Here is a 288,358-nt window from a genome sequence, read left to right as displayed (position 1 = left end):
AATAGCTGGGACTATTGAGTGAGACTTGAAGTTGTAGAGATGGTTGATTGATGAAAGAGTTGGGAATTTTCTAAGTCTTGATAGCTTATTGGGGTAAGCAATTCTCATGATTGATTTTCACTTTGATTCTTTCATTGTCACCTTACTATTGAATCAGGCTTGTTAGTTTGTTTCAGGATTGGAGTGTGAACTAGTTGGGAAATCATTGATAGTGGTTTTCACATGAACTATGATCCATTTAGGTTGGGAGGCATTCCAATTTTCATTGTCTCTACATTTAGTTAGTTTAGATGCATGTAGAAAAAGACAATGGTTTAGAGATAATCCTAAAATCTACCTAAGTATCATATAGTTATAGGTTACTTGGTCCTTCCTCTATTTCTTTCATCTTAAGAGCATACCTTTGAGTTAGTTTTAGGACCCAATTCCCTACAAATATTTATAAAGGCAGGTTGTACCCTTAAAATTTAGGGGTCTTTGATAGAGCACCTGCCTAGACCTAGTCTGTTGGTATTAGTTTGTTTCTTTAATTTTGGGAAAAGAGTTGAGGATGAGACCATTTTCAAGAAAATAAAAATCTATTATCCAACACATCTTCATTCTCTTATATTGTAGCTTCATGGTATACTAGCTTAGATTTCCTTTATGCTTATAGCTTGGATCACATAGTCTAAATAAGAGGTTTCTAAGTCTTCATATTTGCTAGCTTAAATTGCATCTTGCATTTCATTTTAGTGTTGCTTTCATTTCATTTCATTGTCATTTCAATTATTGAATGCTATTACTCTTTTTATCATCTTTGAATCTCTCCTCTATGGTGTACATTGCAAGGTTTGCATAGCTAGGTTCATTTGAGAGCCATAATACTATTATTTGCACCTTTGCATGTCATAGATAGAGAGCTATAAGCTTCCTCTTGGGATGCTCTCTTTCATGAGTATTTATCTTTCATGAGTATTCCCAAGTATAAGGGTTTATAAAAGTGTGCTTTATTTTTGGTATACATTTTTGATGCCCACTATGGGACTGAATAGCCTTCTCTAGCTCTTGATTTTGCATTTTCCTCATAATTTTTAGCTTGTTATTTTCGGTTTTAATTTTTTATAGACAAAAATATTGTTTGATACTTTCTCTAATAGAAAAACAATGCATTGTCAATTTTTCTATTGTACTTGTTTGTGTACTCTATTGCACTCTTGTTCTAGAAACTATTGCACTATCTAATACAGAGTATCACACTAGGTAGAACTATTGCCTGAGTATACAGGGAAGTATCATATGATACTATTGTAGATAGATGTATCGCATAGTCTATTTCACCTAGCTCATTTGGTTTTTAGTTTCCATTTTCATCTTTAAAGTTTGTATTTCAGATTTCTAGTTTTCTAACAATTTCTAACAAGTGGTTTTGCAAGGTTTTTTTTTTCAAATTTTTACTGATCCTTTTTTTCCCTAACCCTTTTTGTTTGTAGGTTCTCTTGATTTCTCATTTGCTAAATCAAAAAGGCTACTAACATTTGTTGCAGGGATGCCCAAGAAAAAAAATGTTTTGTGTGTCTTTATTCATTTCCAAGTGCAGCATTGAACTAATTGTTTCTTTTTATTAGGCACATAAAACCCATTAGTAATGGTTCATTATTGGTAATAGAGTATGCTCTTCACCTTTTAGGTGAATCAAAAATCTTGACCCTTTATTGAATCAAGAACGTGGGTGGCACACTTCACTCTTTAGTGGTTTTAGTTAACTTGATTGGTGTCATTGGGGGAAACATTAGGGAGTAGGAGAGTATGTCCTTCATCTTGTAGGTAAATTAGAAACCTTGACCTCCTTGGTGTGGATCCATTTTTTTATTCTCTTAGTAATATGCATACCTTTAGAGGGCCTTCTATTGGTGGAAATATACCAATAGAAATGACCCACAGTGGGAACAAGCAAACCAGCTAATATGACCCACTATAATCACCAACCCCTTGACAAATGTCAAAGCCTTGGGGGCCTAACAATGATATCACTTAGTGAGACTATTTGTGGGATTATGACAATGATGAAATCACTAGATGGGTATTCTTAAGGTACTCTTATGGTCACGAGGTCTATTATTATGTCTTGTATCAGGTACAAGTGAGATGTTACAAATGGGACCCTTACTGGACACTTTAGGATTTAGAGGCCACCCTTTTTAGCTGCTCAATATATTGGTTCAAGTATCCATCCTAGTGGTCTACCTAGATCATCCCAAGATTTACACTCACCATATGTTTCCCTTTGAATGTGTTAATAGAACTTCCACGATAAAGCCAATAACTATTATGGGCAACCACTTTGTGTTGGGTGAGAGGGCATCAAGTTATGGGCAAAGGTATTGAGTAACGAACTATTTCCTTTAGGTGGATACTGCTTCATGTGTCTTTAATTTGAGCTAGACCCATGGAAATCTATTGAACATACACATGATGGTATTTTTTATAAGGCTTTTGTTATAAAACCTCCCAAGTGTTTGTATTGGCAAGGTTGCTTTTTTTTGCTTGTCTAATTGCTTGAAAATGTGTGTTTGTGTCACAAATTTCTTTCAAAACATTACATTATTGTTACAAACTAGAAAAACTCTCTACTATAACTATCATGTTGCTCAAACAAGTGAAAATTTAAATTCATACATAAGTTTTGTAGGTACCAAATCACAAAAATGGTCTATGTTGAACTTGTATCACACTGCTTATTTTAGAAGTATTGTATGATACTTTTGGACTGCAAGAAGTATCACACTTTCATACAAAGTCTATCACACCATTACTCTACATTCTTCCACATGGCCTATTGAAAATTGTTGCATCACTAAAAATTGTCACCTTGGTATTCTGACAACTAGTTTATGAAATTATTTGCTCAACTTGTATCACCTTGGCTTTTGAACTCTATCGCCTGAATTAGTTTCTTACAAAACCTAATCTTTGACTATGTTCTAGGAATATATGGGTATTCAAATTGATCCTATCATGTCCCTATTTTGAAACTTAAATTTTTGGCTATATATTATGCTAAAATGATTAGCTTGGCTTCTTAGATGCAAACTTTATTTCATCGATTGTTCACTCGTCAAAATCATGTATTCCATATTTTTAGCTATTTGCTATTGGGCTTCTTGCCTAACTCTCAACTCATGTCACTAGTTTTGTAAGTTTCTTGGAAACTTTTGAAAAGATATCATTATTGCTACATTTCCTGACAAGTGAACATCTTGAGTTTGAAATTTTAATGCAAAATGTTCTATGTCATCTTGTTAAGCTAAAAACTTTCTATTACATGTCACTAACAACTAGGCTACAATTTGGTCAAGAAGGTCATCCTTCATTTTGATTTGAACAATTATCTTCTCCAGCTAGGCATCCATGTAAGAAAAAATTTGAATGTGAACCTATTTTTGACAAGGTTGAGGAAGATAAATCTGCCACCTAGTACAAACCTATTAGTCATTTTGCTAGTTATTTTGATACCCCATTTGATACTCCTATAGCTAAAAATAGTGTCTTTCACCATGAATCAAGAGGAGAGACCATACCTCTTGTACACTCAGAAAGTGTCACGCTCTAAACCCTTCTATTTAAGTGATCCCATGGATTGGAATTCTTGAATGTCAGCTTAGAGCTCACTATCCATGGATTGCGAAGGTGTGTTTTGAGCAATGTGGATAGCTCTTAGCTAATCCTTTGAGACACAACCCTTGATAGTAAACCATGCAATGGGAGGTTCTTAAGACAAGATCAATAATGCAAGTTTCCAAAAGAACTTCTAAAGTCATGCAATGCAAATATGAACTAAGCTACCATGAGATGCATAATGCAACTATATTAAGAAAATGAGAGTGTTACAAATCCATACTAATTAAACTATATGAGCTTAGATTATTGCAAAAGATAATCTATACTATATGATCCTAAACTAATATGCCATGGTATGAGATAATTAGACAAGAAAATAGAAGTTCTCCACAAGCTCTCAAGAAGATCGATCAATAAACCTGCAGCATAGTAATACTCAAGAGTGTGGATCCTTTGAGAAGGGGAGAGCTCTTTCTTTTAAAGGTGTATGGATGGTTGAGATCAAAATCAAGGGATGGATGATCAAGGGTGGGATTTGAGTTTTTGCATGATCCATGTGCAATAGCAAGTCATGTGAGACAAAAATCCATAAGAGCTTTTTCTTTTAATTTATAAATGAGAAAAAGGACTTTATGTGTGCACATTGAGTGGGTTAGAAGAATGGGATCTTATATTTAATTAAAAGGGATGTGTTCTTTTAATCAAATAATGAACTTAGGATAATATAGTCAAACTACAGGTTATAATCAAATTCATTGATTTTTAGCAATTTGTTCTAAATAAATGATTAATCAATTTAGCCAAAAATGTTGAAAAGGGAGCTAATAGTCTATATGACTATTTTTAGGTGATTACATTTTCCCCTATTTGACTATTTTCTGATCGATCTAGGAACACATCACGTTAAATAATATAGAAGCCAAGTAGATAGAAATGGATAGAGAGATCTAATTTTGAAGAGAAATACAAAAAGAGATAGCAAGTACTGAGTATACAACTTGACAATGATAGTACTAAACACTAGGAAAGAGTCAATATCAAAACTCAAGAAGAGTACTAACATCAAGAAAAGTAGATAGATCAAGAGCAAATTAAATAATCAAGCATAGGCTTCTGAGAAATAGATAGCTACAGCAAGCAAGCAATGATAGAGTATTTCTACCCCCTCAGGATCAAAATCAAAATGAGGTAAAGGGAATTTAAAAATGAGTTGAATGTAAGAAAATCAAGATATAATAACATCCATGATGATAGATATGCAATTAGAACCAAAGAGTGACTATAAGAAAATGATAGAATGCCCCAGTTTGACCATAGTTGACCAAGAAGGATTAAAAGGTCAACTAAAGTAGAAAGATGATTTAGGCATGAAAAATGTGAAGTAAAGTATATATGAACTGTAGAAATAGTGAAGACATGGAGAAATGAAGATGCCCTAGCAAAGATTCAAAGATTAGACCTCAAAAGGTCAGCTAACTACATAGAAGAAGGTAGAATTTTGAAATGTGATTTTAAATATCAAGGTGAACTTGGATTTTTATTTTGATCCCAAAAATGGATCTTGGATGTCGAAATTAGCTAGGGGTGCAATTTTTGTGGGATTCTGAGGAGTTTGAAAAATGAGTCAAAATGAGGTTGGAATGTTATATAAGGGGTCCAAGCATCATTTTCAATTCATTTATCTTTTATGGTTTTGAGAGCTTTTGAGTGATTTGGAGAGAGAAAATGGCTTTAGCAAGCATTCTAACCCACTAACATCATTTTGAGCACAACCGGCCACCTAAATATGAGGCCCCAGTAAGTCATCAAAATTTTGTGGCTTTTTTAAGCATTTTTTGCATTTTTTGTCATTTTAAGGGTTTTGGAAATGAATATTGTGTGATAATTTAAAAGCATCGCATAGGTACTTTAAGAAATATAGCACAATATTTTTGTCAAACCAAATGTATCACATGGCTTTACAAATTTTATTGCACCAGATATACCCAAATGTCATCATGTATGGTACAAACTATCGTTTAAGCAAAAAGTATCACCTGGGTATTACAAGAAGTATCGCATGATACTTATTCAACAAAAAGTATCACCTACACATAGTATAAAATGTCGTACAGTCTATTTTAGAGATTTTTCTACATGTATTAGCACTATTTTATGTCGTTTCACTTGGTTGATGATGTTTATAACATATCCTGATCTTTATGATGTTCGTTTGACTCACTTTATAGATTAATTTTTTGATGCTTTATATTAGGGCACCCAAAGTGGTGGGGTTATGCATCCTTCATCATCTAAATGATGATGATAAGTTCATCATATTGAGTATGAGGCTGAAGTGGGTGACACATGTTGGGACTCAAATTTGAAGCCTTGATTTTGAGTACCATTGAAAAAATTAAGCCCTGTAAGCACTTTTTAATGCAAGTGTACCCAGCTGTCCATTTGAGGCCTAAGAGGGGTTTAATGTTTCTAATACCTTTTATTTAGTGTATCCACTCATCCCATGAAGATAAATTTTCATTCTGAGCTATTTTGTGAAGTTCCATATTGAGCAATGACCAAATCTGCAATTTCGCCCAAGTGTCAAACAGTGGCAGGAGGCCTTGTTTGCAATTGAATATCTTGCACCCAGTAATGTTTCAAGACTCACCACTTTGGGAGTGTTTATTTTCCATACTATAGAACATATTTTTTATATTTCAAGTTTTTTTTATATGTTTTGACTAATTTTTGAATCCCTCGAAGTTGGTTGTTTACTACTGTCATGCTGATGCAAATTGTTTTGAATTCTGGGAGGCCCTATTTGACTTGTTATAACTTTGACCAAGTTGACCAAAATGAGAAAATTATTTTTGTATTTCATTATAAAGGTTAGAGACTTACTATGTTTCAATTTTGAGCTTATGACGAATTCGTTTGATCAATTTTCAAATGCAATTCCAAATGTAATTTGTAGAGTTTTACCAATATTAGTAAATGCAAATTGGTTGGTACCCCTGTTCATGATGTCATATCTCTAAATCTATGATAGATAATATCAAATGGATTGTACCATTGTTTTCTACACTAAAACCTCTTTAAGTGAGCTATTTTACTAGCCTTGATGAATCTGTCTACACACTTTCCTAGGTCCATTCTATTTGCAAAAACCACTTTTCTACCAGTGTCTCTAGTCTGCAAATTTTGAGTAGCCCCCTTTGACCACTCACCATTTTTTCCCCGTTATTCTTCATGATCCCTAATGCTAGATTTATTTTTTCCTCATGATAGTGAACAAATTCTCTAGTTTTTGTGCCCTCAAGTGTTAGTTTACCCAGTTTTCAAAGCCAAATCCAAGCATGTTTTATGGTTTTTTAATATGTTTTCTTGTAGGAAGTTCTAAGAGGGAAACTTTGAAAATCAATATCTTTTGATTGGGAATTCATCATGAGATGAGATTTGACAGGGTAAGAGTATGTGGATCATGGAACCAACATTTCAACTTTTAGAGCCCAGTTATCTGTTTTGGTTAGTTTTTAATGCTAGCCTGTAGGCCTTCCTGTTAGCAAATCATAGTTTGTAGATAAGTGATAAAAAGAGTTTTAATGATGTTTCAGTGGTTAAATTTGATTTTAATCATTGTCAGATGCTCATTTGATCATTTTGAGGTATTAGATGTTTCAGTACAAAAAAAAATAGCTAGATCCACTTTGGGATCCAACTGAATTCAATTGCTTGATAAAACACTTTGAGACATAAAAGTTATGGAGGATTAGTCATAGTAATGATCATTAAATATGTTGGTGTGTTGGAGTGATGGTGTTAACTGAATTGGATCCTTAAAATGTGGTGGTAAAAGAATATCATAAGTAATGATATATATGTTTTGAAACATAGTTTTTATTTGATCAAGTGCATGAGGTTTTCCAATAGGCACACACCATCATTAAAGGTTAGATGTGGAATTGAGCATGCTATAAAAAGTAATAAGAGAGGAAGTTGAGCATATGAAAGGGGCATTTTACCTTGTTTTAATGATAGATGGATAATTTTTTCAAGTCGAATCATATGTCCCATGTCATGGAATATTTTAGACTCGTCAGATTGAGGTATGGAAAGTGAATGATTGTCACCATATGCATGTTTATCTCAACATTTTGTTGATTGTGAGTGCTCCTCAATTCACCAATAAAATAGAGGAATGGGGATAGATCCTCTCACTTGTTTGGATTTTCTTTCAAGTGTCATGTGTTTTCAAGATGGGTAAATAAAAATTCACAGTGATTGTGAGGCAAGGATTAGAACACAGCAGTCCACATTGATGTTGCATACCACTGCAGGAAGCAAGCAAAACTATCCAAAGCCTTGGAAAGTGAAAGGAAGAATGAATGTTCACATGAGGAAGCCCATAGCATTAGAGGAGATTGCAATCTGTTGAAGCCGTATGCCCAAGGAAAGGGACAACAATCAACATTTGAAATTGGCATGTGAAATAAATACACTGAAGTAAGAATAGCTTCAAGCCACAGTGTTGGAAAGGGAAATCCATGACAAGAGGTGGATGCCAATAGTCAGTACCTTTCATATTTGATGTTAATGACACCTTTTCTTTGACAAGCAGGGCACTTGTCTAGAAGAGCCAAGGTTGAAAATGTATGCATTGGAACCACAAAATTTGTTTCATTATTTGTTGTTTCTACGAGATCTGTGACCACAATCTTTTTTCATGTGTTGCTAAACACACTTGGATCCAAACATCTTATCTACACTTGTACAACATCTTCTCCTAAGTATTTCATTCTCATAATTTACCCTATATACTACAAAAAATGAGTAATAGATGATGATAAGTAATAAAGAAATAAGAAAAGAATATATACATGATGTCATAGAGGAATTCATACCAAGCAACGACTTCCCACGTCAAGAAAGAGGGAGAATGTTTCCAATGTGGATATTAGAATTAGCATGCAAATGCATACATGATAGACACTACAAAGAGCTTTAGCACAACATCAATTAGAAGAGATGACAAATTTGGCGAGCTTTTAAGGGATATGTCATAAAGGAGGACTTCCATCACTTCAAAATTAGCTTCTACTGAGCTGAGTGGTGCAATCACAAGAGCTATGCTTCACAAAACTCACATTTTATTGTTTGATGAAGTCATTTTTGGTTTGTATTTCAAGGTAGAATGAGTTGTTTAGGGAGCTCTTGATATACTGATGATGGGTGTTTCAACAATCATCATTGTTCGGCACCTTTTTTTGATAAGGAACACTGACCATATTGCCACCATGGAAGAAAGACTGGGAGTAGAGGGAAAATCATCTAAGTCTTTTATCCCACATTCACTGGGAAAGGATATTTTTATCTTTTTAAATACTAAGGTGTGCAATGTGTTAGTTTTCTTCAAGACAGCCACCTTTTAAAGGTAGAGAAGCTTGCAAGGAGGGGCCCGTCGTGGACAGCCAGCTAGTGCGGAGACTAAAGTTTTGACCAAGTGCACTAAAGAAGAGGGGCTCATCAAAAAGTGGCCAAATTTTGGTGGTCACCATGTCACCACTAGAAAATAGAAGGTTTCACCGATAATGACATGGAAACCTCCCAAAAAATCTTAAAATCTGGCAAGAGTTGTGGGGGCCCGTTTGGATGGCATGAACGAATCAAAATCTAACAAGTGGCATCATGTGAATGGTAAAGGGAGATGTAAGGAAATATTTTTAACAATGACTTTTTGTTCCTAGTTTTGAGCATTCAAATCTTCATAGATAAAAATTTGTTTTAAATGGTGATCTTTCTATAGTTCTAACTATAGAAAATGTTCAAATCTTTCTATGGTGATCTTTCTATTGCCATGAAGGGAGTGGGAGCACAAGTTCAAATTTTAAATTTGGAGACAGGCGAGAATTCATAGGGAGGCGAACCTCGATCACCAGGCACACAGGAGGGGATCCAGGTAGGCATCAGGGAGAAGTCAGGCGATGGGGACCCACATGAGGACATTCTAGGAATTCTCCCAAAGCACTGGGCCTAACTCTTTGGAGTCAAGCCATTAGGTAAATCCTCTTTCCCTCCGGTTAAGGTTGTGTCAGGTCTGGAAAAGGGATCTTGCACGATCATTATTCCAGATGAGATTGTTGATCACAGCATTTCCTCTATGGCCTCAACACTCGTCAAAAATTTTATTGGCCCTAGACCAAATATTGATGTGGTCTAGGCCTATACTCTAAAAAAATGGAGCTTGAAAGGTTAGGTCTCTGTCACTGCAATGGCTGAGGGTTTCCTTTCTTTTGAGTTCTCCTGTCATGAGGATATGGCTGAGATTCTGTGTGATAGTCCCTAGAGCTTTGGAAGGGCCACCCTCATGCTTCAGAGATGGTCGTCCCAATTGGACTTAAACAAATATTTCCTCTAGCAAACTCCGGTATGGGTTAGACTCTTGGAGCTACCTTTGGAGTTCTGGAATGAGGATGTCTTCAAGGGAGTGGCCAGCTCTTTCAGAGAGCTTCTCTCCATCCACCCAATCACTGCTTCGAAGAGTAGGCTGACTTATGTGAGGATATACGTTGGAGTAAGGGAAGGGGAGGATATGCCTAAAGTGGTTTGTTTTCAATCCAAACTTGGTACCCACATCCAGCAGCTAGACTTTGAAAGTGTTCCTTTTGGGTGTTTTCATTGTCTAAAAATCGGTCATAAGGCATTTCAGTGCCTGAAAGCTAAAATGACTAGTAAGCAGAATCCCCCTTCTTCTTCTCAACAGAAGCTAAAGAAATTTTGGAAAAAAAAGACCACAGCTCAAGGCCAGAAGGACCTATCTTTGGGGACCCAGGTTGCAGCAGAAGCCCCCAAAGAGGTCAGATCAAGCACCTAAGGGAAAGACTAGTGAGGAAGGAGAGTTTCCCAATTCCTCTCTACCCTTAACAGAACCCTAGCCATTAGCAGATGATCGGGTCAAGGAAAGGACCCTCAAGCTTGGAGAAGAGGAAGTTAAGGGTGTCTCACAGAATGATCTTCAAGAGGATGATTTGGACCTTCCCCCTAGAGAGGAGCAGCCAGTTCTAGGCTCCATGGAGGAGATCAAGGAAAGAGATAATAGGGAAATTATCGTCTTCCAAGATCCAGAGGAAAACTTGGTCTCCACCATTGATGCACCGATCCAAACAGGAAATAAGGAGGATAAAGAGATAGATCAAAACCAAAGGGTTGATCTTTACAGCACCCCAAGGAATGCTAATAAGGGTTCTAGATCCCTGAAGTTCGCAAAAAAGGAAGAGATACTAAGGAAGAATCAAATCAAAGATCTATCCAAGGCTTCTCTGGCAGCGAACAAGAGCAATTACAAACCAGATGTGGGCTCTACAACCAAAGCAGGCAGGAAATTAGAAAGGGAGTCCAGAGAAGAAGAGACTAGAAGATGTTTGGCGAATGGGTGCCAAAGCACCCTAAAGGAATTTTCCAAGAGTAAAAAATGAAGATCATCTCATGGAATATTAGGGGCCTAAATGGTGCCCATAAACAAGAAATCATTAGGAATTTGATCAGAGACCAGAGACCAGATATTTTGATGATCTAAGAAACAAAAATGAAAAAGGATTCTTTGAGAAACATAGAGTTTAGTAACATGATGAGCGGAGAGGCTGCGAACTCAGATGGAGCCTTTGGGGGCCTGCTAACTTTTTACAAGTCAAATCTTTTCAGGGTGGAATCAGTTTCCAATGCTGGTAACATTCTATTTTGTAAAGTGTACAATATTCATTCCAATGAATTTTGGTTCTTGCTCAACATTTATGCCCCCAACAACAAGAGAGAAAGAAATTCCTACTAGTCCAGAGTAGTAGGGATGGTTTAGAATAGCAACTTGAAAAAAGGCATCATTATGGGAGACTTCAATACCCCTCTTCTGGATAAGGAGAAGAAGGGCAATCTGCCTCAGGACTGGGATAGCAAGCATGATCTTTCAAACTTCATCAATGATTTGGCCTTTTTGGATCTAGACCTCATGGGTGGTAACTTCACTTGGTCCAATAAATGCTTAGGTAAGGAGTGTATTCAGGTTAGACTAGATAGAGCCCTCTTTTCTCCTGATTGGATGCAGTCCTCTTCTTGCAAATTAGCTCTTTTGCCTAGAATTGGGTCTGACCACTCCCCCATTTCCCTCTCGATTGTCCCTTTTGACCCCTGCAGACCTCCTCCTTTCCATTTTGAGAAAATGTGGACCTCCCACCCCAACCTTCTAGAGAGATTAAAGGGCTAATGGAGCATAGATGTCGAAGGCACTACTATGTTCAGGGTAGCAAAGAAACTCAGTAATGTTAAAAGTATGTTAAAAGCATGGAATAAGTTAGATTTTGGTCATTTATTCTCTATGAAAGAGGATCTTTCTTCTAATCTCTCCTCCATCCAAGCCTTCATTCAAGAAAATGGGTATGATGCCTCCAGTAGAGATGCAGAGCTATCCATGTTGTCTGATTTACATGACATCATTAGTAAAGAGGAAAAGTTTTGGAGGCAGAGATCTAGAATCAATTGGCTCAAGGAAGGAGACAAGAACACAAAGTTCTTCCATTTATTCACACTTAAACATAGAACTAACAACAGGATTTCTAGCCTGAAAAAAGACCAGGGTGTGTTGACTAAGGAAGATGATATTTCACTTGAAGATGTCTCTTTCTTCTACTCCCTTCTTTCTTGGGATCCTTTTCTCTCTAAGGTGGATCAGGATGATATTGTCTCTTGCATCCCTCAGATCCTCCAACCGCACCATAATAATATGATCTGGGCCATTCCTTCTAATTCTGAAGTGAGAGAAGCTCTGTTTTCTCTTCTGGCGGACAAGTCACCTGGACCTAATGGTTTTCCTACCTTCTTTTTCCAAATGTACTAGCATGTCATTATGAAGGATGTTGTTAAGGCGGTTCAGGAGTTCTTTGGAGCAAGATGCATCCTGAAGGAAATCGACTCCACTTTCTTAGTTCTTATTCCCAAAGTGTCAGGGGTTGACACTCTGGATAAGTTTAGACCCATCAGCTTATGCAACTCATTTTATAAGATCATCTCAAAGGTGCTCGCTTTGAGACCGCTTAAGCTCCTCCCCCTGATCATCTCTTAACAACAATCTGGTTTTGTCCCAGGCAGACAAATTTTAGACTCGATTATCATGGTTCATGAAGTGATTCACTCTATGGAAGCTGGTAAGAGAGAAGGGATGTTACTCAAACTTGACATGTCTAAAGCTTACGACTGGGTGGATTGGTCCTTTATTGAGTTTGTGTTGAAGGCTTTTGGCTTTGATGCCAAATCTTGCAAGCTAATTTCCCAGCTGGTCACCACCCCCTCGCTAGTTGTTTTAGTGAATGGATCCCCCTCTGATTTCTTCAAACCCACTAGAGGCCTTTGTCAGGGAGATCCTCTATCACTAATTCTCTTCATCATCCTAGAGAAATTTATTGGCAGACTTATGGAGAAGAAAAAGAAAGATGGGAGGATCAAAGGCTTAAACCTTCTTCCAAATGCACTCCCTTCATGCATTAGCAATTTGTTGATGACACCATTATGGGAGGAGAGGCTTCGGTCAGGGAAGCCAAGGCTTTGAAAGACACTTTGGACACCTATTCCAGAGGGTCGGGGCAACTTATAAATTGGGACAAAAGCTCTATTTTCTTTATCAACACTCCAGAGGGAAGACAGAAAAGAATCTCTAGAATCTTGGGTTATCAGGTGGGGAAGCTTCTTTCTTCCTACCTTGGTCTCCCCTTGGTACGGCCCCTTCTGATTCCTTCTAGAATGTCATCTTGCATAGGTTCAGTAAGAAGCTGGCTGACTGGAAAGGATCCTCTCTCAGCTAAGCTAGAAAATGTCAACTGGTTAAATCCATCCTTCAAAACTTGCCTATATATGCCCTGAGCCTTTTCACCATACCTAGAAAATACGCTGAGAGAATGGAAAAAATCCAAAGGGATTTTTTATGAACGAGAACTAATAGGAATAAAATGTACCCCCTTGTTGCTTGGGACAAAGTTTGTCTCCCTAAAAAGAATGAGGGTCTGGGGATCAGAAAGATCACTCATATCAACAAGGCCCTCCTGGCAAAGAAAATCTGGCGCATCTTTAGTAGCACGAGGGAATGGAGAGACACTGTGGTGAACAAGTATATAAAAAGGCCCTCTTTTTAGTTCACTCTTTTCAGTGAGGATTTACCCAAAGGCTCAGTTGTTTGGAATGGCTTCTTAAAAGCCAGGGATTTGGCTAACTCTAAGGTCTCTTGGAAGCTAGGAAATGGGGAGAACATTCTTTTCTGGTTGGATAATTGGCTTTCTCAAGGCCCACTCATTAATAACCCCACCTATGGTGTTTGGGCTAATGATTGCATCAGCGTTTTTGGGCACAAAGTTAGTAACTACAAGACTAATCAGGGATGGAAGGACCTTTCTATCATCTTAGAGGAACTCAAACCAATTATGATCATGCTTAACTCCTTATCCCTCAGCACCAACAAGGATGAACTGATTTGGAGGGATAATTCCAATGGCCTCTATTCGGTTGCCTCTAGGTACTCTGCTTTATGGAGTACAAATGCGTCCCCCCCTTGGTCAAGGGCCTGGCTCTCGGACCTAATGCCAAAAGTCAACATTTTTTTTTGATTGGCACTTCAGGACAAAAATCTCACCTGAGAAAATCTCATTAAAAGAGGTCATATCATGCCCAGCAGATGTGTTTTATGCAAAGACGAGTCAGAGACAAGAAATCATTTGTTCGTTCATTACTCTTATTCAAGAATAGTCGAGGACTTCCTCACCCAGGACCTTGACCATAGCTGGTGCATTCCTTCCAACCTCCTAGACTTCTGCCAATGGCAAGGAATGTTCAATGGGACCACCTTGAAGGAAATCAGCTCCTGGCTCCTGCCTCATTTTTGTTGGAGCATATGGAAGAGAGAAATAACTAGATTTTCAAAGACAGGGAGGAGCCAGCTTTGGTTATTGGAAGGAAGATCTTCAATAATAGAAAGGAAAATATTTTCATGAGAAAGGGGGGAGCTTTTGAGACACGAGGTAGGAAGAAGGAGAAGGTAAAAGGAAAAATGAGAAAAAGATAGGAAGCCAAATGGCACCTCCCTCCTGAAGGTTGGCACAATGCCAACTTTGACGAAGCCTCCAAGGGCAACCCTGGATCCTCAGGTAGTGGAGGTGTGGTTAGAAATGAAAATGGTGACAGTATTGTGGCTTTCACTCTTCCATTGGGTTTCCAAAAAAATCATTTTACAGAAGCCAACACCGCATTCAATGCAGTTAAGATGGCTTTTGAAATTGGGGTCACCAATTTATGGTTGGAGGGGGACTTGAGTAACATTATTAAGTGCATTAATGGCAATTCATATCCTTCTTGGACGATTGCAAATCTTATCAATAAGACGAGAGAGACACTTGCCAAATTTAAAAAATTTCATGTCACCCATACTTTCTAAGAAGGAAACCCGGTTGCCGATAGGTTGGCAAATATAGGAGTCGACACAGACCAAAAAATGACATGGCTTCCCGAAACTTCTTTTCCAACAGAAGTCAAGTGTTTGATTGACTCAAAGAAAATCCAAGGAAGTATGGAGGATATCAAGATGTAATTATGAATATGAAAGGGTTAAGATATATGGGTACTTTTCATAATAGAAAAATGGGTATTCGTAAATGCAGATATCCTACTATGATTAATTGCCATGCTTTGTGGGTTCTTCATTGCATTTGTTTCAGGGGCAAAAATAGAGTTATTTTTCTCTACTCCTTGCTTAATCTTGGCGATCCTTTCCAGTCTCACAGTGAAGAGCTTATGAGTAAAATAGGTGTACAGAGTGAGGAGATGGTGGGCGAGAGATGTAGAAAGGAGCTGGCAGGGGACTTTGAGAAATGGAGAAGCAGGTCGAAAGTTTGGGAAAAGCTGGAAGAGGGTGGGGTAACCAAGTATCTCATGAAGCTGCACGGTTTTGATCAGGAGGTGACTAACAGTATGGTGGGGTCATGCAAAGAAGGCAGGGTTAAGGTGAACAGCATCAACTTTTGGATAATGGAGGAGGTTATCACGGTTGTCACAAAGATCCCAATCGAGGGTTTCAAATTATTTAGGGACAAGAAGCTCTCAGCGAATGCGGTAAGGGATTTTGTGGAGAGTGAGAAGGAATTGAAGGTGTTAAAAAAGCTTGACACCTACTATGTCCCCGACTCCATGAAGAAACGGTGGAGGTATGTGCTGAAAGCTGTCATTGAATATATTACTTTGGACCCAAGATTTGATAGAGCCTGCACCCACCACTTTGTTATTTTAAATCATTTTCGAAAGAAGGCCAGAATTTCTTTTCCTTTTTATTTGTTAACCTCTATGAGTAAGGTGATGGATAGCTTCAAAAAGAAGCCCATTGCAAACTCGGCTCTGCATGAAGGGTTGCTGCTTCTTATCCATGAGCACTTCAAAGCCCAGACCATTAGTAGTGCCCCCCCCTCAGACTGAGACTATGGAGTCTGGAAGTTTTAGTTACTCCTCAGACTCAGATGACATTCAGAGCCTCAGTTCTGAGAAAGGCGAAGTCTCCTCCTCAGGGAAAGTTGTGACTATTAAAAAATCCCCCTCCCCCATAACCCCAAGCAGAAAAAGCCCTAGGGATCTCGGGCAGAAGTAGGCTGAGAAGGCTGAGGAGGGTAGTAGTGATGATGAGGAGGATCCAGAGTCTAAGGAGGTGGTGAAGGAGACGCAGGAGGAAATAAAGGTCGATAGTGGAAGGAAGAAGCACAAGAGGGAGAGCCTGGAGGATGTGCACTCTCATTATGAGGAGACGTCTGTGCTTCCCCTTTCTCCTGTCCATCTCCACCCTAAGGATTAGAAAGAGGAGAAAGCTGGGTATGCGGAAGGGGAAGTGCAAACCAATGATAGGAGGAAAGCGTGGATTAATTTCAATGTCAAGACTGCAAAAATGGGAATCTTTAGGGAGGCCATGAATCCCCAAATCCTACTGGATAATCAAGAAGAGCAACAGCTGGAAGAATTAATTGATCTGGCAATTGTGGCTATTTTGGACAGAGCCAGGGAGACAGGGATGAATCTCTTAAGTAATTCTCGCAACAGCATGATTGATAATTTCATATCAATCAAATGGCTCTTCCATGATCTTAAGGAGGTTAAAGACCAGGTGAAACACATTGAGGCAACAAGGGAAGGAAAGGATGCCAATAGGAGGACAGACTCAGTCGATAGGCTCACTCTGGTGGAACAGAGGATACACAATCTGGAAAACTACAATCACAACCTTGCCAACCAGATGTTTTCCTTGTTAAGCTCCATCAACAACAACATCATCTCTCTCATGGGCTGGATCAAAGACAAAGAAACGTACGAGGATGAGGATGGAAATGATAGAGATGAGGCTAGAATGGAGGACGACCCTGCAAAGGACAACTCCACTCCTACACAAGACCAAGGGAATCAAAGAGGGAAATAGATGGAAATAGAGGAGAATCAACAAGCCTTTGAGGCTTCTCAGGTGATGTAGGAACTAGAGCGAAAGAATGAGGAATAACTCTTGTCTGTTCCTTTGTTTTTTGTTGTATTTTGGCTTTTTGTGTTGGCTTTTGGCCGTGGCTTTGTCTGTTTCCTTTTCCTAGTCTTTTCTCAAAACTCTTTCCTTTGGCTGGGCTTAATGCTTATTATCAGCCTTTGAACTTAAACTTTTTTGGCTGGGCTATCACGCTTATTATCAGCCTTCTTATGTACTAACTTTCAGGTTCCCTGTAAAACATGTTTGTCTAATCAAAAACTATAGAAAATGTTTACATTTTTTCAATTCATCCATTTAAACTATTCATTTTTTAGTCCTGGGTCAATTTTTCAAATGGCTGCCAAAGGGGTGATATTGAACCAAAATATGGACACCAATATACTATTGGAATTAAGAGGAGATGTAATTTTTACATATGGGGTCAAAATTTACACAAATGTTTAGCGGTTCAGTCTATAAGCATATTTGTATTTTTTGGGGCATTCTCAACAGAATGGGCAGAATTTGTCATTGAGCATCAAAACTGGTTGGAGGGGAAATATGAAAGTCCGTTGAAGCCTAAATGTGGAGAAAAATGATTCTAAAATGTGTATCTTGTCTCTAGAGGTCATTTGACTAATTTTTTACCTTTGCCTTGATCTCATATTTGGCATCAAAATTAGTTATGTTTTCCATCAAATATCTAAGATATTTAATGGTTTTGGGAGGCAAAATGATTGAGAATTTGATTCACCAGTTGTTGGGAGAGATTAGAGAGATGTTTTTAACGTCTTGAGGAAGTTTTCCAAGTGGACACATGGCAATTATAGAGTAGATCTGGGAATTCATTCCTTCTATATCTTTCTTTCTCTCATTCATTGTTATTTTGGTAGTTTTCTATGTAAAACCAATAGTGTTCTAGTTTTTACTTTGATACCAGATTGTTGTTAGTTTTACTTCCTATCTAATTGAGTAGAGCTCTAGCTGTAAAGACCACACATCCACTCTTGTGCAAGTTTCATTTCATTTCGTATGTTGTTTCTCTAAGATAATGAAAATTGATGATAGATCATGTGATATATTGTGAGTTTCATTCAATGTTACTAGTTGATGTATTTAGTCTTTCCAAGGATGAATAAAAAAGGGAAATTACAATGAATTATATATGTTCTCTTATTTTGTCTCCTAATTCTTCATATGCTATTAACTTTGTAATTGAATGGATAAGGTTCATTTGATTTAAGACAACTTGGATGAGTTTTGTATTATATTTGTTGTCACTTTTAATTTAAGGAGTTAAGTAAATGCTTCAATGATTTGAAAGGGTTTCTAGGTGTATGGAGGGGATGATAGTAAGAATGGAATTTGGGGATTTTAGTTGACAAACTTTATTGTAAGGCAATCAAGTTAGGTCATCCTATTGGTAGTGACTCTATGTTGTAATGGATAAGGCACTAATAACTAAACCAAATGCAAGCTGATACGAAGATCATTTACACAAATCTTTTTAATCAAATCAATTCAGTTCTTCATGTTTTGTAGTGGGTTAAAAGGAATTAACCCTCACTTGGCTTATGGGTTCATAGGTTATGATTTGTAGCTATTTCATTCCTATATTATTGCATAAATATCAAAAGACATAAGGGTTCCATTTACTATTAATAGGTTCATATTTTATGTTTATTTGCATTGGTACCATATATCAGAACCTCAAGGTTAACCCGCCTAGGTTTTGCAAAGCCTAAAGTGAAGGAGTTATGCCTTATAGTTGACCCAAGATTGCAATCAAGTGCATTCATCATAGGAATTAGCTAGCCTTAGATGTATTGGTCTAGTTTCTTGGTTACATTTAAATCTATTAAATCAAGAGCCAACAACACTCATGCCCCATATACGGGAAAATCATGGGCTACTAAGTACTTTAGATGAGTGGTGGCACAAGCACAATACCTTCCATCTATTGACCGATGAGGCTACCATCACATTGGAGGATGTATATTGCATCCTTCATGTTCCCTACTATGGAGATCCTATGAGTTTCTGCATTTGGTTGCTCATTTTGTTGTTAATTTTATATTATCCATTTGGAATGTACAGGCATAAGTTTTGTACGTCACATGTATATTATAATTAGACCTTGGTAGAGGGGAGGTTAGTCATACAATAGATATTCCAAGATGTTACTATCTTGGATCACCAGTTGATCTGGGAGAGAATTATTAATAAGTACAGGGATGAGTATCCACTTTCTTGCCTTCTGTTCTTGTTGATTGCCTAGACTTTGATCACAGATAGGGTTTAGAAGGGCTTTTGACTAGGATGGGGTAGGTTGGTATCAGATTTACTGGAGTAACCCTAGAGGATGGCATGGGGACCTACGATTCTTGCAGATATGTATAGGGAGCTCCATGAGATAGCCTACCAAGAAGGGTGGACATGGGCATGTGGTACAGTGTTGGCCCAAGTATGGGTGTGGTAGCATATCGTAATGATTCAACTGTAGGTGTGGTTGCAAGAGCACAATTAGTACTTCATTTTCAAGTATACAAGGTTCATTTCACAAAGTTATAGTGGAGATGTAACTTACTAATAGCATCTCTTTGATGAGATCACTTCATTTTTTTGGCAACCTTATCATGAGTCTTATAGATGTTCTAATGCATGGGAGCTTGAGTATAGTCGACCACTAGTTAGGAGACATACAGATATAGTGGAGAACTTTATCATCAATTGAGTATGGTGTCAGTTTGGCAAGCGATGGGGGATTTTAGTGGAAACTACCACTTATGCATGGTTCCACAAGCAAGAGGCATAGGGTTGGCTACCCATGCTAGATTATTAGGTCACCCTAAGGGAGATAGTAGCTTTTATGCAAGAGCCTTGGGACTACCATCCAAATGTGGTAGATGTAGGAAAAGACCCAGTATATATGTATGAGATGTAGAGGCATTTGTTACCTAGATTCACATGATCGAATGCCCCACCCATGATAGTAGGATAGTGGGGAGATGGGGGAGACGGTGGCAGAGGTAGAGGTAGGGGTGGTAGGTACATAGAGGTTAGGAGTAGTCTGTGATCTGGTGGGAGGAAGCAGACATAGGCCCATGTCACAAGAGACAAGGAGGAGGATGAAGAGGAGGAGTGTCCATTGAGATGTAGGAGAGAAGAGCAGGTAGAGGCACAACAAGAGTAGCATGTTAGAGAAGATGGAGGGGAGGATGACCATGATGCTAAGATCTAGGCCTTGGAGGCAAAGTTACAGGGGTTGAGGATAACCATAGCCATCAGATACTAGTAGCTAGTGGATGCATGGGAAGAGGCTAACAGGTGAGAGAGATCTCTGAGGGATGATTTAGAAGAGGCTTGATAGGAGGTCTCTACTAAATAACCCCACAGTGGGTGCCAAAAATATACACTCAGGAAGTGTCACACTCTAAACCCTTCTATTCAAGTGATCCCATGGATTGGAATTCTTGAATGTCAGTTTAGAGCTCCCTATGCATGGAGTGAAAAGTGTGCTTTGAGAAATGTGGGTAGTTCCTAGCTGAGCCTTTTAGAAACAACCCTTACTAGTAAACCATGCAATGGAAGGTTCTTAAGATGAGAAAAAGAATGCAAGTATCCAAAAGAACTTCTAAAGTCATGCAATGCAAATATGAACTAAGCTAGCATAGATGCATACTACAACTATATTAAGAAAATGAGTGTTACAAATCCATACTAATTAAACTATATGATCTTAGATTATTGCAAATGAGAAGTTATACTATATTATCCTAAGCTAATATGCCATGGTATGAGAGAATTAGAAAAGAAAATAGAAGTTTTCCACAAGCTCTCAAGAAGATCGATCAATAAACCTGCAGCATAGTAATACTCAAGAGTGTGGATCCTTTGAGAAGGGGAGAGGTCTTTCTTTCAAAGGTGTATGGATCATGAGATCAAAATCAATGGATGGATAATCAAGGGTGGGAGTTGAGTTTTGGCATGATCCATGTGCAAGAGCAAGTCATGTGAGACAAAAATCCAAAAAAGTGTTTTCTTTTAATTTATAAATGAGAAAAAGGACTTTATGTGTGCACATTGAGTGGGTTAGAAGAATTGGGTCTTTTATTTAATTAAAAGTGGACGTGTTATTTTAATCAAATAATGAACTTAGGATAGTATAGTCAAACTATAGGTTATAATCAAATTAATTGATTTTTAGCAATTTGGTCTAAATAAATGATTAATTAATTTAGCCAAAATGTTGAAAAGGGGGCTAATAGTCAAGATGACTATTTTTAGGTTATTACACCTCCTAGATGATTTATTTCATAATAGGAGGGAGGACATTAAAATAGGAAAAAGGGATGCTCAAGATGAACAAACTAGGTTACAACAAGAGAGACTTGAAAAAGCTAGGCATATAGTCTCTAGATTAGCTACACGTGCTCATGAAGAAAATGATTCTCACAGTAACAAAAATCAAGGATTTGAGAACACTTACACATATAAATTTGAGAATCAAAATTCTAACATTACCTTTAGCAACCCCTTTTCAAATCAGTACACTTTGGCAATAATGGTAATAACACCTCTCCAAGAACCCCCAAGATCACATGTTGAGGGATATGCATCACCACCTAGATGCTCACAACCTTATCACCATTAAAGTGAAGTAGAAAATGAAGTTACTAGTGAAGACCTCATTAGGTTCCAACAAGATGAACTTCTTTAAAGCCTCATTCTTAAGGCCTTAGAATAAAATAGAGATTAATAATTTGTGTATATCAAAAATAGAGGTTGGAGTTTACCTCATGACTTCAATGTCCAAAGAATTATTCAAAAGAGAGAGCCAACTAAAAGAGATATCATAAAGAAAGAAGTCAAATAATTATGAAACCAACTTGCATGAATGCAAATGGAAAAGGAAAAACCTAAAACCTAATTTTTTGAGATCGTATGTACTCTTCCTTTTGACAAAAGTCTTTGTATGATTCCATTCTCAAGGGATATAGAGGTTCCCAAATATGATGAATATGATGGAAATGGTTACCCAAATGATCATGTTAGACATTTTTATGCACTTAGCATGGATTTTATGCATGAAGACACATATCTCATTAGGCTTTGTCCTAATAGCTAGAATGGACAAACTATGGAGTGGTTCATTAAAAACTCCCCTCCTCTTAAGACATTTGATGAGCTTGCACAAAGGTTTATTCAAAACTACTCATGAAACATACAACACCCTGTGACCAGGTTATACTTGTACAACATCAAGCAAAAACAAGAGGAACCTTTCATTACATACTTGCAAAGGTAGAGAAGATTACACTCTAGGTATCATTATCAAATCCCTAAAAATTAAAAGATTTATATCTTCATTAGCACTCTTGTACATTAGTTATATTATGATCTTAGGTAATAAGTTTTCACCATATTCAAGGACATGATTGAGATTTCCTATCATATTGAAGATGTTGCTATCAAGAAGGGGGATATAATATTAAACAAGGACAACAATGGAGATGGAAATGGTAAGGACAAAGGAAAACCATGGAGTAAGCTTAAGTATGTTGCTAATGATGGTGTTGTTGGCACACCTAAGACAAAGGAGTCCATTTTCAACCTAACTAATGTCATCCTAGTAACCAAACAACAAGAGGCTACTAGAATTAATGACTCCAAGAAATTCCAAACTCATTACAAGCCTAAGTTCACAAAATCTTCTAATCCTAAACGTAACTTTACTACATATGTTGATTCATAGATGTGATCTTAATGATATTGTTTTCTAACAAGCTCTTTATTCCACCTAATAATTCAAAACCCTATGATCCTTTTGTCAAGCCTTCTTGGTAGAGAGATGGCCACTATTTTAATTTCTATATAAACAAGGATCGTAATAAAAATAATTGTCTTAAGGTCAAAGATGTGATTTAAGATCTCATTGATGGAGGGAAGTTTGTCATCGATGGGTTCATTAAGAAATCTAAACATAAATCTTTCAAGGACCCTATACCAAAATATGAACAAGGAGAAACTTAAAAATAAAATAAAAAGGGTAATAATGCTAAGATCAATTACACATACACCAACACTAACAATGTCATAAACATGCTTGAACCTATTCAGGAGAGTGTTTACATGATGGGGCCCAAATTTGGCAAATAGCCTAATTATAATATTGATGATGAAAGGCCTAAAGTTATCTTAAGAATTTTTTATTCCTACCAACAGTTTGATGAAAATAGTCATATGGTTTCACTTAGGGTCACAAGATCCTCTTCCTCTTGTGGTGAAAGACTAAATGTTGTCACTAGGGGTCAGTCCAAGGTTGTCCTTAAGGTTTTGGATAATCCTAAATAAGCTACCACATCTAAGATAAATGCTATCATTTCTAAGTCTAATTATGATCTTGTTATCCAATTACAATGCACACCTTCTCAAATATCTATCTTTGAGTTACTAGAATTATATCCTTTGCACAAGGAGATCCTAGAAAAGGCTTGCATGCAACTAGTGTCCCTATTGATATCTATGTGGATAAGTTCCAAGAACAAGGAGAAACTTTGAAAGAAAATTAAAAAGGGTAATGATAATAAGATAAATTACACATACATCCACATCGACAATGTCATAAACATGCTTGAACCTATTGAGGAGAGTTTCTACATGATGGGTCCCAATTTGATGAAGATCCTAAGTATGATACCAATAATGAAAGGTGTAAAATAATCTTGAGAACTCTCAATTCCTATCAATAGTTCAATGACAATAGATCTATGGTTTCACTTTGGGTCATGGGCTTCTCTTCTTCTTGTGGTAAAAGACTAAATGTTGGCACTAGGGGTTAGTCCAAAGTTATCCTTAAGGTTTTAGATAATCCTAAATAAGCTACCTCATCTAAGACTAATTCTACCACTGTTGAGTCTAGTTATGATCTTGTTGTTCAATTACAATGCATGCCCACTCAAATATCTATCTTTGAGTTACTAGAGTTATCTCCTTTGCACAAGGAGATCCTAGAAAGGGTTTTAAGTCTAACTAGTGTCCCTACTAATATTGATGTCGATAAGTTATAATCTATGGTGAATCATATATCCTCTCCACATTACCTTACATTTTTAGAAGAAAATGACAATTAACATAGCTTTCCTTACAACCTTGCATTACTCAATGAAGCACAAATCCATCATACCCAAGTCTGATGAGTGTTGATAGACAATGGTGTAAAGTTAAATAGTATCTCTTTAAATGTTGTTAAATAGTTAGGACTATTTTAATTTTCTATTGATATTAGGTGCAAGATCACAATCAAATCCTATAATGAGGTTGAAATTTCTTCCAAAGGTCTTATTGTGCTCCCTATCCAACTTGGTCATGTGGAAAAGGATGTGGTGTTCCAAGTTCTTGACATTCCACTTACATATAACATTTTTCTAAGGAGACCATGGATACATGATATGCAATTAGTACAATCAACCTTTCATCAATGTATAAAATTCCTCTTAAATGGTACCAAATTTGTGATTCTTATGGATAACTCTATGTCAATGAACATGCTCACTACCATTGAATCACTAGTTCCAAACAATAGACCTACTAATGAAGTTAGATCCTTTCTTTTTCACTTGTAAGAAGAAGTTAAAAACGATGAGCATTGGTATGCAAGAATATACTTTAGACTCTATTATTGCATTTCCAATTTCTCCATGACCTTATGGAAAACTATATGATAGCATGAAGCCCTCATCCTTATCTATGACCATCTATGGCACATTTTCTCAATCCTTGATCCTATTAGAAGTTGAAAAGAAGGATCAAACTGTTAGAGATTAGATATATAGGGAGGAAGATCCAATTAATGAAGTAAATCTTACTACACCTATTTCTCCTAAAACATACAGAAGAGGCTATCAGTTTCTTAAGAAGATGGGTTACCCTAGACAAAGACATTTGAGTGATAATAAACATGCCCTTGTTCAATATGCAAGTTGTACTAATGGTCATAGAAGTAAAGATACAAAGGGCTTAAGATATGGTGTGGATGATAGCCTCCCTATTTATGCTGAGGAGCTTCCTATAATTAGTGATTCATGCAATGAGGTTCAAACCATAGCTTGTTGTTATAGATAAAGGATTTTGTACCTTCTACTTCCATCCTTTAGGGTGAAAATATATCACTCAATCACAATAGTGTTGAAGCCTCCACTCCTAGATAGCTTGAATTTGATGAGTCAAACATAGAGGACCCTAATCAAGAAAAAATTTGAAGGAATATTTATCTCCTTGTATCTCATGATCAAAGTATTGATTCTCTTTCTATCCCACCTCATGATGTGGGAGTAGATTTTGTACATTCTTATACTAATCAAACCAATATAGTCGATAAGTATTTCAAATTATTTAGTGTGTTAATTTCTCAACTTTCTTTAATGGACAACACAAATCCTCCTAAGACTTACCCTAATTTAGGTACCTTTGGAGATTTCCTTATAGACTCATATTTCATCACTAGAGACAATTTGTTCCATGTCAATAACCTTGAATATTTCTTGTTTGTATCCCTCATGCATCCTAATCTCATTTATTGGTTCATACAAATCCAAAAACCTAAGCTACCATCATTTCAAAATGATTATGAGATTTCATGCTATCTAAATGCTATTGAACCAGTAGTGTCTTCCACCAGTGAACCAATAGTTAATATGAGTAACTCAGATATCAAGTGCCTTGGTCATAAACTAAAATGAGAAATGAAAAAAGGAGCTTTGATGGGGAAAACTACTTTGTGGTTGTGTCAAAGTTGAAAATTAGTAAAAATAAATATGTATCTAAGGGTAAAAACCTCTTTGAGGCACCCAAAGATGAGGTACTTGGTAGTCTTGCAAGTTATTTCTAAGATAGATCATCAGTTTCAATTAAGCCTAAGCAGCCTATTAACCTTGTACCAAGGAGTCTCCCAAGATCGTACATTTTTCTTATTCATTGTTAGCTAAAGAGAAAGAGAAGTTCATCCAATTCTACCAAGAAAATAAAATCAAATTCACTTAAACATATGCAGACATGCCTAGTCTTAACATTTATTTAATCATGCATCATCTTTTTATAGCTCCTAGTGTCAAATCTATCAAGAAAAAACTAAGGAAGATGCATCTACATGTTGTCATATTAGTGAAGTTGAACTAGAAAAGACCCTTAGTGCAAAATTTATCCAAGATATAGACTATGGAGAATGGATATCCAACATTGTACCTATTTCCAAGCATGAAAACTTCATTCAAGTTTGCAAAGATTCCTAAGATCTAATCAAGGCTTTCCCTAAGGATGATTTTCCACTTCAAAGCATTAACATGATAGTGGATATGATAGTGGGTTATGAAATGTATTCTTGTATGGATGGTTTTTTAGGATATAATTAGATAAAAATATCTCCTACATATTAAGAAAAGACTACATTAACTTATGCTTGTGGTACATTTTGTTGGAATGTTATGTTTTTTGGCCTTAAGAATGTCAGTGCTACCTATCAACAAGATAAGACAAGAAATTTTCATGAGATGATGTAGAAAAACATGGAAGACTATTTTGATGATGTCATATCTAAGTACAAACAAAGAAGTACTTAATTAGATGACTTGAGTTTGATATTGGACCACATGGAAAAATTTCAAATTAGGCTCAATCCTAAGAAGTGTTATTTTGGTGTCACTTCAGTAAAATTACCAGGCTATGTCATATCCTCTAAGGGTATTGAAGTTGATCCTGAGAAACTAGAAGCAATAATGGAAATTCCACCTCCTAGAAACACAAGTCAATTAAGAAGTCTTCAAGGATGTCTATAATCTATAAGGAGGTTTATTTCTCAGTTGGTTGATAGGTCTCATGTTGGTATTATATTATATTTTTCATTAGTGACAACACTTACTCAATTTTGAATGCTTGCCGAGCATCCAATGGTTACCTTGTAAGCTTAGCAATTATATAGTTTACACTGAGCATTCCTAAAGCTACTAAGTAAATACAGACAATGTCTGAGTTTCTCAATATCTACCATGATTTACAGTGTCTATAGAGCAGTAAGTTTGTGTCATGAAAATTCAGAGCAAACTAAGTGTTGAAAGAAGCAGTGTTTACTGAGTGAAACAAGGTAAACTCAGTGTGCAGTATCTACCAAGTGACACTACATCTATCGAGTCACCAATGGTTACTAAGTTCAAAAATGCATTGAGTGATTAGTATGGACTGAGCCTTCACTTCTACCTAGTGCATGATGATGTCGAGTAATGTAGTGGATGTCGTGTATTAGAAGGTCACCGAGTCAGTTCAGTGAACTCGAGTTATTTACTGTTGGGCTGACTTTGTAATGTATCTGTTCACTTGTATTTTGGCTGACCTTGCAATTTTGTAAATTTTAAAGGTATATATGTAAAATGTGTTGTAAGATATCAATCATAAAAAGCAACAGCAAAATAATGTGAAGTAATTTTGAAGAGTATCTGTGAAAGATTTTCAATAGCAGTTCAAGGAATACAACAAGGTATATACAGAGGTAGAAAAGTTATATTCATCACATAAGGTGATCAGTGCATAAATGATCTTATCAACAATTAGTTGTAAGTAGATGCACTACTTCATCTTAATAGGTGAATCATGTTTCTAAATCCTCTAACAAGGTAGACTTAATAGTCTTTGTATAAATCTCCTAATGGAGTGCATACTTCATTGTATGTTTGTAAATCCTCTTACAAGGTGGACCTAGCAGTCCTTTGTGCTCCTAATAGGGTAGATCACCAGAAGTGGTCAATGTAAGCCTTAATAGGCCAACTTTATGCTACAGTATTGAATTTTTTTGGGTATCATCCCCACCCCAGTTTTACTTTCTATTTGGAAGGTTTCTAGGTCACCAAAATATTATGTTCTCTTGTGCAATGAATGTTTTATGTTTCAGAACTAATAGCATAGATGTATGTGTGGTAAATATAAAGGAAATTTTTTAAAGTTACTGATTCACCCCTCCCCTCTCAGTAACTTGTCATATCTTGAATATTTCCAACAATTGGTATCAAAGCTAGTTTCAAACTTTAAAGCTTTGAAGTTAGTGATGCCAGCTCCCTATTCCATCTGTTTCAACCTTTCTTGGAAGGTAAGTTGGGGCTTGTTGAATACTACTTCATCTTTATTTTTCCCTTTGCTTCTCTTGGTGAAAATAGCTATGGAGGCCTTTGGAGGTTTAGTGATGATGACCCAATCCCTGAAAAGAAGGAAGGAACTTGCAAGACAAATAGATGACCATTAGTATGTTGAAGAAAATATTGAAGACCTTTTACCATCAAGCAGCTCAAATGAAGCTAATGAGGCAATCAAGGAACTCCTAGCAAAGAATGGCTCTCTGCAAGAAGAAGTAAGGAAACTTAAAAGAGAACAAGAAATCCAATCTTTGTTAGTACTTCAATTATAAATATTCTAGCCTGTACATTACCCATTGGTACATCATTTTTGAGAAGCACATCAATTTTGGATACAGTTGGTACTTCTCTCAGTTTTCTTCTAGTTGGATCAATTCAAGTTTTCTCTACTAGTCCATCTATATCAACTATTTTTTCTGTTCCTAAATCCAAGGAAGTAAGTATTGAAGTAAAACCAAAGACTCCTAAAACTTCTGCTTACTGGGAAGCAAATTGATGAAGATATAGACTTGGATAAAGAAATTATTATTCCCAAGATAGATTTGGACACTGCCTCAGCCAACAAAATGAGAATGGTCAGTCAGCTTTTAGAGCAAAAGGAAAGGCAGAAGCAGCTAAGAGAAGAAAGGGACAGAGAATACACTATAATCGAGAATGCTAAAAACATAATCACTGAAGCTATTGGTGTTGATGTTGATCCATCTCAACACATTTTGTTACAATTAGAAGAGGTTGTAAATAAGTTCAATGAGGACACCTCTGGGCAAAAGAAGCTCATTGAAAAGGCAGAGAAGAAATTTGACAATAAGGTTCTTGAGCACATTGCAATAGAGCAAGTAGAATTATCCTCAATTTTGAGCAACCTTGAGCAAGCTTTTACAAATGTAACATCACTTTTTGGAAAGCTCTGTGATGTTACCAAGTACACCAAGGAGGTCAAAGAAAAATTAAATAAGATAGATGTGGAAATGAAGGCTAGTGCTCAAAAGTTGCAGCTTGACCATAGTTCAAGCTCATCACATCACATGAAGGTGAAATTTTTGTTAGAAATGCAGGAAGAATTACTTAGAGAAGAAGCTAGGATCAGATCTACACTAATTGACATCTAGAATATGATCCTTCCAGTCATGGACCAAATGTAGAAACATATTGCCTATTCAAAAACATTGACTCAAGACAACAATTTTTCTATAGCAGATCATATGATTGAACTTTCTACAGAAGTTCAAGTGGCTCTCTCCACCTGCAAAATTTTGCAAGATAATTAGTATAAGACATTGTCTCTTATTCTCAAGGTACACTCCAAATTTCTCTCACATTTTGGTGTCTCTATTTTAATTTATTGTATATATTCTTTGGCATTATTGTCAAAAAGGGGGAGTATGAGATGTACAAGAAATGAGAGCAAAAGGAGTAAAAGAGACATTGTGGAGAAATAAAAATAAATTGACATATGTATAGATAAAAGCTATGCATGCCATATGTATGGGGGAGATATGTAAGATATGTATATAGCAAATTTACAAAGATCAATTTTGGTAAATCAAATCAGAATGTCAGTCAACAATTTTGGTTCATAAGTGTTTTTGTCACTAATGCCAAAGGGGGAGATTGTTGGTATTATATTATATTTGTTATTAGTGACAACACTTACTCAATTCTGAATGCTTATCAAGCATCTAGTGGTTACCTTGTAAGCTTAGCAATTACATAGTTTACACTGAGCATTCCTGAAGCTACCGAGTAAATACAGACAATGTGCAGACTAGCAGTGTCTACTGAGTTTCTTAGTATCTACCGTGCTTCACAATGTCTACCGAGCAGTAAGTTTGTTTCATGAAAATTCAAAGCAAACAGAGCATTGAAAGAAGTAGTGTTTACCGAGTGAAGCAAGGTAAACTTAGTGTGCAGTATCTACCGAGTGATAATACATCTACCAAGTCACCAATCATTATCGAGTTTAGAATTCATTGAGTGATTAGTATGGATTGAGCCTTCACTTCTACTGAGTGCATGGAGATGTCGAGTAATGTAGTGGACACCATGTATTAGAAGGTCACCGAGTCAGTTCAGTGAACCTGAGTTATTTACTGTTGGGCTGACTTTGTAATGTATCTATTCACTTGTATTTTGGTCGACCTTGCAATTTTGTAAATTTGAAAGGTATATATGTAAAATGTGTTGTAAGATATCAATCATAAAAAGGAACAACAAAGTAATGTGAAGTAATTTTGAAGAGTATCTGTGAAAGATTTTCAATAGCAGTTCAAGGAATACAGCAAGGTCAATACATAGGCAAAAAAGTTATATTCATCACATAAGGTGATTAGTGCATAAAGGATCTTATCATCAATCAGTTGTAAGTAGATCCACTACTTCATCTTAATAGGTGAATCATTTTTCTAAATCCTCCAGCAAGGTAGACTTAACAGTCTTTGTATAAATCTCCTAACCAAGTGCATACTTCATTGTATGTTTGTAAATCCTCTAACAAGGTGGACCTAGCAGTCCTTTGTGCTAATAATAGGGCAGATCACCAGAAGTGGTCAATGTAAGCCTTAACAGGCCAACTTTATGTTGCAGTATTGAATTTTTTTGGGTATCATCCCCACCCCAATTTTACTTTCTATTTGGAAGGTTTCTAGGTCACCAAAATATTGTGTTCTCTTGTGCAATGAATGTTTTATGTTTCAAAACTAATAGCATAGATGTATGTGTGGTAAATATAAAGGAAAGTTTTTAAAGTTACTGATTTACCCCTCCCCTCTCAATAACTTGTCATATCTTGAATATTTCCAACATCTCAACCATTCAATAAGAATATGCATAACGGATATGCATGTGTAAAGAATGAAGAATGTAAAAAGAGTCTCACTCGAATAAAGGAATGTTTGGCTAAACCACCTATTTGCATGCCTTGTATTCCTAGAAAACCTTTGATCTTATATATTTCAGCTACAAATACTCTCCTAGGGACATTACTAGCACAACATGAAAAAATGGAAAATAACAAGCTATATACTACATCAGTAGAATATTATTTACTTTTGAGATGTACAACAACATCAAGAAGGCTTCTCTTGTTGTGGTATTTGCATCACAAAAGCTTCAGTATTACATGCTTTCCCACACTACACATTTGGTTGCAAAAATTGATCCTCTTAAGTATCTTCTAAGTAAAGTTGCACTTACAAGTAGACTTGCTAAATGGATAATGATTCTATCAAAATTTGATGTTCAGAATGTTGAACACAAAGACATTAAAGGAACAACTATTGTAGACCAGCTCACTAATTTCTTGCTCCAAGATAATGCCCCTATGTAGATAGATTTCTCATATTCATCAATTATGTATGTCACAAAGAGGACCTAGAAAATGTTATTTAATGGATCTCATACTCAAAATGGTGCTAGTGTTGGTGCAAATATTATGTTCATTACACCTTGTGCCTACACAATTCCTAAGTCCCATAAGCTATTGTTTCTATGCACTAATAATATAGTGGAATATGAGGCTCTCACCAATGGTATGAAATTGGCTCTTGAATGGATGATAACTAAGCTACATATTGATAGAGACTCACAACTTGTCATTAATCAAATTAATAATGACTATCAAACCAAGGATGACAAGTTAGTACCATATAAGAAACCGATTGATGCTCTAAGTGTAAGTTTTTGGTGACTAATCTAGGAAGTATTGTACATACTCCAAAATTCCTTGGTAGGGTTCGAGGCTATTTTATTGGTATTTTTTGGTTGACATGTTGTAACTAATTTTAACCCTAATGTGGAAAAAATAGTTGTATAAAATGGCTTAGGGTTAGGGATCTCATAGTGTATGATGCAATAATTGCTTCTTGTGGTGGTATTGAGTTGCAAGGGATTACAGATTGTAATCAAGTTGTGATGAGTAGATAATAATAATATTGGACTTATTGTTTAGTGGACATCTCCCAGGGATTGGATGAACCATGTTAAATCTTGGTGTGTTGTGTTCTCTTTTGTGTCATTTATTATTTTCTGATATTGGTTATATTTGTATGTAATTTTTATTTCATGCATGTGTTTAATCCTAACAAGTGGTATCAGAGCAAGGTTATTTTCTAGTTATCCTCTATAGGAAGGTCTCACAGTTGAGTTGGAGTAATGGTAGATGAGAGTAAGATGAAGGTTGAGAAGTTTAATGGGTAGAACTTTCAGTTATGGAAAATGCAAAAGGAGCACTATATTTATCAGAAGGATTTATGGAGACCATTAGAAGGAAAAGCCAAGAAATAGGTAACTTTGACATTTGAGGAGTGGGAAGTTTTGGATAGAAAGGCACTTGGAAGTATTCAATTTAATATTACAAAAGTGAAGATGCTGGAAGAATTGATGCAAACCCTAGCAAAATTGTATAAAAGGCCCTCTGCTTCAAATAAGGTATTTCTCATGAAGCATTTATTTAATATGAAGATGACAAATAGTGGATCTATTACAGGTCATTTAAATGAGTTTAATATAGTTACTACTCAATTATCTTCTGTAAATATTAATTTTGATGAAGAAATTATGGATCTTTTGATTTTGTGTTCTTTGCTTGAAAGTTATAATGGTTTGGTAATGGTTGTGAGTAATTCTGTTTCTAGATCAAATACCCTAAAATTTCCTAATGTGATTGGTGTTATTCTGAGTGAGGAAACACTTGGAAAAACCTCAAGTGGATCTACATTAGGAAGTGCTTTGAATGTACAAAGCAGAGGCAGAATGACTAAGAGAGGAATTAATTGTGGAAATCATGGGAAATAAAGAGGAAAATCGAAGGGGGAGAGGTCTTAATCCATAGGAATGAGAGATTGTTGGTACTATGAGAAACTAGGGCATAAGAAGAAATATTGCTAAACTTGAAAGAACAATGAAGGAAATAAACTAGAAGGGAACAAGGAGAAAAATATGGTAAGTAACAAATTTGAAGAGGATATGTTTCTTCTTTCTTTAGAAAGTGTTGGTGATTCTTGGGTTTTAGATTTTGGGGCTTCATTTTATGCTACACCCCATAGAGGTTATTTTATTGATTATGTCCAAGGGGATTTTGGACTTGTTTATTTGGGGGATAATGAACCCTGTCAGATTGTTGGAATAGTTAAGATTAAGTTGAAGAATGGGAATCATTGGTCACTACATGAGGTAAGACATGTTCCAAGGTTGAGTAGGAATTTAGTTTCAGTAGGGTAACTTGGTGATGAGGGTTGCATAATTACTTTTAATGATAAAAATTAGAAGGTTTCAAAAGGTTTCCTTGTAGTAGTAAAAGGTGTGAAATTAGGCACCTTATATTTTTGTAAAGGTCATATCATTCCTTCTACTTTAATTATTTCAAAGAAAAATGAATATTTAAGAACAATTTTTGCAGTTAAGTAAGGAGAAAAAACAGTTGTTGTAGATTCTAATACAATTCTATGGTACTACAGACTTGGGCACATGAGTGAGAAAGGTATGAAATTAAGTCATTCAAATAAAATTTTAGAAAATGTGAAATATATGATTATGGATTTCTCTAAAAGTTGTGTTTATGGAAAACAAAAGAGAGTGAGTTTTGTGAAGATTGAGAAGGAAAAGAAAAATGAGAAATTAGAGCTTGTGCATATAGATTTGTGGGGACTAGCACAGGTATCTTCCCTTTGTGTATCTCATTATTATGTTACATTTATTAATGATGTAACTAGAAAAGTATGGGTTTATTTTCTTATGACATATTTCAAACTTTTAATAAATGGAAATGCTTGGTTGAAAATGAGAGTGGTAAAATGCTAAAATGTCTCAGATCTGATAATGGCAATGAGTATTGCAGTTATGAATTTAAAGATTATTTCTCCACTAATGGTGTTTGTAGACATATAACTATTCCAAGGACTCCAAAGGAAAATAGAATGGTTAAACGCATGAATAGGAAAATAATGGAGTGTGCAAGGAACATGAGGTTACATGTTGGGTTGCCTATGTGGGTAGAGGCTATCAATACTATTGCATTTTTAAGTAATAGAGGTTCCTCTACTTCTTTGGGTTGTGGTAAGCATGGATTGGTAAGAAGGTGATTTATTCTTTTTCTCAAAACCTTTAGTTGTGAAGCTTTTGCACGTACAAATAGATTCTAAAAATAGAACCAAGATGGAAGCTAAGTCAAAGAAATGTATTTTTTTGGATATGGCATTGATGAATTTGGTTATAGGCTTTGGGATTTTGAAAATTTTAAAATTGTAAGAAGTAGGGATGTCATATTCAATGACAATGTGTTGTACAAAGATCTATTGCAGCAGCATGATAAGAAAGAAAATGATTATGTAGTACTAGATGATACTCCAAAAGATGGTGTTCCAACAATTTATCATGCTCTACAACAACTCAAACAACAAATACCACACACCCCAATGAATGGTAAATGGTCAACAAGGATAAGTAGGCCTCTAGAAAGATTGTCTCCCTCCTTTTACTCTATTTTACTAATTGATGCTAGTGAACCTTAACGTTGTGATGAAGGTTTGTGGGTGGATATAAAGATTTTGTCAAAGTTTGCAATGATAGAAGAAATAGACTCCTTGCTGAAAAAATAAGACTTGGGATTTATGTAAGTTGCCTATGAGTAAAAGGGCTTTATAGAATAAATGGGTTTATAGGTTTAAAGAAGAGGGTGGAGGTAAGAAAGGATTTAAAGCCAAGTTAGTTGTAAAAGGATTTGCACAAAAAAGGGGCATTGATTTAATGAGATAATCTCTCATGTTGTTAAAATGATTTATGTTTTAAGTATTGTGGCTACTAAACATTTTTATTTCAAGAAGCTTTATGTTAAAAAAACCTTTCTTCATGGCAATTTGGATGAAGAGATATATATGGCACAACCATAAGAATTTTAGGTCAAAGGTAAGGAAAACTTAGTCTACAAATTTAAGAAAAGTTCTTATGGCTTGAAGTAAGCACCTCGGCAATGGTATCTCAAATTTGACTACTTTATGCAATGGTTACACTCGATGTCATTTTGACCATTGTGTTTGTTTTAAGAGGTTAGATGATGACAACTATATTATTTTATGTTTATATATTGATTATATGCTTGTAGCTGGGTCTAACATGGATCATATTAAGGTGTTAAAACAACAATTAGTACATTCATTTTCTATGAAGGATTTGGGGGTAGCAAAACAAATCCCTAGCATGAAAATTTGTGGAGATAGGAAGAATAGAAAATTGACATTATCTTAGGTTGATTATATTGAGAAGGTGTTATAATGTTTCTCTATGGAGAATGCTAAAGCTATTAGTACACCTTTACCTAGTCATTTGAAGTTAACTAAGGAGATGTGTCCCAAGACATAGGAAGAGGAGGACAAAATGTCCAAGGTACCATATACTTCAACTGTAGGAAGTTTGATGTATGCCATAGTATGTACTAGGCCAGATATTGCACATGTAGTGGGAGTCATTAGCAGGTATATGATTCATCCTGGAATTGAGCATTGGAATGTAGTCAAATGGATTCTCAGATGTTTGAGAGGAACATCCAGTAAGTGTTTACATTTTAGGGGCTCTACTACTGACTTATATGGCTTTGTTGACTCAAATTTAGTAGGGTATATTGATACTAGGTGGAGTACTGCAAGTTATGTATTTATTTTTGGTAGGGGCACAGTGAGCTAGGTTTGTTGGTTACAGAAGGTAAATTCATTATCTACTATAGATGCAGAGTATGTTACTGCTATAGAAGTAGCCAAGGAGATGATATTGCTTCAATTATTTTAGAAAGTATTGGGACACTCATAGAGGGATAATTATTTGTTTAGAGATAGCTAGATTGTCATTCATCTTGCAAAGAATTCTTCTTTGCATTCAAAGACAAAGCACAGATAATTGTGGTACGATTTCATTCAATCAATTTTGGATGATGGGAAGTTATAAATGGACAAGATACATACAAATGACAATCTAGCAAATATTTTTACAAAGGTAGTGACAAGGGAGAATTTGAACTCCTCTTTAACTTTAGTTGATCTTCTTGACTGAACACAATAAAGGTACAGCTGAGTCTAGGGTGTTTTGATCCAGTGAGAGCCTCATGGAGTAGCAGCATTGCTACATGATCTATCTCCAACTAGGAGATTTTTGTCTAGTGTGGTAATTAACCCTAAAGTGGAAAAAATAATTGTATAAAATGGCTTTGGGTTAGGGATCTTATAGTGTGTAATGTGATAATTACTTCTTGCAAAGGTATTGAGTTGTAAGGGATTATGAATTGTAATCAAGTTGTAATCACTAGATAATAATAATATTGGACTCATTTCTTGGTTGATGTATCCCAGAGATTGGGTAAACTGTGTAAAATCTTGATGTCTTATGTTCTCTTCTGTGTGACTTGTTATTTTTTGATATTGGTTATATTTGCATATAATTATTATTTCCTATCTATTTTTAAACCTAACATAAAGGAACTACTTCACTTTTGCCACATTTCAACAAATTAATAGGGTTGAAAATAAGGTTGTTGATGCTATGGCTACTTTAGCATCTATCCTACAATTACAAGAACAAGAATCTATGTTTGATTTCTTTGTGGAGGAGCTACGTTACCCTTCCTATGATTTCCCTGACAAGTAGTTTATTTGCACCATCATTGGTCATGACTCTTCCTGATATGCTACCATTTACTCTTACCTCCATGATCAAATTGTACCTGACAACCTCACTCAAAATAAAAAATAACAACTCATTTAATATGCCTCCCATTATACCCTTTTCTTTGGTCACTTGTATAAGAAGGATCTAGATGGAACACTCCTTGGATGCTTAGAAACGGATGAGTTTAAATGGGCATTAGCTAAAGTCCACGACGATATTTTTGGGTCTTGATCTAATGGCCTTATGCTTGCTAGAAAACTACTTAGGGTTGGTTATTATAGGCCTACTATGAAAATAGATGTAGTGTGGTATGCTAAGTCCTACAAATGTATTAGCTACATGGTAACCTGATTCATGCCCCCAAACATGAATTGATCCCATCTATCACATATTGGCCTTTTCAATAGTGGGATTTTGATCTAGGTTGCAAGATAAATCCCATCTCTTTGGGTGGACATAAGTTTATCATCACTACTACAGAACACTTCACTAAGTGGGTTGAGGTTGTTCCACTTTTTACTACTATAGGAAATCATGTTTATTTGTTCATATTGAATCACATCATTCATTGCTATGATGTTCCCTATTCCATAGTTACTTATTTATAATGGAGGATAGTTCAAGAATAAGGACCTTAAAAAACTTTGTAAAAGGTCTAAAATTAAACAACATTGGTCCTTTATATGTTATCCTTAAGGGAATGGTCAAGCTAAGGCTTCAAACAAAACACTTCTAAAAATATTACATATCAATGTACATAAGATTGGGAAAGATTAGCATTTGTAGATTAACCTTGCACTTTGGGCTTATAGAACTAGCATATGCACACCTACTAGGGCAACTTATTTTTCTTTGGTTTATGAGTTTGGGGCTCTTTTATCACTTAAGGTTGAAATTCCTTCTTTGTGAGTCTCCTTCAAAGGGCTAATCATTGGTGAAGATTATAGAGCTATGAGGATAAATAAGATTAAGGTCCTAGATGAATGACATAAAGTTTCTTTTGATCATATGAGTGCTTACCAAAAATGCATATCTACTAGTTACAATAAAAAGGATATCCCAGAGAATTTCAAGCCAATGATCTTATCCTTAGACAAAATCTAAAAAAATAGCAAAATAGAGATAAAAAGGGAAAGTTCAAACTTGATTGGTTGGGTCCTTACATAGTCACTATTGCATTTGGACCAGATGCATATCATCTCTCTACGAATAAGAGAAAATAGCTCTCTAAGAACATCAACATATTGCACCTCAAAAAGATCTATGCTTAAAGTTTATTACTTCACTTTGTACATATCTTATGACATTGAAAAAATCATAAAAATCATAAAATATCCTTAAAAAGTGATCATCTTAGTGAAAACCTAGCAATAGGAAATTTTATGTATTACCAAAAAAATCAAATATCTCAAAAATAAAAATAAAATCATAAAATGTCATGAAAGCAAAACCTTACAAAGTGGTGAAAACATAGAAACAAGTGCTACTTGAGAACCTTGCATCTATGTCTATCAGCATCTCACTTGTGCTCATGAACCATTCATCTCATTTTGTTTTTCCTTGTCTAGCTTGGAACTGACTCCCATCTAGATCTATGCGGCACAAACTTTTTAGCTTATTAGGGTCTCCTTGTAGTGTTGGTATTTCTTTGGCAACTCATTAAATAATTTTTTTCAAAACTTCCCTTGACATTGAGTGTTTCTCAACACTTATCAGATACTTTAGCTAAAGTCCAGGATGTCGCTATACTTCTCATTGGTAGAACTTGAGTCCTAAAGAGATAGTCATGTGACTTTCATACACTCACTTACACACAAAAATTGGTTGAGACATGATGGTTATATTTTTATTTGTGTGTTGTGTATGCTTATTTCTTTTTTGAGTGTTCCCTCCCTAATAGTCTCTTGGGGATGTAATGGACTAGATGGTTGGTGGCATGGGGCATGTTTTCTTTTTCTTTTTGCTTGTGGGTATACCTTGTTAATATTTAGTGTCTTGAGCATCTTGCTTGTCTCTCTTGACACTTATGATCTACAACATATCATCCTTGTCTTTTTTTTTTGGAAATGCATTTTTCTTGCCATCTCAACATTTTTTGTCTCAATGCAAGCATAATCTTGCTACATTAAACTTAGGTAATCTAACTACACTAGTCAACTTGACCTTTATGTCTTTGATGCATAGGTTGGGTTCCCACATACATATCTGATATAGATCATATTCATATCCTCATAGTTAAATGGTGATGATTGTATGATTTTTTGCTGTCCCTAATAAGGCTCAATGATTAAAAAATATGACCTACTTATATGACCCTTGTAATTTCCCTTTGTATACTAGCATGCATTCTGGGCTTCATTTTAGCTTTGCTTTGCTTTGGAATGTTGAGAGAATATTATTTATCTTTCATGGACACATCATCTAATTGTGTTCATCTTGTGCTTCTTCTCACTCCTTTTAGTTTTATCAACTTAATGTTTCCTTAAAATCTTGTCAGCATGAGGGGTTAGCCTCATCATCATATCTAAATCTATCCAAGAGATCATTTTTCAAATCATGATTCCATATCATCGCATAGAGCTAAGCATATGAGAGAGAAATATCCATACATCCATGAGCACATCAACATAAGATGAGCATAAATATCAATGTCACATAAAAACATAAATATAAGTTCTAAAACATAAAGAGATACATCCATCACATGAGCATATAAAGAGACAAGTATACAATGCTAATCATAATCCAGAATCTCATATATATGGTAAATCAAATATACATCCAATGTGAGTAAAAAATCTAGATAAGAGTTTCTCAATGATACATCAAGATTAATACATCAAGACTATTACAAGGACATAGAAGTCTATGCTAAACCTATACCCCAAGACTGAATCCCTCCCTCCTAAGTCAGGGGTGGATGGGGAGGAAGTGCATGTGTCATGTTTGGTGGTTGTATCACCCACTTTGATCTCTTACTCTCTCTGATTAGAGAGGCACTCATTGTTTCCTAGATAGTACTATATACACACCCTATTAATATGTTACCCTAGCCTCTTATCACTTTTCCTCACACCAAGCCTCTTCCAAATCCTCTAGTAAGGGCTAATCTCATCCATGAGCTTCTTCCCTGGCATCTATCAGTTGTTTCTCCCTTGCATCTAACACGATATGTGTTGCTAGAGCTTTGCCTTTTCTTTCCTAATCTACTGATGCTAGGGATCCTCCCTTCATACTACTAAAGGTGGTATCTACTATTGTGTCCTCACCACATGTGGTTATTTGACTAATCTCTCCTCCTCTATAGGCTCATCCTCCTCCATGGCTATCTGTAGCCCTCTAGCTCTTGTCCATGAACTCAAAGGGTTTCTCTAAGGGAACTCATCCCAAACTCCTCTTCCTCCTCTCTAATCATCTCCTCCATCCCTCATATCATCTCCTCCTTGGTTGTCATCTCCCAGAAGTGCATCTAAGAGTATAAATTTTGAGAATGGCGTCATCCTCAACTCTCTTGCATAATCAGGAAAGACTCATGCATCTGTGTACATTGGGAGATAATCCCATGCTAATGTCTATAAACCTTGAGTCTCCTACAAGCATGTTGTATTACTTAGCATTGGTAGCGAACCCATGTCCTCCTCCACCTGCAATCTCGCATAGGTGGAGATATTTTTCAGGACATGTTCCCTCCTACCAAATTGTCTCCACATACGGCTAACAAAAAAATGCACCACTATACATGTATGTCTCCCTAATAGTGTTTAATTGTAAAACATATAACTTAACTCCTCCTATGCCTCCTATTGTCCCTCATATCCTATGTATAATATCCATTTGAAGAAATATATCTCATCAAAAATATTCTTATAGAAGACAACATCCTTACTATGTGGTTGAACTATGGACCCTAACTATGTATAGATATAGGGGTGTTCCCTCTCTCTTTCTTTACGCTTAACCATATCATAGCAATGTGGTCTCATGCCCAAACTTGTGCCAAATTTTCTCTACACCCCTAGCTCTTCCCCTCCTTGTACACAATATCATGGAGCTCTTAGTACATGGCTACTAATATAGTTGGACCCCACACCATACACCTGGGTCTCCCCATTAAGTCTTTTACTAGCCTATCACATCCACACAAGAAGCCCTTCTGGCTTCTATCCATGATCAACGCATGCGCTATGAAGAAGCATACAATACATGCCACTAGATGATAGCCACCATAATTTGCAATCATCTTCTCCCAGCCTATATTTCTATCGAGGATGGTAACATCTATAAATACCTCTCACAATGCTTCTCTATTGTTTGTTGGTGACTAATCAAAGTAAACTTATGACACACAAAATCTCATGTCAGTACTAACATCAAATGATTCTAAGTAAACATGATGACAATTAATGCTAAACACATTCACTAGATCTCTATAGCATGGGACTTGAAGGATGCATTACACATCTTCTAATGTGATGATCACCTTGTGAGTGGGAAGGTGCAGTGTTATGCTCATTGTTCCACCTATCTACTAATGTTTTCAGCAAACCATGTTTTTATAGGATATGAGGCAACCATGAGAGATCTCCAAATCCCACGGTATGTAACATTGCTCTATTAGTATCATCTAGCTAGGGTATGAGTCTCAGCCCTACCACCTTAGGTGTCCTAATGGACAATGAGAGAAATGCCTCTTGCATAACAAAAATGTATAAACATGCCAGTAACTATCAGATAAGAATCAAAATGAAACTAGAAAAATCATAGCTCAACTCATTCAACATGCCTCTCAGTCCTAAACTTGACAAATGACTCAAATTTTTCATAATATTCACTAAGTGGTTGAACAAGTATCATACAATACTTTATCTTATACTCATTTGATACTTTTTACTAGTGCAATACTTGTCCTAATGTTGTATGATAGATGGGTAGGTCTAATACAATTATGCATATAACTCTTAGACGATATAATTTAAATAGCAGATGTATCGTACAATAAAGTTTATAACCATTTTGCAATACGTCCTAAAGTATTGCACAATAGTTTTCTAAAACCTAACAAAAACATTATAAAATGCTCAAAAATCATTTTAAAAAATGCTTGGATAATGGATACTTATCAGTGGGTTGTATTGTGGATTTTGGTTGTACAATTGGCTATGCTCAAATCAGTATGTCTCAGTCGAAAGCTTCCTCTAGGCCATCACTCTCACTCTCTTTGTGCTTTAAGCCCTCAATAATCAAATAAGACAAATGATTTGAAAATGACCCCTTGGGCCCCTTATATACCCTTTTTACCTTTTTATGACCTAATTTTTGAACTCTTTAGATTTGCATAAAAATTGCACCCTTACCTAATTTCGATAACCTAGATCTATTTCCAAGATCAAAAACAAAATCTGGGTTCATCTTTCTGGTCAAAATTGTATTTTGAAGTTGCTTCCTTCTTCTATGCAGTTAGTTGACTTTCTAAGGCTTACTATCTAAATCTTGCTAGTAAAATCATCATTTCTACTCTCTTCCACTCTTCTTATTTGTTTCATTTAATTGGTCAAACTTAGTCAAGATGGGGCATTTCTTTAGTGCTTGGTGGTCACTTTTTGGTCTTAATTACTTCTCTATCATTTTAAACTTTTCTATATCTTGATTTGATCTAATCCAGATCATTTTTGCATCTTCTCTATCTCACTTCAATTTTGATCCTGAGGGGGCAGAAATATTCTATTATTGTTGCAAATTGCTTTTTCTACTATGACTATCCATTTCTCATAAGCATATTCTTGACCTTTCTCTTTGCTCTTGATTCATCTACTTGCTTTGGTTTCTTGGCTTGACATATTAGTGCGCATCTTTGGTATTCATATTTTTTGTCACTCTCTCCTAGTGTTTAGTTTTGTTGATAACTGATTATGCATTCAGGATCTACTATCTTTGTGCTTCATTCTTCAAAGTCATATTTCTCTATCTATTTCTTTCTTTGCTTATTCATTCTTTGATGTTATGTGTTCCTAGATTGATCACACATTAGTTAAAGAGGGGAAAATTAAATCACCCAAAAATGGTCATATAGACTATGAGCCCTCTTTCTAGTATTTTGCATGATTTATCTATTGCTTATCTTTGATCAAATCCTCACTTTTCTATTTATTTGATTATAACCTATGGTTTGATAACTTTATCCTAAGTTTCCAATTGAATTAAAAGTACTTTCTCCCTTTTAATTATATAAATCTTTATCTTCCCACTTATTCTAGAGTTTTCACACATAAAGCATTATTCCTATTTTTAAAATAAGAGGAAAATGCATTTTTTGTCTACACTTGAATGCACAATATTCTATGTGAGGGGAATCTTCTACTTTCAAAATGACTTTAATTATCCTCCACAAATGTTTTTCCTCTTAAAACCCAAAAAATGTCAATCTTCATTAGGTGTGATGCTTGTACACATGGATCACTCAAGATGTATTCTCTACCCTTGATTAGGTCTTTTTTCCTCTTAATTTCAATAGCAACTTTTCTTTAAAAGGAGGGCTCGCTCCTCATTATGCCATCTAGGTCTTTTATGATAACATTATGTTGTAAGTTTTTTGGTGATTTTGGAGCACTTGAAGCACTCATTTGGCATTCACCTTGCAATTTCATTTTCTTACTTACATTGTAGCTTCATGGCATAGTAACTTAGATTTCCTTTATGCTTATTGATTAGGTCACATAGTCTAAATAAGAGGTTTGTAACTCTTCATATTTTTTAGCTTAGATTGCATCTTTCATTTCATTTTAGTGTAGCTTGGATTTCATTTCATTATCTTTGTAATTCTTGGATGCTAGCACTCTTAGGTCATCTTTGAATCTCTCATTCTATGGTGCACCTTGCAAGGTTTGCATAGCTAGGTTCATTTGACAGCCGTAATACTATTATTTGCACATTTGCACATCATAGATAGCGAGCTATAAGCTACCTCTTGAGATGCTCTCTTTCATGGGTGTTCTTCACTATAAGGGTGTATAGAAGTGTGCCTTATTTTTGGTATACATTTTTTACACCCACTATAGGGCTGGATAGTCTTGTCTAGCTCTTTATTTTGCATTTTCCTCACATTTTTAGCTCTCTTTTTTGGGTTTTTATTTTTTACAGAAAAAAAAAAAATATTGTGATACTTTGTCTAATAGCAAAACGATACATTGCTATTTTTTCTATTGTATTGGTTTGTGTACTCTATCACACTTTTGTTCTACAAACTATTGCACTATCTGATACAGAGTATCACACTAGGTAGAACTATCGCCTAGGTATAGGGGGAAGTATCATATGATACTATTTCAAATAGATATATCTCCTAGTCTATTTCACTTAGCTCATTTGGTTTCTAGTGTTTAATTACATCTTTAAAGTTTTCATTTTGGATTTCTAGTCTTTTAAAAGTTCCTAACAAGTGGTTTCGCAAGGTACTTTTTTCAAATTTTTACTTATCCTTTTGTGCCCTAAACCTTGTTGTTTGTAGCTGCTCTTTCTTTCTCATTTTCTAAGGAAACATTCCTAAATGAAAAAGGGCTACTAACATTTGTTGCAGGGATGCCCAAGCAAAAATAAATAAATAAATGTGTGTCTTTATTTCATTTTCATGTGCAACATAAAACTAGTTATTTCTTTATTAGTAACATAAAACCCATTAATAATGGTTCATTATTGGTAAGAGAGTATTCTCTTCACCTTTTATGTGAATCAAAAACCTTGACCCTTCATTGAATCAAGAAAGTGGGTGGCATACTCCACTCTTTAGTGGTTTTAAATAAATTGTTTGGTGTCTTTTGGGGAAACATTAGGGAGTAGGAGAGTATGCCCTTTATCTCTTAGGTGAATTAGAAACCTTGACCTCCTTGGTGTGTATCCATTTTGTTAATATGCTAGCAATATTCATACCTTTAGAGGGCCTTCTATTGGTGGAAATATACTAATAAGAATGACCTGGTGCTTCACCTCTGTGTGCATCACCTAGATCCAATGAGTAAAAAGTGGTCCATTATTCTCATGAGATATGGATTCATGTGTGAGTGACTACTCATGAAATATGGGTCAATGAGTTTGACTCAAAAACTACACAGTTAAATCCTGATAGTAATATCACAATTTGACCTTCTGTAGAAATATCTCCTACTTATCACTTGATGAGTTTAAAGGGATTTATAATGAATGGTTCATAAGGCACAACATTTGGTGAAGGTATTCCAAATGGGGTTACAAACAGAGTGGGTTTAACCATGGAGGAAACTCCATAGTTAAGCACACTCAAGCTGGAGTAGTACTAGGATGAGTGACCTCCTAAGAAGTCTTGATGTTTCACCTCTATAAGAATCACTTAGATCTAATCAGTATTAAATGTTTTATTTATACTCATGAGAGATGGATTCATGTGTGAATCACTACTCATGAAACATGGTTCAATGATTTTGACTCAAAAACTACATAATTAAATCCTGATAGAAATATCACAAATGTTACTCTGGTAGCCATAGGTGTACTGACTAGTCTTTACTCCTCCATTATAAATGTTCTTAACGTTTCCTTTACATATTTAGACTGAGTCACACATATACTATTCTTTTTCTAATGAAATTGTAAGACAATGAAAATTTTGATCTCACCAAACATTGACATCTCAAATTCTTTATTCATTTGATCAAAAAATGACTTACATAGAAAATCATTTCTACCAAACATAATGTCATCCACAAAAAAATCACCAATCAACACCATATTTTCATATTCACTTCTTAAATCTAGATTGTGATAACACAAGTACAGTGATTATGTTTAAGAATCATGTGTTGCATTCTAAGACTAAACACATATCTATTAAGTATCATGTTTTGAGAGAGAAAGTTGCAGAGAAAGAAATTATATTGGAGTATGTAAGAAAAAAAGAACATATTTTAGATATCTTTACGAAGCCTTTGCCTAAAGATACATTTGAGTATTTGTGAGGTATACTTTGGGTTATGCCCCTGCCTACTATTGAGTAGATGATGTAGAGAGTACATCAATCCAGTCGTATAGAGCATTATTATTTATCTAGACTAAATGATGATACTTCCTATATGGGGAAGTATCTATGATGAGTAGAGTCATCAAGGACTCTTGATAGTTGGTCTATAATACTATCTTTGTACACTTGAGCTAATTGAATCCTTTAAGCAGATGATTGACATAATGAATCCTTTGGCATTGATGTCAGTGTGGGAGAAGTATACATGAATAACATCTCATATGAATGGAGGAGAAGTATCTCCTATGTATGTAGGGGAAATGTTATAATTGATGTCAATAGGGAGAAATATTGAATGGGGGAGAAGTTGTGAGAAATTTATTTCCATCCATATAAGAATGAAAAAGCACAGACAAATCAATGTTCTTGTGAGTCTCAGATTTGATCGATGAAGAGGATTTGAAAAGAAGCAAATAGAAGAAGTAGTAGAAGAGTTTGATTTGGTATTACTAGGGAGAATGTTAAAAGAAGAGAACAACAATAGCAGATTTTGATTTGGTATTCTTAGAATTTAGATGTTCTTCATCTATGTTGCCATCAATGCCAAAGGGGGAGATTTTTAGCATTACTGTTGATGATATTCCTTTGGAGGAGTATCCTAAGCATTGCTAAAAAACTTAGGGATGTTGTTAGAATGATTGAAATGTTGTATTCATGATTATGTTTTTCATTCATGTCAACATACCATTGCTTCTGTGAAGACTAAAAAAGTCAAAGATAGAGTACAAGCTTGTATGGATTGAGTATTGATGATCAGGTCAAGTGTAGTTAAGTATGTGTTCTAAATTTTGTCTTGATGAAGTGGTTAAGTGAACATAGAGAGAGTCAAAGATATGTAGAAGATATGTTTGATTTACAGAAGATAGTATATAGACAAAGTACCTACGAAGCAGTGTTTGATGTTTTGATTGTATCTCCTAACAAAGATAGAATCATGATAATGATGTCACCAAGTGTGCAAGGTCACATTTTGCATGTGTGGAAAGTTGTAAAGACTGTGAGCTAATAGTGTTTTGTAATTAAGAAAACATGTAACATTTTGTAATATCTTAAAGAGGTCCTATTATAATTAATTGGGAAAGCGTCAAGACTAAATCAAGGAATTATTTTGAAGATATGGTATAAAGGAAGGTTATTTTCCTTATTATGAAGTATATATTAAAGTGTGATATGTGAAATATTTAGTAAATGCAAATAAGGTATCCAAAGGATTATTGGATGAAAACCTAGTGATCAAGTATCAAGATCAAAAGAGGTTTTGTTTGGTCAGAGGATAGAGAAGGAGCTATACATTTATATTATTCTGCAAGGAATAATACAGAGACCAGTTGAACAATGAATTTGGTGGTCTTTCCCCTAAAGTTGTTTAGAAAGTGGGTACATCTTCCTCCTATAACTCCTAATAGGCTTGGCACAACTCCTAACAAGGTTAGAATCTCCTAACAGGGATTCCAAGTCTCCTAACAAGGACTGATATATATTGAATGTATTTAATTGGCTCCTAAAAGATTTCATCCTCTAACAATGAATATTTATATTAGTACATCATTTTGAGGGTACCATCGCCATCAGGGTTTTTCCTCTAATCAAGGGTTTCCCTAGTTAACATATATGGTGTTATTGTGTATGAGTATCTTGTTATGGTTCTTGATTATATTGTTCACATGTTTAAGGATTAATAAGGTTGATAAAAAAAATTTATAGTTGGATAACTGATTCAACCCTTACCTCACCCTCCACCCCCCTCCTATTAGTTATCTTAGTGGGCTTTATTGTCTAACAATTGGTATCAAAGCATCAGGTCCTTGAAGAAAAAGTTGAACAATTTTAGGAGATCAATGGTGCATCACTTAAAAAAAGAAAGTCCTAAATTTGATGGAGTTAACTATGATAGTTGGAAGGAAAAGATGAAGACTTATTTTCTATGTATGGGGTCAGGATATTGGTTGATGAGAAAGAATGAAAGAGATGTTGTGGAAGAAAGAAAGCTTGAGGAATGCAGTGAAATTGAAAGAGATCTATTTATGTGTAATATGCTTGCTAGAGAAGAATTATTGTGTGCTCTTCCTAAGAATGAATATAGTCAGGTAAAATCCTCAGAGGCATCTCATAAAATTTGGATAGCCTTAGAATCTACCTTTGGAGGTGATAAGCATGCTAAAAGAATTAGACTACATAATTGGATATGTTTGTTTCAAGATACTAAAATGATGGAAGATGAATTTGTGAGAAGCTATATTGGTATAATATCATAGATTGTTGCAAGAATTAAATCTTGACATGGATCTAAAGATGAAGATGAGACTATATGGTAGATCTTCAAGACATTGACACCACCATTTAGATAGACGGCACATATGATTGAGCAAGTGATACCTTGCACAAAGAAGTTTACTAAAGAGACTTTACTTGGAAGATTGGAAGCATCAAAAGTGAGCTTGAAGAATTTGGAGAACTATTTACACTAGAAATAGCCTTTAGTGCAATACAAGTTCATCCTTCTTTATCGAGAAGTGCAAGCACTAGTGGAGAATATGCTAATAGCAAAAGATCTAGATCTAAGGAGGATAGAAGAATTGAAGAAGGAATTTCTCTACTTCTAAGAAGAGAACTAGATGGTAAGATAATTTTTAAATGTTGGACTTGCAATGAATTCGATCATTATTCTTCTAACTGTCCTAAAAGAGAGAAAAAGTATAAGAATAATTTTAACCTAGAATACCTATAGATTATTTGTATGCAAATGAAGATGATGAGTTTGAGGAAAGAGTTTAGAGTGAAAGTGATCATGAATTAGGATTTGTGACTATAAAAGAAGAAAATCCTTAAAAAGAAATTAGAGATTAAAAAGCCCTAGTTTCACAAGTTGAAAAGAAATATAATTGGATTATAGAGAGTGGATGTTCACACCATGGGAATAGGATCTATTACTATTGATGGAAAGACTAAAATTAATGATGATTATTTTATTGATGGATTAAAAGATAAATTGTTGAGTGTTTGATAGCTGATTAATAAAGATTATCGATTTCAATTTACAAAGAAGACTTGCATTACTAGGGATAAAGATGGCAAGTTGATTGGAATAGGCACAAGATCCAAAGGTAACATGTTTCAATTTGATTTTAAAAGTGGATAAAAATTGGTTATGGCATAGAAGGTTTTGTCACATAAACTTTGATAATATTGTAAAGGCTAACAATACATTTGTAGTTAGATATTTACTTAGAATCATGAAGCCTACTAATGTTGTTTGCAAAGAATGTGTTATGGCTGAGCAAAAGAAAGTTTCTTTTCCCAGCAAGAAGTTCACTACCATAGAAAAATTGGAAATTGTTCATACATATTTGAGTGGTCCTACTAGAGCAAGAGGATTCTATGGTGAAAGGTACTTTATGAATTTTTTTTTATTATTTCACCAAAATGATGTGGGTAGCATTTTTCAAAGAAAAGTTTGAGGCATTTGAAAGGTTCAAGTTGTTCAAGAATAGAGTTGAGAATGAATCTGATATAAAGATAAGAAATTTAAGATCAAATAGAGGTGAATAGTTTACTTCTAGAGAGTTTAACATCTTTTGTGAAGAAAATGACATTAAAAGATAACTATCAGCACCCAAGACTTCAGTAAAAAATGAGATTACAAAAATAAAGAAAAGATTTATAACTAAAGCAGCAAGAGAAATTATGTTTGAGAATGATTTATCTAATACATTTTGGAGGGAAGCAATCAACAAATTAGTATATACAATGAACAAAGTACATATCAAAAAAGTTACAAATAATTCTTCTTATGAATTATGGTTTGGACATCCACCATCAGTAAAGTATTTCAGAATCTTTGGAAGTACATGTTAGATAAAGAAAGATGATGATATTGGTAACTTTGATGCAAAAAGTGATGATGATATGTTCCTTGGTTATTTATTGAAAAGAAAACATTATAGATATTTTAATCATAGAACTAAGACAATTGTTGAGTCTGCAAATGTGAAAGTGGATGAAAAGTTTAGAGTTAAAGAGAGAATACTGGATTATATTTCTAATAAAGAAGAAGATAATCCTAAACCTGCTAGAGAAAATATTGAAATTTTCTTTGAGACTAACAATTAATTGCAGAATGATATTCAAATTGTTGAACAAAGAGAACAACAAATATCAGAACCAAGATAAGAAATGAGAGTTGAAATAGAAACTCCCACACCAAAAAGGAATTTGACTAAGAACCACCCTGAGAATCAGATTATTAGAAGTAAAGACAAAGGAGTGATGACAAGAAATAGAATGCATGAGGAATTATGCTTGATTTATGAAGTTGAACCAAAAAGTGTAGATGAGGCATGCAAGGATGGTCATTGGATTCAAGCAATGAATGAAGAATTAGATCAGATTATAAGAATGAAACATAGGAATTAGTTCTTAGAATGTTATAAGAACTAAATGGGTATTTAGAAATCAGATGAATGAACACGGTGAAGTTGTGAGGAATAAAGCAAGATTGGTATGTAAAGGATATATATAGCAAGACGGTATAGATTATGAAGAGGCATCTTCCCCTGTTGCCAGAATGGAAGCAGTAAGAATGTTCTTGGCCTATGCAGCAACTAAGAAGTTTAAAGTGTATCAAATAGATGTAAATTCAACATTTATGAATTGAGAACTTGAAGAAGAAGTCTACATTGAGAATCTAAAGGATTTCCTTTCACAGAAGAAAAGGACATGGTATGAAGATTGAAGAAAGCATTGTATGGTCCAAAGCAAGCACCTAGAATCTAATATATGACATTGGACAAATATTTGAGAAAAATGGGATTTTTTAAAGGTATGACATATAGTTACTTATATTTGAGAGAAATTGAGAATGGATTGTTAATCATTGTAATATTTTTTGATGACATAATCTTTGGAGGTAATGATGAAGCAAGTGATAAGTTTGCTAATGAAATGAAGAATGAGTTTGAGATAAGTATGATTGGTGAGATGAAATTTTTATTGGGTTTACAAATTGTGCAAAATAGTGATGGCATTTTCCTATCACAAGCTAAGTATTTGAAATACTTATTGAAAAGATTTGGCTTAGAAAATTGTAAGCCTATTGGTACACCTACGATAACTGGTCATAAGTTATCTAGAAAAGATGAGACACCTACAATTGAGAAAAAGAAGTATAGACCTATGATTGGAGGTTTGTAATATCTAACTCACACTAGACCAAATATAGAAAATGTAGTTCAGATAGTAGCAAGATTTCAAGTTGATCCTAAGGAATCACATTATGCAATAGTAAAGAGGACATTTAGATCTTAAAGGGTACACTTGATTTTGGACTATGGTATGATAGATCAAATTATTTTACTTTGTGTGCATATACTGATGTGGATTAGGAAGGTAGTATGGATGACAGAAAGAGCACTAGTGGTGGAGCATTTTTTCTTGAAGGGAGATTGGTTTCTTGGCTAAGCAAGAAATAAGATTGTATTTCACAAAGTATAGCTGAAGAAAAGTATGTAGCAGCAACAAATAATTGCAATTAGATCATGTGGATGAAGCAAATGCTAAAGGAAATTGGAATAAAAATTTTAGAACCTATTATCATACATTGTGATAACACAAGTATAGTGAGTGTGTCTAAGAATCCTTTGTTGAATTCTAAGACTAAGAACATATCTATTAAGTATCATGTTTTGAGAGAGACAGTTGCAGAGAAATAAATCAGATTGAAGTATGTAATCACAAAAGATTAGATTGTAGATATCTTTACGAAGCCTTTGCCTAAAGATACATTTGAGTGTTTACAAGGTATTCTTGGGGTTATGCCTTTGCCTACATCTAAGTAGATGATGTAGAGAGTGCATCAATCTAGTGGTACAAAGAACTATTACTTATCTAGATGGAATATTGATGCTTCATGTATGGAGGAGTATCTATGATGAGAAGAGTCATCAAGACTTTTGATAGTTAGTCTAGAATAGTGTCTTTGGACACTTGACTTGATTCAAGACTTTGAGCAGATGATTACCATAATGAAGACTTTGTTATTGATGTTAATGGTGGATTAGTATACATGAAAAATATCTCCTATGAATTGGGGAGAAGTGACTCCTATGTATGGGCAAGAAATTTTATAATTGGTGTCAATAGGGAGAAACATTGAATGGGGAAGAAGTTGAGAACAATTGATTTCCATCCATATAGGAATAAGAATGAACAAAAAGAGTAGTGTTCTTGTGAGTCTCATATTTGATTGATGAAGAGGATTTGAAAAGAAGATAACAACAATGACAACAACAAAGTTTGATTTAGTATTCTTAGAACTTAGATGTTCTTCATCTATGTTACCATCAATGCCAAAGGGGGAGATTGTTAGCATGAATGTTGATAGTGTTCCTTTGGGGATTATCCTAAGAATTTCTAGAACACTTGAGGAGATTTTTAGACCTATTGACATGTTGCATTCATGACTATGTTTTTCATTGATGTCAACATAACATTGTCTATGTGAAGATTGGTAGAGTCATAGATAGAGTAAGAGGTCATACAGACTAAGTATTGATGATCAAGTCAAGTGTAGTTAAGGATGTGTTCTACATTGTGTCTTGATGAAGTAGTTAAGTGTTCACACAAAGAGTCAAAGACATGTAGAAGATATACTTGATTTATAGAAGACAATATATAGATAGAGTACCTAAGAAGTAGTATCTAATGTTTGGATTTTATCTTCTAACAAAGATAGAATCTTGATATGTGAACACAGACAATGATAGTAGACAACCTACTGATGATGTCACCAATTGTGCAAGGTTAGAGGTTGCACGTGTGGAAAGTTATAAAGACTATGAGCCGACAATGATTTGTAATTAAGAAAAGATGTAAAGTTTTGTAATATCTTAAAGAGGTCCTGTTATAATTAATTGGAAAAGCCTCAAGGTTGATTCAAGGAATTATTTTAAGGATATGGTATAAAGGAAGGTTATTTTCCTTATTGTGAAGCATGTATCCAACTGAAATATGTGCAATATTTAGTAAATGCAAGTAAGTGATCCAAGGGATTATTCGATGCAAAGTTGGTGACCTAATATCAAGATCTAAAGAGGTTTGGTCCAGTCAAAGGAAAAAGAAGGAGCTATATATTTATATTATTCTACAAGGAATAATATAGATAGTAGTTGGATAGTGAGTTTGATGGTCTTCACCCTGAATTTGTTTGGACAGTGGGTCCAATTGCCTTCTACAACTCCTAAGAGGGTTGGAATCTCCTAATAGGGATCCAAAGTCTCCTAACAGGGACTAATATGTACTAAATGCATTTTATTGGATTTGAATAGAGTCCATCCTCTAACAAGGAATATTTATATTAGTACATGATTTTTTAGGTTCCATCCCCACTGGGGTTTTCCCTCTGATCAAGGGTTTCCCTAGTTAACATATCTGGTGTTATTGTGTACAAGTATCTTGTTATGGTTGCCAATTATATTGTTCACATGTTTAAGGATTAATAAGGTTGATAAATGTTTTAATAGCTAGATAAGTGATTCACCCCCCACCCCTCTATCAACTATCTTGAAATAACTAACATTGGGTGTATGACCATACCAGAGTTCATAAGGTGTCTTGTTTGTTCCTTTCTTCAATTGAACTCGGTTGAGAGTATAAACTGTAGTGCTTATATATTTTCTCCATAAAATTTGTGAAATATCTTTTTCAATCAGAAATTTTCTTGCACAGTACATAATAGATTTATTTCTTCTCTCAGCAATTCTATTTTGTTGTGGTGTCCTTGGTGTAGATAATTGTGTTTTAATACCATCCTCAACACAAAAGTAGGTGAATTCAATAGATATATATTCACCACCTCTATCAAATCTCAAGTATTTCAATAGTTTACTAGTTTCTTTCTTAGCTCTAGACTTATACCATATGAACATATCAAAAGCATGTCATTTTATTATCATGAACATTAGAGTCATCATCCTAGTGTAATCATCAACAAATAATATAAAGTATCTGTTGAAAGCATGAATGCTAATGATATTCCTATGGGGGAATATTATAGAAACATGATGATATGTTACATTCATGATAATATGACAACATCATCATGATAACGATCTAATTGTGTTTCTACAATATTCCCCCATAGGAATATCATTAGAAATCATATGTTCAACAATCTCCCCCGTTGGCATTGATGGCAACATAGATGAAAACATCTAGTTCCAAGAATACCAACTATAAAAGACCATTATCCTGTCTTTTCAAGTCCTCTTCATCAATCATATTGGCTTATGGGTTTCCTTAACCTTATTACTAAAATCAATTGTTCACACGCTTCTCCCTTGTATCAAAATGTTTTTCATGCTATAATCTGTCCTCTATTAACATCAATGACAAAGGTTTCAAAAACCATCTATCATTGCATCATGTTAATCTTTGGAACATCTCTGACCTACTCAAGTATCCAAAGACATTGTTCAAAACAACATCTATCAAGAGTCCTAGATGACTCTGTCCATCATAGATACTCCCCCATATAGGAAGCATCAGCATTCAGTCCAGACAAAGAATAGTGCTTTGTACTACTAGACTGATGCATTCTTGCATCATCTACTTTGATGCAGGTACAGGCATAACCCCTAGCATACCTCGAAAATACTAAAAAGTCTCTTTGGGAAAAGGCTTAGTGTACCCCTAGCATACCTCAAAAATACTCAAAAGTCTCTTAGTGAAGAGCCTTAGTGAAAATATCTATAATCTTCTCTTTGGTGCTTACATACTCCAATCTGATTTCCTTTTCTACAACATTCTCTCTCAACATGTGATATTTCATAGAAATGTGCTTAGTCTTAGAATGAAACACTAGATTCTTAGACATATTCATTATGCTTGTGTTATCACAATGTATGACAACAGGTTCACTAAATTCTATCCTTATATCCTTTAGCATCTGCTTCATCCAAATAACTTGATTACAATTATTTGTTGTTGCAACATATTCTACCTCTACTATACTTTATAAGGTACAATCTTGTTTCTTTCTTCACCAAAAACCCAATCTTCCTCCAAGAAAGAATGTTGCACCACATGTATTCTTTCTATCATCCATATTGCATGCCTAATCAACATCAGTATAAGCATATAAAGTGAAATCATTAGATTTATCATACCATAATCTAAGCTTTGATGTTCCCTTCAGATATCTAAATATCCTCTTAACTACTACATAATGTGCTTCTCTTCGGTTAGCTTGAAATCTTGCAACAATTCCAACTACATTTTCTATATTTGGCCTTGTGTGAGTCAAATATTGCAATCCTTCAATCATAGATCTACACTTCTTCTGCTCAATAGTAGGTGTCTCATCCTTTGTAGATAACTTATGTCCACTTATCATAGGTGTTCCAACTAGTTTACATGTTTCCAAACCAAACCTTTTCAATAGATCTTTTGAATACGTAGTCTAAGAAATAAAGATTCCTTCTTTATCCAGCACAATCTACAATCCTAGGAAATATTTCATTTCCCCTATCATACTCATTTCAAATTCCTTCTTCATTTCTTCTGCAAACTTTCCACTTTCACTATCATCTCTTCCAAATATGATATCATCAACAAATATTACTAAAATCAACAATCCATTATCTATTTCTTTCAAGTATAGATTATTCTCTACCATAAATTTGTTAAATCCAAGTTTTGTCAAATGCTTGTCCAACCTTTCATACTAGGTTCTAGGTGCTTGTTTTAAGCCATACGATGCTTTCTTCAATTTGCATACCATGTCCTTGTCATTTGTTAAAGGAAAACTTTTAGGTTTTTCTATGTATACCTCTTCTTCAAGTTCTCCATTCAAAAATGTTGACTTGACATCCATCTAATATACTTTAAATTTCTTATGTGTTGCATGGGCTAAGAATAACCTTACTACTTTAATTATTACCATAGGAGCATAAGTTTATTCATATTCTATTCCTTCTTTCTATGAGTAACCCTGACATACCAATCTTGCTTTGTCCCTTACAACTTCACCTTGTTCACTAATCTTGTTCCTAAATACCCATTTTGTTCCTATCACATTCTTGTCTGCTAGTTTGGGGACCAATTCCCATGTCTCATTCTCCACTATCTAATCCAATTCTTCTTTCATAGCTTACTTCCAATTGTAATCTATGCATGCCTCATCTACATTGTTTGGTTCTACTAGAGATATCAAACATAGTTCTTCATTGATTCTACTTCTTGTCATCACACCTTTATCTTTGCTGCCAATGATCTGCTTTGGTGGATGATTCTTTGTCATATTATTATCAGAAGTAGGAGTTTTCATCTCAACTCTCGGCTCTGTTCTAAGTTCCAAACTTTGTTCCTACCTTAGCTCACCTTCATTCTGCAAATCATTGTTAATCTCAAAGAATACTTCATCATTCCTTTAGTAACAACATTCTCATCATCAAAATTGTAGTCAACTATTCTTTCTTGTATCTTGAATTTCTCATCAACTCTTACACTTGCACTTTCAACAATAGTCTTAATTCTCATATTATAACATCTATAAGCTCTACCTTTCAAAGAATAACCAAGAAATGTAGCTTCATTACTTCTAGCATCAAATTTACCAACATCATATTCTCTTTTGATATAACATTTGCTATCAAAAATTTTGAAATACTTAATTGTAGGTGAGTGAGCAAATCATAGTTCATAAGGGGTCTTGTTTGTGTCTTTCCTAATCTACACTTTGTTCAATGTAAATTATTGTATTCACAACTTCTCTCCAAAATATCTTGGATACATCATTCTCGGCTAACATAGCTCTTGTTGCTTCTATTATTGGCCTATTTCTTCTCTCTGCAATGCCATTTTGTTTAGGGGTCTTCAACTCAACTCTTTCTTCTGCTCTAAGATCAGATCTATGCTCTTCAATCTAATTCTCATTTTGCAAATCATTACTAATGATAACTTCCACATTTTCATGGTTAGCCTTTGGATCAACAATAGTTACCAAAGTTATCTCTTCTACTACTTCCTTTTCCTTCACCAATTCAAGCTCATTATCTTTAACACAATCATTTAAGAATCTTTCCATACTTGCTTTAAATTCTTCATCTTCATTAGAAAGTGAACTCTTTCTAGTTTTCCTTACTCTCTTAGGGCATATAGATGAAAAATGACCAAACTCATTACATGTCCAACAAGAAAAATATATCTTTACTCGTGCCTCTATCCAAAGACAATGCACAAATCTATACATAATTCTAATTTCTTACCAAGAAGCTCCATCTTCTAGGTATCAAAATTTCCTCCATCAGACGCAGGACTATCTTTTCTAAAATATCTCACCATTGATCTCCCAAAGTTGTAAAACTTTATCTTCAAGGACCTAATGCTATGATACCAATTTTTAGAACTAGATGTTAGTAATAAGGTTAAGGAACATAGAAGCCAGTATGATTGATGAAGAGGATTTGAAAAGAAAGGATAACAGTCTTTTACAGTTGGTATTCATGGAACTAGATTTTTTCATCTATGTTTCCAACAATGCCAAAGGGGGAGATTTTTGAAAGCATGAATGCTAAGATATTCCTATGCAGGAGTATTATAGAAGCATGATTAGATCATTATCATGATGATATGTTACATTCATGACTGTGTTTTTCATTGATGTCAACATAACAATTTTTTGTGGTATTTGATAGAAGAACAATGGTAAAGATTAAGTTAGTACAGATAGATCATTAAGTATTTTCACTAGCGGGGTTAATGGGAGATACTAATAAGTGTCTAGTATATGTAGCTAACCTTGGGCACAAAAAATATTAAGTCTAGAAGAATTTATGAAAGTTTTGGTGAAGACTATTCAAAGATAGATTTTATTAAAGCATGTTCTGGTAAATTTGCTATATCTCTTAGCAAAGTTATTATTTTGAGAAGCAAGGTTAAAGGCATGTAGAAGATCTGTTGGAGATGACGTGGCTAAACTCTCTCATCATAATATTACATGTATGAAAAGTTATTCAAGTTAAAAGGTGATATATTGTTGTTATCCCTAAGTAAAATGTGTTCTTAATGAGGTCCTATAATAATTAATTGAGAAGGTGTAATAGCCAACTCATGGGAATTGTTTTATGGACTCAGTATAAAGGAAGGACATTTTTCTTTATTATATATGAATGAATGATTGAAGGAAGAAGAGAGAAAAGAGGATAAAAGATATGAACGCTGAGTAATTAGGTTGATATGTGAAGTAGAGCAGAGCGAAGTTGGAAAAAAATTCATTACTAAGCTTTTATTTTGAGTTCCAAGGTTTGATATTTGGATCCAAGATTTGTGACCTGGTCTACAATGTTTGATAGTGATTGGTCTAGTTGACAGGATAGAGGAAAGAGGTTAAAGTACAATACAACTAATTATTGTACAAGGAATAGTTGATAGATCAGTTGGACAGTGAAGTTTAATCGTCTTGCCCTAAAGCTATATAGATATATATCAGTATATCTTTGTGGACATCATTCCCACCAGGGTTTTCCCTTTGATCAAGGGTTTCCCTTGTTAACAAATCTGGCATAATTGTGTATGTGCATCTTGTTATGGTTGTTGTTTACTTTGGTTGTATGGTTAAGATTAATTAAGGTTGATAACTGATTCACCCCCCCCCCCCCCTCATAGTTATCTTGGTGGACTATTATGTCTAACAATATCTATCACAATAATAAATTTGGAGTCTCATTGGTCCACATAAATCAATATGCACTAATTCCAAAATATCATTAGAAATGTATGACTGTCTTGGAAAACATGACTTTTTCATCTTACTAAGCTAACATTCTTTGCACATAATGTTCTCAGGTTTATGCAGATTCGATAAGCCTCTACTCTTTTCTTTCTACTAACCTTCACCATATTCTCAAAATTTACATGACACAACCTCTTATGCCACAACCATACATCTTGAACCTTTGTAAAAATCCATGTATCAATAGTACGATAAAGATAGATTAGATTACCTTTTTTTCACTCTAGCTCCAATTATATTTCCTTCATTATCAAGGATTTTAAATTTTTTATTTTGGAACTCCAACTTGTGACCTATATTGCTCAACTAAGCAACACTCAAAAGATTATATTTTAGTCATTGTACCCAATATGCATCATCAACTCTAATTTTATCATTCAACATTAATGATCCCCTACCTTTCACTGGACATGGAACATCATTACCTAGCTTAATAGTTTCACCATCAATAATTTCTTCAAGTTTATCAAACTTACTTATGTCACTAGTCATGTAATGTGAGCAACCAATATATATAATCCATGTATCATTATTTCTAACATGTGAATAAGGGATTTTTGTTAGGATTAACCACAAACATAAATAACAATTATATGCAAATATAACCAATATCAAAAAATAATAAATCGCATAGAAGTGAAAACAAGATACAAATATTTAACATGATTCACCCAATCCTTGGGCTACATCCACCAAAAACAAGTTTAATATTATTATTACCTAGTGGTTACAATCTGTAATCCCTTACAGCTTAATATCACTACAAGAAGCTACAATATCATCATACATAATGAAATCCCTAACACTAAGCCATTTTATACAAGTTGTTTTCACTTAAAAAATTAGGACTAGAATAAGTTGTCCAATAGAAAAATGGTAGCCAATACCTTTTACAGTAATAACCTCATTTTTGTCTTTGGGGGCGTTGCCCTCAAAAACCCCCACGAGGTCATTTCCCCTTGACCTCACCCTGTACACTGATAGGGAGTGCACCTGGAGCTTTGGCCCAAGACCCTACAAGGGGCACTACCCCCAAACCCTTGTAGTAATAATATGGGGGGGAAACTATGCCAAATAAAGTTAGAGAAGTTAACCTCTGAGTTTGATTAAGATCCACATCACAATAATCTCCCACTTGGAGACTAATCAGAATCCACACCAATAACCTCCCACTTGGAGACTTATCAAAACCACACTAATAACCTCCCACTTGGAGACTAATCATAACATCACTAAATGTGTATCTTTCATCAGAATATCAAACCACCTTGGACTCTATTGTTCTTTTATTCTATTCAGTCTAGAAGACCAACCAAAGTTGAAGAGGAGTTTAGCTTCTCCCATGTTACTGCCTTGGTAAACATATTTTTGGGATTATTATCTATATGTATCTTCTCTAGCTTTAACTTTCCATTGTACAAAAATGAGCAAATGAAATGATACTACAACTGTATGTGCTTTGTCTCTGAATGTAGAGCATAATTCTTTGCAAGATGCATGACACTTTGGTTATCTATAAACAAATAATTATCCCTCTATGGGTGTCCCAATTCTTCCATAAAGAACTAAAGCCACATAATCTCCTTGGTTTCCTCTGTAGCAACAACATACTCTACCTCTATAGTGGATAATGAATTGACCTTCTACAACTAAGAAATCCAACTCCTTATTGTCCCATCAACAATAAATACATAACTTGTAGTACTTGGCCTAGTATCAATATACCCTACCAAATCTGAGTCAACATAGCCCTTTAAATCAGTGGTAGAGCCCTCAAAATGTAAACACTTACTAGATGTTCCTCTTAGATATTTGAAAATCCATTTAACTACATTACAATGCTCAATCCCTAGATGATGCATATGTCTACTAAAAACTCCCACTACATGTGCAATATCTAACCTAGTACATACCGTAACATACATCAAACTTCCTATAGTGGAAGCATAAGGTACCTTGGACATCTTAGCCTCCTCTGTTGGTGTCTTTAGACACATCTCCTTAGTCTATTTTAAATGACCAGGTAAGGATGTGCTGGCAGGTTTAGTGTTCTCCATAGAGAAATGTTACAACACCTTCTTAATATAATTATCTTGAGACATGTCAATTTTATGTGCTTCCTATCTCTAATTATCATACCAAGGATCTAGTTTTCTATCCCCAAATCCTTCATAACAAATGAATGTGCTAACTATTCTTTTAACCCCTTAATGTGATCCATGTTAGACCCAGATCCAAGCATATCTTCAACATATAAACATAAAATAATGTAATTTTCATCATCTAACCTTTTAAAATAAACACAATGGTTAGCATGACACCAAGTATTAACCCTGCTCATTCATAAAACTATCAAATTTAAGATACAATTGCTAAGGTTCTTGCTTCAAGCCATATAAACTTTTCTTCAATCTGCACACTAAGTTCTCCTTACCTTTGACCTCAAATCCTTGTGGTTGTACCATATATATCTCTTCATCCAAATCACCATGAAAAAAGGTTGTTTTAACATCAAGCTACTCCAAATGCAAATCTTTAGTAGCCACATTACTTAAAATAGTGTGAATAGAAGTCATTTTAACAATAGGAGAAAATATCTCATCAAAATCAATGCCCTTTTTCTATGCAAATCATTTTACCACTAACCTAGCTTTAAATCTTTTCTTAACTCCATCCTCTTTTTCGCTACTCCTTGAGCCCATCTTGGGGGCACTGCCCCTGAACCCCATAGTAATAATATGGGGGGAAACCACACCAAATAAAGTGAGGGAAGTTAACATCTGAGTCTGATTAGGCTCTACATCACAATACTTTTTCACTCTCATACCTTTCTTCATTGGTATCTTCCTTGATAGCAACATACACCATCTCAATTGTTTCTTTCTCATCATCAGAATGTAGCTCTTGTATTGTAGATACTCTATTAGCATAGATATGAAGTAATGTTTTTAATACCATGTCGATCATAGTCTCCTCAGTTATGTCTCCTCCAAAACCTCTAATGACATTTACCACTCCTTTGATTCAACCACAATATTGGGCAATAGTTTCTCCTTCTTTTACTCTCATTTCATCAAACTTGCCTCTCAAACTTTCAACTTTAGCCCTTAACACATTTTTATCTCCTCCATGAATTTGTGCCAGCTTATACCGTATTTTATTTGCAATAGTGAAATCCTTCACATCATCAAACTCAACATAACTTAGGGAAGATGCCAGTCCTATCATCATTTGATTGTGCTCCTACTTTTCTTTTCTTTTCTCAATTTTCATGGGTTTGGGTACTTCTATGTATTCATTGTCCAAGTAGTATAGTGTATAATCTCCAACTCTAGATAGATGCAATCTCATCAAATGTTGTCATGTTGGGAAGTTCTTTTTGTTCAGCTTGTGTACCTCTCTCTTGTACATCTTGGTCTTTGGCTTAAGTTCCTTCAAGCTTTACTTGCAAGTACCACAACTATGATACCAATTTTTAGAATGATTAGAATATATAAGAGGAGGGTGAATTAGTTATCCTTAGGTCTAGATATACCAATCCAACTTTGACAACTTCAAACAACTTAATCAAACTCATAAATCCACTCAGTCAATATAGAAAATCATCAATAATCCAACTTATTCATATCAAATTGTAGCTCTTTGTTTTCATGTTATCCAAATTTCAAAAACATATAATAGTAAATAGCATGCACATGAAAACAATATTCACACATTTATGACACTAGGATTTGACATGGAAACCTAAATTGGGAAAAACTACCAAGTAACATGCTACCACATTTTCACTCTTCTGAAATTATCTTAGTTAAGAGCCAACATTGGTAAAGGTTACAAAACACATAGTTAGGTTGTGCCCATGTTAAATGATTTAATCACCTTGTTAGGAGTGGCATTGTTAGATGTCTTCAAAAACATCCCATCAGTATGTCACCTTGATTAAAGGATTTCATAATATGGTTGTTAGGTTAACCTTGATTAAAGGATTTTATTGCCACAAAAGTTTGAAAGTAATAGCTAGGTTGATCTGATGAAATACAACTCACTTTTCATGTTCAAATATCCATTTAGCTCATTCCGTATTCATTGACTAGTCTTCATCACATTCTCCATCTCTGATATGGTTGGAAATACTTCAAGAAATCTCACTTTCTCCAAGTCCTCACTTTTCCTCTACAACTCTTGTTCTTCCACTTATTCTTCACAAATTTTCCAGTCCAACAACCATGTAAACATCTCACATTCCTCCTTGAATAGAAAAGTTTAATCTTTTTTCCACTTAAACATAATTATAGGTCTTAGGGTTTGATCAGATTCATTGAATTTTTCTATTATTTTATCTTTCTACTTCTTTCCTTGAAACTTATTATTGAATCCTCATCTTAGGTCACTTAACAAACTCAATTCATGCATTAAATATGTCAACTCATTAATTCTTATCATTAACATATTTTGACTATTTTGTAAATTCAACTATGCTAGCCTCAAATCTTGATTATTTCTCAAACTATTAATTTGCTGACACTTAGTCATTATTATGTTCTTCAACTTGGTCATCATTGGGTAGCTCAATAACTATTGACTTGTCTCACTCATATTACACTTGCTTGCTTGACCATCAATGTGCTTGGTCACTGCTTCAGTTTACCTTCATCTTGCTTGACCACTAACATCACTCAACTAGTACTATTTTACTTAGTTAATACTTAAGTTCCTTAATCTTTTGCTCAATAATGCTTAACTTCTATCAATCATCTCTTCTACATTCAACTCATATTTTCCCTTTACTTAATACAATGATCAAGAAACATATTATCTTGTCAAAAATTAATTGATCAAGTACCATTTGTAGTTCCATCATACTTACTCCTTTTTACTCAACCACTTTACTAGTTCATCTTGTTATCTCTTTTTTCAAATCCTCTTCATTAATCAAATATTATGGCACTCTACACTGTTAGCAAATGTCTTACCATTAAGGTTTAACATCAATGACAACATACAAATTATTCCAATTATAGTTCCAACAATATGATGTAGTTCATATTGTTGCAAGATTTTGAGAAGATCCCAAAGATTCACTTTTTGTTTATGTTAAAAGGATACTTGGATACTTGAAGGGTACAGTTGATTATGGGTTATGGTATGAAAAAGATGATGATTTTGCATTGAGTTTCTTTACTAATGTACATTGGCTTGGTAATGCAAATGACCTAAAAGTACTAGTGGCAAAATATTCATTTTAGGAAAGAGGTTAGTTGAATGGCCAAGTAAAAAGAAAAATTGTATATCTCAATCTATTGTTGAAGTTGAATATCTTGCTGTTGTTACCAATTATATAGAAGTTATTTGGATGAAAAAAATATTGAATTAAATTGGAGTAAGTATTGACAAACCAATTACTATTCATTGTGATAACTCTAGTGTTATTAACATTTCAAAGAATCCAATGTTCCATTAAAAAATAAAGCATATATCTATCATATATCATTTCTTGAGTGATAAGGTGAATTAGAAAGAAGTAAGATTGGAATATACAGCTACCAAAGAGCATATTGTAGATATTTTCAAAAAACCTTTACCTAAGGATACTTTTGAGTATTTCATAGTTAAGCTTGGAATGATGACCCCCTTGATCAGAGTTAGTTGATGCATGGATTTACATTAGTCAATGATTTTACATAAAAAAAATTAATTCTAGATTGATGCTTTTAGTGGATGCTACTCAAGAGGAGTGGTTAGTCTTGTAAAGTATGATTTTTCAATCGATTTTGGCTTCTTTGACTTAATGCATGCATGTGCCCTTGTCATTGATGTCAAAGGGAAAGAGATAGCTATGTGAAAAATTGTATGAATTTAAGAGAAATAAGTTATTTTTCTGTTAAGGATGATTTGTCAAAGAAACTATGAAATAAGTATTGATATATTATTTCCTTGTGCATTGATTTCATTTTTCACATCATATGTTGTCATCAATGCCAAGGGGGGGGATTGAATTATTGTAAGACATTATTGGTATTGATGCATTATAAATGTTGACACTAATAGTTTGTCATTGATGTCAACATATTTCTTTACTCTTGATAATATTCTTAGTTTATTTATTGGAGAGATTGAATCGATATGTATTATGTACTAAAATCAAATGTTGCACAATTACACATGGTTGAAGATGTTTTTAATTGACCAATATCAATTCAGAGGCTATGATATGATTTGAGAAAGTTAACATTCATTGATAAAAGATTGGTTGTCTAGATTTTTTGGTTATTCTACAAAGAGGTTGTTGCAGTTTTTGGATCGGTGTGGATCAGTTATGCAATATTTTGTTCCTAACTTGCTGGTGAGTTTAGGACATGGATGTGTGCTCTTAGTTGGAACGGTTCACGATTTAGATATTGACAATCTATTTTTCTTTGATGACAATATTTGTGTTTGATGTTCATGATGAATAGTATAAAGTTGCTTGTGGATTTTGAGACAAAATTATTTATGTTACTAACATGGTACTTCATGTTGCTTTTTTATGCTTCTAGATCATATTCTAAACTTGTTGTTTTGTGATGTGGATCCTAATCAGACTCAAAGGTTAATTTTTATCTAGTTTTTTTCTACTGTAGTTTCCTCCCTATATTATCACTATAGGGATGCGCTCCCTATCATAGTATAGGGTGGGGTCGAGGGGCAATGACCCTGCGAGAGTTTTCAGGGGTAGAGCCCCCGAAGCCAAAAATGAATTGACTATTGTAAAGGCGTCGGCTATTATTTTTCTATTGGATGAATTAATCTAGCCTTAATTTTGTAAGCAAAAAAAACTTGTATTAAATGGCTTAGGATTAGGGATTTCAAAATGTATGATGATTAATTTGATCAGTTTGGCCAATCATTTACTAATTTTCTCTATAGGATTAAATAACCCATAATTTAATTTATTATTCTTTCTAATTATTCTTCCTAATTATCATCATCAATTAATTAATTATATTAATTAATTGATTCATTATCCGCAAACCATGGGAATTATTAATTTCCTAAGTTCCATTTTCCATCATTAATTCCATTTTCTACTAATTGTTATTTTGTGGAATAAAAGGATTTTAATTCAAATATTCCATAGAATATTGCATCATAGTGACACTTGGATATGACACCTCGTGGATCCTCCTTTGACACTTGGATAAGATATGTCATAATCAAATATTCTTATTTCCTTACGCATGTCCATATTTGGCTTATTTGTCATAGATTCTTGGCTTTAAGTGGGTTGAGGTGTCTTATGATGCATCATAGATTCTCTTCCACCTTTAGTCAAGTTTGACTTTCATGTGTCATAGAATCTTACAATTGATATATTTTGTCATAGGCGTCATGGATTCTCAAAGGAATCTCTTGCCACATTGCATATCTATGGGTGACAAATCCAAGGCTCTCATCCTCCATGCCAATTATAAAATGAGCACTCTTTCTCTCATTTCCGGTCTTGAAAGTCCTTGGGGTCATAATTCTTGAGTCTTTGAGTCCTTAGCTTCTTTGCATTTTCACACCATTTTCTCTCAAGCTTAAATCACAACTTCAAGTATTCTCATGGCATTATCCCTATCATAGACTTTGCTTCAATATTGTGTGCACTATAGGCAAATTAGAGCAACATCATTTGGAGAAGAAAGAAGGACATGGGAGCTACAAACAAAAGAGGGGGTTTCTATTGCTTTCTTTATTAGTTTGGCTTTCATGGTAGACTAGTGGGTGCTGATGTATGTTGATTGAGTTTTGTGATTTGCTTATAGTATGTTATGCATTTAACCCATTTTCTAGGCTTTAAATTTTGGTGAACCCGATGTGAACATGCATATCTAACTTGGGTTTTCTTGTTTTGTGCTTGTAGGTGCAAGGAAGGAGCTCACTTGGAAGGGTATAACGACTATCTACTATTCCTTTTCACACCTAGATTAATTAGGGGGTCTATTAAAATGCTTATATGCTCTTGTTTCATGCATTCTATTAGCTTGATGTCCTAGGGTGCACTTTGCTCTGTCAGGGTGCACTTGGGACCCCTAGGAGCAGTTTTAGGAGTCCAAAAGCCACCAAAACCTCTTTTTGCTACTTCTAACTTACCAAATATGCCTAAAACTTACCAAATGCATCATTGACACTGTTTGGGTGCACTTGGGAGTCTAGCTTTGAAAATTTTAGTTTATGGGTCTTATCTAGGCACTAATTCCCCACAACTTGCACCTAGGCTCCCAATTGCGCCCAGAAACTACCAACTATGCCCAACTAGGTCCCAACTACATCATTGATGTAGTCTACACTGTCTGGGTGCACTTGGGGATGTTCTGAGCCATTTTGGCCTTCTGGGGTGCCACCTGCTTTGTCAGAGCACACTTGGTTCACAGTAAGCACATACATTAATCAGAATCTTTACATAAGGTTTCTATCACTCTCTAGGACATAGATTAAATGATTTTGTGTTACTAATGATCTATTTTCAGCATGTGGCAATCATGGGATGAAGACATGATCATAACAAACTACTAATGCTTATTTTGCAGGATGTTGTCGAAGACATTGTGTGTTTGCTAAAACTATGTGTGTGGATTTCCTAGATTAGATAACACTTCATTTGGTGCTTAAAATGAAATTTTTCTTTTCTTCCTGGTGTGTCTACAGTGTTAAATCCCTAGAAGTTACATTAGATGTATCCTCTCCCCTTTCCATTCGTGGATCTTGGATGTAAGAGAAATCTGTGTAACTTCTATAAGAGGCCTACCTTGGACCAAGATACTCAATATTAGGTATGTTAGGTGACAACCTCAGAGAGATAATGGGCCAAAAGCCAGGTCAAAATTCTAGTCACTATATAAAATTTGATTATAGTGAAATTCATGTCAGCGGTATTGTTTCATGATTGCTCTCCTCTAGTACCCTTATGGTGCATCAAACCTCGGTTCTCGGGGCTGGGAGACCTTCTGCGAAATTTTATCATTCACTTTCCAAACAGAATGCCCTTACTAAAAACCATGTTTTAGTGGCCAAAATCCTTTCTATCCACTAGTTCAAGGGGTCACCCATGCTCGTAAAGACATCCTACATTCTCGCAATCCTTAGTAGAGGCAATAGTCCCTTAGAAAGTCATGCCCCTTGGGAAGCGGATCTTGGTAGCCCTGAGAAGTGAGTGTGCTATAAGGGGGAGCCTATGGTGCCAAGATCCTAGGTTTTCCACTTTGGATAAGCATGACTAAACTTCGGATCAAGTAGGAATTCAGTGGATACAGTCCTAAAAGCCTAGGTTGTGGTGTGTTCGTTCACTCTTAACAATAGCTATTCTTGTCTTAATGTGTCTTGCATGTGTGTAAAACATAATCAATATAATAGCCAACATTCAAATTTACACCTTGAACCTTCTCCAAACATTACACATTGCCAAAACATTTCAACCTTTATCAAACTTTGCAAACTTTGGTTCAACACACTCAAACCTTGGAAAACATGGCAACTCATGCTCCTAAACGTGCTTGGAAAAACGTAGATCTCACCTTGCATAGATTTCACTTGCATTCACCCTAGTATAAGCTTCATTCTTGCATCATATAGACTTCACATTGCTCCTTTTAGTCCCCATTTAGTATCCATTATCTTTCATATTGCATCCATTTGGGTTTAGTTTACCTCCCTTAGTTTTTTGCATTTCCATCTCAAAATCAGCACTTTCCATTCACCACCTTTCATCTTTGCATACCTATGCATCATCTTGACCTCTTTAACCATCATTCCAAGTGTCCTAACCATCATTTTGAGCATTCATACTGGCCCTAACACTGTAGCCTACTGTTTACCTCTCTATAGCATCAATCTGGAAAACATAGCTCCCAAAATTGCCTTAGTTTCAACCCAGTTTACCACCTGCACCCTGAAACTACCAACTACATCATTGGCATAGTCTACACTATCTAGGCACACTTGGTGGTCCTTAGACCCAGTTTTGGATTCCATATAACATTTAGGGGCTTTAACTGTGTCTTTAGGCACCTGGTTAGCTCCCCTTGAATTAGCTTGCCTAAATATGCATTATGCATCACCTAGTCTTCATTACCTTCACTTAGGACATCATTCCTTAGGTCATAACCTCTATTCTACATCTCACAACCCATCCTAACATCAACCCCAGCACCTTAGCTTCCTGGCATATCAATTTGGCAACCGTACCCTTCAGGATCAGCAAACATTCTTCCTAGCTTACCAACTGCGCCCGAAAACTACCAATTGCACCCAAATTGGACCCAACTATGTCATTGACATAGTTAGTATTGTTAGAGCACACTTAGCACTGTCAAGGTGCATTTGGGCACCTGCAAGACCATTTTGGGCCCCCTAACTGCACTGTCAGACACTAAAACTACATCTAGAGCCTCCATACCTCCCCATTCTGCACTTGACCCAAAACTGCACCTTGCACCCAAATCCCATTTTTCATCATAGGCATTGTCCATATCACATATATGCTCAGCATCAACACCATTTCAAGTCCCTGAAACATCATTTTGAACCCCTGAAACCTTTGAATTTAGTCAAAAATCTAGACAAAGTATGAGTCTTAGAGTATCTCCTAGTGTTGACGGATAATGGATCTTAACTAGTATTTTCATCTTTTCTTATCATTTTATTTGGTCAAAATTTGTCTATGTCTTGATAGATTTAACCTTTTTATCTTTTATCAATTTGATCTTTTCATCTTTTATCGCTTTTTGGTCAAGATCCAAAGTCCTTTATCACAAGGTTAAACTCCTAGACAAAATACTTTCTAAAGGTTTTACCTAAGTTCAAAACTTTCCATATACCCTTGTCATAGAATAATCATATCCCTAGTATCCCTAAATGTCATTTTGACTTACCCTAGTGGTATATCCCCTTCATCTTGCATTGATCAAAATCCTAGCATCATTTTCATTACCAAACCCTATCAAATTGTCCATTAACCAAATTGCCTTCTTGAGCATTTACCCTCATTTTGCATACCCCAAACATCATAAAAAAACCCTATAACACCATCCTTTTCATAATACACTTTTCATACACCTACCTTTAGTGTCATTACCAAGTCCAAAACATAACCCTAATTGTCATTTTGCATACCTTAGAGTCATTTTCATCCCCTCTAGTCAAACTTCAAAACGGCACCTTACATTCACATTTGCATAATATCCCTAGCACATTTTAACTTTGCACATCAAAACCCTAGTTCATTTAGTATCTCCTCACATTTCATAACATCCCTAAACACTTAAAAATCCCAAAAACACTCATATCTTGCATACCCACATCTTAATTATCAAGTTTTGACCTCTTTTACCAACCACAACCCTATTTTACCAATTGTAACCCTATTTTACCAACTACACACTTCAGGTGCACAATTGGTGTTTTTAGGGCATAGTTGGTAGTTTAGGTGTGCACTTGGGAGGTAGAAAGTCCATTTAAGTTTCCCTCCATTGCATCTACATTCTTAGGTATCATGCCAACACTTACTAGGACACAATCAGCTCAGAGACCCGAGGAACTCTATCAACCTTTATTTTCTGAGGCACAAGCACAACCAAAACCTCATCCAAGATAGAGAAAGAGCAAGAAAAACCAACAAACCTTTGACGAAGACCAAATCGAGGCATCACAACCATTACTTGCAGACCCCTTGAACATGTATCCACAAGATCACCATAATCAATCTATGACACAACAAACCTTAAACAATGCACCTACTATGAGGTTTCCTTCAAACACTTCCCCTACACCTGGGATGGTTCAATGGAGTCTAAATTTTGAACCTATATTTGTACCAATACCACTAGGAGGAGGAAGTGTACCAACCACACCCGATGATGAACAATCACATTCCTTCGAATTCACCTAACCTAACATAAGTACCTTCAACCCTAACACATCAAACATACAACAAGGTACTATACACCTTAGTGATGACTCTGACACTGATTATGGCATCATTGATGAAGAAATGGCTAGGGCATGTCAAGACAAAAGTTTTCACAAGAAATTCAAATGTTTGGCAGCCCAAGAAATTATCAAATTTAACCCAAACGTGGAAGGACCTAAGTCCAAACATCAAACCAACACAACCATTGAAAACATACAACCCATGATCAATTTGGACTTAGATAAGGGAAAACAACCTTTGGAGTTTTCAAATACGATAATGGCACCGATAAGGTCCCATCAAGAATCAACTATTGAAATCCTCCAAAGTACATTTGAACACATCAATGTTAACCCCTTGTTCGATGACAAACCACCAATTCCTAAACACCCCAAAAGGACATTAAGACTTGATTTTAGTCACATGATGCAACAACAAGATGCACCTAAAGGGACTTGTGCTCTAGGTATGCCAGATATACCTTCTTTGGAGGCAAATCAACAAAGTGCACCTTTGCTTCTAACCCTACCAAGTGGTCTGACATCAAATGTTATAGAGCCTCCCATGAGTACACTATGTACAACATCAACTACAACAATCCCTATTGATGCACAAAGGAAAAGCCTTATTGACATTACACCCATTCCCAACAGGAACACATCTCATGGTCAAGTCAATATAATGTCACAAGAAGGAACCTCTAACACACAAAGGAGCCAAAGCAACAATACCAACATGACGATCACTTCTCAAGGACATAACCAACCACCCCAACAACATCAACCACAACAGCAACAACCTCAAGTGATGCAAACATCCAACACCCCTAATATGTGGTCCAACATAAACCCACTTGACTCCCATGCAATGTATCAACAACAATTCCAACAACAACAAGCGATGTTTGCTAAACAACAAGAACAACTCATGCAATAGTTGGAATACCAAAGATGCCTTGAATAACAAATTGCATATCAACAACATTTATTGCAACAACATGTGCCACAACAACCTCAACAGATACCTCTACAACAACAAGCAATTACATGGTCTCACATACAACCAACAGAGGTATCCCAACAACAACCACAACACATGGCACAACAACCACACATGGTACAACAATCGCAATCAATCCCACAAGTGCCACATCAAATACCACAATAAATTCCCCAACAATAGGGACCTTTCTATCTTTGAGGTGCTAACATACCTCCACCACCTAGCAACACTTCACTAGAGTCATCAGATACAAAAATGTTAGAACCAAGTAGAGATAGCTCGCGCCACAACAAACAGTCTACTCATAGGCACAAAAGACTTGAAGGAAAGACTATCACACAAAATACCAATGATGAGCTATTACAACAATTCAAACAACTTTCCAAACAATTCGAGGCATTGGGAGTCCAAAAGAAATAGGCTTTATATACAGAAAGGGACCTACGTCCTAATCCATTTGACAAAAGTCTATATATGCCTCCATTCCCAAAATACTTTGAGGCTCCAGGGTTTGAAAAATATCGAGGAAAAGACAACCCTGTTGATCACATCCAAGAATTTTGTGCCTCATGTACCAAACTTAGTGATGAGCCCACTTACCTCATGAGATTGTTCCCTCATTCTCTAGGTGGGCCCGCACTTGAATGGTACTCCAAACTTCCTGGTAATATCAAATCTTGGTCGAAACTCGCAAATAAGTTCATCTCCCACTTCACCTTTAACATTACAAATGAGGTGACTTTCTGATTTGTGCTCAACTAAACAGAAGATAGGAGAACCATTCATCACATTCTTACTACGCTGGAGAAGCTTAGTCAGTCAATGCTCACTAGACATTCCTAAAGAACAACAAGTAAACTTGTGCATTGAAAACCTAGTCCTAGACTTAATGTATGGACTCAAAATCAAGAGTCCAAGCATCATTTCTAAATTGATGAAAAAAGGGGCTAGTATTGAAGATGCTCTTATTTGTAAGGTAATCCTCAAGATAAACAAGGAAAACACAAACACCAGTTCCTCTAATGACAAGCCAAAAAATTTCTCCAAAAACAAGAATGTGACTAATAAAGGCATTGTGGATGCACGAACAATTAGCACAGCACAACCTCAACTAACTTTGAAAGGTGCAAATCCTACAAGTTCACAAACTCCTAATCAAATATCAGCCCCACAATAGAAGACTAAGACTTCCACGCAAGAAAAACCTCAAAGACATCCTAGAACCAAGGACAGAAAATTCACACCATTGGGGATACCTCTTGAGACTGCATTACAAAAATTACTGAGTAATAACTTCCTCCAGCTACCCCCAATCAAAGATGAACCATTAACTAAAGTAGATTGGTGGGATGAGAAGAAGTATTGTGATTACCATCGCACCAAAGGACATATGACTTCATCATGCTTCCAATTGAAACATGCAATACAAGACCTTATTGATGATGGTGTAATCACAGTTGATCCATCACTATTAGCATCCAACTCTGACCACACTATATTCAAAGATCCTTTGGGTAATCATGACAAAGAGAATCCCTCCAATTCAAACTCAAACTCACAAGCTAATGTTAATAACACGTGCATGGGATATGACTACACTATCTACTATTTCAATGAGTCAGATTCCTACATATCCACATTCACTTTAAAGGCTAAAGACCCTCGTTGTGTTGTCACTACATGTCATAGCAAGATCACCCTACTTGGAGCCCCATCTAGACCTACTGCTTCTACTAGACTTGCACCCCCTAGTAGACATGTTGCTCCTGCTTCATCTAATTATAACCTTGTTGAATAGCTCGGCAAGACCCCTGCACAAATATCCATTTTGGACCTACTGCGTGCATCTCTCCAACACCAGAAGATCTTGGAACAAGCCCTTAAAGAGTCAATAGTCCTAGATAACATGGATGTTGCCTAGTTCCAAGCCATGGTTGGGAACCTATCCGCCTCACATCACATCACCTTTTCCCCTCGGGATATTCCCAAGGACAAACATAATCACACTAATCCCCTTCATCTTGAAGTCTTCATCCATAATGCCAAAGTCAGACGTGTCTTAATAGATGGAGGAGCAGGACTAAACACCTATACTCTTAAGGTTGTCAACAGTTTAGGTAATTCTGAAGATGATGTGGATCCCTCTCGAAGGATCACAATCAAAGCCTATGATGATGGTGAATGCTTCTCCAAGGGCATCATCACATTGCCTGTCAGAGTTGGCCAAGCTACTAAAAGACACATAGTTCCATGTCTTAGATATCAAAATGAACTGCAACATGATACTAGGATGCCCTTAGCTTCATGCTATGAAAGCAGTCCCTTCTACATATCATCAATGTCTGAAGTTTTCCTATGACAACATGGAGGTTACCATCCCTAGTGATCCAGATCCTTTCTAGTTTTGTGCTAATCTGAGAGATGCCACTACATACCAAGTCCCAGCAAACAATGAAGCACAACCCACAAATTCCTCTAGGTATGTGGATGATGATATACTCCTCAGTAAGGCCAAGGAAAAGATGAAGATTGAAGACAATGGGTGTGGAGAGTACTTTATGTCTCACATATCCCACATCAAGGAGTCACCAATTTCTCTCATTAGTACACAAGATGCCACTCCTATCAATGAGAATACTTTTGTTTGTATGGAGAAAGCACAAGCAGAACAAAAACCTTCTTTGATATCTCCTAGCAAGTATGGACTTGGGTTTACTATCATGCAAAAACAAGGCTATTATGGCTATAGCGGTCTTGGATCTCAAAAACAAGAAATCATTGAAACTATCACTACAAAAGAACGACCTCCTAGTTTGGGGCTTGGATTTAAACCATTGTGAATAGGTCCTCCTAGTGCTACATTACCTACGTGTAAGACTATGGATGTTTTGAATGATGAAAAGGCATCTGAGGATATCTCACCTGAAACCAACAATCCTCTACCTTTTGAGCATAACCCCAATGACCCAACTAAATCAGATACCCATATATCTACCTTCAACGAAAGTCCATTCAACACTGATGATGACATCCCCTCAAGTCATCCTGAACCTTTGGATTGGCACCAACGTGGACCACCAATTTTTGATCAATTTGACAATGATGACACTCTTACAACAGACTCTAAAATCTGTGAAGGCATTATGCTTGAAAATCATAAAGAAGCAAACTCTCCTAAAGGGAACACATTGGCATATTTTGGGGAGTCAATCCATCTTCCAATTACAAAGCTAAAAGCAAAGAAAAAAATGAAGAAAGCAGGTCTCTTGGTGAAAACCGAAAGGCACCATTAGACCATAAAAAATCAAAAGCTAAGCAGCTCCCAAGGAATCAAGATGAAAAATATGATGCGATGAATATCAGTGTTCCAGTGTTCAACATGCCACAAAGTATTTTGGAGCTCTCTCAATCAGCATTCATATGGAAGGTCATTGGTCTCAACCCTCCCAACCCTCCCTTATATCCAGTTGTTTATCCCCACATCCAGCTACCTAATTTTCTCAACACCCTAGATCAAATCCTTATCCAACAAGCCTTTGTGTATGTCATCATCAGTGGCATCTCGCATGACATATCTGTTGACCCAATTATCCTCAGATGCCTTGATTCACAAGAGGCAAACACTGTTTTACATACGGTACATGATAGTATATCTCGAGGCCTTTCCAATGGTTTGATCTTAGCTATAGACTCGAAACAAATACTGCGTAGTTATGGTCAGTCATGGACTCCGAGATTATCAGCTAGCAGCAACAACACCAGATCTCTTCTCAGCATCCAACAACAACATTCATAATTCCTATCTAAAAGTCCTGAAAAAATATCAAAAAAATTGAAAAAAGTCCTGAGAAAATATCAAAAAAATTGCAAAAGTCCTAGAAAAAAGAAAAGAAAAAAAGTGAAAAAAGTCATGGAAAAATGGATGCCTTGATGAAAACTTGGCAAATAGGTGTCTTGGCACAAAAATTTGAGTCAAGAGAAAATTTTTGTCCAAAAGTGAAAACCTAGCAAACAGGTGCTTTGGGAAAGTACCATGGTGAAAACTTGGCAAACAAGCACCATGTGTAATCAGTTGTTGCTCCTCCATCTATCAAGATTCCATCTGGTTTGTCCTCCTCTATCATTCCTTGATCATATCCTTCATATTACAAGACATCCTTGGTCCCTTATCATGGCTCACAAACTGGTTAATGTCCTTTGTCATCTTACCAAGCATTACCAATCTGTACACACTCTGTCATTGGCCTTTGTACATAGTTTGCGTCTTGTCTGGGGGCATATTACCTACATGGTGCACGAGTTTGAACTTGAACTGGGGGCATATCCCTAAGAACTTTTTATCCATTAGACTTATCATATCACAAATTGGAGCTAACACTTGTACATGCTTTTACGATCCTGAAAAAAGCACTAAAAATTATAAAATGTCCTGAAAAAAGCACTAAAAATCATAAAATGTGCTGAAAAAAGCACTAAAAATCATAAAATGTCCTGAAAAAAGCACTAAAAATCATACAATGTCCTGAAAAAAGCATTAAAAAGTCATATAATGTCCTGAAAAAACCACTAAAAATCATAAAATGTCTTGAAAAAAACTCTAAAAATCATTAAAATGACCTGAAGAAATCAGTCACACAAAAACATTAAATATCCTCAAAAACCCTAAAAATCACAAAACCCATCAAAAATTTGTAATAAACCTTGTACATATTCATTGTGGGTAACCACCCCTTTTGCGTACAAACATGCACTTTGCAGACTAAAACTCAAAGCACTACACTTTCAAGATAATCACACTATCCGGGCAACATGAACCAACAATCAATCCAACATATCAATATGAACCTATCAACTGAATCCACAACCAGAACTATCACATCATCAACATGTCAAACACCATCTGAACACCTAAAACACTAAAAACCAAGTAATAATGGACAAGAATAGCTGTTGGCTCACGCTATTTAGTGAGTGATTTATTTTTGCTTTGTTTTTCTTTGATCATGTTCCTATGCCACTCAATGATATAAATTGATCTATGAGAGGGGCCAGGATGGTTCATGGTCATCTTTTTCTATTTTTCGTTTGTTACAATGTACCTTTGAGATTCTAGGTCATGTACATATTCCTCAGGAAGGACAACGTCATTCTCTGTCTGCATCGTGCTTGTTTATGTAAAAGGCTTGCATTTGCGCTCTGGCCCTTTATGCCATGCTGCGTTGCATTCCATTTGCCATATCAAAATAAAGCTTCATTTGACATATAGTGCACTTTCTAGAAGAAAAAATCTTTCCATCATACTAACATTTCCTCATCTCATCTTTCTTCTTTGTCTCATTCTCTATCACCATGATCATGTCTTCTGATTCACCAAATCATCTCCATCTTGCATTCATGTATTCTTGCATCATCCTACACAGTCAATCCACTTTCAGTGGCTTTCTACCTGGTTCAACCTTATTCTAACATCTGTCTCACCATATTTGACCAAATCTAACCATTTTTGATGATTTCACTCATGCTCTGACATCTTTCAATCATTTTGGGCATGCATGCAAAGTTTCAGAGCATTCCGAGTCCAATCGGGTCATTTTTGGCCCAAAAGCCTTTTAGGGCGCAATCTGCACTTTTAGGGCTCATTGACACACTTGGTCATACCAACTATGTCATTTATGCACTTGGGCATGCCAACTACATTATCGACACACTTGGTGGAGTTTTCGGCGCACTTGGGGACCTAGGGTATCCAGAACTGCTCCCGGAACCCCTATGTTGCACTCCAGAGGCCATAACTTTTGTGTTTCAACTCTGATTTATGAACCATAAATTGTGTTGGACTCATATCTTTCTTGTGAACATAATGAGCTATCATTTCCATTATTTGGTCACCATATTGAGTGATCATCCTTGAAATTACTCTTGGCCTCCTAGTTGTCCCCCGTCATGTTGATTTTGGCCCTTGGAGCCTTCTCGAGCACATTTTGCACTTTCCAAGTCCACTTGGACTTCCCAAGTGCATCATGGACACACCTGGTACTATCATGATGCACTTGGTCTTACCAACTGCATCATTGATGCACTTGGTTGAGTTTTGGGCGCACTTGGGGACCTAGGATCCCCATAACTACTCTCGGAGCCCCTATGTTACAATCCAGAGGCCATAACTTTTGTAGGCGTTGGATTCATATGTTCATTGTGGACAAAATGAACTATCATTTTCATCATTTTGTGTCTTTCTTTAGTGGTAACCCATGCAATTACTCTTGGGCTCCCGATTGACCCTGTTCTGCACTCTAGGCCTCATAACTTTCACATCTTAGCTCTGATTTGCGATCTGTCAATTGCTATGGTTTTGTCTTCTAATTGTCAAAAAATTGAATTATCATATTCTTATCTTAGTCAATTTCCCAAGGGGGAACCCATATAGCTTATCCCTACTGGGGCATGTTGTGGTTTTCTCATCAGTTATTCTTTGACACAATGTTCTAAATCACATTGTATCAAAGAGGGGCAAAATGTAGATGCTCAAAAATGGTTCACATCTACGATTTCATCACTTCTTCATACTAATTTGTTCCATTATTTCATTCTACTAACTTCAATATTTTGGCCAAAATTGATCATACTTTGTCATTTGTATCCTTTTTCACATCAATTTCATATCATTTCAAAACCATTTCATATCACTCAGAATCACCCCAAATCAACTCGAGATCACTCAAAATCAGTCCTAATCAACCCAAAACATATCAAACATCCCAAATCAATCATCATTTATTTGATCCTAGGTATTGTTGTGGCTTTCAGTGCCTTGGAAACCTATCAACCTATCAATCTTATCAATCTGACCTTAGTATTGTCACGGCTCTTAGTGCTAGGTCAAACTATTATTCATGTCATCTGATCTTTCACATTTTTTTGGCTTTCAATGTTAGATCATGGCATCATCAATCATTTTAATAATATTGACAATGTCTATCGATGTTATTATAATCAACCTTATTAATCAACCTCGATCCTGTAGCATTTGCGATCTCAGTTAAATGTTACATATCAATCAATTCATGTCATGTGTCCTTGGCATGTTATCAATTTCAATCAATCAATTTGACCATGGCTTTGGTCTACTTTTCATCATCTTATTCGATATCCATCATCATCACGTTTTCATCAAAGGATACGGTCGCATTCATTTAATCAATTTGGCCAATCGTTTACTAATTTTCTCTATAGGATTAAATAACCCATAATTTAATTCTATTATTATTTCTAATAATTCTTCCTAATTATCATCATCAATTAATTAATTATATTAATTAATTGATTCATTATCCACAAACCATGGGAGTTATTAATTTCCTAAGTTCCATTTTCCATCATTAATTCCATTTTCTACTAATTGTTATTTTGTGGAATAAAAGGATTTTAATTCAAATATTCCATAGAATACTACATCATAGTGACACTTGGATATGACACCTCATGGATCCTCCTTTGACACTTGGATAAGATATGTCATAATCAAATATTCTTATTTCCTTATGCATGTCCAGATTTGGCTTATTTGTCATAGATTCTTGGCTTTAAGTGGGTTGAGGTGTCTTATGACATGTCATAGATTCTCTTCCACCTTTAGTCAAGTTTGACTTTCATGCGTCATAGAATCTTACAATTGGCATATTTTGTCATAGGTGTCATGGATTCTCAAAGGAATCTCTTGCCACATCGCATATCTATAGGTGACAAATCCAAGGCTCTCATCCTCCATGCCAATTATAAAATGAGCACTCTTTCTCTCATTTCTGATCATGAAAGTCTTTGGGGTCATAATTCTTGAGTCTTTGAGTCCTTGGCTTCTTTGCATTTTCACACCATTTTCTCTCAAGCTTAAATTACAACTTCAAGTATTCTCATGGCATTATCTCTATCATAGACTTTGCTACAATATTGTGTGCACTATAGGCAAATTGGAGCTACATCATTTGGAGAAGAAAGAAGGACATGGGAGCTACAAACAAAAGAGGGGGTTTCTATTGCTTTCTTTATTAGTCTGGCTTTCATGGTAGACTAGTGGGTGCTAACGTATGTTGATTGAGTTTTATGATTTGCTCATAGTATGTTATGCACTTAACCCATTTTCTAGTCCTACAGCATGTAACTATTATTTTTGTCCATGGTTAATCCTAACATGTTGTTGCAATGCATTGGTTTATGCAATGAGAATAAGAAAATTTCTTGAAGCATGTTGGTATTGGCTAACTTGGTGAAGATGGCATGTTGTATTGATCATAGTGTGATTAATGGATTGAAACCTATTTGAGGTGAATCATTTAGGTCCTAGTTATGTCTTAGTTGATGTATCTTGGATCACATTGCTAATTATAATATATTTTATGTAATTAAGGTTATGGTTGATGATGACCTTTTTCATGATTAAGGTTGAGAAATTATGTATAAAATAAAATCATTTGTGTAGTGTGAATTGTGAGTATAGATGAAAGAGAAGACATATGATAGTGTGTGAGCATATGTTTAATAGATTAAGTGAAGAAATATAAGTGGAATATATTATTGAGTCAAATAGTCACTACACTTTATTGGAGTTATATTGGCATATCAAAGATTGTATTGGTTAGTTCATAAATCAATGGATTGTTGTCCATAGTAGATTGTAGTCCATCTTAGGATTGTTGTCATTTTTGTAATATCCCTTTTGTACCTTGAGTAGTGAGCTCTAAGAAGTTTTCTTAAATGCATGTACATTTCTTTTATAGCTTTAACAATTTATTTATACATCATATAGAGGGTTTGATCCTCACCATGGCTTTTCCTTTAATTGGGTTTCTACACAACAAATTCAAGTGTTATGCATTGTGGCATTGTTGTCTTTTGTGCTCTATTGTTTATCTTTCAAATCTAAGTTGTAATGGTGATAAATTTGTCAAGGTATTAAGTTTTAGGACATAAATAATTCACCTACCCTCTCAATTGTGTGTACTATTTGGTTTCTAACATTCAAAAGCTAGGAAAGGTATCCCCACCTAGGATGACTTGTTGCTTCTTAGGACCTGCATCATTATCACCAACAACCTTAAAAGGCCTACAAGATCATCTCAAGGAATAAGACTGTGCTATAACAACATACACATCTTAAGTGTGAACCCATCTAGGGTGGGAAGCATTCTCAACCATCAAGTTCCCCTGTTGGCCAAGGTTTAAAATAAGAGGTGTTGATGATTGAGTTTGGGAAAACTTAGGCTAAATGAAATCTACCACTGGTAGTTGAAAAGATGAACTACTAGGTTTCTTTTGAGAAAATGACATATTGTGCTTATGTTCATGCACCACTATGGTCCATCCTTCTTCCATTTTAGCACCCTTAGAAGGTAAAGGAGTTAGGTCATTAGGAGGAGATTTCATTCTTTAAATGACTTGTTACAAGAAATTTTCCCAAGTAACAAAAAATGTAATTTATAAATTCAAAACACATTTTAATGTATTAGTATTATTATGAAAGAGTGTAAGTTTTATAACCACCCTTGGAATATTTATAAATAAATAGTGAAATTTATGTAAAAGATATAGAGGAAATATCGAGAAAGAAATAATAAGGGCATAAAAGAGTGAAGGTTGGAGGATATTGGTTGGCATCGAGACATTTGGAGAAGGCACATACACTATGTGTCCAACTCGAGGTACAATGTACACCAAGGAATGTCCTAGCCAAGGCTATGTTATTTATGCTGTGAAGGCAAGTTGGCTCATTAAGAATTGATGGATTTTCTTATAGAGACCTATTCCTCTAGGAGTGTCTCCTTACCATGAAGAGTTGAATCTCTAAACCTCTTTTTGTGTCAAATAACAGGTGTCTCTCCTTATATACATATGTATTTTTCTCATCAACATATTTATTGTAATGTTATATGTATGTTCTCAATTTATTTGGAAACTTAATGTCTTGGATGTTCTTTATTAAAAATTGTTGCATATTTAATTTTCTTATTAATCCATTCTAGTTGTAAAAATATTATATCTTACACATCATAAATTAGGCCAAATAATTTAAGATAATGTTATCATATTAATAAGAAATTGGGACAAGGAGAGAAAGACATTACATTTGGTATTAGAGCCTAGATTCTACATAAGCATTCTAAAATTTAGGGTTTCATATATTAAAGAAATAAAATTAAAGATGTGTATTTTTTTTTTTAAAGTACATCTTGTTGTCCTGCATTTTGTCACCACAAAATGTTGGTAACAGTATGAAACTTTTTCAAGCTAGTTTTGCATCTCTCTAAGTTGAATTTGATATTCAATTGCTTAATATTGATTGATTAATAAACTCCAATTCGTATATCAAATTGTTTTATGGAAGGCTTTCGCCAAATCCTTTTTTTTTTCTTTTTATTGAGCCTATGCTTGACTTTTGAGGCCTTCATCGTCCTTTTCCTTGATTTTGAGTGTGTGTTTGTTGGTTTTTAGTCCTTTAGTCTTGCTCAATTCATGGCTTTCGGTTTCCCCTTTGATTTGATCTAACCTAGAGTGTAATTAAAGTTGTCAGTCAAGAGATATGGTCGTTTTAGTGCCCAAAAAGTGAACCTTTTTTATGCAATAGCACAAATTAAAAATATCATGTTATATTTTTAATTTGACATTCACTTTTTAAAAAATATAACTTAAATTCACTTTATGTTATGTTTTTAAATTACTTTATCATTTAAATTTTCTCTTAAAGTAACTATAGTGCACTTTATATTATATTTTTAAGTTGCATTTACTTTTTCATTTTTCACTAAAGTGACTATATTAATTATATAGTTCAATTTAATTTTTAGCATTTAAATCAAATGCTCTAGTAAATATTACTTTTTAAATGATATTTACATGTTATATTATTTGTATGATATGTAAATATAATTTATGTCCCACTTAAGTAATATTTTAATGAATTTAAATTGACATGTATTTATTAAATCACTTAAAAATCATGAAAAGTGGACATTTTACATGTCATTACATGTAAAATCCATCAGAAGTGGACCTTTTTCATTTTTCTGCATGTTAAAATCATCAAAAGTGGACCTTTTGGATGTCATTGCATATAACTCACTTGCAATGTGCAATTACATCAAAAAGATGAGTTTTATAACTTAAATATGTTATTGCATCTAACATGTGAGCTTTCACTTAAAATATGCAAGCACCCCAAAAAGGTGAGTTTTTAAGCTAAAAACATATTTTAAAATATGTTTTGCACTATAGAGGGATTTTTAAAACATGCAATGACCATACAAATGTGCAATTTGCATCTTGGCATGTTTTTAATACATGACTTGCACACTAAAAGGTGTGTTTTGAATGAAAGTTCATGTTCTTGCCCTTAAGAAACCTATTTTTGGAAGAATACATGCAAAGAGCCTCCAAGAACCCGTTTTTGAAGATTGTAGGAGATTTACTTCATGGTTTTTCACGAAATATTCTCTACTAGGGTCTTTTTTCTTAGCCATGGGTTTTCAAGCAATGAAAATAAATTTATCATGCTAAAAAATGTTTTTTCAAACTCCTTCCAAAGGCATGTTTTTGGAAAAAGAATCTTCAAAAAATGTCATTTTTTGCTCACGTTTTGACCCAAAGAGGAATCAATTTGGCTTTTTAATTATTTTACATTGCATTGTGACTTATGTTTTGGTGTTTAACAGCCAAAACGTTTTTGTTTCATGCATTTTATGAATCACTTTTTTGCTAAAAATGCCCAAAAAATTGGGGGTTTTATCCACTTTTTTGTGTTTTGAAGTCACTTTTTTACATTTGGATCCATGTATTTGCATTTGGAGAAGTCATTTTTGCATTCACAAGTCAAAGATGACTAAAAAATATTCATTTTTTGGCCATGTTTTCGTAAAAATAACCCAGATTTTTGCATTAAAAAGTCGTGTTTTTGCTCAAAAAACTCAAAAAATGGCATTTCAGCCCATGCATTTGGATCAAGAGGGCTAATTTTTGAGTTTTAATGCATGCTATTGTCTTTGGAGACCATGTATTTGGAATTTTCATGTAAAATTTGACCCTTTATTTCTCATTAATATTTGTTGAATGCAAGTATGGAAAAAGTCAAATTATTGTTTGAGAATTTGGATTTTAAGGAGAATTGGTCTTCAAAGTCTATGATTCTTGCTATTTTAGCTCTTTGATCTCCAAGTAAGTGGACTTTTTCAAACTTGCTCAATAATTCATGCTCATCTTGCTATTTCCATGCATATTATGGCTTGTTATTGCACACTTGTTCATATATATAACATGAAAAGTGCATTTTGCCTTTAAAAATGATGAAAACTCTCATTTTCACACTTTTGGAATTTTTCCAAATTCCAAATTCGGATTTGCACTTGAAAGCAACTTGCTTGTTGACATGTTTGAGTTTAAGACCAAAGGCATGTACTTTTTTGTGCTTGTTTTTTGTTGTTTGCTTGCTTGCTTCTTTTCGTTTTTCTTCTTTTGGAAGAAATTGCAAGTTCTTTCCCAAGAACTTGAGCACGTTTCACTTCACTCCACCTTCCATTTCATGCAAAATCATCATCACATTCCATTTCCATCTTTTCATGTCACAATATTTCACATCTCATTCGTCAAATGTGATTACATATATTTAATCTCATTCTAGTGCAGGAGCACGTCTGCGATAGGAAGTTTGGTGGCGACAGTAATACAACTTGCAATATGACTAAAATGCAGGGTACAAAGCAAATATCAGAAAGTTTTGATTTTAAAATCTAAATTTTGAAATGTTTATGTGTGTGACTTTAGAGTTTTATGTTTTAAAATAATGTCCTATGATGTGGTGGCATAAATGGAGGAGTGAAATGATAAACTCTACAAATATAGCCACTTAGGACCATGTGTATTTGTTTTAGTGGAGTTAGTAGTGTGCAATGATTTAAGAATCTAATCATATCCTAAAAAAGGACAGATAGTTGGCAGCAGGAATATTCATAATTTTTGAACCAGTCTCCTATTCTTGGATAGGGACATTTCATATTCCTTATTTAGGGAGTCAGTTTTTAGAGAGGAAGAGAGAGGAAGAAGACAAGTTTTTATTTTTGGGTTGAATTCGGTATGTTTGCAGAAATCAGTCTCAATGCGTTTGTAATATCTCCCAAATGCACTGTTGGATTTTGATGAGCTTTGGATATGTTGTTATAGGCCTAATTACGCCCATCTTCACTAGAGCGATCAAAGAGTTTTGATCTGGTTCAAAAGTTATTCATGTATGAGTGCAGGTCTATCTAGAGATAGCAAGAAGCAATATTTTGCAGAAAAATGTACTCTGATGTGTGGTCAATATCTCAAGTTTGAACCGTTAGATTTCTCTCCAATTTTTATATGTTGTTTGAAACCTAGTTATGCCAAATCTCAATGGTTGGATTGAGTAAATGTTTTTTTGTTCGAAAGTTATTCATGTCTGAGTGCAGGTCTATCCAAGAGGCAGCAAGAATGTATTTTCTGGGCAATTTGTTTTAAAACTTTTGTTTAATGGATTAAGTGGAAGGAAAAGTATATAGAATGGATTTAGAGAGTATATGCATTTTTAATGTGTATGAAGAAACTCAATTAATACATTGTGATGTTGGATTTTTAGTGTGTGATCCTGAAGGTTGTAGATGCCCCTTGATGCAACTCAGTTGAGTGTCTGATTCCTCCTGAGTTTTCCAAAGTGTGGCTCTACATCATTTTTGGTATCAGAGCTCAGCAAAAGGTTTGGGAAAAAGTAGTTGTGTATATATTTATGTGATTGTGAAAGATTGAGAGAAGTAGTCTGAGAAGAAGTCCAGGAGACTAGATAAGAACCTAGCTGAGGAATAATGGAAGAAGAAGAAGCAAAAAGACAAAGTTCTAGCCAAAGACATTCTATATTCCGAACAAAGTGCAAGTGCAAGAATAAGGTATGCAAAGTTATAGTTGACAGTGGTTCCTTTGAAAATATAATCTCAATAGAAATGGTTGAGAAACTGAATCTTCCAAGAGTACCTCATGATTTACCTTACAGAGCTTATGGGTTAGAAGATGAACAATGGATTGATGTCTTTGAAAAGTCATATGTTTCTTTTAATATTGGACCATATTTTGATACCATTGAATGTGATATTATGCCTTTAAGAGATTGTCACTTGATTTTGGGAAGAGCATGGCAATATGACAGGTCAACCATATATGATTGTAGAGAGAACACATATACCGTCAATAAGGATGGAAAGAAGATGGTGTTGTTTCCATTGAAGGATGATGAAACATGGAAAGAATCAAGAAGTATAGGTCTTATTGATAGGATAGCATTTCCAATGCATGATGAAGTGAAAGAGGAAGTGAAAGAAGTTTTGGTAGAGGCAAATGAAACTACAAAGAAGGCAGCCATAAAGAGTGCAGATGTATGTGAAGTTGGTACAGAAATCTCAACAATGATAGATGTGAGTTGTCCTTTGGAAGGGAAAGAACATGCAGAGCAAAAAGAAGATAAATTGCAGCAAGAAGCAGTGCAGCAAGTAAATGTTGATGAGAAGAATAAAGAGGAAAGTCCTATGGGATTTGAGTGTGATAAAGTTATGGTTGGAACAATAATGTGTCCTTTGAAAATAGAGATGAGTACAATGCTGAAAGGTACTCCTATGAAAGAGAGTTTGGAGGAAAATAATGAAGTCTTCAAAATGCATGGTGTAGTGAAATGTCAAGAGCAATGGCATGAGGATGGAGATAAAGATTGTGTAGCAGCAAGTTTTGAAGAAGAATCTGATTTATGGGAAGAGTTTACAGCCATCATCGGAGAATGGCAAAGCAATGGTGGTAGTATGGAGACTCAGCATGAAGAAGTTTCCAAAGAAGAGGTATCAGATGATGTTATGGACAAAGAAGATGAGGCTAGATATATTTATGATAGGGCAACAAATTATTTTTGGGACATAAATTTCAGAATAAAAATTCAAGTGTATGTAGCAATAATAAAAATTCAGAATGTGATGAAGTTACAAGTGTATGTAGCAGCCATACAAATTCAAAATATGATGAAGTGGATGCATAGTGAGCAGCAAATAATTTTTATCTTACCAATGGAAAACAAACCAAAGGTAAAGATGAAAGAGAAAGAGAAAATTCAAATGATACAAGTTAAAGAAAGGCTAAGTTTTCTAATGGAGGAAAAGTACAAACCAAAAGTCAAGATGAAGGGATACATATGTTTTTCTAATGCTTTGTTTTGTAGGTGTTTCCAAGGGACTTGGAAACTTTTGAAATTTGGGAGTATGGTGTAGGAGCACGTTTGCGATAGGAAGTTTGGTGGCGACAGTAAGACAACTTGCAATATGACTAAAATGCAGGGTACAAAGCAAATATCAGAAAATTTTGATTTTAAAATCTAAATTTTGAAATGTTTGTGTGTGTGAGTTTAGAGTTTTATGTTTTAAAATAATGTCCTATGATGTGGTGGCATAAATGGAGGAGTGAAATGATAAACTCTCCAAATATAGCCACTTAGGACCATGTGTGTTTGTTTTAGTGGAGTTAGTAGTGTGCAATGATTTAAGAATCTAATCATATCCTAAAAAAGGACAGATAGTTGGCAGCAGGAATATTCATAATTTTTGAAACAGTCTCCTATTCTTGGATAGGGACATTTCATATTTCTTATCTAGGGAGTCAGTTTTTAGAGAGGAAGAGAGAGGAAGAAGACAAGTTTTTATTTTTGGGTTGAATTCGGTATGTTTGCAGAAATCAGTCTCAGTGCGTTTGTAATATCTCCCAAATGCACCGTTGGATTTTGATGAGCTTTGGATATGTTGTTATAGGCCTAACTACTCTCATCTTCACTAGAGCGATCGAAGAGTTTTGATCTGGTTTAAAAGTTACTCATGTCTGAGTGCAGGTCTATCTAGAGACAACAAGAAGCAATATTTTGCAGAAAAATGTACTCTGATGCGTGGTCAATATCTCAAGTTTGAACCATTAGATTTATCTCAAATTTTTATATGTTGTTTGAAGCCTAGTTATGCCAAATCTCAACGGTTGGATTGAGTAAATTTTTTTTGTTCGCAAGTTATTCATGTCTGAGTGCAGGTCTATCCAGGAGGCAGCAAGAATGTATTTTCTGGGCAATTTGTTTTAAAACTTTTGTTTAATGGATTAAGTGGATGGAAAAGTATATAGAATGGATTTAGAGAGTATATGCATTTTTAATGAGTATGAAGAAACTCAATTAATACATTGTGATGTTGGATTTTTAGTGTGTGATCCTGAAAGTTGTAGATGCCCCTTGATGCAACTCAGTTGAGTGTCTAATTCCTCCTGAGTTTTCCAAGGTGTGGCTCTGCATCACATTCACCATCCACACATGCATGCAATCTCATTTTCCACTTCCATGTTCACTCATCTCACTTTTTGTATCCACTCACATGACATGATTACATAAAATTTTTTATATGTAATTGCATCTCTAAAAACCATTTTTGACTAAATGTCACTTTTTGAAAGGTCAAAAAATGTCATGTGCATGTATTACCATGTACTTTGACTTTACTTTTCCTCAAAGGTGTTTATAAATTTCACTTTGCCTCAAGGCACATTGCATTCATTTCTTCCATAGGCACTTACACCTCCATGAGAAAATATATGTTATTCCACTTCCTGTGTCATTATGCATTTCATCTAATCTATCATCCACACTTATATACAACTCATTCTCCATTTGCATTTGCATGTCATCTCATTTTCCATTCCTCATTACATGTTACATTTACATGTAATCCATTTTCTGTGCATTGACATATTGAAAGCCCAAGTCACTTTTTAAAACTCAAAAGTTCTCATTTCCACACATTCCCATGTGCCAAGCACTTTACTTCAAAAAAAGAAAAAAAATAGTTAAAGGTGTTGATGGAAATTTATTCTGAGTAAACATCCAGGCATCGTCAAAAAGTTTTTCAAAGTGTCAGATAATCCAAAATGTGCTAATTTATAAAGGAGAATTCACGACAACTTGAACGAGAAAAGCTTGATCACATCAAGATTTTAAATGAAAATGGACAATTCATCAAAGAGGGTCAAAGGTTATCAAAAGACATAAGACCATGGTTATCAAGGTGAATATAGTGACACAATATATAGGAATTCTCGATCCTATGATCATCTGAGATAGCATTGCCAAGTATAAGGCCTTTCAGAACAATCCAATTTTCTTCCATCTTTCTTCTTCTTCTTCTTTCATATTTGTAATTGAAGAGGTGTATTACATTAAAATGTGTAATAACATGTAATGCAAGTTGCACATACAATTGCATATAACCAAATAATTTCTCTCTTAGTTAGATTGGGTCAAAGTTGGTTGAGTTGCTCCCACTTTTTCTTCCATCTTTTTCTCAACTCCCCTACCTATAAAAAGAGTGCCCCCTCATTATAAAAACCATCTTTTGTTATATCCAAGAAAGCTCTACCACATTTGTGCAAGAATAACTTTGAGTGTGTAATAAAAATTTGGGAGAAAAGTGAATAAAAGAAGCAACTAGATTCAAAACTTTGACTGGAAGCAATTGTGATAGAGAAAATTAGAAACTTTGACTATAATTTGTGCCTATTGTCTTTGATTTAGGTTATTATTATGTGTTAAAAAATAGAGCATAGTGATTTAAGAAACAATTGGAGTCGAAACTTTGATTGGGAGCGGTTGTGGCAAAACATACACTAGGAGCTTTGACTGTAGCTTGTATTACCATCTCAAAATCACAAAAAATAGTTAGAATTCTATACTTCTAGAAGTCTTTGTGCCCTAATGGTAGAGGTTATTCTTATAGAATAGGTTAAATAGGACTTAGAGCCAAACTAGTACACTTTCAGCTAGTCTTTGAGTTAGTGTTAGTTTATTAGTATCACAGTTTACAACTTTAGATAGAAGTGTAGTTTGAGGTTTCATCTTGCCCATTACTCACTCTTCGGGTAAGTGGATTCTTTCCTTAAGCTAAGAGTAAAGAATATTGGTAACACCCCTTACAAAATCTCTCAACTTCTTGCTTACCTTGAGTTTTTCCAAAGAACAATGAGAAGGGGAGCCTTCCCTTTAAGGTAGGAGAGACTCTATCTCACACGTTGTGGCTTGTCATCATATTTTGTGACTAATTTTTTACCCAAAATTGTCAGTTACAAAATGTCCACCCAACACATCTCAAAGTCATAAAATCTTGGAGAAGTTTAACTTTAATCTTGCACTATGAGTTTACAAGTTGATCAAAATGCATATAAGGAACTAGAAAGAACCAATAAAGCTTTATTAAATGAAGTTTCAGAATTAGTAGCTCAAGGGAAACAACTTAAACAAGAATCCATTGAAAGAAATAAAGAAAAAAAGAAATAGAGATCTTAGAAAGTAAAGGTAGTTCTCGGTCAAAAGGACAAAATGAAAGGAGAAAAGAGAAACATAGGTCAAAATCTAGGCGACGTCATGAATCATCAGAAGAAAATGAGACCTGTGACTCAAGAAATTCTTCCACTTCTGAATCAGAACCTTTAGAGGGAACAATAAGTAAACTAAATTAAATTAAATTACCTAAATATAATGGTGACACTGGTACATGATAGGAAGCAAAGCAGTGGATCATCAACTGGGAAAGATATTTTGACTTGCAAGATACAAGTAGTTGTGCTAGAACAAGGATTACTACATATCAATTAAAAAATAATGCATTGAATTGGTGGAAAGATTCAATTTGATCCTTAAAAATCCAAACTAATAAGACAAAATGGTCACAATTTAAAAATTATTTTGAGAGAAATACTTATCTAATTATTTTTTGCAAGAAAAAAAAAGAATGAATTCTTTGAATTAAAACAAAGACTTCAAACTGTAAGTGAATACAAATTGAATGTTGACAGACTTAAGAAATTTGTACATTTCATTAAGGGAAATGATCATGTTGTTCAATTCATCAATGGTTTAAGGTATGAATACCAAGCATGTGTATTATGTGGTAAACCTACCTCTATAGATGAAGTTGCACAAATTGCTGAAAAATTCGAAAGTTATCACCAAATTACAAGACAAAAGAAAAAAATTGAAAAAGAATTAGAGAAGGATCATATCAAAGAGAATTTAAACAAAGAAGACATTCGCTTGATCAAAATACCATTCAATGTCAATTGACTAGTACATTCCATTCCAACAAAGATAAGGATAGACCGTCATAAATCTAATGTTCGACCTATGGTGAAAAACATATGCAACAAAACTTTCCCTGAATACATCCATATTATACAAAATGCAAAAAGAACCACTGAAGAAATGATCATACATGCAAATCTCAACATCTAAATGAAGATTAAAAAATATTCTACTCCATCCAACATGAAGATTTATGCAATTGTAGATATTTGTATTGTACATGAGCAACCTTCTCTAATTGAAATTAAAAGGATCTATAAAGGGAAATCCCATTCTATTTCTTATAGATTCAGGAAGTAGCCATAATTTTATTTTTCGTAAGGTGGTATCAAAATTAAATATCATAGCCAAATCCATAGAACCATTAGCTATGGAAATGGCAGAAGGTAGAATAGTTAGACAAACCGGTGCTATCATTGAAGATCTAAATTTTAAATTAGACAACTTTGTAACATAGGGCCACTTTCACATATTGAATCTAGGTACATATGATGCTATTCTAGGTATGAGTTTCCTAGAGAAAAATAATGCTCTCCTAGGATGTGAAAGTAAGCAAGTCATTCTAAATACTGACATAGGAATATGTCACATTTTACAGGGGGAGAAAATACATCTTTACATCAAAACTATTTCAGCTATGCAACTTAAGCGAAGTGCAAGGAAAAATTATAAAATTTGTTGTGCTATTGTTTTTCAATCAGATGATAAACAAAAATAGACATTAATATAAAACCTAAAACACAAGAATTTCAAGGCATATTTCCTAAATAATTAAACAATTTACCTCCTAAATGATTGGTTGAACATGCAGTTCATCTAGTTCCTGGGGTACAAACTGTCTCTAAAGCTCCATACCAATAATTGGTCCCATAATTAACTGAATTATAAATTTGATTGACACAATTACTAAATGAGGAAAAAATAAGGCCAAGTGTATTTTGTTTGAGTGCCCCAGTATTATTTGTCAACATGAAAGATGGAACAATGAGGTTGTGTATAGATTATAGACAACTTAATAAACTAACCATAAAATATAAGTACCCTTTACCTTGAATTGAGGACCTCTTAGACCAATTGCATGGTGCTAAATGTTTCTCTAAAATAGATTTATGGTCAAGATATCATCATATTCATATTAAAGACTCTAATATCCCAAAAACTGCATTCTGGACACGATATGGTCATTATGAATTTATGATAATGCCTTTTGGTTTAACTAATGCACTTGCGACTTTTATGACTTTGATGCAATATGTCTTTTGACCATTTTTAGATGTATTTGTAATCATATTTTTAGATGATATACTAATATCCTTAAAGCATGAAGAAGAACATGCACACCATATTAGGTTAGTACTTCAAACCTTACAAAAGAACCAACTATATGCAAAACTTAGCAAGTGTGAATTCTTTAAATTTGAAGTTCCTATCTAGGTAATGTGGTCTCTAAAAATGGTATTTATCTTGATCTTGCAAAAATTAAAGCAATACAAGAGTGGCCTATTCCTAAAGATGCACATGAAATTAGAAGTTTCCTAGGATTATTTAGGTTCCATTGTAAGTTTGTTAGAAACTATTCCAAAATTGCTACACTCACTAATACATTTGGGGATAATTTTCAACCAAACTTTTTGACGGTAGGCCAATTGGGCTTGTCAACTTCATTTTTAAAAAAAATGATCCTGATAACGTCAAAATTTCAATGAAAGTTAAGTTTAATGTTAATATTTCAATGTTGTCAGGGATATAAAAAAGAGAGTTAAACTTCATTTATTCACGTGGCAAAGTGCAAGCAGGAGGGAGGCTTCACGAAGATTTTTATAGCATCGTTAAAGGTAAGGGTTTTCAGAAAACAATTCACAAGGCTTACCTTGTTTTAAACCAAGTTCAATTTTTTTGTCTAGTAAGAAGGTCGTTGAAGAGAAGCTGTCAGCAAAATCAAGAGTGGAGATGAGCTCTGGATATTATTAGCTTATCCATCCTAATCATTTTCTAGGGTTTGAAGCCAATTTGGTTGGTAGACTATTTCATGATTTATGAACATACCCAAAACATTTAAGCTATTTTATTGCTTATGTTATGAGTTGGGATGATTTTACATTGTTATATGTAAATCTTTGTGTGTGTGGTTAATTTTAGAAAGACTTGTAATCTATCTTGAATTATAAAGAATGCATGTTGGTGTACACAAACAAGGGCTACATTGCAATTTCCTTCAAATGCCGATAGGACAAATTTGACAATCAGGGTATGGATACTTTGATTTTTTTGCTGATATTAGTTGTATATTATTGGCTTTTGGTATTGTATGCATGATAAATGTACTGTTGATTGCTAAAAAGTAAGGAACAATGCTACACCATTTTTCTTCAACATTATGCTTGCATAGGAAATATGTTTAGGTGTTAAAATTTAAATCATTTAGTAGGAGATATTATCGATATCAAGTGAATTTAAATTGTATGACAAACAAAATTATCTTAAAATTGCCGCATATTAGCAATTTGGATGGCTTGCACCCTTACTAACCATGGAAGCAAGCACTTTTACCCCTTCATATTTAACATCCCAAGATAACTCAACTATGATCCATCCCATTCCACCCATAGAATTTGCATTTAACTATCAAGTAACTAGAGTAGTTTTGATCTACATTTTCTCTTTTTAGCCATGCAACTGCTAACAATAATTCATCTTGCAAGAGATATTTAGTGAATTTAAAGAAAGCACTTAGTTTCCTAAACACATGATTCTCACTTATTTTTATTTGTATTAGAAAGAAATTAAATGAGAACAAAGATTAAACATTGTATCCACTAAGTGACCTATAAAACTTAATACAATAGTAAAGCTACTATTATACTCTCCCTTGTATTTTTTTGTTTTGAATTCTACTTTTGATGCAAGTAATGGGTGTAATAACATTGTTTGGGCTTCTAAGCCTTCAAACCTGAGACCCACATAAAAATTGTTTCTTCCATCACCAAGGGCATCCTTCCACATTGCTACTCGCCCAATCTCAAGCACCCATGATCTATTCTCTATCTTCAGCAATGTTATTTCAGATTGTTGGTACGCTAAGCATACCAGTTGCTTAGCCTCAAATGTTGCTAGAATATCTTAAGCAGGTAGGTGGTAGTAAAAAAAGAACCACAATAGACATCTCCATCCTAATACCCTTCTATAGACCAATAATTAGGGTTTTCCACTATGGGAATTAAGAGGGAGGAACCATTTCAATTAAAACCCTAACTTTAGTCTAGGTTAACCAACAGACCCAAATAAATGAAAATCAAACACAAACTAATTCTATTCAACATAAACTAATTAGTACACTAACAAATGATAAAAAACACAACTTTTCATCATAAACATAGGTACATATTGAACACTGCAAGAAGATCTCAAATTTGTACTTATTGTCTACATATCTCTTTCCCACCAAAACACTTGTTTATTTGATTCAAATTTCGTACAACATATTCCAACCCTTTCCTAGGTTGAAGATATTCACTTTATAGGTCAAACCTCTTGACCTTGCAAATTCACGCCTACATGTTCAATCAAAATAATAAATTGATTGTTAATCTTCCACTTTTGCAAGAAAAGTTGCACGACAACTTTTTTTTGCAATTTTTGCAATTTTCCAATATTTCAAAACAAATGACTTTAAATGCCTTCCAATATTTGTTGCATGACAATTTTTTGCCAATTTTTGCAAATTTTCCATATATCTAATCAAATACCTTCCAATGCCTTTCAAGGTGATAAAATTGCATATGCAGATGTATGTATGTATGTATGTTTGTGTGTATATATATAAAGAGATCTTATGGATTATGGAGATCAGTGGAGATCTAGGATTTTTTTGTCATGCCCTTGTGATTGTTGTGTGTGTGTGTGTGTGTGTGTGTGTGTGTGTGTGTGTGTGTGTGTGTGTGTGTGTGTGTAAACAAAGAGATCTTGGCACAACAAAGAGATCAAGTCATGGGAGAGCATTTGAGTTGTGAAAATAGAATTGGGAATGATCTATGTCATTTTTTTTTCCTTAATATCTAAAATCAACTTCACATTGTGTTGTAACTCTGGCATGGTTCCAAATAATTAAACAATGGCATTACCTCTAAACCATGCAAAGGATGTTGAAGTGGTACCAAATAATAAAACAATGACATTACCTCTAACCCAAATAATAATTTTAAAAAAATCACTCAACCCGTGCTATGTGACAAGCCATGATATTTCTCTTTTTCCTGACTCATAATCCATGAATAATTTTTCAAAACACATACTAACTAGTTGGAGATTGAGCCAAAAATTTGTAAGAACGATTGTCCCAAAAAAGCTAAAAAAAATGATTGTGAATGGTAATCATCTTTTTACGTTCTTTTTGGCACAATTGTTCTTACATTTTATGATTTTTGGTGAGAACAAAATTCCAAACTAATGAGTAGGTTATCCAAAATTAAATCATAATTGGTTGAGGCATGTTTAAATACCTTATTTCACAAGTTATTGAATGTTTCTTGAATGTTCAGGGTAGTAACTCCTTACACTCAACTCTTCACTGAAGTTATTCTCACTACCATAATGACATTACCTCTAAACCATGCAAAGGATGTTGAAGTGGTTCCCAACCCTGAAACACTCTTATAACTTAAGAAATGGCAAAGAAAATGCAGATGCAATACATGACAAAATACACAACTTGTAGTCTTTATAGATACAGAGAGATATTTTTTAAGTTACTTATTACATATTAGCACAACATAAAAAGTGTTCCAACTGCATACATATTCCATAATGCAAATAATTAAACAATAAAACTCACTCAACCCATGCTAAGTGACAATCCATAACCTAGTTCAATTGGTGTAATTGTTGATTATCTGGGTTGATTGCAAATTGCTATAGAATTATCATCAAATTAGGTACAATAAAACGAACAATCAGTTGTTCCCAGCTAGCATTAACTTGACTGGTCTATTTAGACCCATTGATTATTGTCATGAGCTTTTACACATAAGTATATAAGGAGTGAGTTAGGACCTATATAGGGTAACCTTACATTAACTGTAAACTACAACACAAAGGTTGCAATAGGGTATTATAGGATTGTAATTATAGAAAACTGCCCAATTCACTCGAGTGGGTGTATGATGGTGAAGAGCTATATTAGGTGAGTAAAGTTCACCAATGGTTATAGGAATACATCTATATCAAAAAAATTAGAAACCAAAACTACATATTTGGTAGAGCGAGTAGTTCAAGGGTCTTGATCTTGTATATATAGGTATGTAGGCAACTTGGTGGGCGAAGTATGCCTCTAGTGTGCAGATGCCTTGGACATAGTTAGGTAGCACTTAACCATGTATGCATCAGGTAGGTGATCCAAACTTAAATCATAATTGGTTGACACATGTTAAATAACTTATTTCACATGTTATTGAATGTTATGTGCTTATGTGCTATTGTTAATGAATGTTAAAGGATGAATGTTCTAGGTTGTTATACCAGTTATTGAGCCCAAAATAGATAAATCATGAATTGAAATGCAAACTTGGGTGCTTAACTTAATGAATTAGCACACCAAGTGAAAGACCTTGTGTGATGAAGGATTATATGATTTTCTACATAATTCACCACATAGTAGATTCCAGTTTCACATACATTCTTAAGTAGACATTTGTGAGCACTAGGTGTGTGAAGGCTCCATGTAAAAACATGTTTTCCAACACCACTACTATTCCTCCATATCATGCACAAATAAAAATTATTGCCTCCAACATTGCAACCATATGATAAATGGGAATAGCACATGCCTGAGTCATAACCTAGTTAAATTGGTCTAGTTGTTAATTAGTTGGGTTGATTACAAATTCATGTAGAACTGTTATTAGATTAGGTACAATAAAATTAACAATTAGATGTTCCCAACTAGCAGGATCAAATATAGTTTTCCAAGTTCATAAAATTGCATATACAGATGCATCACTTGACAAACTAATTATATAAAGGATGCATCATTGGAATATTGGAATCAAACAGAATGCAATCAGAGGAATGAACTTGTAGAGCTAACCCTCATGCAAGAAGAGGTTCAAGATGACAAGAAGATGATGATGGGTCAATGCAAGATCACAAAAAATATAGAATTGGAGTTTCTTAATGCAGAGGCAATGAGTTATCCATGGACAATAAACACAATTGAAGTGCAGAAAAATGAAGTGAAAACAGTATGGTTAAAGTTACTGAGTTGGATGAAGCCATTATTTTTGGCAATTGGTATGTTGAAAAGTCAAAGTATTCTATTTATGTTTTGAGTCATGATAGGTTAGTGAAATAGTTATTTCTATTCATGTAACTAGCGCTTACACCAAGGTAGGGTACAAGAGTATAGTCGATAGATTTGGTCAAGTTTGAACATTTGACTTTGCCATGAAGTCCTATTTGATTGACAACTTGAATCATTAAATGTTCACAAGATGAAATTAAGTTACAAGTAGGTCAATTTGAACATTTTAACCTAGCCACATTTAAAAGATAATACATAATGAATAGTACAGATAATACACATGATAGGAATAAGTTTAGCAAATCAAGACCAATAATGTTGTCAAAACAATAAATTTAAATTATGAAAGACATTCATTTTTAGCCTCATGGCTCAAAATACATTGTCTAAGTAACATGTATGAAATAAGTTTAACAAAACAAACACCAATAGTGTTGTATACATGCCAATCCTAGAAGCATCTCTTGCAATTACAATCGATGTCAAATGTTTTTAGACTTGGTACTAGCTTCTCCAAACCAACGTCTTCTAAAAGAAAGTTTTACATGTACCAATAAAAATAAAATTGGAACCTCAATTAAAGGTCCAATAGTTGTAGCTAGGGCTTCCTTAGAGTCTATACCAAAACTTGCAACAACAACAAATATTGCTAGTTCAAAATTGTTACTTAACATAGCGAAAGATTGTTTGACAGACTAGGGATATGGGATTTTTATAAAAAATGCATATAAGTTTCGGACAACCTAGTGCATGTCAATGTCACTAGTCAAAACCTCTTCAACCAGATCAGCATGCCCCAACTTCTCCTCCCTAAAGTGTTCAATATTAGCAATGGGTAAAAAATTCAATGACTTGGTAATGAACTCAATTTCATCCCTTTCCACATCCTTGACTACCAAAATCTTTGCCTTGGACAAATAATGCAGTGAAAGATCAGTGACAACATCTCATAGAATATTCTTCTGGATCAATAACATTGTAAGGTTCCTCCTTGCATGTACTGATTAAATATGTATCTTTCTGTTAAAACTATTGTAGGAAGTAAGAATGGTTATGAAATTTTGTTTTATGGTTTAGATGTCCTAATAAGAACTGAGATCCTAATGCATTCATGCTTTAAATATTTAGTGATTTGAGAACAAACTGCATTATCTTGACTATTCTAACATTAAAATTTCTCTAACGATGATATGAGACTCTTTTAACTGATGATAAGGGTGTTGACTTTGACACCTCGATGATTAAGTTTTATGTACCAAAGAGTTTAGTATTCCTCAAATGGTGATGTCTATGATGTTAGGTATATGCATGCCTAACAATGATTATTCTTGTATTTAATCTGAATTAATGAATAAGTTAGATGTCATATCGAGTATGTAATGACTAATGATTAAATATGAGTAGAAATGAATTAAATAGTTAAATAATTGAAGCATTATGTTCTGAGTTCACCCCGATCCATCGTAGCATAGTGATACATTACTATTATTTGGATACTCACGACTCGAGATGTCGAGACATTATCTGATGCTTGAACATATTTTATTATTTCATGTTGTGTGATGTCACTTTTAGATATTTGATGTTGTCATTTAATGCTTTATGTATGTTGATAAATTAAGTAAGAGATAGGATTAACAGTTTGGTTTAAGATATTTTAAATGGTTAAAGAATTGAATAGGATGAGAGGAACCCTTATTGATGTATGTTTTAATTTATGATACGTATACATTTATGTACATGTGATTTTACGGGACTACTGATGTGTGCAATGAGTGTGCAGATATTTAGACGAGAGACTCTACGGAGGAAGAGAACTGATCTTTATGTGCTAATTTTGGAAACCTTGTTGTTCGTAATTCACGTATTGTACTGTGAGATGTATGTATGTATCTTTCTGTGTTCAGTAAATGTTAGTGTTCGTAACTATGTTCTTTTAGTGTCGCTTGACACTCGTAAATTGTTTATGTTCTTCAGTGAGATGATTAGGGTTAGTTGTGTAATCTTTGGACCAAGTTGGGTTAAGATAGTGTCAGTTTGCTAAGTGGGTTCTTAATTGGGGTTAGTCATCCCTAATCCGGATTAGTGCTTATTTGCATGTTAAAGTAGTTAGAAGGTGCTATTTTATTCCTAGATTTTTATTTGGCTCTAAACCTCTTTCCTAAGGCTTAAAACATGATATAATTATACCCAACGGGTATGGGTATGGGTTAGGGTTCTTTTCCAAACCTTAAGCCCCTTTTGTTGACTTTTGAGGCCACTCAAAAAGTCTCTTTTTGCCTTTGTGAGAAAATTGCAAGTGGTTGCCATGAGGTGTCTTACCCCACCTCCTTTTTAGTGTCTAACCATAGTGTAGGTTGAGTTAGGAGTTTCTAGAATTGTAAGTGGGTGGGTGTAGTTATTGCTCCTTTTGGGTGGTTGAGTTGGAGGCTTATTTAGAGGCCTTCATTAGACTAGTTGAGGTTGTTACCCAATCTCTACATTTAGAGAGGAATTCTTGAAGGTTGAAGGAAGAAAAGGGATACTCTACTCAAACTTTTTCATTGCCATTACCTCTTTGTGAAGGTAGGAAATTCTCACCTCCCTTATTTAGTTTTTATGTTTTGTTTCATGTTCATGTTACCTTGTTGTTGTTTAACTGTTTGTATGGTTGTGGGTATATTGGAAAGATTTGAAAACTATGTTATTTTGGTTGTTTTCCTTTCATGTTTATGTTTGCAATTTTGAGTTTTCTTGCATGGGTGTTTTGGTATTACTCACCCTTGGAGAGGGCAGAAGTGACCAATTTTGGGAAAGGTCTATTTAGTCAAACTCCAACCAGTGTAGAGTCTCTTCTCAGGATGAGAAGAGGGAGAAAGGGTAGGGTGTTATGGGCCCCTACCTGTTAGCACAAACCTTGTATGATTCTGGTATGTTGAAATGGAAGAACGGAAGTTCTTGGTATATAGCCCCGATTGGGCATCTGTTGGTGTTGTGCTTGACTTCTCCTGGTTGGAAGAATCCACCTTTCCCTAGTGTTGATTCATTGTGAATCATATTGTGAAAACCATGTATGAATATGTATGTTCGATTGTCTCTTGGTTATGTTTTGTTGTCACCTGATCAGAATTTTGTTTCCTCCTTGGTTCTAGAAATGAGTTGCAGAAAAACATTATAAATCCCTTGATGAAGGTCATGAAGAAAATCCAATTTAATTGTTAAAATTTGGGATTGATATCCTATTGTAAATTGTATTTTAAGTTGGTTGTAATGGCAACAAAGCCGGGTTTTCTTCTTGGTTCTTTCCTGGCTGAGCCCTTGAATCAGGTTTGCCAATAAAATTGGTGTTTGAGTAAAATTGTTTATCTTGTGATTTAATTGTAATTTCAAATTAGATGGATGCACATCAGGAATAAGATGTTTTGATGATGGTTTAGTTGAGAAAATTTTCAAGTTCCTTATATGTTCAAATGATAATTATGTTAAAGAAATTTGCTTTTGAGTTGTGTTTAAATTTTATAATTATACATGTGTGTGAGGAAGTTAAGTGAATTTACTTGAATACTTGTTTATCTCATTTAATCCTATTATCACCTCTAAATTTTAAAACAAAACTTGTTGGCATTTTTGGGCATGACATTTTGGTATCAGAGCCCGGTTTCATGACACTTGGGCAACAATGGGTCCATTTAAAGTGTGGACGTATAAAAATACATGACTTAAATCTCCTCTCACACTTTCCTATTTGATTGAACGAGGAATCAAACCTATGTTATAGTACCCACAATACATTTTAAATTCTATGTTTAAATCCAATGAGAAAATATATATATATATATATATATATATATATATATATATATATATATATATATATATATATATATATATATATATATATATATATATATATATATATATATATATATATATATATATATAAAAGACACAAAAAAAAAAAAAAAATTCCCCTTTGGCAAATTTACACAACTCAGAAATATTTTGGAGCTGGAAAAAAAAAATATATTAAAAAAAAAAAAAAAAATCCATCCCTAGAGCAAAAATGCTCTCTGGATTTTGTATGAAAAAGAAGTTAATTTCACTTTTTCAACAGAGCATCTTAAAGATACTTTTAAATATCCTATTTAAACATAATAAATATTCTTTTAAATTTATTGTTAAAAAGAAGAAGAAGAGATATATTAAGTTCTAAAATATCCTAACTCATCTACTATACTTTAATTCGTAACCATTCCTAAGTACTATCCTAGCCTAACCCACTGAACTTTATTGTTACCACCTCCCTGCCATATCAAGTGCAGACATATTGGATCTGGGTTTGCATTAAATTTTTGATATGACAAAGGGGGGGTGTACTAGTTTAAAATTGTTTTGACAAGGGCTTTTAATCCTTTGTTGTTTTTTTTTCCATGCGAATTTTGACAATCTTTTTAGTTTAACTTAGAACCATGTGCAACATCCTTGGGCTAGGAAAAGTGCTCTCACGTACCCCCATGTCTTTCTGTCATTGACCAATGGGATTGGAGGATGACAAAAAGGAGACAGATTTGTTTGAGTTTTAACTGAGCATAACTTCACCTTGGCCTAGGCGTATCCTTTCTTGGTAAGATTTCCTTATTGCATTGCCAGTTCCTTGGGCTGTGAGAAGGAATTGATTTGATTGCAATTTTGTTTTGAAAATATTTAAAGAGGGATAAGAATCGCCATCGAAAGTCAAGAAGTAGGCACAATTATAGTTGAACATTACTTTACTCTCCCTCCAATTTTCTTATGCATGTGTCCTTACCCTGGCTTACTCTGACATGGGACAGACCTTGGACCATGCGAGGGCCTCCTTGAAAATTGCCTTGGCTACTGGGTAAAGGTAGGCGGCTAGGAATGGAGTGGAAATTTTGAAATCACCTCCTTTGTTCCATTCAACTAATGCCTTGTCAGGCATACCGTGTGGGAGAGGACTGCCATAGGACAACGTGCAGCCATATCTGACCAATGGCTAATTAAACGTGTAGACTTTACACCCAATATACCCCATGCGGATTTGGTCTGACGCATAAAATTTTGTTGGAAACTGGCATATTAATTGAGGGGACGACATGTTTTGACTGGTGGAAATTCCAACCCCAACCGCTGGCACGAGCTCTCATCCAACGCCTTGGGTAATGTGGGAGGGAACGACATCCATAATGGGAAGTAAGGATTAAGAAAAAACAAATTTAAATGTACATATATATATATATATATATATATATATTAAAGAAATCAAACTCTTGCATCCTCCTGGGGCCATGTGAGGTGACGTGTCAGTAAAAAGGATTTATGTAAATTATATTCATGGGTGCAAAATATGATGTTTTTTTTTTGAAAAGTCATTATGCATGGATTAATTCAAGAAAGATAATGTAGCGGTTGTGATTTGCTTAGACATACGAGTATATCTGCATTCTTAATTGTTGGGATTTTCTTTGTTCCAAATCGTGAGTGCATTTTATCGATACATGCTTGACAAGATGGCTAGCGAATTAAATGTTGACTGTTTTCTTTTAACGTAACCCCTATGCAAGTTGGGATATGCGCTAGTTTGGAGTAACGTTTTGATTGAAAGGACAAATAATAATGTTGGACAGTAGAGTAGTTAATTTTGAACGGTATGATTAGTGTAAAGTGGGAAAGGATGTGAGGGAATGGAATTGGGAAAGGACGTGAGTGAATGGATAGATAAGTATGGGCACGCCACCCATTTTTAAGTTGTATCTCGGGGCAGGAGAAAAACCAACGCTATACCTAAATTACCTACATCTTGAAGCGTTTAAATTTTGCCAAGGTATTTTGCAAGTGGTGCAGCCACGTGGAAGAAGGGTGTTCAGGGCATAAGAGTTGTGAGGGGACCCTTGGGTAGCGCCTTTTCCTTAGGCCACGTACCATTGTTCTTGGGCAGCCTTTGTTGAAACAGAAAACTCAAGAAAGAAATATTAAAACATATAGTTCCTTTCAAAACCATCAAATCTTCCTCCTTACGTGCACCCATCCCATTAATGGAGATATTCAGCATCAAACTTTATGGGTAGATGATTCATTTAGTTGGGGTTCTGAGTTATTCTTCCCACACCCAGTCGCATCTCACCTGCAAGTTTTGCATTGGGTAGAGAGACCACGTGGGGGTGGAGTGTAAACGGTTGGGAAGCACTAAGGAGAGTGGGTGAGGGCAGGTTTGTTTAAAATTTTATATCATCAACTAAACTTTATGCCATTTCTCGTGCATGGAAACTACTCCTCATCTACTGATAGGCACAGTCCTTTGACCCAAGCAACCAATCAAAAATGCTGAAGATTGTCCTCCTATTTTCTTTTGGCACTCACATAGCCCATGCAAATTTTTCTCAATAATAGATGCGTGGGCCTTGGGATCGTGTGCAGTCCCCACCTGGGAAGCGCATAGGTTTCGAGGAGATTAGGATTCCCACTTGGTAGTTGAATGTGCGTAGGCACTTTTATAGTGCATGGGCATTGGGGTAGGGGTCGTGGACTGCAGGCTGTCAAAGCAGTCACGCCTCCCTAGTTTGACGTGGCCTGTGCAGGATAGTTGCGTCTAGTGTTGGAATTGTCTGAAGGACAAGAAGAGTTGCGGAATCACACTACCTAATTACTAAAGTCCTCGCATCAACTAAATTTTTTTTTTTTCACTGGGTTTTGATTATTTGTGCTTTCTTCTTTTGCGGCAAGGATCCTCAAAAATGGCAACCTGATTGGCATCATTTGCAAACGTTCTAGCAGATTCACATTTTTTTTTATTACAAAATTTGCCATATGGAGTGTCCAAGCCAACTGCTGACCAACATGCAAGACTGAGAGTGGCCATTGGAGAGCATGTGTTGGACCTCAGCGTCCTTGCTAAAGCAAGTCTTTTCAACGGCCCTCTGCTTAAACATTCAGCCTTTTTTTTTTTTTTTTTAGTCATATTTGAATTGTTTCACGGCAATGGGAAGACCAGCATGGAAGGAGGCAAGGGCAACAATTCAAAAACTTTTATCCAGTAAGCAGGAGATTTTTTTTTTTTTGTCGCTTTTTCAAGCGTATTAAGGCATCTACTTACCTAATAAATGATGTTCTTTGTGCTTATTTATGTTTTACAACTGTCATATTTGAAAATTGGCTTTGAAAAAAAAAAAAAAAAAAAAAACCAAATTAATGTCTTGATGTAATGTCCCTTTTTGAGATTTCTCTAAATTTTGATCTAGAATCACAAGTTCAATTAAAACAAGAGGTGTAATATATTCAGAGTTATAACTTCACCAATAAAATATCACGATAAACCCTGAAATAGGTCTGCAAATGAATAAGATTTATGTTGTCTACAAAGACAAAGGCTTTTGTGAAAGCCAAAGCCCCTGCATAGGACATCGTGTAAGCTCTTTGAGAAGAGTGTTAATTGGCTTGCAGAATTATGTTGGAAGGTGGGAAAAAGGTGGAGTTAAAGGGTTAGTTTAGGTTAGTGGTTGTTCAGCTTAGTCTAGGTTATTTTAAAGTAGGATTAGATAGAAGTTAATTCAGTATGAGTAATTTTGTTAGTTAGTTTTGTAAGATAAAATTTAGTATCAATAAAGTTATGTTTAATATTTGTATCTTTAAATATTAGATTTTATTGTATTAGATAGTATTTAAGTTAAAATTTTAGTGTTGAAATATTTTAGTGTTAGACTGATTTAATGTTAGATTCTAATTAGATAAGTAAGGTTTCTTATTGGTTTATTATGTTATTTTCTTTAGAAACTGTTAAAGTTTATTTTATTATTTAATTTTATTTAATTTTAGTTATAATATTCTTATTAGATAAAGCTTATAGTATTTAGTTTTAGGATATTAATTAGTTTTAATTTCAAATGTTTTAATTTAAATTTAGTATAGATTAGATGTTGTTAAAGTAATGGTTAGTTGTATTACTTGAATTTTTATTTAGTCTTAGTTAGAATAAAGACATATTATTATTTTAGTTTAAAATCAAGTTGAGTTATTGGAAGTTAGTGAATTCCCTTTTGTTTAATGTTTTGAATAAATAGATTTATATTATTTAAATGGACTTTCGAATCAATTAATTAGATTGTTAATTAATATTTTCGCTTAATTGATATTTTAATGAATAAATGTTAATAGGTTTTAAAAATTAATTATAAATTATGCTTGCTAGTAGTACCTTGGATTTAGATCAACTCGAACTACTAAGGTTATAGAATCGAAGGGGACTTATATTAATATCCTCACATTTGCACTTTCGAGTGAGTTCTGATCAAGCTAAACCCCTATGTGCAGTAAACCCTAATCGTAGGGCGATGTCGATGGAGATAAGTATGTAGTTAGTTTGTGGGATCAATCAGAGTTTGACTGACATGGTCATTAGACCACCATCTAAAATCAATTGAAGATCCTTGCAATGTATTTGGAAGGCATAAGATCCCTTATTTTCCTCAGTGACCCTGGTATGGCTGCATTATGTCAGTAATGTAAATTTTGTAAGTAATTAGATTTATGTCCTTATTTGTCCGATTTTAGTTTACACTCTTAACATTCTTCCTTTTTGGCAACAGTGTGATGTGGGGCTATTTAGCCAACTGTATTATTGATGATTCTATTTTTGCCCTCTTGGTTATATCTTTATTTCTTGATTAAAATTTTACTATTGTGGCCACTCTTTATTTCTTTGATTTTGGACTTTTGCATTAGATGTTCATCCCTGATGTTGAATTTAAATTTGTGGCATTTCCTTATGACTTTTGTTGGCAAAGTGACATATGATGGGCCTACCAAAAGGGATTCCTGATGATTAAGTGGATGTTTGACATTAGGGTTTGAGGTTACCAGTGAGAGTATTCGTGCCCCACCCTCTCCCAAGACTTCAAGAATATGACTAGTGATAACCGTGGACTTTTATGAGCACTGGAATTGCACCCAAGCATACAATTAGATAAAGGTTACGAGTTAACCTAATGGATTTATTTTTTATTTTTGATGCAAAAGGTGGATGTGTAGTGATGGACTTGTCTTATGGCCTATTGAAGAATCAGTAGTTCATGGAAACTCTAAAGAAAAAGAGATTAACCGTATATAAAGAGCCAAGTTGCATTATAAGGAATCTCATTGGAGAGAGTCTCATATGGCTGTTACCCCTATGAGTGGGTATGTGGAATTTGGAATATATTAGGATATCATTATTATTGAGGTTCTATAAGTATTTTAGTACTAGATTAGAATCTTGTTTGTATGTGACCAATGTGCTTTAAGGAGTAATTAACCCTGGGAAATGTACCCATGTCAGAGTTTTGGATTAAAATTTGATTTTTGTAAGAATAATTAGGTAAGTATGTTATCATTCTAGAGTATGTATATGAATTATTAATCATTAATTTTACAAGAATAAATCTTGAAAATTTTTAGACAAGGTCTAGCATAAGACAAACACGTTAGTTGTGTGACTTCCAGGAGGAAGTCAAAGGCTAGTGGGGGAGGATGTAAGGTTCCTCCTTGCATGTACTGATTAAATATGTATCTTTCTGTTAAAACTATTGTAGGAAGTAAGAATGGTTATGAAATTTTGTTTTATGGTTTAGATGTCCTAATAAGAACTGAGATCCTAATGCATTCATGCTTTAAATATTTAGTGATTTGAGAACAAACTGCATTATCTTGACTATTCTAACATTAAAATTTCTTTAACGATGATATGAGACTCTTTTAACTGATGATAAGGGTGTTGACTTTGACACCTCGATGATTAAGTTTTATGTACGAAAGAGTTTAGTATTCCTCAAATGGTGATGTCTATGATGTTAGGTATATGCATGCCTAACAATGATTATTTTTGTATTTAATTTGAATTAATGAATAAGTTAGATGTCATATCGAGTATGTAATGACTAATGATTAAATATGAGTAGAAATGAATTAAATAGTTAAATAATTGAAGCATTATGTTCTGAGTTCACCCCGATCCATCGTAGCATAGTGATACATTACTATTATTTGGATACTCACGACTCGAGATGTCGAGACATTATCTGATGCTTGAACATATTTTATTATTTCATGTTGTGTGATGTCACTTTTAGATATTTTATGTTGTCATTTAATGCTTTATGTATGTCGATAAATTAAGTAAGAGATAGGATTAACAGTTTGGTTTAAGATATTTTAAATGGTTAAAGAATTGAATAGGATGAGAGGAACCCTTATTGATGTATGTTTTAATTTATGATACGTATACATTTATGTACATGTGATTTTACGGGACTACTGATGTGTACAATGAGTGTGCAGATATTTAGCCGAGAGACTCTACGGAGGAACATAACTGATCTTTATGTGCTAATTTTGGAAACCTTGTTGTTCGTAATTCACGTATTGTACTGTGAGATGTATGTATGTATCTTTCTATGTTCAGTAAATGTTAGTGTTCGTAACTATGTTCTTTTAGTGTCGCTTGACACTCATAAATTGTTTATGTTCTTCAGTGAGATGATTAGGGTTAGTTGTGTAATCTTTGGACCAAGTTGGGTTAAGATAGTGTCAGTTTGCTAAGTGGGTTCTTAATTGGGGTTAGTCATCCCTAATTCGGATTAGTGCTTATTTGCATGTTAAAGTAGTTAGAAGGTGCTATTTTATTCCTAGATTTTTATTTGGCTCTAAACCTCTTTCCTAAGGCTTAAAACATGATATAATTATACCCAAAGGGTATGGGTATGGGTTAGGGGTCTTTTCCAACCCTTAAGCCCCTTTTGTTAACTTTTGAGGCCACTCAAAAAGTCTCTTTTTGCCTTTGTGCGAAAATTGCAAGTGGTTGCCATGAGTTGTCTTACCCCACCTCCTTTTTAGTGTCTAACCATAGTGTAGGTTGAGTTAGGAGTTTCTAGAATTGTAAGTGGGTGGGTGTAGTTATTGCTCCTTTTGGGTGGTTGAGTTGGAGGCTTATTTAGAGGCCTTCATTAGACTAGTTGAGGTTGTTACCCAATCTCTACATTTAGAGAGGAATTCTTGAAGGTTGAAGGAAGAAAAGGGATACTCTACTCAAACTTGTTCATTGCCATTACCTCTTTGTGAAGGTAGGAAATTCTCACCTCCCTTATTTAGTTTTTATGTTTTGTTTCATGTTCATGTTACCTTGTTGTTGTTTAACTGTTTGTATGGTTGTGGGTATATTGGGAAGATTTGAAAACTATGTTATTTTGGTTGTTTTCCTTTCATGTTTACGTTTGCAATTTTGAGTTTTCTTGCATGGGTGTTTTGGTATTACTCACCCTTGGAGAGGGCAGAAGTGACCAATTTTGGGAAAGGTCTGTTTAGTCGGACTCCAACCAGTGTAGAGTCTCTTCTTAGGATGAGAAGAGGGAGAAAGGGTAGGGTGTTATGGGCCCCTACCTGTCAGCACAAACCTTGTATGATTCTGGTATGTTGAAATGGAAGAACGAAAGTTCTTGGTATATAGCCCCGATTGGACATCTGTTGGTGTTGTGCTTGACTTCTCCTGGTTGGAAGAATCCACCTTTCCCTAGTGTTGATTCATTGTGAATCATATTGTGAAAACCATGTATGAATATGTATGTTCGATTGTCTCTTGGTTATGTTTTGTTGTCACCTGATCAGAATTCTGTTTCCTCCTTGGTTCTAGAAATGAGTTGCAGAAAAACATTATAAATCCCTTGATGAAGGTCATGAAGAAAATCCAATTTAATTGTTAAAATTTGGGATTGATATCCTATTGTAAATTGTATTTTAAGCTGGTTGTAATGGCAACGAAGCCGGGTTTTCTTCCTGGTTCTTTCCCGGCTGAGCCCTTGAATCAAGTTTGCCAATAAAATTGGTGTTTGAGTAAAATTGTTTATCTTATGATTTAATTGTAATTTCAAATTAGATGGATGCACATCAGGAATAAGATGTTTTGATGATGGTTTAGTTGAGAAAATTTTCAAGTTCCTTATATGTTCAAATGATAATTATGTTAAAGAAATTTGCTTTTGAGTTGTGTTTAAATTTTATAATTATACATGTGTGTGAGGAAGTTAAGTGAATTTACTTGAATACTTGTTTATCTCATTTAATCCTATTATCACCTCTAAATTTTAAAACAAAACTTGTTGGAATTTTTGGGCATGACAAACATGGTGCATCTAGTGGCTTTGATCTTCTTTATCATACCCAGAATATAATTTCTCTCCTCCTTCAAAATCCTATCCATCATTGTATAATCAGAGACCATAATATTTTGATCAATTTCCATCTTGGGAGGTGAAATTGAGAATTGTATTATGCTAATCTTAGCATTCTCAATCTTGGTGGGGCCTCCAGCCATATCACTCGCCTTCTTATCAAACACCAAACCCTTAACCATACATGTATCATCAACAATCCTACCCAATTTTTGCAAAACTTTGATGTCCTTCAAATCCACAATGTCAGGTTTCGAAGGGTTGATGACATTCAAGATGGAGTCAACAACAAGCAGGGCCAATAAGGTAGAATATTGGCTCACAACCTTACAGATCAAAGAAGTGCTCACACTTTTCACCAAGGAGTCATATTCCATCAATTTGATAGGAATAGCCATGACAGTTAAAACCTTAACGACCTTCTCAGAGGCCTTGTGAAAGGCCTCCTACATAATGGTAGGTTTAACACCCTTAGACAGAAAATTCACGCATTGTTTAAGAATCACACTGACGATGAAAATAATTGTTTTGTGTTGTCACCAACAATAATATCCTAAGATTTTGAAAGATCTACAAGCATTTTAGTGGCTAGCTAAGTTACCTCCATTTTATTAAGAATGGTGGCGCCATTATTGGTGATGATCACATCGCTTGAGGAGGTGTAGAGCATCTTGTCCATGCCCTTGGGACCTAGTGAGGTTTGAACTACATTTGCAATGGCCTTCGCTACAATGATGTTGGCATGCTAGATGATGTCTCTGTGCTTGGTGTCAACGTATTTTTCTATCTTGGTAGTTGGTGCTACCCGCGGGTGCTATACTACGTTTTCCATTTTCAACTTCTTCCAAAACTTCTCTATGATGTTAGCTTCACCTCTCAAAACCCTAGCAACAAATCAATGAATTGAATACCCTCTAATGAAACAATGAGAATATTTTTTGTTTTATTTAGAAAACTCTAGCTGTTGTCAAAATTTTGACGCAGTTTGAAGTCGATGGTATAACAAACTTGTCGAACCATCTCTAGCTAGCGTCAATAGTTTGAGGGGGGTTTTTGTCGATGGTATAACATACCCATTGAATCATCTCTAGCTGGCATTGATAGTTTGATGTTTTGAATTAGTTGTCTAGCGCCGATATGTGACATATATGGGGATTATTTTTGACGGATCTTCTCATTGATACATCGTCGACTGTGGAATGCATCGAATTGTCGATGCAATTCTAGTGACATTGACTTTCGACATTTAACTATTGAAAATTTGACCAAAACTGTGTCGAAAAATAGGTCCAAATTTACTAGTGTTTAACTAATTTAACTAAGAAAGAACATAACTACAAATGGACCCCTAGATATGATATGGCATTTAAAACACTAAAATAGTTCTAATCAGTGCATCTATTCTTTGCATTCCAATTTTTTTATAACTACTTAATGGTAACTATAGATGCCAGGAACAACTTGCTTGACAACTTTAGGTCAATAAAATGGACGTTTCATTAGATTTTGGAATTGTAGGACAGGATGACCATGGTTGAGGAGAGGGTTGGTGGTAACAAGATGTAGGATGCTAAGAACAGAGACAACCCCCCCGAGAACACCCCCCCACCCCCCCCCCCCCCCCACTGGGTCCCTGATTGTCATGGCCACTTTCTATAGGTTGGAAGTCTAGGTGATGGAGCTGGAAAACAAAGTCAATAGGATTGAAAGTATGCTCCACAACATTGTGGAACAAAGCTATAATATTCTCAAAGCCTCCAATGAGCATGTCAAGATCCTAATCACCAAGATGGAGGGAAACCTAGGGGAGAAAGCCATTGTTGTTATGGATGAGGATACTTGACCTACAGTTGAGAGCAACAAAGGCATGAGAAGAAGGACCAGGGCTACTGCAAAGAAAATGATTATTAGGGCTTCCTTTAAAATCAAATAGATCAAAAATGTAGTTGAGAAGATAGACGTGCTCTAGGAACAAGTAGTGGAGATGATTAAAAGAATGGGTTAATAACTAGTTGTCCCTTGGCCAATTTTGTGTCTTTTTGGTTTTTTGGCTTTTCTTTGTTGTCTTTTGTTTGCTGGCTTTTTGGAAGTTGCCTCTGTCATGTGTTTGTTGTTGCTTCATGGGCTTTAATGTTTAATCTCTAGATATTTTGTACAAGGTTTTAGGGCCCCTTCAAAACTTCTTTTCTTAATAAAAAACTACAAATGCATGTGGTACTGTATAGGTGGTATTTTGATGCAAGGTGATAGAGTAGTATGTTATGAATCATGAAATTTGTTGCCTGCTAAAAGAAGCTATCCTATCCATGACCTTGAATTATTAGGTATTATTCATGCTTTAAAAATTTGGCGACATTATTTGTTGGGAAACAAGTTTATACTAAGAACTGATCATCAAAGTCCACAACACATATTTACCCAACCACAACTTCATATGAGACAAAGAAGATGGATGGAACTCTTAACTAAATATGATTTCACCGTTCAATATGTCTCTGGAAAGGAAAATATAGTGGCAGATGCTTAAGATGAAGATGTTTATGCATAAATGCGTTAACCTTAGAAAGAAGCCAATTTGAATATGATATTAAATCCAAATTACCTATCAATAACTATTTTCAATCAATTTATGAAGGTCTCAAAAATCAATTCCCTAACATTCATTTGAAAGATTGAACATAAAACTATTTTCTAGGTAGCAATGGAATTCTTTTTTAAAAGGAAGATTATGCATCCCTAATATACCCAACCCAAAATTACAAATCTTGAAAGATTCCCATGATATACCAATAGCAGGACACCTTGGATTCCATAAAAAATACTTTTCAATCAAGAAAATCTACTTCTGGCCTCAAATGAAAAGTCAAATTTGTAGCCATGTCCAACAATATTTGACTTGTCAAAAGGTAAAAGTAGAACAATTCAAACCTCCTGGCCTCCTACAACCCTTACCTATACCTAAGTGGAAATGGGAATCAATTAGTATGGATTTCATTACTAGATTTCATCAAGCACGAAATGGCCATGATTTCATATTTGTAGTAATGTATTGATTAAATAAAATGACACATTTTCTACCCATTAAGATAAACTCGTCTGGTTTTGATATTGCCTACATCTTTGTCAAAGAGATTGTTAGATTACATGATATTCCAAAGAATATTGTATCTGATAGACATCCTTGATTTAAATCCTTTTTTTGGAAATCTTTTTTTTCTGAACTGGGCACTACTCTCAACTTTAGTATTGCATATCGTCTAGAATCTGATGGACAAACTGAATGAACAAATAGAATTATAGAATACATGTTGCAAATATATACTATGGATAAGACTAAATCATGGGACTTGACTACTTACACTTGATTGAGTTTGCATACAATCAAGGATATCATTCAACGATTATAATGTCACCATTTCTTGGTCAGATCCTATTCATAAGATTTGGTACAAGAATGAGAACTTGATGAAGATAAAGTCTATTATTATTAAAGCAAAACAAAACATGAAAGTTGCACAAGATAGATACAAAAGTTGGGCTAATTCCATTATAACTATTTGAAATTTTGATAGTAGTGATCAAGAGTTTCTTCGTGTTAAACCAAAAAGGAGTTTGCTAAAATTAGGGAAATACTCCAAAATAGCTCCTTATTTCTGTGGAACTTTTGAAATATTAGAAAAAATAGGTGACGTGTCATATATACTTGCCTTATCCCCTCAACTGTAGATTCATAATGTGTTTCATGTTAGTTTACTTAAGAAATATATTCATAGTATAGATCACATCGTTGATTGGAAAAGTATTTCTATTGAGCCTTCATGTGAATTTAAAATCAAGCCTAAATTAATTGTTGATAAGAGGTCTAGAACTTCAAGGAAAAGAGTTATAGAAGAAGTTAAGGTTAAATGTAGTCATTGTGATATTAATAGTGCTACTTGGGAAAAAGTTGATTTTATTAAAAAATAACATCCTCATTTATTTGACTAAAGGAAAATTGTTTCCTGATTTTGATGCTGAAACTCCTTGTGCTCCTGAGGACAACAACTAATTTACAGGGGGAGATTTGTTACAAGACTTTTTTCTCAAGTAACAAAAAATATATTAAATAAATTTGACACACATTTTAATGTATTATTATTGTTATGAAAGGGGGTGAGTTTTATAACCACCCTTGGATTACTTATAAATAAAGATTGAAATTTACATAAAAGATATGGAGGAAATATTGAGAAAGAAATAATAAGGGTATAAAACAGTGCAGGTTGGAGGATATTGGTTGGCATTGAGACATTTGGAGAAGGGGCATATAGTGTGTGTCCAAATCGGGGTACAATGTACACCTGGCAGTGTCCTGGTGAGGGCTGTGTTATTTATGACGTAAAGGCAGGTTGGTTTAGTAAGAACAAGTGGATTTTCTTGTAGAGACCTATTCCTCCAGGAGTGCCTCCCTGCCAGGAAGATCTGAACCTCTAAATCTCTTTTTGTGCTAAATAAAATGCTTCTCTCTTTATACATATATGTATTTCTTCCATCAACATATTTATTGCAATGTTATCTTTATTTTGTCAGTTTATTTGGCAACTTAATGTCTTAGATGTTCTTTATTAAAAATTGTTACATATTTAATTTTCTTATGAATCCAATCTAGTTATAAAAAGATTCTATCTTATACATAATTAATTAGGCCAAATAATTAAAAATAATGCCATCATAATAATAAGAAATTAGGGCAAGGAGAGAAAGCCATTACACAAGTAGCATACAATCCTTGATTTTATGCTTTATGGATTGACACCTAAAGTAGGCGTTGGCATATTCAGATATAACACCTTTTGGGTAAACATTGACCACTCACTTGAATGTCGATGGTCTCTTTGAGGTCATGAGACAAGTCAACCTCAATAGAAACTCTCTTTTGGAGACGAGCATGATAAAATGGTCTGGTTCTAGACAAACCACTTTGCCAAGGGTTTGAACAATGGTCTAGATTAACAACCAACACGACAAAAGCAAACTTGAAAATTCAACCTAGACAAGGACCTTAAGCTTTTTATTAAATGAGATTGTGAATTCTTAAGACATGGTTGGAATACAAGCAAAGAGCACTTGACAGATCAGGGCCCATGTTTGATGATAACCTCAACATGAGAGGGATTTGAAAAGTGAAACATAAAAATACCTTTAGTGAGGTTCTAGATGCCATCAAGCCGAAACCCATGAGGGATCCAGGCTTTGACAACCCATTCACGCAACATGCTTTGAGGTGGAATCTTTCCACAAAATAACTAATCAAAGTGAATTTTTCAAGCCACTCACATGGATTATCAAATTCTTGAACATAAAGAACAATATAATTAGAAGTTACATGTCATGAAACAACTTCAAAATAAACTTGCATGGGCTCTTGTTTGGAGGAGCCATAGATATCCATCACCAAAACTTCAACACCAACATCAATTACTAGACTATTATTTACCATAGTCATTTGGAAACCTAGTTTCCCACAATAAATGTGGTATGGAAACAAAAAAGACACAATAATTCAAACTAAGCAATACAAGACACATGAAACCCTAATGAAAATCATTTACCCTAAACACAATAAAACTCAACACAATAAAACTCTTCTATATCAAAATTGCAATGTATGAAGCCATACTAGTCTTTAAAAATGTCATTTCTTTCAATATATTTTTTTTATGGAGGTCATCCACAAACAAGTTTTAGGTACTCAATACGGGCCCACACGTACCTGAAACTTCTTCGACTAAGAGCCAAGCACTAAAGACCATTCATGCTGCCAAATTCGCCCGGGGCCAAATTCGCCCGAGGCACGATTCCTGCCTCATCCTTTATGATGCCTTTGAGCCTTGCACTCAACAAGACTTGATCCCTAGTAGGCTGTTTGTGACATTGAACTTTACTAATAGACCAAAGGCCCATTGACATTTCTTTCAATTTTGATATAATATTGTATTGAATTTTATTTTACTTGTTAAAAACGAGGGCAGAGACTATCAGCATTTTCCGAGAAATATGATAGGTGGACTATTCCCTAACTTGATGTAAATGTGAAGGAAGAATACCCACGCGCTTAATTGAGCTTAATTTTTAAATAAAATTTGATTTCTATGCGAATTGATCAGGTCGAGTTCCACAGATTGCCTTGCTTTCAAATTCTCGGCCACGGAAGTCTGGTTATTTGCCCTTTTCGGGTATGGTTAAGTAAGTCTTGGGCTTTATTTGTGTCGAGATGCAAGAGGAATGCGGAGTTTCTGTCTTTTTCTTAATTCTCAAAGGCCATTTATATTGGCAGGAAGTTTGCAGGCAACATCACCTATAAATGGCAGATGGAAACAAAATAATTGGTTGGAAGTTGTCTTGGTGCACAACAGCACGAATTTTTGTAGGTATTTTAAAAAAAGTCTATTCCCAAATTTCTTCCTTTAAACTTTGTCCAAACACAATTAGTCATTACTTTCTCCGGGGGACTACAGTAATCAAGCATTTTGTTTAGATATGCTTGCTGTCTTGCACTCTTAATTTTATTGTTGAAATATGAACATACAAATGCTGGCTAATTATATTTGAATAATTCTGTAATGCTCATTCTCAATTTATTGTATTTCTCATTGTTTTCGAGTTTTACTGTGACTGAATTTGCTGATTTTAAATCAGCTGATTTGCCGGTTGGACCATGAATGGCAAAATGGTTCTGCACACAACATGTTTTGTTGAAGAGCATTGATCAAGGGAGAAGAGTATTGGTAGAGCTACTTGATATTTGAAAATGGAAGTTGAGGTGAGAAGAGTTGCATCAATGAAAACATGTTTTGTTGCTCTTCCTCTTCATCTCATTCAGGCATTACAGAACACATACTCGGGATATTTGCCGCCTTTGCTTCCTCTGGAACTTCGACCTCTTGGTCGCCCGGCAACAAAGGCATCCTCTTGGTACCTTGCCTGGATAGGTGCTGCTTCGCAGTCAACTGCCATTGAGGTACACACATTCCATTCGTAGATTCAGAACTTCGCTGCTAGAAAGGATAAGTAAAATCTGCTTTTTTTCACAACGGTCCCAAGTTCAACTATACTGTTTTACACCTTCGCTGTGAAACTATATATAAATATTTTTTGAAATTTTTGTGTCACCATATAAACGATGTTCTATTTAATTTTTTCCTTGATTTTTTTCCTCAATATTTTGAGGACCTTCTATTTGATATCTTCTGCCCATGAATTTTCCCTATTTGACCTATGTTACCCCATGGAAACGGGAGGGGACAGGAATGGCAGGGAGGCTATTTTTTCAGGGGATGGCTATTGAAAAAGTATGCAAAACTTAGAAAATAGAAAGAAAAATCAAATATTCATATGATAGTATTCATAAGGTAATCACCGTATACATCAAAGAATCCAAACACAATATTAGAGTTCAATTGAGATTTCATTTTACAGAAAGGACAGATTTTAATTGCATTCATTGATAACGTCAATAAATATTATATAAAATTATAACAAAAATGCATGAATCCCGCAAGTTAAACTACAAAATGACAAAAATATAGAAATATACTGCTGTACCTAATCAACATCTCTTAACACTGCATTAAAATCAGAGTATGAGTCATTGCTACCATGAGAGAGTGTCTTATTCTGATTCAGTGGAATCCCAAGCAATACACCATTTGCCTCCTCTTCATCAACCTTTGTAGTATTTTTGGCATGAATATCCCAACTTACTTCAAACAATGAAGACTTGTTTTTCTTTTGCCCTTTGCTCACTTCCTTTTATTAGAATATTCTCTATATTTAGATTGTTTTTAGTCTGCTATTCTTAGCATTTCTTTGTTGCTCTATTAATGGTCATCTTTAATATAAGTCATCACTACTCTGTCTTGCTATTTTTAGCACTTCAGTCTTGTAATCTTCATTTAAGAAGCTCTAGTCTCCTCAGTTCAACACATGGGATTGCATCGAATATTTGAGCATGGTATCAGACCAGGAGCCTGTCTGGGTATGGCTCCCTTACGGGAAGGCCAAGGTTCATGGAAAAAAAAAACAATTCGAGTGAAGAAGATACGCATTGATACCACTGACGAAGGGCCACACCACCCTTACCAACTCACAACCAAGAATGCAACAATATGAAGACAATGAAATAAAATGCTTCCCAAGTAACCTCCTTGTTTCTAAACTGCAGTCACTAGCTCTTCTCCAACTTTATCCAAGATCCAAGTGTAAACTGCCTCACATTCGGCGCTCTGTCTACACTCACAACTCCACCATAATCCTGCTGTAAACTGCCTCACATTCGGCGCTCTGTCTACACTCAGGAAAACTCACTCTTCACTTCCTCCTTCTCTTTCACACTTTGAAGCCTTCCAAGCTTTTAAAGCTTCACCTTCCACAACTTCTACTTCTCAAGCTTCCACTTCTCACGCTTCTACTCTTCGAGCTTCCACTTCTCAAGCTTGATTAGAAATGCTCATATACTTTGCTTAAATAGGCACTTACCACCCAATACATGACTTATCCACAACCTTCTAGAATTCCTCCACAACCTTCTACAACTTCCATAACTTTCTACAATATTCATAACTTTCTAGAATTCTACCCACACACCTCGATAAATGGAATGACAACCATTTATTTTTTATTTTTTCTATAATGCCACCTATGCACCTCGAAAATAGAAATCCTCTTTTTCTTTCTTTTCTCCTTTTTCCCCTTTTTTATTTTTTTATTATTTCTCCTCTAATTTTCGTCACTTTCTCTCTCCTCCACAAATTTTTTTTTTTTTTTCCAATAATTTTTCCATGTAAGATGCTTCTGCATCAGACTCCCCCGGTAGATAGAAAAGTGTGTCCCACACTTTGACGCCAAAAGTAAGATCTACCACCATCTTCATCTTCACCAAAGGCTTCCACCTCAATAGGGACAACAAAACCACCATGCAAATCTTCCACACCAACATCTCAACCATCCAATCAACAAGCTCATGCACAAGAACAAACTGAATGTAATGCTTCATTAGCAAACTCCCATTCGCATCAACAACTAGTGCGTCCATACCAGCAATAAAAAACTCCACATCAGCATCCACATGTATATTTCCATCAACACATGCCAAACTCTCAACACTAGCAACTTCATTGCTCACAACAAGATGCTCTGCAATACATAACTTACCTCCAACTGGATCATCCACGACCAAGTGCTCTGCAACATACAAGTCACCACCAACATCAACTAGATCATCCACGACCAAATGCTCTGTAGTCTCCATGTCAGACTCAACCAACTGATCATGAAAACCAACCTCTGTCTCAACATCAACAAGGTTATGAATATCTTCAGCAACAACCTCTAGTTGCTCTACAGGTTCTGCATCAGACTCCACAAACTGATCAGCAAAACCAACCTCTTCCACCTTGACCTTCTTAGCTTGATCAGCCAATCTAGCATCCAATCGAGAAATCATCTTAGAAAAATTCCTCTGCACTATATCATGGATTTTCGCAATCATCTTAGGGTCCAATCCTCTTGGAGCCATCTCCCAAGATCTTCGTAAACCCTCTGCAACAAATCCTTCCCACGCTCCTTGTGACAACCAAATTATTTGCAAGTCAGATCGCAACTTGCCACCTTGCACGAACAATTAGGAACCACATCACAAGTCTAGGACAACGGATCTGCAATCCACAAGCTCTCTATGATCATGCCTCAACAAGTTCAATCTTCAATCTTCACATCCATTAATCAATCTGCATGTCCTCCCAAGGTCGTAGTGCAAACTGCCTCAGCTTCGGCGATCTGTTTACACACTCAGGAACTCCCACTCTAATAAACTCCACCCAACCAAGGTCCTGGTACAAACTGCCTCACTCTTCGGCGATCTGCTTGTACACTCAGGAACTCTTGCTCTGATAAACTTCACCCAACCAAGGTCCTGGTACAAACTGCCTCACACTTCGGCGATCTGCTTGTACACTCAGGAACTCCTGCTCTGATACCACTGAAGAAGATACGCACTGATACCACTGACGAAGGGCCACACCACCCTTACCAACTCACAACCAAGAATGCAACAATATGAAGACAACGAAATAAAATGCTTCCCAAGTAACCTCCTTGTTTCTAAACCGCAGTCACTAGCTCTTCTCCAACTTTATCCAAGATCCAAGTGTAAACTGCCTCACATTCGGCGCTCTGTCTACACTCACAACTCCACCATAATCCTGCTGTAAACTGCCTCACATTCGGCGCTCTGTCTACACTCAGGAAAACTCACTCTTCACTTCTTCCTTCTCTTTCACACCTTGAAGCCTTCCAAGCTTTCCAAGCTTCACCTTCCACAACTTCTACTTCTCAAGCTTCCACTTCTCACGTTTCTACTCCTCGAGCTTCCACTTCTCAAGCTTGATTAGAAATGCTCATATACCTTGCTTAAATAGGCACTTACCACCCAATACATGACTTATCCACAACCTTCTAGAATTCCTCCACAACCTTCTACAACTTCCATAATTTTCTACAATATTCATAACTTTCTAGAATTCTACCCACACCTCGATAAATGGAATGACAACCATTTATTTTTTATTTTTTCTATTATGCCCCCTATGCACCTCGAAAATAGAAATCCTCTTTTTCTTTCTTTTCTCCTTTTTCCCCTTTTTTTTTTTTTTATTATTTCTCTTCTAATTTTCGTCACTTTCTCTCTCCTCCACAATTTATTTATTTATTTTTTTTTCAATTTTTTTTTTCCAATAATTTTTCCATGTAAGATGCTCCTGCATCATCGATTGTTTTCCTTGTTTGTGGCTTACATTTTTCTGTCTTTTGTGAATGCAACTTGAGGGTTTTTAGTGGATCTGCAAATAACTTTTTCTGCAGATTTTGAGGGCAGTTTTAGAGCAAAGAATGAAAGTTTTTGAGGATTTGTGACTGTTTTTGGCAAAAAAATGCATTCTTTACTGGTTGCGTCTGATCTTTTTTGCCAATCCCAGCCCATGTTTTTCTCTAGTTGTGTTGGTTTAAAAACTAAATCTTGTCTGATATTTCTGCATGTGAGGGTTTTTCAAGCATATTGTGGAGCCCAAAAAGAGATTTTTGCCCAGAGTTTTCTCTGCAAATCATGTGATTTTGGTCACATCCTGCAGCTTTCTGCCATTTTGATGCACAATTTTCACATTGTGTAAAACACTTGATCTCTCTTTTTAGCCGTCTTTTTTCACCATTGTATTTTATCTTATTTTAGCTTCATTTTCAGATATATCCACAATCATAATAATATTTTTTTCTATTCAAATAAATCTGCACACATTTGTAGATAAAACATGATCTTTTTGGGTCGAAAATGTTCAAGTTCGGTCAGATGTGTAAGTAGAAGGAATTTTATTTTAATCTCAGATACTATGTATGTATCTTCAATGTTGACAGTATAATTCTTCACGATATCACATTGATGATTCTTATATACCCATCACTATTTAATATCAATCAATCCTAATATTAGTGCAGATATAAATCTGAGAGATTTAATCTCAATATCCATTTCATATAAATTTATAATTAGATTGATGTAATATTATCTTAATAAATAGCAATGTCTGATTTAATCTTCAATAACATTACTCTCAATCTGAATACGTTCTTGTTGCTTGGATCAATCTGTTGGTATAGATCTCTTATGGAAACCCAATCTCTTTATTAATGATGCTATTTTAGATAGTATGAATTGCTGTAATGATACTTGCTTTTTGCACTTATGATTTTTGTACAGTTACAAGATCCTGATCAGTCTTCATATTTGTATGTTGTGAGGAGTCATGTCTCCCGTAGAGACAGGCCTCTTAGTTAGGGAGGATTAATTCTATCCCATAAATGACACACAATAGATCCATTTATTGTTTAGAAGAAATATATCACCTCATCATTATATTTGGAGTGGTGGCATGTCCATGAATATCAAGTCACATGGTATTCACAAAGAGTCCCGAAGATATATCCATAGCTATAGTATGTACACTGGCGTCATGTCACATGATACCTACCATAAGGATATCAGATCATGGCATATCCATGGATATTAAGTCACATAATATCTACCACGACTATCTCAATAATATCATTATTTTTTGTCCATTGATATCAAGTCTCATGATATCCATGATTATGTCTTAAAAGTTAAGAGATATTAAGTATCATGACATGTCCACGGATATCAGGTCTCATGATATCCATCGTGATATTGAGGTCAATCAGTGTAAAGTTGTCACCTTACAATGTCGACCAAACACAAGTGTTCATCATTCAAAAGTCATCACCTTTTAAGGATGTTCACAAGGGCCCATGCAGTCATGGAGTCACACACATGACAATAAAAAAGTTTACACATAAAACATCTTTAGAATTATTAGTACAATGGATTTAAATAATCGAGACTCAGTCTCAAATTAAGTTACATTATCAATCATACCAAGTTTATCCCAAAAGTGTTCAACCTTTGCCTTGGAGAGAGGCTTGGTGAGAATGTTTGTTGTTTGTTCACTTGTACTAACATATTTCAACTGATTCACATTCCTTTCTACCATGTTTCTAACATAGTGATAAGGAATCTCTATATGCTTTGATTTGTCATGGAACACTGGATTCACCGATATCACTATACAACTGTTGTTGTCACCATGGATGATAGTAGGATCCAAGGATTGACCAAACAATCCTACAAGAAGTTTCCTTAGCCATACAACTTCTCTAGCTCCCATGGAGGCTGCAGTGTACTCAACTTCTATGGAATTTTGTGCAACTAAGGATTGTTTCCTACCGATCTAGGAGATCATAGTTGATTCTAAGTTGAAGCAACACCCTGATGTGCCCTTCCTATCGATCACACGTCTAGCCCAATCTGAATCAGTGTATCCATGTAGATCTAGAGGTCTACATTATTGTATTTAAGACCATATGCAATAGTGCCACACAACTATCTTAGAATGTGCTTTGCTGCAACCAGATGTTTCTGGTTTTGTTCACCCATAAATTGACTAAGTGCATTTACTGCATAACAAATATCTGGTCTAGTGTTGACCAAATATATCAAGGACCCAATTATTTGCCTGTATAGAGTGGGATTTACAAATTTTGAGTCTACTGCTTCTTCCTTTAATTTGTGCAAGTTTGTTTCCATGGGTGTAGCCATGGGTTTACACTCCATTCCGAACCTTTTTAGAATGTCAATATTGTACTTTCCTTGATTTAGAGTGATACCATCAACGCATTGCCATACTTCTAAACCAAGGAAATAATGTCAAGGGCCCAAATCCTTCATGTCAAACTCCGATGCTAGATCTTGCTTTCATTTGGTATTTAGGTGATCTCTTGTAATCAATAAGAATCAACATATCACCATTAATTACCTTGAAGTATAGATTTGGATCTGCATCATTTATGGAGAAGTTCAAGCCCAAAAGATATTGATCTATCCTTTCATACCAGGCTCGAGGGGCTTACTTAAGCCCATATAGTGCCTTCTTTAATTTACAACCATGTAGAACCATTTTCACGTATAACAAATCCTTCGAGTTTCTCTAGGTATACTTCCTCTTCGATTACTCCATTAAGAAAAGCAATCTTCATATCCATTTGGTTTGATAAGGCCGAAGAGAATACAAGTTTCTCAAAATCATTTTCCAAGGCCTTAGCAACTTTAGCAATAGAGGCTTGAGGTTTTGGCCCATTCAGACACTTCATAGCATAATGTCCATACTTGTCACATATGAAGCACAACACCTTAGACACGTCCCTTCTTTTCTTAGATGAGCATTTACCATTTGCATCTCTGTCCTTCTTTATTTTGAAGTTCCTTTCTTACCCTTTTTGTGAGAATGAGAGTTTAGCACATGGATGTCTTCATTTGTGGAATTTTGATCAAACCCCCTTTGTGATTAGTCTAGATTCTTCTTGAATACAATCTGTCTTTAATCAATTAAACTTGGGGAGTTTTGAAAGAGCACTTATTCCTTGATTAAATATTTCCCATGATCTTGGGAGTCCATTTAGAGCCAACATTGTCAACTCCTTGCTTTCAATTAGATGATCAGTGGTGGAAAGCTGGTCCCTTAACTCTGTGATCCTCATAAAGTATGATGCAATCGATTCTCCTTTATTCATCTTCACATGATGAAGCTTTAGCTTACGTAACAGAGCCCTGCTTGTGTTGTTTATCTCATACATGCTTTCTAATGTTGAAAATATTTTGTATGCTGTACCCAACTTGGAGATAATTGGTACTAAATGATCTTTAATTGTGTCCACCAATAGCTTCATGGCCTTGTTATTGTTCTTTATCCATTGGCATTTCTCGCTATCTTCATTTGGTAGTCATTTCTTGTTCTACACATGCTTCTTATTCATGCTCGCTTGAGGTGAGCATAATTCTGATCTTTCTTGAAACAAAGTTTAAGGCTCTTTCAAGACAATCCTCGAATCTAACACCATTTTCCATTCGAAGAAAGAATATGTATTTCTAAAATTCAAATGATAGTTAGATAGGCTTTTGTTTCAAATCTGATCAGATCTTACTTAACTTAGATCTGATACCATGTTAAAGTTTGATCGGATTTGTATGTAGAAGGAATCTTATTTTAATCTCAGATCTATGTATGTATCTTCAATTTAGATGGTATAATTCTTTACAATATCACAATGATGATTTGTAAAAACCCCTAGCTGGTTACAGTTCAACAATTAAACATTAACACATCAATTACCTTAACTAATCAGAAGTTTGACATTTTGTCAAACAGTTGGCTAGCAATTCAGTTATCAAAGTATGTGTTTAAATTTAATCACAATTGAAAATACTGAAATTTTCAATAATAATACTGAATTTTGACTGAATAGACTATCAAATCTCTTCCCTTTATTTTAAAACAATTGCCATTCATATGCTAAGTTATGATATATGAACCCTCTTGCGATTTATTGCTGCAATTGAAATCAACTTGATTACATAAAATTCTGAAACTAATTAATAATCACTAGAACCTGGTTTGCACAATCAGCATTACCGAATCCCTTGAAATTAATTGACAATGCTTTCCAAGTCTGCTGCTTGTATCAGTTCCAGTTTGATAGATTTGATCTCAGCCATATATATGCTGAATACTACGTAATTGTTGGAGAAGCCACGATATCCACAAGTGGTCTGGCATCAATGGCCCAGGATGAACACTGATCATAAATGACAGTTCTTGGGTGGATGAAGGATGCGTGGAGTGCAAGATTGCATATAGCTGATAGGCTAGATTCCACACGTTTGGCAAATAAATTCAGACCCGATATGATTGCCGTCTAGATCAAGAGCAATTGGCTCGGTACAGAATTCACCCAGCTGGTTCACTAAATACTAGAAACGGTGCTCTAGAATATCAGTCGGCAGCTCTCAATCTCTCACGGCCGATTCCCTTCAATGCCACAGTAATTTCGATAGCAGACTCTGAACATCTATAAATTCTTCCTTCACAAAATTCTCCTAGACACTGGTCAAACAGTTGGAGAAGTTTGATAGATTGCTATACAACAACAACAATTTGACACAATACTCAGAGATGATTTCTAGAATTATAACGCCAGTCTCCTAGTCACAAATAATCACAGATAGGAGACTTAACCAGTGAAACCACTACACATCAGCAGTGACTTAAAACAATCTTCAGAAACTTAGATGACCCTTATACTTCAACAAGGGCTCACAATTTAAAACTCAGGAAAAGCCACAAAGGCAACAAAAACAAATATATAGTCAAGCGTGCTTTTCTCAACAAATGGGCTTGTATTTATTAACCTCCCGATTCCCTTTTGTTGCCAAAATGTAAGTTCACTCAAGAAGCTTCACCACACAACATTAATTAGAAGCTTCCATTAGATTCTCTCACTTGACTTAACTAATTAATAAATGACACTTTCCAATGATAACTCAACTCTCAACTTAAGTGAAATTATAAGGTTAAATTATAAATTTATAATAAGCCATTTAATAATTAATAATAATTTGGCCACCAAAAATATAATAACTCCGAAAATACTCATCATTTTAAATATGCCGTCTAAAATAGGACTCATACTTGTTATTTCTCTATGTGGCCAAATGCACTTTCCAAAAATAGAAAGGGTTCATCTCGATCAACACCAATTTACCACAAATAGTAAGTACACAAAACTAAGCCCAAACGAAGTTCGATCTGAGCCAAACGAAGACCAACCTGTAGCTTACTGAGACGTGGAGAAGATAAGACCCCCCAAGCCAAGCCACTGCTACAGAAGACCCTCTATCCACAATAATGACCTACAAGGATCACAATAATAGGCTAATCCCTGAAACTCCAAAGCTGGGAAAAATGGGGACATTACATGATTCTTATATATCAATCACTATTTAATAATAATAATGCTCCATAGAGTTTCCGGGACGGGGACATTTTAGGGGACGGGAACGTGTTTTCGGTACGGGGATAGGTCAAAGCTAAAATTTAGGAGAGCAGACCTCAGGGGACAACGATTAAAAACATGGGAGATTTTTTTATATAGAGAGATAAAATTCAAGTATGCATATCATAACATTGATAAACCATTCACCATAGACATTTTAGAAGATAAATACATGAAAAATTGTCAAATGACAAATACTAAGTACTTCTATTATAACAATATCACATACATATATAGCAAAAATCAAAATGCCTAAAGGTTCCAAGTATTATGCATGAAATCAGAATGGAATAAAGAGAAGTCCAACTAAAATAGTAAGTAGTAAATAGTAAATGCAATCTTTCCTCATTGCTGCTGCTCTATGTTTTTTTTCGTCCTCTTAACAAGTACATCATATCTTAAAATGAGTAGAAGAGTTAGTGTTTTAATGGATAAATATGGTTTGCATGTTTTTATTATGTCTTTAAGACAACTACAGGTCCGCACATAAAGCAAAAATTTAGTGTTTTTCCTTTACCCAACTAGCTGGAAAAAAGGGGATGACCAGCATTTTTGGGGACGGCTAGAAGTTTCGGGGATGACATAGCTGTCCCTAGTACTACTAGCCATGCCCAAGTTTTCTACATGAAAAATTTGCCGTTTCGGGGACGTTTCTGAATTTGGCAAATAGGGGATGGCAAAACCCGTCCCTGCATCCCCGCTTTGTTCCCGGGATGGGTACGAGCCCAAAAACATAGGGGACACGTCCTTGTGCAACACTTAATATCAATCGGTTCTAATATTAGTGCAGATATAAATTTGAGAGATCTAATCTCAATACGTATTTCCTATAAATCTATAATTAGACTGATTTAATATGATCTTAATGAACAACAATGTTTAATTTAATTTTACTCAATAAGATTACTCTCAATCTGAATAATATCTTATTGCTTGGATCAATCTGCTGGTATCAATTTCTTATGGAAACCCAATCTCTTTATTAATGATGCTATTTTATATAGTATGAATGCTGTGATGATACATGTTTTTTGCACTTATGTTTTCTGTACACTTGCAAGATCCTGATCGACCTTCATATTTGTATGTTGTGAGGAGACGTATCTCCCATAGAGGCATGCCTCTACATGGAACATGTTCCACGTAGAGACACATCTCTATGTGAGACATCTTCTCACTGAATTATGTTCTCACCAAATCATGTTCGACCTATTTAATGATGTCGTTTCCTACTATAATAAACAATGATCATTTACTAATGAGATTGATTAAGTTTGCCATGTTACATGTAATGAATGTCGATACCCAATATCGATCATAATCATGATTAATATTATTTACTACAATCATGTAAAATTAATAGTATATGTATAAATATAGATATTATTACATATATACATGATCATTAATTTTTAATCATGCTTAATTATTTTACAACGTAGTTAAAGAAAATAATCAGATCAGTATCTTGCGAGGGATAATTATTAAATGCTTAAGGCCGTTAGGCCGATTGAGCATTTGATTTCACTGGTTAGAATAATTTGATTGAAACTACAATACATTAACAGAAAAGCTGCATTTAATTACTAGTAAATCCATCATTTTTAGTCAGCTTACTCAATATTTGTGCACCTGAAATCTGGCTAGGGTTTGCTTCTTTGGCATGCAATTGTAAACTTGGAAATCAAATTTCTGCTCATGGGGTTTCCATTGGATCTGTTTTTTCTCTTTGCATCTAGGGTGTTGGTGTTTTTTTCCAAAAAAATACTCTATGGGTTTTAATAACTTTTTCCATAAAAAATAGTTCGGGGTTTTTAATTAAATTTAATCCTTAAAAAAATTAGCTAGAGGGTTTATAATTGTTTTCCTCAAAAATTAAGGGTTTGCTCCTGTACCCTTGTCAGGGTTTCTTTAGTTCAAGAAGGCTCTCTGGTTTTTGGAAAGGTTTTACCATTTTCCCTTAAAAATTGGTGTTTTCTATGCTAATATGTGTCTCCAATTTTGTGCCAGCTATCAGTTGGTTTTGCTCATTTTTAAATCTCAAAATTGATTCTAGTTTCTGTATTTTGCAAAGTTCATGTGGGATTTCTTTTATTAGGTTATTATAATTTTTTCCACAAACAAATGATGCTTTGTTGATTTCAAATCATGGTATCTTGCAATTAATTTTGGGGTGTCCTGCTATCTACAATAGTTTGGATGTTTTGCCAACTTTTCCTTAATATTGTGGGTTGCTATTCTCAGTGTGCGTCTTTGTCTACATGGAAGGATTATCCAACATCAGGCTGGACGTTTTGTAATGATTTTTCGTTAGAAGTTTTGTAGATCCTAGGAGGGTTAGTGGTAGACTCGTCTTAGTGGTAGGCTCTTGTCTCTTGTTGCAGACCATTCATAAGAAGGGGACAACCCTCTCTATTTTTTTTGGCTACTCTTGGTCATTGACATTTTGTAGATCCAGGGAGGGTCGCAACAATGACGAAATGTTCTGAAGATTTTGTGACCACAAGACATGCGTAGTTTGCTGTGGGGTAGTATTATTACAATAATAGATAAGACGTCTATTATTAGTTAATGGTTATCTTGTAAATATCTTTAGCTTTAGTTTGCTTTCGTTTTTTGCTTTCTTTGGAATAGAATGTTTCTATTCTTTACGATCGTTTCCTAAGGAAACATCATCTCTTCCTTTTGTATAAATTGACCTTTCGGTCTCTGTTATTAATAAGCAAGTATTTACCAATTACCTTGTAATATGGTATCAGAGCTAAATACTTAAATTTTTTCGGAAAAATTTATAATTTCTTCTTGAAATTATTTGTTTAAATTTTTCCAAAATTATTTCAGCTAATTTCTCCAAAACCCACCTAGGGTTTTTCTGCTTGGAGAAATTCCCGAATTACGGGTCTGCAAATCGCGTGGAAATCGTGGCCATTTTTTGAAGACTTGCGTTTTTGGGTTGAAAATCTGCATGTTTCTGTATCAAATCTTCATGCTCTTAGCCGTCTCAGTCTGTCATCGTGCTCTGGGAAGCAGATTCGACCATTTTTCATCAAGAAATCTGAAGTTTTTTCAAGCTTTTTTCAGCTAGGGCCGTTTTTTTTCGAAACCCTAATTTTTGGGGTCGAAATTTTTTTTTGTTTGCAGATTCTTAGTGGGTTTTTCGAGAACTCAACTGGGTTGTCGTCCGTTTTTTCTGGGTGCCTCGATTTTTGTGCCTTGATTTTCGAGCCAACGGATTCAAAAAACGACAGCAGATTCCTTCTGGGTTTTTCGAGCTCTCTTTTGGGTCATTCTCTGATTTTTTTGGGTCTTCCGTATTTTTGCCTCGAAGAACGTGCCTTCATAGATTTTTACAGTTTTTCATTGAAAAACGTGCCATGGCATCTCTGACAAATATTCTGCTCGAGCATAATTCCAAATTCAATGGTCGCAATTATGGAACCTGGAAGCAGCGCATCATCGCAATCTTCGAATATCAAAACACCGATCAACTTGTTCTGGGTGTTAAGCAGCGTCCGACTTCTCCGGGTCCTGATCAAGATACATGGGATCTGAACAATCAAGAGGCAGTAATGCTTCTCAAACTCTCCGTAGCTGATGACCAGCTTTCTCAGATTCCATCCGGCAAGACAGCGCCCGAAATTTGGACACATCTAAAAGGTCTTCATGAGACTTCCGACAAGAGCAGAGCCTTCTTTCTGAAAAACACTCTGTTTTCTATTGTCATGGATGAGCGCACCTCGCTCCAGGCACACCTGAATCGGATTCAGGAAATCCGTGATCAGTTACTTGCCATCGGTCGCAAGATGGAGGAAGAGGATATTGTGGTAATCACTCTTCGGAGTTTACCAAATTCCTATGAGCATTTTATCGAGACTCTCAACATCACATCTACTGGTGTTGATCTAAAGTTCACTGATCTCTGCACCTTGCTACTTCAGCAAGATCGGTGGAAACAACAGTTCGGTAGCAGCTCCAGTTCCACCTCCACTGAGCAAGCCTTTGCTGCGAAATCCTTTCAGAAGGATAAGGGCAAGTTTCAGCAACCATCTCAGCAGAAGTCTTTTGCTCCAGCATCCGATGGTACCAAAAAGAAGAACATTCAATGCAACTATTGCCACAAGTATGGTCACATGAAGGTTGCATGTCGGAAACGCTTAGCTGCCCAGACTAAGCAATCGGGTTCGCAACCCAAAGCGAACAATGCAGAGCACACTGAGCAGGTGGAATCTGCCTTTTATGCCTTCATGGCTAAAAGACCTACAGATCATGTACAGTCATCTGCCTGGTACATTGATTCAGGTGCCTCTCGACATTTCACTCACCGCAGAGACTGGTTTACTGACTACCAGCCTTATTCAGATTCTGTTATCTTTGGTGGTGGAGAAGAGTACACGGTTGTTGGTAAAGGCAACATTCAAATTCAGTCTGTTGGGAGGAAACTCATATTCCTTGATGTGTATTACGTTCCAGGGATGGAACTAAATCTACTCTCGGTCAGTCAGTTGCTGCGACATTCTCCACGCTTGGCAGTCACCTTCAGTTCACATCAGTGCACCATCACTGATCGGGCGACTAAGTCTACTATTGCAGTTGGTCTTGAGGATCATGGTCTTTTCAGACTTACTGATTCTGGTGATTCTCAGGACTTAGCTATGGCTGCTCGGCGATCTTCCATCAGCTCACTTTGGCATCAGCGATATGGGCACTTAAATGTGCATTATCTCTCACAACTTGCTCGGGATGAGCTTGTTCTTGGTTTGCCAGAGATTCAAACCCAACACCTTGGAGTTTGTGACGCATGTCAGGCTGGGAAGCAACATCGCACACCTTTCCCCAGTGGCGATTCTTGGCGAGCTTCTCAAGTACTTCAGCTTGTTCATGCTGATATTTGCGGCCCTATGGCCACTCCTTCTGTTCTTGGGTACAAGTATTTTCTGTTGTTTGTAGATGATTTCAGTAGAAAAATGTGGGTGTATTTCCTTAAAAAGAAATCTGATGCATTTATTGTATTTCAGAAGTTTAAACCCTTAGTTGAAAAAGAGTCTGGGAAATCTATTATTACTCTTAGATCAGACAATGGGGGGGAATTTTGTTCTAATGTTTTCTCCAGCTTCTTGGATACACATGGCATCCAACGCCAGTTCACCACACCCCACACGCCACAACAGAACAGTGTAGTTGAACGTCGAAACAGGACAATCACCGAGATGGCTCGTTCCATGCTCGAACACAGACATGTTCCGAAGCGTTTTTGGGCAGAAGCAGTTAACACTGCAGTTTATCTGTTGAACCGGTCACCCACAGTGGCGGTCAAAGGTAAAACTCCGGAAGAGGCCTGGTCAGGTCGCAAGCCCAGAATCAGTCACCTGAAGGTTTTTGGCTCTCTTGCTTTTGTTTGGATCCCTGATGCTTCACGCACCAAGTTGGATGCCAAGAGTCAGAAACTAATGCTTGTTGGATATAGCAGTTTTCACAAAGCCTACCGCCTTATTGATGTTGAGACATCTCGTCTCATATACAGCCGCGATGTAGTCTTTGATGAGCAGCGAGGACCATTCATGCCTGTTTCTCTTGTTCCTGATCCAGCAGACCAGCCTATGCAGGTTCATGATTTGGGAGTTCGGCTTCCATTAGGTCCACCTGATGGGAGGGCTCCAGTAGCTCCTACAGCTCCAGTCCTGCCAGTGATACCTGTACAGCCACCTCCGGCTTCTCCTGCAGGATCACCTCGTTTTGAAGATGCTTCACCTGAGTTTGATCCAAATTCTTCTGATCAGGATCCTGCTGATCAAGCATCTCCTAGTACTACTGTTGGTCATTCTCCTCTCCGGCCTAAGTGGTGGGCTAAGACACTTGCTGATCTTCATGATGATGAGCTCATTGATGGGAGAACTACTCGAAAAAAGAGCAAAACTATAGATTCTGTTAACTTTGCTCTTATGGCCAACATTCACAGTGTGTTTGAACCTCAAACATATTCCGAGGCTAAAGGAATTCCAGAGTGGGAACAGGCCATGCAATCTGAACACCAGAGCCTGCTGAAGAACAACACTTGGGTCCTTTCTGATCTTCCCCCAGGGAAGAAACCCATTAGCTGCAAATGGGTCTACAAAATCAAATACAAATCAGATGGTACTTTGGATAAGTACAAAGCTCGTTTAGTGGCAAAGGGCTTTTCTCAGCGTCAGGGCATTGATTATGAGGAGATCTTTGCTCCTATTGCAAAGATGAGCACCATCAGATTAGTCCTAGCTATGGCAGCACAGTTTGGCTGGAAGGTCCATCAGATGGACGTAAAGAGTGCTTTCCTGAATGGTGATCTCCATGAAGAGGTCTACATGACGCAGCCTCCTGGTTTCAAGGTTGCTGGTAAAGACCATCAGGTTCTCAGATTGGTAAAAGCTCTCTATGGTTTGAAGCAGCCCCTCGGGCATGGTACATCAAGATTGATACGTACCTCAGTGATCAAGGCTTCAAGAGGAGTTCTTCAGACTCAAATCTGTACATCAAGACTACTGACAGTGACATCATCCTTCTGATTATCTATGTGGATGATCTGATCATCACTGGCAGTTCGGCATCTTTGATTCAGGGAATCAAACAACACTTATGCCAGTCTTTTGATATGACTGACCTTGGGCTCATGCATTATTGCTTAGGTGTTGAAGTTTGGCAACAGTGTTCTGGTATATTCATCTCTTAGTCCAAATATGCTAGAGCCTTGTTAGACAAATTCCGAATGCAGGATTGCAAACCTGCATCTACACCTATGGAGAAAGGTCTCAAGTTATCAGCCAAGTCTGATTCTCCTTCCGTTGATGATACTACGTATAGGCAACTAGTAGGCAGCCTCATCTACCTATCTGCTACTAGGCCTGATATTAGCTTCGCAGTCAGCTATATTTCACGCTTTATGACAGCTCCTAAGGCTGATCATTGGATGGCAGCAAAGCGTGTGCTTCGTTATGTGAAAGGCACTTCTGATTATGGACTTCTGTATTCTCAGAGTTCTAATCCTAAACTCAGTGGGTTCACAGATTCAGATTGGGCAGGCTCTATTGACGATAAAAAGTCAACATCTGGATATGTGTTCAGTTTGGGATCCGGTGCAGTCACATGGACCAGCAAGAAGCAGCAGGCAGTTTCTCTCTCTTCTACAGAGGCTGAATATAGAGGGAATGTTAAGGCAGGATGTGAAGCTGTCTGGCTTCGTTGGATGTTTGGGGATATGCAGATGTCACCAGCAGGACCGACTACTCTGTTTGTTGATAACGAAGGCGTTATCAAGTTAGCACGGAATCCAGTCTTCCATGAACGAACCAAGCATGTGGATGTTCATTGTCATTACATACGACAGCTGGTTGAAGACGGGACTATAGATCTGCAGTATGTTCCTACCTCAGATCAGACTGCAGACATTCTCACCAAGCCTCTTGGTCCTGATAAGTTTGTCAAATTCAAAGGACAGCTTGGTGTGTTAGATAGATTAACCATTAAGGGAGGGTATTACAATAATAGATAAGACGTCTATTATTAGTTAATGGTTATCTTGTAAATATCTTTAGCTTTAGTTTGCTTTCGTTTTTTGCTTTCTCTGGAATAGAATGTTTCTATTCTTTACGATCGTTTCCTAAGGAAACATCATCTCTTCCTTTTGTATAAATTGACCTTTCGGTCTCTGTTATTAATAAGCAAGTATTTACCAATTACCTTGTAATAAGTATGATGACCATTAAGGGAGGGTATCAGGATATTCTCAATTTTTGAGTTGTTTTCTAGTCTGCTAATCTTAGCATTCCTGAGTTACTCTATTAATGGTCATCTTAGTTTAAGTCATCACTTTGTTTATCTCCCTATTATTAGTGCTTCAGTCTTGTAATCTTCATTTTAGGAGCTTTGGTCTCCTTAGTTGAACACATTGGACTACATCGAATATTTGGACTCTTTTCCCTTCTTTTACTTGGTTTCTCACAGTTGTGCTTGTTTTTTTTCTATTCGCAATTTGCAAAATGACACAAATGAGCTCTTTTTTTTTGTTTTTTGAATTTATAATTCTTTTTAGATTTAAATTAATGTAAAGGGGTGTGGGGTTTTTACAAAATAAAAATAAAAATTAACAATGGTATTAAAACTCGTTGGGCTGAGGCTTTCGTGAATGTCCATAGGATATTTCGAGATTTGAAAAAAAATAAATAGACACTGCAGGGTTTTTTTGACTTGTTCTCGTGTCCCTGAGACATTTGCTTCTAGGCACGCCCCTATTTTGGCTGGGGACATATTCTCGGGTTGCACTGCATTTGACTTCTTTTCATTACAGTGGGCAGGTTTCTGCACACTTCAACATTTTATACTTAGTGACATTATTAGTTCAAGGACTTCACGACTATGCTTTCTTCTTTCTAAGCTTGTCCGGGGAGTTTTCTCCTTGTTTGTGATTGCTTGATTTTATGCCATCGTTGGAGCTTGCATATCTGCCTTTCTATCATAAGAGTAGGTATGTCCAGGTCACCTAGTCAGCATTTGTCCTTCAGAAAAATACAAAAACACAAGCCAGTATATCTGTCACATGGGGATCCTTTTGAGTGAAACACGGAACACCAATGTCAATATAAATTGCTTCCCATTCTTTATTCAGTGTGAAGCCATTGGTAGTGCCAATATTTATGTCATAGAAGCAGACTTAAAATAAAGTTATCTTCAGTTTCTTGACATATTGTGGAAAAGCTGGGCAAATATCAAGAGCTCAAAACCACAAAAAAATTAAGAAATGAGAAAATTAACTGATGTTTTTCACATTTAAAGCCATCCTAGTTGCATAGAGAGTGAGAAAATGGAAGTAAACAAGTGTACACCACGAATATTGAAATATGGATTTTCCTCATTAAGTTTGAGATTGCTGATTACAATGCAACTCTGTAGTGCATTACTGTTACAAGATTCAAGAATTGGCAGATTAATGGATTTCTGGATAATTCATTGATTAACAGAGGAACAAATGTGTTCCTTATAAAGAATTACAAGGACGTTGTTTCTAAAAGAAACAACGTAGACTGAAGACGGAATTAGAAACAAAACTAGAGACAGGATAGGAAACATTCCTATCTGGACTGAAGAAAAAAGAGACGGGATATGAAACATTCCTATCTAGACTGAAAGACGGACTATAGACAAGTAGTTGACTATTATAGAAAGTATAAGATATTATCTTAATACCCTCCCTTAATGGTCAACGTACAGATGTCGGAACATTCTGTGATAACTGAGACCCTGCCTGGATCTACAGAATGCTGAAACCAAGAAGCTTTGTCAGAAGAGTGCTATGACTCAAAATAAGTTGCAATTACAAAACTTCATTTTTGTGGAAAAAATGGTAAAACCCAGAATCTCACGCAACCTTGCGTATTACAGACAACTTGAAATGATTTTTGAGGAGAAAATCAACAAACCGATAAAAACAGAAACAGATTCAGAAGGCGAAAAATGCAGCTTCGCCTTGATCAAGAAGCGGAGAAGTCGGAGGCTGCTTAACACCTAGAACAAGTTGATCGGTGTTTCGATATTCGATTGCGATGATGCGCTGCTTCTAGGTTCCATAATTGCGACCATTGAATTTGGAATTATGCTCGAGCAGAATATTTGTCAGAGATGCCATGGCACGTTTTTCAATGAAAACTATGAAAATCTGTTAAGGCACATTCTTCGAGGGAAAAATACAGAAGACCCAGAAGAATCAGAGAATGACCCAGAAGAGAGCTCGAAAAACCCAAAAGGAATCTGCTGTCGTTTTTTGGATCCGCTAGCTCGAAAATCGAGGCACAAAAATCGAGGCGCCTAGAAAAAACGGACAACAACCCAGTTGAGCTCTCGAAAAACCCACTAAGAATTTGCAAACAAAATATTTTTTCGAAGTCAAAAACTAGGGTTTCGAGCAGAATAACAGTCGGTGGCTAGGGAGGTCGGATTTGCAGAAAAAAATGGCAGATTTGGATAAATGAACACCCGAAATGCTGGCAAAGATGGGCGAAAGGGCTGGATAGACAAAAAGGACCCTTCAACAATGATTATAGTAGACGAAATACCGGTTTTTTAAAGCATTTTTTGGCTCCAAAAAAACGATTTGCAGAAAACGTGAGACGTTTTTGTTTGCAAAAAACGTGAAACATTTTTTGTTTGCAGAAAACAAATGCGAGTTTCAGAACATGGGAGCAGATTGCAGATAATCGTCCACGATTTCCACGCGTTTTGTAGATGATGGGAGTTGCAGAAAAACGTGTTTGGAAGTCACAATTTTTAGGGCAGACTAGTCGAAATCTCAGACAAACAACCTCAGAAAAAAAAACTAGTTGAAAGCTTAGGGTTTTTAGAAAGCAAGGATCACAAAATAATTTCGAAAACTAGGCTCTGATACCATGTTACAAGATTCAAGAATTGGTAGATTAACGAATTTCCGGATAATTTATTGATTAACAGAGGAACAAATGTGTTCCTTATAAAGAATTACAAGGACGTTGTTTCTAAAAGAAACAACGTAGACTGAAGACGGAATTAGAAACAAAACTAGAGACAGGATAGGAAACATTCCTATCTGGACTGAAGAAAAAAGAGACGGGATAGGAAACATTCCTATCTAGACTAAAAGACGGACTATAGACAAGTAGTTGACTATTATAGAAAGTATAAGATATTATCTTAATAATTGCTACATAGTTCAACTGCACCTTTCAAACCCTGAATATCAGTTAGCACTACAAACTAAAATAATGGGCGGGCTCATTGAGATTAGTTGCCATGAAGTATTATCAACTTTGAGGCGGCAGTTTCTGATGTTTGGCAATGGTTTATACACAATTAATTGATGCTAGGTCATCACACTTTCTTATACAAATTGGCTATATAGACTAGATTGTCTTATACTAACTGGATGTGGTCATATGCAATCTAAACTGGATTGCTTATCATTACTTTTTGTTAAATAATATAATAAAAGTGCCTTCACCCTTCTAATTTGATGTAAAGCCAGTGCAAAAGAATCCATTGGTGTTTGCTGAATCCTCATGCTATGGCTCAATATTGTCAATTGATAGATAGGAAAAAAGGCAAGGCACCATGTTTTTCATGAAGAACAAACACACTACCTTTTCTATATTCTATATCATTGCTAACAAAAAGGATCTCATTTCAGTGGTGCTTAAGACTTTGTATATTTCACCATTATAACTCTCCAAGAGATGTGCAAGGGTATTGGCATAGCTCAGTATTCTTATTTCCACTGGGTATTCACTTTCCCAACAATTTAGACATGCACAGCAACATCCATAGTAACAATGGGTTATGTAGCAATACCAGTTTGCACAAGTTCTGCTCATGTAGCAACAATGGCCTGGGCAACAGCAACTGCATGGCAGCACAAGGAGTTGTTGTCAAGTTCTTATTGTTGTGACTTTTGTAGATACCTCAGCCATCTTAAAGATATTAAAATTTAAATTTTTTCTGCATTCAGGAAACCCTAAGGGGTAAAAGTCAGTCTATTTTGTTGCAGAAAAAAAAAATAGCAGAATCAAGTTGAAAAGAGTAAAATATTGCAGTCTACAGCCTTTAAAGGGAAATATTGAAAAATAAGTCAAAATAGCAGTCATCTATTTTTTCACTCTGATATTGTTTGAGATATTCTATTATTTTCTTACACGGTTAGAGAAATATATAGGGCCGCTTGTTTATGTCTGTACACCTGGTCCTTATGGAGTATAACTTTCATGTACATGCCTGACATTGAGGACATTTTCTGCCAGGCTTAGTATTATTCCAGGGAACTTTTATTGAGATAGTTTGTTTCAATAACTAGTTACATTTAGAGTGGAGATATGGTTTGCTTACTACCTAGTAACATCTCGTGCCATGGAGTCTATCAAAGCTAGCATTCTGTGTTTTTCTCAATCTTCCTAGACCTGGGTTCCAAGCGGGCTTGGCGAGGCTGACCCAACTTGGGACTCAGCACAACTCGGTGAAGTGAAAAAACCCAATAAATTTAGTGATTTTTAAGGATTTAAAACTCGTTTCATGCACCCTTTATTGACTAAATCTTAAAGATACATTAACATCATCACAGCTAATTTGATCACATACAAAAGTACACATCAATCACAGAAGTATAAATGCAAATTATAGCTGAAGGAAATAACAAACTTAGATATAAATTATAAATATCATCAAATGTATATAGAACTCATGGAATATGAAATCTATGACATCAATGTTTCTAACATATATCAAAATAAAAACAAGTCTACCCAGCCTCAAGGAACCTACATCTCTCCTATGAAGGTGTCTAAGGTAGGTTTTGGATGAATGAAGAATCATAGTTTGTCCTTGTGAGATGCTACTATGACCAACATCAGATGCGCCTATGCCTAAGTCACAAGATTTAAGTTTGAGTTTGAGATCGAGTTCGACAACTATGAAGCTCAGCAAGGACAAAAAATTCGGAAAAAATCAGCATTAAATTCGCCTTTTATAATTCAAAAAAATTAAATAAGCATATGATAAATTATACAAATAGTTTTTTATTACAAAATGGATTTGAAATCATTAGAAAAAGATATCACACTTATAAGATATAAACCATAAGAAACATGTGAAATCACAATTACAAAGATGTCATTTTGTCAAAAAGATACAATCAACACTTTGGAATTTAGAACTTCAGATTAACTCCAAATCATCAAGAATACGAACACATTTTTTGTCAAAAAATTACAATCAAAAGTTAATACTATAAAACTTCAAAAAAGCTCCAAGTCATCAAGAGCACTTGGCTGATCTGTGGTAGAATCATCATCAGTACCATTACTCAGTTCATTATCCAATATCTTGGGTTCCTTTTCAACTCTAGTTGCCATGTCTTTTGAAATGCCTTGTTGTGAAGAAGACGTGGAGTCATTTGCTGATGTGTTCATGAACAATTTCAAATTGCTGTGAATGTAGCAAAGACCTTCCAACTTTCAGGACAACTTGTAACTCTTTTTGGAATGGATGTGGTCAAAGCAACTCCAGTTCTTCTCACAAGCTGATGAATTTTCTCCCTTACTCAATACTCAAGTGGCAAAGTGCTATAGTTTGGGAGTTTGTGCTTTATGGCTCATCCGCCATCTATAGCCTGGTACCTCAACTTGTGTCAAATCATATTGCGTTGCTTCTATTCCAAACATCCCTTCAGCTTTCGTGTATCTCCAACATTGGTCTCTAATTAGAGCTGCAATGTTTTAATCTCCCTCAAACCTGCTAATAGCATCATAAAGCCCTGCCATAATTTTGCAATCAGCTTGTCTATCAATATGAAATAACTTAGGCTCTAGATAGCAAGCTGCTGCATGTAAAGGTGTGTGCATTGTTTTCCATCTGGTATCAACTGCCTTTCATATCTCGATGTACTTTGCTTCTACATTTTTCAGTGTTCTCTGAATGGACTGCTTACAATGGTTTGTGCTTTCGTAAAGCATGCCAAGGCAAGTAGTGTCACCATTCACCATACGAAGAACATCAACGATCGGCCCACATATATTCAAAACCTTTGCTCCACTTCCCCAGAAGTTGTTTAAAATTATTTGCTCTATGTTCTTCCCCTTAGCATTTTTAGAAACTGCTGAATTTTCCAACTCATTAGAACAAATCACAGATCTCAAAGCTGTTTTCTCTTCAAACACTCTTTTCAAAGTGATATAAAATGAAGAAAACCATGTGTCACAAGGCCTTAACAACTCCCTAGATGCATGTTGCCTGTAAAGACTGAGTGCGAGATGATGACTTCTAATGAAGTTTGCAATTGCTCTCCCTCTATAAATTGCCTTTTGTATTATGCGAACTTAGCCAAGTCATGAAGCAACAAACTAGACAATTGGCTGTACATGGGCGCTCCTATTAATCTGTGGGTATTTACCTACAATCGGCTTCTCAACTCCTACACAATTTGCTGCACTGTCAGTAACCTCCTGAACCACTTTTTCCACCCCTACTTCAAGAATGACTTCCTCTAATATCTAGAAAATATACCCTGAAGTTTTCTTTTGGTTCATCGTGTCAATCACTTTCAAGAACACAACACCTTTAGGGGAAGCCACTAAAAAATTAATCAATGGCCTGTGATATATATTTGACCATCTGTTGAGTGCTACCTATTGCCTTCTAAAAGGCTTTGATCTCATCTAATTTTCCCGTCACTCTATCTTTGGACCTTTGTACAAGAGTTGTCTTGAAAGCCTCTAAAGGTGAAGTGTGTATCCTTTGCCAAACTCAACAAATTTTTAAGTTGCATTATGTAAATGAGGATTTCTTATTGTATTGAATGGAATAGCACTCGTATAAAAATAATCAGCTAATGCATCATCCACCTATTGTCTCTCTACTGGTTTCCAAAAACTGTTCAATGCTCCACTTTGTTTTGTTTCACCTACAACCTTGGGTAAACTAGAAGAAGACATCATAGATGCGAATTTGGACACATCCTCTTCAATTTTTTGTTTTTTTGTATCTGCTTCAGCTTTCCTACATTCAACATGGATAGTTCACTCTCTATATCAGCTCTCATTTCTGCAGTTGTTTTGTAACACCTCTTGGACCCCCAACAATACCAAGTAAGTGGTCTCTTGCCCTTGTTAAACTTCCTATAAAAACTTTCTTGTACACTCGGTACGGTAGAGATCAGCACCATTTTTGGTCACATATTTCCATACTTCAAATTTTGATATTCTCTAAGCCATTCAATTACAATCTGCATGATGTAAAAGAAAATTAATATTTTTATTTTAAATCATAAAAATTAAGACAAGTTTTATGAAATATGTATTTTAAAGTCTATAATTCAAAATGAAACAAAATATTATATTTTATTTTAATCAACTACAAACAAAATCAATCTTTTATTAGATTCCTAATTTTTTTAAATTATAAAAAACATTAAACTTTAAAAACAAAGTAAAACCACTAAAATAAAAAATAAATAAAAAATACTAATTTCTATTTTAATTGACATAAGAAATAAAAACTATATATTAAACTTCTATTACAACCTTTAAAAATAAATAAAAGATTAACCGATTTTTAATTTAAAAAATGTTAAACTTTTAAAAATAAAATATGATAATTAAACTATGTCATTAAAAAGTTAAAACATAAAATAAACATATATTGGTATTTTATTTTAACTTTAGAAAACAAATTATAAATAAAATACAATATCTTGATACTTTGAAAGATTTGATGATACCATTTAGGTAAGGATGATAATATTTCAACTTATGAAGTGCTATACATCAAAAGTATTACAATTGATGCACTCTAACTTGAAGAGTCTTGTATCATACAATGTAATGGATATTTCAGATATTCGGATCTGCAATATATGGATCTTATTGATTTAATATGATGGAGTTTATTTTGCTATCTCTGATATATCTATGCGAATTGTGCAATGGCTTTCTCCCTCTTCGCTATGGCGATGAACAATAATTGCTGTTCCTGATAAGACTTTAGAGTTGTGCAATGAATCTCCTCCTTACACTTATGGCAATCAATACTGTTCCTGATAGTACTTCAGAAGTATGCAATGATAATGGGGTTTGGATCTGATCGCCACTTCAGAGTAATTGTTTGTCTGATAAACTGATTCAAATGGCGATGTTTCTTGGTACTGTTCCTAATTGATGTCTTTGAATATATGCAACCAATTGCCTTAATAAGGCTACTGCTCAACTAGAACAATCCAAATATGGATGAAAAAAAGAAATAGAAGTAATCAATGATGCTGATTAGAATGGTATCGATCTTTTTAAATATCAAGCTGTAAGAATGGAAGAGTCTGTCTCTTCATTGCCACCTTAATAGAGACTCTTCATTGCACCTTTTGATGGAATAACTAATCTTTTTGTCTTAACTAATGAATAATCATTGTAGCGACTTGCTGATCAAGACTAATTAATTTTCTTCTGAGGCGATAATAATATAGTGATTTTAGTGATTACTCTATCATGCTACCCACTCTATGTCATTGGTTACAGTCATCTCCTTCGCAGTGGTTATTGATATTTGTTTGGTCGACTTGATACTTAGTTTTCCTTAACACGAATGACTACTATTATAGCGATTATAATGAGTGCTCAACATATTGTCCATTTCTTCTGTCACCATCTCTTGGCACAGTGGGATCATCACTGTGAATATGATGACATCATTATGTTTTGCTGATTCCCTTCGTACTTCCTTGTAGAGTATATGGTCAATACACTACATTAGACTTTTCATTGCTTATTGTAATCATGAATATAATATATATCTGCATGGCATTGGTATTATGATTTCTGATTATTGCTAGATCAATGTTATATCTTCGGTATGCATCATACTTTCTTCTATAAATATATGGAATGAACTTTATGATCGATATGTGGGATCCATCTTATTGACATGCAGGAATATGAATGCCATTCATTACGGTGATAATATTGGTTTGAAACTTTGATGTAATCAATGGTAAATTCACGATTTTCATGTAGTAAGTTTGGTGACTAACAAGATCATCATACATGTTTTGGTATCATGCTTGATAAAGATATTGTATGCTTGGAATTGATGAAACCAAATGATCTCATGAAACAACCTTAGCGTCCAATATCATCTGCTGCTTATTAACCAATATATCAAGAATATTTTGCTTTAATCTTCAATCCTTGATCATATGAATGGGTAAGTGACAACTAAGCATATCAAATATCTTGATGTCAAAGTGACCTCAATACCACACCTTATTCTCCGTGCTTTACTTGATGCTAGATAGGGAAATCGTGAAGTCTTCTTATAAATAAGACAAGTTTCCTTGATAGGATCTTTCTGTTGATCCTGATGCACTAGCTCTATTGCTCATTGTTAGAAAATTAAATTTTCCTTGGTTGTATTTAATTTGGGATATTCCTCTAGAATCCCTTCATTTAGTTTGTCTTCTTGTACAAGCATGAGGACATATCATTTCTTTTATTAAGGAATATAAGTTTATCCTCCTTAAGAGGATGTTGACACTTTGCACACATGTTATGAATGCTGACATTCATAGATTTGTGAGTTTCTTTGTATCTCCTCTCCTTATCTCTATTTAAGAGTTGCTTCTCTCATTTCTTCGTAATGAGTTTATTGTAATGATCTCTCTCTCTCTCTTTGGCTTTGCCTTCATTCATAATACACAAGGGGTTTTCCTATGCTTTTCACCTTTCAAAAGTTCTTGTGTTTCCTCTTCAAGCTTTGGGTGATTGCTCTCAAGTTGCTATTTATTTTGGCAACACTACCTTCATATTCTTGCTCTTGTTATTCCTTTCAATGATAATATGCAATACTGTCCACTTGAATGTTTAATTGCTATATGCAAATTGCATATCTTTATTTACCTACTTGGAAGTGTTCAAGGTCTGCAACCCCTTGATCACACACACACACACACATATTTTATCACTAATTTCCAATTGGGTAAGGGATGGGGAAATCACAACCTCCCCGTCTTGAAGATGCTTGCCCACATTCATTCTTAAATCATTCCTCCCTTTAATTGATTGATAACTGAAACATCATCTTGTGGTTCCATGCTTCATTATTATTAACTGCATAGAGAATGACATATGTGTGGGTCTTCCACATATCTTGCTTAATAATCCCTTGACAAGTCCTTGGATACCATCCTTAAATCTTTTGATGCACTTTAATGGTGTTATGAAAGTGGAAGCTACATTTGATTGTAGTTTGAAAGTTCCTTCATGGAGCTTGTTGGGTTTCAAAACTGCAACTTAGGAAAAACCTTGAACACTTGTGACCCCAAATGTACAATCTCGGCCAATGAACAAGATCAACCTTCATGAGTCAAGCTCTTTTGGTTCTACCCTACCAAGGCAGGTATACCTTAACAATTTCTTCTTTTGTGTTTGCAAGGCAAATTCAATTCATCTTACAAAGTAATCCTAAAAAAACCTACTTCAAATTTAAAACTTCTAAAACCCTAAATCCTTTTTTATCAAAAGGAATGAATTGTGTTATAGACCAGTCCCTCTTCCATTGGGCTGTAGAGTCACTTTTCATTAGACATTGATGTGCTTTTACAAGACAGTCTAAGATTCTATGTAGAACCATCTAATTCTACTTATGCAATTATATCAATACTTGATGATATCTCGGATCGGTGCAAATGTAATTGCACTGCCTTTTCAGTATGTGCTTTCCAAATTGCAACCATCTCTCTTATATTAGATAAAATATAGATTATAATTAAATGATATTCACCAAATACTTCGAGTAATGATATTGGGAGTGATGGCCTTCTGAAAGTCATCTCATATGACATTCACCGTGTACTTTTTGAACGATAGCCTCCTAAATGTCGAGTTGCAAGATATTCACCAAGTACTGTGAGTAATGGCCTCCTGAATGTCATCTCATATGATATTCATCAAATACTCTATGTAATGGCCTCCGGAACATCAATTTGCATAACATTCACCATGCACTCAAAATGTTCATAAGGTATGTGCACAAGCATTCTCATAATACTTACCATATGAACATCCGCTATGCAAAGTATAATCTATCATGATCTGCATGGACATCATAAGATATCCATCATAATAGAAAATCAAGATCGTCACCTTTCAATAACTTTTGCAAATACAAGTGATAATCATTTGGAAGTTGTCACTTCCTCATGATGTACATAGGGGGTAGGCCCATCAAAACCATAGTCACACATAAGGACTTTCAAACTCCCTCTGAATATCAATTGTTTGAGCTCCTCATCCAAAGTTTCCTTTGAAGAAGTGTCAAACTCTTTTTGAGTTTGAAATCAATCTCCCTTTTCTTGCAATAACATTCTCGGAAAAGATCAAGGCAAATAACTCTTATAATACATATAGAAATACAAATAGGAGATTAATAAATAAAGGTAATTCTTGAGATATAATAATAAAAATTCTTATCTCACATTATCTTGAAAGTTCAATTATTTCTTATATGATTCTTTTCTAACATACCTACTTCACCTTTGTCGACGTCACTAAACCACTACATATATATAAGATGCAAACGTGTAGAGGCCCATCAATTTGTATGGTCCATTCGTGATTTCCATTGGTGGTACGTTTTAAAGAATATGTGGACAGAAAATGGGAAAGTCCCATCTCATATACTAACACTTATAATAATTTTTACTTCTTTTTTATAAATGGTGGGACCTTGGTTTAAATGTTACCCCTCACCTTATATAAGTTGGTAATGTTGTGGGACTATTTTAATCCATTTACCTGATGCCATGGATGTCATCAGTATTCAATGCCCGCTTTCCCATATGATTTTTAGATGTCTTCTTTTTGTTCTTTTACTTGCAGAATAAAACCCACAAACACATTTGCACTTCTATTGATGATAGCTTTTTGTGGCGACTCCCTATGCATCAATTTGCAACTAGATTCATAATGTATTTGTGCTGTCGGTTGGGTAGCATGCTCATTGTCATATTTGATACATGGTTATCCTTTCTTGTACTATTTTGACTACTAATGAGCTAAGTCATCGTCTCCAACTCATGAGTTGTGTTGTTCTCCATTATTCATGTTGAATTATTTAGGATTGTTTTTTGCAAATGTAATAACACTGCCATTGTTATTGGTGTTTTTCAAATGCTGATTTCAAGACTCATAAATATGAGAGGAGGAGACATGTCTCATGAAGAGACATGTCTCTATGGTTAATCATCAATAGTTAATATATCAATAATATAAATAACCATACATATATAATATTAAATATATAATATAGGATATTATTTATATGTATATAATATTTATAACATAATATACATTATAATATATATAATATTATAAGAATATTTATCTAAATTATAATTTACCATCAATAATGCATCTTATGATTGAATCAATTTGACTGAAGCTACAACCTTAACACTCCCTCTTAGCTAGGGAGGATTGTTATAGAACACATTATGCTCTCGAGTATATGAAGGGATATCATCTCAGTATGATATTCCTGGAATGGCATATTTTAAGGATTACAACATATATCCATCAACTTAGATGTTATTTTTTAATATAGTTCGAAGTATGTTTCAACAAGAAATATCAATCATATGATATTCACCATACTTATATTCTTTTAGTATGTGCACTAGCATCAAATCCTTGATGCCTACCAAAGGAATATGTTATATCCTGGTAGGATATGAGTTATCCGATTTTTGGCACTTTGGGACAACTTAATGAAGTCGATCAGATAACTAGTAATCAACATGTCATGAACTCTATCATGATAACTATCATGATCTCCGACACTCCGGTACAACAAGTTAATGTAGTCTAATCATGATACGTTTGTTATAATGACTATCAGCATTTCGAGACCACAACATAATGTAGTCTGTCATGATAACAAGTCAAGATATTGATAAGATCGTCACCTTACAATAGCAACCCTCCAAATATATATATCAATGAAAGATCTTCACCTTTCATCATACAATCCACATATGCAAAATAGTAACCACCATGAACCAAGTCAGAGGGTGGAACAAGGGCTTTCACCTCAACTTCTCTCTCATAGAGGAGAATGCATTACAAGGAATTTCACTTAGAACCTCTCCCTCATAGAGAAGATATCATTTACAATGGATTGCACCTCAAAATTCTCCCTTTGAACAATGATCTTGGGGAAGTCAGGTCCTGTAGTTACTCCCTTAGAGGCTCTCTTCACCCAAGAATGCCTATCAGATTCCCTCTGATTTGATATTGATCTTCCGACTTCCTTGTGTTAAGTCATTATTTCGTCATGATGTACACAAGAGTAGGCCCATCACAATCATGCAGTCATACACATGTATGTTAGACTTCGTCTAAATATCAATCTTCTGAGCTCCTTGTATAAGGTTTTCTCTGATGAAGTATCGAACTCCCTCTTGATATGAAAGGATACTCATAATCTCAATCATCAAAGATATTTGCTTCTTGAGCCTCACTTTAACTAGCCAAATCATCAGATGACTAATGGATTCTAGATCATAACTTCTTTAGAGCTGCTGCCATAAGATTGAGTTTGCACTATATTTGGTAAAGTACCAACCTTCTTTTCCTGCAAGAACATCCTTAGACACAAAGGAAAAAGATCAAGGAAAATAACTCTTATTGTATGTGTAGAATTACAAATCATAAGCAAGTAAATATAATACTCAAGGATAATGAATACTTATCTGCACATTAACGTTCTTAATACAAGTTGCTCCAATGAAGGTCCATATGCACCAAATAAGAAAATGCCTTCAATGGGGAATGAAACATTGGTTAAGGTAATTCTTCACCCCCTCACAATGTAAAATTCCAACTCCTATTAGATCTCTTCAAATATGGCAACCTTCTTTTCTTTTTTTCCTTTTTTAATATATGTTAGAACCTTAGTCTGTTTGCACTTTGAGAGGGACACGATAGGAACAATCAGAATCATTTCCATGTAAATCCCTATGTTAGCTTATACTTATTCTCTTCTTATAAGTGGCGATGGTCATGCTACTCTCACCCGTCCATCCTTCTGTTCTCCATTTCTCTGCAAGTTCTTAATAATGATTTGTCTCTTACTGCTTCATTGGTGTATATCCTTCGTTGCCTCTACAAATGGGCAACGTCTTGAGTATTGCTGTTTCATTCTTGTACCGTTGAGTTCATATGTTTCCCACTTGATGTCTGGCAGATTCAATCTCACAATTTATAAGATATATTCCATTCTATTCTCCTTGTTCCAGGGCTTAATATACGCTCAACATATATGGACAATACTATCACTATGCCTTGGCAAAAACTATATGCAAGCAGCAATGTACTAAATTCTCCCTCTAATGCTTTCCGTAATTCACCTCCTTATTGGTTGCGCTTGTCCTCCTATATAATTAATATTTTGTGGTTGTAATTCACCTACTCGCAGAGGGTGGAACGAGTGCTTTCACCTCAAACTTCTCCTAGAGAAGAGTGCATTAATAACTGAAATTTTTTCTCTTAACAGAGACTCACTCTCAACAGAGACAACTTTAATAATTATATATATATTCTTCTCTTAGCAGAAACTCCCTCTCAATAGGGGCATTTTTAATAACAGAGTATCCCTCTCGGCAGGGACGTCTTTAATAACGAAGTGTCCCTCTCAGCAGGGATAGTTTTAGTAACAGTCTCCCTTTCAGCATGGACAACTTTAATAACCTAGTCTCCTTCTCAGCAGGAATAGCTTTAATAACAGAGTCTCCCTCTTAGCAGGGATAACTTTAATAACACAGTCTCCCTCTCAATAGCTTTAATAACCTAGCTCCTTCTCAACAGGGACAGCTTTAATCACCACAATAAGATAGCTGATAGAAACCTCCCTCTGGAGCCGAATATCTGCTTCTCAATATGTATCATAGAGGCAACATCCTCATCTCATTGTTGCTTGTTGCACTCTACAACTAAGAGAGATATTTATGACTCATCAACTTATTATAGAAATCAATGTTAAAATTATACACTATTCCCAGTAATATAAGAAATACTCAAAAAATGGAATACTTATCTCTTTGTAGTTGAATGCACAAGAACTCAATAAAACATTTTCTCACTGAAAAATATTCTGAGCAAAACCAAATATGAATGTTCCTTGTAAAAGCATTGATTATCATAGCTCTTGCTATGTTGAATGTCGCCATAGCATAGAGTTGATGAAAAACAAAGTCTGCAGCTATATGCAGAAACAACATGCAGAAGTCTGAATATGAAACACCTCTGATATGTAGGAATCTGAATATATATCACTAGATCACACAGGAGACTAAAAAATGAAACATCCGATGCACATTACAAAGTTCTTTTCTGTATAAACATGCTCTGATAAAATATATGAACCAAACTGAAAAACACTTTCATATATCTATATATATACACGCAATGACTCTTCACTTCAATTAAAGGAATTACCTCTATAGCTAGATGCCAATCACATAGTCTTTGCTTCTGTAAAGCTCAGAGATTCACAATATCAAATGTCTTCAAAACCAATATAAAAAATGTTGTAAATCATATGAAGAAATTATAAGAATGATAGGACTCTACAAAATGCTAAACACATCATGCTGTAAAAGACATAATCTGTAGGAGACTTCTATCAAACCTGTTGATGCCAAATCACTATAGCACCCGAAATAAGATCAAATCGACCTCTTACAATAGAAAACAAAGGAGTCACGAGCTTTATTAGTGTTCAAATTGGTTTCTTTTCCTTCTTATCACTTGGTCGGTGACGTTAGTAATATATTGAGTATGCAATAACAGAGTGGTGAGTATGTCAAGACATCGTGCATATTTTCTCCAGCTGGTCAGTGCAGTGAATATGTTCTGTCTTAATTGGTCCACTCAGCTCCACTGCGGCTACCACATTTGTAATAGTATCTTGGCACGAATCGTGCGAAACCATTGTCAAATATATATATATATATATATAATTTCCTAACTCTAAAAATGGCAATAAAAAAGATTCTGTGATTTGTGATAGTTCCACTAGATCATTTATTCCAGATTGATTCTTATGCATTTGTCTTCTATGCAAGGCAAGACAGAATAATCAATACAGTACAAGATGAAGTATTCCTTTTCCATGAGACTATACATGACCAAGCAAGTTGTAAATCCCAAACGTCATGGGAAGAAACCAAAAATGTGAACCGATGCCAAATATGATGCATTACACTTAACTGACGACAAGAATAAAGCAATAATTATAATGAGGAAGAAGCAAAGAAATCATAGCTGATGGTTCCAATTTTGTTCCTCGTACACAAATAATATGGGCAGATGATGAGGAAGGCTAGTCATCACAGATTGCACAGGAGGTGAGACAACTGGCGATGAAAAGCTATATACACAATAATACTATTGCACCAAAAAAAAAATCGCACCAAGAAAGCAAAAACAATTAACATTGAATACCAAATGTTAATATGCTAGGCTATCCGTCCTCTGCATATACGCACTACATATATAAAGTATTTCAAATCTCCACCATAGATCTAAAAAGACTGCTTTACGAAAAAAAACTTCAAAAAATATCTCCTTGGTCAAATTAATTATATACCAAATGAATCAGCATGCCTGAATTGGGAAGCATTAGGCTCAAATAAGATAGGAGATATTCCAGGTCAATTACAAAGCAAGCTTTACGAGAATAATATACTTCAAAATGAGAGAACAAAATCTATTTCATGGAAGACACTTTACCAGCTAAAGACGAAGAGATATTGCAGAGGATCCAGGAACATTTTAAGACAACATTAAGGCCCCAAAAATTTAAGCTCAACTCAAAATAATAATAATTAAAAGTTGCTCTAGAGACACAACCACTATATAACATAGCAGTTGCAAGATATTAAAATAAAGAAACAAAAATGAAGATGTGACACATGCATACACGCTGACGAATAAAGAAAAGAACCGATCAAGGCAACATCATAAAAATGTGAATGCCACGATGTAAAAATGTTCATCAACAGCTCTCAAAAAAAAAGACATCACAAATCAAGCTGCCTTGCACAGGCCGTACAGGAATCATGCACAAGTTGCACGGGAAACACATACACGCCTAATCCTTTAAAGAAAAAATGATTGCTAAACATGGAATGTTCAGAATCTCAAAACAACATTATGGGCATGTATCGATGATCAAAAAGAAGGAACCTTGATTTTCATCAACCGTCGATCATGGCAACTTGGCTCTGATACCATGTTTTAATGATTAGCACAGAAATAGAGATAAACAACAATAAAAGAGAGAAATAAAACATAAAAGACATAGTGCATTTATCCTAGAAAAGCCCTTCCACTTGAAGCGAAAAACCCAACCACACTAGCAAAATATCTCTTTTATTGATAATAAAACATAGTACATGGCTCTCCACTTGATCAATTACAATACACTGAGTATCACATAAATAGATTGCATTCGACTCTTCATCTTACACACGGAGGTCTCTTCAAATCCCAAATGTAAGACCATTCAAACTTCCAAATATACAACACTTAATTTTTTCACACGCATGCCTCTTCGCATGACGTATGACACATGTCTTTTTATATAATATTGACTTAATTATTCTCACAAATATCTCTTTCAGTTGAAGGTGACCATAACGGTCATACTAAACATATTTCTTATTATAAGAATAGAGATAAAGATATCTCCTATAGCCCTAGTAGTTCTATCAGAAGAACAAAATTGGTTGTGGTTTCCTCGAAGAGGAAGCGACATGCTTCCAATTGTTTCACATTTTTGAGTTTCAATAATTACATCAAAATTTCAAAATCCCACAATTGTTGAATCTTGCAAAGTGGCGCTTCCGTCTTCAAAACATCCAAAAGTCATCGAGATCCCAATTGTCCAGTACGTCTTCAATTTTCTCTTTGAAGTCAACAGGGTCCATCCCAAATCTATGAAGAGGGCTTGGAGCTCTACTTTCTCCTGCTCCTTGCTAAGCACAACTATGCCCTCTTTAAAGTAAGCAGAAATATTTTTGGAGGCTGCCACGAGATTTGTCAGGATATCAGTTTTTCTTCCTCTTCCTCATCCAAATTGGGTTCTAACATAGGAAATGGGTCCTTTCCGAAGAGCCTTCAACCACATGCAGTCTCATTGTATCTATCAAGCTATCTATTGAGAAAAACCAGTTGGCGGTTGGTTTAAAGAATTCTTAGTCACCAACTTCATGCATTTGTTAATGCTGAGGCTTTTTTGTAGAGGTCATGTCATTGGGAATGAAACTCACATCTCATCATTTCCAATGTGTCACCCATTTGTCATTCCATTCCATTCGTCGACACCGTAATGTAATAAATGCCCTTCTTTTCAGCAGAGATTACAATCCTCAGTAAAACCCAAATATTGATTTGTTGTCTCTTCGAGAAAATTTGCTCCACTAATCCACCATCTTTCACATGCCATTTGTTAGAGAAGTGATGTTTTTGTAGTGTCACAATACCTAATACTCCTATTTGTGTGAAAATATCATATGGGTATTCCACAGCCTTTCAAGAAAACCGCATATTGCTATTTCGTAGACCCCCCAAAATGTCACTAGTGAAATAGCGATGAAAGTCACCTCATTCAATCTTTGCAAAATGACAAAGTCGCATCAGAGCATGTTTTCTATTGGGGATATCCTTGATGATAACCTTGTATTCCTTCTTAAAGCTCCTAAGAGAACTTTACATTTTCTTAGATGATATGCCTTGGGGAGCCTCGTTATGTATTCCCTTAAGAATGATTTTCTTCCCATCAACCTTCAAATGATTTTCTTCCCATCAACCTTAAATTTGAAGGTCATTGACTTGAAGTCTTGACTGTACTTACCAATAGTCATCATCCATTGTATGCCTAATATGATATTGACATTGCCTGACTCCATCACATAAAAGTCATCATTGATTGTGTAACTTCCAATGACGATCTCCAACGTTGGTCCTATTGTCTTGCACTTCAATTTTAAATCAGTTGCCATTGTTATATTGAATTCTTTTTGCTTACTAGTTTGGAGTCCTTGGGAGATTGTAAATGCCGAGTTTATGAAACTGTGGGTGGCCCTGCTATCTTTAAGAATCATTATTGGATGCCCTTGCAATATTCCTTGTACTCTAAAGATATTATATCTGGGAGATCCAATTATAGTGGCGGGTGTACCACTTCTCTTTTGAAATAAAGGCAGCTGGCTTCATTTTTGACTCACTTTGTCTGTTGTTTTGATCCCCATCTTCCTCTTCATCACTATTGGGCCTCACCTCTGTATAATGGATCTTCCCTATGCCCATGCATTGATGCCTTGGCTCCCATAGCTCTTTGCATGTAAACATAGCTTTCTTCTTAAATCTTGTCGGGTCTCTTCTTCCATTTTGTTCTTCCTTGGTGTATCCTTTGGAATGGTGGATTGGTTCTTTGGTTTTGATAGTTCCTTGGGTGGTGCTTTGCTTTTGTTTGTGCCTGAATCCATGTCCCTCGATCTCTTGATAGCTTCTTATATTGTATTTGGGTCGAGAGCTTTCACCCATCCCCTTAGTGTATCCATTAACCCATCCAAAAATAAGACCATGGTTGAAAATTGCACAGATATATTGCAAATATCTCGCTATGTCGCAAAGCTGCCCAATATAAATGCTGTAAAACTCGACCACGATTTTATCATTGTTGCACGACAATTTTAGCATGAAAAAATTGCGAAATTATGTAATGTCCCCTCTTTAGTTCGACATGACATTGATCATGGATTTTTCCTATTCCAGACTCTCGTAGGCAAATGGTGTGGAGAGAGAGTCAATTCTGCGGATCAGATGGTCATATCTTGCTCTTGAAGAAGTGTTAAGAGGTTATATTTTATTATTATGTGTTATTGGGGACTACATGTTATAATTTTAAGTTGAGTTGCACTTTTTATTTTATAAAATTACTTTATTATAAAAAGTGCATTATAATGAGATTTTATAAAGGATGTTTCTAGAAGTTCTAGAAAAAGTGCATTATAATGAGATTTTATAAAGGATGTTTCTAGAAGGTCTAGCAACTTCTTAGAAAAGTGAATAAATAGAGGGCTGGGCCTCTCATTTTGGACATGCTTGGATTTGAGATTTCTTCTACTTCTTCCATTGTGGAGCAAATAAGTAGTCTCGTGGGTCTGCAAATTATTATTTGATCTTTGGGAACGAATCACTCCCTTGGATTGGCGACTTTGAGGGTGTGAAATATCACCTGAATTGTTGCATTTGAGGAGTTGGTAATTCAGCCATCTCATTTGGATTTCATTGAGATTCAGTTATAAGGGTTTACTTTGGTTGGAATAAGGGTTTCAGTTGTGCCCTAGCATTTGTGGATTGATTAACAGGGTTTGAAGACACAGTTGTGCATTATTTTCAGACTGCCAGTCCAGGGTTTGGACCCACGTTTTTGCTTATAACTCCTAATTGGCTCGACGGATGAATTTTATATTTTAGGGGGTTGTTCAGCAACCCTAGGCGCCCAGATTTATTGCTTTTGGAGTGACAAAAAAACGCTGCAATATTTTTTATCTAGCAGCCGTACCAGGCCGTACCTGTACGGCCCTGTCAGTTGGGCAGTAGCAGCGATTTTGTGAGTCGGTTTGGGGCAGATTGTGAGGTCTTCGTGTGGCATTAATTCAGCATTCATATCCGGCAAAATTGGAGCTATTTCAGGTGCACAAACTGAAGTTTTGATTGCCAAAATATTGCATTAGAACAGTCAACACTGTCATTGCATAAATAGTTATTTCCAGTCATTAATAACTGTTGTAAAAGTTTCGTCGTTTGCATTCCAAATCTGAACTGGGTTATTGTTCATGTCATAACATTGCATTGTCAAGAGCTTGATGTATTAGAAGTGCATAGTTGTGACAGTCTCTCATTGTAATCAGTTCTATTTGCTGTCATAAAAATCAGAATTGCATTGGACTTCATATTTGAGTTTCATATTGTCATCTATCTCTTAGATTGGTAGTGTTATAATCTGGAATTGTTGTTCATACATTATTGGCATCATATATTGAGGTTTCGTTGTACAACAATTAGTAATATTGCAGCCTTATTCGGTTACATGCCAACTGTTTGACAAAATTCCTAAGTCCAGTTTGAGGGTTTCAGTGGCCTTTATAGTAAGGGTCATTACAGTGGTATCAGAGCTATAAGTCCTGCCATCCTGTGGAGGTCTTATAGGGAATTTGGAACAGCTGGATAGAAGGGAAAGTGTTTGACGAAATGTCAAAACACTAAAATCAGAACATTTATGTTTGAGCATGCGACAGAGGCTTTATAATTTCCGCAATACCAAAGCAAGATAAGATAGGATTTCAGACCTACAGAGCGAACAGTCTAGCTCATCTGTACAGGTGGACATAGAATCCAGTCATACAGACACAGGGGAGGTATTCTTTGATCAAGACTACGACTACAATATGGATAGAGGTGGGAATGCCGGTCCAGATCAGCGAGAGGAAAGATTTTTACAGTTATTAGACACCTTGGCACAAGGACAGCGATTAGCTGAACAAAGAGCACAGGAACAGAATCAGAGAATGGAGCTTATGATGCAGATGATGGCTCGTCAAATGGGGTTGAACGCTAATATAGGTGGAGGAAATAATCAGAATGGTAACAATCAGAATGGGAATAATCAAGATGGGATACATAATGGAGGCGAACAAATTGGGAACAATTTCGGTCATGCACCCCAGCAAGCTAGGACAGTGAGTTCGAGACCTATGATTCCCACGTTCCTTCCTAGAGCTCCAAAGCAGCCGGTACCAGAACCCCAGATCACTGACATACAGGATCAGCTGAGGAGAGATTGGGAAGCAGGAGGTCCAGATTTTACAGCTGCAATCACCTTTAGAGAGTATATGGATGTGCGGATGAAGCATATGCCCCGTGGACATGACAGGACTCAGAGCTATGAGCTACGAAAGAAAGTAGGGAAACTTCAGTTACCATATTATGATGGCTCGGGGAAGTCTACAGCAAGAGCTTGGGTTCAAAAACTTGACACATACTTTCAATTGAACCCTATGTCTGAGGAAGAAGCTATTAAGTATGCAACAATTCACCTGGATGGGTTAGCACACGAGTGGTGGCATCATGGTATGATCACTATGGGTCATGCACACATTACCTCATATGTGGAGTTTACGGAGAGACTGATTGAACGTTTTGATAAGAAGGATCCAGAACTCCATTTCAAGGAGTTAGCTCAGCTTAAACAATGGGGATCATTGGAAACATACATTTCAAAATTTCAGAAACTTGCAGTGTTAGTAACAGATGTATCTGAACGGAGGCTATTGGTTTTATTTATGGATGGGCTAGTTGATTCGTTGAGAGGGTGGATTAAAGCTCTCAACCCTCCCACTTTGCAGGAAGCCATTAAGAAAGCTCGTGACATGGATTCCTCTTCAGCTTCTAAAAATAAATTCCAGGCAAAGAGTTTCCCTTCAGGAAAAGATAGGGACAGGAAACCCTTTCATAGAGAGGCACAACTACCTAAGGAGGAAAGTAAGAGGTTGGACAAGGAGACACTTAATGACTTGCATAGGAAGAAGCTATGCTTCTATTGCAAAGGCCCGTATGAGTATGGCCATGACTGTCCTATGAGGCCAAAAGGGAAGACCAACCGAGCAATGTGGGCTTATTACGAAGGCTCAGATTCAGATAGTTCAGAACATCATGATGAGGATCCTGATGAAGCAGAGGGAGAGCAGGAGATAGACAGCGCAGGGCAACAGCAGGGAACAGAGCTACATTTACAGGAAGCACGACTGTCTAGTATCCAGAGAGAGGGATCTTTCAGACTTAGGGGAGTTTTGGCTGGGCAGAAGGTTATTACATTATTGGACACAGGTGCCACACATAATTTCATTGATGCACGATTCGTGGAGAAGCGTGGACTCATTACTGAGGAGTTCGTGGGACTAAGAGTCAAGGTAGCTGATGGATACACTCTTCGTTGTGACAGGATGGTACGAGACCTACCTTTGCGCCTGAACAACTATGAGTTTAAGGCGGACTATCATGTGGTCAACATGGGTGACATGGATATAGTACTTGGAATGCAATGGCTACATTCATTGAAGGTGGTTACCCTAAGACTAGAGGATATGGAGATACAATTCGAAGTGAATGGTAGGACTCATGTGCTTAAGGCTATCCGTAATGGAGACATCAGGACTATCTCATTTAGGCGGCTGGAGAGATTAACTAGGCATAATGATATAGAGTGGGCAGCAGTTTGTACTTTGACACCTACACAGGAGGAGCAACATAAGACGGAATATCATCCTGATATTCAGAAATTGAGGATTAAGTACGAAAAGGTATTTAGTGAGATTCCACCAGGCAGGCCACCGGACAGAGGCATTGAGCATGTTATTGAGCTGGAGGAAGGTGCTAAGCCTATCATGATCACACCATATCGACACCCAAAGCGACTCAAGGATGAGATCGAAAGGACCATCAAGGAGTTGCTAGCTATGGGGCACATCCGACCAAGTAAGTCACCTTTTGCATCTTCTGTTGTTTTGGTAAAAAAGAAGGATGGAACTCTTCGGATGTGTGTTGATTACAGGGAATTAAATAAGAGAACCATTAAGAACAGGTATCCCATTCCTCGCATTGATGAGTTGATAGATGAATTGCATGGGGCTTGTTATTTCACGAAAATTGATTTGAGATCAGGATATCACCAGATTAGAGTCTGTGAACAAGATATTGAGAAAACTGCTTTCAGATGTCATTGTGGGCACTTTGAGTTTGTAGTCATGCCTTTCGGCCTGACCAATGCACCTGCCACTTTCCAGTCCACTATGAACAGAGTTTTCCACCATCAGTTGAGGAAATTCGTGTTGGTGTTTTTTGATGACATTTTGATCTATAGCCGATCATGGCAGGAGCATCTAGAGCATTTGGAGACAGTGTTGAGCATTTTACAGAAGGAGTCCTTGTATGCAAAAGAGTCCAAATGTGACTTAGGGATGACCGAGCTGTTATATTTGGGACATATTATTAGTGCAGATAGAGTGCGGATGGATCCTGAAAAGATTCGCGCTATTGTTGATTGGCCTCCACCAGAGAACCTTACACAGTTGAGGGGGTTCCTTGGTTTATGTGGTTTCTATCGCAGGTTTGTCAGTGGCTACTCACGACATGCAGCTCCCATGACAGATCTACTGAAAAAAGGGGAATTTGTGTGGACTCAGAAGGCACATGAATGTTTTATGAGATTTAAGGAGATAATGACTACGTGCCCAGTTCTAGCATTACCTGATTTCACGAAGCCATTTGAGCTTCAATGTGATGCATCTGGAGAGGGAGTAGGTGCTGTACTTATGCAGAATAAGCACCCCATAGCTTATGAGAGCAGGAAGCTCAGAGGCCCCGAGCGTTCATTTAGTATATATGGTAAGGAGATGTTGGCCATCATGTATGCTTTGGCCAAATTCAGACAATATCTTGTGGGTAGCAAGTTTTGTATTAAAACTGATCATAACAGTTTGAGGCATTTCTTGGGACAGCGGGACCTGAATGATCGCCAACAAAAGTGGGTAAGTAAGTTGCAGGCATATGATTTTGACATCTCATATGTCAAGGGAACTCAGAATGTTGTTGCAGATGCTCTTTCTCGAAGGCCACACCTCACTCTTATGGTTCATATATCAGAGGATTGGCGACACTTGATTATAGCAAAGTATGCAAGGGATACATGGGCCTCCGATATAGTGGAGGGAACAGTGATTGATACCAGATACACACTTGTAGATGATTTAATCATTTACAAGAACAGGATTTACCTAGTCTCAGGATCGAAGGTTAAGCAACTGATTTTGAGAGCATTTCACGACTCACCGACAGCAGGCCATTCCGGGTACTTCAAGACTTACAGGTCAGTTCGTGAGCGGTTCACTTGGAAGGGGCTGAAAGCTGATGTTTTGCAGTACGTTCGAGAGTGTCTTGTTTGCCAGCAAAACAAACAAGAACACACCTATCCGGCAGGGTTCCTACAGCCACTTCCGATCCCTGACAGGAAGTGGGAGTGCATCTCCATGGACTTTATCACAGGTTTGCCCAAGGTACAAGGACGGGATTGTATTTATGTGGTGGTAGATAGATTAACAAAATATGCTCATTTCTTTCCTATCACCACTACCCACTCAGCAGCTCAGGTGGCAGAGGTTTTCTTTCGGGAGGTTTTCAGATTGCACGGATTGCCTCGGAACATTGTGCGTGACAGGGATAGCCGTTTCATGAGTCATTTTTGGCAGGAGGTATTCCGGTTATGTGGCACGGAGCTTACACCCAGCACTAGCTATCACCCACAAACCGATGGTCAGACGGAGATTGTGAACAAATGGGTGGAAGGGTATTTAAGGAATTATGTGGTAGCTCAGCAGCGAGCTTGGGTCAGATGGATATATCTCTGCGAGTATTGTTACAATACTACATATCACATCACTATACAGATGACACCCTTCATGGCACTTTACGGTTATGAAGCACCTAGTTTCTTGGATTTGTTGTTGGGCGATAGCCGGGTACCCAGTGCAGGAGAATTATTACAGGAGAGTAAGGATATAGTTGCTACTCTCAAAGATAATATTGCGAGAGCTCAGAACCAGCAGAAGCAGTATGCAGACCAGAAGAGGACTGAGCGTAGTTTTGAGGTGGATGATATGGTTTACCTCATGTTGCAGCCATACAGGCAATCTACTCTTAAGAAGAGTGGTGCAGAGAAACTCAAGCCACGCTATTACGGACCATTCAGGGTTATCAGGCGAATTGGTGAGGTGGCTTATGAGTTGGAGCTTCCGGCAGACAACAGGGTGCACAATGTGTTTCATGTGTCCCGCCTCAAGAAGGCGTTGGGTCAGAATGTGGTGCCTTCCGCAGTATTACCTCCTTTAGACGATGAGGGAAAATTGATTTTTAGTGCCAGAATCCATCCTGGAGAGCAGAGAAAAGCAGCTTCGCAGAAGAGTGATCAGAGAATACTTGGTTAAGTGGAAAGATCTACCTGTTGAGGATGCTACTTGGGAGGGGGAAGCTATTTTGTAGCACCCGGCGTTGAGATTGCTTGAGGCCAAGCAATTTCAGGAGGGGCGGACTGTAATGTCCCCTCTTTAGTTCGACATGACATTGATCATGGATTTTGCCTATTCCAGACTCTCGTAGGCAAATGGTGTGGAGAGAGAGTCAATTCTGCGGATCAGATGGTCATATCTTGCTCTTGAAGAAGTGTTAAGAGGTTATATTTTATTATTATGTGTTATTGGGGCCTACATGTTATAATTTTAAGTTGAGTTGCACTTTTTATTTTATAAAATTACTTTATTATAAAAAGTGCATTATAATAAGATTTTATAAAGGATGTTTCTAGAAGTTCTAGAAAAAGTGCATTATAATGAGATTTTATAAAGGATTTTTCTAGAAGGTCTAGCAACTTCTTAGAAAAGTGAATAAATAGAGGGCTGGGCCTCTCATTTTGGACATGCTTGGATTTGGGATTTCTTCTACTTCTTCCATTGTGGAGCAAATTTGTAGTCTCTTGGGTCTGCAAATTATTATTTGATCTTTGGGAACGAATCACTCCCTTGGATTGGTGACTTTGAGGGTGTGAAATATCACCTGAATTGTTGCATTTGAGGAGTTGGTAATTCAACCATCTCATTTGGACTTCATTGAGATTCGGTTATAAGGGTTTACTTTGGTTGGAATAAGGGTTTCAGTTGTGCCCTAGCATTTGTGGATTGATTAACAGGGTTTGAAGACACAGTTGTGCATTATTTTCAAACTGCCAGTCCAGGGTTTGGACCCACGTTTTTGCTCATAACTCCTAATTGGCTTGACGGATGAATTTCATATTTTAGGGGGTTGTTTAGCAACCCTAGGCGCCCAGATTTATTGCTTTTGGAGTGACAAAAAAACGCTGCAATATTTTTTTATCTAGCAGCCGTACCAGGCCGTACCTATACGGCCCTGTCAGTTGGGCAGCAGCAGTGATTTTGTGAGTCGGTTTGGGGCAGATTGTGAGGTCTTTGTGTGGCATTAAATCAGCATTCATATCCGGCAAAATTGGAGCTATTCCAGGTGCACAAACTGAAGTTTTGATTGCCAAAATATTGCATTAGAACAGTCAACACTGTCATTGCATAAATAGTTATTTCCAGTCATTAATAACTGTTGTAAAAGTTTCGTCGTTTGCATTCCAAATCTGAACTGGGTTATTGTTCATGTCATAACATTGCATTGTCAAGAGCTTGATGTATTAGAAGTTCATAGTTGTGACAGTCTCTCATTGTAATCAGTTCTATTTGCTGTCATAAAAATCAGAATTGCATTGGACTTCATATTTGAGTTTCATATTGTCATCTATCTCTTAGATTGGTAGTGTTATAATCTGGAATTGTTGTTCATACATTATTGGCATCATATATTGAGGTTTCGTTGTACAACAATTAGTAATATTGCAGCCTTATTCGGTTACATGCCAACTGTTTGACAAAATTCCTAAGTCCAGTTTGAGGGTTTCAGCGGCCTTTATAGTAAGGGTCATTACAAATTATGTATGTTTTCTGCAAATTAATCATGTAAAAAGTGAAACAAAGAAAAGTTAAAAATGACAGTAAAAATTGAAAGGATAAAAGCGAACGTGTTAGGCTTTTTTGTTTTTAGGACAGCTGAGATATTGTCGAGACCGAGTCTTTCAACCTTGGTTCGAATTATTTGATGGGAATTGTCAATAAAAGATACAAGGATGCTATAAATTACACTTTGGAGAAGATAAATTCTTAATGTGTGGAAATCATCTGAAAATGTTAGGAAATTGAAGAGTATGTGGGCACCTGTCTGTCATATAGCCTCGTTTTTCTATCAGTTGCTTGACCACGAGACATGTTCATGGTCTTGTGAACTGTTCCAAAAACATTGCTTTTTGTTTTCTAGTCCTATATAATACCATTTTTTTTCTGGATTCAATTTGTGTCCAAGGCAGTCAAGATTAATAGTTTCCTAATTAGTATTTTCTTTGATATTCACTTTGAAATTTCAAAATTATGATTTGAATTATTCTTAATGTAGAAGAATATTAATTTCATCTTTCTTGATAAGGTGGCAGAAAAATTAGCAGATTGCATTGGCCTACCAGATTTAATCCAAGTGCAGGTAAGAGCATACACAGATTTGCCAAGGGCAACTAAAGTTACACTCGAACCTGCAACTGGAGATGATTATGCAGTTTTGGCACTTAATAAAGAGATTGCTGAAGAACAAATATTGAATCAGGTATTTTATAATGCTGAGATTTTTTTTTTAAAGAAATCTAACTCAAACTGACTATTCAATGCAAGTAAAATGAGAAAAATATATTATAACTGCCACCTAAAATAGACGGATACCTTTTACTGGAAGAGATTATTTCTAGTGTCTGTTGCTAACTCAAGAGATATGCCTCATTCATTACCACTATTAAATTTTGTGCATTTAGAGACTAAATTGCCTCTATTTGTGAATGCATGTTTTAAGGAATACTTTGTGGATTAGGGGGTAACTGTTTTTTTCTGTAGTGACGCTTATTAAGAAAAAGGGAATTATTAAGCATTTAATATGGCATTGCTTATTTTAAATGTTCACATGCTCCATACAGTAGCTCAACATTTCGTAAGTTTAAATATTTGAGCATCATGCAATGGTCACACCATTGAATTTGTACAGTTTAAGGAATTGTTTTATGTACAGGTTGGCATTGTACAGGAAGGCCTAAGCTTTCCTTTCTGGCTACATGGGCATACTCTTATCACTTTGTCAGTAGCTTCAACTGAACCTGAACAATCAGCAGGTAAGAAAAATGCCCTCGCATGAAATCGATTTCTTTCTTATGGAGTAATCCTGTTCGTTAATGTCATTTTCTACATGATATGTTTGATAAAGAAACTAGGAAAAAAAACCAAATCTGTCATGTTAATATTCTATTCATACTATTTCTTTCCAGCTGCCTGATCCCATAATATTTGAGTTGCATATTCTTTTGTCGATCAATGCACCACATCATATTCAAAATAAGCTTCTGAGATAAACTAATGCACTCAATAATAGACATCTATTTATAGAGCTACAATGCACTTTAATCATTTGGTTGTTATAGTTGTTCACATGTTCTTTAACCTTGTAACTTGGGTATATTGTTTTTCCCTCTATCCAATCAAACATATCTTTATGTGCAAAGACTTTTAAGATGCACCAATGTATTATATTTATTGCTTTATGATCTGGTTTATCTCATGATTTTTTTGCCATGAAATGCATTTGTGTTTTGTTACTCAAAGTACATTATTATCTTTTGGTGTTACCAGCATACATTTTTCACTATAGTAGGTTTTTAACTTTCATGTTTATTTTCATGCAAGTGACCTGGAAGATTAAAATTGATGGATGTGTAAGATTGACATTTTTTGTAAGCCTAATTGTAGTAACTGATTGTGAAAGAGATTTGTGAGAGAAATTCCAAAGTTGCAAGGATGTTTTCTGTAAATGCATATATGATATTAGTGGGAAAGTGTCATTGTGCACATTTTTTCTGCTATGCTCTTGTTAAAGCATAATTATAAATACTGACTTTGTTGCTACGTGTTAGTGCGTTTGGTGCCAGGAATAGATGTTGTAGTGGACCTAAAGGAGCATGTTAAGCTTCCAAAGTCAAATTTAACAGGAGAAACAGCTAAACCTGTAAATCAAGCTTCCAACACGAAAGCATCATTGCGAGTTCAAGAACTAGATAGAAGTCTAGTTCAAAATTGTGAGCATATGAATATTAGATTTGGTGTTGTACCAACATCCATGGCATTTGTTTCCTCTATTACAGCAGAAAGATTTTCACTGGCCAATGGACAACCAGTCATTCTAACACCTATAGCTGTTGGTAGTAAAAGGCCCCAGAACAATGGAAGGCGTCATGGAAGGAAAGAGGAACAAAAGGATGATGAACAGGCAAATCATATTGCTCTTGATGAGGGTAAAGATATTGTAAAACAAGTTATATGCCAACTTGTTATTTTTGATACAGTAGCAAGAGGACATGTTATGCTTGCCCGTTCACTTCGCCTCTATATTGGTGCATATCTACATACCAGTATGTCCATTAATTCCTTAAATCTGTATTCATTTGCATAATTTGTTGGATTACTTGAAGCTTTGATTGCCTACATGGAGAATGGAATATTCCTTTTTTGACTAGGTTAAAGAACAGGGGACCTTGTAGAATCTTGTATGAATTTCAGGGGTATGATGATAATTTAATATTTGGGATGGTTTTATATGTTTTCAATATGAATTATTTGTTTGTGTTTCGCAAAAGAGCTGGTTTGTCTTAATCACATTTTGTCATTGCAGGGGTGGTTGTTAAAGGGTGCACGTGGCCAGTCACTAAGATTCCTGGGATTGTACTTTCACCTGTTTATTTTAAGCCATCTCAAAGTGATAAGTCTAACAAAGATTTTGATTCACATTCTCTGGATGGTCATGATGATTTTATTGAAAGTGAAGACAAATACAAGCAATTAGGTGAAGTTTCTAAAGTAAAGGAGAAAAAATATGCCGAACATGAGGACATATTTGCTGCCATTGGTCCCATATGGTTTCCTGGAAAAGAGGAATTTGATGCTCCCAGTACTAATCAGTGTAGAAATTTCCTTTTACAGTCTTGGATTTCTAGTCAAATCAGTCTTCTGTCCAATTTTGCTACAGGGACGGATGTGGGCTTTTTGATGATAGGCAGGGATACTGTATTGCATTTTGAACTGAATCCTGATTCTGGAAGATATGCTCAGAATAACTGTCCTGCTGGGCAAAGTGCTGGAACTGGGCAAGTTGGTAGTGAAATTATGTTTCTTTTCTCTGTTGATAGTAGCAAGAAGTTACAAAATGGTGACTTACAGGAGAGCAATCACATGAGGAAGCATTTGACGAAACTTAATCAAGTTTATAAATGCGAGAAGAGTATACTTTTAGGTGAAAGTGAGGAGACTGCTTTGAGACCAATAATTCTAGAGGCAAAACTGGGTCCACCTCTTTTTTTTAACTCAGAATCCGAGAAATACTTGGAGAAAAGCATCAGGCCACTACTTTCCTCATTGACCTGGATGGGGCCTGCTGCATCTGAAGCTCTTAAGCGTATCACATTCTGCTTTCTTAAATTCAGTATCTGTGTATGGTGATTATGTTGAATTTGTCTTCTTAATATTTACAGGTGAAATCTGATTTGGTTTTGTCAATGGTGCAGGTCTTACACTGCTTTCATCTCCAATTTCTGACAGGATTATCAGCAACCTTTGTCTTCCACTTCCTGGCAATGTACTTATTTATGGACCACCTGTAAGTGGTTTGAATTTGGAATGCTGTCTTGATATTGCACTTTTACTTTGTAGTCTGTTTTACCCATGCAATTTTTTTGTACTGTAGTCTTTTTTGCATGACTTAACAAGTTTTCTTGTCAGTTTGACATGAGAATTTATAATTTATTAAAATTCATTGTTGTTCCTTTGTTGGTTTTGTGTGTCATACGTGAAGTCCAGTAATACTAGGAAGTTAATGACAGTCTTGTTAATTCAATGGACAAGTGTGAAGTCCAGATGTGAAAATCTAAATAGAAATTTGTGTAGAAGAGCAGAGAATTGTCTATCGAGAAATGGAAAAACAACTCATGGGGCATGCTTTATGATGAGCCCCACCCCCCTCTTGGCCAAAAAAAAATCCCTCGAAGTACTTGTCCCCGTTCCGGGTACTTGGAGTACCCAAGCACCCTCACCTCTGCCATTCCACAACCATGCCGGCGGTGAGAAGGATACATGAATTTCTATTTAAATTTTGATTTTTGAATGTTACTATTGGATGTGTACTATGTTGAATGTTCAATGGTTTTGGTTCGTGTTGCAATTTTGCTATGTTCAAGTATTTTCATTTGGTAGGTTATACTGAAACATCATTTCATAACTAGTCTTTCAAGTTCCATACGTATAGTATACAGCACTCCCCTACCCTCCCCCTGCTGTCCCAAAATTGAGGCCCTTTTTCCCCCCGTCCTGGAAACTAGTCTAGGCATATTGACGTCCCAACGTACCCCAGTGCCATTGTTACACTGATATATATATGTATGTATGTAAATGCAGCAGCAAATAAGTTCATACAACACTATGCTAATATTAAAGTAACATAACAAAATGCACCACCACATATGTTAACGTTTTAGTCCAAATGAGATAACAAAATGCCAAAATACACCACCATATCAATATATTTATTCAAATTTTAAAAACAATAATTTCAACATTAATTATCAACCATATATTAGTATATTAACAATCATCAAACACAGGCCAGTATAAAGATATTAATTAACATTATAAACATTGAGAAATTATTAAATTAGACACACCTCGCCTTTAAATTGTAATTTCTACCTTATAAGGATATTTGACCCAAATTCCTTCTAGGCTCGCACGAACATTCCAAAAGTCAAGTCTTTGTGAATTTGTACCAGGTTCCTTTCAGAGAATTTGGTGCAAATTGCTTAGTCTGCAGACGAATTTCAATCAAACTTGTACCTTACCAAACTTTGAACCAAATCGACTCTCGACTTTGGCCTTCAACAAGTGTATGTGGTAACTTAGCATTATAGCAATGAATAAGACCTTGTGTTGAAGGGAACAACATTTTAAATGTTATTGAACAAATTTTTTTTTCTGCACGTACTAAAAGTATGGTGAGAAGCTATGACAAATGGTTGAAGGGAAGCATCATTTTAAGGATATCATTCCCTTAAAACTGGGTGGTATTCTTAGAGACTCTCTCGTTTTAAGAGGAAGGATAGTTTATAAAACTTTAAAAAACAGGTTGATTGTATTAACAATACACACTTAATAGAGTTTTAAAAACGCTAAAAATAGCATGAACTAAAAAGAAAGGTTGACGCAGTGCAAGGCAGGGGAATCCCCAAAGGAGATGTCTTAGCCCCCAACAAATAACCATACAACGGAAACACGACGCAAGATATAAGATCTGATACCAAACACAACTCTTTATTCATAAAATAACAGATTACATGCAATGTGTCGGGTTGTAAGGCTGTCCTGATTATGACCAAATAGAAAGCAAGTAATTGTTTTGCAAGATCCTCAAGATCCAACCCAAACCCTAGCTAGCCCAGATCCACACTCTAGTAGAAACCTCCAAGGAAACTTTAAACTCGTGCTCGCAAGCCACCAAGAAATCTCCGTTTTCCCAAGCCGCAACTACTAGCTCTTCTCAAACCACGCTCTTGTGCTTTATCCTCTTCTCCAAACTTCTACTAAGAAGAGATCACACCTTGAGAGCTTGATTACAAATGCTTATATGCCTTGCTTAAAAAGGCACTTACTACCCAAGATGTTACAAACACAACCAATGTGGGATAAAAGGTAAATGTAATTACTTTACAAATATTTGATTCCCACCTAAATACTACTAAGCACAACCATGTGGCCAATTAGAAAATTTCATTTCCTTTGTGGACCACAACAAATATTAAATGCATGATTTAAGGAACTTTCCACAAAATTCTAAGATGCCACCTACACACCTCGATAAATGAAATGACAACTATTTTTCTTAATTTTTTTTTATGCCACCCATGCACCTTGGTAAGCGAAAAAGCCTTTTCTCTCCATTTTTCCCTTTTTAAAAAAAAATCATTTTTCCTCTAATTTTTGTCACTTTCTCTCTCCAATTTTTTTAAAAAAAATTATTTCACACAAGCCTTTTTATTTCATGATGCAAGATGCTCCTGCATTAGACTTCCCAGGTAGGTAGAAAAGTATTTCCCATACTTCAATGCCAAAAGAAATTTCTCCAACCAACTTCATCTTCACCAAAGTTTTCCAATCCATCCTAGACAAAAGAAGAAATCTATACATTATCTCGACTTCATCCATACAAACATTTGAATCAAATGAATCTTAACAACCCAATCAACATGATCACTCTTAGGAACAAACTGAACATAAACAAAAATTCCTGCAACTGATCACAACCAATAACAATAGTATCCTCAAACACGAAATCCATGTCAGCAACATCCAAAACCAACTTAGTAATACGTAAGCTCAAACCCACAATAAGAGCAACATGTAAATCCTCAGCCATGTCAACCACAGGCAAATCAGGAACATAGATCTGCAGTATCATGTAGATTCGCAACCACATCAGCAACTAGTGAATCCACACTAGCAACATCCAACTCCACATCAGTAGTAACATTCATATCCTCAGTCAACTCATCAACAACATATGAATTTAGATCCATATCAACAACCATATGCAAATCCTCATCCATATGTAAATCCCCATGATCAATAATTTCATCATCCACAATAAGATACTCTGCAATTTTCATGTCAGATCCCACCAATTGATCATGAAAACAAGTCTCCATCCTAGCGTCAACAAGATTAGGAATCTCTCTAGCAACAACCACAAGTTGCTCTGTAGGTTCCGCATTGGACTCCACAAACTGATCAACAAAACCAACTTCAACCTCAACCTTGCTATGTGCTCTTCTCTCTCAAACAAGTCTTCTATCGGCCAGGCAACTCGCTTTCGTAATCAGTAGACTCCAACTCCATAAATCTCTACGAAACTCAACCATCCCTTCCTTAACTCGATCGGTCAAACTAGCTTCGAATCGAGTAGACATCTCTGAAATCTTCTTCTCCACTACATCATAGAGATCTGCAATCATCCAAGGGTCCAATCTTCTCGGAGGCATCTTCCAAGATCTTTGTAAACCCTCTGCAACAAATCCATGCTCTTAACAATCACCAAGCAAATCAAACTTTCAGTTAACATGATCAAATTTCCATCTTCGCAACCATTGATTCATCCGCAAGTCCTCTGCAATTGCTAGTCAGAACCATGATCCGCCACCTCAAAACATAGATATGTAGGACTTCCGAAGGAACAATCCACCACAAGATTGATAAGATCCAATCACAATTAGATAATCTTCACCCCAAGTCTTGGTGCAAATTGCCTCGACTTCGGTGATCTATCTATATGCTTAGGAAAACCTGGCTCTGATACCACTTGATGCAGTGCAAGGCAAGAGAATCCCCAAAGGAGATGTCCTAGCCCCCAACAAATAACCACACAATGGAAACACAATGCAAGAAATAAGATCTAATACCAAACCCAACTTTTTATTCATAAAATAACTGATTGCATGCAATGCGCTAGGCTGTAAAGCCTTCAGAGTTATGACCAAATACATAAGAAAATACAATAGCGATTTTGCAATACCTCGCAAGATCCAACCACTAGCTAGTCTAGAACCACAATCTAGTAGAAACTCCAAGAAGAATCTAAACTTGTGTTCGCAAGCCTCCAAGCAACCTTCTTGTTTCCCAAGCCCACACTTAGCTACTAGCTCTGCTCAAACTTCGCTCCTCTTAGCTACTCATCTTGTCCATGTTGAATGACCATGATCCTAGACTCCATTAGACTCCACAAGACCCTCTACTTATACTAAAGCCACAAGTCGGCCTAGCATAATAAATGTTAAATAAACAATCACATTAAATACACCCTCAAGCCACAAGTCGGCTTGGCTACAAACATTAAATACATAGCATAAATTAAATACTTAGGATAGGCCCCAAGTTTATAATGCCTAACTAACTCATAAGACCACATAAGAATATGCGCATGTAGACATAGGTCCACGTGCCAACCAACTATCCAATCTAAGAGCGCATACACCAACTCCCTAGGATTGAAGCTCATAAATACAATCTCCAAAGTCCACCAATAAAATAGGAACACATTACCAGCAACCACTAAAATGGCTCTAACTCCAAGATGATTACTCCAAACTCTATGCGCACTTAGGACAAGGTTGCCCCATATGCCTCAAACAAATCCCCAATTGCACAAACCATAAGGTCCACAAAAATCCAAGCTTGATGCTCCTGCATCAAAGGTTGTCTAAATGAAGACAACATCTAACTATAGATCAAATTAAGAAAACTAAAAATAAGCCTAAATGACCATTAACTAGGGTTCTAGAAAAACAAGCTAAATATAGCAAGAGTGTTTTATACCCTTCTTTTATGATAATTCTATCAACTATACTATAAAAGACAATACATTTCTTATAGTTACAAATCCTTCAGAACCTTTTGCTATTGTTGAGAGTTGAGACCCTCCATGTGTATTGAAAATGTCAATCACCAAGAGTAGCCAAAAAAATTAGACAAGGTTGTTCCCTTCTTCAGAATGGTGCACAACAAGACACGAGCTTGCCTCGGACTCTGCCATTGAGATGAGAGTTTGCCACAAACCTTCCCAGAATTTGCACGACCTTTGACTAGAATCAGTCACAGCATGCCCCACTTGATGATGAATAACAAAACTATCCTTCCCTGTAGACAAAGACAACTTGAGATTAGTTGCCACGATTTTGAGTAAAATTGTCAAACCCTCCAAACATTTGCAGATGAGTAGGATGCCCCAAAGAAAATTGCAAGATACCATGATTTGAGTAAAAAAGAATTGTTCTTTTGGAAAAAGTTGGTAAAAGCCCAAAAACAGAACGCGACATAAAATCCCGTGTGAACTTTGCGAATTACAGAAGCCAGAAATGATTTTTGAGGAGAAAGAGCAATCAAAACTGCACACGAGTTTGAGGTGACAAATTAATTAAAACCAAACATAGAATCTGTGGCACAGATCGGGAAACATGATTTCATTTTTGAAGGGAAAATGGTAAAGCTCTACAAAATTATTTGAAGGAAAATACCATGAAAACAGGCCAGATAATGTTTAAGGAAAAATTATTTAAACCCAACAAACAATTTTGTAGGAAAAACTTATTAAAAGTTAAAACCCTCCCATAAGCGAGTCATACCCAGGCTGGCTCCCACTTCAATACCATGAGACTTTAAAAGACAAAATTGATTGTATTAATAATAACCACGCTTAAATATAGTTTTACAAATGCTAAAAATAGTGTGAACTGAAAAGAAAGGTTGTTTAAATAAAGACGACATCTAAAATTAGACCAAATTAAGAAAACTAAGAATATGTCTAAATGGCCATTAACTAGGGTTCTAGAAAGACAAGCTAACTTTGGTAAGAACCTAGGATACTAAGAATATTTTAATAGTTGATGGAGTTGGATGTGGCCTCCCATGGAAATAGGTGAAGACAAATTTCAGCTGGCTCACGGATCAGTAAAGAGAATAAAGGGCTGATGAGTGAAGGGATAACATGAAAGGTTGAAGAGTCTAAGCATCACTGCAAACCAGAGCTCCATATCCAGTCTGCGACCTTTTTAATTTCATCATGTTGATGTTTAGCAAATACTTTGACATTGTTTTGAATCTCTTTGTAGGAAATTCTTAGAATTCTCAGGTCAAAGTGAATGATTCTAATGCTGTAGTCGTGTGTACCCTGTAAAAATATCATATGCTATCTCATGTAATCTAGGCAATTGCCTTGGTTTTGCTAATGTATACTTTTGTTTTTCCAGGCTTCGGGTAAAACTCAACTAGCTTTGGCTCTTGCACGACAGCTGGAAGAGGATCCAAAGATATTTTCTCACGTGTACCTTTTTATCTTTCTTTTATAATAATATTTGAGACAATTTTCTGCGTTGGCATGCAGAATTTTCATACTTTTTACAGCAATTTTCATCCTATTTCTGCGGGTTGGAAATGAAGTCACCTCTAACATAAGTGCATTTTTAGTATCCTGCTGTAAATATAATATCTGGAAGATGTCTAGGTCATATATTTTGTGCTTGTCATTTATGTGGTTTAATTGCTCTGTATTGATCATTTGAAAACTTTTTATTGCAGAGTCTTTGTGAAGTGCTCTGAGTTGGCTTCAGAGCAAGCTGAGGTAGTTCGAGATGTTCTTTGGAGAGCCGTGTCTGAGGCACTGGATCATACACCATCAGTTTTAGTATTGGATGACTTAGATAGTGCTATTTCCTCTTCTAGTGGCTCTGAGGTTTCTGAGCACTCTCGCAGTGCAATGGGCTTGGCAGAATTTCTTGCAGATTTGATTGATGCATGTCAGGTGCTGACACTTAGCAGTTCTCCCTACTTGAGAAGTTACTGCATGGAACTAGTTTCTTTGCATGGTTTTTATCCTGCAGTATTATTTTATTGCATTAAAGGTTTCATTGATATTCCAAATTCCTAATTAGAGTCTAGCTAAATTCATATTTGTGTTTTTGATTCTAAGCAGGATAGAGAACAGAGACCATGTGGTGTCAACCTTATTGCTTTCTTGGCTGTTGTTCTCTCTCCAGGGGCTCTGCCTAGCTGTTTGTGTTCTTCAGGTTTTTTTAATAGATCTTCTTGATGCTAATATCAGAATCTCAACCAACCTTGTTTAAGATTAAGGACATCTAAATTGATGTGACTAATTTTGGTTTTATGTTTTCAATCTTCCTACTTTTTTTTTTTGGAATCTCAACCATGTTAAAGTTAAAGGTTAAGTACTGCTAAATTAATGTGGCTAATTGAAAGAAATTAGAATCACTTAACCACAAACCATTCTCACTAGAAACTAATCATAGAGTTTCTTAACTTATATGTGTTTCTTACTTTAAACAGGGAGGTTTGATTTCCATGTTCAAATTCCAGCACCAGCTGTAGCAGATCGTGCTGCCATATTGAAACATGAAATATCCAGGCGGGGGTTGTGGTGCTCTGAGCAAGTTGCTTCTGAAACTGCATCAAAATGTGATGGCTATGATACATCTGATCTGGTAATGTATGGTCTGTGTTCCTTAGGTTGGCATAAGTAGAATATCAAACATTGTTCCATTCCTGGCTTATACAAGACTTGAACAATTTCCTATAGAAATAGGATTTTCTGATATCACATACCATTATAGTTTGGGAAATTGAATTATAGCTTTTACTGTTTGTCTTGTCTTTTTGTACATGCCATACTGAATTGTTCTTTGCCTTTTTAATTCATTTCTTTTTAATCAGTTGATATGTCAAACAGAGCTAGCTTTTACTGCAACAATCATTCTGAGAGGCAGTTTCAAAAATATCACACCTGCAAGCTTCTCTGCAGTAATGGGCCCTCTGTTTTTCTCTAGCTTGTCGTTGTTTTATAATGTTTAGCAAGCTATAGAGGACAAGTAATGAAACCTTTATGGCTGGTTCAAGTGCTTGTTCAATGAGAGATAGTGTAATAGACAGAAAGCATAGTGTTTGCAACATTTTAATCAAGCCTTTTGGAGAACAAGAAATATCCCCTATAGAATATTGAGCAAAATCCTAAACTGTATGTTAAATGACGTGCTAGGCATATAACTTGTTTGGTTTGTGGCTTTGCCTGGCCATTCTTGTTAGTTTTTGGTTCTCTAAGAAATGAGAGATAGTCTGGTGGATGGTATGTATACTTTTTGCAGCAGGGTAAATTTGTAATAAAATCTTTTTGAGAAAAAGAAAAATTCTCTATAGAATATTGAGTGAAGACCTAAGTTATATGTTAAAATTGCCTCCTAGGCTTAGAAATTGTTTGGCTTGTTGCTTTGTTAGTGGAGGGATAAGCCATTTTTAAATGTGTTTTTACCTATTTATGGTACACTTGGTATGGATACAGGAAGTTTTGGTGGACAGGGCTATCCATGCTGCTGTTACACGATCTGTTTCTCCTCAGGGATCACAAGAGTTGGCTTCTACAGAAAGTAAACCTGGGTTGGTCATTGAAGACTTCTCAACAGCTCTTGAGAATTTTCTTCCAGCTGCTATGAGGGGCATTGCAAAAACTGGTAGCCAAGGTGGGCGCATGGGTTGGGAGGATGTTGGTGGCCTCTCTGAAACCCGCGCTTCAATTCAGGAGGTAAACTTTCTTCTTAATTACTTAATTGAAATTAGTTTGCAATTAATTTTTCTTCATGCCACTCCTAGACACAATACATACATGCAAGAAATAGATCCAATGTTTTTCAATTGATTGATAGATATAACATGCTTTAGTTTTTATCCATTTTGTTTACTTCTTCTTTGGATAACAGTAGTACATGAAATAATTAACATATAGAGCAGTAAAATATATCTTTGTTCACAAATGGGGCTATTATAGAAGTATATCAAAATGGATTAGCCAAGGATTAGATTCCTTTCCTTGACCATGCAAATTCCACTTAAAAGGCCTGACAGTTGCCAAGCAGGCCACAACCATCTATCAACGATTCCTATAATAACTAATACATGATAGCAAAGAAAAAATCAATACTTTGTTGCAAGTGACCATATTTAGAAAACTCTGGCTTGATGCTTCCCTTGACTAGTGAACATTTCATGGTAAAAGATGGGCAATGAATTGTACAGGTGGTTTTAGCTAGAAGGAGAAAAGAGAAGTGATGGAGGAAACTTTGATCTAAAATTGATACACCCAATCAATCTTCAATATGAAACAATATAATAGGCATTTAACCAATCCCCAAAATTGGTCCTCTGTTTTTGCCCATTATATTGCTTGAGGATGTAATGTTCTCGTCATAAAATAATTAATTAATCAAACCTTTGTTCATGGGCCGGTTGATGTAGTATATCTCGGACCCATTTTTTATTTTATTGTTTCCGTAGGTTTGGCCGTCAGCTATATTTGTAAACCTTCGGGAAGTTTCTCCAAAGGGTATTTAAGCACAGTGTGTAGGTAGTAGTAGGGATGCGTTTTGGATTATTTCTTTGTATTGTGAATTCCTGTTGGAGTTCTGGTTTGTTCGCCATTTCAAAAGTGAAAGATCTTCCCTATTTGGCTCTTGCGATTTTGGTGGGATTCAACCCTCACCCTATTCCATCACTATATTTCTTGGCTTGGATCTGGCAAATCGGAGCATCATTATTGCTTACAAGTCACACAACTTATGGAATATATTCATGCTCAGACTACATTAGTATATATTGTTGTTTGTGTATTGGCAAGAGTGTATTCGACTATCTTTGGCATATTGTTTCTGCTCCAATCCATCACCCTACCCACATCCCACAACCCCCGTACAACCTACTACACTTCCTGTGGAGTCCATCATCACCGTACAACCCAGTCCATATCGTATGGAAACCCACTCTGATCGTATGGCCTCCAGAGTCATAACTGTACGACCACCCTACAAGTACTGTGCAACCTTCTTTCCCAATTGCCGTACGACCATCAGTCACCCTACCGTATGACCTCTAACTAGCCGTACGGCCAACATTTCCTTTACTCTCAGTATGGCCAACTTGCTTCCCTGCTCCAACTGTATGGTCACCTGAATAGTAGTGTACAACCTGTCTGTGCTCTGAGTCTGGGCGTTTAGCAAGCAACGTTGGGGTTAGGAACATTACAGTGATATCAGAGCTAACTATCCTACTAGCCTGTGGACAGTGAATGGGAGTTTATAGCTAGAGGAGAAGAAGATCCCGTTCAGTTGATAGAATGGTGGAACAAGAACCCATTGCTGCCGAACTCACGACACATTTAAGAGATCTTTCGAGGGATCAGGCACAGATCAATGATACTCAATGGCTTATAGAAGAAACTCTCAGGAAATTGGTAGATAATAAAATATCTGGTGAACAAAATGGTCACAGCGCGGACTCGGTGTTGGGTAAAGTAAACCCTCACCCAACACGCTCTTGAAATTCCATGTCGTTTTTCCCTCCACGGACAGAGGTACCACATGGAGGAAAGCGGACAACCTTTGAGGAAGTTCAAGGACAATTGAAAGAAGACTAGAAGAATGCAAATTTGGAGAAAGATATATCCTACAAAGATTACATAGAACTGAGAATGAGATATTCCGGAGGCGGAAACCGAGGATATTTTAATGATAATCTCAGAAGAAAGTTAAGGTAAATTTGTCACCATTCGACGGATCCGGGTCCATATCTCCTCAAGCATGGGTAATGAAGGCTGACATTTACTTCCAACTTAATCCAATGCCAGAAGAAGAAGCAATCAAATTCGAATTTGTCACCATTTGACAGATCTGGGTCCATATCTCCTCAAGCATGGGTAATGAAGGCTGATACTTACTTCCAACTTAATCCAATGCCAGAAGAAGAAGCAATCAAATTCGCAATGCTACACTTGGAGGGAGTGGTGCATGAATGGTGGCATCATGGTACCATTACACTGGGGCATGACCAAATAAATACTTATGTAGAACTCACTGAAAGATTGATTGATTGATTTGATGCTAAAGATCCAAAATTTAATTTCAAAGAATTGGCACAATTGAGGCAAATTGGATCAGTTGACCAATAGATCACATAATTTCAGAATCTCTCTGTTTTGGTCATGAACATTTCCAAAAGGAGATAGATAGTGCTCTTCATGGACGGAATGACGGAACCATTGAGGGGTTGGGTAAAAGGTTTCAATCTTGCCACCCTTTCGGAGGCTATCAAAAAAGTGCGGAGCATGGCCTCATCATTGACATCATCCTCTCGAGGTTACACTCCAAACGGCTAGTAGTTCCAAAGGACAAAGATAACAAACCTGGGCACAGATGCCTTGGTAAAGGAAAAATACACTATATTGAAGTCGTATGCGATGATGAGGACGATCAAGAGGATCTACCCACAAAAGACAACCATCCCCATAATGACACCAAAATGGTTAATTTGAACCATACGGAGAGAATTGCAGCATTAGTATGACATGGAGGAACCACCGCCTTAGCCAGGAGCTCGAGATGTACGGTATTTTGTGTATAGGAACCCTTCAAGGACAAGCAAAAAATCCTGCAATACATCTTCTTTAAGGCCTTTCCATGAAAACCCTCCAAATTGAAGCAAAAAATCTTGAAGGAAATACACGACTCACCCTTGGCTGGACATTCAGGGTTTCTTAAAACCTATAGACAATTCAGGGAGAGGTTTTCATGGAAGGGCCTTAAAGAAGATGTATTGCAGTATGTACGGGAATGTGCAGTATGTCAACAAAACAAATCTAAACACACTTTACTTGTTGGGTTACTGTAGCCCTTTCCTATACCAGAATGGAAGTGAGAAAGCATCTCTATGGACTTCATCACCAAACTCCCTAAAGTAAACAGGAATGATTGTATCTTTGTGGTGGTGGACAGACTGACGATGTATGCATACTCCTTTGCCATTTCCTTAGACATTCAAGCGCGTAGGTGGCAAACTTATTTTGCAAAGAAGTTTTTTGTCTTCATGGGTTACCCTGAAACATTGTTAGTGACAGAGATGGGCGATTTATTAGTATTTTCTGGACAGAAGTGTTTCGGTTGGTAGAAACAAAATTGTCGCCAAGTACTAGCTACCACTCTCAGATAGACAAACAGACGGAGATTGTGAACAAGTGGCTAGAAGGCTACCTCCAGAACTATGTTTTAGCACAATAACGAGCATGGATCAAATGGATGCATCTGGGAGAACATTGTTACAATACCACTTATCACATGTCCATTGGGATGACCCCCTTCAAAGCATTGTACAGATATGAAACCCTTTCATTTATCGACATGGTGTTGTGTGATAGCTGTGCACCGAGGGCGAGGGACTGGCTTCAGGAAGGACAAAAGACATTATGAGATTCTTGAAGGAGAACTTACAAAGGGCACATAATCAACAAAAGATGTATGTTGACAAACACCGAATGGAGAGAAGTTTTGGAGTAGGAGACTTGGTTTATCTCAAGCTCCAACCGTACAAGCAATCCTCATTGAAGGCAAAAGAGAAAGAAAATTTGAAGCCACGTTTTTATGGTCCCTATTGTGTAGCTTGCCACATTGGTGAGGTTGCCTACAAACGGGAACTTCTAGAAGGGAGTCGAATTCGTAATGTCTTCCATGTCTCTTGCCCAAAGAAAGCCATGGGGCAAAACATTGCCGTAACTACTGATCTTCCACTGCTCAATGAAGAAGGGAAGCTCGTCTTGGAACCGACCGAGATCATCGATGTACATGAGAAGACTCTGCAGAACCGTACCCTAAGGGAATACCTGGTATGCTGGAAACACTTGCTGTTGGACGATGCGACTTGGGAAGGTGAACACATTCTGCAACACTCGGCATTGCATTTTCTTGAGGACAAGCAAATTTTGGGACGAAAGGACTTTAATTCCTATCATAAAATAATTAATTAATCAAACTTTTGTTCATGGGCCGATTGATGTAGTATATTTTAGACCCATTTTTTATTTTATTGTTTGCATAGGTTTGGCCATCGGCTATATTTGTAAACCCTCTGGAACTTTCTTCGAAGGGTATTTAAGCATGGTGTGGGATGTGTTTTGGATTATTTCTTTGTTCTTCGAATTCCTATTGGAGTTTTGGTTTGTTCACCATTTCGGAAGTGAAAGATTTCCCCTATTTGGCTCTTGTAGTTTTGGTGGGATTCAACCCTCACCCTATTCCATCATTGTATTTCTTGGCTTGGATCAGGCAAATCAGAGCATTATTATTGTTTACAAGTCACACAACTTTTGGAATATATTCATATTTGGACTACATTAGTATATATTATTGTTTGTGTATTGGCAAGAGTATATTTGACTATCTCTGACATATTGTTTCTGCTCCAATCCATCACCATACCCACATCCCACAACCCCCGTACAGCCTCCAACCCTTCTTGTGTAGTCCATCATCATTGTACGACCCAATCCATACCGCACAGACTTCCACTTTGACCATACAACCTCTAGAGTCATAACTGTATGCCCACCCTACAAGTATTGCGTGGCCTTCTTTCCCAACTTTCGTATGACCATCAGTCACCCTACTGTACGCCCTCTAACTAGCCGTACGGTCAACACTTCTTCCACTTTTTGTATGACCAACTTGCTCACTTGCTCCAACCGTACAGTTACCTAAATAGCAGTATGCGACCAGTTTGTGTTCTGTGTTTGGGCGTTTAGCAAGCAATGTCAGGGTCAGGAACATTACAGAGGAAGAACCAATTCAAATATACTAGAAGATCCAATAATTACTTCATTAGAATCACCTAGCAAGGGCCATACTAGGGAATCATTTTCAGCCTGAAAGTTGTGTATGGTAGAAATTGAGCAATTGAGATGGTGTTGGATAAATTATACGATGATAATAGAAACTTCAGGTTAAAATAGCCCCCATAATGGAAAGGAAAGAAAACAATTTGGAAGATTACAACATGAGCAAGAGAATGAGGTTGTAAAATGGCAACAATATAGGGAGGTTATACAAAAGATTGTTGTACGATGAACAACAATAGATTGCCACAAGACAAGCAATAACATATGACCATACAAAAGATTGATCAAGATATACAACAAAAATATAATTTTCATACAACATTGTTTTTAGCAGTTGAATTAGTCATATGATAGTGTTCTGCAATGTTCCCATTTTAGTAGGTACCTATAGTTAGGATTGGTCAGTTCATCATTGCGACCCTTGTGAGCGGGCAAGGTGTTTTGAAGGTATATGTGGATTGACTTGCTATTTATATTCCTATTTTTAGTAGTGCAACTGAGACACTAGGTGGTTTGGCTTCTTCAATAATTGATTGGGTGAATTCATGGAGATTTATATTATAAGTTGTTTATTAAGATTATCTTGATAAATAACTTTATCATATAAGTGTTATAATTTGATGGCATGTTGAAGAAGCCTCTTAAGTGAAAAGTGTCTTCTTGAAGACGTATGTTGGTGTTATTTATTTAAAATAATTAGATGGAAGCTTCTGATTGAAAGGTGTGTTGATGAAGCAACTTTAATGAAAGGTGTTTTGGAGAAGCCAAGTGCTATATAAAAGAGGTTTCATAATGCAAATAGATTTATTCTTGTCTATTGCTCTTGATATTTTCTTGGTGAGGGTTTGAAGGTTGTGAATTCTTGAGGACTGATTCCTCTTGATTCTGGCATCCATTTGCTGCTGTTGTATAGCAAATTGGAATTGCATTCTAAGTCTGGGATTTTGATTTAATTCATGGCTAAGGTATGGTGAATTGAATTATTTATTCAATCTGAATTTGGGCATCTTCCTTATTGTGTCTACTGTTCTTCGAGGACTATTTGTGGTGCTGAAAGTTGGTGTTAAATATTTGTGTTTTGAGCGCTCACTATCTCTGCTGTTGTGCGTTCATTCTATATGCATTCAGGCATCTATATATCTGTTTTATATCTCTGCGTTAATTAATCAAGATGGGCAATCATTTCATGACTGTGTATGGTCTGAATGTATGCTGCAATCTTTCAAATAGAGGCTGCAATTCATATCCACGTGGCAGCGTTCATGATTGGAGTGATTGCACACAATTTTGGAGGGCTACGATCATAAATTGACAGGCTGTGATTACTTACCTAGGCCTGCATTCAAGTTTTATTGAGGGCAATTAGGGTTCATGCATTACAAATCTAACCATTGGTCTGAAATTGTACACCTCATATAGGCATCTACTATTGTGATTACTTGATGTAGGAGCATCCTGGGTGTAAGAGCAATCTTGCATAACCCCAAAAATATTTCCTTTTTGTTTCTTGAATAAAGGTTGTCTTAGTGCAAAGTTGTTGTTTCTAGAGGCTTGCTACTTATTAAGTCAGCCATACGAGCTCAGAATGTCCTAATTTCAGAGGGGGATGTTCATCTTGGATATATTAGCCTACTAGTTGAGGCTCAGTGCCATATCATGAGTATTCATGGAGCTATTGCGGATTTCGGAATGGGGTCGACTAGAGATTGCATGAGTCGGGCCCTTTAGATCGGAAGCTACGGATTCTAAAAAGGGTTTATAATAGCCAATTGAAGCAACGGTTCGAAAGTTATGGCCTTCCAAAGTTGGGTCGACCAAAATTTTCAAAATAAGTTTCAAAGGTGTATCGAGCCGACTCCATATGTAATTTTAGAGTGAGTTTGTCTCAAGGGTTAGGGTTTGATGTCTAGAAACTTCTCGAGCGGTGTAAAAATGCCTATTTAAGGAATTCTCGTACATTGTCTAAGACAACTTTGGGTGATAGTTCGCAACTCTGTGCTGCAAATTATTGTGAGGAAGGCACCCATGTATGTTTGCATATTGTATTTCAAAATTTTGCAATTCCGCATTTGCGCCAATAATAAGAAGCCCATATTTTGTTCTCACAAATTTTTGTTATTTTGTTTCTGTTATGTGTTTGTGGTATCGAGGGAAGCACCTTTTATCAAGTGGTATCAAAGCAAGAGTTCTTGAGTGTGTAAACAAATTGTCGATTGTGAGGTAGTTGCACCAGGACCGTGGTTTGGGTTGAGCGTGTAGGTAGATCGCCAATTGTGAGGCAGTTTATATTAGGGTTTTAGTGGAAGCACAAAAATGCCTCCACGAAGAGAGCGTGGTGGAGAGATGTAGGTGCTACACCTGAGGGTTTAAGTGCCCTCTAGAGACAAATGCAAGCATTGGAGGAACAAATGCGCAGAGCAATAAATCTTGCTGTAAGAGATGAAAGCGAGGATGAAAACGAAAAAGTAAATGCTGAAGAAGAGGTAGCTCTAAACCTAGATTAAGAAAGACTTTTTAAAGCCATTTCCAAGATTGGAAAAAGACCTTAGTTTGAGGTTCTCACATTTTGAGAAATCTTAACCTTGAGGAGTTGATCGATTGGATCAATGAATTGGAGGAATACTTGAGGTATGAAGATATTGAGGATCCTGATAGGGTTAGGTTTGCGAAGGCAAAACTAAAGGGACATGCGAATATCTGGTGGCAAGAGATTCAATTGGAGCAAAATAGAAGAGGGAAGGACAAAATTAGCACATGTGATCAGATGATAGCTAAATTGAAGCGATAATTCATTCTGGTGGATTATGAGCTTGATTTGCTTAAGAAGATGCAAAGGTTGAAGCAAGCAGGAAGATTTGTTTAGGAGTATACCGAGGAGTTCTATTGATTTCTCATCAAAACCGACCATGCAAAAGTTGATAAAGAGAAAGTTGTTCGTTATCTTAATGGGTTGAGGCCAAGCATTTAGGAGTTGAGTTTGGTATGAATGAACAATATTGAAGAGGCATACTAGTTTCCCCTAAGAGTTGAGGAAAAGCTGAACAATAAGTTTGAGAGCAAAAATAGTGGAAGAGGTCATGGTGAAAGATCTGGCAGATGGTCTTATGGAGGCTGAAATGATGATCAAAAGAACAAGGATGAGGCTGGCAACAGCAGTCAAAACTAGAGAGGAAATGATTCCAGTTGTTTCCATGATCAAAACAATAGAGATCAACGGAGAAGAAGAAGAGGGAAAGGATTTGGAAGAGGAGGTTTCCGTGGAAAAATTTTCATTGCAGAGAAGAAGGGCACAAAGCATTTGAATGTTCCCAGCACCAAGGAAGGACTGATAGAAGAACTGAAGGCCAGACTAGAGTTGCACATGTTGATGAAGATGCCAAATCATCCCATTCTGAAGATGCTGAAAGAGGAGAAGTCCTAGTTAATAGAAGAGTCTTGTTGAGTGGTGAGAGTGAACCTGATCAAGGGAGGAGTTTGTTTCGCACAAGGTGCAAATGTGAAGATAAGTGTTGTGATGTGATCATTGATGGTGGAAGCACTGATAATCTGGGGTTAAAAAAAGATGGTCACAAAGTTAAACTTCAAGAGGTAGAAACACCTACATCCATACTGTATTGCTTGGGTGCAGGATGACCACAAGGTCATGGTCAATGAGCAGTGCCTAGTGAAGTTCAAGATTGGAAGCTAACAAGATGAGGTGCTTTGTGATATCATACCTATGGACATATGTCATATGCTGCTAGGTAAGCCATGGCAATTTGACAGGCATCCTTTACATGATGGGTGAGCAAATACCTACATTCTAACAAAGGATGGAGTGAAACATAAGTTGAAGCCATTGAAGGAGAAAGAAGAAAAGGTATGTAGTGGTGCTAGAATATGTTTTGTTGATGGAAATGAGTTTCTTAAAAGTATGAAGCACGAGCATGTGTTTTGATATAATCCCAAAAAATGGTAGAGAAGAAGTATTCTAATTTCTTGTCTTTGGGAACCATATTTTTATTTGACTTCAATATATTCTTTGTTTGCTTGACATATTGTATGATTCTTTTCTATCTATTTAGTCTTTGTATGACTTTAACATATTTATCCTTTTCAAGGTTTGAATCTATGAAATTTGAGGAATTCAAGGAATTTGCTTCCTCTCTTACTGCTTGGGTCTTCAAATCAATTATTTAGTTTCTGCCCTTGTTTTTAGTGGAAAGGTGTTCCCTTTTCAAACTTGTAATGTCCCCATTTTTTCCAGCATTGGAGTTTTAAGGATTAGCCTATTATTGTGATCCTCGTAGGCTGATTATTGTGGATAGAGGGTCTTCTGTGGTAGTGGCTTGGCTTGACTTGGGAGGGTCTTATTTTCTCCACATCTCAGTAAGCTACAGGTTGGTCTTTGTTTGGCTCAGATCAGACTTCGTTTGGGCTTAGTTTTGTGTACTTACTATTTGCAATAAGTTGGTGTTCATCGAGATGGACCCTTTCTATTTTTGGAAAGTGCATTTGGTCACATGGAGAAATAATAGGTATGACTCTTATTTCAAATGACATATTTAAATGATGAGTATTTTGGGAGTTATTATATTTTTAGTGGCCAAATTATTATTAATTATTAAATGGCTTATTATAATGTTATAATTTAACTTTATAATTTCACTTAAGTTCAGAGTTGAGTTATCGTTGGAAAGTGCTATTTATTAATTAGTTAAGCCAAGTCAAGTGAGAGAATCTAATGGAAGCTTCTAATAAATGTTGTGTGGTGAAGCTTCTTGAGTGAAGTTACATTTTGGCAACAATAGGGAATCTGGAGGTTATAAATACAAGCCCATATGTTGAGGAAAGCACACTTGAATATATATTTTGCTTTGTTGTCTTTGTTGCTTTTTCCCGAGTTCTGAATTGCGAGCCCTTGCTGATGTATAAGGGTTTTTGAAGATTGTTTGAAGTCACTGTTGATGTATAGTGGTTTCACTGGTTAAGTCTCCTATCTATGATTATCTGTGAATGGGAGATCTATGTTATAATTATGAGAATTCTGAGTTGGTGTAGGCAAATTATGCTGAGGTAAATAATTTGCCCTTTCCTCTTCTACTGTGATACCTGTGTCTAAGAAGAACTGCAATCTGGAGTTAGCATTTTCAACCTGGAGGACAAATAGATTGTGATTGTTGCAATTCTGATCTGTGGGATGCCATTGTTTCTTACTGTGTTGGCGTGGGGTTTCTTGAGGAGAATTGGAGACCATCATTCTTGCAAGTTCGTGGTTGGTCATTGGTTGCATCTGTGCAGGGAGATACGATTTCAAGGTGGAATTGCATTCCATTAATCATTTGGGCTGCAGACAAAGTTTGGAAGAGCAGCGAGCTTCATTATAGGCAGTGTGTGTTTTGGTTTATACACCTGCGTTAACCTTAAGAGTTGCTGGTGCCATTGCATATAGCCTGTGAACTGTTCATGATATCCTGCATTTTATATTAGAGGGTCGACAATTATTTGCTAGGGCCTGCGAGCTCTTGGGAGGGGTTTGCTTCAGATCCTTGTGACATGTGATTCAGCATGGAGGTGTTGAAGAGAATTCCCAAACTGCTGCATGGGACTTCCTAACTGCTCACACCAGATTTCTTTTCATTGGGAAGAATTAAATTTATATTTCTTTGCAACTTAGTTGGGAACTTCTGGATATTGTGGCTCCTCCAGCAATTACGTGGTGTTCAGTATATACATGTCTGAGATCGAATCTATCAAATTGGGACTGATACGAGCAGCAGACTTGGAGAGCAGTGTCAATTAATTTCAAGGGATTCGGTAATGCTGATTGTGCAAACCAGGCTCTAGTGATTATTAATTAGTTCCAGAATTTTATATAATAAATTTGATTTCAATTACAGCAATAAATTGCAAAGTGGGTTCATATGTCGGAACTTAGCATATGAGTGGCAATTGTTTTAAACTAAAGGGAAGAGATTCGATATTGTCTATTCAGCCAAAATTCAGTATTATTATTGAAAATTTCAGTATTTTCAATTATGATAAAATTTAACACATACTTTGATAACTGAATCGCTAGCCAACTGTTTGACAAAATGTCAAACTTCTGATTAGTCAAGGTAATTGATGTGTTAAGGTTTAATTGTTGGATGTGTTAAGGTTTAATTGTTGAACTATAACTGGCTAGGGGTTTTTACATAAATCTTTTAGTTTTCACTACTACAAGCCAACCCCAACCCAAGAATGCATCATATTATTTCTTCTGTAATCAAACAACCATAATAATTAATATAAATGTTTGATATACGTTAATTACTTTTTAGGCCATTAAAAATTCATTAAAACTCCTAGCACATTTATTCCTTGTTGTTCTACACACTAGTTGGAAAGACGGGTTCTAGATGTTAAAGTTTAGCCCATAAATAATGATAAACAACAATAAAGATGAACAAAAATAAATAGAAAAGGCACAAAACATTTATCCTGAGAAAACTCTTCAGCTTGAAGGGAAAAGCTTAGCCACACCAGGAAAAGCATCTCTTTTATTGGTAATAAATATTCAAGTACAATAATGCGTTTACTTGATACCACATACACATAGAATCACATATGTATATAGAATTGGGAGACCCTTCATATCACAACTAAAGGTCTTCTTGATTTCCAAAAAGTCTTTTTTTTTTTCCAATTGCATGACTCTTCTCATTACATGTCTTTCTCATATGACATTATCTAAAATATTATCACAAATACCTTTTCTAATTGTTGACACATCATGAGTATTCATGGAGTTATTGTGGATTCCGAAATGGGGTCGATTGGAGCTTGCGCAAATTGGGCCTTGTAGATCGGAAGTTGCGGATTTCGAAAAGGGGTTGTAATAGCCAATTAGAGCAACAGTTTGAAAGTTATGGCTCTCCGAAGTTGGGCCTACCAAAATTTCCAAAACAAGGGTCAAAGTTGTATCGGGCTGACTGTAAATGTAATTTTAGAGTTAGTCAGTCTCAAGGGTTAGGGTTTGATGTCTAGAAACTTCCCGAACAGTGGAAAAATGCCTATTTAAGGAATGCTTTTACATTGTCTAGGACAACTCTGGGTGATAGTTCGCAACTCTGTGTTACAAATTATTGAAAGGAAGGCGTCCTGCATATTGTATGTCAAAATTTTGTATTTCCGTATTTTTGGCAATAATAAGCAGCCCATATTTTGTTCTCGCAAAGTGTTGTTATTTCTTTGTTTCTGTTATGTGTTTGTGGTATTAAGGGAAGCACCCTTCATCATTACTAATGCTATTGTTGGGCGTAATTCAATTACTTTGATATATAGGTTATATATATATATAATTTCCAAAGCATTAAAATTATAATTGCAGCAATGGATTAAAAATTAAGTAGTGGTATTTTTGTATAGACATTACTTGTATTTGTATTACAATATCTCCTTAGCTCATTGAAATTTCAAGAACTCATATATTCCAAAAAACTAAAAAATTGCAAAGCCAAGTAAAACACAAAAGTACTTTTCTATTGGCATTGCTAGCATGAACTTGCAAGGGTTATTACATGTTCCTTATTCTATTGTACATTGGAAATTAATTTTAATTTTAATTTCTTGTCTTTGGGAACCATATTTTTATTTGACTTCAATATATTCTTTGTTTGCTTGACATATTGTATGATTCTTTCCTATCTATTTATTCTTTGTATGACTTCAATAGATTCATTCTTTTCATTCTTTTGAGGGTTTGAATCTATGAAATCTGAGGAATCCAAGGAATCTGCTTCCTCTCTTATTGCCTGGGTCTTCAAATCAATTATTTAGTACCCTTGTTTTCAGTGAAAAGGTGTTCCCTTTTCTAATTCTTTTAATTCTTTTAGTTTTCATTACTACAAGCCAACCCCAATCCAAGAACACATCATATGATTTCTTTTGTAATCAAACGGCCATCATAATTAATATAAATGTTTGATATGCGTTAATTACTATTTAGGCCATAAAAAATTCATTAAAACTCCTAGCACATTGATTCCTTGTGGTTCTGCATGCTAGTTGTAAAGTTGGGTTCTAGATGTTAAAGTTTAGCCCATAAGTAATGATAAACAACAATAAAGATGGCCAAAAATAAATAGAAAATGCGTAAAACATTTATCTTGTGAAAACTCCTCAGCTTCAAGTGAAAAACTTAGCCACACTAGAAAAAGCATCTCTTTTAGTGGTAATAAATATTCAAGTACAATAATGCGTCTACTTGATACCATATACACATAGCAATCACATATGTATATAGAAGTGGGAGACCCTTCATATCACAACCGAAGGTCTTCTCAATTTCCAAAAAGTCTCTTTATATTTCCAATTGCATGACTCTTCTCATTACACGTCTTTCTCATATGACATTATCTCAAATATTATCATAAATATCTTTTCCAACTGTCGACACAATATAGAGGTATTTTCTCAATAGAAAAATCAGAGATAAAGATCTCTATCACAGCTACTATTTTCAACACTCCTTCTTAGTAAGAGAGAGATGTTTAGTATGGCAGACACACATAGCTGCAACCAAAAATGTCAATGATAAATTTCATCACATGGATTCTCAAAAAAATATTTTATCTCAGCATAACATAATTCACCAAAGTTACTTCATAAGCATGTAAAATTAAAGTTATGGAGTCACACACATGACTTGCACCATGCCTACTCACAGAGGGCGGTTTGTCCTACTCGCAGAGAGTGGAACAAGGGCTTTCACCTCAGACTTCTCTCCAAGAAGAATGCATTTGCACCATGCCTACTCGTAGAGGATGGTCCACCATACCTACTCACAGAGGGTGGAATGATGGCTTTCACCTTAGACTTCTGCGAGAGAAGAATGCATATCTACCATGCATACTCCTAGAGGGTGGATCCACCATACTGGCGCGTAGAGGGTGGAACAAAGGATTTTACCTCAAACTCCTCTCACAAAGAACTCATTAACAACTTTTATAGGGATGAATGAGATTCTCTCTCAACAGAGACTCCCACTCAAAAGGGACAACTTTGATCACCACAATAAAATAGCTGATTCTAATTTGACCAAATAGGGAGCTTTAGCAATAACATTGCCACATAAGCTTGAAAAGAATTAGACATCTCCCTCTGTCATGTAACTTTTCTTTGAAGCTGGAATTTTTTTCCTTTGAATATCATTACTTTAGTCCCATAACTACATGCAACATCCTTCTGTTCACGAATCTCTCAAAATCTCATTGATGCGCCTTGCAACAAAGAGACAATAATTCATAACATCAATCTATCATGAAGAGATATATAGAGATTAATACTCAAAGCAAACACTATTCTTAGTGCTATAACATAAATTCAATATTCAAGATATAATAATAGGATACTTATCTCTTTGTAGTCTAGTTTTCTTGTGAATTCATGCAATTCAATTGTTGTCAACAACCTCCACTATTAGATACATTTTCCAATCTGAATCCTTCGCACAAGACTTGTCAGTATTCAAGATAATGTCACACACGTCTCCTATGATTGCTCCAAAATTATTCCTACATAAAACGTCCACTACATACATCTCTAAAGAATTCAAAATGAATATTACTAAATGTCACAAATAATTTTTGTCATATCCACGAAGGCCACCATCCAAGATAGGCACAATGATCATGACATCTGAATTAAGAGAGAGACATTAATAATTTACGAAACGAAAACTAGATTCAACACATTGGCAGCTATTAAGGTAAAGAAGACTCTTCTCTCAAAAAAGAATATATCACTTTCATTCGATCATCAAGCACTTCAATGCATAAAAATCCAACTATTGTGAGTCACAAGGAAGAATAAATGAATATGAGGAGCTCGATGGGGACAACCAAAATAAAGAGGGCCATCATGAATTGCCAATGAAGTTTGAAACCTTCGTCCATTGCCTTTACAGAGACAACTTAATGCATTGGCAACCCACGACACATCTAGTAGATTCAAATTAGTGAGTATTCTTAGCGATCGTATGTTGCTCTAGTGTAATGCCCCCATTTTTTATGAGCTTCTACAGTTGATTGAGTCAGTTTATTATAGTGACCCTCATGAGCTGACAGGGTGATTTGGGGGTCTCAATTGCGGACTTACTATTTTTAGTAAGTCTAATTAGGGTAGTTGCTATATTTAGCAATGCATATGGTGGCGGTGGCAGTTGGTCATCGCCTGTAGTGGATCAAGCTATTTATTGCATGGGCTCCTATTTATTAATTAATTATTAAAGTTAACATTATTATCTGACACTTTATTATATTTAAAAGTTATAAAATGATGTGTTGAAGAAGCTTCTTAGGTGGAGCTATGGTTGGGAAAGTTGTGCCATTGAAGGATTATAAATATGAGCCCATTTGATGAGCAAGGCATTCGATTGTTTATTTGCTTTTGTTGTCTTGATGAGAGTTTCCGAGTCTTTTGAGTTGTGTGTTCGATTCTCTTGCTGAGGTATAAGGGTTTGAATTTGAGTTATTTAGTCTTGCTTCTTTGTACTATCATTGCTTGGAAGAAGTCCTATATAGAGAATTGTGGTTATCTCCTTTCTTGTATACATTGTGGTTTGGAGATACGGTTGTGTTGGGAAAAGTTGGAATTGATTTGCAATTGCAAATCTGTGATCTTTGTGGCGACTCTAATATAGTTCGAATTGTCACTTGAGAAGTTTTGGTGGCTGAAGAATTTAATAGTGGAAATTTGGAAAATTGTTTTGCATCTTTTAATGCTATATCATTGTGGATTCCAGAGTATTTTATTTGCAAGAGTTTCAGGTTGGGCATTTGATATTGTTTGGCGTTTCTAGGATTTTGCTATTGATCGCCTAAATTGTTGCAAGGAGGGCAATTATCACTGTGGTATTTTGACATTGCATCTGGCGTTACTGTTGTTGGGAATTCGGGCATCTAATCACCCTATTCAATGTGAGTTATACCTGCAGTTACAAACGCCAATTAAGTGCTTGGTGCATTGGGGTTTTTTGGGACACCAAGCGTGTAACATAGCTGGAAATTGACAACTCAACTACTTGCAAAATTCAAGCTTGTACATTGCTCACGTGGGCTTGCATTAGGAGTAATACTAGATGTAATTATTGGTTGTCGTTGGCACAATTAGAAGGAGGATCGGGCTGGACTTGTTTACTTTGTTGTTGTTGAGTGCCCACTCTGGCGTCTCCTTGGATTGTTGCGTCTCATTGTTTAGGGCCTGCTATTTGTGCAGTTGGCCACTCTTGCTCATTGAAAAGACAATACTAGGTTCACATCTGTAATTATATTACTCTTAATGTATTTGCGACAATAAATTGATCAAGTATATGCAATTACATTTCAATTGTAGTTTTCTATGTTTTAATTGAATACATTAATGTAGTAGAGTTTGATTTTCAGAATTGTATATGCAAACTCATAAGGTAGACTTGCATAACTAATGACTAGTATTCACCTTGGCAAGAAATAAAGAACCAAATAGTTCTGAATGTTGTTAGCACTTCATTACGTTTTGTAGTTTGGTGTTTGAAATTTAGAATATCATCTTTATAGTGATAACAGTGAAGTCTGCCAAGTGTTTGGCAAAATACCAAACCATTGATTAGTAAGGAAATTGGTGAGTATTTGAGCCATAACCTATCCGGGGTATTACATCTAGCAATGCTATTTGAATTCCCACAATTATTCTAGGCATGCGCACCTAATGTCGACTTCACCAAATTCCAACTCAACAAGGCTTTGAGTCATTAGAAGACCCACACTACTTGTAACTTTTTAGTTGATAGCTCTTGCAAGCCCATATTGATCGTATTCAACAAATCTCTCGTAGTGCATTGATGGGCCTTGCATTCACCCAGTCGTTCAAAGATTGCTATCGATCTTTTTCTTTGACCTCTTCACATTGGCATTCTTCAATTTCCTCATTGGATAAGGATGTGTAATCCACAAGCAGCATGGTGGTGAGATAGAAAATAAATGAGGGTATATTTTGTATTTGGGTTTGTATCAATAGCAGGAGGAGGCATTGGAGAAGAAGTCCATGTAATGGCGCAGATTGGTGAGTTACCACTAGAGGTGCAACAAAGCCTCTTTGAGGTGTGTGTAGATCTTCAAATACTGACAAACATAGACATGGTTTCTCTTCTTCCTTCTATCGCTCTCAAATTTTCTCTGAAAACCCGTACAATCTCTCACTCCATCAAATTAGTACCACCATCAAACACCACTTTGTCCCTGAATATACCTTGATCACAAGCTCTTGAAAATCTTTTCAGTGTCTCTACAAAAAGCAATACTCAATGTAAATGAATCTACCTGTGCATGAATATATAAAATATTAGCCTTTTCGAAATTTTGACCTTGATAAATGTAGAAAACTGTTCAAAATTGATTACTAAATGGCCTTCCTTTTAGATGACATATTATCCATGGCTTTAGCAGGCAGATAAATAAGACACAACAAGAGCAATTAGTTAGAACCATAGAAAAATAGAGACAAGAGAACTCAATATGAGATAGGGACCAATATTGTAGGAGTAATCATCAAAACGATAAGATATGACTTCTACCTGCAAATTGCCTACAAGATACTCAAGAAATCTAAGTAGAAACACTAATCAAAGAGCAAGAGAGACATCTTTATTGCTGTTATCTAACCTGGCTCTAATACCATGTTACAGTTGAGCCAAGAAATAATGATAAACAACAATAAAGAAGGCCAAAAATAAGTACAGAAGGCACAAGACATTTATCTTGGGAACACCCTTAGGCTTGAAGTGAATAATCCAACCACACCAGGAAATATCTCTTTTTTTGATAATAAATATTTAAGCTCAACGCTTTTATTTGATAGTTGATACCATGCACACAAAGCAATCACATATTTATATAGAATTGGGGGAATCTTCATATCACAATCGAAGGTCTCTTCAATTTCCAAACACATGTGTCTTTATATTTCCAAATGCACAACTTCGCATGACACATGCCTTTTCCATATGACATTATCTCAAATATTATCATAAATATCTTTTTCAACTATTGACACAATATAGAGGTATTTTCTCAATAGCAAAATCAGAGATAAAGATCTCTATCGCAGCTACAATCTTCAACACTAGATGGCTAATTAGGTTTCCCAAACTTCTCCACACGTCTTTTGGGAGTTTGTTCACACCAAACCTACCATCAAAATTGTAATAATATTATTGAGATTCCCTCCAAGATCTTCATGTGCATCTGTATTGGTTTCTATAACATGGCAACCACCAATTACATGGGATGAAGGACTTGGTCTCCTGACAATCATGGTTTAGTTATGATGTCTTTCTTATCTCTAGATTCTAAATGGGTTGTAGTATGCACCATCTTAATCTTTCTAGATGCAATATTAGTCAAAAACATTATGAAGTTTTGGTGTACTCAATAATAAAGCCACTACTTTGTAAGTATAGTCTTTTTGAGTACTTGTCTTGCACATTGTTTTAGATTGCCGTTTATTTGTTATCATACTTGCATTTGCATTTGAGCAGTGATGTTTTTAAACTAATTTGCTGGTTTTAGGTCTGGGTTAGAACAACTGGTTTGTTGGTATGACAAAATTTTGAAATTGGGTTTGGGTTTGCTTTTACAAAAACATGTAAAAATTATATATGTGCGTGTATGTGCGCGTGCACGCCCTAGAAGCATGAATTAAGCTTTAGAATGTCACAGTGTTGTATAAACAATGAAAACACCATAAACTTGTAATCGTTTATGTACATTATGTCCCTCAAAAAAATTAAAATTAAACTATATTATTAAATAATATAGTCAAATGTATTTTATTGAATTTATATAATAAAATATTTAATTTAGCATTAAATTATATATTTTACACTTATGAAATTCAAATTGTTAAGAATAGAACAAATAAAAATATTTTTGTAGACATAATATTTTATGAGGAAGGTTGGGTGACCCATTTAGAGCAATGTTTAAAACATTACGTGGGTGAGGCCATACTTGAAAAACTTGGAGTTGGCAGTGACTCAACCATTATAAATTTTTTGAGAAACTTTGAACACAAAAAAAATCAGCAAAAAAACAGCAATAAATTGGCACTTTTATCAAATATGTGAAAATATGTAATATCTTAAAATATTATTAAAAACCCCATACACTAATTTTCTTGAACATTTACTGATTTGAGATTTCAATCATATATTAATCAAAGTTTTGAGTTAAATGCATAGCAATTAGAACTTAGCAAATTAACATAAAATCATGTACAAAAACCCAGAGTGCAACATCTGAATAAAGGTGACTTGAGTACATATCGAAGTCAACCACCATGAAACAACTACAACTTCTAAATACATATCAAGATCAAGTTTCAGTATCAAGATCAAGTTTCAGTATCAATGAAAACTAGAAATTATAAATTGCATCCACCGCTAAAGCTCAAATGCAATTGTTGCCATTGGGTGGGTGGTGCTGAAGCAGTCGCAACATTTTTAATAAGGGCTTGAATAGGTGCCTCAGTAGAATCCTCTGATGGATGACCAAGCTCATGTTCCTCCTCACATCTTGCCACTTTTGCATCCCAATCTTTTTCCAACTCTTGAGCTTAGCCAGTTCTCATTAGTTAGGAAAGAAATGACATCCACATCCACATCAACAACATTAGGAGCAACAACCAATCTGTTGAATATGGAACAATGTCATCCAAGTCAATTTCTTCATGTGAAGCCTGCCCTTGCACCTCCTTTTTGCGCAATCAAAGTTTGTGCTACACATAGACCAAGTCATTCAAGCGCTCCTAAGTCAACCTATTGCACTTTTTTGTGTATATGGCCTCAAAAACACTCCAGTTGCACTTACAACTAGGAGTACTATAGGGTTGTGATAATATTCAAATGGTAGGATTTTGAATATTAGGTGTTGTGGCACCATAATCTTCCCACCAGAGAACTACAAGGATAAAGAATGACATTTATAATCTGATAAGGATTTCAATAAACTTAATGCGAAATAAATGGTATAAAAAACTAAACACGTTTTTTTTTAATTTGGTTGCAGGTTGTCTCTTCTACATTAATGCTGAGAGTTTGTCCTCTGCTCGCGTCCATAGTTTTTTGTGAGTTTGTATGGGGATAGATATTGTTTTGGATAGGAAACCCTTACTGAACAGAGCAATCACTGAATGGATAATACTTTTGTGGACATTAATAGAAATTCCCAAGCCATACCAAAGCCGTACCCAGATCCAGTATGAACCAGACCTGGATTTCGGTGTACAGTCAGCAAACCTGGTAACTTTAGTTTTTTAACCATAGCATTCTCCACCTCGACTCTTGCTCCATGATGTCTTTGTTTTTTTTGTATGTGGGTTTGAGTACACAATCTTCTTTTTTTGATGGGAACTAAAACTAATTTACTATATAAGACAGCTATAGGCTCTTAGACACAGAAAAATCTGCGTTAAACTGTGGAATTCAACACAAGCTTTCAATTTATAGACTTGAGTCCACATTAAATGCTCTCTACATTCCTGTAGAAAAGGAGGATGAGAGCTGGTGTGGGAAGATGTCTGTAGGGGAGTTTTGGTTAAAACAATTGACATAAAGGCTATATAATTTTGCATAGTTAACGGAAATGGCCAGGAAAATAAATGGATTAAGCACGACCTTCCAAATAAATACAATCTGCAATGGGCAGGAGCAAAAGTGTGTCTGTTAGCTCAAGAAGACTTGGGAAAATTTAGTTTTTGCAGCCCCTCTAGATGCAATGTATGTCAATGAGAGGAGGAATAAGTGACATTGTGTTCCTGTAGTACAAATTTGACTGGCATTAGGGGGTGTTTTCATTTGATCATTTTAGTGTAGGATGGGTGTATTTGAGTATAGTTCTGAATGTAATAAAATTATGGAAAATTCCTTCAAACTCTGTAGCATTGAATCATATCTGGTGTTTTGGCCCATTCATCATAATGCAGAACATGTGGTTTGAAAGAAAAATAAGAATTTTTAATAGTTCTGCGAGAATTGGGGACAAGGCTATTATAGAGCAATATTAGTCTCAATTCTCACTTGTCCTGTGCTTTCATAGATAAGAATAACTGCACTGCATGGCTGTGAGTGCAATTTCTTTTCCTTCAATTCAGATATAAATGAGTGGAATTCTTCTTGTTCATCTGCTGTTGTTCAATAACATGCATGAATGCCAGCAAGGTAGGTGAAAATAATTCAGAAAAGAATTCTCTCCTCTGTTTTGTATAAACTTCTCTCCGAATAAGATAGTCTAACTGGGAATGAAATGGGAGGTGAACATGAAGACAATGACATTATATTCTTTGGTCCTCTAGTACAGAAGTGATTTTTTCTGTGAAGGTAGTTATAACTTATGGGTATGATAGTTTACAGTTTGTCCCTTGTCCTCTGCTCATCTTTGATGACTCATGAGGTGTGGAGACTTTAACAGCAAGCGAAAAAACGATGGGGAGGTCAGTATCTCTGGAGTCTGGCTGGGTTAGATTTTCGGTATCAATCAGTGATATTCAGGGTGTGATCATAATGGTTTGGATGCTGAAGTTGATGGAAGACATGCATGTTAATATGCCTTCATTTGCATATGGGGCTCTGACGAGCTTTGCTTGTGGTGGCTAATTTTTTCACAATTTTTTCTACAGATTTGGAGTTCACTGTAGGCATCTTCACTAAAAATAACTTTAGTTGATCAGTCTGCCAATAACATGTTCTCTTGTTATATATTTTTGTCCGAATCTTGCTATTTCAATTATTTTTCCTAACACAGGCAGGATTAGCTTGCTAGTTTTTTGAAGAGTTGAGAGCTTTATACAATGATAATAACAAGAACTGAACCTCCTAAATATTTTTCTGTTAATCCTGTAAATAAAGCATTTATGAAAAACAAATACTGAGTAGATAACTAGTTTGTCAATTTTTTAATTTCTTGTCATTTATCTTCTTTCTTCCATTTTTCATAAGTGCTCGAATAATGGGAGCTTCAGTGTAAGCAATAGGGTTATTTCCATTGAATTTCATGGTCATTTATAAATGGTTAGAATTACTGTTATTCAGTAACCAGTGACCTTTTTTCTCCATTGAGCAGATGCTGGAGTTACCTGTTAAGTTTTCAAAAATATTTTCTGAAGCTCCTTTGAGATTGAGATCAGGAGTTTTGTTGTATGGTCCTCCTGGTTGTGGTAAAACTCACATTGTTGGGGCTGCGGCTGCTGCCTGTTCGTTGCGCTTTATCTCAGTGAAGGGTCCTGAACTGCTAAACAAATATATAGGAGCATCAGAGCAAGCTGTAAGAATTTGAATTTTTGAATTGATTTGTGATGCCTTTGATAGCAAATGTTAAACTGATAATTTTTTCCGTCTTAAAAGCATGAAATATTTACAGAACGATATATTAGGGTGCACTGTTTGTCATTTGGATTCAGTCATTGCATAAATGCATATGCTTCATATATGTTAGGCTATAAAAGATTGAAACATGGAAACTGAGCATTTTTAAAGCGACGTGTCACTTAATGGCATAAGTTAGGTGATTTGCATATTTTAGAGGAGTAAATGGTCAGATTTAGGATTTTTTAATAAATGTGATTAGCTCTGAACTTTTTCCAGTGTACTGTTTTGAGTTGGTAGAATAATGTTTGATCTCATAGAAGGATGTTTCTTTTTCTTCCGGAGATTATCAGGAGTGACAGACTAGTTTTTTTTGTTTGACTATTGAACAATGGTACCTCATTTAGATAGTTTTTATCTTAGGAAATATATAAAGTTGCTGATTGGTCTTTCTGAATAAATCGTCTTTTCTGATATTCTGTTGGTTGGATAAGTTGAAGTTTTGTAATCGGCGAGAACTTTCCATATATCTTGAAAAATAAATGTTCTGCCTAGTGTGATCTCTTTTGAGCGAGGACAATATCCTAAAGGACATTACTAGTTCCTGTTGACCTTTTAAGACACTATCAACAGAAGTAACTCATCCATGAGGAGAATAAAGAGTGGTAGAATCTGATTTCTAATGACAATATCATCCATTGCTAGCAGGAGGATGCATTGGCAATCTACATTGCAGTACATATGGTAGTTCTTGCATAGCAATAAATTGTTACCAGACTCTGACTTTTGAATATTTTTTCAGAAAGAGTGGTTGATATGTTTGGATCCTCAAATTTTTTGGGGATCTTTGAATCCTTTTACATATTATACATCAAACAATATTAAATTCCCACCCTTGAAGATCGCCATTGCAGTGATTACAATATCTATAAGAATTTGAATTTCCATGCAGATATTTGGCCATTGTAGTAGTTCTACATCATTGTTAATGCTACAATTAGCACATGATAGCTTTCCACCAGAAGCTCCACACAACTTTAAAAAAAAAATGCAGCACTCTGTCATGTGAAACTACTGCAAATCCTTGAAATGTGGTTGATCAGCTAGAAGCGATAAATTTACTTTTTTGCTTGAGTGTAATAAGTTCTCACCTCTCTTGAGTCCTTTCATTGAGATATGACAACAATTTTATGCGATTTTCCCCCTTCTGGTGAAGTTATGCTGCACTTGCATAATAGAAAAAAATATTCTAGATTTGAAACAGAGTTAATCAGAAATAAACCCATAATGGAGAATAGAACCTTAAGAAATATCAGCCATCAAATGTCAATGCCATTCAGTGCACATGTCTATTATTTTGAATTTCCACAACAATAATATACGTTCTATTAGAGAAATTCAAATAGAAAATAATAATAGTGCACCTCAGGTGGAAGTTGAAGATCTAGAAACCTAATAAACCACAGTACCAAAACCTTTTAAGCAAGATACCAATACTTTAAAATCAGTAAAGAGCATGCCTCATTTTTTTTATTAGCTGTCCATGGACTTAATAAGAGGAACTCAATCCCTTAAGTGGAATGCAACATGTTAGTTGCAAAGAGGGATACTTAACCTCTTTGAAGATTTGCACAGCCTATGCAAGAGAAGAGGATTGGCTATATATGAGAGTTTGATGTCTTCAGAAAGGGTTCTATAAGTACAATTCCTTTGAATAGTTTAGAGCACTTTGTCTCATTAGCTGATGAAACAACCATTAATTTGAACTTCAACACATTTGCCCCTGATAGATTAAAGCATACTGCTACCGGTTAAGGGCTTCTTCACATGGAGTTGAAATAGGTTGACCGTTGAACACTATCTGTATGTTGAAGTCCCACTGAATGAACATATGATATGGTGGGTCAAGGGTTGAAGATTGTAGGTCACAAATTTCTGTGAACACAAGAGAGGGACATATTTGTGTCTGGCAAAGTCAAAATTCATAGTAAACCTTCATTATTGCGAGGACAAACAAGCCTTGGTAAATTCTTGTCTACAAATGGGGTGGTACTAAAAATTGCAACAATTTAAATAGTTTTGTTTTCTTTGTTGTGGTGGGGTTTGTAATGTCCCCAATTTAGTAGGTTCCAGTGGCTTGGTGATGTCAGCTTATAATCATGACCCTCGTGAGCTGACACTGTGTTTTGAGGGTCTCAGTGGAGGTACTTGCTATTTATAGGAAGTCAGTTTTGCAGAGTTTCTATTTTTGGCAGTGCAGTTATGGCACCGAGTCCAGGCTCCTTCAGTGATTGACTGGGTCTATTTAATGAGTTACATATTGCAAGTTATTAACTAAGCTTAGCTTAATGAAAAACTTTATTATTTCATTGTTCTAATTTGATGGTGTGAGGTTGAACCTTTATTAGGTGTGTGAATGAAGCCACACTTCATTTAATGATATAAAAGGGACTTACTCTTGCAAATCCATCATCTCTTGTATTTTGCATTTTATGAAATTTGAAGAAGTCTTCAAGGGTTTCTGCATTGGGAATTGGAGAAGTTTGATTTCTCCATTGGAGTTGCACTTTGAGTTTGTCAATATACCAGTGAATTGTGTCTATTTTCTGAATATATGTTCTGCAATTTATTATGGATTGTTAGTGCTGATGAATACCAGCCAATCTTTTATTGTGCTGCAATTTTCATGAAGGAAGAATACTGAGTTTTGGGCACCTCATCTTTCTGCGAAATTCCACCATTATTACTGGCAATTGGAAGGCATTTTAGGTGCTGCAAATTACTCATTCAAACCAGCATTTGAATTTATAATGGTGCATTCAGAATTGAGAGGGTGGTGTGAAGGTTTGGAGTGCAGCGATCTTCTACCAAAGACTGCATTCATCATGCTGTGGCAGCTTTAGATCCACTGGAGGCTGCGTTTGAAGTTAGTGAGAATTGGTGTGGGCTTAGTGCCTGCTGCAAGTGTTATCCAACGCCAAATTACCACCAGGTTCCTTTAGAAATCAATTTGCTTAAATCAATTGCTTGTAATAATTGCAAACTCTATAATTGCAATTGATATTATTATACTGGCATTCACAATAGTTTTAAATTTGTATAAGCATTTCTATATTCCAAAAATATACAAAAACAACATATATATTCAAAAACCAAAAAAATTGCAAAACTTTCAAAAACCTAAACATCTATCCAGCATAGTTCTTGAGTGAGCCAGTAGGATTCTTATAGTGGTATCAGAGCGGTTTCTTACCAGCCTACGGGGAACTGGGTTCATTATGGCACAATGTTTTATACCTGACATACATTATACCCGAAGGGGAAGGACGTCACCACTAGGTGAGGGAGAACAAGATATACAATTTGGCATCATAGTTGGTAGGGGTGTTGGTGGTACAAGTTACAGGGATGTTACAGGTTTTGATATTGATAGGGAGGCTAGGGAGACATTGAGAGACCTTGCACATGGTCATTGCCATGTCACTGATGTTTTGCAGCAGCTATCTGTGACTTTGCACTGCATTTCTCTCAGCAGAGGCAAAGGTACCAAGAGAATATCAGTTGGCTCTCACAGGTCTAGAGTCGAGGATAGGATTGAACATACCACTACTTATGATAAGCCACACCGACCTAAATAGTTGGCAGGGGTGTTGGTGTTACAAGTTACAGGGATGTTGGTACAGGTTTTGATATTGACAGGGAGGCTAGGGAGACACTGAAAGACCTTGCACATGGTCATTACCATGTCGCTGATGTTTTGCAGCAGCTATCTGAGACTTCGCAGCACATTTCTCTCCTTAGAAAATGAAGCAGGGACAAAGGTACCAAGAGAATATCAATTAGCTCTCAGAGGTCTAGAGTCGAGGATAGGATTGAACATACAGGTACTTATGACAAGCCACAACCTACTTTTGTGAGACCTGAGTCTAATGCGGCTAGTACTAAGATTGAGGTTGCACTCTTTCCTGATGATGTAGTGGCCCATTATGCTGAGTGGGATGCTCTGTGGGCTATTAAGCACAATTTAAACTTTGCTAGATTCTTGACACATAAGTGGGAGCACACTAGAGTTAGGTTTGCATCCGAGAGACAAAGGAATAGACAGATTGATCTGAAGGAGGCAACCAACAAGATGACCTTGACTCACTTTGATGGCAGTGGGAAGGTTACATCGAGAGCTTGGATACATAAGCTCAACACTTATCCTCTCTTTGCATCCCATGCTTGAGGAGGATGCTATCCGCTTTACTGTGCTGCATTTAGATGAGATAGCTCATGACTGGTGGTACCGTGGGCTAGTTTCAGTGCTTCATAGTCAGATATTATCCTACCAGGAGTTTGTTGACAGGCTGGTAGAGAGATTTGATAGAAAGGACCATGAGACTTATTTTTTGAGAGTTGGTATAGTTGAGACAGATAGGGGGCCTTGAGGCATTCATTTGTGAGTTTCAGCATCTATCTGTGATGGTGTACGACATTTCAGAGAGGAGACAAGTTATGCTATTTGTAAAGAGATTGGTTGAGCCTCTCCAAGGGCGGGTTAAGTCCTTGGATCCACCTGCCTTTCAGGAAGCCATGAAAAGTGCAAGGAACCTTGAGATGTCTACTCCATGATGAAAGTTTTCTTCCAAACCTACTACTTCATCATATGATAATAGGGAATCCCCTAAGAAAGATGACATATCTCATTTTAAGAGACCTATGGCAGCCCCTTTAGAATATAAAATTATTGTAGGCTATATATGTTTTCGGTCTGTTGTTATGATATAGATAAATCTGATTTAATATTGCTTCTTGATGGAACCCTAATTTTGCAAACTAAGGCCTCCATTTGTGCACCCTCTCTAATCTTTTTATCCCTTAACTAATTTTATATATATTTTTACATATATATATTAGGACAAGATTTAATGATATTTATAATGATGCTAGAAATTCATATATCATCCTTTGATTATTGTAAAAGCTATGTATTTGGAATAAAGGGCTTGATATTTCATGCATTGAATGAATAGAATTTGAAGATGGTGACTCAGCATATCCACAATCTTTCAACTTGTCCAAACTGCAAAAGAATATTTCAAAACAGATGGGTATATACTCATGCATCAAGTTGTTTGAATAGTCTAAGTCTTATGGAGGTCTTTATTTCTGCTTGGATGCAGGTGAGGTCGAATTTCTATGATGCTGAGTGACAAGCTCTTCCCTATGAAGCAAGTCCCCAAACTCTCATCCACTGGTAATGAAAGAGAACAGATCGGTGCTGTTTGCAAAAGCCTATTTCTATACAATGCATGAGGCGGACTGTTGCAAATGAATTACCAGATACTTCCATGGATGGAGGAATTTGATAAATATGGTCTTCACAGCAAGAAGTAATGGGTGCTTTGATAAATTTGGCGATGTTGTAAATGATAGGAAACTTGCAAATTATATTGGGCGACCTTGGTTTTGATCAATTCACGACACAATTGTGGATGGCTGTTGGTCTGTAGATGTACTGTAGAGCAAGGGTGGAAAAGATACAGTCATGAAGGAGTTTCGATGCTTGAAGGGACACGTCAGTGATCAAAAGGTCTGAAATTGAGTTTAACATGCTCAATCTAGCACAAGCTCTCACTGCGTTTTTCATCCCTAACTAAGACACTTTTTCATATGATGGCCTGTGCAAATAGATGTATGGCAGTATTCTCGAACTTAAATGGGGACTTCGCTCAGAAATGTAAATGAAAATGTCTGAAGTGAATGTAGAGGATATTGTATAACTTAGAGAGATTTTCTTTAGTGTTCAACCATTTTTATCTTCCAAGTCATTCATGTTATTCAAGATTTTGCTGCGATGTATTCAAGAGGAATGCTCGACTATCTGTAAGGCCTTACAAGGTTGGGAATAAAGATGATTGAAAGGTTTCTTTCTGTAGGCGTCAAATCTGGTGTAAGTTTGAAAACTATCTGCTGTCAAGGAAGAGTATTGTGGGCATAATCTCCGAGCTTCTACGCAAGTACCCAAGTCACTCAGTATAGAAATTCTGAACAATTGCAGACATCAAATAAGTACAACGCCATTACATTGTTGTTGTGGGAAGGCTGCTGGGTGGAATTAGTTATACAGACACTGTGAACAAACTTGATGAAATCAAACTTGGATTGAAAAAATATTGTTCTGTCTGAAGATTGTTGGGTTTGATTGGGAGCATTGGTAAGAAACACGAAAGTGTTTGTTCAGAAGATTGTTTTGCACTGTGAAGATAGATAAAGATGAAATCGATACTTTGAGAGCTTGGATATTTCAGAAATTGGGAATTAAGATTGTCACAAGGTTGTATGCTCATGAGAACAACATTTTGAGTCTCCTATTGAAGCAATGCCACTCTAGTGGTCTCTGCATTTGGGAGTTCTTCTAAATACAGTTGGAAGTCCACTATTCATCTGGAAGAAGCTACAGGAAGTTTAAATCATCCTTCATTAGTCATCAACCCAACCTTATTTGGCAACCAACATCTACAGATGCTCTGTGTTTGTCGCAGGTCCTAAGAATATGCGTTGGAGAGAAATGGCCTGTGTGGATATGGAATGTGAGATTGCCAATATCCTCACATGTTATTGAGTGAAAACCGAAATCGGTCATCAATTAAAAACCGAGGTTGTGATAACCATGTTTTTCGAAATTATCTTCCACACTAGAAACAATACGTGATTAAGTTGGTATTAGTGGATGTTGGCATAAGGTTAGTTATTTCTATGAAGTGACATGTTGGTTTCTTTGCAACTTTCCATTCATGTATAAATATTAAATATAGATACTGAAATCAACAAAAGACATAACATTATCAATAAATATTTTATCACATATGGATAAGCGATCACAGAAATAGGGGATATATAGTGATCCCCAAAGACTGACATTTTCAACTGATGTATATTCTTGCATTATAAATATAAGGTGTTGTATTTCCTGTTCATCTAAAGTAGAGAACCAGATTGCAAAACAGGTCAGTCCTTCATAGTTGCCAAGAGATTTGGCAGATTGTTCTTGGAAAGTATCAAAATTGTAGATCTCTTGCAGCATTATGAGTTCGAATATTAGGGGTATTGTGAAATATTTTTGTGTTTCCCTATCCTTGTTTGATTGATCTTCTGTTCATAGAAGTTAAAATTCAGTCATACTAAACTCTGAATTGAATATGTAGTTGATTGTTTGCATTTTGGAAATTGGAACAATTGATGATATATATAAATGCATATTGTACTATAAATTTATATTTAAGAGCCTGCATTGTAATAGACTCTGTTGCCTAAGGAAAACAAGGCACTGATCTTTATAATCATCAATATATATATATATATATTTATTTATTTATTTGATTCATAGCTTGGAAATTGGCGATTTATCTCTGCATCTCCCTTTCAAGAAATTAATCCACTCATTGTTACAATTTATCAAACTCTTTTATTTTTGAGCATTTATTCTTTCAACAAGCACAATTACAAAGATTTAAAAATTTAGTTTTAAATCTCCCTACTAAGGATCCTCTGATTACTTGCCATCTGTAAGGGATCTTAGTTGTTTTATATATCAAGGATTTTGCTATAAAAAGCCTAATGCCAAGGAAATCCAGAAGTGCAGAAGACAAAGATCATCCCGATCAAGTCTTGTCAAGTTGGCCATAATCAGTTGGATATCCCAGCATTGGAGTGGCAAGGTTCATAGGATTCCAATCTGTGGTTTTGGGAACCAACACTTCCTTCTTCAGATTCTGATTACTTCTCTTTGGAAAACTGCTTTGGAGAGTGTTTGATCCATCATGATTGATGCCTTAAGATGATTTTACATGATGTGTCGTGCTTCAGATTGTGATATATGATTTGGAGAGTGTTTTTGTTAATTAACATGGATCTTTTCTGCAAATGTAATAATATGACCATTGTGATTGATATATTCCAAATGCAGATTTCGATTTCACATAAATATGAGAGGAGACATGTCTCTTGAAAGAGACATGTCTCTAAGGTTTAATAATCATTTAATTAATACATATATTTCATAATAATAATTAGTATTATATATATATATGTATGTATGTATGTATGTATGTATGTATGTATGTATATGTATTATATATAATATAATATATATATGTATTATATATATATATATATATATATATATATATATATATATATATATATATATATATATATATATATATATATACTATAATATATATATAATTATATATGTTATTATTACATGAATACACATATATATAGAAAATGATGATTTACCAATAACAACAATGTATCTCAGATAGAGTTTATCTCACTGAAGCTACAACTTTAACACTCCCTCTTATTTAGGGAGGATTTGTAGAACACCTTGTGCTCTCAAGTATATGAAGAGATATCGTTTCAGTATGATATTCATGGAATGACATATATAAGGATATCAACATAAATCCATCAACACAAATATATATATCAACATATGTTACATATGGAATTTGCTTCAATTCACTATGAGGCTAAATTTTTCAACACTCCCTCTTAGCAAGGAGAGAAGTTCAACAATTATAATACAAGATTTGAATACCACCTAAAGTGTGGTCTATGATAGATTTAAGTTATAGTGTTCGACAAGATCCGGCCCGAAGAACCATGATGAGTTGATTATCAAGGTGTCCGATAAAATCCAGCCTACAGAACCAAGATAACACTTGCTCCAACACATTTTGGTGTTAGGAGATAGGTCAACTATTGATAAGATCACGACCTTACAAAAGTTACTTTCTATTTGTTATCATAACTCCAGCACTCCAGGACAACAACTTAATGTTGTCTGTTATGATAACAGGTCCAGCTATTGATAAGACCGTCACCTTTCAATAGCTCCCCTCTAAATATATACATCAGTGAAAGATCATTACCTTTCATGACATAGTCACAACAACATCATGTAGTAACTCACATGATATCCACCATGAACCAAGTTAGAGGCTGGACCCACCAGCCGCTACTAGAGGGTGGAATAAGGGTTTTCACCTTAGACTTCTCTCTCATAGAGGAGAGCACATTACAAACAATTTCACGTAGAACTTCTCCTTATAGAGAAGATATCATCCACAAAGGATTTCATCTCAAAATTTCTCCCTCTAAACAATGATCCTAGGAAGTCATGTCCTGTAGTTACTCCCTTTGAGACTCTCTTCACCCAAGGATGCCTCTCGGACTCTCTTTGAATCTGATGTTAATCTATCAACCTTCAGTGATAAGTCATTATTTCTTCATGATGTATATAGGGGTAGGCCCATCAAAATCATGCAGTCATATACAATACATGTATTTTTAGACTCCCTTTGAGTATCAATCTTCTAAGCTCCTTCGTTGCTTTAGAAGAAGTGTCATACTCCTTAATGTAAAAGAATCTCATAATCTCGATCATCAAAGATGTTTGCTTCAAGAGCCTCATTTTATCCAGCCTGATGATCAGAAGACTAATGAATTCTAGATCATAACTTCTTTAGAGCTGCTGCCATAAAATTGAGTCTGCGCTATACTTGGCAAAGTACCAACCTTCTTTTCCTGTAAGAATATCCTCAAACATAAAGGAAAAGATCAAGGTAAATAACCCTTATAGTGTGTGTAGAATTATAAGAGACTACAATAAGCAAGTAAATATAATACTCAAGGATAATAAATACTTATCTACACAAGTTACTCCAATGAAAGTCTATGTCCATCAAATCGGAAAATACCTCCATTTAAGTGCTTGTGAAACAATGGGAATGAAAAGTTGGTTATTATTCTCCCCACAATGTAAAATTCCCACTCATTCATTTTATTGAGTTTTTAAGCATTATCAAGTCCATTCATGCATGAATGATATCAATTTGTTAGTCATCAACCTCTCTATAGGAATGAGGAATAGTATTCACTTCCACCAATTCAGAACTCTTCACATTGCATGGAGATAGCTACAATTTTTCTAAGACTCTGCTTCAAATTCAACTATCTTCAAGAATGATTCACACCAGTATTTGAATTGTCTAAGGCTTCCAGTTCTCTAAATTTTGGGTCCATAAACTTGAGTTATCTTTGCACATAATAATTTAAACATCCAATCTGCTCGTAAACTTTTGTCATTGAAGAATGATGATTCCATCCCATATTTAATGATTAAATACATGTCAAGCTATTTAATTTCACATATTAATGTTCTGCTCCTTCCTACTTGAATTCCCCATATTTTATCATTTAAACCTTGATAAGTTTTCCACCTCATTTGTATTACAATAATAGATAAGTTGTCTATTATTAGTTAATGGTTATCTATTGTAAATATCTAGTTAGCTTTAGTTAGCTTTCACTTTTTTAGCTTTCTCTGTTAGAATAGAATATTTTTATTCTTTTGTATAAATTGACCTCTCGGTCTCTGTTAATAACAAGTATTTTTTACCAATTACTTCGTAATATGGTATAAATTGACCTCTCGGTCTCTGTTAATAACAAGTATTTTTAACCAATTACTTCATAATATGGTATCAGAGCTAATACTTCAAATTTTTTGGGAAAATTTATAATTTCTTCTAGAAATTATTTGTTTAATTTTTTTCAAAAAAATTTCAGTCGAATTTCTCAAAAACCTGCCTAGGGTTTTCTACCTGGAGAAATTCGAATCTGACTAAAACTCAAGCTAGGGTTTTTTGTTTTTGTGAAGAATTTAGGTGTTCACCTTTTTTTTTTTTTAGGGGTTTCTTAGAAGAAACGTTTGCTGAAAATCGCAGATCTGGAGGTTGTTTTTCTACAACTCGAATCCTCATCACATCTGAAAATTGCGAGCTAGGGTTTCAGTTTTGGCATCCTTTTTTTTGCAGTCATGAAACAACATTTATGAGGGTGAAATCACAGTTTTTTTTGCTAAAATCTCCTTGCTTATGCTGTCTCAGAGAAAAACGCCCCTGTTTTGATCAAAATCGTCATTTTCAGACTTGCAAACACCATTTTTCTGTTGCTTTGACCTTCATATCTACTGACTGTTTTTTTGGCTCAAAACCCTAAGTTTTGGGGTCGGAATTTTTTTTTGTTTACAGATTCTTGGTGGGTTTTTCAAGAGCTCAACTAGTTTATCATCCATTTTTCTTGGGTACCTCGTTTTTTATGCCTAGATTTTTGAGCCAACGGATCCAAAAAATGACAGCATATTCCTTCTGGGTTTTTCGAGCTCTCTTCTAAGTCACTCTTTGATTCTTTTGGGTCTTCCGTATGTTTGCCTCGAAGAATGTGCCTTTACAGATTTTCACAATTTTTTATTGAAAAGCATGTCATGGCATCTCTGACAAATATTCTGCTCGAGCATAATTCCAAATTCAATGGTCCCAATTATGGAACCTGGAAGTGGCGCATCATCGCAATCTTTGAATATCGGAACACCGATCAACTTGTTTTGGGTGTTACGCAACGTTTGACTTCTCCAGGTCCTGATCAAGATACATGGGATTCGAATAATCGAGAGACAGTGATGCTTCTCAAATTATCCATTGCTGATGATCAGCTTTCTTAGATCCCATCTGGCAAGACAACTGCCGAAATTTGGACACATCTGAAGGGTCTTGATGAGACTTCCGATAAGAGCAGAGCCTTCTTTTTGAAAAACACTTTGTTTTCTATTGTCATGGATGAGTGCACCATGCTCCAGGCACACCTGAATCAGATTCAAGAAATCCATGATTAGCTACTTGCCATCGGTCGCAAGATGGAGGAAGAGGATATTGTGGTAATCACTCTTCGGAGTTTACCAAAATCCTATGAGCATTTTATCGAGACTCTCAACATCACATCTACTGATGTTGATCTGAAGTTCACTGATCTCTGCACCTTGTTGCTTCAGCAAGATCGGTGGAAACAACAGTTCGGTAGTAGCTCCAGTTCCACCTCCACAGAGCAAGCCTTTGTTGCGAAATCCTTTCAGAAGGGTAAGGGAAAGTTTCAGCAACCATCTCAGCAGAAGTCTTTTGTTCCAGCATCCGATGGTACTAGAAAGAAGACCATTCAATGCAACTATTGCCACAAGTATGGTCACATGAAGGTTGAATGTCGGAAACGCTTAGCTGCCCAATCTAACCAATCAGGTTCGCAACCCAAAGCGAACAGTGCAGAGCACACTGAGCAGGCGAAATCTTCCTTTTACGCCTTTATGGCTAAAAGACCTGCAAATCATGTGAAGTTGTCTACCTGGTACATTGATTTAGGTGCCTCTTGACATTTCACTCACCGTAGAGACTAGTTTACTGACTACCAACCTTATTGAGATTCTGTTATTTTTGGTGGTGGAGAAGAGTACATGGTTGTTGGTAAAGGCAACATTCAGATTCAGTTTGTTGGGAGGAATCTCATATTCCTTGATGTGTACTACATTCCAGGGATGGAACTCAATCTACTCTCAGTCAGTCAATTGTTGCGACATTCTCCACACTTGGCAGTTACCTTCAGTTCACATTAGTGCACCATCATGGATCGGGCGACTAAGTCTACTATTGCAGTAGGTCTTGAGGATCATGGTCTTTTCAGACTTACTGATTCTGGTGATTCTCAGGACTTAGCTATGGCTGCTCGGTGATCTTCTGTCAACACCCTTTGGCATCAACGAAATGGGCACTTAGATGTGCATTATCTCTCATAGCTTGCTCGGGATGAGCTTGTTCTTGGTTTGCCAGAGGTTCAGACTCAACACCTTGGAGTTTGTGACGCATGTCAAGCTGGGAAGCAACATTGCACACCTTTCCCTAGTGGCGATTCTTGGCGAGCTTCTCAGGTACTTTAGCTTGTTCATGTCGATATCTGTGGCCCTATGGCCACTCTTGTTCTTGGGTCCAGGTGTTTTTTGTTGTTTGTAGATGATTTCAATAGAAAAATGTGGGTGTATTTCCTTAAAAAGAAATCTTACTATATTTCAGAAGTTTAAACCCTTAGTTGAAAAAAAGTCTGGGAAATCTATTATTACTCTTAGATTAGACAATGGGGGGGAATATTTTTCTAATGTTTTCTCTAGCTTCTTGGATACACATGGCATCCAATGCCAATTCACCACCCCCCACATGCCACAACAGAACAATGTAGTTGAACGTTAGAACAGGACAATTATCGAGATGGCTCGTTCCATGCTTGAACACAAACATGTTCCGAAGTAGTTTTGGGCAGAAGCAGTTAACACTGTAGTTTATCTGTTGAACCGATCACCCACAGTGGCAGTCAAAGGTAAAACTTTGGAAGAGGCCTAGTCAGGTCGTAAGCCCAAAATCAGTCACGTGAAGGTTTTTGGCTCTCTTGCTTTTGTTTGGATCCCTGATGCTTCACGCACCAAGTTGGATGCCGAGAGTCAGAAACTGATGCTTGCTAGATATAGCAATCTTCACAAAGCCTACTGCCTAATTGATGTTGAGACATCTTGTCTCATATACAGCGGTGATGTAGTCTTTGATGAGCAACGAGTACCATTCATGCCTGCTTCTCCTGTTCCTGATCCAGCACACCAGCCTATGCAGGCTCATGATTTGGGAGTTTGGCTTCCATTAGGTTCACCTACTGGGAGGGATCCAGTAGATCTAGTTATTCCAGTGATACCTATACAAACACCTCCGGCTTCTCTTGCAGGATCACCTCGCTTTGTTGATGCTTCACCTGAGTTTGATCCAACTTCTTCTGATGAGGATCTTGCTGATCAAGCATCTCCTAGTACTAATGTTGGTCCTTCTCCTATCTGGCCTAAGTGATGGGCTAAGACACTTGCTGATCTTTGTGATGATGAGCTCAATGATGGGAGAACTGCTCGAAAAAAGAGCAAAACTACAGATTTTGTTAACTTTTCTCTTATGGCCAACATTCACAATGTGTTTGAACCTCAAACATATTTTGAGGCTAAAGGAATTCCAGAGTGGGAATAGGCCATGACATTTGAACACCAGAGCCTGCTCAAGAACAACACTTGGGTCCTTTTTGATTTTCCACCAGGGAAGAAACCCATTGGCTGCAAATGGGTCTACAAAATCAAATACAAATCAGATGGTACTTCGGATAAGTACAAAGCTTGTCTAGTGGCGAAGGGCTTTTCTCAGCGTTAGGGCATTGATTATGAGGAGACCTTTGCTCCTACTGCAAAGATGAGCACCATCAGATTAGTCCTAGCCATGGCAGCAGAGTTTGGCTGGAAGGTCAATCAGATGGACTTAAAGAGTGCTTTCCTGAATGGTGATCTCCATGAAGAGGTCTACATGACACAACCTCTTGGTTTCAAGGTTGCTGGTAAAGACCATCAGGTTCTCAAATTGGTAAAAGCTCTCTATGGTTTGAAGCAGGCCCCTCGGGCATGGTACATCAAGATTGATAAGTACCTCAGTGATCAAGGCTTCAAGAGGAGTTCTTCAGACTCAAATCTGTACATCAAGACTATTGACAGTGATATCATCCTTCTGGTTATCTATGTGGATGATCTGATCATCATTGGCAGTTCGACATCTTTGATTCAGGGAATCAAACAGAACTTATGCTATTCTTTTGATATGACTGACCTTGGACTCATGCATTATTGCTTAGGTGTTGAAGTTTGGCAACAGTCTTTTGGTATATTCATCTCTCAGTCCAAATATGCTAGGGCCCTGTTAGACAAATTCCGAATGCAGGATTGCAAACCTGCATCTACACCTATGGAGAAAGGTCTCAAGTTATCAGCAAAGTCTGATTCTCCTTCCATTGATGATACTACATACAGGCAACTAGTAGGTAGCCTCATCTACCTCTCTGCTACTAGGCTTGATATCAGCTTCGTAGTCAGCTATATTTCACGCTTTATGACAGCTTCTAAGGCTGATCATTGGATGGCAGCAAATTGTGTGCTTCGTTATGTGAAGGGCACTTCAGATTATGGACTTTTGTACTCTCGGAGTTCTAATCCTAAGCTCAGTGGGTTCATAGATTCAGATTGGGCAGGTTTTGTTGATGATAAAAAGTCAACATCTAGATATGTGTTCAGTTTGGGATCCGGTGTAGTCACATGGACTAGCAAGAAGCAGCAGGTAGTCTCTTTCTCTTCTACAGAGGCTGAATATAGAGGGACTTTTAAGGCAGGATGTGAAGTTGTTTGGCTTCGTCAGATGCTTGGGGATATGTAGATGTCACCAGCAGGACCGACTACTCTGTTTGTTGATAACGAAGGTGTTATAAAGTTAGCACGGAATCTAGTCTTCCATGAACGAACCAAGCATGTGGATGTTCATTGTCATTACATACGACAACTGGTTGAAGATGGGACTATAGATCTGCAGTATGTTCCTACCACAGATCAGATTGTAGACATTCTCACCAAGCCTCTTGGTGCTAATAAGTTTGTCAAATTCAGAGGACAACTTGGTGTTCTAGATAGATTAACCATTAAGAGAGGGTATTACAATAATAGATAAGTCGTCTATTATTAGTTAATGGTTATCTATTGTAAATATCTAGTTATCTTTAGTTAGCTTTCGCTTTTTTAGCTTTATTTGTTAGAATAGAATATTTTTATTCTTTTTGATAGTTTCCTAAGGAAACATCGCTTTATTCTTTTGTATAAATTGACCTCTCGGTCTCTGTTAATAACAAGCAAGTATTTTTTACCAATTACTTCGTAATAATTTGTTAGTTTCTAACTTTAGCGTGTCATGATGTTAATACAAATCATTGTCTTTTATTGGATGTCTTAGCTACTGATGGTCTTCCTTTTATCTCAACTTTTTGATATTTACTATCACCATATTATGTTGTTGATGCACCTTATAGTTACTATTCATACTTGGATGGAAGGCATGTTAAGTGGTGCCATATATTAGCTATTTGTTGTACACAATCGAGGGGATATACTCTTGTGCTGTCAATGTCTTCCTTGCTTGATTCTTATATATCACATATCACCCACAGTGTATTCTTATATTGATGACAATTTTTGGGGAGTATTGTTCTTGGAGTGAATGCATCCTCCATATGTCATTGTATTCTTTATTGCTAATGGATTATCCGCACGTGCAATTTGCTTCTACCATGCAGCTTGGGTACCTTTGACTGTATCTTCAGTGAGATTCCTTGACTATTCGTTTTGTGGTGGTCTAGTTTGTTGTACGGGAGTATTTGGTTATTTTTATTGAGACATAATTCATCTTTTCTTCTTATAAATTCCAAATTCCAACCTTTAGTTATTACTCCTGCCACAATTTACATTAAAATAATTGTATCTCCTTTGTAGTATTACTCATCTTCCTTGCATTATCTCTAATTGATCCTGAGACATAAAAATCAAACCGAAGTACATGTTTCCTTGCAAGTCATTCTGGTAATATTCTAATTGAATATGGGTATGGCACAAGGATTCTGGTATGTAATAAATGCACTTTTGAGCCACAAACTTGTTGATATTCAATTAATTTGATTCTTTTATCTTTTCTTCCTTCCAAAACTCTAGGGTTCAAAATATGTTTATGATCCACCATATATATAAACTGCAATGCTTACCTTAGTCACCGTACAAGTTTGCGAGCATCAGAATGTATTAACATGGATATTAGAGGGGCGGTGGGGTTGTTGTCTTTGATAGACTCCAATACAAAAGATGTACTTTTTTCATTTACCATATAATAATTGATTTCTTTGAACTTCATATTACTCACAATTTTCTATGTGATTCACCCCCTATTATAATAATGCCTTTCATTTCTTATCGTGCTTTCAATGCTACGGTATTCAACAAAGGAAGAGATCCTCTTCCTTGTAACTGTGTGAAAGGATATGGTGCGGACGTCTGTGGGTTGGTACGTGCAATATAATGAAGAGATTGGCTTTCACTGGATATCACCTCCATCATTTGTCATATCCACGATTTCTCCTTCAACTTTTGTCCAGGTCTATCACGATGCTCATCACGATACTCAGCAGCAATTTATATCATGCTGCAGTTGAATGCCAAACAGGTATATATATTAACAATCACTGCCTGAAGCACCGTTTCATTAATAATTTGTTTTCCTTTATTTTCTCGTTGTATGTCTACGTTCCTGACAAGACATATTTGATTCCTTGAATACTACTGTCATTCTCCAAATGAATTCATACGTCCTGCTGTATTACACAGCTTTATGCCAAGAAAAACTATGTTATGGGCATTTCAAACGAGACTTTATTATAGTGCTCCAATCTATCTGTTGTCAGAAATAAATCCCGTAACACAGATGTTATCACCATTCCACCATGGAACTTATAAGACAACAAACTTTATGTTTGTCTTTAACGGGTCACAAAGATCTTTTTTTAATTAGTTTTTTGTATAACTGATACCTATCGGGCTAGCAGGCAGATAAGCAGCTCTCTTCAGATAAAACAAAGATTTATTCAAGGCACATGTAGGAAGTCCAATTGATTTTGTCTAGATATTTTAGTAGTAGATTTGGACACCAATATTCATCAGATGAAGACCAAGTTTGAACTAAAGTATCAACTGTATATATCCTGTTAGCCATAATGAACTACCTGTTGCGAACATATTAGTTCCTGTAAATTTTTGTAATCTTTGTTCTGTCCATTTACAAATATCCATTATTATTCAACAGATTCAATATCGTGATAATTATATTTTGTCATCAAAGACCATTAGTCTAATAACTCTTTCCTTGCACAATGATGAACTCTTCAGAAATTTTTATTTTATCTTTGAATTTTTCCTCTTAGGTCTGATTGCAATTTAGATCTCTAATATTAAATTCGCCCTTTCAGATCTGGAAATCACACTTTGTTTGACATAATTTGCTGGATTTTGCCAATGATTCACTCTAATTTGGATCTTGTCTTTCTTCATCTGATTCCATTCGCCTCTAAATTGATTCAATTTCTCACTTTAACGTCTGCTGGGTTTGCTCTTAATTCACATTTATTCAGACCTGATTTCTATTAAATTATGCTTGAATTAATCAATATCTCCTTCTGTTTCTATTCTTTCTTACATTTACAGTCTGGTTCTGATGCCGCGTTAATTAACACTGATCTTTTCTGCAAATGTAATAATATGACCATTGTGATTGATATATTCCAAATGCAGATTTGCATCTCATATAAATATGAGAGAAGACATGTCTCTTGAACCCCAAGTTTAATCATCATTTAATTAATACATATATTTCATAATTATAATTAGTATAATATATATTTTTATTACATGAATACGCATATATATAGAAAATGATGATTTACCAATAATAACAATGTATCTCAGATCAAATTTATCCTACTGAAGCTACAACTTTAACAATTTTGAGTCGATCAATAATCTCTTATTAATGCATTTTCACACATTACCTTTGGGTTTGACTTTGGAAGGAGTTGCAATGCCAATGGATGGATTTTATCAGTTAAAGAAGAATTTTAATGATGGGTTTGGGTCCCATTTATCCTAAGTTGCTGATGTGGATGCTGGTGCAAGAATTGTATGTGCGGGTGGGCAACTTTTTTTTTTCTTTTTCTTTTTTGTGTGTTCGGGGAGGCGGGGTTGGATATATATATATATATATATATATATTTATAGAATATATTTAAAAATCCAATTAATATTTTACTAAATAAATTATTAATATATTTATATGTTGTCACTTTTTATTTAGAAAACTAAAACAATAACAAATAAAAAGGAACAAACTATATAATAAGCAAATGTATAATAGAAAAAGAAAACAATTTAATATAATTTTAAATAAATGTTGCCCTTCCTATCCAACGGTCTCCACCCTCATTTTCATTTTGTGCGGGTGAATTCCTCTGAGTAATCGCATTTAAACCCTAAATATAACATATTACAAATAATGCTGCATTGGTCTATTTTCCTCTTACGAGCGAAAAGACAAATTGCTTACGACTGAAGCTTGATCTGAACTTACATCCCATGTCTTATAATACAATCAACCGAATCAAAATAATATGCCTAGGAAAAGATTTGTTTGAGGCATGAAAAAACATGTTTTAGTTGATCTGTTATTAAACAATTGACAACAATAATTGGGGACCATATGTAGATGGAGTGAGCATACATATCTATAGCAAAAATTACCGCACTTGAAAATAAAATAAAGCATATAATGATCTTGCACGAAGATATTGGTGATTTCCTTTGAATAATAGTGATCTTGCACTTACAATCTTGTCATGGATTTTTGTGGGGGAAATGACACAATATACTCAGCGGAGGGAAATGACATGCATTTTTTTCAACCGATGATCAAACACCATACATCCTGCCAGCATCCCCACGCCTCTGGCTCTGCATCCTGTGAGGAACACATCAATAACTAAGCATTTATCTCCTAGGATGAACTGCATTGAATGCTTTTGTTCAAGGTGGTTGACTTTGTATTAATAATGCTTATATTTTCATGACTGATCTTGTTGATGTCTCTGATGGACAAAGTCTCTACATATTCTAGTTGGAGAGAAAATGATGAGCATGAGCATGTGAGGTAACAATGAAGACTGTGAATCAATTGTGAAGGAAAAATTAAAAGTTCAAGGTTGAACCAGGGAACAAGTTGTTGAATCGGATTGGAGGGTCACTACAACAATTTAGGAGAATTATTTTCATTCAGTATTGATGTAGAGAGATTCCTTTTCAAGATCTATCTTTACTATTTCATTAAGGATTAGTAAAATCCTTGGTAGTGTGCCTAACTTGGTAGGGTCATTGAGTTCTTGGGCTAGGCCTTAAATATTGTAATCAAACTATGGTTTTCCATGTAAATCTTGTGATCATGTGTGTGTGAAATCATTACTTTATTTTCTACTAATAATTAGATGGATAAATATAGATTTGTGGCAGAATCATTGGAGTTTCTAATTGTGGCGATTCACTCCCCCTCAACACCTAGTAGTGTTCAACACATTTGAGAAATACCTTTCTTGAAAAAGGCTTGAAGAGAGTGACGTGTGGTAGTTGCAAATGAACATTTGATTATTTCTATCTTTTACTCAATCCAATTTCCCCATCCTTCAATGCATGAACAAATCATGGAGTTTAACAGATGTGCTTATAAGCACCCTCCACCATTAAACTAGCCAATTTGCGCACGCGTGTTGAATCAGTGATCACTTGAACAACTACGATCTCTCTCAAAATGCTAAACAGAAAGTTTATATTTATGCGTTTCCCAATGAAATCAATCACTAAAAAAATGAGTCAACTGTGGATGTGAGTATGATATTGACGATAGGCTGGTGACTAAATCGGTCCAGCCATCCATCAGAATGGAACAACCTATCCTCATCCATGTATGCTTCATGTCCATCACTAAACTCACATTAGAATATTTTTTTTTCGAGGGTAGAGAGGAGGGACCAATACTATCTACATCTTTGATCTGTTTTTTCTGAAGGAGATTGGGCCACATGAAATGGGATGTGATGGACAGAAAAAAACAGAAACGGAAGTCTCTATCAATTATTTTGCCTGCACATTGAACAAATTTTATATTGACCCTATCTAGCTGCTATCACCAGCCTTCCACTTTCCTTTTTTGGCTTCCTCACTATGAATAGAGCTACCACTATGTGATATAGGGTGAGGAATAGATGGCTACGAGGGCTGATGCATTGGCAAGGGTGCACCTTTAGACTTGCTTTTTGCTGCCATGTCTAATCTATAACACCCTAATCTGTCATCCTCCTTTAGATCTTTACAAAATTAACTCTTTTGTTTGAAATACTCAAGAAATAAGACTGCACCCTTGTGTAGATCCGTCTGATTTTGCTTTTGCATAAATGACATATATACACCCTACTTCCACCTAAGTTTTTCATTTTGACATCTATTGAATGAACAAGGAGAAGAAGAGGATTTTTGAGGTTAAAAGGGCCTTATGCCTAGCTCTCCAACACAACTGAAGGGCACTCGAAAGTTTTTGAGGTGCATGTTGCTATAACTCTTGACTCCAACTTCTTCCCCTTGCCATTACCACTGCTATTTCTGCTGCTCATGTTTAATGAGTGTAATGCAAGCTCAAAATACTGAAATATAAGTCAAAAAAATTGAACACCCGATGTACTTTATTTTAAAACTATGTAGAAAATTGTAAAAGAAAACCAAATATGAAACAAATGACTCGCTTTCAATGCACCAACTCCAAATACTCTTTGAAGCTTGCTGTTGCCTCCTATTTTGCGCCTCTTCAAGCTTACTTCTTTTTCCTTTTCCACCCTCTTCAAAATGAGAATGAAATGAATGAGAAAATGAGCTATTTTTTGTTGCTTTAATCATCTTAAGGTTGCTTACAAGTGTAGGGGCCCCCATTTAAAAAAAATGAAAAAATAATTTAAAGTTGGGTGTAACTTTTCCATTTTCTATTTGTTGTGGATGGATAGTTGTCCGTAGAATGGTGGAGACATTCCCGATCATCTTGGGGATGGTCAACCTTTTTTTGTCAACGGTCTTTCCTATTTTGGGGTTCGGAAATGTACTTGATGATTTTCGCTTGCCCGGGATAGCTAGGGAATGTTTCTTGTCAACCCCTTGTCTCCAAAACCATTCCCATTTCCAAAATGCTAGGGTGTTTGGTAAAAACACATCCCCTGGTAATATTGTATTATTCTTGTTTACTAACTATAAAATATTTGCACTTGCCAAATATAACTAACTATGATCATAATGGTCAACAATAAGATATATAGAGATGTTATACAACATAATTGTACATGGTTTATGTTTTGGTGAAAAATGTTATAGTGGTTCATGTTAATGATATAAATTATGTGAGATAAATTCATTAACCAAACACTTTTCATGCATTAAACATTAAATACAAGAGAAAGTGGGTCTTCCAAGCATAACTCACAATATAACCCAAGTCAGATCAGCAAAATCCACATAGATGAAGGGATGCCAATACTAAACCCAAATTATATCAAGAAAGTACGCAAGTAAGTCATCTTTCATGCAATGTAAATTGATTGAAGATGTGTCGTGAAAATGTGAAATTGAACTAATTGATTTAATGATAAGTGTAAGATAGATCTAGATGCTAAATATATGCAATAAACCCAATTGAAATATGGAAATAGGTTTATGCTAAAAGGTGAAATAAATGATGAAGTACTTACCTCAAAATCTGCAAGGGAATATGCCTTTTATCGCTCCGAAAATTGTGGATTTGACTCTGTGATTGAACTTCCGACTGCAAATTTACCATCCCAACAAAAAACTCAAGAAAACTTATTTTTCTCAGACCTCCAGTTCTAGGTCGGCTTGGTGGTAAAGTGTCTAGACACTTTACGGGAAAATGTACGTGTTCCCGAGAGGGTAACAAAGTTGACCCAACTTCTTTAGAAAGGTCTCAATGAGTAGTTTTTGGATCCACAACCACAATTTGGATATCCTGCTTCTGCACACATTAAAACTTGGTTTTTGTTTTGATTTGATGAGGGCTTGCCTTGGCCAAGCCCTAGATTGAGGAATCAACCCTAAAATTGAGATGTAAAACATGAAAAGAAGCAAGACAAATGTAAATACTCAACTTGCTTGAACAAAACCTTGTCAATAAGGATTTTGCAATGCTTTTGTGTTGTCAATGAAGAATTTACAATGAAGGATGTACAAAATCTCCACAAATGCAATGGATCTACCAAGATCTACCAAAACCACATCATAGAGCATTGGATGTAAATGTGTATTAGTGAAGAAGATGATGAATGGCTCAATATAGATCCCCATGCTTGATGGCCGATGAATTGCTAGATCTTGAAGAGGAAATGCTCACAATGCATCCTTGAATCTTGAATGCCTTGAATGCTCGATAAAAATTGGCTTGCTTGAGTGCTTGAAAATGCCTTAAAATGCTTGGATGTCTAGTGGGTGTCCTTGGATCTCTAGTAATGTCTTCTTGTTGTGGAAATGAGTTGCCTAGGCTTCCTTTTATACTAATTTTTAGATGTGAAACAAAGCAAGTCGAGTGGGACTCCTGATTTTCGTAATTGGAACCCTAAGACGTAAAGTCACCTAGGAATAAGTCGACCTAGGTCGCCCTATTCCACAATATGTCACTCTATTCTAGAATAGCTTGACCTATTCTATGGTTGGTCCAAAAGGAACTAACCCCAAGGTCTCAAAAACTGCGTAGATGAAAATGCAAGATGCATGACAAGATAGGAGAAAGAGCTGATTGAGCACAAATCCATCCATGCTCCATAAGGTCACTAAAGGGCAGGAGTTAAAAGGTCTTAAATGATGGGTGCTTCCATTTCTAAGATGGTACATTTAGCCCCCACTTTAGTAGGAATACGAGTTGCCTAAAACTCGCAATAAAGTAGATCGAAAATAAAAGCTGATCTCATCATGACTAAGTAGACGAAGATACCGTTAAGCTCCCAAGAGACTTGAGTCCTCATCATATCCAAAATCACAACAAGAGAGTTGTCACTGACAAGAGAAAAAGTGTAGTCAACTCGCTCAATTTGGTTTGCGTTTCTTATTGTGAACTACACAAAAAGAAAGGTGCGCTACAACAAAAGACAATGTTGAATTGTCTAGCAAGTGTGTGTGGCATGCTAGTCAATTCATCAGAAAGATTTATTCTCAAGAGATCTCCATGTCCCAAAAGAAGAATCTAAAATGACTTAGGCATAAGGACATGTGTGTCCTTGAGGGATCATAAACAAGATGAGGCTTTCGATATTGTCAGTAGTCCAAAGAAGGATCAAACAACGATTAGGCCTCTTGGACTGTTTGTAATTCAAGGAGGGAACAAAAGCAAGGATCGAGCCTCTCAGACTGTTAGTAGTCCAAAGAGAGTTCCAAAAAGAACAAGTATCGAGCCCCCATGAACTGTTAATTGTTTAATAGAGGAATCCGAACTGTCAAAGTGTGTATATGCACAACTGAGCAGAGTGTATGTTGCCATATTAAAAAGATTACAAATGCCTTAACAGGAGCTATAACTTTAATAGAAGTGTACATGCATCCATGAGAAACATTTCCACTATGAAATGACCCCAAGAGATAACACTTAAAGGGAAATAAGGACATTACAAAAAGAGAACACAAGGGATCTACTAACTTTGGGCAATATGATCATATGTAATATTATATCAAGTACGAAATTTCATCATTCCCCAAAGTAAGTAGACCTACAACACAATGGAGGAAAAACATGTAATAGATATGAAGAGTCTTTTTGGGCCGGCAACAAAAAGTCTAGAAAAGAATCAGTGCTACCATGTCACAAGCATCTAAGCAGACTACACAAAGGCACATACATGAACGATAACACACACAACATTGTTGATGTCAGTTTTGTACCACTACATAACATATAGGAATTGAATATTTGATACGAAATATCAAACACTCAACCCTCTCTTGGAAAGTAAATACTCATGAAGAACATGAGAAAAACTCTAAGGTTCCTTACACCTGTAGATAGTAACTCAGTTATATTAATGTGATTTGTTGGTTAATCATGTAGGTGGACTTACATTATTCATTCAAGAATGTTTGACTTTTGCTGTCATGGTGACAAATCTAGCTTTGCAATGTATATGAGTGCCAGATGATGTCGATGGTGATGATGGAGGTAATGTCCACCAATAACACTATGATTTTCTAACTTTCTTCTAAAATGAATTCCAATTACTACACTGCTTGCTGCTTTACCTCTACTGCTATGAATGGAAAGATGAGCAAATGGACGGGGATCATATCTAATGAAAGCTTACCAGTGGCTCTACCTCCATAGATGCAATGATTCAAGGGAAAAAAAGACTAGATTACCACACAAGGCTTCTCAACAAACCGCTAGGATGCTAGTGGCGTAGTTTATGGATCCCTATCAAACATCCACTAATATCACCATACAACTATCCATCTATTCTTACTCTTGCTTAACAACTTTCTTGAAATAAAATCTACTTTAACAACATCAATGGAATTTAACTCAAACTATTGGAAGTAGAAACCATGCAATAACACCAATTGTTCTTAATCACCATGCAAGTCATAACAATGATAAAGAAGCAATTTTGGTATTATCTTAAGCAACGATTTTCTTCAACCCTTTACAAATGAGAGCAAATGGCCTTATATAGGGTCCAAAATTACAACCAATGGTAGAGATTAAGAGGCAAAATCAACAATCTAGATCAAATCTCAGAAACCCTAATTAGGGTTGCTACCCCATTAGCCAATGAGAAGACGCCACCTCATCAATGGACCAATGAAAAAAGGGAAAAGTGGCAACCAATGAGAAGGCACCAAAATGGTAGCCAATCAGAATCAGATACCTATCCTACCCAAGAAAGAGAATTTGCCACTTGGGCTTACATCAAATGATCCTCTAATATAATTCCTACCCTTTTCTTTCATCTTGTTAGCCAAGGCAATGAACTTGGCTAGCTTGTTGTTAATTTTCTTCATGGGAGGGCAAGGCGTGTGCTTCACCTTGAGTTCAACTGAATTCATCATGTTGCTCGCTGCTTGCAGTGTCTTCTGATGATCCTTCTTATATTCTTTTGCATATTCGATAAAGGCATCGAGAGAGGTAAGGGTGCCCAAATGCTTCTTCTTGATGGCAAACTTCCCCACTCATCCAATCTCGATCCAAGCTCTGCCTCATTGATGCTCTCCTCTTTGATATCTTCAAAATCAAGTGCAACCGCTACATCGCCCAACATGGTTGAAATGGAAGTGTCAACGCCTGGGCTATGCTGTGCAATCTCATTCCGTATCTCTTTAAGTATCCTCAATCTGATGGTCATGGCAACATACCAAGACTCCACCATACTCATTCCTCCATTCACCAACTTGGTTCTTTCCAAATATCTCTCTAGTAGACCAATAAATGCCTATAGCCTGGGAATGGCTAAGTCCTTGACTAGAAGGAAATCCTTCCACTCCCTTTCAAATGTTTTGAATTTGTCTCTAATAGCCACAAATGACCTGAATGTCAAGATGAAGGGAAGAAATTTTGCCCATCTTGAATTATATCATTGATCCAATCTTTGATTTCGTATAGCTGAGCCGATAACTCTTTGATGTTGTTCCCGCTGTCTTGCGGAAGGGTTGCCTGATGTAACTGTTGGATAGGTTGGCAATCTCTCCAATACTTGTTTTTGGCCTCCAACTTTACAATCCTCTCATTTGCCTTCCTCAACCTTTCTCTAATTGAAACCATGCCTTCTTGGATCTCCTCACATTCCATGTCATCTGTGATTCTTCCCAAGTTATGCTCTACCATCTCATTCTCTTGGGCTAAAATCTCATCCACTACCTTGCTAACCTTTGGTATAGCAATCTGAATTTTTCGGTGACCCTCATCATCGCTTCTGATTACCTTTGCCACCGTTTTTGCAACTTGTCTCTGTTTCTCACCATCTTCGTTTTCCACTAACCCTTGAATATCTTCAACTGTTCGGACAGTCACCACTACGCCTCTTGGCATAAGCACTTGTCTTAACCGTAGTGGTGCAATACATCTCCCCAAATCTGGATTCAGTTCGACTGGCAAAGCATCGCCAACGGCCTCAGATGCTTGGCTTACTTCCTCAATATCAATTGGCCTATCCTCTTCTTCACTAGTGACTATCATACCATCTCCATGTTGGTTCTCCAAGATAGGATAGTATTTGATACTGTCATTGTAACCACTTGATTCCAAATCAGAGCTCACCTCTACTGCGACCCCTTGTCCACTTGTATTAACCTCTTGGCTCCTAGCCTCAATTATGCTCTCCTTGATGGTGTTGCATTCTGTGTCTTTGCTGGAGGCTCTTGATGTTCTTTATTTTTCTCAACCTCCAAATTTCTCTTCTTGCTCTTGAATACTTTTTGTTGCTGGCTACTGCCTACACCTTTCTGTTCAATTGACTCCACTGGACCTTCATTCTCTGGTTTCATCTTCTCATAAGTAAGGCGCACCTTCCGACTTTGTAACTGCCTTAACCTCTCATTATACCATGACTCAGTTTGTAGATCAACTGTCCTTGTAACTGCCTCTAAGGAAGGATTCTGATGACCATCCCAATCCATTGGACCCAACTCTCTTCCATCCACTGTATCATAATCTTCTCTTAGCACATTTTCATCATCTTCCAGCTGATCGGGAATATCAAGGCCTCTCTATCTGATTGCCCTTATCATGCTCACTAACAATCTCGAGAAAGCTAGCTTCCTCACATGAAAGTCATCTTGTGCATTGGCCCAAAAATCTTCTATAGTAGGAATATGTTTGAATGTGTTTTTGTGAGATGCCTTGATAATATTATTAGGATCAAATCCTTGTCTTGCTCTATACCACCCTAGATGATACCATTCTAACTCCTCCTCCACAGCTGCAAAGGCGACAGGGTTGGGGCAAGTATCATTGCCTATTCCAAATGAGAAGGTAATCCCTGTCTCACCTTTAAGTTTCATCATTTTCTCATAATGCTCCAAGTTGCCTAGCCAACTCCATCAAAATTATCCTATCGGGTGGGTACCTTGGAAGTCTCTTGCGACAAACTGTACTTCCTACTACTTCGATATATGTGAATTGTGGAAATTGGTTGACCCAACTCCCATACTTATTAACCTTTGCTTCTACTTCCAATGAGAGCCTCCTAGTAGGTGTCTCTTGTAATATTCTTACCATCGTCATGGCAAAGGCATCATAAAACATCTTATAATCTTTGGTGTTGTGCAAATGAAGTTGTGGATAGCACTCATGCACCAAATAGTGCCCCGACTCATTGCCAGTCACTCCTAAGGCCTTAAGTCTAGGATTTTCATACAGTCTCGCAATTAGATAGAAAAGATAGGATCCCATGTAGAATTGCTTTTGGTTTTGCACCATCCTTAGTTGCAACTCTAAATTTTCACTTATAATTCTAGCCCAATCATAATTTCTCTTTCCATTTTCAATCTCATCAATAAAATAGTACATCCAGTTTTCGAATTGCATACCTTGAGCGACACCCATGATCCGGTTGAGAAGCACAATAAGATCGCCATATTTTGATTTGAAATCCGACTTGGTAACTCCCTTCTTGCCCTCATGTAACTAATTCTGCTTTAGATGAATGAAGCAAGCCTCTGATTATCCTGAAATAATTTGGTCGCTTGATCCATCGTTACCACTGTCATGACTTTATACTGGGGAATATTGATACTTCTTCGACCACTTGTCCGTTGATGTTAGCCAACTCTCTCTTCCCTTCATAAAAAATGATGGACTTGGTAACAATATCAAATCGGGATGGACACTCCATTACCAAATTTGGACAAGACAAGGTAGGAGAGAAAGATGTCGTGTGTACAATTATGCTCTTGTAGATCTTCTTCACCATGGGGGATTGTCCTTCCTTCAATCTATCCTTCAGCTGTACCACGTTCACTGTGCCAATATTGGTATCACTTATTCGCCTCACTTTCGAGAAGAAGGTGGTCTTAGGCATCATGTCTTCCTTGTCTCTTTTGGTATTCGTTCCCTTTGGATTTTTGCTTGCACTAACATCTACCATCCTAAACACTTATTTTTGCCTCTTCGTTTTAAATGATATCGGCTACACTTATCAATCTCCAACCTTCTTTCTATCGATAGAATCTGGTTTATTTTTGCCTCTCCAAATCCTATCTCTACACTTATCAATCTCCAAACTTCAATCCTAGGGGTGAGACTACCACTTATTTCTGCCTCTTCGTTACCTTAGGATGGACTGCACTTATGTCTCCCAACTTCAATCCTAGGGTGGTCTAGCTTATTTCTGCCTCTCCAAGTGTCCTATCATGAAATCCACACTTATATCTCCCAACTTCAGCCTATTAATGGAAATGATGAAGTGGTGGATGAAAAGTGCAAGAAGAATATAAGGGAAACAAACCAAGCAAGAACAAGGAATAAAATCCGCCTTTAAAACCAATCTTCAACTCTAAAAATGAATGAGAATCTCACCATAAATCTGCCTTCTACCAATAATCGGGCCCCTTTAAATTCAGATCTAATCTCAAAAATTTCAATCCTCCAAAAAATGTGATGCCCTAACAAATGAATTGCTTGCAAAAAATCTGCCCTTTTCAGAATTTTGACTTCCCAAACTTGCCCACAAATGCAAAAAATCAGACCTTAAATCGCCTAACTCGCAAAAATCAGATCCGCTCCTTCAAATTCACCATAGGGCAGAAATCACCCATCCAAGGAAGAAGAAATTGCTGCCAACATGCAAAATCAGATTCCCAAAAGTCGTTGTTAAGGAAGAATTTGCCTAGCTGGAGGAGAAATTCGCACAACCAAGGAAGAGGAGATGAAATGGATGAGGAAATAAGAGAGGGGAAGCCCCTTCTTATATCCTCTAGTTGATCTCTAGAGTGGGCTAACATGCTTGGAGGGAAACAAAATTTAAGTTAAAACCCCCAAAGATGGCCCAGATTTAGATGAACATGAAAATAACTGAGCCCCATAGTGAAATTGGCCCATTTAATTGCTAGTTTGATCTAAAAATTGTAAAATAGAAACAAGATAAGCCTAGGAGATGTCAAAATATTCATTTAACAACATTTTGGCTATTAAATTATCATTAAAATCGAATCTAGCAGGCCAAAATCAATTTTCAACTCCAAATTACCAATTTCCTTTAACATTTCTAAAATCCTCTAAGCAAAATTTCAACCAAATTAATGAAATTTTGCAATTTAATCCAATTTCAATTTTGCAATACAATTTCAATTTTTTACACAAATAAATCCTTTTCCTAGCACTCAAAACCATAGTTCCAAAAATCGCCATGAAATCGCCGAAATCGCCGAAATCGCGATAAGATTCATGGCTCCCGATTTTTTTGGAATCGAAAATCGCTGGTGGCGATTTTTTCGTGTGAATCGCCTGAATTGCCTGAATCGGCGATTCATGGCAAAAATCGCCAAAATCGCCATCGTGAATCTCCAGAAATCAGCCGCGGCAGCAAGGATAGAAAGTTCAATTTTTTTAAAAAAACACATGTTTTATTTGCTTTCTAAGTTGACTTTCCTCTTTGTTATAACCCTAAAGAGCCTTCTATTTGCTTAGTATGAGTAGAAGAGAGGAAGAGTGAGAGAGAAGAAGAGAAAAGAGAATCCATAGGTTTCCAACCGGCAAGAAGGAAGAGCACCAAAGAGATCAGAAGTCCATTTGGGGAGGCCATAAATTGCACTGGGAGCATTAAGGAGTCAATATCAACACTCCTCAACTCATTTGCAAGAGGTAAGTGTTGGTTTTTTTTTTGCATGTTAGTGTAGTATGCATTTTTTGTTAAATTTTTTTAGTGTTCAAACTTCATTTGCAAATCTTGAATGTTTTTTATTTTTAGTTTTACTAAATTGCAAACTAGGGTTTGTTGTTTTGTAGTTTTTGTTTATTAGTTGCAAACTTTGATTTTTTACATGAATTTTTTTTATTGCAGCAGCCCTTTGCTTTCATTTTCCAATTTCCACAATGGGTAAAAAAGATGAATGCTGGAAATATAATGAAGAGTTTCTTGGGAGAACCAAATATCAAACAAAATGTATATTTTGCAAAGAAAAAATAAATTCGGGAGGTATCTATAGATTGAAATACCACATTGTTGGCATACCTGGCCATGATGTCACAGTTTGCACTCAACAAACCGCTGAGGCAAAACGCTCTTGTTTAGTGGCATTAGAAAAAATTGAACAAGACAAGTTGACTAAGAAAATGCAACTTGAAGGGTTAAGAGGTATTGGCTCCCGTGCTCCCACATCCGCAACCGCATCTACATCTGCAAGTGCATCTGCATCAGCTTCCGCATCCGTAGGTTGTGTTGGGGAGGGTTCTTCTAGGCCTCCTTTTCATCCTAGTGCTAGTGCTCATGTGAGTGTTAGTGGTAGTCGGTCTCATACTGAGACAGAGTCCAACACCAACCTATTGCGGCCTAGAGTGCGGAAAAGAAGAATGGATAGTTACTTTGTGCCCCGCACTACTCCTGGCTCCCAACCCACGCTTGAGGGCATGGGTTTGAACAAGGAGATTCATGATGCTGCCAGAAAAGAGATTTGCAAATTCTGGTACTTTGCAACATTCCATTTATTGCAGCCAGGTAATTGATTCTTTTTTCTTTGTTATCTTCAAAGTTAAAGTTAAAAGTAAAAGTAAAACTTTAATTATATCTACTTGGTTTATGATTTTAGTTTTTGACATCTAAATTTCTAATCAATATCATTATCTATTTGTGACAGGACTCCTTATTGGCAGAACATGATAGATGCAGTTGCCATTTGTGGTCCGGGGTTTAAAGCCCCAACTGAGGCTGAGTTAAGTGGATACCTCCTGGAGGAAATGGTTGAGGATATGAGGCATGAGCTTGAGGACAACCGAAAGGAGTGGATCGAAAAGGGTTGCACCATCATGACTGATGGTTGGACAGATAGGAGGGGAAGAACACTCCTCAATTTTCTTGTATCCTGTGGAGGTGATTGATCATTCTACTTTCCTACATACATAATTTTGAATCGTGATTGACTATTTCAAATTTTGATTTGTTGATTGCTAATAGTAATTATAATTCGTTGTTTTGTTACTTGTAGGATATACCATGTTCCTCAAATCCATTGATGCTTCTGCTCATGTAAAAAACGCCACATACTTATGTGAGGTTATTGAGGAAGTTATAGCAGAGGTGGGGGAACAACATGTGGTGCAAGTGGTGACGGATAATGCAGCAAGTTATGTTGCTGCAGGTAAACTTTTAACTTTTTAAGTTTTGAAAATAAATTTATTTGAATTTTGAATTTTTTCTAATTCTAACTTAGAATTTCTAAGTTTCCTAAGTTCTAAGTTCTAACATGTTTGAAATTTGAATTTCTAATTATCTTAAAATTGTTGTAGGCAAACTTTTGATGGAGAGGCACCCCACCATATTTTGGTCCCCTTGTGCAGCACACTGCCTTGACCTCATGTTGGAGGAAATTGGCAAACTTGAGTGGGTCAAGTCATGTGTGGAAAGGGCAAAAAACATATGTAAGTTTATTTATAATTATTCATTTGTCCTTAGCACAATGAGGAAGTACACAGGAGACAAAGAGTTAGCTCGTCCAGGGATCACGAGGTTTGCCTCGAATTTCATCACCTTGCAGTCCTTGTTGACATCAAGGGATGATTTGAGGAGCATGTTTGTTGGGCGGGAGTGGATTTCATCTTCCTATGCTACGACCACTGCAGGGATAGATGTGGTGGATTGCATATTTGATGATGATGGTTTTTGGAAACCTGCTAGAGAAATACTTAAGGTAATTTTATTGCAATTTAACATTTAATATTTTACAGTTTACTATGCTAATTGTTTAATGATTTAGTTTTACCTTATATTATTGAATTATTCTATGTTTAAGTTTTGACTCAAATTTTTGTTTTACTTTATATGTAGGCCACTGAGCCTCTTGTATCTCTCCTACGAACTGCTGATGGGGAGAAGCCCTCTATGGGCTACATATATGAGGGCATGGATAGGGCCAAGGAGGCCATTAGAGCTCAGTATGCAGGAGTGCAGGAGAAGTATGCCCCTATTTGGGACATCATTGATAGGAGATGGCAGAATCAGCTCCACAAACCCATCCATGCAGCAGCTTACTTTTTGAATTCGGCATTTCGTTTCCGTCCTGACTTCAAGGCGGATGAGGAGGTTCTCACCGGATTATATACAGTGATCCAGAGGTTGAGTACTGATGAGGATAGCAGTGCTGCAATTATTGAGCTTGATAAGTTCAATAATAAAGAAGGGCCACTTTTCTCTAGCAGGGTAGCCATAGATGCTCGGGAAACAATACAGCCAGGTAAAAATTAAATAATATATTCAATGTTCATGAATCTAGATTCTAAACTTAAAGTTGATTATGTAATTTTAGAGTTAACTTGTAATTTGTAATTTGTAAATGAGACTAATTATTTTTATTTTCCCTTATTTCAGATAGATGGTGGCAAATGTTTGGGGCCACAACCCCAAAACTTCAAAAAATTGCCATTCGTATTCTGAGTCAGCCAAGCAGCGCTTCTGGATGTGAGCGCAGTTGGTCCATGTTCGAGCACATCCACTCGAAGAGGAGAAACAGGTTGACAGTGCAGAGGTTGAATGATCTTGTCTTCGTTCATTACAACCTCCGTCTTAGGATCAGACAGATTTTGGGCACTGACTCCTCTCCGATCATTCTGGAGGAGATTGATCCAGAATCAGAGTGGCTCACAGAGGTTGTAGATCCAGTCTTCACTGAGGAAGACCGTGCGTGGATTGACCAGGTGGATATAGAGGCTGAGGCAGCTAGAGCACGTTCTTCAGGCATTGGTAGATGCACACGTGCACGCACAGACACAGGCCCTAGCGACATTCGTGAGCCCATCTTATATGCGGGAGATATGGCTCGACAGTCCTCTAGGACCTACATTAGACGCCTTGCTACTAGGCAGACTGGATACTCAGAGGCTGAGGCTGAGGCTGTAGCCGAGCTTGAGGATGATGTTGAGGATGATGATGACTATGAGCCTGAGGCTTGAGCTGGAGCCTTGTTTTTATATTTTGTTTATAGATATTGATACTGAATCATTGATAGACATATGTTTCAAAGTTTCAAACTTTCATGGATCTTCATCTTAGATTCTTACATAAATTTATGATTTGATGTCTTATGGATCATCTTACATACATTCTATGATTTAAATCATTATGATCATTTGATTTCTATTTACTTCAGCTAGCCTACAATTTACATTTTAGAATCTTAGATAACATAGTTACGTATGTGATGGATTTTATGTTTCATGTTTATGTATGTTAAGTTTTAACTTCTATTTGATGATGTTATAGTGTGCTTAAGTTATATTCAATAAAGGGTGCATGAAATAAGTTTTAAATTGTTAAAATCTTTAAATTTAAAGGGTTTTTTCAAATTTGCCGATTCATCGCCGATTCATTGCCGATTCATTGCCGATTCAGGATTCGATTCGGCCTTGCCGATTCTGATCCGATTCCGATTCACGTTTCTATGCTCAAAACTCAAACTCTAAATCCAATTTCACTATCAAAATTTCATTTCACCGAAAAATATCAAGATTTTCCAAAACAACTAAATTTAAAATTTATTTTGAAAAATGCTCAAGCTTATATTGAATTATATCAAATTTTCAAAAATATCCGTCTAAGTGCAAAATTTGCAATTTTATCCTACCAGATATCATTTTAATCATCGAAAAAAATGTTGCTGTATGAATCCTGCTAGGCCCAAGGACAAATTTACATGTTCCGAAAAATCAAGTCTAGCGCCAGGTGAAAACAAATCAAATCCCTCCTAGCCCGAAGGTGTCCAAGGTGTAAAAATTGTCAATTCCAAAAAACCTCTGGACAACTCCAAATCTTGCTAAGGCAACCTAAAAATTCCCAAAATCCACAAAAATTGCCAAGGCTTGCTTGGAAAAGGGGGTCCCCAAATTTTTGGGGGGGATGGTTTGAAAACCTCACAACAAACATGTAACAACATAAAGAAGAAGAGAGATACAAATAGAAGAATGTGTATGAGGTGTTCAAAATTTTTATCATCTTGTACCAATGGAGCAACAAGAATCGTCTAAAGCAATCTAGACGAAACATATAACAAAGAGCACAACACGGGGAAAACACAACACAAATATAGAAAGATTACCATGCTAGAGAAGTCCACTTCAAGCATGCCGCCTGCACCCCTTATCTTGGTCTATATCATTAGGGAAAAGTGGGCAACTCGCAAGAGGAATAACATCAATCATAGTAGGAACCACAACCAGTTTTAAGCAAGGACATTTGTAGGAGTCACTGTGCTCGACACTATTAGTGAGTGTTAACTGTTTAGAAAGCATGTTAGGAAAATCATATCTTATATTAGTATTTTCATATTCATCATTATTAACATGTGCATTAAAATCAATATCATCATCAAGAGTATCTTCTATATCAAGTTTAATAGAATCTAAAATACGAACACAATTGTCATGTTTTTCCATTTACATTTTATTACTATGATTAACTTCCTCCAAAGGCTCAAGCATGAGTTGATCGAAGGAAGGCGAAGGTTGAGATGATGCAGTTTGAGTAGCAATAGCATGAGCCTTGGCCTTAGCTTGATGGTTCTTGTGATGCTTATGAGCATGTTGATTGCAAATTGTTTTCCGATAAGCTTGAAGGATTAGGATCAATTGTAATAGGTTCCAAAGAGGGAACAACTGCCGGTTGAGGAGTGTTAGGCAGAGGATGAATGGGTGGGATAAGCGAGACAGCCACAAGAGGATAAACTTAGGAAGGCTAAGCTCAAAAATCTTATCTAATGTTGTTGATAGGATCGATAAAGATGATCAAGAAGAGCAGGTGGTTTTTGAGGAAGAGATGGACAATGGAAATCTATCTCAATGCAATCTTAATGGTGCGAGGGTTTATAAAGAGAATGATTGATGGTGACAACTTCCCCATTATGAGAAATTCAATGCATTTATGAATAGGAGAAGCTACAACTTGCATTGAAAAGAGCCATGAAACAAGCTCGAAATTGATTGGAATTAGGAATGACAACAAAGGTAGTAAGCACAACCTTATCGGAAAGGGTCACAAGAAGATTGATAGAACCTTGAGGGAGATAAAGAAAACCATTACAAGTTTGAATCCAAACATAATATGTGTCATAGGTATCCTTATGCAATTGTTTATTAGAAAGACGCTCTTCAGTGATAACATTCACAAAAGAAGAGGGATCAATCAAAATACCATGGAAAGGGATATGAGCAACCCTAGCAGTAATATCGAGAGGACCATTAGGTGCTTTAAACTGATTAGATTGATCAAAGGTGATAATAAGAGCAAGCTTAGTTTTAGGCAAAGGTAAAACTAATGGTTAAGGGTGGGACTCTCAACATTATTAACCACATTATTAGCTTCTTCTACCTTGTCAACATAATTGATATTAGTAACAAGAGAAGAAGGTTTTAAAAGGGTTGGTATAAATTAGGAGGTGCTACATATTTATTTGTACTATTAACCTCAACATCAATAGATATAGCATCATAATAATAAAGGTCTTGAATAATATTCTTTAAAGCATAGCTCGTTTGAGTATCATGACTAGACTGATGATGGTATTGACAAAAAACATGTTGATCAAATGACTTAGGCATTGGTTTGTTAGTGTCAATAGGATGGATAGGAGGAAGTTTAATAACAATGAAACACAAGAAATCACCCACCCCCCTCCCACCAACCTCAAAGTACTTGTCAAGATGTCCCCGCACTAGGTACTTGCGTACCCAAGTACCCCCACCTCCATTCAGCAACCACGCTGCTGCCAAGACAAATACTTGAATTTTTATTCCAATTTTTGATTTGTGAATGTTACTAGTGGATATGTACTATATTAAATGTTCAATGGTTTTGGTTGGTGCTGCAATTTTTTTGTGTTCAAGTATATCAACTTGGTATGTCATACTGAAACATCATTTCATAACTAGCATTCTAAGTTCTACATGTATAATATACAACACCCCCTGCCCTCCGACTCCCCTCTGCCAACCCCCCATTGTCCCAAAATTGAAGCCCTTTGCCCTCTGTCCTGAAAACTTGTTCTGAAGTCTTGATGGACCTCAGTATCGGTGTTACACTATTTAATAATGTTAGCATTAATCAACTTCAACATCACCACATGCAAAGGTTCAGATAAAACTGTTTATTATGATTAGGATGGTACACATAGGAAAAAGTAGTGTACCTTTAGATGTAGTAGCCAGTTTATCGTCTACTATATTTGTTGACTTGTTGATTTTGATGTAGTTGTTAGGCTTAGAAAACTTGTGTTGATGAATGATGATGTCACATTTATTAACAATAATAGGAGTCATTGGAGTAGTGCTCTCAAGTTGGCTCACTTGTAACTAATAATGGTGAAGCACTGCCCAGAGATGTGAGAAGGAAGTATACTCGGTAAAGAGAATTGTATTTCTAATGTGTTTTTGCAAATTAGAAATAAAAATATGTTGAATATCATGATGAGGCATAGGATAAGATATTTGAGCACACAAATGTTCGAATTGACCAATAGAGTCACTAACCTTTTCTTTATCATTTTGTTTACAATGCATCAAATTAGTCAAAGAAATTTGTGGACCAATGTTATTTTGAAATTGTTGAATGAAAGCGTTGGTGAGTGCTTGAAAGGAATCAATAGAATAAGTAGGTAAAGAGGAATACCATTGCAAAAATTTGTCCCTAAGAGTATGTGTGAACAACTTAGCCATGACCCTATAGTCGTGAGCAAAATCACTAAATATAGTTTGCAAAGTTCTAACACGAATCACATCGTCACCCTTACCATTATAGTCTCAGGATGAGGTATCTCAACATGTTGCGGGATAACAACATGAACGATGGATGTTGTACTTAGATTGGGTGAAATGAGCTACTTGTTGTTGCAAAGCGGTGACAGTTTGAACCAAGCTACTAATGGTAGGATTAGAAGATGCAATAGTAGGCATAGACATATTGGATGTACTAGCAAATTTGTTGTAGGAAGCAGAAGGAATATGTAAAGATGTTGGTGGAGGATTAGAAGGAGCGGGAAGAGGATTGGAATTTGTGAAAGGAATGACATTATAATGACATTATATGAAGGTAATGAAGAAGGTATAAAAGTAGGAGGAATACTCGTGGGAAGTGAAGGGTTAGGAAGACCAATACTCAGAAGATTAGAAGTCGTTATGAGGTGGCACATAAGTGGGAATACTAAGAATAGAGATGGAAGCAGTTGTGGAAGGAGGATTTTATCCTAACTCTTGAGCACACTCCGTCAAAGGCTTAGCATGAATGTTTAAGGTGAGATATACCATGCTTCTTAATAGCCTCAATAGCGGCAACACTATTGAGATTTTGATTCTTTCGCACAAACCAAGTTTCCAACTTATCAAACTCATGAGAGAGCTTATCAACTTGGGAAGAAGGAACTCTTGAGGCTTCACCTTCATCATGCAAGAGTGAGGAGTTATTCTCCTTGATAGGGTTCAGATCTTGAGGAAAAGTGTTGGTATCATCATGGGTCCTAGGAAGAATAGAGGAATCATGATCAAAATAGCCCACGGGTCTACAACTTCTTTTAACGGGAATGCTATAGGTTGCACTTAATGTAATAAAACTCATGAAAGGGGAGATCACAAAAGAGAACTCTAATGAGATCTAACCACACAAATATCAATGTAACAAGGAGCATAAAAAGAGATATCTAACCACACAATATAGCTAAATCTAACTCTACAATACATGCAAAGAGGAGAGCAATCTAACTACAAAAGGAAAAAGGGCACAAGTCAAGCTCACCAAAAGAGGGTAAACACCTAATGCAAAAATGGATATCAAGGGAGCAAGATCTAACTCCAAGATGAAAGAAAGAGGTACAGGATGACGGTTTGACCAAAATGTTTTGGTGAAAAATGTTATGGTGGTTAATGTTAATGAGATAATGGATGTGGTGTAAATTCATTAAATAAACACTTTTCATGCATTAAAACCTAAATACAAGAGAAAGAGTGGCAGCCAAACATAACTCCCAATATAGCCCAAGTTAGATTAGCAAAACCCAGATAGATGAGGGGATGGCAATACTAAACCCAAATTATATCAAGGAAGCACGCAAACAAGTCCTCTTTCATGCAATGTAAATTGATTGAAGATATGCAATGTAAATGTGAAGTTGAATTAATTGATTTATGCAATGGACCCAATCGAAATACAGAAATAGGTCTATGCTAAAAGGTGAAATAAATGATTAAGTTCTTACCTCAAAATGTGCAAGGAAATATGCCTTTTTGCTTCAAAAATTGCTGATTTGAACTTGAGACTAAATTTCCAATTGGGAATCTAGGATCACACCAAAAACCCATAAAACCCTATTTTTCTCAGACCTCCTGGTACAGGTTGACTTGGTGGTTAAGTGTACAAACACTTTACGGGAAGATGAACATGTTCCTAGGATGGTAATGAAGTTGACCCAACTTTTTCAAGAAGGTCTTGATGAGCAACTTTTGGATCCGCAACCACAATTCAGGAATCCTGCTCTTGTATGCAATAAAACTTGGTTTGATGAGGGCTTTCCTTGGTCAAGCCCTAGATTGAGGAATCATCCTTGAAATTGAGAGGTAAAACATGAAAGTAATTATTCTCCTTGATTGAAGAAACCCTTGTCAATAAGGATTTTGCAATGCTTGTGTGTTGTCAATGTTGAATTTGCAAGGAAGGGTGTAGGAAATCTCCACAAATGCAATGGATCTTTCTAAACCACATCATAGAGCCATGGATGTAAATTTGCATCAATGAAGAAGATGATAAAGGTCTCAATGTAGATCTCTTCCCTTGATAGCCAACTAAATGCTAGATCTTGAAGAGGAAATGCTCACAAAGGATCCTTGAATCTTGAATGCTTAATAAAAATCTACTTGCTTGAGAGCTTGAAAATGCCTTAAAAATGCTTAGATGTCAAGTGGATGCCCTTGGATCTCTAGTGATGTCTTTTTGTTGTGAAAATGAGGTGTGTAGGCTTCCTTTTATATTAGTTTTTTGGTGCTAAAACAAAGCAAGACGATCGGGACACCCAATCTTCAAATTTGCAACTCCAAGAAAAAATTGGCCCTAGGACCTAAAGTCCTCAGGGAATAGGTTGACTTGGGTTGGTTGGTTTCAAAGGAGCTAACTTTGAGGTCTCAGAAATTGCGTAGATGAAAATGCAAGATGCAGTGTCAAATAGGAGAAAGAGCTGATTGAGCACAAATCCATCCATGGTCCATAAAGTCTCTAAAAGGCGGGAGCTAAAAGGTCTTAAATGATGGGTGCTTCCATTTTAAGAGAGTACAATTGGTCTCTTAACTTAATCTCAACAAGACCATTGAATGGAATGATAATTTTCTCTCATGTAATCATGCAACAATTCAACATAGCTATAGTAATCTTACCTTGGTTTATCCAATAGTTCCAATTTTAGTGGTATTATACTTAAGAAGTCTATAGTCATCATGTAGCCATGTAAAACCTATACTACCAAATTTGAAGTGGATCACCAAAATTATCAACTCATGTAATTAAAATGTGCTCGATACTAAGAAGTCATTTTCATTTGTATTATCATGCTACTGCAAGCCAAGCTCATACCAAGTAAACTTTGTTCCTAGTTCCTAATATAAGGATATATTAAATAAAAACAATGTGCCACCTGATTCCGCTGTGCCCAACCACTGTCCCCCCGCCATCCTTAAATTAAGCCCCCTCATTGCCCCCATCCTGGAAACTTGTCCTCCTGATTTGCTGCCCACCCGTCCGCCAGGGCGGTGTAACTATGCCATATACATTACTACCCACTTTTGTTTATAAGCTACTCTCTTAAATAGCACAAAGTAAAATAATTAAACCTTAAGGGGTTAATCTAAATAATCCCTTTCTAAATAGCACAATCTTATTATTCTACTCTCTTAAATCTCATTTCAGCTATTCAAAAGATCAATTTAGAATTCAATTCTACTCTGGGAAGTAAAATTATGGGACAAGTGTACTTATTTGTAATAATGATGTGAATATACTTATACCATCAGGCTGTCAGAATTGGAATGGACTCTTCTCATGGTGACCAATCAACAAAACATCACACACTAATTAAACTTCTTTCTTTGCTGCCTTGCCTGAGTGTAACCCATCTCACATTGTTGTCACTATGTTCTGTCACACGAAATTGACTGTATTCTTCCACCACTCATTTTATTACCATTTGTAACCTTTTCCAAAGCTTTATTCTTGGCTGGAGCAAGGAATATGCTTGCAAAGATTGTGGAATCTGGCTTCTCACCTACGAGTTGCATTTCCTTGATAGTTTCCAAGGCCTTTTAACAAACCCAGTTTGTGAATATTGAGCAACTATCGTAGTTCAAGAGACCACAATTCTTTGAAAATTCTGAAAGTTTCTTCAATGAATTTGTTTTGTGCAATTATTGCATTTCCCAAAATGCCATTTCTCCATAGTTTCCTCATCTTGAACACCATGTTGTGCACAACCTCAAATGATATGGCATTTGTGGCATGTGCTCCTTCCTGGTTTTAGCATCATGAACTACATCTCGCCATATATTATAACTTAACATTGTTTGTTGGAGCATTCATTTTGGAAGCAAACTAGCTTCTATCTTTGGATAACTATTTTGTAGGATTGCGACACCCTTTTTCTAGAATGAATGAGATTTGTAAGTACCTACAATCTCATCTCATCTTGGCTACTGCCATCAATACTACCCAGGTCTATGTGCAGTTAGGCTCTGCCTAATATTTGTTCTTCTTGTTGAAGTATACTTAAGTTGGTGAGATACACCTTGCACCTATTCCACATGACTCACATCTTTCTTTGATATTTGTAGCACAATTCCTGCAACAACAATGTACACCTTGCTTCTTCATATCCATCCATATGCATCTCATTGAATGAAACTCCTCCATCCTTTAAGCTTTGATGTACTTCAATAACCTATTCAAAAGATTTCTTCTCTTTGCACACCCTATGATGAATTTCCTCTACCCTTTATGCTTTGATGTATGTCCACAGTTTCATACCATTCTTTGTTTATGTCTAGAAGATTGGACAGCAAGGGGGAGGGATTCCGTGCTTCTTAACAGATGGAATCCCCCTCTCCTTCTATGGCATTTCTCATTATTTGGTTTGTCTAGCTAATTAAATTTTGCATTGGTGGATGTCCATACCTTGTTCAACAACCTTGCAAGTGTTATCTTGTTGTAAGTTTTCTCTCATCTATTTTTTTTGTGCCACACTCAATGTACAGAGTGGAAATGGTCTCCTATGGAGATGTGAGACGAATCAACAAATGCTATGAAGAGCATACATTAACTTCTTATATAATCACCACTTTTTTTCATTTATGATCGCCTTTCTGCATTGTTGTGTGTCTTCTGCTGTATGCTTGTTATGTCAGTACCAAAGCCACTTTCAGCCACTTATCACATTTTTTTTGTCCAAATTTTCACATTTTCCATTTTTGCTACAGTTAAGATTATAATATAGCCTTAATTTTTATATTAGTATCAGTCAGTCCCTATCAAGGCTGATTTCTTTAGTTTTGGATGATTATTTTTATCATTTACATGGCCTGTCTCTGCACTTTCACTCTCGTGTGATGTTCCTCTGTTTGCTAATTTAACAGCCCCAATTCCATTTTCTGTTGCAGATCGCGTTCTTTCTTTGAATAATAAGTTTTATTGCAATTTGTTGTTTATTTGTTCAAAGGGGGCCTGACCATCCCTAGTCACAACGTTTCTGGTCATCCACTGCACTCCCCCTCCCTATGGTTATGCCTGGCAAGGTTACCAGAAATGTTTCTGGCAACATGCCTAGTGAAAACCCAAGGACACATCCTGTATACCATAGAACATTTGGAACTTCAGGGATGCTTTAAGATAGATTTCAGATTCCAAAACTTTTCCATGGAGTGTTTATCTCAAAGAGCCTACAAGTAGTTCCATGCAAGTTTCATTTATTAAATTATTTGTAATAGTATAGCAATAAATGCTTCTTTCCTCTGTTTTGGAAAAAGAAACAGAAATTTTCTGCCTTTTAAAAAAAGAAGAAGATTTATGTTGTTTAACCTTTAAAGCCGGTGAGAGTGAAGCCATCAGTCTATAACTTTGTTTTGAGAGAAAAGTATGCTTGCATTAGCATCTATTAATGATCTATAGATATAATAGTAGTTTCTTTCAAATGTAGGTGCGGGATATATTTTCTAAAGCATCTGTGGCAGCTCCGTGCATTTTATTTTTTGATGAGTTTGATTCTATTGCTCCGAAGCGTGGTCATGACAACACTGGGGTAACAGATCGGGTTGTCAATCAGGTGCTTCTCATTTCTTATGCTTTTTGATGGGTTGCCTTGTATGATTGCATTTCTTAAGTATTTATATCTGTCATTCATCTTTGTTGTGTCTGGATTCCAGCTGTTGACTGAACTTGATGGTGTTGAAGCATTGACAGGGGTGTTCGTATTTGCAGCTACTAGGTTTGCCATTTTTTTATTTCTATTTTTATTGGCGAAAAAATTGTATGCTACTGATAGATCTATTTATGAAGTGAATTCGACCTTAGTAGAGGAAATTAGAGTAAAAATATTTCTTGTATAACATGTTCAAAGATAAACAAGTAGATTTTCATTTTTCTGCCCAGTCATCTGGTAGCTATTCTTTTATCCATTTATTTGAATTTTGTTTGAGCGATGGCCCAAAAGCATTACAAATATATTTTGCACTTCTTTTGTTCTAGTAGTTTTCCTTTGTATTTAGGATGGGTTGTATAGACAGTGTACTCTTATAAAATATATGTTGCGTTTTAGGTCTTTTTGATTAATCCTTCTCCTTTTGTATGCATATATAAACTTTCCCTTCATTATTTCTTTCTGTTGAAACGTATTTTTAAGATTTAGCTCTTGCTTCTAATTAATTTTATATGTTATTGGCAGTCGACCAGACTTACTTGATCCTGCATTGTTGCGGCCTGGGAGATTAGATCGTCTTCTCTTTTGTGGTTTTCCTTCAGCGAGAGAACGACTGGAGATTCTTGACATTCTTTCTAGGAAGGTTGGGTATAATGTCACTATTTTGTTTAATTTTTTCTTGCATATTTATTTCGAAAATCGATTACAGTGCTATTTTAAGTAGAGCATAATATAATTAATGTAGTAAGAGCCTGATGATGTCAGTTTTTATACCACATAACATATTAGCAATTGAATATCTAATACGAAGTATCAAACATACAATTCCTTTCTTGAAAAGTTAGTGCTCATGGGACATGAGAATAACTCCAGCGTTCCTTACACCTGTGGATACTCACTCAGTTTATCGATGTGATTTGCTCGTAATCACATAGGCGGCCTTACGCTAATTGTTGAGGATGACTTGGACTTTGGTGGGATGATGGGGATGGTGATTCGGTGTGAATGCTAGATGATGTTGGTGGAGGGTAAATGGTTCTTATGACTGGTGTCTTTCTAACTCTCTTCTTCTAAATTCTAAGTCCTAAACTACTTGCTATCTTACTCCTACTCCTATGGATGGAAGATTAGCAAATGGATTGGGATCAAATCTAATGAAAGTTAACCAGCTGCTCCACCTCCATAGATGCAATGATTCAAAGGAAAAATAAACTAGTTTACCACACAAGGCTTCGCAACAAGCCGCTAGGATGCTAGTGGCCTGGTATTGATCCCTATCAAACATCTACTAATGCTACCATGCAACTATCCATATACTTTACTCTTGATTAACAATTTGAAATGCAATCAACTTTAACAACTTGAAAATAAATTTTACTCTTAACTATTTCGAAGCAGAAACCATGCAATAATACCAAAGGCTCTTAATCACCATGCAAGTCACAACAATGAGAAAGAAATAGTGAATTTTGGCATTATCATTGCAACAATTTTCTCCGACCCTTACAAATGAGAGCAAATGGCCTTATATAGAGGCCAAAATGTACAACCGACAGTAGAGATAAAGAGGCAAAACTGATGATCCAGATTGAATCATGGAAACCCTAATTATGGTTGCCACCCCATTGGCCAATGAGAAGACGCCACCTCATCAATGGACTAATGAAAAAATGTGAAAAAGTGGCAACAAATGAGAAGGCACCAAAATGGTGGCCAATCAGAATTAGACACTTGTCCTATCCTAGAAGAAAGAGAAATTGCCACATCAAATGATCTTCTAATATAACTCTCCCTTTTTCTTTCATTCTTTTAGCTAAGGCAATGAACCTAGCTAGCCTTTCGTTGACTTCTTCCATGGGAAGACAAGGTGTGTGCTTTATCTTGAGCTGCGCCGATTTCATCACGTTGTTTGCTGCTTGTAATGTCTTCTCATGATCCTTCTCATACTCTTTTGCGAATCCAATAAAAGCGTTTAGGGAGGAAAGGGTGTTCAAATGTTTCTTCTTGATAGCAACCTTTCCTAACTCATCCAATCTTGATCCAAGTCTTGTCTCATTGATATCCTTTTCTTTGATGTCTCCAAAATCAATGCCATCCCAACATTGCCCATCATGGTTGAAATGGAGTTGTCGACGCTTGGGCTATGTTGTGCAATTGCCTTCTGTATCTCTTCGAGTGTTCTCAATCTGTTAGTCAAGGCGACAAACCAAGATTCAACCATACCCAATCCTTTCTCATCAACCAACTTGGCGCTCTCCAAATATGCCTCTGGTAGCCCAATGAATGCCCGTAGCCTAGGTATAGCTAAATCCTTGATTGGAAGGAAATCCTTCCACTCCTCTTCAAATATTCTAAATCTGTCTCTAACACATACTAATGACTGGAATGTTGAGATAAAAGAAGGCAAGAAATTTCTCCTGTCTTGGATTGTCTCGAGGATCCAATCCTTGACTTCATGTAGCTGAGCTGATATCTCTTCCATATTGTTCTCACTGTCTTGAGGAAGGGCTGCCTGGTGCAACTATTAGATAGGATGGCAATCTCTCCAATATTTGTTCTCAGCCTCCAACTTTATGATCTTTTCATATGCCTTCCTCAGCCTTTCTCTTATTGAAGCCATACCTTCCTAGATCTCTTCACATTCCATATCATCCGTGTTCCTTCCTGAGTTGTGTTGCACTATCTCATATTCCTAGGCCGCAATCTCATCCACTGCCTTGTTGACTGTTGATATAGCAATCTGAACCTTTCGGTGACCATCATTGTCGCTCCTGATTACCTTTGCCACTGTCTTTGCCATTTGTTTTTGGTTCTCGCTATTACCCTTTTCTATTAATCCTTGGATGTCTTTCACTGTTTTGGCAGTTGCTACCTCACCTCTTGGCATGAACATTTTCCTTAACCATAGTGGTGCGGTGCATCTCCCCAAATTTGGATTTGGTTCGACTAACAAAGCATCACCAACGGCTTCAGGTGCCTGACTTATCGCCTTAATGTCAATCGACCCATCCTCTTCTCCACTAGTCACTGCCATATTATCTCCTTGTTGGTTTTCTGAGAGAGGGGAATACTCAGTGCTCTCACTGTAACCACTTGATTCTGAATCAGAGCTCACCTCTACTGCGCCCCCTTTATCACTTGAACTGACCTCTTGGCTTCTAGCCTCAATTATACTTTCCCTTGATGGTGTTGCATGCTGTCTCTTTGTTGGAGGTTCCGGATGTTCTTTTCTCTTCTCAACCTCCAAAGCCCTTTTCTTGTTTCTAACTGTTTCCTGTTGCCGGCTACTTCCTTCACCCTTCTATCCGACTAATTCTGTTGGACCTTACGAAAATTGGTTGTTCTGGAAAATCAAGTTGAAACCAGGTGAAAATAAACCTAGCCCTCTCCCCTTTGGCCCTGAACGTGTCCAAGACTCAAAATTTTCAAAAAAATCAAAATTTTTGGACAATTCAAAAAATATTTGCCAAGGCGATTAAAAAGATGGGGGGTCCCCAAAGTTTTTGGGTGATGGTGTGAGAACCTCACAACATCTGGCAACTCCATGGGTGAAATGTTCCTAAACGTTTCAAGAATAAAATAACTTAGAACAAAAATCTCAGAATGGCTTACTCGAAAACCTACTTAAGAACGAGCACTCAACAAGGGCAAAAACTCTCAAGTTGAACCTAAGCATCCTAACCATAAGTCACCCACGTGTGTGCAAATGATTTATTCCCCGCCTAACAAGAACTTCATACCCTTTCAGATCCATTAAACTTAGTTATTGTAATATCCTTACTTCAAAAGCAACGTGGATAGAGCCCCACTGCCAGGCAGGCGTCTATATCCTTAACTCTTGTTTTGTTTGCCTACAAAGTGTATCTTAGTTGTATGTGCCAATTTCTTGGGTTCCTGTCTAAAAGCTTTCCAATTACGGTCAGAAGGTTCTTATTTGTGGATTCTGCTAGGCCATTTCCCTAGGGATAGTATCCTGATGAAAATTTTAAAATGATCACATGGTCAAATGCCCAAGTATGAAATTTCAAAGAACTGAAAGCAGAACCATTATCACATACAAAAGCAGAAGGACACCCAAACCTGCTAGTGATCTTTTCCTCCTAGAATTTAATGACAATCTTAGCAGTGCAATTGTTGAAAGCTTGAGCTTCTGACCACCGAGTACAGTAGTCAATTGTGGTTAGAATATACCTATTTTGTGTCGAGGAGGGTGGATTGATAGGACCAACGAAGTCAAGTCCCCACATCACGAAAGGTCTCACCTCAATAATTGGCCGCAAAGGCATTGCTGGAGTCCTTTCTCTCTTGACTGCAGTTTGGCAAAAATGACAAGTCTTCACATGCTCATGAGTGTCTTTGAATAAAGTTGGCCAGTAGTATTCGGCTCTTAGTATCCAATGTGCTGTGGCCAAATTTGATCCATGTCCCGTTCCCCATTTATCATGAAAATGCTCCAAAATGTTTCTGGCTTCTTCCTTTCCAACGCATCTCAAATATATACCCTCGTGATTTTGCTTGTATAACGCTGCTCCTTGCATCATGTATCTTCTGTTCTTGAATCTCAATGCCGACTTTTGTATTGGATTCAAATGTGAAGGGCATCGGTGATTCAATAGGTAGTTGACTATGTTCTAATACCACTCATCGGGGTGTACATCTTCCAATTCATAAACTTGTTGCACAAGTCCAAGTTCCTCTGATGCCATGGTCTGCGTCAATTGTTGTCCTTTGACCAATTTCATTAGTTGAATCTCTATGTCATATTCTTGGATAGTGGCAACCCACTTGCCCCTTCTTTCTCCAAGCTTGTTTTGCATCAAGAGAGTCTTCACTGCTATGTCAGGCACAATTGCATGTACTTTTCTTCTCAAGATATAATGCTTGAACTTCTTTACCGCTTTCACCAAGGCATAAGCTTGTTTCTCCACATTTGGGTAGTTCAATTCGGCCTCCCTGAAAGGTGCACTCATGAATGCAATTGGATGCTCTTCACCTTCCTCATTCTTCTGTGTTAGAATGGCCGCACACGCATGATTAGAGGCGAAAGAATATATATTGAATGGCCTCTCATAACTTGGGCTTACTAGGACTGGTGCATTGATGATAGCATGTTTTATCTCTTCAAATGCCTTTTTCACTACTGCATTCCAATCCATTTTTGCATCCTTCTCTAACATGTCATTCATTGGTTTCACAATCTCAGCAAATGCAAATATGAACTTCCTCATGAAGTTGACCTTTCCAAAGAACGATTTGAGTTCCTTCTTGCTAGTTGGTATGCCAAGTTTGGAAATTGCTTCCACTCTCTTTGGATCTATCATAATACCCTTCTCTGAAATCACGTCCCAAAAGTTTTCCTTCGGTAACTCTAAACATACGTTTCTTCAGATTCAAAGAAACTCCGAACCTTCTACATCTCGTGAAAAATTTCCTCAAATCCATAATGTGATCTTCTCTGTTCTTTGAAAACACTGTTATGTCATCCATGTAAATGATAATGCATTTGTCTTTTAAGTCCTTGAAAGCATAATCCATGGCCCTTTGAAATGTTGTGCCTGCATTGATTAGGCCAAAAGGCATCCTTCTGTATGCAAATGTTCCCCACTTCGTGGTGAAGGCCATTTTCAATCTGTCTTCTTCCTCGACAATTAGTTGATTGTATCCCGAGTATCCATCCATAAATGACATCATTTTAGCTCCGTTTACAATTTGCAAAACCTTGTCCAGTGATGGAAATAGGTAATTGTCCTTTTCTGATGCTTTGATCAGATTTCTGAAATCAACACATAACCTTATCTCTCTGTTTTTCTTCTTGATTGGGACAAGATTGGCGACCCACGTTGAATGCCTTAGTGGAAAGATGATTCACGCATCGAACAACTTCTTCACTTCTTGAAATATGAATGGTTCTAACAAAGGGTTGACTGGCCTTTGTCGCTGCCTGAATGGCTTACTCCCTTCAGTGGAATTGTGTGTGATGATAGCGGGATCATATGTTTTTAAATCTTCATATCCCCAAGCAATCACGCCAGGGAATTCCTTCATCAAATTCAATATATCCGCTTTCTCTTTAGATGTACAAACTTTCCCAACGTGGACAATTTTGGCACAATCCTCTGTTCCCAAATTAACTTTTTCACGCTCATCACCTCCTGTAGGTTGATATTGCGTTTTGTGGAACTAGTCCATGTCAAATACTCTTTCTAATTCGATTATTCCCTTTGGAATAGATTTGTCTTTAGGCTCATCACTCCTACGTCGATTTCTACTTCTTCATCCACTTCGCCATCAATGATTTATGTAGTGAAGACATCCGAGTTAGTCAAGAACTTGAGGATATGTCTATCATCTTCAAACAGCTAGAAATTCTTGACATTGTCTAGTTCTGATGGGACTGATGCCAACTCAACTCTAAATTTCTTCAAGCAATCCAACTTAATTGGTGCTAATGAGCTTGCGGTCTGTGCGAGGGCATTTGCCACCTAATTGTTTTCTCTATAGCTAAACTTGATATTAAAGGCATCGAAGCCCTCTATCAAATCCCAGACTTTGTTTCTATATCTCTTCAATCTTTTGTCACGGCAGGCGAACTTCTGTTTTATTGCTCAATTACTAAATATGAGTCTTCAAATACATGTAGTATCTTGGCACCTTTCTTGATAGTACACAACAAGCCTAGAATCAAAGCGTCGTATTCCGCCATATTGTTGGTGCATGGGAATTGCAATCTATGTGCCTCCAAATATGTTGCCTCTGTTGGGCTGACTAACTCAAATCTGGCTCCGACTCCTTGCTTAGTTTTGGAACCATCGAACCTTAGAGTCCATACTTCATTGCTTTCTTGATACTTCTCCTTTTGGAAATTCTTTGACTCATCTGTTTCATCATCTTCTATTTCCGCATTGGATGGTGTAATTTGGTTCTTCATTTCACCCATCATACTATTTTCTGCTTCATCAACTTGTAGAGTCTCAACTCTTTGCTTGCCATGTTGATCTTCTCGTTTTAGAGCCCCTGGGATTCTCTCTTCCACTTGTTCTAAGGCGACTGTACACAAGGAGCAAGATAGCTCTGAGTGGAATGCATTGTGGATTCTGCACTAGTTGGGTAATAATAAGTCTCTTACTGGTGTTTGGTTATCCAACTCTATTCCTTGCTGCACAGTTCTAGTCACAAAGCTCTTGAAGTTCTCGAACATGCCTTCACGACTCAATCAGGATCTCAGTGGAATCCCCTCCTTTACTTATGATGTTCATAGTCAACACTTCGGCCTTCTTTGGTCTATAGGTGCTCATATTTGTTTCCACAAACAATATTTTGTTTGGTTCCCCCTATTCTGTGACTGTCAATCTCAACCTCAGGGTGCTATTGATTTTGATTTGGTTGGCTAGTCCTTTCCACAGGAGGCACATGTGAGAAAAGTCAATTGCCATGTATCCATTCAATCTTCTAGCCCAGTCTCTGTTGGTCATTTTTGCCTTCCTGCCAAAATCACCACATTTGAATTCAACGTAGTAACGTTCACAAGTTTTAAATATTCAAATATTCAAAAGGGGCACGAAATACTTTATGCTAAACTGGTTATATTTTTTTCCCTGCACTTTTTAATGTTTCTGCGGGCCCGCAAGTCCCCATCGTCAGATCAAGAGATATCTACGGTTGGCGCTATCTCGCTGTGGGAAGTTGCACGTTGTTTTGCCATAGTGACATAGCACCTTTTGGCCGCGTGTCAGGTGGGTCCTCCTTTCGTTGTTTATCCGGCGCCAAACTTTGCTAGATCCACGGTGGGCGCTATGGCGCTATTGGAAAATCTATGTTCCTCGCCGTTAGCGACATAGCGCCTAGACAGAAAGTGATAATGCGGCAACATCAGAAGGAAGGTGGGTCCCAAGTATGCTTCGTCGGATATCAGTGATGAAATTTGTCAGACAGGTTGGCACTTGGCCAGTTTCTATTGGTCGGTATACCGATAGGTCAGATCCATCTTACTCGCTGCCAGATCTCAGAAAATCAATGGTGGGTGCTATCTCGCTATGGAAGTTGCGAGGATATTATCCATAGCGACATAGCGCCTCAGCGACGCGTGGCACAGATGACGTAGTGAGCCCGCCCTTCTCCAAGGTAATATTACGGCTCGTCCTCGGTGGCAGTTGTCAGGTGGGTCATAGTACAGTGGCGATATTTCATTGGTCCATTCAGCCAACTCAATGTGCAGTTGTACAATTTTGTTGATCACTGTAGATCTAAGGAAATCAATGGTAGGCGCTATCTCGCTATGGAAAGCTGCGAGGATATTACCCATAGCGATATAGCGCCATTGTGCCATGTGCGTCAGTGGGGCTAGGTCTTCCCAAGACGAGGATGCTAGGTTGTGCCAGGTGGTTGCCAAGTGTTTCGTGGGCCCAGAGGTTTTAAGGAGATGGCGCAGTAATACGGTGAGTCTTCATGATTGTCAGATTAGTCTGGATCCACGGTGGGCGCTATCTCGCTATGGGAAATTGCTCGGAGGATACGCATAGCGACATAGCGCCTCGGTGACACGTGTCCCAATGGTTCTGATGGAGGCAATAACGGTTAGCGGCTGGCAGTTAATGTGACTGTCGCGGTCAGGGTTGCAAGGTGGCGTAGTTAGTAAAGAAAGATTGGTCAACCTCGGGAAGACCTTGTGGGTGGCAAAGAGAAATGAATTGATTGGTCCACGTGGCCTGTTTCGCTTATAGTGTTCAGCTGACTCGCTGACTCTGCCGATTCATGCACCAAAAATGATAACAAATCGAGGTTGCACACGCATCCGATCTTATGATCGATTCCAACCACTAGAAGTGAATGTGAAGCATGCAAAGACACCCAACCACCCCGATCTAATCTATCTATTTGGTCAGAGCACAGTTATAGCATCGCTTCTGTCTTTTCGAGGCCCTATTTTAGTTAAAAAATCAGATTTCATGGTACCAAAAAGCTATATTCAGATTAGATTTTCTCCATGATTGTTCTCTGCAGGACTTAATGGTAGGTTGTTGCGAAGTAATTACAGTTGGAGGACACCCCAGTTATGCCTGAGCTATAAAGGCAAAATTTTATGAATTTTGTAGGGACGACCTTTCTCTGTTTTCTCTGTTATTGCTCTACAGATTCTCAGTGTAATTCCCCAGTGCCTTTGAACTACATGATTTTCTGTCTTATCTCTTTCAGCCATTGGTATGAGAGTGCAAGAACTCTTTGCCTCTTACTGGTGTTTTGTAGAGATCTATGATCTGCATGACTGTATCTCCTTGGTCTACGAATGATAATATAAGTGAATCTTTCTTTCCTTGTGTCATTCATCTTGGTCTTCTGATCTGCATGTGATTATTAGATTAAAGCAAGTTTGAATGCGTATATCCTTAGTTTCATTCTGGTTTAATAGTGCATATATGGGCAGAGTTTGGTCTGAACACTCTATTTTGGTGCATCACCTCTTTAGATTCGATTAGGTAGATTTGCTTTCATGCTCTCCTTCTCTCTTTTCCTCTCCAAGAGTAGGTAAGTGCATCCTGATAGTAAGAGGAAGCCGACCTTCTTCGGAGACTCAACCTCACAGTTCAAGTCCCACAGCTTGGAGGTTGTTTCCATGTTTCACTAGGTTGCCCTCATGCATAGGCTTTGGACAAGGGTGCAAACCTCAGTGACAACAGTCTCTACCTAGGATCAATCCATAGGTATCGGCCACATTTACTGAAATATCTACCATGTGTTCCACTCTCAGATCAGATGCCAACTCCATGTGTATGTTGTGTAGTTCACCTACTACCGGCACTTCTGTTTTATCTAATTGGGTAACTTTTCTGTTTGATCCCAAAGGAGTGATTTCCGAACTTCTGCAAATGTTCAAAGGCATTACGTTACTTGATGCTCTTGAATCAATTAGGCAATTGTGAAGCAACTTCTCGAATATCCTTACTGATAGCAAGAATGGGGTTGGCTCATCCTTCCCTTGACAATACACTACGGGTGTCTTATGTACTTGTTTGGCTTTACTCCAAAATCTATTGGTTGAGCTGCCTCTTCTTTCTTCACCTTTTATTTATTGTTTACCAGGTCTTCACTCCTTTGAGTTTGTTGTTCCACCGGTGTTGAACCTTGAGCCACATAAATTGGTTGAGGCCTTGGCTGTTTGTTGAATTCACTGATATCACCATTTGCAATCTCTTGCATAGAGCTTCCTATCTTTCCATATGAAATGTCTTGAGATGAGTTTGTCATGTTCGCTCCTGGAATATCTTGGATTACATGTATCGAGTTAGAAGGAGGCCTCCCTTGAGTGTGTGTTACTACACCTTGAGTGTGAGATCCTTGCAATTTGTTGTCTTTCAAACTGTCAAGGAACGTATCTCTAATCTCCGCTACCTTCAATAATTTGAACAAAGGGAGATTGATTTTGACCTTCCTCATCTCTTCTGTCACACTTTGTCCTAATCTTTTCAACTCTTCATTGTTCACGACATTGTTTCTAGTTCTTCCTCTGTTTGCTTCTTATGTCGACTGGACATTCTGTGCTCTTTGGGTACTTTGATTGTTCTATTGTGTGCTTTGTTGAAAACTTTGCTGTCCATTTCCATTGTTATGGTTACCTCGTCTATATTCAGGTGCATCTCTTGAGGAATTTGGTACATTACTCGCATTGGGGTGTGGAGGCGTATTGAAATTATTTGGGGGTATGGAGGATGTGAAGGGTCCATCATTTCTCTTGTTGTTCCTTTGATAAAACCTTGCATTGCTAACCTGTTGTTGAAATGTTTGGTTCCCACCTGTTCCTTGAACTAGAACAGTGTCTCCTAAAGGTGGGAAAGAAAAATTTGACCCATTGTTATACCCTTTCTGATCCATTACCTCATCAATTGGACCGTTTGCCGACTTGGGAAGAAATCTCCCTTGGTGTTCTTCATATGCTTCAAATTCTGGAGGAAATGAAAACTCCTCAAAAGTCAAACATTGATCATATTCGGGGGATGGGACGATCTCATTCCTCGTAACCTTAACATCTTCCTGATTATTTGACTCATCTATTATGTTTTGAAACAGGTTAGATGTCCTCTTGGATTCTACACATCCTAACTCTGAATGTTGATCAATCTCATGGAATCTGTAATATTTGGACATGGCGGACTCAGCTAAGAATATCCTGTCCACCAACCTACCATCTGCTGAGGCTTGATTATCAAGTGGCGAAACCACATTTCCATTGTTTGGGCTTGTGTTCCAAGTCCTCTTCTGGTTAGACTGATTGTTGCATCCTTGGTCTTGTGATTGGTTGTTACCTTGATAGTTATTGTTTTCATAGTTCCTTTGATAACCACCACCTTGATTATTTCTTTGGTAGTCTTTATCATGATAGTTCCTCTGGTATCCTCCTTCTTGATGGTTTGTTTGGTACCCTCCTTGATAACCTCCACCTTGATTTTGGTAATTATTTCCTTGATTATTTCTTTGGGAACTTTGGAGTTGGTTGTTTTGGTTTCTCAAATAGGTGACTTCTGTAGACAGCTTCTTGACTTGGTCAATCAACTCTTTCATCTCATCCTTTTCTTCTTGCATTCTTGTGGATGAACTTGCACTTTGCAGATAAACTGGCACTGATGGTGGTGCTTGAGATAATGGGGGTCCTGGATGTACCACCAACTGATTTGTAGCTGCTTGGTATGCAAGTTATGGAATTGGGTTGTTCGGATACTTAGCACCTTGGGGTTCCATTCCTTGTTGGCCCAATTGCTTCCCTATTTCAATCGCTTTAGTGTAGGCCTCAGTCAATGTTGTGGGAGCAAGATTTTCCATCCTTGCGAACATAGTTGTCTGGTTGTCCAGGGCACTGTGGTATGCTTCTAATGCACCTGTCTCCGTCATTGTGTAAGGGGCTCGCAATCTCGTGTAAGCCTTATGGAAACGATCATTGAGGGAACTTATCAACTCTCTATCATGTCTCCTTATGTCGACAAACTCTAGTGGTGTGGTGGGCATGCCAAATTTTGCAACAAAGGCTTCTCTGAGCTAAACCCATCCCATTATAGATGATGCTGGTAGATTGACAAACCAGTAATAAGGTTCTTCCCCCAATGAATAAGGGAAAATCCTGCACGCTAGATCTTCATATTGAATTCTTCTGTTGCACAATGCATCCTCAAACACCTTGATATGCTCCTCTGCAGTGCAGTTAGGGTCATTAACAAAGAACTTGGAGCTGAATACCCCCAGATTCTTTGGTAGATCATGGTATTGTTGGAATGAAATGGGTGAGGCATTGTTTTGAATCCATGGTGGTTGAGCCATTGTTGGTTGATTGGCTTGAGCTTGAACCGGTTGATTGATTTGACCCAGAACTAGTTGACTACTTGAGGGGCTAGCTAAGTTTGAGGTATCAGCTATCCAACGATTCCTTGATTTCTTGTGAAATTCTAACACAAGTCCTCTTCTTTGTAATGTCCCCATTATAAAATAAATAATAATTTAATCTTTGTAATGGGCTGATTGATTTATTTTATCTTGGACCCATTTTTATTTTTGTTTTTGTAGTTTGTCGCCGTCGGCTAATTTTGTACACCCTCGGAAAGCTTTTCCCGACAGGTATTTAAGCATGGCTCGTAGGTAGTTTGTAGGTATGCTTTGGATTTTATTTTTCTGTACTGCAGATTCCTGTTGGAGTTCGGGTTTGTTCACCATTTTGGAAGTGAAAGATCTTCCCTAATTGGCTTGCACGGTTTCGGTGGGATTCAACCCTCACCCTACTCCATCAATGTTTAACTTGGTCTGTATCTGGCAAATCTGGAGTGCTCTCATCATTTGCAAATACTTATCAATTTGTTCTTCTTCATACTTACGAGTATTGTTGATGTTCAAGATCTATATTGTTATTTGGCATTAATTAATGATATCAGCTGATAGTTTATGGTGTACGGCTTTTCCTCCCCTCCTTCTGCAAATCACACTACCTGCACAGAACTCGGTTATTCTGTTCCTCCATCTGTATGACTTGGAATTGCTTGGTACAACAAGTTGTCTTCACCGTATGGCCATATTGTGCCTTCCCACTAACTATACGGCTTCATTGAGCCACCGTACAACTTCTATCTCCATACCTTCTTGCATCATTTACTCTAGTACGACATTCCACATCACACCCCCGTATGGCTAATATTGCCCACCGTACGGTTGTTCCTATCCACCATACGGGCTATACTGCCACCGTACAACTATCTTCCATACGGCCTTTGGTTATAACCGTACTGCCCACTAGTAATCCGTACAACTTCTCTAGGATAGATGTATGACCTCCTGTGGCTCTGTACGGACTTCCTGCATTCATACTTCCTATTTCTTGGTTTGTGCGTAAGTGTACACTCTATCTTCAGGATACACACGCCATTACTTGCCATTGTTTAATTAGAAGGAGAACAAGAATATTATATATCAAAGCTCTTCGATCTTGCCAGCCTGTGGACGGTGAATGAGAGTTTATAGTCGGAAGAGGAGAAGGACACATTCTGTTGATCGAATGGCTGACGAACGGGAACCGACAGGCATCGAACTTGTGGCACTTCTGAGGGAACTTGCCTAGAATCAGGCACAGATCACGGATACGCAGCAACTCATGGAGGAAACCCTCAAGAAGTTGGCAGAGAACAAAATATTTGGAGAACAAAATGAACACAACGCGGACTCAGTATCGGGTAAACCACACCCTCTACCAGCACGCTCTTGACCTTCCATGCCGACTTTCCCACCATGGACGGAAGCACATCATGGAGAGAGACTACCAACTTTCGAAGAGATAATAGAGGACTGGAGGAATGTAAACCTTGAAGAGGACATTTCCTACAAAGATTACGTAGATCTGAGGATGAGATACTCGGGAGGCGGAAACAGAGGAGGATACTTTAACGATGATCTTAGGAGAAAATTGAGTAAGGTGAATCTGTCTCCATTTGATGGATCAGGTTCTATATCAGTACAAGCATGGGTGATGAAAGCCGATACCTACTAGCTGAATCCTATGCCAAAAGAAGAATCAATCAAATTTGCCGCGCTGCACTTGGAAGGAGTTGTGCACAAATGGTGGCACCACGGTACCATCACATTAGGGCATGATCAAATAAAGGCGTATGCGGAATTTATGGAGAGATTGATGGAACGGTTTGATGGGAAAGATCTTGGACTCAATTTCAAAGATTTGGCGCAACTGAGGCAAATTGGATCAGTAGGTCAGTTCATTGCAAAATTTCAGAGACTTTCTATGTTGGTCACGGACATTACCGAAAGAAGGCGGGTTGTGCTCTTCATGGACGGACTAGCGGAACCACTGAAAGGTTGGGTGAAGGGATTCAATCCATCTACCCTGTTGGAAGCAATCAGTAAGGCACGTAGTATGGCATCATCATCGGCATCAACCTCATCCTCTCGAAGTCACATCCGAAACCACCAACATATCCGAGGGACAAACCTCCCCCCAAGAAAGCGTCATTGGATGAAACCTCTCGATAGGAACTCTGAAGGAAGAATTTGTGTTTCAATTGCAAGGGGCCTTGGGAGCCTGGCCATCGATGCCTCGGGAAGGGGAAGATCCATTACATCAAGGTAGTGTCAGACGATGAGGACGAACACGAACAAGAAGAAATGCCAGTGGGAGATATCCAACCTAGTGACACCAACATGGCTAGTTTAAACCGTACGGAGAGGATTGCCGCCTTGTTACAGCGCAGAGGATCCATTGCTTTGGCTGGCAGTCCGAGGTGCATAGTTTTCCATGTGCGGGGTACCCTTCAAGGACAAAGGGTTAGTGTGATGTTGGATAGCGGAGCTACTTTGAATTTCATAAACGCATCCTTGGTAAAGAAAAGAAGTCTCCCTACGGAAGCACACGCAGGCTTTCAGGTCAAAGTAGTCGGAGGGACTTTCCTGCCCTACATGCACCTTGTTCCTCAGCTGAGCATCACAATGGCGAATCATACGGTGATGGACTTTTTCATAGTGGACCTTGCTGACATGGAAGTCATTCTGGGCATACAGTGGATGGAGGCACTTGATGAGTACACTCAGAGTTTCAAGTGGATGGACTTCACTTTTGTGGTTGACAGAAAGAAGGTTGTCCTTCGAGGGATGGAAAATGAAGGTCGGAAGGAAGTTTTCATGCATCGGATGGAGGCAATCTTGTGGCACGATGACGTTGCGTGGGCTCTGCATTGCTTTATCTCAGTGGAACCTATAAAGGGGCACCGAACACCTCCACAGGATAAAGAACTTCAGGATATTTTAAGTAGGCATGAAAAAGTTTTTATGGATATTCCTCCTAGCATACCACCTCACCGGGGGTTTGAACACACAATTGAGTTGGAATGAGGGGCAAAACTAGTCATAACCACACTATACCGCCATCCCAAGAAATTCAATGATGAGATCGAATGGACGACTCAAGAATTGCTTGAGAAAGGATGGATCCATACCAGCTCTAGCTCGTTCACGTCATCCGTGGTGTTGGTCAAGAAGAAGGACGGAACGATGTGCATGTGTGTGGACTATCGCACACTGAACAAAGGAAAAATAAAGAACAGGTACCCCATCCCAAGGATAGATGAGCTATTGGATAACTACATGTTGCAGTCTATTTTTCAAAAATCGATCTCCGTTCTGGATACCATCAAATCTAAATGAGGGAAGATGTGGAGAAAATAGCTTTCCGTTGCCACTACGGACACCATGAGTTCCTGGTCATGCCATTCGGATTGACCAACGCACCTGCTACATTTCAATTATGCATGAACCACATCTTCAACAAACAGTTGCGTAAGTATCTATTGGTATTCTTTGATGATCTTATTTATAGTAGGACATGGGAGGAGCACCTGAAGCATCTAAATGAAGTTCTGAGTATCATGGAGGAACAATCCCTGTTCGCCAAGCAGTCCAAATGTGAGTCTGGTATGACAGAGATATTGTACTTGGGGCATGTTGTCAGTAAATACACGGTTCAAGTGCATCAGGAGAAGATTCAGGCTATCCTTGACTAGCCTCCCCCAAAATCACTCACAGATCTGCGAGGATTCTTTGGATTGTGCAGTTACTACAGGAGATTTGTCAAAGGATTTTCTCAGCTCAGTGCACCTTTAACAGATCTGATAAAGAAGGGGGCTTTCTAGTGGAACGAAGAAGCACAACTCACCTTTGATAAGCTAAAAAAGGCCATGAGCACTTGCTCGATTCTTGGACTGCCTAACTTCACCCGACCGTTCATTTTGGAATGCGACACGTCCGGGGAGGGCATTGGAGTGGTTCTGATGCAGGATAGACACCCCATCGCTTATGAGAGAAGGAAGCTTACACTAGTAGAACGCCTATATTCCATTTACAACAAAGAAATGTTGGCCATCGTACATGCACTAACCAAGTTCCGACAGTATTTGGTTGGTGCCAAATTTGTCATCTGTACGGACCACAATAGTCAGAGATATTTCTTGGAGCAGCGGAACCTGAATGAACGACAACAAAAATGGGTAAACAAAGTTCAGTCTTTTGATTTCGACATTGAATATTCAAAAGGGAAGAACAATGTTGTTGCAGATGCCTTGTCTAGAAAACCCACCATCTGCTTGCTAGACCAGATCTCAGCTGACTGGAAGGCACAACTGTTGGTAGAACATTCCAAGAATACATTTGCCTGTGAGATATTGGATGGTCACATCCACGATGATCAGTACAGAGTGGTGGATGATATCATCTATTATAAGGATCGGATATACCTAGTGCCAGAATCCAAACTAAAGCAGATCTTGAAGGAAGTGCATGACTCCCCTCTGGCTAGACATCTTGATTTCCTTAAAACTTACAGAAGTATTCAGGAGAGATTTTCATGGAAGGGACTGAAATGGGACGTTGTGAGAATGTATGGTTTGCCAACAGAACAATTTCAAACATACTCTTCCTGTCGGGCTATTATAGCCTTTGCCAATTCTCGAACATAAGTGGGAAAGTATATCAATGGACTTCATAACAGGTCTTCCCAAGGTGAATGGAAAGGACTGTATCTTCGTGGTGGTTGACAGATTGACAAAGTATGCACACTTCTTCGCCATCCCCTCGAATCTTCAAGCTGCACAAGTCGCCGATCTATTTTTTAGAGGAGTCTTTTGCCTGCATAGGTTACCTTGAAACATCGTCAGTGATCGAGATGGATGATTTGTCAGTATTTTCTGGACATAATTGTTTTGGATGGCAAAGATAGAGTTATCGCTGAGCACAAGTTACCACCCGCAGACGGAAGGCCAAACTGAGATTGTGAACAAATGGCTTGAAGGCTACCTTCAAAACTACGTCTCGACACAACAACACGTGTGGGTTAAATGGATCCATCTCGAGGATTATTTCTACAATACGACGTATCACATGTCTATTAGGATGGCGCCATTCAAAGCTCTGTATAGGCATGAACCCCTCTCCTTCATCAACACAGTTCTGGGTGACAACTGCGCTCCAAGGGCGAGGTATTGGCTTCAGGAGGGGTAGGACATACTGAGGAGCTTGAAAGAGAACCTGTAGCAGGCACAAAATCGACAGAAGGTGTATGCCGACAAGCATCGGATAGAGAGGAATTTTGAAGTAGGGGATCTGGTCTATCTCTGACTTTAACCATATCGATAGTGTTCACTAAAAGGAATAGGTAAGGAAAAATTGAAGCCATGCTTTTATGGTCCCTATCGTGTGATCCGTCGCATTGATGAGGTCGCGTATGAACTGGAACTTCCGGATGGTAGCCGCATTCACAATGTCTTCCATGTCTCCTGTTTAAAGAAGGCTATAGGGCAAAACTTTGCCGTCACTACTGACCTTCTGCCACTCAACGTGGAAGGGAAGCTCATTCTGGAACTTGTTGAGATTCTTGAAGTGCGTGAAAAGGTTCAATGGAACCACATTGTGAAGGAATACTTGGTACGCTAGCGACACCTACCGTTGAACGACGCAACGTGGGAAGGCGAGCACATCCTCCAGCACCTGGCATTGCACTTGCTTGAGGACAAGCAAATTTTGGGACGAGAGGATTGTAATGTCCCTGTTATAAAATAAATAATGATTTTATCTTTGTAACGGGCCGATTGATTTATTTTATCTCAGACCCATTTTTATTTTTGTTTTCGTAGTTTGTGTTGCTGTCAGCTAATTTTGTACACCCTCGAAAAGCTTTTCCCGATGGGTATTTAAGCACAGCTCGTAGGTAGTTTGTAGGTATGCTTTGGATTTTATTTCTCTATACTGCGAATTCCTGTTGGAGTTCGGGTTTGTTCGCCATTTTGGAAGTGAAAGATCTTCTCTATTTGGTTTGCACGGTTTTGGTGGGAGATAACCCTCACCCTACTCCGTTAGTGTTTAACTTGGTTTGTATCTGGCAAATCTGGAGGGCTCTCATCATTTGCAAATACTTATCAATTTGTGAATGCTCTTCATACTTATGGGTATTGTTGGTGTTCAAGATCTATATTGTTATTTGGCATTAATTAATAATATCAGCTGATAGTTTATGGTGTATGGCTTTTCCTCCCCTCCTCCATCTGCAAATCACACTACTTGCACAGAACTCGGTTGTAGTATTCCTCCATCCGTACAGCCTGGCATTGCTTTGTACGACAAGTTGTCTTCATTGTACGGCCATATTGTGCCTTCCCACTAACCGTACGGCTTCTATCTCCGTACCTTCCTACATCATTTACTCCCATAAGACATTCCACATCACACCCCCATACGGCTAATATTGCCCACCGTACGGTTGTTCCTGTCCACCATACGGGCTATACTGCCACTGTATGGCTATCTTCCATACGGCCTTTGGTTATAACCATATTGCCCGCTAGTAATCCGTACAACTTCTCTAGGATAGACGTATGGCCTCCTATGGCTCCATACAGACTTCTTGCATTCATACTTCCTATTTCTTGGTTTGCACGTAACCGTACGCTCTATATCTGGGATACATACGCCATTACTTGCCATTGTTTAATCAAAAGGAGAACAAGAATATTACATTCTTGGTGTGGTGTATTTCTCAGTATTCTCTGCCTCTTATCAGCTTTCAGTTTCTCAAACCTTTCGAGGGAAAAAGACCCAATCTTTTTATCCAGCTTGGAAATAATCCCAACTCAATTCACTCTCTAATTTGAGTTTTATTCAACAATAGCTTGAGCTTGTCTTTGTGTTTTCCTTTCTCTTTCAAGCCTCCTTTCTAATTCTCTTTGATGTTCCAACCTCTTTTGAATTCTCCTTTCAATAGCTCTTGCTTTCCTTTCTTCTTGATTTAGCACGTTAACGGTGTCTAGGTACTCTCTAGTGTTCTCACTTTCCTCCCAAGCAGTTGAGCATAAACTAGTCACAATGTGATCTTGAAGTGTTTTCCAAGTTGGTCTAGGCTGATTTGATCTAGGAAGCACCATTCTTCTTCATAGTCGAATGCCAACAAATCCTCAAAATAAAATTTTCAGGCCCTCCTAGCGTCAGATAATGTTGATGGCGTGACGATGGAGGGTATGTCCACCAATAATGCTCTGATTTTCCCAAGAATGGATTTAAATTCCGCCCTCCTAGCGCCAGATAATGTTGATGTCGCGCGAGGAGGTAATAATGTTTCCAATTTCAAAGTTGTTCCAAGAATGAAATCCAATTTGGCCCTCTGTCTAGCGCCAGATAATGTTGATGTTGCGAGATAATGGAGGGTATGTGCCTCACTAATGCTCCAGTTTTCTCAAGAATGAATTTGATTAGGCCCTCCTAGCGCTAGATAATGTTGATGTCAGTTTTTATACCACAACATATTAGTAATTGAATATCTGATACAGAGTATCAAACACACAATTCCTCTCTTGAAAAGTTAATGCTCATGGGACATGAGAATAACTCCAATGTTCCTTACACTTGTGGATACTCACTCAGTTTATCGATGTGATTTGCTAGTAATCACATAGGCGGCCTTACGCTAATTGTTGAGGATGACTTGGACTTTGGTGGGATGATGGGGATGGTGATTCGGTGTGAATGCTAGATGATGTTGGTGGAGGGTAAATGGTTCTTTTGACTGGTGTCTTTCTAACTCTCTTCTTCTAAATTCTAAGTCCTAAACTACTTGCTATCTTACTCCTATGGATGGAAGATTAGCAAATGGATTGGGATCGAATCTAATGAAAGTTAACCAGCTGCTCCACCTCCATAGATGCAATGATTCAAAGGAAAAATAAACTAGTTTACCACACAAGGCTTCGCAACAAGCCGCTAGGATGCTAGTGGCCTAGTATTGATCCCTATCAAACATCTACTAATGCTACCATGCAACTATCCATCTACTTTACTCTTGATTAACAACTTGAAATGCAATCAACTTTAACAACTTGAAAATAAATTTCTCTTAACTATTTCGAAGTAGAAACCATGCAATAATACCAAAGGCTCTTAATCACCATGCAAGTCACAACAATGAGAAAAAAAATAGTGAATTTTGGCATTATCTTTGCAACAATTTTTTTCGACCCTTACAAATGAGAGCAAATGGCCTTATATAGAGGCCAAAATGTACAACCGATGGTAGAGATAAAGAGGCAAAGCTGACGATCCAGATTGAGTCATAGAAACCCTAATTATTGTTGCCACCCCATCGGCCAATGAGAAGACGCCACCTCATCAATGGACCAATGAAAAAAAGTGAAAAAGTGGCAACCAATGAGAAGGCACCAAAATGGTGGCCAATCAGAATTAGAGACTTGTCCTATCCTAGAAGAAAGAGAAATTGCCACATCAAATGATCTTCTAATATAACTCTCCCTTTTTCTTTCATTCTTTTAGCTAAGGCAATGAACCTAGCTAGCCTTTTGTTGACTTCTTCTATGGGAGAACAAGGTGTGTGCTTTATCTTGAGCTCCGCCGATTTCATCATGCTGTTTGTTGCTTGTAGTGTCTTCTCATGATCCTTCTCATACTCTTTTACGAGTCCAATAAAAACATTTAGGGAGGAAAGGGTGTTCAAATGTTTCTTCTTGATAGCAACCTTTCCTAACTCATCCAATCTTGATCCAAGTCTTGTCTCATTAATATCCTCTTCTCTGGTGTCTTCAAAATCAAGCGCCATCCCAATGTTGCTCATCATGGTTGAAATGGAGTTGTCAACGCTTGGGCTATGCTGTGCAACTGCCTTCTGTATCTCTTCGAGTGTTCTCAATTTGGTAGTCAAGGCGACAAACCAAGATTCAATCGTACCCAATCCTCTCTCATCAACCAACTTGGCCCTCTCCAAATATGCCTCTGGTAGCCCAATGAACGCCTGTAGCCTAGGAATAGCTAAATCCTTGACTGGAAGGAAATCCTTCCACTCTTCAAATATTCTAAATCTGTCTCTGGCACTTACTAATGACCAGAATGTTGAGATAAAAGAAGGCAAGAAATTTCGCTCGTCTTGGATTGTATCGAGGATCCAATCCTTGACTTCATGTAGCTGAGTTGATATCTCTTCCATATTGTTCTCGCTATCTTGAGGAAGGGCTGCCTAGTGCAACTGTTGGATAGGCTGGCAATCTCTCCAATACTTGTTCTCAGCCTCCAAGTTTACAATCTTTTCATTTGCCTTCCTCAGCCTTTCTCTTATTGAAGCCATACCCTCCTGGATCTCTTCACATTCCATATCATCCATGTTCCTTCCCAAGTTGTGTTCCACTATCCCATATTCTTGGGCTGCAATCTCATCCACTGCCTTGTTGACTGTTGGTATAGCAATCTGAACCTTTCGGTGACCATCATTGTCGGTCTTGATTACATTTGCCACTGTCTTTGCCATTTGTTTCTGGTTCTTACTATCACCCTTTTCTATTAATCCTTGGATGTCTTCCGCTGTTCTGACAGTTACTACCTCGCCTCTTGGCATGAGCATTTTTCTTAACCGTAGTGGTGCGGTGCATCTCCCCAAATCTGGATTTGGCTTGACTAACAAAGCATCACCAACGGCCTTAGGTGCCTGACTTATTGCCTCAATGTCAATCGGCCCATCCTCTTCTCCACTAGTCATTGCCATATCATCTCCTTGTTGGTTTTCTGAGAGAGGTGAGTACTCGGTGCTCTCACTGTAACCACTTGATTCTGAATCAGAGCTCAACTCTACTGTGACCCCTTTATCACTTGAATTGACCTCTTGGCTTCTAGTCTCAATTATACTTTCCCTTGACGATGCTGCGTGCTGTCTCTTTGTTGGAGTTTTCGGATGTTCTTTTCTCTTCTCAACCTCCCAAGCCCTTTTCTTGTTTTTAACTGTTTCCTGTTGCTAGCTACTTCCTTCACCCTTCTGTTTGACTGATTCTGCTAGACTATCTTTCATCTTCATCCTCTCATAAGTAAGGGGAATCCTTTGTCTTTGTAGCTTCCTTAATCTTTCATTATACCACGATTCGGTATGCAAATCAACTGCTCTTGTAACTGCCTCCAAGGAAGGATCCTGATGATCATCCCAATCTACTGGATTCAGCTCTGTTCCTTCTACCGTATCATAATCTTTGCTCAACACATTTCCCTCATCTTCCAGTTGATGGGGAATATCAAGGCCTCTCCATTTGATATCTCTCATCATGTTCACTGACAGTCTTGAGAAAGCTAGCTTTCTCACATAAAAGTCATCTTTGGTATTGGCCCAAAAGTCTTCTATAGTGGGAACATGCTTAAATACATTTCCATGAGATACCTTTATAAGACCATTAGAATCGAATCCTTGCCTTGCTCTGTACCACCATAGATGATACCAGTCCAATTCCTTCTCCGCAGCTGTAAAGGCGATCCGATTGGGGCAACTATCATTGCCAATTCTGAATGAGAAGGTAATCCCTGTCTTACCTTCGTTACTCATTATTCTATTATAGTGCTCAAGTTGCCTAGCCAATTCCATCAAAACTACATTGTCGGGTGGGTATCTTGGGAGCCTCTTGGGACAAATTGTGCTCCTTGCTACTCTAATGGAGGTGAATTGCGGAAATTGGATGAATCAACTCCCAAACTTCTTTATCTTTGCTTCTGCTTCTGGTGAAAGTCTCTTAGCAGGTGTCGCTTGTAATACCCTTACTGTTTTCACGGTGAAGACATCACAAAATATTTTGTAATCGTTGTTGTTGTGCTAATGGAGCTGTGGATAGAATTCATGCACCAAATATTGCCCCAGTCCATTGCCAACTTCTCCTAAGGCCTTAAGTCCCGGACTCTTATACAGTCTACCAATTAGGTAAAATAGATAAGATCCCATGTAGAATTGCTTTTGGTTTTGTACGGTTCTAAGTTACAACTCTAGGTTCTCACTTATGATCCTAGCCCAATCAAATCTTCTTTTTCCTTTTTCAATTTCATCAATAAAGAAGTACATCTAGTTTTCAAATTGCATACTTTGAGCTAGGCCCATGATCCGAGTAAGAAGTACAATGAGATCTCCATATTCTGATTTGAAGTCCACCACTGTAAGCTTTGATGGCCTAGTTACGCCTTTCTTTCCCTTGTGCAGCCAATCTTGCTTTAGATGTGTGAAATAGGCCTCCTGGTTATCCTGAAATGATTTGGCTACTTGATCCATCATCACTACTGTCATGCTCTTGTATTGAGGAATGTTAAATGCTTCTTCAATCGTTTGTCCGCTAATATTGGCCAACACCCTCTTCCCTTTATAAAAAATGATGGATTTATTGATTAGATCAAACCTGGATGCGCATTCCATAACCAATTTTGGATAGGGCAATGTAGGAGGAAAAGCTGTTGCATGTACAATTCCATTGCTGTATATCTTCTTTACCAAGGGGGATTGTCCTTCCTTTAGTCTGTCCTTTATCTATAGTATATTTATTGTTCCGACATTGGTATCGGTTATTTGCCTCATTTTCAAGAAGAAAGTTGTTTTGGGCATCATATCCTCTTTGTCTTTTTTAGTATTTGTTCCCTTTGGATTCTTGCTTGCACTAACATCTACCATCTTGTTAACCTATGATAGGATGGTGAAGTGGTGGATAATGAATGCACGAAGAACCAAGGGAGACAATATCTAGACAAGAACGAAAGAAGGAAATCAGCTTAAGGACCCCTTTCAACTCTAAATGATTTGAAATTACCTTTACCAATAGCAAAGGATCGGACTTCGAGAATTTCAAACCCCTTGCAAATCTTGAGGCTCTACTTGAAAAAAAATTCAGAATTTAGTGCTCTCGGAATTGTCCACCATTTGCCCAAAAAATCAAACCTTTAATCACAATGACATCCTCTAAATAAAATCACCCAAATTAGGGCAGAAATTGCAGCTCCTTGCAAAAATCAGACCTTGCAAAAAATCGCCTAACAATGGAAAGTTTCAGATCTGCCCTCCAAAAGTTACCTAGGGCATAAATTGCAGCCCTAATAGAAGGAGAAAATCACCCAACAATGCAAAATCTGCCTCCACAAAAAGTCGCCAAGGTCTGAAAATGTTTACAATTGCAAGCAAAATTGTCCAATAATCAAAATCTGCTCTCCCAAGAGAAATCGCCAAAGGATATAGAGCTGCTTCAAGTCAAAATCGCTAACACCATGAAAAGGAAGAGTGAGAAGTGAGGAGAAAAGGGGAAAGAGCTTCCTCTTATACCCAACTTGCCTCTCCTTCCTAGCTGGCCGACTGAGACCCTGGGAGCAAGAAAATATTAATTAGAACACCAAAAATGGCCCCCAATTAAATGCTTAGCCAAATATTAACTTTGCCAAGATGAAATTTACTTTTTAAAATTGCCAATTAGACCAAAATTGCAAAAAGAAAGTAAATAATGCCTTGGAGATGCTAAATATTTCCATTTAATGATGATTTAGCAATTAATATGTCATTAAAATCAGATTTTGGTTAGCCAAAAGCCATTTTTCAATATTAAGTTACCAATTTCATTAAAGGCTTAAAAATTTTCAAGGGAATTTTAATCCATTAAAGCCAATTTTTTGCAATTTAATGCAAATCGATTTTGCCGAGTAATTAATTTTTTTTGACAAAAATAAAATTGTTTCCAGAGTCTAAAATCAATTTTGCAATTTGATTTCATTTTCACAAAAGAAATTTTTTTCTCACCAAAGAAAATCAAGATTTTCCAAAAAATTTCAAATCTAGCAAAATTTCACCTTTTGAAAATATCCAAATTTACACAATTATATCAAAATTTTCAAAAGAAATCGTCGAAGTACAAATTTTACCATTTTATCTTGCCAAGTGTTGTTTTTTGAAACTTTTGTCCGGCCTAAGGATGAAATTGGTTGTTTTGGAAAATCAAGTTGAAACCATGTGAAAATAAACCTAGCTCTCTCCCCTTTGGCCCTGAAGGTGTCCAAGACTCACAATTTTCAAAAAAATCAAAACTTTTGGACAATTCAAATTTTTTTTGCCAAGGCGATTAAAAGGAAGGGGGTCCCCAAAGTTTTGTGGCGATGGTGTGAGAACCTCACAACATAACTTAATTGTGTAAAGTGATAATCTGTAAATTATTTTTATTTTCAGAGAAGTCACGCTTTCTCTTTTGATTTTCTCTTCTTGTTGATTTTTTGATTTGTTGTATCTGTCGGATTTTGCTCTTTTGATTATGCGTACATTGGAGATGTAACTTTTTCAAGTCCATTACAATGCATGAGGAGCTTCTTAATATAACTGTCTTAGTTTTTGGCATTAACACTTAGGATCACATTTTGTGATCCATCATTGGGATGGAGGTAAGGAAAATTCCACGGTCACAGAGTGTGATGTGAAATGTTGACGCTTGAAATCACAGTTACAACACTTGTACATTGCATATAGATTCAACAAGCATGACTCGGACTTAGTGCAGACTTGTCAAGAAGATTTTTGACCTGGCCTTAGCCACAACTTTGGCAAATTGAAAAAACCAAAGAATATGGACATTTTTAAGGAGTCAAAACTATGGTACCAGGTTCCTCTTAATGACCCCAGTAGCAATGTGGGTATAGTTTGGGTCAAGGTCCTAGGATAGTTTCTTAGTAGTTTTCCCAGGATCCCTCTTGAGCACTTCCGGAGGGACCTTAGGTGAACTTAGGCCAAACCTAGGTGAACCTAAGGGCCGGCCAAAATGAAGAGAGGAAAAGTTATTTTCTAAAATTTGTATAAGAAAAAAGTGTTTGTGTATACACTGAGTGATTCATCATCAATTCTTTATCGGCTTTGGTACCTGGTTTTGTTACACTTGACATTCTTGGTGCAGCATTGGCTCTATTTCTTCCCATGGAGGATTATTGGTCAACAACTTGGATCATCTTTGTAGGGGATTTGACATTGAATTCAGACTACTTGGTCTCTCTTCTCTTTTATGGTAGGTAGTAGGGGGCTTTTTTTTCACATGGGGTTTTTTCATTCTCATCTTCTTTGATAGTTATTTGGTATTTCCATCTCTCTTTTGGGGAGGAGTTTTGTCCTACTAGACTTTCTCCTTTTCTCCGTTCGTGAGAGATCACATTACATATGTAAATGAGTACCTGACATGGCCTAGTGGCTAGGACCCTTATTGCATAATTAGCTTTTTTATACTCTCCCTAAGCTGCTCTTAAGGGGAGAAGTTGGTGTAATTAGGCCATTTTACCTCGGTTAATTCAAACCTAGGTACTAATTACACTTTACCTAAGCTTACTTAGGAACCACATAGGATCTTTTAGTAGCATTTCCACTTTAGATGCTGTTATCATTTTGTCACATTCAACTTTATCTATTAACTGTACCTTTAGTGCACTTATCACCTTATCACTCTCCAGCTTTTTTACACATTTTGCATATTTTACACATTGGAGGATGATCTACCTTTGGTGGACATGTGATTCCACCTTGTGTGGACAATAAGTTGTCTCTTGATTATCATGTAATAAGATAATGGCACTTGTCATTGTCTCATTCACTCATCTGTGATTCTGTAATCACCTCGGTTATGTAACCAAGGGGTCTCCCATGTAACATTCAGTCAAAACATTCCAATTGCGTCAATCTATCCAATTATTGTATTGCATTCTTGGCAAGAATACAATTTATTCATGTCACGTTCATTCTCTCTTGTTATTGTGCTTTCCATTGCCTCTAGATCTTGGGTGGCTATGTTCATAGCCAAATCTTACAGGTTTGAATGTTTGATAGCTATCATGTGAATGCTAGCAATAGGTTTTGAGCTTGTACTTTGCTCAAATGAATAGGCTCTAACATTTTCTTTTTTATATTTCAATTTTGGTTTATGAATGACTTGTGTTTTTCAAATATATTCAAGTGCTTAAATTAATTGGATCTAATTATGAAAAATGACTGCAATGAACTATATTCTGGGCTTGTTTAAAAAGAAAGACATTTTATTCTAAGAAGATGAATTGAAGTGCAAAAGTTAGCAAGCTTTAAGAATTTCTTTCTTGTAATTCAATATGACCAACTTATTGCTATATAATATGGTATGAATAAATAACCTCTTTTCAAATTAAATTTCTTTAACGATGACAATGTGATGGATTTTTGGTGATTTGTTGTTTGTTAGTTCTCTCGTTTACAAGAAAAGAGATTTGTTTTGCTGTTCTTTGTTTTATTGGCTTTTGTGACGATTCTAAGAGTTTTTGAAAGAATAACAATGCTGTTTTTAAAATAAATTTTACAAGCATAAAACCATTATAATCTAGCAATTTAAAAAGCTTTTCCATCCAAGGTCTAAATTTTGCTGCAGAGTGCAGCAAAATCAAAGAAACTATATAACTAAATTAATAAGAATTAATCCAATTTATAAAACAACAAACAAATCTTAAACAAAGTAAATGACATTCTACACCTGGGTCAAGGAGCATTCAAGGTGTAACAAATTTGAAGTGGCAAATCAATCCTTAGAGACCCAGCTGCTCAGTATCCTTTCTTCTGCCCACTATGGACTCTCCCTCTGATGGAGGGAAGTTGGGAAGACCTAGCATATGTGCTCTGAGAGAAATAAGACAAGGGACTGCTGCTCTTTTTCACTAGTACTGAAGCATGGAAGTTGTTTGGAGTGATGAAGCTAATAAACTGGTAATTTTGAAGAGCCCAGAGGCTGTACATAATTTTATATTTTGTCATAGTGTGTAAGTTTTGGTGCAACCCTTCAATAAGATTCAGACCCATTGTTAGCAAGAAATTGTGAAGAGAGATGGCCTAAGTATCCCAGAAAAATCTCTTACAACTCAATTAACATCGATAATTACCATTGGAGAGAAGTACAGTTTAACTATACTGGGTGAGTGAACAACAGTTCAAAAACCAAAAATGTTGCAGGAATTGATGCATGCAAGAAATTATACAGGCAAAAGTAACATGCACATTCACTAGTTTTACTAATAGTAACATTTCAATCACTACTTTGTTTTGGCAAACTGATATACATAGGAGTGAATGTGTGAAATAAAAACTAATATATATTTTTTTGATAAATTACTTAGCAGATGATTAATAAATATAAAACAAAGAGTGAGAGAAGTCCTAGGGCTAACACTTCCATTAAATTACGATTGGTGTTGAGAGAGTTTTATTCATGCTAGGTTGGTCATGTTCTGAGCAATCAATCATCACCAGACTTTCCATGTATGTTTGTACATCCTTGAATCACCCTAATATCAAACTTCTGGTTCAAATATATTTGCATGGACCAAGTCCAATTTGTGTGGTGAAGCATTTCTTTGTAGTTGATTATAGACATTAAAAAATGCAAGAGAATTAGGCAACATAACAAATTGTGAGAATTTTACTATCTACACATTCCTCTGTTTAAATAGGACCAAAAGAGGAAAATATGTATTGATCATTTGGGCTGTTTTTTCAGGCTTTACTTTGTTAACTCTCACAAACTAGGCCTTTAGCAAGTTACCCCACTACTCTAATTAACTAGACACAATCATAACATGTATAATTTTATCTGTATCGACTATGATTGAGATGCTAAACAAAAGAAATCCTATTAGTGTACTGTGCCACTTAAGGTGCTATTGCTAGTTTCATGTTTGGTCCTTTCCAAAAAAATTGTCAGAAGCCTCAGAAATCACAGGGATTCCTACACAGATAGTCTTGGCTATTCAAAAAATTGGAGAAGGATAAATTCTTAAATAATGAGGACACAAGCTGGGGGGTCCTTTGTTTTCAAGTATGTTTGTCCAAGTATTAGCTCTCTCCTAGGAGGAAGACCTATAATGGATTTTGTTTTAGTAATTTTAGTGGCTACTTTGTCACCAAGATCTCTCTTGTATTCTCGTTAAAACTTTCTGTCAGCATGTTTTATTTCCCTGTATTCTCCTTATTGTTGCACCATGAGAATACTGGCACTGTTTGTTGTATATGGGTCACTACAGGGTAGACCTTTGTTCTCTTTATGGCTGTTTTAGCACTTACCCATAAATAGTGCAACTCTTGCTCCTACAAGCCAAATGTGCTCCCTGCAGTGGAATTTGAGCTATATCAAAGATGGCAGGCAAGGTTACCCCAAGTTTTCAGGACAGGTATGGCAGGGGACAGGGGATGAGTTTCTGGGGTGAAAATGTTTTTGTCAATTTTGGGGACAGCTATGTAAAATTAGGGAAAATTAAAGTAAGGAGTTAAAAATATTCAAATGAAAACATGGATAAAGCATACCGTTATACATTATAGAAAAATATAAGAATAAGCAGAATCCTTATATCAAATTTGTGTTATTTTGAGAGTCAAAGTCGTTCCCTGTCCCCGAAACATTTATGGGATGGGGACGGCATGTATTAATGGAAAGTCTACGAAAAATAAATCTTTTTTGAAATTGAAGAATTTTGCTCTGTTTCTTGACAAGCTTTTCCATGGTCAAATTGAAAGTCAAAGTTAAATCTTCTATTCTTAGATAGTCATTTATTTTGGTCTGCGAATTCTGGCTTATAGATTTAATTTGGTTTGCTACAAAATGTATGATGGCATTGAGAATGAGATCTAAAATTCATAATTTTCAGGTTTGCATGTGATTTTTTAATTTTTAATTCAGACCGGTTTCCCTTTTTCAATTATTTTTTGTAATACGTAGAACTATAAGTATGTTGTTTATTGAAGTTTGGTGGAATTGTATTGTCTTCTGTTTTTCTCTGTGCCCATGTTTTTATTAGTTAACCTTTTTTTGGTTTTCTTACATTGTTCTATTGTCTATATGCAGCTTACTTTGGCAAGTGATGTTGATCTTGGTACCATAGCTTCTGTTACAGAAGGATTTAGTGGTGCTGATCTACAAGCTCTTTTGTCAGATGCACAACTTGAATCTGTCCATGGGTTTCTTGAAACAAAAATGAATGGGAATGATGTTGGGACCAGCCATCCCCTCATAACAAACAGGATTTTAGAATCTGTTCTTGCAAAGGCAAGGCCATCAGTCCCAGAAAAAGAGAAGTATAGATTGTATGATATTTATGACCAATTTTTGAATTCGAAGACATCAGTGGCAGTGAAGGTCTCTCTCTCTCTCTGACATGCCCATGCATGAGAATATATGTACCATCTTGCACATTCATATGCCTGCAGAGCTCCAATTTCAAGCAACATGTTTCCAACTTTTAGGAAAATAGAATATTGATAGGTAGCAAAGAAATGACATCAATGAAAGTGATTAAATAGTGGTAATAAAAACTTAAATTTATTGCTTTCTGGTTTTGTTGGATTGTTTTTCTCTGTGGTTGAGCTCATTTTGTTATTTCATTGCAGGCAAGAGATGGAAAAGGCAAACGATCAACTTTAGCTTGAGGTGATCTGGAAACAGCCGGATGCATTCTTTCCTTGCTCATATAATTGAAAATTAATCTCAAATAAAAGCAGTTCTAGTGCTTTGGCTTCTTATGGTGAAAGGTACAATCGCCTTTCTTGCAACTTATATGCCCTCTGAAGTGGATTTAGGAGGGAATGAATCTCTCAAAGATGTTTTGGAAGATTTTTAGTCATCCGGCATTACATGTATCAATAATTATAGAAACACACGTCACATTGTACATATATCCAAATCTCAATCATGTAAATGCCCACTTTCCATTTTTTGAAATGCTTGGGATGAATATTAGCCGCATTAAGAAATGAAATGAAATGAAAGATTTTAATAACATCCATGAGGCTAAAACAACCTACGGGACCCGCAATCAGCACACACCCCTAAAAAAGGGAAAAATACTTAAGCTGTAACTTTTTGATTAACTCCTCTCTTTGCCGGTGGATTTTAATAATCAGGTTTGCTATTTTACCCAACTGCTCTTCTTCAAATATGTAGTTTAGGTTGCCACTTTCTAAAATCTCTGCATACGCAGCTCTGATGTTCCAGTACACGGTACTCATAGCAAAGTGATGCTTTGTCTCCACATCCTCCCTATCACATAATAAGCATGTCCTGTCCTCCCATTCCTCTTTAGGCATTCACCATCTACCCGTTTTACACCTCAGTTGATAAGAGCTAGTTCTAAGCTGGGCTATGAGCATTTTTGCTTTCCATAAAATAGTAGCTCCGATATAAATTTTTTCCTCATATCTGTACATAATATTTAAGAGCATTTGTATATAATATTTGCAAAATGCAAGCTTTTCACCTCCTAACATGGAAAAATTATTTCCTTTCTATTGTTCAAGGAATGTTGTGTAGACTATTTGCCACCACTTTTTTTTAGTTTTTGAGGAATTTTTATTATTTTATTTTTCAAGGAAACAACTTGGCATACCTAGAACTTAATTTTTAATTGGCTTCTTGTTTAATGTCAAAATGCCATTTCAGACTACTTGATTAAGAATATAGCCTGAAGGGTTAAAAAGATTGAATTTGACTTGAATTATCTAATAATTCAGCTAATCTTCAAGGTCTTCTGGTATAGAATGTTCAAAATGTTTTGATACCTTTATTTAAAGAACATTCAAACATTTAAAAAAAGGAGTACAAAAGAAAAAAAAGAGAGATTAATTTTCTTTTTCTTTTTCTTTTTCTTTTGACAATACTTACACACTAGATCTCACTTAGGCAAGAGCCTACAACACAACGGTAAATTGTGAGCCTGTTATATGGGAGGTCTTGTGTTCGAATCTACTTGACATTAACTAATAATCATAATAATTAATCATAACAAATAATAATAATTAACCTTGGCTTCAACCTCTTACCTATAAAATAAAATACTTACACACACTAGGGACAAGTTCAAATTTCATAAGCTAATTGTAATGTCCCCTAAAATACCAATAAAATCAAACAATAAAATATTATAATTATAATAAGTTTAAGAAGAATTGTAAATATAATTAAATGTTAAAATTAAATCATAAATATAAATAAATAAAATAATATGATATAATATAAACAAGGTATAATATAGTGGCGAATTTTTGTATTTTGGCGAATTTGACATTTTGCCAGTGTTATTTTTGGCGATTTCTGAGCCCTTTCATGGTTTCCTGGTCGCCAAGCTTTGTTGGGTTTACTTGGTTGCCTAGCATTGTAATCGCCAAGGCAAATGTTACGTTTGAGTTTTTCCCTGGCGGTATTCGCCTTTCACGCAGCCAACCAGGTAACGCTTATCATTGAATGTTCGTCAGGTTTCAAGTTTTCGTTTAATGCAGTATGGGAGAATTCGCCATCCCAGTTTCATTTTACTGTGGAGGAGTCGGCTTGTTTCACGTTATGGGAAGTGGAGGAGTCGGCTCGTTTCGCCAACACACTTTCATTTTGTCATGGAGGAGTCGACTCGTTTGGCATGGTAAATTGGTAATTGTATTGATTTGTATATAAATCCAATTCGCCCAAGCAATGAGACATTCACTAAATACTGTTGGCACTCCATCAGATTTCTGGCAGCGCAGGACACATCGCAGGCAAGACTCAGACTCCAGAGATAGCTTCCACAAGTGGTGGTACACTGGTATGTGCAGCTATGCTATAAAATACTCTCCTTGAGCTTATGTAGTTTAATTTAATCAGAAGCTTATCTACAGTTTCCTTTCTTATCTCATTTTCATTAGAAATTTTTCAAAAAGCGGACGTTAATGGTTTTTAAAGCTTGCATGCATGGATATTGACCACCTAAGGTCAATATCCTATTTCCTTTGCCGTGGAATGTCGATTCACCAATTGTCAAAAATCAGATTTGAAATTTAACTTTTTTTCTTTAAGTTTCAATTTCTAGTCTGAAAGTAATACTGCTTATTCTTAGGGAAGTAAAGTTTAAACGGATTATCAGTGGATTGAGATGTAAGGGGAGGGTGAGTCTGTAACTAATATTGCTCAGTCTTAAGGAAGTGACAAGGGTAAGACCCCCAAGGGCAGTGAAGGGATTAATCTTACATTAAAATGCCAAAAACTTAGAGATACTACCATAAAGGCTTTCTTTGGAATTGACAATGTTTCTAGTCCACCAACTTTGGCAAGTACAAGTGCAGAAGGAAATCACAATACCTCACCACCACTAGAAGAGCAAGTTGTTATTCAATTAAATCAAAATGCATCAAACGAGGATAATAATGTTCCAACAATAGAAGATGTTGTAATAGAAGATAATATTGATGTTGGTAGGAAGAAAAGAAAATCTCTTGTGTTATACTCTGTTTCTCCCACACGCAAAACTTTCACTTATCATAAATGCACAGGACAGAAAAACAGAGTGGCGTCGCACTTTCTTTTTTAAACTTGCGCCGTTGATCCTCGAAAAATCCTACGATTTGGGAATGACAACTAAGCTAACTCAGTTTTCTTCTTAACACATTGGTAGTCAAGCCAATAAAATACCTCCACCTGTACCTTTCCTTCAAGGTTGGCGCTTCAAATTGGGCCTATGGATGACCATGGACACATGTCATCAACTCGTTAACTCGTTATACATAACTCTCGAGCATCTTTCCACAGCGAGCTAGCGATGACCACTGATCTTTCTTTAATCATGTGGTAGATAATTGAAACAACCTTTAAGAACACAATTGTGGGTCCCATACTCGCTAACTCACTATACTTATTCATCGCACATCTCTTCATAGCGAGTTAACGAGCATCGTCGATCCAGATTTGATCCTGTGGACAACAATTTACTGCAACAGTGGTGGGCCATCACTCGCTAACTCGCTATACATAACTTCCAAGCACTTCTTCATAGCGAGTTAACGATGGCCTTTGATCCTAGCTCGATCTCACGATAAGAAATCTTTGTACTTTATACACGGGAAGTGGGTCCATGATGCCGCTATAGCTGAGCTGGCTCAACACGCTGGCACAAATATATATTTTCTAATCTCTTAATGACATCATATGTCTTGGGCCTCGCCTTGTTTGTGACTTTTAGGTGGGTCGCTAGATCGCTATCGACATAAATACCAACAATCCAGTTAGTGATATGGCAAGCTCCGACGAATCAAAATTTTTCGGCTCAAAGATGCTCAATAGGATGCCACCGTGTAACTCTATCTGCACAATCTCAACCTTATCACGTCACTCATTCGGGGCCCACCTTTGAGGATTTTTAGTTACATCACCATTTTCCAAGCAATCGCTACATTGCTACCGGCATAAATACCAACAAACCTAGCTAGCGATATGGCGAGTTCCGGTAACCATTTAAAAACAACTCCCGGAAAAGAAACCACAAAAGACATTAACTTGCAGGGAAACAAAAATGAAATGTGCACCATATCTTCTTCGGGATCCTCATAATTACTTCTTACCTCAGAAGGACGCTGTCTTTGGAAAATTCGGGCATTCGCTATATCGCCACCGACAAATCGCAAGTATTTCCCGTTAGTGACTTGGCGAATCGCCGGACAAATTTGAACTCCGGTGACACCACATTGCAAGTTTTTTCCACGTGCATTTCTTCTTGAGACTGACAGGTCTGGGACGTATCACATGGTCATAAGATCTTCTCGTGAACACATTTCGCGGCATCAGATTCCACTTTTCAGTATCACAGATAATTTTTCATTGATCGCTATCTCGCTATGCGTAACATGTGAGCATCTTGCCATAGCGAGTATGCGACAACTGTGGATTCAAATCAGATTCGACGGTAGGACTAAAAACCCCTTTTCTCAAAAGACTCAACCACGACGTCCAAACAGGTGGGAGAAGAATATTCGTTCTTCGCCCCCCCTTTTTAAAAAAAAAGAATTTGCGCCAAGTTAAACTTTATAATCCAAACTTAGGGTTTTTCACAAATTTTCAAAGGTACAAAATATACTAAACCAAAACCCAAAATCCTATGACTTGTCAAAAACTTCTCATCTGATTTAAAAATAAAATAAAAATTGATACGCAAAAAATCAGACCAACACATACATCCCTAATGACATCCTCTTCCCAAATTTTCCTTCCAATGACGACATTATAACCCCTCATTTGTTTAAGAGCACTTGTAACAATGTTATATGGGTCATAAACCCTAGTGGGGGCAGTGGGGAAATTTAACTCTCTTAGGAAGGCATCAACTTCCTCAATGGCCTCTTTACCAATTTCAAAATCCCCTACTTTGAAATTTCTACACACAAAAGACCCCTTTTTAATGGTTGGCCCTAGATATTCTCTATTCACGGATAACAACTGCCAGAAAATTTCCACTACAACCACCCTCTCTGGTACATATCTTGGCAAGAAATGAGGGGGTTGGGAACAACCAAAAATTCTAATCACTGTACAGTTTCCTAACAAAAAGGCATTGCCCCAATCATGATCAATTGGTCCCTCATCATCAAAACACATAGTTGGTCTAACAATCTTCCTGATTAACCTAGGTAATCTTTACAATTTTGAACCTAACACCCTATGAATAGTTGCAACAAAATCATTATAAAAAGAGAGGGAATTAGAAAAAGAGTAGAACCTCTACCATAATCTTGTCCATCTTTGAACAGGCAATGCCTCTCCGAAATTGTCCAAAGCTTCAATGAAACTGGAATCCACATGGCCCACGTTGTAGAAGAGGATGAGATGCATAAGCAACGAGTAATGTAGAAATTTGAAATTGTCAAGATCACCTTGCTGAGCTGTCACCATCTGCTGATGAATAGTATCAGCAATGAATGTTCCAAAATCATACCCCACATTAGTATGTGGGTCCTGAATGTCTAGAGCTATCACATACAATGCTGGGGAGGCATCCATGGATCCATCTACTCCCAATAGTTTGTTCAATCCGAAAACTGTTTTCTGAAAGTTTGCACACAAATATGACAAGGGTATAAAATTAGTAACCATTTTCGAGAATTCTCCTTTTATCTTGTTTTGATTTTCCCTCGGGATATGTCTCAACATTGCATGTGTTGTATAGAAATCTCTTTGTTTCTCAAATGCTACTTCCAATTTTTCCAGGTTAATAGGAACTGACATGGGACCCTGCAAATCAAATGCTTCAACAAAAGCATCCTTACTTAACTTACAGAGAATGCTCATATCCTTTCTATGAAAGGACCGAGTGGTTGGATTATATGCATTTACCAGTGCCTTGATAAGGTCAACATCCATGTAAGCCTTTCTCGCGGTTTCACAACTGCCAACTTCAAATTGATGAAACCCTTTGCGAACCTTCGATGCCATCGACTTCGCGTATTTTTTTTTTAAACCTTGAATACAATGAAATGATTCGCCGAAAAAATTAAAATTTTATTGTGATTATTATTTTTTGTTTGTCAATGTATAAATGTTACACAATTCGCCCAGATTTTACACATTGTTTGAGAGACTATGAATGATTCGCCAATGGAGATTATTATTTTTTCTTTGTAAACTATTTTTTTTGCCACAAATTTTTTTTTTGGTCAGGTGTTTTACACGTTTTGCCAATTTCTTACACCTTTTCTAAAGGAGGGGTTTCTTAAAGTATACCCTGAATATAAATAAGATTAATATTATCAATTAGTGCACAATTTGGGAAGTATCCTTCTCATTGAACACATCAATAGAACAAAACAAGATCATCACAATGACGGTGAAGGAATATTCACATTGATAGAGATCAAATGTATCAATATAGCATAATCCAATCTATACACCAAAGTGAAACATTAATTTGACACATTAATCTTAATATATTTCTATAAGTTTTAAGGGTAATAATAATAAAAGTTATATAGTTATACTATTAGCTATACTAATCTCAATTAAGATTTAGTACAAATTATCTTTGTATTATCAACAATATATGTTTAAACTACATATGGGACTAGGCTTAGTAAATCTTATTTAAAGTATATTCATATCAAATATGTAACTTTAATAGAATACTTTGTATTGATGCTTTAAATGCATTAGATTATTACCTCACAAGATAGGGAAATTTTAGTGGCAAATGGGCATTGGTTAAGTCATGCAAAGACACTTTTGTAAAGGATAGTCCACATGGAAGAAGTGTTGTGAGAATCCATCACTATAGAGGTAGATTATATGACACTAAAAATATAGTTAGTTCACATATGTATACATGTACTTGTTCCATACTTGGTGATTGCAAGACCTAAATCAAGATCTACTTTGTTAAAAGACATTTTAAGTGGTGAAGTTATATCTATAACCATCTTACAATTCTTATTTTAGTGAAATATGTGATTTAAGGAAAAAAAGGCCAATTCCAAAAAGGGGACATTATAAATGGTATTAGAGCATGTTCTTACCAACCTAAAGGGCATTATAATGAATTGATTACTCCAAGATATGAATCTAGTTTAGGTTGCACATTCCCACATCTTATTAATTGGTTACTCCAAGAGATGAATCTTGTCTTGGTTGGACATTCTCGCCTCTTGTGGATTCATTACTCCAAGAGATGAATATAGTCCTAGTTGGACATTCTTATCTCTTGTGGATTTCTTAATCCAAGAGATGGATCTAGTCGTGGTTGGAGGTTCTTGCTTTTTTGTGGAATTGTTACACCATGAGATGGATCTAGTCTTGAATCGATGTTCCTACTAATTATGGATTTTCTTTTTCAAGAGATGGATCTTCCCACCTCTTGTGGATTGGTTGCTCAAGAGATGGTCTTAGCCCTAGTTGGAGGCTCCCACCTCTTGTGAACAAACTAATCTATGTATACATATAACTATATATATACTCTGTTTCATTTGTATGATTTTGGTTTGGATATATACATGTATCTACCTCATGTATACTCCATGTCTTCATGCATTCATGTGTTGACTTTGTGTCTTCGTGCATTAATATGATTGTTTCATGTATTCACATATTCATATACATATATTTCATACTTTCTAGTATATGCCCCATGTATGGTTCTACTTTTGGTTGACTTAGAATAAGAGTGAGCTAAAATGAGTTAAAGATACAAATTTATATTTAAAATCATAAGCTACTATATACATCAGGTCTGTGCAAATCAATTCGATGATATAAATTTTTTCTTCTCTTGGAAAACAAGTTTAAGTCTACAAACCTTGAAATTCATAAACTTGGGATGGGATGATACTAGGGTAGAGCAATGGAAGCTACTCACATGAAGATGACAAATAATATTGGAGAAAGGTGCACATTAATGTTGCCTCACTATAATAGGGTTAAAATAAAATAATAATAAAATTTAAAAAAATTGTAAATATAATTTCATGTTAAAACCAAATCATAAAAATAAATAAATATAATATAATATAACCAAGATTAATATTATCAATTAACCCACTATTCATGTTAAGAAATAAAAGTAATTAAGTTGGGAAGAGACACAACCCCTCTTGGAAAAGCCTCTCAATGCATAGTTAAGAGATATCCTACACTCTTCCAAGGGTACAAAAAGAAATGTTCACTAATTCAAAATGACAAAAAATAACATGAAGGAAAGCATATCCAAATTATTATGAGTGAATTGGGATGGACTATTGAATCCAAAGGAAAATAGGGGAAAGCTTGTATAATTGATGACTCCTATTGGTAAACAAGACCAAAATCATTTGTTAGCCACTACTTGCTTAAGAGAATCATTGAATAAAATGAAGGACACGTACAATAGGGACTATTGTAGTTCACAAAGAAGTAACATAATAGAGGATATTTATTACGAGCAAGCATCAGTGACTCAAAGAAAATCAAACACATATGTAGTCACAAGAGTATCCTTACCATTGAATGAGAGAAGTAGAATGAAAGGGATCATCACAAATAGCAACAAAGAAGTATTCATGTTGAGAGAGATGACATGCATGTCAATGTAACATAATCTAATCTATACAACAAACAAAAATATTAATTTGACATAAATAATCTTTAATGACTTCTATTGCATTATTATTAGTAAATGCAAACCAATATTAGAGTATGGATAACCAAATCCCTCTTCTATCTCTGAGTGCCTTAAGACATATATTATATATAATGAACTTTGCTAATCCCATACAAGATTCAATGCAAATTAACTTACGTCCACATTATTTGCAATATATGTTTATATGATGTAAACCATATTCATTTAGAATATGTAATTTTGGTAGAATATTATATATTGATACTTTAAATGTACTAGCTTATATATATATATATATATATATATATATATATATATATATGAGTAATAGTTCTCAAGGCACATATTTTCATTAAATCCCAAGGTTAGTTTTTCTCTGTTGGGATTTATAAAAATAGGCACCTCGTGAATGATTACTCTCGGTGTATTATAGATAGGTATAAGTAAGTGGTAGTTCAAGAAAAATATTTTTATAATTTTCACAAGGTTAATATCAAATTATTATTATTTTTAATTATTGTTGTATAAAGCTACTACAAAATCATTTTTCAACATTTCATTTTTCTAACTATATATATGGTGTTTAATTGCATAACTTTAATTTATTTTTATCTTAAGGTTATTATCACCTAAAATGTTATAGTCAGGAGAAGAATTATGGTTAGGATTAGAGTTAAGGTAAGGGTTACCGTTAGAGTTAGGGTTTGAATTAGAGTTAGGGTTAGGGCTAGAGCTAGGTTAGAGTTATGGTTAGCCTTAGGGTTAGGGTTAGAATTAGGGTTGTTAGAAATAGATTTGGAGTTAGGGTTAGAATTTGAACTAGGGCTAGGGTTAGGGTTAGGGTTAGGGTTAGAGTTGGGGTCAAGGTTAGAGTTAGAGTTAGGGTTAGAATTAGAATGAGGGTTACGATTATAGTTAGGGTTAGGATTAGGGTCACAATTACACTTATCATTACAAGTAGGGTTATGGTTATGGTTATAATTAGAGTAAGGGCGAAATATATAGTTGTTTAAGATTATAATAAGGATCGTAGATAGCATTAGGGTTAGGGTTAGGGTTTTAGATTCTATGTATTGTTATAGTTAAGCTTACTAGAAGACTTGCAAAGATGATGGGTAATGTAATGGATAGGAGTACAACTATGGTTACAGTTAGAGTTATGGTTAGAAGGTTTAGAGTTAGGGTTAGGATTAGGGTTAATGTTAGGGTTAGAGCTAAACTTATGGTTAGAGTTAGGATTATGGTTAGGGTTAGGGTTAGGGTTAGGGCTAATAGTTAGTGTTAGGACTATAATACTGACTAAGTTATGGTTAGATGTAAGGCTTAGGAAACATTGACTAGGGAAATGTTAAGGTTACTGTTATGATTAGGAGTAGGGTTAAGATTAGGGTTATAATTATAGTAAGGGTCAAAGATGTAATTTTTTAGGATTATAATTAGGGTCATAGATAGTAGTAGAGTTAGGGTTAGGGTTTTAGATTATATGTATTTTTTAGTTAAGCTTTGTATAAGACTTAGACAAAGGTAATGGATTGTAATGGGTAATGTAATGGTAGAAGCACAACTACGATTAAAGTTAGCGTAAATACATGGTTCCATATAGGGTTAGGGGTAAGGTTAGGGCTAGGTTAGGGTTAGTGTCAACTATAGGGTTAGAGTTAGGTTATGACCTATTATATCGATTGACTTACAATTAGATGCAAGGATTAAGAAACACGATTGGGAAAGTGTTACATTTAAAAGTTGGGTTAGGGTTACAATTACACTTATGATTAGGATTAGGGTTATGGTTAAGGTTATATTTAGAGTAAGGGTCAAACATGTAGTTCTTTAAGATTATAATTAGGGTTACATATACCATTAGGGTTAGGGTTAGGGTTTTAGATTATATGTATTGTGGTAGGTTTACAAATATGAGAACATTACCTAATTAGGAACAACCTTATGATAAGTTCAATATGCGGTCTGCATTGTTTCCACTGTCATATCTTCTTTGATGATACAATTAAATATATTTTAAGTTATGGTTGTCTTTTGGCTACATTTGGCTTTGCTAGGATTTTTTTTATTTCTATGGTCAAGTTTAATTATATTACTAGCATGAAGGTTATGGATAGATGTAGTTCTCATATTATGATCATGTATAACTTGTTATTGTTAGTTCTAAGGTTATCAAAAATTGGGAAGGGTAGTGCTCGTATTCAAATTATGGCCAATAGTATTTTACAATCACACTTAATGCTAGGGCAATTATTATGTTATACGTTGTAATTAATCTTTGGGTTACATTTAAAAATTATATTAGCATTTATTTTATCCTTAATATGGTTTTTGCAAAGAGTTGTATGAAACCTTACGTAACACTAGGACTAAGGTTTAATTTATCTTTATTATGATTTATTTTAATCTAAGTGGTCTTTATGATTTGCATTAATCTCATTGCAATCTTAATTTGAGGACCCAAATAATGATCACAGTAAAATTTAGAAATCAAAGAATCAGTATAATGAAATTTCACCCAAATGAATCTTGCAACCACAAAACATTAAAATAATAAGGTAATCATGTCACATTGAGGATATGTAATTTTAGTCGTCGTTAAGTGTGGAATATAAACTAGCAATGTGCACAATTAGATTAATAATATAATACTTGAGGATGATGATCACATATTATAGGAGAACATAGAGTTCTATATTATATAATAATAATTTGCAAATACATCATTTCTCTTCAAGACATTTGAGTCTACATTCTTCTACTTTTCTCTTAGAAAGTTGTTTCCAATTTTTCATTTTCTCATAGTAGTCATATGTGAAGGGTGACATTATTCTCAAGCCTTCTAATGACTTTATACATGAAACAAACACAAATATCAATCCTACTTTTTCTCTTGGACCTATGCCAATTGTGATTTTCGAAAGAGTTAGCCCTTGAGATTTGTGAATTGTCAATGCCCATGTCAACCTTAATGGTAGTTGGAAAGTCCTACCCCTTTGCAACAGTACTATTGGTACTATTTTTGGATGATGGTAATCAAATAGTACTGCAAAGTAATTATCAAATTCAACTGTAACGTATGTCGATGGCTTGGGTGGAACAATTCCTGGTTTGTAGATGATATTTATGATATATCCTGGTGATGGACATTGACAAGACCGACTTCTATCCATAGATTTGTAGTCAATATTATCCTTGCATTCTTATTGAACAATAACTCTCAATCAAGTTCTTTAGTCATGAAATCTTCATTTCTATTATCATTCCTTGACTTAGTTGCAAAGGTACATGCAACATGATGTCTTAAAGAATAAAACATCGTCATGTTGTGACTACAAACATTGTAAATTGTATAGAACAAATGCATTGTCTTATCAAACTCATTGTTTCTTACAACATCTAACCTGACAAGCATTCTTGTCATCAACAAGTTCTAGTCATCTATTTGTGGATTCACATATCTCAGATTTGTGAGAAGCAAATGAAATCTTTGTTGTTGGATATTTTCTTCATCTTTACCTAAATACTTTATCTAGTGTAACCACTATCTTGAACTCCTACCATAGTAACTTTGCCTACCTGTTTTTATCATAGGCCCGTCTAACATTGACAGGAGATAATTGCCCCAAATCACCAACTTAAATTATACATACACCTAAAAGACCATTGTTAAAAAATCTTATTGGAATAATTTGTTTCCACTGATGTTATTGGATTTTTTTTTTGCCAACTAATAGTGGCACCTTAGGTAAGACAAATTTCCCTTTAATTTGATTTTACATTATTGCATAGTTTTATCTTATTTATAATAAATAAATAAATAAATCTTGTCAATAGTATTTTTATTTTAAAAATAATAATTTATTATGTTAGCAACTTAAACAATAATATAAAAATATTTATTTCATGCTTCTATTTGATAAGCATAAAAGTTCTTGCTAACTAATTACAACATATGAGGAACATATTTTTTTCTTTCATTTGATTTTATATTTTTTAAGATAATGATTCTTTATATTGGTGCCCTAAACAATAATCTATTTAAGTTTGTAGTTAACAAGTGGAAAAAATATTGTTGACCAATTGAAATTTTAGAATTAATTTTTAAAAATTAAAATATAGAAAGGAAACTTCATAAATTTTTTTGTTTTGTTTGAGAAATCTAAAGTATAGATACAAATGAATATTTTCTATATTTTTTTTCAATTTTTTATGCAAATCATATTATATTATAACTAAAATCTAGACATAAAAACAATATTTATATTCTTTCTATTAAACAATACAACTTTTAATTCCATATTATATATTTTCTAAATAGATAATTTATTACCATTTCTATTTATATTTTATAAAAATACAACCATTTCATAAAATTAAACATATTTATTTTGTTACATGAGAATTATTTTGTCATCTCTCAATATTGTTTCCAAAAGAAAACTTTTTCAATATGTTATAGATTTTTAATAGTATAAAATAATATGTTATCCTTTTCAATATAGAAATTAGAAACACATTTTCTTGGAAATTTTTGTATGATAAGGAAACATCTCAAATATTGTTTCAATAAAATGAGAAGCTTCCCTTTTCAAAAAAATAAGAGATGCAATGAGTCCAATTGAGTAGGAAGGGAAGATCATAAGGTATGAAGATAGAAGTAGAGAATAAAATAGAATGTGCTTGGAAGATAGGAATAGATATGAAGACAATGGAATGAAGATGGGAGAATATGGAAAAAAGAGAGAGGAAGAAGATGAAGAGGAAGTATACATGCTTTTAACTATGTCATATCCTAGGCTAGGGAATGACAATCCCTCACCAATAGCCGATGTTGTTAGAAATAAACTTAAAATATGACTAAAAAATAGAAATCTATGATGTTAATTTTATGATAAATATCTATAGGAGTAGTTTATTTATAAATATTTCTTCAAATAATATTTGAAACATTATAATTTTTGAAGAACTATATTATAAGTTAATTATATACATTTACTAGTATATTATTTTTGAATGAAATATGTCAAAAAAATATTTTTTTTTATTTGTATAATAGTCAATTATTGTTTTGATATCTTTTGCAAATTGCTATTTATCATAATAATTATCATCATACAATAAAAAATAAAAATTTAATATATATTTAATATTATTTATTAAAGTTTATATTTTTTTAAATGATTGAGGAAAAATGACTTTTAATTAATATTATATTAATGAAAGTGAATTATTTCTTATTTTAAAATCATGTGTATATCTTTATTTAGTCTTGAAAATAATTCTTTGAGCCATTAGAATATAATGTTGGTAAATAACAATATTAAAAAGTGACTATATGATCCTTATTTAATATATGATTAAAAGTAAATTAGTTATATATATTTTATATTATAATATATATTTTAAAATGACATAAGAAAGAAATATAAAAAATGATGGAAAAACTATAAATTATCATCAATTTTATAATAAATTTAAAACAAAAATTATTGATACAAAATATTGTTATGTCAAAACCCCATTAAAAAATTAAAAAATGTATATTTCCACCTTTTACACTCTATTATGCACCACATGATGGAGACTTTGAGAAATTAATATAGGATTAAAAATATTATACAAGATTTTAAGATTTTAATTAATGCACTTAGCCATCAATAATTTTGTACTATTTATCTATTTATTGGTTAAAATAAGGGGTGTTGTTGGCCTCCATGATCTTGCAATCTGCAATAAAGTATATGGAGGTAAGTTGGTTTGGAACATGATTAAAAAGCCAAATAGTATTTGGTGCAGGATTATGCAAATGAAGTATTTGGATACCATAGATCCTATCCGCATTATATTTGCATCTACTCTCTTACAAGGTTCTGAGGTGTAGAATTTTATTGTCGATTCAAGAGAAATTATTGATCACTTTATATCTTGGGAGATTAGTAATGGTCAGAGGGCCCGGTTTTGGGAAGACTCTTTGAATGACTTCCCCCCATTTATTAGGATCCTTGAGTTTGTAGAGGTAATACAAATTTTCAAAATTAACTGGGGGGAAATTTTTTTCATGATGTCGATCATGTGGAGCCTTACTTTCAACTAGTCATATGGAAAGATCCTAGCCTACTCCCTATCCCTGATTCCATTGCTAAACTCTTTAAGGAAATTTTGAAAGATAGACAAGTCTTCTTCTAAAATCAGGAGGATAGACAAGTCTTCTTCTAAAATCAGGAGGATAGTGTATTTTGGGCCTTGACACATAATGGAAAATATTCAGTCAAGGTAGGGTTAATTGCACTCAGTAGAGTGGTGGATATTAGGATGAAAAGGAGAGCTATTCTGTTTTGCTGGAATTATTGCACATTGCCTAAAGCTGGTTGTTTCTCATGGCTTGCCCTTAGAAAGAGACCATTGACAAGTGACAGGTTGGAAAAATTTAACATTTCCAAAAGATTTAAGTGCTTGCTTTGTTAACAATTTGTTGAGGATGTTGATAATTTGTTCCTTCAGTATGATTTTGCACAGCTATATTGGAAGTTTGTTTTGAGAAAGCTAAACTTTGTTATGCTGCTTCGTAACTCATTGTGGGACCTCTTCAAGTCTTGGCCAATTTTGTACTCAAATTCCATCCTGGCCTTTATATGAAAATGCTTGCCATCTATTATTTTTAGGCAATATGGTGGGAAAGAAATAAGCACATTTTTAGACAATCCTCTTCTTCAGTGGATGTTGTTTTGATTAAGTAAAAATAGGTTTTGAAAGGACTCAAAACCTTTTACAAAGGATAAGAAAGATATAACAATGAGGATCTTAAAAAAACTATGGAAAACCACGTGACAAACTAGAGGGACACCATAGTTCCCAACAAGAGGGCAAACCACCCAAGAAGCCACAAACCATCAAGATTTGCATTTTGGTCCAGTCTTTTGTGAACATAAAGACATATCAAATGAAGGTTTGGAGGATTTGCCTTTTTTTTCCTTTAACTGATGTCCAATAGGAGAAGTACTACCAACAATGTTTTGGACAAAGTCAGCAACAGAAAAAGGGATAGCGTCTACATTTTGACTCAAAGCTGCCAAAGGGACAACAATCAAATCAATAGAAACAACAATAAGTGATGGGTCAGAAACAACATTCTGGTTCAAATCCATTGCAGGGACAACATTTGAATCATCGAAAACAACAATAGAATCCTTAGCCAAAGTGAAATCAATATGAGAAGAGCTATCCGATCCATCCACATCTCTGGATACTTTCTGAACTATATAGTGATCATCCAAAACCCCCAACCACCAAGAAGGTGATTTCTTCAATCTAGCCTTGTCAAAGGAGCATCGGGCAACGAGATGGCTGGTCTTATGACATTTCCTACATCTGAAAGGAATACCTTCATAATCAAGAAGTTGAATCCAAGAACCATTTGGAGAAGCCAACTTTAACACTGTTGGGAACCCCTTGGAGACATCCATCTCCATAAGGATATGAGCATACATCGTTCTATAGACATTGGAAGAAACTGAATCAACCAATATGAAATCTCTAATGACATCCCCCCCAACCTCCAAGACTAAATCCTACCAAAAGTGAAGGGGAAGATTCGACAATCGCACCCAAAGAGGCATCTTATTAAAGGTTTTAGTAGTTGAATTAAATGTTGGGTACCAAGTTTGGCCATCAGGAGAAACCTCTCTCAAGAGAAACCACGACACAAGATGACATTTCTGTCATTAGCATTAGCAATTTTTACAATAAAAAACCCCTTGCCACAAGGTAAATCTGCACTACATTCGAAATGATTACTTCCCAATATTTGGAAATCCAAGCATGCAAATCCAAGAGAGAGGGCCAAAAACCCCTAAAACAAAAAATAGCAGCCGTAGAAGAGTAATCCACCACATATGTGTTGATCTAATTAATAGTATCTTGTTCAAGATGAAGTACAAGCAAACTACTTATAGAAATAGGCTCAACCAATCGACTAACAGAAGGCATAGCCAAATAGAGCCCCTTCCTCATAGGAGCAATAATATCTACCTCATAAGTAGTCATATCTGCATACAAGAGAACAGATTAAATAGGAGAAGCATTCACAGCGTGAACAACTAGAGTGATGGGTGTAGGACCAAAAAACTGAGCTAAAGCAACTACAACTGGGGGGCGAAGGGAATCAACAACATTGAGGGTAGAAGCCTGAGTAGCGATGGCGGGAGCAGCTAGGGCATGAGCAGAAGTCTAAGCAAAAGCCTAAGCCATTGCAGAATCAAGAGCAGCAGACATAGAAGCTTGAGTGGGAGTCTTCATGGGAGGAGTGGGAGTCTTCAGTGGATGTTGTTGTAAACATTGAAAAGTCATTTATAAAATTCATTTAAGTTAATGTTAAGAACTCTTTGCATATCTTCTTTTCCAGTTAGGATGATTCTATGCTTGAGGAGCAAAAATTTATTTCTCTCCCAACCTTCTTGCATCTCAATCGTAATGTGTGAGGTACGAACATGACCAAGATCAAATGGCTCCCCCCAAGCTTGGAGTTATAAAAATTAATTTTGACAGAGCTTCGAGAGGAAACCCAAGGAAATTAGGTATTCGTATCTATCTAAGAAATCACTTTGGGATTCCAATTGCTTTGAAATCCTCCACTATTCCACCAAGCACAAATAATATTGCTGAAGCCACAACTTTATTACATGAGCTAGTTCTGGCTAGCTCCTTGAAGATCTCCCAAGTTCATGTCGAGGGTGACTCATTGGTTATTATTCAAACATGTATTAAGAGGACAACTTTTAATTTTAAGTTGACATATATTTTGATCCAAATATGGAGACTCTTGGATACTTTTGACATCTGTACAATATCTCATACATATTAGGAAGGCAATTGTGTTGCTGATTTCCTTTCAAATTTGGGATGTGATTGTATTAATTTGGAAGCCTATTCTACAACAAATTGTTTTAGTTTGAATAAGTGGCTCGTTGATCTTCTAAAAAGTGAGCAATGTTTATGCAAGGAAAGGTGATCTAGCTGATGGATAATGATGATTATTTGGAATCATCGTTTTTGTAATTGGGCAATGAAATGGAGTTTTCTTCCTAGTTCTTTCCCTATGGAGCCCTTGAACTAGGTTTTTATTTTATATATTTATATATGATAGCTCGGGCTGTATTTGCCTCCCCCCCAAAAAAAATTTGAAAAAATTGTTCTTAATGATTCCAATAGTTTCTTGCTTTACAAGAACTAATAAGAAATATTCCTTATTTAAAATAGTATCTTTAATCCTCTTTAATATTTTCCATTTTCTTATAAATTCTTCTATACTAATAAATTAAGATACTATTGTAATAAGATTATTATTTTTAAATATCCAAACCTAATAGAATTAGGTCTCATGTTTCATCAATTTATTTGTCAATCTTTCAACACCAATTAATAGGAGTTTTTACACTAATTTATGATTCTTTTTACATAGATTTATGGGGTTAATATGGAAATGTCAATCTACTGAATTGAGTAAAAATAATGAAAAAGGGACCCTTGGAGTTAAAACCAAAAAAACCACGGCAATCGGCCTACTTCAAATTCTGTACAAATTGAATTATGCTTGTTAATGACGCCTTTTAGAGAAATGTGCAAAATTTGCAAGAAAAAAATTGAAATACTTCAAAGTGTTTCAGTGGGATATCACCACAATTTTATTTTTAAAATATATTGTTTAAATGTGAATCATTGGTGTTATAAATTTCATTCCTCAATAAGTGGTTGATAAATTTGAGATTCTATGCAAGAATAATGAATAAAATTAGACTAGAATTAAAAAAAAAAAAATGCAATACAATGCAATTTTATTTTTATTTTCCATGAATAGACATTATATTTTTTCAGGTCACCCAGTGCATAAAATTATAGAATCATTGTTTAAAAACATCAAGACACTAAATAAAAATTGTTTGAAATGCCTACGGATCCCACTAACTTTTGGGGAACATGCAAAATTTATATAATGGGAATGGAAGTTGGTTTCTTTTTAGCTTGGCTTGCTGCTCAAGTGTAAATATGAGAGATGGGAGTTGCAGCTGCACAAGACATTTTGTGTCAGAAAATATTTTCACATGCCTTCTCTACTCATTTCTATTTCTTACCATGCCCCCTATTAGATTTCCACATGCTTGAGTACTGTCTATGTAGTAACATACACATACTTTAGTAAAACCACATATTGTTAATAGATAATAGTATGTTAGGAATTATGTTAGCTAATTATA

General features: G+C 36.2%; 2 protein-coding genes and 1 pseudogene across 7 annotated transcripts; 2 read left to right on the top strand and 1 right to left on the bottom strand.

The window, feature by feature from the left end:
• Positions 1 to 97,921: 97,921 nt before the first annotated feature.
• On the bottom strand, positions 97,922 to 110,389 carry LOC149561931 (T-complex protein 1 subunit delta pseudogene; annotated as a pseudogene).
• Positions 110,390 to 115,463: 5,074 nt separating this feature from the next.
• PEX1 (peroxisome 1) lies at positions 115,464 to 270,150 on the top strand. Of its 6 annotated transcripts, none has more exons than XM_089825450.1 (19): positions 115,464 to 115,584; positions 115,686 to 115,775; positions 116,048 to 116,369; positions 161,605 to 161,778; positions 162,232 to 162,331; positions 163,127 to 163,621; positions 163,882 to 164,661; positions 164,771 to 164,862; positions 171,050 to 171,123; positions 171,378 to 171,600; positions 171,772 to 171,865; positions 172,143 to 172,297; positions 173,149 to 173,388; positions 195,636 to 195,836; positions 238,680 to 238,805; positions 238,906 to 238,967; positions 239,424 to 239,541; positions 269,078 to 269,368; positions 269,620 to 270,150. In XM_089825450.1, exons 3-19 carry the CDS (start codon positions 116,160 to 116,162, stop codon positions 269,656 to 269,658), a joined length of 3,474 nt encoding a protein of 1,157 aa, XP_089681576.1. In that variant the 5' UTR covers positions 115,464 to 115,584; positions 115,686 to 115,775; positions 116,048 to 116,159; the 3' UTR covers positions 269,659 to 270,150. The 6 variants fall into 6 exon arrangements, with proteins under 6 accessions (XP_089681576.1, XP_089681572.1, XP_089681573.1 ...); XM_089825446.1 differs by having other exon boundaries at positions 115,686 to 115,779; XM_089825447.1 differs by having other exon boundaries at positions 115,510 to 115,594; positions 115,686 to 115,779.
• Positions 226,357 to 229,613, top strand: LOC149561930 (uncharacterized). Its single transcript, XM_089825445.1, has 6 exons — positions 226,357 to 226,975; positions 227,115 to 227,347; positions 227,463 to 227,615; positions 227,764 to 228,164; positions 228,302 to 228,707; positions 228,842 to 229,613. Exons 2-6 carry the CDS (start codon positions 227,134 to 227,136, stop codon positions 229,420 to 229,422), a joined length of 1,755 nt encoding a protein of 584 aa, XP_089681571.1. The 5' UTR covers positions 226,357 to 226,975; positions 227,115 to 227,133; the 3' UTR covers positions 229,423 to 229,613.
• Positions 270,151 to 288,358: the final 18,208 nt, after the last annotated feature.

This window comes from Cupressus sempervirens, chromosome 4 (genome assembly GCF_028749045.1).
Source record: "Cupressus sempervirens isolate cs-2001-9-10 chromosome 4, ASM2874904v1, whole genome shotgun sequence".
Classification (NCBI taxonomy): domain Eukaryota; kingdom Viridiplantae; phylum Streptophyta; class Pinopsida; order Cupressales; family Cupressaceae; genus Cupressus; species Cupressus sempervirens.
The sequence above is the reverse complement of the archived record's forward strand: the minus strand, read 5'-3'. Positions and strand labels throughout refer to the sequence as shown.

What these genes read in the sequence shown, in the direction of transcription:
- PEX1 (XM_089825450.1), top strand. Translation starts at nt 116,160, where the DNA reads ATGGAAGTTGAGGTGAGAAGAGTTGCATCAATGAAAACATGTTTTGTT. An exon ending in CCAAAGATATTTTCTCACGT is followed by an intron (nt 171,124 to 171,377) that starts GTACCTTTTTAT and finishes TTTTTATTGCAG; the next exon opens with AGTCTTTGTGAAGTGCTCTG. An exon ending in CAGATCGGGTTGTCAATCAG is followed by an intron (nt 238,806 to 238,905) that starts GTGCTTCTCATT and finishes TCTGGATTCCAG; the next exon opens with CTGTTGACTGAACTTGATGG.
- LOC149561930 (XM_089825445.1), top strand. Translation starts at nt 227,134, where the DNA reads ATGATAGATGCAGTTGCCATTTGTGGTCCGGGGTTTAAAGCCCCAACT. An exon ending in AGCAAGTTATGTTGCTGCAG is followed by an intron (nt 227,616 to 227,763) that starts GTAAACTTTTAA and finishes AAATTGTTGTAG; the next exon opens with GCAAACTTTTGATGGAGAGG. An exon ending in CTGCTAGAGAAATACTTAAG is followed by an intron (nt 228,165 to 228,301) that starts GTAATTTTATTG and finishes CTTTATATGTAG; the next exon opens with GCCACTGAGCCTCTTGTATC.